The sequence below is a fragment of the Pelophylax lessonae genome, assembly GCF_965119305.1.
Source record: "Pelophylax lessonae genome assembly, chromosome: 13".
In the NCBI taxonomy this organism is placed as follows: Eukaryota; Metazoa; Chordata; class Amphibia; order Anura; family Ranidae; genus Pelophylax; species Pelophylax lessonae.
The window spans coordinates 126,871,012-127,117,770 of NC_138780.1; the positions used below are offsets into that span (position 1 = coordinate 126,871,012).

General features: G+C 42.7%; 1 protein-coding gene and 1 pseudogene across 2 annotated transcripts; both read right to left on the reverse strand.

Annotated features, from left to right (window-relative positions):
* Positions 1 to 37,725: 37,725 nt before the first annotated feature.
* LOC309569605 (deubiquitinase DESI2-like) lies at positions 37,726 to 205,641 on the reverse strand. The gene is made up of 5 exons (XM_082275491.1): positions 204,626 to 205,641; positions 89,519 to 89,591; positions 71,687 to 71,780; positions 66,395 to 66,536; positions 37,726 to 38,203 (listed from the first exon to the last, which is right to left on the reverse strand). Exons 1-5 carry the CDS (start codon positions 204,662 to 204,664, stop codon positions 37,943 to 37,945), a joined length of 609 nt encoding a protein of 202 aa, XP_082131617.1. The 5' UTR covers positions 204,665 to 205,641; the 3' UTR covers positions 37,726 to 37,942.
* LOC309569849 lies at positions 62,348 to 63,447 on the reverse strand (annotated as a pseudogene). The gene has a single exon. The product of its transcript is annotated as an uncharacterized misc_RNA (transcript).
* Positions 205,642 to 246,759: the final 41,118 nt, after the last annotated feature.

Here is a 246,759-nt window from a genome sequence, read left to right on the forward strand (position 1 = left end):
CAGCTTGTGAAATGCAGTTCTGGGAGGAGCTGGAAGCAGCTGTGCCAACACTCATTGCGCTGGCATCTCTTGCTTTTAATGAGCCAGTCGAGAGTAATGACACGCAGCCTTTGTTGGAGCTAATTCATGTAGACTGGAAGTGGCTGCAAAGAGGCTGGAGGAGATCCAGAAGTGCTGAGAGCAAAATGAAAAAATGGTCAGAAGGGTATGTTTGTTGTTTGGCATGCCTGGATATATATATATATTCGTTATTTTTTAAAAGGCTAGGTAGTCCTTTAACATTTCCTAGTGGGCACGCTAAATAGGACAGCAGCCTCTAAAGTGGAAACCAGGTGAAAAGTTTGCTTTCCGGGGTCCAAGACTTCGACCTCTAGCCTGTTGGCATCTAAATTCATCCATCACACAAACCAAAATCATCCTCATGTAAAAGAATAATTCACCATTTAAACAGCAGAGGGACCCATCGTCTTATTTCTTTATGGCCTTCTGATAAATTGGCTGAAGTAGTTTGCTAATGATTATGAACCATTACATTTCACAAAGGCACTCTGCATCCTTATGGCAGCAGAACCTGGTTCATATTATCAACAATATTGCTATCTAAACTGCAGTGTATTGTAATGAAATATTTAAATACATTTAGTATATATTTCTTTCCTCCGTGAACTCTTTTATGGGTCCTTGCATGTATTGGAATTACTGGAATATTGCTTTACCGGTGAAGCTCAGACAATTAAAGTACAGCAAATCCTTGGAGTGAGAGTAACTTGGTTTGAGAGGGTTTTGCATGACAAGAAAAAAGACAAGCGATGTCTTGATATATAATTAGCGTCATGTCACAACAGAGTATAACCAAGAAAACTATATACAGTATCTCACAAAAGTGAGTACACCCCTCACATTTTTGTAAATATTTTATTATATCTTTTCATGTGACAACACTGAGACCCCGTTCACACTGGGGCGACCTGGTCGCCTGACAGGTCGCCGTAGGTCGTCTGCCATAGAGAAGCTGTGGACCCGTTCTAATAGGAGCGACACAAGTCGCTCCGACTTAGAAAAAGGGTCCGGAGCTTCTTTGGGGCGACCTGGAGCGACCTGCATTGACTTCAATGTTATGAGGTCGCCCCGGCAAGTCGGATCGCCCCAGTGTGAACGGGGCCTTAAGAAATCACACTTTGCTACAATGTAAAGTAGTGAGTGTACAGCTTGTATAACAGTGTAAATTTGCTGTCCCCTCAAGATAACTCTACACACAGCCATTAATGTCTAAACCGCTGGCAACAAAAGTGAGTACGCCCCTAAGTGGAAATGTCCAAATTGGGCTCAAAATTTAAAAATTTTGTGTGGCCACCATTATTTTCCAGCACTTCCTTAACCCTCTTGTGCATGAAGTTCACCAGAGCTTCACAAGTGGCCACAGGAGTCCTCTTTTACCCCTCCATGACAACATCACAGAACTGGTGGATGTTAGAGACTTTGCACTCCTCACCTTCTGTTTGAGGATGCCCCACAGATGCTCAATAGGGTTTAGGTCTGGAGACATGGTTGGCCAGTCCATCACCTTTACCCTTAGCTTCTTTAGGCAAGGTAGTGGTCGTCTTGGAGGTGTGTTTGGGGTCGTTATCATGTTGGCAATAAAATATTTACAAAAATGTGAAGGGTGTACTCACTTTTGTTAGATACTATATAAATTAGTGCGTTATTGTCATAAAAAGCAGCTGCTGACACTACAATACAACAGCTATTGTGTGATAATCTAGAAAAGGAAAAAGTGCCGCGCTCAAATAAGTGTACCTCGTGTGTAAACGGGTTTACATGGAAATACATATAAAGTGTCACGCGATCAGTGTTGGTCATGTACTTTAAAAAAAGTAATTAGTTATAGCTACTAGTTACTTCTCACAAAATGTAAACTGAGTTACATCATTAAAAAAGTAACCAATTACCAGGGAAAGTAACTATTGCGTTACTTTAAAAAGAAATAATCAAATATGTCAAATAACTTGTATGCCCCCAATAATAAATGTTAAATGAATGAAATGGACACTAAATAGAATCAATTCTTATTTGAAAACATTGTACACTAATCTACACTATTTTAATGTTGTACTACTCTGCCTCTGGTTGGTTGGCAAACAATGGAAATTATGTGTCTTGTCCCACCCCACCCACCACCGAAGCAACAGTGTAAAATGAGAGTTTTAAAATGAAAAAAGTGCGCTGGAAATATAAAGTTAAGCTGCAACCTTAGATCCAATAAGGAAACAGTAGTGATAAATGAAAAGCAGGTGCGCTGAAACTTATGAATAAATAAATACCAAAACTGGTGATATTACAAAAAGAAAAAGGTGCGTCACGCACTGGTGACTGCACTCTACGGCTGATTATTGTCAGAAGATATGGCCTAGGCTATAAGAAGATTGCCAAGACCCTGAAATTGAGCTGCAGCATGGTGGCCAAGATCATACAGCAGTTTAGCAGGACAGGTTCCACTCAGAACAGGCCTCGCCATGGTCGACCAAAGAAGTTGAGTGCACATGTTTAGCGTCATATCCAGAGGTTGTCTTTGGGAAATAGAAGTATGAGTGCTGCCAGCATTGCTGCAGAGGTTGAAGGGGTGGGGAGTCAGCTTGTCAGTGCACAGACCATACGCTGCACACTGCATCAAATTGGTCTGCATGGCTGTCGTCCCAGAAGGAAGCCTCTTCTAAAGATGATGCACAAGAAAGCCCACAAACAGTTTGCTGAAGACAAGCAGACTAAGGACATGGATTACTGGAACCATGTCCTATGGTCTGATGAGACCAAGATAAACCTGTTTGGTTTGAATGGTGTCAAGCATGTGTGGCAGCAACCAGGTAAGGAGAACAAAGACAAGTGTGTCTTGTCTACAGTCAAGCATGGTGGTGGGGGTGTCATGGTCTGGGGCTGCATGAGTGCTGCTGGAACTGGGGAGCTACAGTTCATTGAGGGAACCATGAATGCCAACATGTACTGTGACATACTGAAGCAGAGCATGATCCCCCCCCTCCCTTTGGAGACTGGGCCGCAGGGCAGTATTCCAACATGATAACATCCCCAAACACACCTCCAAGATGACCACTGCCTTGCTAAAGAAGCTGAGGGTAAAGGTGATGGACTGGCCAAGCATGTGTCCAGACCTAAACCCTATTGAGTATCTGTGGGGCATCCTCCAACAGAAGGTGGAGGAGTGCAAGGTTTCTAAGATCCAACAGCTCCGTGATGTCATCATGAAGAAGTGGAAGGGGACTCCATTGGCAACCTGTGAAGCTCTGGTGATCTCCATGCCCAAGAGGGTTAAGGCAGTGCTGGAAAATAATGGTGGCCACACAAAATATTGACACTTTGGGCCCAATTTGGACATTTTCACCTAGGAGTATACTCACTTTTGTTGCCAGCGGTTTAGCCATTATTGGCTGTGTGTTGAGTTATTTTGAGGGGACAGCTAATTTTTTCTACTGTGTTACAAGCTATACACTCACTACTTTACATTGTAGCAAAGTGTCATTTCTTCAGTGTTGTCACATGAAAAGATATAATAAAATATTTACAAAGATGTGAAGGGTGAACTCACTTTTGTGAGATACTGTGTGTGTGTGTGTAAATATATATATATATATATATATATATATATATATATATATATATATATATATATATATATATATATATATAAACACACACACACACACACATACAGAGAGAGAGAATAATTTCTGTTCAAAAACAGGAAAGCATTACACATTAGTAGCATTGTTTAAAAAAAAAAGAAAAAAAGGAATACGAAGAAACATAAAAGCCCAGCAAGGACAATTTATTTTAGGAATGAAAGAGTTCATCCTAAAATTAAAATGTATGTTTTTGTGGAAGTAACAGTTATACAATGAGAATTAATGGTTGACACTTGCGCATATTTATATATATATATATATATATATATATATATATATATATATATATATATATATATATATAAAATAATTAGTACATTTTGCTAGCTCTCACAAATGCACGCTTGTTTGGCATTAACACAATTTGGAATTCACTATGGCACGGGACTAAAAGGAAATGAGAGTAGGCTTTTGACTCGTTTTCTAGTCTGGGCATGCTCAGTTGTGTCAGAGTTCTAAAAACAGGGTATATTTATCTCTTCTCAGAGTTTCAAGTTTGTTTCTGCTTTCACAACAATATTTCAAGAAATTTAAAAGCCGATCATCTCCAAACAATATACCACATGTTTAGGAACCATTTAATCTAGGAGATTAAGCTCTAAATATTGTTTCCATGTTTAATTCACCTGCTTTTACCATGACTACTGATTTAGACGGTCACTGATTTATGTGACCTATGGTGAATTTGATTTTATGACTATATATTCACCGCCTACTATAGTGAATACCTTTTCCGACTAGATTTAGTCGTTTTCTATGGATTTTGGTCGCTTGTGACCATTTGTTCTCCCATTTGCCGACTAGGTGCTATAGTGAATTAGGCCCTCTGTGTCCGATTTGTCCACTGCAATGTCGCAGTCCCCTAAACACTGATCGCCACCATTACTAGTAAAAACAATAAAAAAAATGAAAAGTCCATAAATATATCCCCTAGTTTGTAGACGCTATAACTTTTGCGCAAACCAATCAATATACACTTATTAGGATTTTTTTTTACCAAAAATATGTAGCAGAATACATATTGGCCTAAATTGATGAAAAAATTTGATTTTTTTAAACATTTTTTATTGGGAAAGTTTTATAGCAGAAAGTAAAAAAATATTGTTTTTTTTTTTCAAAATTATGTTTTGTTTTTGTTTATAGTGCAAAAAATAAAAAAACCGCAGAGGTGATCAAATACCACCAAAAAGAAATCCTTTTTTGGTGGGAAAAAAAATACATCAAATTTTATTTAGGTACATTGACGCACGGCTGCTAAATTGTCAAGTAAAGCAGCGCAGTGCCGTATAGCAAAAAATGGCCTGGTCATTAAAGAGCTTAAGTCCCCATTCACACTAGCGCGATTTGTCAGGCGACTTGGTCGCCTGACAAGTCGCGGTGGGTCGTCTGCCATTGATTAGCACAGGACCCGTTCTAATAGGAGCGACACAAGTTGCTCCGACTTAGAAAAAGGGTCCTGTACTACTTTGGGGCAACCTGGAGGCGACCTGCATTGACTTCAATGATATGAAGTCCGTGCATGTCGCACCGCAACTTCACAGGTCGCCCCAGCAAGTAGCGTCGCCCCTGTGTGAACGGGGTCTTAGTGGTTATTCTTCTTTATTTGAAATAAATGTTAACAATTTATAACAGGGATAACACACTTCCAAACAATTGGTATTGATTCCTAATAGTCCATGTAAATAGCAGTATTTTACTGGAGAATATTGTTTCCAATACGTTCAACAATGTAGAGGAAGGGAGTAACGTGTTACTCACTGGTAGATACATAACTTCACTTGGTCCTCTCCTCATGCCTCATTTGAGGGTCAGAGCCCTCCATTCCTAAGCAGGCCTCTCCTCAAAGGGGAGAGAACACACACAGTTCTCCTGAAACATCCCAGCTCTCTATTGGCCTGTCCTGTCTCTACAGCCCCTACATTCCTCTAAATATGGGGATTATCTCATTCCCTGCCTGTAAATGTAGACCTTTGCCTTCTCCCATGAAACATTTTTAGTACGGGAAGTGATTTAGCTGATCTAGAGGAAGGGAAAAAAAAATAGCCATCTGTCACTGCTTTAATGGGTTACAAATTTGTTTGCGACCACTCAAGAGGGATTAGATACACTATATTGTCAAAAGTATTTGGACGTCTGCCTTTACACCCACATGAACTTTAATGGCATCCTTGTCTTAGTCCGTAGGATTAATATTGAGTTGGAATACCCTTTGCAGCTATAACAGCTTCAACTTTTCTAGGAAGGCTGTCCACAAGGGTTAAGAGTGTGTCTATGGGAATGTTTGACCATTCTTCCAGAAGCGCATTTGTTAGGCCAGGAATGGATGTGGACGAGAATCCATGGCTCGCAGTCTCTGCACTATTTCATCACAAAGGTGTTTTATCGGGTTGAGGTCGGGACTCTGTGCAGGGCAGTCAAGTTCCTCCACCCCAAACTCGCTCATCCATGTCTTAATGGACCTTACTTTGTGCACTGGTGCACGGTCCTGTTGGAACAGGAAGGGTCATCCCCCAAAATGTTCCCACAAAGATCGGAGCATGAAATTGTCCAAAATGTCTTGATATGCTGACGCCTTAAGAGTTCCCTTCACTGGAACTAAGGGACCAAGCCCAACCCCCGAAAAACAACTCCACACCATAATCCCCCTTCCACCAAATGATTTGAATCAGTACACAAAGCAAGGCTTGCAAAGGGTCCTGACCTCAACCCGATAGAATACCTTTGGATTAAATTAGAGTGGAGATTGCGAGCCAGACCTTCTCCTCCATAACAGTGCCTTCCTGTTCCAACACGACCGTGCACCAGTGCACAAAGCAAGGTCCACAAAGACATGGATGAGCGAGTTTGGGGTAGAGGAACTTGACTGGTCTGCACAGAGTCCTGACCTCAACCCGATAAAACACCTTTGTGAAGAATTAGAGCAGAGACTGCAAGCCATGCCTTCTCGTCCACATCCATTCCTGGCCTAACAAATGCGCTTCTGGAAGAATGGTCAAACTGGTTCTAGACACACTCCAAAATCTTGTGGACAGCCTTCCCAGAAGAGTTGAAGCTGTTAAAGCTGTAAAGGGTAGGCCAATTCAATATTGAACCCTGCAGGCTATCACTGGGATGCCATTAGAGTTTATGTACGTGTAAAGGCAGGCGTCCCAATACTTTTCACAATATAGTGTATATCCCTGTGTAGTGCTGTCCTAATATGGATCAATTGATTTAGCAGGGACAAGCCTAATTTTAATCTGTGTATGGCCCTCCCTGTTCAATGGCAGTTGATTGTTGGCTAACTTTTGTCGATCAGTGGCTACAGCCACTAATCAGGGTATTCTAACTGCGCTAAGTCCCACTGCCAGAATTCAATTACGCAGCAGGGGGAAATTCCACCAACCACCTGTTTGTGTTGATGGAGGAACCTGTTTTTTTTTTTTTTTTTTTTTTTTTCAGCCTTCTGGCTGAAGAAAAGAAATAATATTCTATGGCCAGCTTAAAGTATCGCTAAACCCACATCATAGAACACTATCAATAAATGCTGTATTACATGCAGTTAATACTCAATCAGTCACTATGAGATTAATTTTCTGTATTCTGCAAAAAACCTAGTTGATCCTGCTGCTCTCTATCTCCACCTTCTGTTCATGTCCCCAATCCAGCTAGGGATTTTGCAGTTGTTATGGAAACTCTGCTGATGCTCAGTTTTGCATTGGGATGTTCTAAAACAGGATAAAGTTTAAGGCCCCCATCTCCCGACAAAGCCAGGGTTCATATACAAGAGAGCCCCAATCCTCAAGGATCGCCTTGCACCGGGAGTTATTTATCCCCCGGTTACAAGAAAGAGTATGCTCTTTGAGTTTTTGTCCTGTTTCCATGCCTGTGGAAGATGTGGGGTATGTCGCCAGACCAAAAGTAACCCTAAAAAGAGGAAAACATTTATGTCCAATAGTACAGGCAGAGAATATCAGATCAAGGATCTGATCACTTGCTCTACAATAGGGGTGGTCTACATGTTGGAGTGCGGATGTGGGCTCCAATATGTGGGCCGTACATCCAGACCCCTTACTGTAAGGATAGCGGAACATGTAAGAAATATTAAAAAAGGTGGGACTTCACATAATGTGTCAAGACATTTACATGGAAAAAAAACAGATTCTTTAAAATTTTGCGGTATAGAGCAAGTTAACCACTTAAGCCCCGGAGGATTTGGCTGCTAAAGGACCAGGGTTTTTTTTGCGATTTTTTACTGCGTGACTTTAACGGACAATTGCGCGGTCGTGCGACGCTGTACCTAAACGAATTTGACGTCCTTTTTTTCCCACAAACAGAGCTTTCTTTTGGTGGTATTTGATCACCTGTGCGATTTTTTGATCACGCGCTATAAACAAAAAAAGAGCGTAAATTTTGCAAAAATAACAATATTTTTCACATTTTTTTTATATGAAATTCCCCAAAAAAAAAAGTAAAATTCAAAATTTTTTAACATTTTTCGGCCAATTTGTTTTATGCTACCTATGTTTGGTAAAAAAAATCGCAAAAAGCGTATTTTGATTGGTTTGCGCAAAAGTTATCGCGTTTACTAACAAAGGGAAAGATTTTTGTCATTTTTGGTGTTTTTTTTTTAACGCGTAATGGCGGCGATCTGTGATTTTTTTTCGGTACTGCGACATTGCGGCGGACAGATCGGACCCTTGACTGACATTTTTGACACTTTTGGGGTTACCAGTGACATTACTGCAGTAATCAGTGCTATACATATGCACTGTTACTGCAAAAATGACACTGGCAGGGAAGGGGTTAACTTTATTGGACAGGGAGGGGTTAAGTGTGTCCTAGGGGCGTGATTCTAACTGTGTAGGGACATTCCTATTGGTGTAAAAGCAAAGATCAACCGTTCTACATAGTAGAACGGACAGATCTTCACTTTTACACAGGGAGAACTGACAGGCAGCTTGTTTACACAAGCTGCTCTGTCTTTCTCCCTTCACAGGAGCGATCGCAGTGTGACTGGCGGACATCGAGTCCGCCGGTCACACGCACTGACTTGCCTGTGAACGAGCCGCGGCGGGCGCGCGCCTCGGCAGGCGCGCGCCCGCCCGCGATAGGCTCGCAAGTCAGTGACAGGCGAGTGACGTACCGATACGTCACTCTGCCTGGCCGGGGCTGACCGCCGCAGTATATAGTCGTGCGGCGGTCGGCAACCGGTTAAAAAACATTGGAGAGGCGGGAATTACATATGCCAATTGAGTAATAGGGAGTCCTTTTGGATCTATGAAACTAAGGTTTTATCGCCTAGAGGTTTGAATATTGATTTTGATTTGAATTGTTTTATTAGCGCTGGATAGCAATTTTACCTTTATTTAGATCCATTAATTATTATGTTGGAGGAAAGATTTGTCCCTCCCCAACATTTACGTTTGACATAGGTGTAGGATTTTTAGACCATTTTTATACTATTTTTATACTATTAGATATCCATTTTTAACATTATTAATAAATATTATCTATACCCATAGCTGCTATTAGTTTAATAATTTTTTTAAAATAGAATGTACTTATTTATGTTTTTAAATTAATATTATTTATGCATGGATATATGCTATGATGAACTGTTAAGATGTGATGTCCGGTATGCAGTCTCCGAGAGATATATATAGCTTGCTGGGGTACAAATTATTTATTTATCTTACAATTATATCTCCATTTGATGCGCAAATGTATCCTAGTTCCGGTGTCCCACGATCTGGCTGGAATGTCGGGAGGGCGCCGGCTCGACTGTCCAATCAGTAGCAAGCTTCGAAGGCCGGACGGCCTTCTTAATGCGAGGTGTTGTGTGCAGACTCCACCCCTACCCAGGAAGTCACCGCTGGGAAGCATTGACGTAACGCGTATAGGGGGCGGAGCCTGCATACCCGACATTGCATCTCTCCATGATTTGTTACAAACAGCTTCACGAGCATGCACTGCCGAGTGCCTTCTATGTAAGTGTGGCTATGTATTCAATAAACGTTCCTACTTAATTAAACAGAGAGCAACTGGCACAACACTGTTTTTGTTATTTATTTGCTTCTTGAGCCCACACTGCTCACCCGGCCTCTCCGCGGATGGCCGGCTGGTTGCCCATGTTCAGCCATCAGGAATGGGGGGGGGGCGGAAACTACAATTCAGCTGACCCGTGGCTATGAAGGGGAGGAGCTGGAGGAGACCCCATCACCTGATGTCAGGATAGATGTCACTGCTGCAGACACTGTGAGCCGAGCCCGAGAAAAAGTGAGTGCTAGACTGCCAAAGGTGGCATGTTCACTTACTATTAGAAAAAAATTATGGGAGGAGTGGGGGGGACAGCTGTAAATAGAGAAATCGATCTCTCCATTTTTCTCCCGTAGCCTGTGAATGCTTGTGGGAGGGAGAAAAGGAGAAGCAGACTTTCAGAGGCTGCAGGAGGAAAATGAAGAGATCGACTCCTCTATATGCAGCTGCTCCCGCAACTTCTTTCTGCTGCCCCCCTATGCTCTCTGGCCCCTTGTGCTCTCCACCTCCTCTGCGCTCTCTGGCTCCCGCGCAGTGCTCTCCAGCCCCCCCCCCCAGTGCTGTCTGCCCCCAGTGCTCCCCCCCCCTGTGCTTGTCGGCAAAGCTTTGTTAGTTAAAAAACACTGGCTCCTAACTTTTTTAGCTGGTTCCTAGATTTAAAACAAATTTGCCCATCCCTGCTTTAAGGCAAGACAAAAGGAGTGAAAGTCTGGAGACCACTGAAGACAGGACAGGAAGAATCTAAACCATTTCCGTTTTCTCACAGTAAAAATTCATTATTTGGTTTGGTATTGAGTATATGTCTGGATATAAAAGCATCACCAGACAAAACTCATCTCTATTATATGTTTGCCCAATTCAAGTCTGGAAAATGAAAGTTGATTGGATAGATGTTGTCCTATTTCTAACCCAGAACCCAGGAAGACAGATGTTTTCTATGAAATCACGAACACATTTTTATCCCATTTGAAAAAGGAGGTAAAACTTTGGATATTTTTCAGAAATATATACTGTATGTAAAATATTATGTCATTTATTGGTTTGATACAAGTCTCACGATATCAATATTTAGCATGACATCCTTACACTGTAGAAGCAAAGAGCCTAAAGAAAATTTGAAATGTAATACATGAATCCAGCATGAAGAGCAATATGAAGGATGATCATACATTTATTTTACTGCAAAACAAATTTATGTATTTATTCTGCTTTTTTCAAGATTTATTTGACACCTGGTTGTGGACAAGCCAGATCAGGACCTGTGTGGATGTTCTGGGACAGAAATCCAGACAGACCATCAACAGTGATTTATTCTACTTGGAAGAAGAGCAATATTGTTATATTAAATGCATCAGACTATATCAGTGAACCCTACAGATGACTGATACTAGTTTTTAGATAACTCTTGGTGCTGATCCTCCAAAATAATTTATAGATGTCCGGTTTTGGTATCAACAGATGTGAAAATGGGGATGGTTTTAAAACATAAGACTGAATTGTACACTGTCAAGCAACCTCCAATATTTATCATTTACCTAAGGTTTATGAAGGGAATCTAACCCCTTGAAGCAGACCAACAAAGGCCGGAATACAGTGATCCGGAAAGTATTCACAGCACTTCACTTTTTCCACATTTTGCTATGTTACAGCCTTATTCTAAAATGGATTAAATGCATTATTTTCCTCAAAATTCTACAAACAATACCCCATAATGACAACGTGAAAGAAGTTTGTTTGAAATCTTTGCAAAGTTATTAAAAATAAAAAACATAAAAATGACATGTACATAAGTATTCACAGCCTTTGCTCAATACTTTGTTGAAGAGCAGCCTCCATTCTTTTTGAGTATGATGCTACAAGCTTGGCACACATATTTTTGGGAAATTTCTCCCATTCTCCTTTGCAGGACCTCTCAAGCTCCATCAGGTTGGATGGGGTGCATCGGTGCACAGCCATTTTCAGATCTCTTCAGAGATGTTCAATCAGGTTCAAGTCTGGACTCTGACTGGGCCACTCAAGAACATTCACAGAGTTGTCCCATAGCCACTCCTTTGTTATCTTGGCTGTGTGCTTAGGGTCGTTGTCCTGTTGGAAGATGAACCTTCACCCCAGTCTGTGGTCCTGAGCGCTCTGGAGCAGGTTTTCATAAAGGAAGTCTCTAGACATTGCTACATTCATCTTTCTCTCCATCCTGACTAGTCTCCCAGATCCTCTCACCACCATACTTCACTGTAGAGATGGTATTGGCCATATGATGAGTGGAGCTTGGTTTCCTCCAGACATGACGCTTGCCATTCAGGCCAGTGAATTTTGTTTCTTATGGTCTGAGAGTCCTTCAGGTGCCTTTTGACAAACACCAGGCGGGCTGTCATGTGTCTTTTTACTGAGGAGTAGCTTCCGTCTGGCCACTCTACCATACAGGCCTGAGAAAGGGAGTGCTGTAGAGATGGTTGTTCTTCTGGAAGGTTCTCCTCTCTTCACAGAGAAAAGCTGGAGCTCTGTCAGAGTGACTATCGGGATCTTGGTCATCTCCCTGACTAAGGCCCTTCTCCCCTGATTGCTCAGTTTGGCTAGGTGGCCCGCTCCAGGAAGTGTCCCGGTGGTTCCAAACTTCTTCCATTTACGGATGATGGAGGCCACTGTGCTCATTACTGTGGTGGAAATGAATGGGTTTTGGAGCAAAGAAATTCGCTCAGTGTGCTGAAAACTTCACTGCGCTAAAAAACGCACTTGCAGGTATTAATACGCGCCAAGCACCAATAATCCCTTGTACTGAAAAGTACAATGTACACTTCTTTTGTATAAAGAAATCCTAGCACGCTCGGCGACAAGGAGAGAAACAGACAGAAATGCTGTATCACGGTCGATGTCCATAGAAGCAGTCCTGCTGAAGGCAGCACGCTTGTTTATTTAATCGTCAGAGAACAAAATGGGTTTACAAGGGGAGGTGGCATCAACACAACCAATCACAGACATATACAGTGCCTTGCGAAAGTATTGGGCCAATTTATTGGATATTTCAAACTTTGTTAACAAATAAACTGAAAAATTGGGCGTGCAAAATTATTCAGCCCCTTTACTTTCAGTGCAGCAAACTCTCTCCAAAAGTTCATTGAGGATCTCTGAATGATCCAATGTTGACCTAAATGACTAATGATGACAAATAGAATCCACCTGTGTGTAATCAAGTCTCCGTATAAATGCACCTGCACTGCGATAGTCTCAGAGGTCCGTTTAAAGCGCAGAGAGCATCATGAAGAACAAGGAACACACCAGGCAGGTCCGAGATACTGTTGTGGAGAAGTTTAAAGCCGGATTTGGATACAAAAAGATTTCCCAAGCTTTAAACATCCCAAGGAGCACTGTGCAAGCGATAATATTAAAATGGAAGGAGTATCAGACCACTGCAAATCTACGAAGACCTGGCCGTCCCTCTAAACTTTCAGCTCATACAAGAAGAAGATCAGAGATGCAGCCAAGAGGCCCATGATCACTCTGGATGAACTGCAGAGATCTACAGCTGAGGTGGGAGACTCTGTCCATAGGACAACAATCAGTCGTATACTGCACAAATCTGGCCTTTATGGAAGAGTGGCAAGAAGAAAGCCATTTCTTAAAGATATCCATAAAAAGTCTTGTTTAAAGTTTGCCACAAGCCACCTGGGAGACACACCAAACATGTGGAAGAAGGTGCTCTGGTCGGATGAAACCAAAATCAAACTTTTTGGCAACAATGCAAAACGTTATGTTTGGCGTAAAAGCAACATAGCTCATCACCCTGAACACACCATCCCCACTGTCAAACATGGTGGTGGCAGCATCATGGTTTGGGCCTGCTTTTCTTCAGCAGGGACAGGGAAGATGGTTAAAATTGATGGGAAGATGGATGGAGCCAAATACAGGACCATTCTGGAAGAAAACCTGATGGAGTCTGCAAAAGACCTGAGACTGGGATGGAGATTTGTCTTCCAACAAGACAATGATCCAAAACATAAAGCAAAATCTACAATGGAATGGTTCACAAATAAACATATCCAGGTGTTAGAATGGCCAAGTCAAAGTCCAGACCTGAATCCAATCGAGAATCTGTGGAAAGAACTGAAAACTGCTGTTCACAAACGCTCTCCATCCAACCCACTGAGCTTGAGCTGTTTTGCAAGGAGGAATGGGCAAAAATGTCAGTCTCTCGATGTGCAAAACTGATAGAGACATACCCCAAGCGACTTACAGCTGTAATCGCAGCAAAAGGTGGCGCTACAAAGTATTAACTTAAGGGGGCTGAATAATTTTGCACACCCAATTTGTCAGTTTTTTATTTGTTAAAAAAGTTTGAAATATCCAATAAATTTCATTCCACTTCATGATTGTGTCCCACTTGTTGTTGCAAAGGTTGCAAAGTTCAAGGGGGCCGAATACTTTCGCAAGGCACTGTATACTTTCGAAAGTACAATAGGAAAGGGGAGTGTATGCTTTTGGACAAGCCTGACCATGTGCAAGAGTACCCAACTGTCAAGCAAAAGCGAAACAATGCACTATTGCTAAAATGGCTGGAAAACATTATCGTGGATTCCTATGGACTCGGCCACGCTAATTCATAAGCATGGATTCCAGTCATAATCTGTTAAGAGTGAATCCTATATATTATAATTCATACAAACCATAGCAGCAGTATTTCAATCATGCGGATCAAGCATAATAGAATGCTACCAGCCATTATTCCAGCAAAAGGGCAGATAATTATCAAGACGATAATAATGCCACATCACAAACATATCTTCGTCAGTTAATACCGGGGCCCCAACTGGCTGATATACATTTGCACGTTGGAGTTCGCATCGCACTGCCATAGATCCAGACCGGCGTTCGCTCTTGCGGTAGCCGCTCAGAGCGCCCGCCGTTCAGGAGATCAGGCGAGTTGTATGCAGTCTCCATTTAATGGAAGGTTTCCACAACTAACAGTCTTTCCTCAATGCCAGTTAAAGCCATATTCACTGTGCATAGCGAATACCGCCTCTGGAACACACTGGGAGAGATAATGGCAATTTAAAAAAAAACACTTCCTGAAAAATGTCTACAAAAATATTAATATTTCCACAACAATTTGGACCTTCAATGCTGCAAAAAATGTTCTGTACCCTTCCCCAGATCTGTGCCTGGATACAATCCTGTCTTGGGGGTCTAAAGACAATTCCTTGGACTTCATGGCTTAGTTTGTGCTCTCACATGCGCTGTTAACTGTGGGACCTTATATAGACAGGTGTTTGCCTTTCCAAATCATGTCCAAATCCACTGAATTTACCACAGGTGGACTCCAATCAAGTTGTAGAAACATCTCAAGGATGATCAGAGGAAATGGGATTTGCCTGAGCTCAATTTTGAATGCCATGGCAAAGGCTGTGAATACTTATATACAGTACCTGTGACTTTTTTTGTTTTTTATTTTTAAAAAAATTTGCAAAGATTTTAAACAAACTTCTTTCAGGTTGTCATTATCGCTGTAACATAACAAAATGTGGAAAAAAGTGTAGCGCTGTGAATACTTGTACTGTATGTTCACTAAAAGGAGAGTTTAAAGGGTAACTCCACTTTCGTGGAAAAACACATAGCAAAAGAAAATCAATAATATAAGGTTTACAATTGCTACACAAGCCATGTTGTGATTTAATGTTATTCAAATTACCTTTTCATTTCAATTTGTAGTGCTTTAATCCTCAGTAAAATTCACTGCACTTTGACAACCCGGAGGCACCATCTGTACACAGTTGGTGATCAAAAAGCCTAAAAAATGTAATTTCCTGATTGTATGGTTGACTCACTGATTTTCCCAAAGTCTACACTTGGAGATAACTCGGATTTTAGACATCCACTGTGATAGAAATGTACGTTTTGGTGAGATAAAGATACTCCCTAAGGGTTAATCGCTTCTATAGGGATGCAGATACCGCACCTGTCCTCATTAAAACACGGAACGTATATAAGCTGATGGAAACTGTAATAAACCCAAAAGCAAACATTTATTTACATTGCATTTTTCCAATTCTGGTGATCCAGCCAGTAAGGTATGGGATGAAGAGGTGGCACAAACGCCAATAGTGTAGCACTGTTTATTGAGCAAAAAACATGTAAAACATAAGTAATGCACTCACAATGTTTCCAGGGTAACAGGCACTTGTAGTGTAAAAAGTCCACTCCAGGGATAACAGTCCATGTTGGTTCCACCGTGAAACAGAATCCACAGTGGACGGAGATGCAGGTAAAAGGAGCTGTCTTGCCTGGAAGTAAACTAGCCAATAGGAATGCGTTTCAGAGACAGGACCATGCCTCCTTTATCAGCCTTCGCCCTCTTATTCAAATTCAGATGCATTTGAAAAAGAGGAGGAAGTCCCTGGAAACACGCCATGTACATCCCAACTTCCACCAGGCATTTTGACAGCTTTCATTCCCGTGTGTGGCTGAGAATGCTGCTGCTACTATATACACCTTGAGCTGGCTCGCGCCCTTTCATCCTTGGTTTCTGTTTGCTCAGTGATCACATATGCTAGGTCTCAGGTGCTCCCTATCAATGCTGTTTCATGCTAACTTCCATGTAAGTGTGCTGCCTGTTTTAATAAAGTGATTTTTTTTTTTTTTTGATTCTGACCTTAGCATGCTGTTCATTTTCTTCTGCATTAAAGTGATCCTACTCAGATCTTCTGTGGGAGCTACAGAGGTTCCAGTCTCGGTCCCTGCTCCTACTCAGCCATCCATCCAGTTGCCTCATGCCTGCCTCTACCCTATTGATGGTCTACAGATGAAGGTTCTAATGGTCTAAGTCAGTGGTTCTCAACCTCAGTCCTCAAGTACCCCCAATGGGCCATGTTTTCCTTTACTTTGCACAGCTGCTTTAAATCAATATCAATTACATGGTTATGATAAGAGCTTTTTATGTAAGGGAAGTTCCAAATCATGGCCTGTTGGGGGTACTTGATCACAGAGGTTGAGAACCACTGGTCTAAGTGACTCTACACTTCTCCTAGGAGAGCTGTATGTACTGTGTACTTGTACACTTTTTGGATTCCCAATAATGAATCAGACCCTCCCATTGAGAATGAGTATGCAATCTGCCTGCAGTGCTGATCAAGCAGGGAAAATCCAGCAGCACAGTTGTAAAGAAGTCAGTTGGTAGATAGTACAACTTCCTGGCCCATGCAAGGATAAAAATTAATCTATTCCTGCTGAGCTGGCCCAATTTTCGGTCCACGTATGTCCGGCTTAAATGATTACCAATATAATGGCCAACAATTAGCATGTGTTCCCCAGCACCCCTTTGGTCAGGGTAATAGGGGGGACCGCAAAGGTGTATAACACGCACCTTCATTTTAAAAGGGACGTTTTAGGGAAAAAAAAACTACATTTTAAATAAAGAATTTTGAAGCAAAATAAGGGTCAGTGTCCATCAATGCAGAATGATCAGTGCCCATTTGCAGCCTCACCATTCCTGCAGCCTCACCATTGCAGCCTGATCATTGCCCATCTGCAGTCTCGTCATTGCAGTCTGATCAGTGCCCATCTGCAGCCTCACCTTTGTTGCAGCCTGATCAATGTCTATCTGCAGCCTCACCATTGTTACAGCCTGATCAATGCCCATCTGCAGCCCCACCATTGTTGCAGCCTGATCAGTGCCCATCTGCAGCCTCACCATTGCCCATCAATGCAGCCTGATCAGTGCCCATCTGCAGCCCCACCACTGCAGCCTGATCAGTGCCCATCTGCAGTCTCGCCATTGCAGCCTGATCAGTGCCCATCTGCAGCCTCACCATTGCCGCCTAATCAGTGCCCATCTGCAGCCTCGCCATTGCAGTCTGATCAGTGCCCATCTGCAGCCTCACCATTGTTGCAGCCTGATCAGTGCCCATCTGCAGCCTCACCATTGTTGCAACCTGATCAATGCCCATCGGCAGCCTCACCATTGTTGGTTGCAGCCTGATCAATGCCCATCTGCAGCCTCACCATTGTTGCAGCCTGATCAGTGCCAATCTACAGCCTCACCATTGTTGCAGCCCGATCAATGCCCATCTGTAGCCTCACCATTGTTGCAGTCAGATCAGTGCCCATCTGCATTCGTATTACAGAGGCCGTCGAGTAAACAGGAGATCCTCGCTCTATGTAATCTGACGATGCTCATCCCCTTCCCCCTGCAGCCTCGTCATTGCCGTCTTATCAGTGCCCATCTGCATCTCACCTTTGTTGCAGCCTGATTAATGTCCATCTGCAGTCTCACCTTTGTTGCAGCCTGATTAATGTCCATCTGCAGCCTCACCATTGTTACAGCCTGATCAAGCCCATCTGCAGCCCCACCATTGTTGCAGCCTGATCAGTGCCCATCTGCAGCCTCACCATTTCCCATCAATGCAGCCTGATCAGTGCCCATCTGCAGCCCCACCACTGCAGCCTGATCAGTGCCCATCTGAAGCCTCACCATTGCAGCCTGATCAGTGCCCATCTGCAGCCTCACCATTGCTGCCTAATCAGTGCCCATCTGCAGCCTCGCCATTGCAGTCTGATCAGTGCCCAAATGCAGCCTCACCATTGTTGCAGCCTGATCAGTGCCCATCTGCAACCTCACCATTGTTGCAGCCTGATTAATGCCCATCTGCAGCCTCACCATTGTTGCAGCCTGATCAGTGCCCATCTGCAGCCTCACCATTGTTGCAGTCAGATCAGGGCCCACCTGCATTTGTATTACAGAGGCCGCAGAGTAAACAAGAGATCCTCGCTCTATGTAAACTGATGGCGCTCGTCCCCTAACCCACCCCCCCCCCCCCCCCCCACCCCGAGGCAAATGCAAATATCGGCGTAAAACACGTACACACTATTTGCATCCGATTTTTAGGGAGAAAAAGTGCGTGTTATACACCGATAAATGCGCTAATCACAATGTTTAATATTCTTATTTTCATTTCATTCTGATCTATTTGCATTGGTCCAGTTAGCTTACATTTGGAAAGAAACCAAAGCAATCATATACTGTATATTATGGAACACTCTGTACTGCCATATTCAGTGGTGCAGTTTCCATCTATAGATCTCTGTGGGTCAAAGTTTAGTGTTTTTCCCTTCCAGCGTTGAGAAAATGAATACTTTACAGTCCAGCATGCAAAGCACATACAAACTGGAAGCAAAACTCACGCAAATGGGAAGCAAATTTCATACAATTCAGAATTAAAATACACACACACACAATGCATGCATTACATAGAGCCTTCTCTACTGGTTTGGCATATGTAATCAGGAAAAATATAGATGTGACAATGCTGTTGTAACTTGTAAGTTGTAACTTTTCCAGACCGCTCAGTCTCACGTTCTTTTAAATAAAAGTGCTTTGTCGCTCACTGATTTTTTTTATAGTGAATGTGGCTGTTTATTTATAACCACCCATAGTCTGGTATTCCAGTGCTTTTATTGTTGCATCCATTCATTTCATCACAATCAGAATTAACAAGCAGGTCTTTGCATTCATTGTTGGTTGTTGGCAGAAGCTTATTTCTTATTGCCCTGAGGCAGAGCTGTGGTCTTCTACACTAGAATATAGTAGAACAGTTGCTGGGTCAAACTCTGTTTAAATAGATCACCATCTGTCTTCAGGAACCACACCATGTTGTACTAATGATTCAATTGTCTTCCATATAATAGCACATCTGCATGTCACAGTAAAGGATCAGATTTATATCAGCCACAGCTGCACAATGAAAATAACTAAATATGTAAGTTTGACATTTTAGTTCAGTGAGCAACAGTGGGGGACCCAGGTTGCTTTTTTCACATAGCATGATGATGTAAACAGCCGTAAATCATATTGGTATATACAGTATATACACTATATTACCAAAAGTATTGGGACACCTGCCTTTACATGCACATGAACTTTAATGGCATCCCAGTCTTAGTCCGTAGGGTTCAAAAGTGAGTTGGCCCACCCTTTGCAGCTATAACAGCTTCTGGGAAGGCTGTCTACAAGGTTTAGGAGTGTGTCATGGGAATGTTTGACCATTCTTCCAGAAGCGCATTTGTGAGGTCAGCCACTGATGTGGACGAGAAATCCTGGCTCGCAGTCTCCGCTCTAAGTCATTCCAAAGGTGTTCCATCAAGTTGAGGTCAGGATTCTGTGCAGGCCAGTCAAGTTCCTTTTACCCAAAACGCGCTCAGCGCGGCAATCGGGGATGAGGGATGTCCCTTGGGACACAGCCCATTCCCGATCAGGGTAAAGAGCCAATGAAAATTGCTCTTTAGCACATGACTGGCTGTATCTAATCACAGCCGGTCACATGGGTTGTCATCCTTTTCGCTGCTCATGTGGGCCCCTGGGGCACGCAGCACGGCGATCAGGGATGAGGCGGGTCCCTCAAGGACACAGCCCATCCCCAATCAGGGTAAAGAACCATTAAAATTGGCTCTTTACCACATTACCTGCTGTGTCCAATCACAGCCGGTCACAATGATCAACAAACGGCTGTAGTGCCATTACTGGTTTCTCCTCCTCTGTGTGTGAGGAGCAGATCTGGAAAAAAAATGTTGCAGCAGTACAGTGATGTGCCCCGATTGCCCCCAATAAAGAGGACCTGTCACCAGCCTATCAGAGTACCTGTCTCTAGCCCATCTGAGTACCCGAGTACCTGTAACCAGTCAATCAGCGTACCCGAGTACCTGTCACCAGCCCATCAGAGTACCCGAGTACCTGTCACCAGATCATCAGAGTACCCGAGTACCTGTCACCAGCTCATTGGAGTACCCGAGTACCTGTCACCAGCCCACCAGAGTGCCTGAGTACCTGTCACCAGCCCACCAGAGTGCCTGAGTACCTGTCTCCAGCCCATCAGAGTACCTGAGTACCTGTCTCCAGCCCATCAGAGTACTTCAGTACCTGTCTCCAGTCCAGAGTATCCGTGTACCCTTCCCCAACACAGAGTACCCAAGTACCTATCTGCAGACCTTCAGAGTACCTAGGCACCTGTCTCCATCCCAGAGTAACTGAGTACCTATCTGCAGCCCATCAGAGTACCCGAGTACCTGTCTCCAGCCCAGAGTACCCGAGTACCTATCTGCAGCTTGTCAGAGTAGCCGAGTATCTGTCTCCAGCCCATTAGAGTACCCGAGTACCTATCTACAGCCCATCAGAGTACCCGAGTACCTGTCTCCAGCCCATTAGGGTACCTGAGTACCTATATGGAGCCCATCAGGGTACCCGAGTACCTATCTGCATCCCATCAGAATACCTGAGTACCTATCTGCCGCCCATGCTTTATAGAATGTACGTTGGGGTGGTTTCTTTCCAAAATGGGGTCATTTTGTGGTTAATTCCATTGTCCTGTTGCTCCAGGGCCTTCAAAAGTGTGATAAGTAGTAAGGAAATGATATGTGTAATTTAGGCTCCCAGAACACCTGAAGGTGCTCCTTGCATGTTAGACCTCTGTATGTGGACAGGCTGTGTAAAAATCTCACACATGTGGTATTGCCATACTCAGGAGGAGTTGTAGCTAGTATTTTGGGTTGTCATTTTTGCTAAGTACATGCTATTATAAATTGACAACTTTGTGTAAAAAAAAAAAAAAAAAGTTTCATTATTTTCCCACATTTACCAAAAACGTGTGGAATAAAATGACATGTTCAAAAGATTCTTTATGCCCTATAGAATATACTTTGGGGTGTTTTCTTTCCAAAATGGGGTAATTTTGTGGGTAATTCACTGTCCTGGTGCTCCAGGGCCTTCAAAAACGTGATAGGTTATCAGGAAATTAGATATGTAATTTATGCTCATAGAGTGTCTGAGGGTGCTACTGCCGTCAGTACATCAGGTGTTTTTAATGATTTAAGTATTTAATGACAAACTACGCACTAAAATACTATTTTTGCAGGAGAAGCACTTCCGCTCAGGGAAAATCCCAGCCATCCGCAATTGCTTCTATCCTACCTGGTACCATAGCAAAAATCCCCAAGCAAAGTCTAAGGGGGGTATCTATTGCCTTCCATAAGTCCTTTGATCCTGAAGTGCTAGACTGTCTTATTGACCCATTTGGCCGATTCATATTTCTTAAATTAAAAAGTTATACTTCTTTTTTTGCAGTTGCGAATATATATGGTCCCAATCAAGAACAAGGTCGGTTTCTAGCTAAGACCTTCGATAAACGTATATCCTTTGGTGGTCCCTGCTCCATCCTTGGAGGCGACCTTAACGTGGCTCTCTCCCTATCTGCAGGTACAGATTCGGGTAAGTCGTCCGTCCCACACTCCACACTGACTCAACGTAAATCACTCCTTCATAACGCACAATTGTTTGATGTCTGGCATCTACAACACCCCTCCGAGAGGGACTACAGTTACTATTCTACTGCCCATACCTTCTTATAGCCGCATAGATTTTTTCTTTATATCTCAATCCCTTTTAGATATTCCCATTCACACATCCATAGACAACATTCTGTGGTCAGATCATGCCCCTATACACCTCGAATTAGACCATTTTCCTGCTTCACATAGGAAGTTTTCCTGGCGCTTAAATGATCTTCTGCTCAAGGACACTGCAAGCTTGGCCAATGTCTAGTCTATGATACAGAACTTTGTTTTGGATCATAAATCCGACGACACGAATCCCCTGTCACAGTGGGCGGCTCTGAAATGTGTTTTACGTGGGTTTTTTTACGCAACATGGCTCCAGACTTAAAAGGGCCCGCACCCTTGAGATCAAACGCCTACTCTCCACGAACGCCTCTTTAGAAAGTACTCACAAACAAAACCTGAGTCCCTCGTGGATCTCTCTAACGCCCGTCGGGATCTTCTCCTGTTAATGGATTCATATTCCCTCATTGCGCGAGACAGAGCCCACCACCATTATTATTTACTTGCCAACAAATGTGGTCAACACCCGCGCCCTACTCGATGCCCCATATACAATTCGTACACAACCAGGTCCAACAAAAACTATACAATACCCAAGGAATCTCAAATGCCTTTAGACAATATTATTCCCAACTTTACAATTTACCCGCCTGCGAGTCTCGCAACGCACACCCCCGACTACCCTCTGACATGCAATCCTATATATCTGAAACCGCACTTCCCACCAAAGACCCACGAGAATCGGCGGAATTGGACAAACCGTTATCTGAAGCTGAGTTCCTGGGCGCTTTAAAAAATCTTAAGGCAGGCAAAAGTCCTGGCCCAGACGGCTATACACCAAGATTCTACAAACTTCTTGCCCCGTTGTTGTCTCCCCTCCTGACTAAGGCCTTTAACACTATAGATGATACTCACTTACCTTCCAGAGATATGCTATCTGCCAACATATCTGTCCTCCCTAAACCAGGTAAAGATCCCTCTCAATGTAGTAGCTACAGGCCAATATCCCTTCTTAAAACGTTTCGCAAAAGCCCTTGCTAATCGCCTTGCTCCCTTATTGCCACAACTGATTCATAATGACCAAGTAGGTTTTGTCCCTGGACGTGAGGCCAAAGACAACACCACAAAAACCATCAATTTAATTTCTTACATCCGACACCACAAACTGAAGGCCTGCCTTCTTTCCTTTGATGCAGAAAAGGCATTTGACAGGTCAATTGGCAGTTCTTACACTTATCCCTGACTCAAATTGGACTCAGCCCCTCCTTCATCACCAGGATTATGTCTCTATATTCTTGTCCTTCGGCTTCGGTCTTAGGTAACGGCTCATCTTCTGACCCTTTTTTCAGCTTGAATGGTACACGCCAGGGATGTCCTTTATCCCTTTTACTCTTCGTCATAGTAATCGAACATTTGGCCCATGCTTTATGACAAAATGACTCCATTCGAACTCCCTCCTCCCATTATAAGGTGTCTCTCTATGCCGATGATCTCCTTGTCTATATTCAACAACCCCATGTGTCACTTCCGTCCCTCCTGCATGAATTTCGCCGTTTTGGTGAACTTAGCAATTTTAAGTTAAACATTGCCAAAACTGAGGCCCTAAATATTTCACTCACACACGACTCCCTCACCCAACTCCGTTCCAATTTCTCCTGTGTGGGCAGGACTTCATCAGCGGGGATCTGATGAAGCCCACACAGGACGTAACGCGTATGGGGAAACCACATGAACCTTTTACCATATGGAGAGCACTAGATGTCTGCTTCCTTTCCCCTACACGTGCATATTGCAGAAGAGGTCCAGAATAGCCACCTTTATTGTATAAAGACTGGAGCTATCTGATTTCATGCTGTTTGACCCTGCAGGGTCTGGGTCTGGAGGTGAGAGGCAGATAAAGCCTTGGTGATGAGATTATAGGAGCACTTAAGGAGTAATCACATGAATTGATATCAGCACTCTGATCCTGAACTCACTGAGGAATTTTCCACATATCTGTCTTTGATTTCTATAGACTGGAACTCTGCTTTCTTATAATTTCAGTTTTCATATCAGTGGACTTGCACATACATGATTATATATTGTTGCTTTGATTTATTTGTTTGTAGTTCATCCCGTGAATTTTTGCGGTGTATGTATTTAATATGATTGCGCTGTCCTCCGATTGGAAAATTCTGGTCTGAGGTCAACGCATGCATACTGTCTGTCACTACCGTCCAAATACTGTTAACAGTGGAGATATGTCTATTAGGACTTGTTGACCCCTTGGCCCCTGGCCGAGCAGTCAGAACCCTCATGGGGTTGTTACTTTATTATGCACACAAGGCCGTTGTTCTCTGGTGGAAATCCCCCACAGCACCATCAATGAATTTTTGGAAGAATTTGGTCAGTTTGGCCACTGTATAAGGTCACTTATCTATCCCGCGGCTGTGCCAAAAAATTCCATAAAGTGTGGAACATATGGGTGGAAGCCTCTTCTACAAACGCAGATGCTATAGAAGTATAACCAGTATTCTGTCCTATATTTAAATTCAAGTATAATAGTAGTTTTGTTCCTTTATACTCCGGTAGGAGGTTAATCCCCTAGGTACCTGGGTCCTGGGTGAATGTATATTTCATAATTTTCTTGTGCTTCAGCCCTGAGTGCTACGAACGTTCCTTGCATTATTCTTATTATTCTTATGAACCAACCTGTTTATGTGGTCTGAGCGTACCGAAATATAGTTTTTTTTTCCTTTTAGTTATGGTATTTTATTTGTTTTTTTAATGAGCCTGGGTATGCCCGATAGGCTCTGTTTTGTGCCACCTTCTGAAAAACGACAATAAAAACAAATAAAAAAAAATAAAAAATTACAGTTACAGCTCAACTACAATTCTGCATTAACGGGGCTTTTTTAGCCCTGGTTTACACCAGTGCAGCTTTAAAATTGCGCTACTTCAGCACGATTTCAAAGTCACCGATTTTCATGTGGGACATCTTTGCCACTTAATTTACACAGATGTCAATGCGAGTCGCACATGAAATTGCACAGAAATAGTGCAGGAACCTTTTTTAAAGTCGCTGCAACATGAGTCACGGCGATTTGAACGGTTCCATTACTGGCAATGGGTGCGACTTGTCATGCGATTTTGAACTGTCAAATCACATGGCAAATAGCACTGGTGTGAACCACGACCTAGTGAGAGACTTCACAGTCCTTTTTTTCAAAAAAATTTAAACGGGACTCCAGTTGTAGATTGTGTATTAGTAACAAGAGGAGAAACAATGACCTGATTTTCTAAGGCTATAGGGGGTTTTCACTTTTAAAGTGAATTTTTATTTCGCAGTACACAGGATTCAGAGGCAATTAGGTTATACTGCTGCATATAGGAGGATTTGAACACCTTTATAACAACTCCCAGTTAGTGATGGCGCGAACATAAAATTCGCCGTTCGCGAACGCGAACATCGTCGAATGTTCGCGAACCGGCGAACATTGCGAACCGCCATAGACTTTAATAGGCAGGCGAATTTTAAAACCCACAGGGACTCTTTCTGGCCACAATAGTAATGGAAAAGTTGTTTCAAGGGGACAAACACCTGGACTGTGGCATGCCGGAGGGGGATCCATGGCAAAACTCCCATGGAAAATTACGTAGTTGACGCAGAGTCGGGTTTTATTCCATAAAGGGCATAAATCACCTAACATTCCTAAATTGTTTGGAATAACGTGCTTTAAAACATCCAGTGTGTGTATACGATCAGGTATGATGTTGTATCGATCAGGTAGTGTAAGGGTTACGCCCGCTTCACAGTGACAGACCAAACTCCCAGTTTAACGCACCGCAAACAACCGCAAACAGACCAGAACCGACCAAAATGGGACAGGAACTGGGCTTTAAGGGTTAGGGTTAGGGTTAGGTTTAGTGTTAGGGGCTAGGGTTAGGGTTATGGTGAGATACTTAGGGTTAGAGTTAGTAACCCTACCCCTACGCCTCTAACCCTAACCGTCTAACCCTAAGCACTAAAAATAACCCTAACCCTAGCCCTAACCCTAGCCCTAACCCTAATTCTAATTTTTTTTCTGGTTCTGGGCATGTTACAGAGCTGAAACTTCACAGGTACACTTTTTAGACCCCCAGACACTGAATCACACAAAAAAAGTTCTTAAAAATTGTAATTTTTTGTTAGAGAGCCAATTATTGGAAAAATAAAAAAAAAATAAAAAATTTCTTTGGATTTAGCATCTGGGGGGTCTAAAAAGTGTACCTGTGAAGTTTCAGCTCTGTAGCATGTCCAGAACCAGAAAAAAAAATCATTTTTCAGTAGAGCAAGGATGGTGGGAACCCCTTTTACACCTATATGATCTTTTTTTCTGGTTCTGGACATGCTACAGAGCTGAAACTTCACAGGTACGCTTTTTAGACCCCCCAGACAATAAATACAAAGAATTTTTTTTTTTTTTAAGTTTTTTTTTTTGAATTTTTCCAATAATTGGCTCTCTATCAAAAATGACAATTTTTAAGAACTTTTTTGTGTGATTTAGTGTCTAGGGGGTCTAAAAAGTGTACCTGTGAAGAGTGTACCTGTGAAGTTTCAGCTCTGTAGCATGTCCAGAACCAGAAAAAAAGATTTTTTTCAGTAGAGCAGGGATGGTGGGAACCCCTTTTACACCTATATGATCTTTTCTTTCTGGTTGTGGACATGCTACAGAGCTGAAACTTCACAGGTACGCTTTTTAGACCCCCCCAGACACTAATCCAAAAAAAGTCATGCCTGCCACTGTATATATCAGTGGTGGGTGGGCAGTGGCACTGCAGTGGGCACAGTACACTCTGTGGACCTGACAGTCACTGGCACCCAGGCAACTGCAATTATAAAAAAAATATATATATTTTTACTTTGCAAGCTGCTGTGCCACCATATATATATCAGTGGTGGGTGGGCACGCAGTGGCACTACAGTGGGCACAGTACACTCTGTGGACCTGACAGTCACTGGCAGCCCAGGCAACTGCAATAATAAAAATATTTTTTTTCTTTCAATTTGCAACAAGATGCTGTGCCACCATATATATATCAGTGGTGGGCAGTGCACTGCAGTGGGTACAGTGCACTCTGTGGACCTGACACAGCACTCACTGCAATTATGACAGAGGAAAAAAAAAATATTTTTTAAAATGCAAGGTACTGTGCCTGTGCCACCAGAAATGAGTATGGTGTGCACACAGTACAGTCTGTGGTGGGTCTGTGGCCTCTCGCACACAGCGGGCAGGCAACTGCAGTGTACAATAGATATATATATATATATATATATATATATATATATATAGTATATATATAAAAAAAAATACTCAATTACCAGCCCTAAAAAGGGCTTTTGGGGACACTAGATATATATATATATATATATATATATATATATATATATATATATATATATAATTACACAAATACCAGCCCTTAGAAGGGCTTTTTGGGGTGCTGTCAGGATGCTGTCCTTACAGCAGTAGTGGACCAAGAACACTGACTAGCAAGACCAGGAACACTGACTAACAACTGTCCCTAGCTATTAACAGCAGCAGCATCAGCAACACTCTCCCTGCTCTCACTAACACACTGCTTCAGAATGATCTAAGATGGATGCTGCCCTTGCTTATTTATAGGAGGTGGGAGGGTGTGGGAGGGAGGTATGCTGATTGGCTGGAAATGTGCCTGCTGACTGTGAAGTTCAGGGTCAAAGTTTGCCTCAATGATGTAGTATAGGGGGCGGACCGAACATCGCATATGTTCGCCCGCAGCGGCGAACGCGAACATGCTAAGTTCGCCGGGAACTGTCCGCCGGCGAACAGTTCGGTACATCTCTACTCCCAGTATGCCCCAGTTTTGTAAAAAGCAGCACCGAGAACGCCATAAGCACAAAGGGATGCGCTTGTGTTCTTCAATTAACTGACTCTTTACAGGACAAAGCCATCAGTTCAGACAAATGCCTAGAGTGGAAAGGAGAATATCATTAATACGTTCAAATGTAGTTTTTGATGTACCAAGGGAAACAAATTTAAATCCCAAAGAGACACAGAGGGAGAACAGGGGTCTTTAAGGCCAGCCATACAACAGAGCGAATTTGGAGAAATTTGCTAGATTCAGACAGTGTTGATGTGGGAATCCCTTCTGGTGGGCCATTGTCTTCTGCTGGCTGAGGAAGGCATGGGAAGCCGTCCCCAACGGGAGAAGACAATGATTATTGCTAGCAGCTATAGCAACTGCTAGCGATAATCACAGGTAAAACCTTGCATGCTGGTTGTACCCAATCTTGGCCAGTTCCATCTGAACCATGCATGGCCTGCCTTATTTTGATTAAGACCTGTACGAAGATCTTGATTAAAGTATGTATGGCTAGCTGTCTTGGAACAAGATTGCCACTGCCAAGTCTGACATTTGATGGTACTCAGGGCCAATTACTGATCCAGGCCTGACTGAAAAAAGGTCAGTATTCATCCATCAAGGTATATTCCATTTGTGATACTGGACCTTTTAACTATTTAAGCCGCGGAGGATTTGGCTGCTCAAAGACCAGGGCCTATTTTGCGATTCGGCACTGCGTGACTTTAACCGACAATTGTGCGGTCGTGCAACGCTGTACCCAAATGAAATTGACGTCCTTTTTTTCCTACAAACAGAGCTTTCTTTTGGTGGTATTTGATCATCTGTGCGATTTTTATTTTTTGAGCTATAAACAAAAAAAAGCGACAATTTTAAAAAAATAACAATATTTTTCACATTTTTTTTATATGAAATTCCCCAAAAAAATTTAAAAATCAAAAATTTTTAACATTTTAGGCCAATTTGTTTTCTGCTATATATTTTTGGTAAAAAAAAATCGCAATAAGCAAATTTTGATTGGTTTGCGCAAAAGTTATTGTCATTTTTATTGTTTTTTTTTATTTTTTTATTTTTTTTTGCAGGACTGCGACATTGCGGCAGACAGATCGGACCCTTGACTGACATTTTTGACACTTTTGGGAGTACCAGTGACATTACTACAGTAATCAGTGTTATACATATGCACTGTTACTGTAAAAATGACACTGGCAGGGAAGGGGTTAACTTTATTAGTGATCAGTGGGTTAAATGTATCCCTAGGGGCGTGATTCTAACTGTGGGGGGGTGTGGCTTGTGATGTAACCACAGAGACATACGATCCTACATAGCAGGATCGTGTAGTCTCTGCAGTTAGATCTGGGAGAATGACAGGCGGCTTTGTTTACATTAGCCGCCTGCCTTTCTCCCTCTCCAGAGGGAGATCGCGAGTGACCAGCGGACATCGGAGAGTTTTCTCTCCTAGCAAACATAGTGACGCATATGTGCTGGGACTTGTAGTTCTTCATATCCATAGTTCACTTATTTTGGATTGGCACGATTGTTTGGACTTTTTATAAATTTATCAAGGACTCACAATTTATAACAACTGTATATTTATACATTATGCTTTATATGATTTCTTTGAGCATCTCTTGTTGACATTATTTCACTATTTTTTATTGGGTTAAGCGCAACACATATCTCCATACACAATAACTGACTTTTAACATAGTAGGGATCACAGAGTTGAACAGGCTCCTGTCCCTCTAGACCTGGGCTTCAGCAGTTTTCCTGTTAAAGCCAGCAACTCGATAAGCAGGGTGGTAAATAGGTCCTTGGCAATCTACCAGGCATCTGATCAAGTTGAAATTATACATCTGCCTAGGCAGAGCTTTAAGGATCACCCGAATGCCCTACATCTTCAGCCCAAGGAGCAGACAAGGAAGGAGTTTCAGAGAAGAAAGGCTGATCCAATGTGCCACCAGAGCATCCACTGCTTCTGCCATAGAATTCCTCGACTAGGAAACAAACTTCTCCAGTTTGCTGCTGAATCTGAAGGCCAGGAGGTCCACATCCAGTGACCCCCACCTGTGACACAGGTTCTGGAACAACTCCAGGAAAGGGGACCTTTCCCCCTGGTCCAGGAACTGCAAGTTGAGGTAGTCTACCTGCCAAATGTCTGCACCTGGAATGGGAATAGTAAATAAAGCTGGAATGTCACGTTCTGTACAACTACTTTCTCGCTTTGGAAAGATTTCTGATTCCCACTGGTGGTTGGTGTATGCCACTGCCTTGGCATTATCCAACTAAATCCTGATTGAAATACTTCCCATTTGGGATGTCAAACTGTTCTAATAAATTAAAAAATGGCTAGTGAAAAAAGTGTTTTCTTAAAAAACTTTTAATATTAGGGAAAAGATGACCATATTTCTAGGCCCTCCCAACAAACAACTGAAGCAGGGGGAGGGATTATACCAGGCTGGTCACTGTTTATTTGCCAGTGTCTAAATCCTCCTGTAGTTGGCAGTACAATCCAATTGTTTCTGAATCCTGTGTGTGCAAATGAACGAGAAAGAAATTCATTTTTAATGATCTTAGTGAGTAAAGTAAAATTTCGTACAAGGAAAATCCTTGCACAGGATTGAATGATTAAAGTCAGTACAACTTCACTTAATTGTGAAGATAATATTTACTAGCCTTAATTTTTTTTAAAATCAATTTTTACATCAGTACTCATTTTTAGTAAATAGGAGGCACTCATTGCTGTACACCCAAGTCCACGTGCTGATCATCTAAAAAAAATGTCCTATTGTGTGCAAGAACCTTAACTTTTCAATATTCTATATGAGACAGAACGTTGGAAAGGCTTATATTTGCACACAAGTTAAAGGTCAATTTAAACCCATAATCATAATTGCAAAAGATCTTTTTATTATTGAATGTTATCAAAATACATACATTTAGAGCGCTTATATTTCCTTTGTAAACTCACAAATATAAAAATGCCTAAAATTCCCCAGCCGAATATGAGACTGACATCTAAAGAAACAAACAAAAAATCAGGCAGAAAAATCAAATTCCATAACAATTTCCGTATTCCTAAGAATTATATATCCTGAATCAAAACCCCAGATTAAATCTTCGTCTTGAACAACATATATATTATGCAATGACACTTCCTAGCTGAAACCAATTATCAGACCTTTTGTCCTTTGCGTACAAAGCCTAAAAAGGGTGAAAGAGTGTCAATGATAGACTGGATATAAGTATATCCATAGGGCATACAGCTAGCCAATACAAGGTATCCTTAATAGAAATATTTGAAATATTTAGTAATCCAGTCCGATAGGTATGGAACATTCCAAAGACCATCAACAGTCAATAACTGAAACAGGTTTACTGGAAACACTAGAAAATCTGGGTGTGTACAAGCATGGATTTTGTATATTTTAAGCTGATCACCCCAATGTTTCAAAATTTCTCAGCACATACATGCATGGTATAGGAAATGACCTAGAACTCAGTGCAGAGAGTAATGTGTATATATATGACATTCAGTACAGTAAAAAAATCATATTCATGTGTACATCACGCAGGTGATACATGCAAGACAAAGGACGACATTCATCCACTTGTAGTTATTGAATATATGCAAGAAAGGATTCAATAGACTAATCAGGGGTAAGTTGTAAATGGAATCCCAAGGTGATCGAAAAGTTCCAAAGCTAAAAATGATAAAAATTGCTAAAGGAACAGGAAGGAACGAAAATAAGGTAAAAATTAACATGTACAGCTAGTCGTGTCACCAGTTTAGGGTGAATGGCATTTTGTTAGCACTAATAGTGACTTCAAGCAGTGTGGTGAGGAAAAGAGCCTTTACATAGGATATATAAGCGCAAAATGATGCCAAGGAGGTGAGGATGCTGAATGTGTCACATCCGGGACCGTAAATACGTCACTGGAACCAGAAGTGACATAACCGAAACAGGAAGTGCATCAATACCAACGATACAACAACACCAGGAGCAGATATGGTGTGCCCCAGCAACCAATAAGTCTTGTAGTTCTCAGTCTACTGGATAAATATGATAGCTGGCACATTAGCATCTCTTATTTTGGGGTATTTTAAGTGTTTTTCCTACTGGTGCTTTATTGATTACTGCTTCATCAACCCAAGATGTCAAACAGATCATTTGTCATCTTGTTCAGCTAGTTGCATAATCTGTATACAATCCTACAAAAGTCAGTATACAAACTCCTGTTCTGAATGCCCTAAAAACATCACTTTCTCCTGTGGTTGGTCTTTTTTTGTTTTCTTTCTCACTCTGTTTTCATTAGGTACAGAATACTAGCACATCAAAGATACTACACATTTCTCAAATACTTTTTTGTTTCCTCTTATTCTACTCTTTTATTGTTACTGTTTCATGTATACAACTTTATACAAATCAATTGTCTAAAAGCAATAAATAGAGAAATAAATCACTGATTTAACTGCATATAAGAATGGATGTTAGAGGTTTTCAGCACCTCTTTACAGAAAACATTTTCTTCCCAGTCCTTATAAAATTGTTTGGTGTTCAAATGTGGTTAGCACTAAAGAGAATCTGTAAATCATATAAAAGGTTATGACATCATCAGAGGACTTTTCAAAAAAGTGAAGTTCAAAACCCAATCAGAACAGTCTCGGCTGATGTACACAATCCATCTGTCTTTTTACCTATGCTTTAGATGTGTTGGTGATTTATTTTTGAACATGATGTATGTATAAAAACATATCAAAAATCAGAATGTATACATAATTACGTATTTGCTCCTGTAGAGCAGATTTTGCACTTTTGCCTCCATGCTAAAGTTTCAAGGAATAAATATCAGTCATTGCAGCCCTCTCTCTCTTTGTACAAGGTGATTGATCTTGTATCCCCCCTCCTGTAGTTTTCTGCAGGAAACTTTCCACCCACAGCTCTGCTCCCTGCACAGGCTGTATGCAACACAGTGTAGATACTACTCCTCCTTTTAGGCCAAAGCCTTGTACAAACAAGTAGTTTTTTTTTTTTTTTTCGTTCACCCTAGCAGGGCTGAATGATAAAAAAAATTGACAGCTCCAGGGGAGCTACCGTACTAGAAATGTTAGTACAGCAATCTCCCCTGCTGTTCTATTGTGTTCTGATAGGGGGACACCCCCCCATTGGCTAAGAGTAATGGGTAATGGATCACTAGTCACTTGGCTGAGAGTGCTGATCGGGGGGTGATCGGCAGAGCTTTTTTGGTCATGCCCCATTGACAGAAGCTTCTGTCCAACCGGCTGCAGTACATACGGCCTGCAGTGCATACGGGCTGCAGTACATACTAGGCTTAGGTTTACACTGGCATTGAAAACTGGCATTTGAGGGGCATTTGTAACGCTCCTTAAATGCCTATGCAAATGATACTATGGACAGAACACAGTGCTGTTCACATTATCAAAACATTAAAGCGGAGTTCCACCTAAGAAAAAAAAAAATGACATAAAAATACCCCCGGGACAGTTAGGGCTAGTGCATTCCACAATGGATAGCCTCTGTACTGTCCCGGGTTGCACTTACCTGCAAGAAGAAATACTTACCTTGAAAATGTATTGTCCAGCGTTGCCATCTCAGGTGTGGGCAGCTTGAAGCCAGCGCGATCCTCTTCTGCGTCCTCTTCCATCCTCTTCGGTCCCACGGTGCACTGCACCGGCCCCGCCGTCACTTCCGGTGCGGGCGCGTCATCCCTCCGCAGCTTCTGGGTATGCCCAGAAGCTGTTTAGAAGGGAATGACGCGTGCGCACCGGAACTGACGTCGGGGCCGGTGCGGGCGCATTGATTCCTGGGAGCGATGACGTTCAGCTCCCAGGAATCAGTGCAAGCCAGGAAGTGATGACGGGCCGTGGCCGCCGAGGGGAGGAAGAGGAAGTAAGGTAAGTATATTTTCTTCTAATCCAAGGTAAGTAAAAATAAAAAAAAATGTGATTATCCATTTCTTTTTAAGGTGACCCGGACCAAGAAGATGGACAGAAGTGTCATTTTAGGGTGGAACTACACTTAAGCATTAGCATCATGTCGCTTCACTTCAAAATTGAAGTCTCATGTTGATTCTGGAGGAGTTTGAGGTCTTTCAATGCCTCCCATTTAAGTCTGTGGTAAGGCTCCACAAACGCACTGGCAGTTGCGGTGTGGTTGCAGCACATTAAAATCAGTTTTTAAAATATCATGCAGAAGAAATATAATGTCCCACAATGCCCTGTAATGATAGAGGAGAGCATAGAGTGTCCTGCAGGCACTTCCTTCTATGCACTTCCTGTTTGTGCTGCTTGAAGATGGCTGACATCAACTTCTGAGGGTAGGTGCATAAATCATGATACAGGGCATAAAAATGCCCTTTAGAATATCTCTGTGGGGCAATTGGATGTACCCAATAGTGCCTGGTTGCCCTTCTCTTTCTCTGCTCAGCCAATTGCTCATACAGCAGCATCATTTGCAGGAGGCCAAACATGGAATAAAGCCTAGTAAAGGAATCCATGCTGCTGCCTTCCCTGCTAATGGAGTATTCACAGGAATCATTCACCATGATAAGCCACACCTCAAATTGTTTATTTCCGTGTAATGTCACTTCCCGTTTGTGGAGCGGTTTTAACGTGCATCAAACGGGTCAAAACCACGCATAGGGCATTTGGGTAGCATTTTTAGAGCATCATTAACGCTTGTAAAACGTCAGTCTAACACCCATACTAACGCGCATTAACGCCTATACTACAGCCTATTAACGCAAGTCTAACATCCATACTAAAGCGCAATAACATTATAGGAGCATTTGTTAGGAGTTAGAAATTTAGTCAAGTGTGAACAAGCCCTTACACAGTAGTATCTAGGCTTGTAAATGCAGTTGGTGCACATTTATATGTTTTGTGGCTATTGAAGAATCAATTTCAATTAATGAATTTTGTTTGTGCTTAGAGTTCAGCTTAATACTTACCTGTGCTGCCTGTTGCAAAGCTAGGTTGGCTAAAAAAAATCTTCTGCATTTGACGCACTTCTAGTTGTGTTGAATGTCTAGTCCCCTGTTCTCTATGTGGTTCCATATGTCACATGCTACAGCATATCTGCGTCTTTTAGTGAAGTGGCATCTGGCAGAAGGAACCACAGTCCAGAGCAAAGATGGGGCATCTGGCACTCCCAAACCTGTCAGATCCAGAAGAATTGAATACTGTGTACTGCAATAGATTGAAAATCAGTGGCTAAGGCAGTGGGGCAGGTAAGTTATAATTATTTTCTATACAGGCTATCCTTTTTTTATGTTTATATAGCAACAGAGTTTACTGTTTATGCAAGAATACTTCCCATTCATAAGGATCCAGCTACTATTCCAATATACTGTGGGTATTTACATGTTTTTTAAAGAACTGTTATTTCTCTTCAGCTAAAAATCAGCATCAGACCTGTCCCAAAAATATAAATTTGTTTGGTGTGGGAAAATAACTAGTTCTTGGTAAGAACACATTGATACATAAGTACCTGTTTGTTTTGGTTTCCACACTTGTCTTTAAAATGTCACTTTAGTCTTTATGTATAATCTAAAGGGTCGTAACAGACAATATATGTTGGCTTTAAATAGTAACACTTGGTGTATTTGCCTGAGCTCTAAGTGCAGCTGGAAACAGTGCATTAAACTGAATGGCTTGGTACACTTGAATGCTTAGAGAAGTATTCACTTTGCTTTGTGGCACGTCAGAATCAATGTTATTCAGCTCATTCCTCTGTTATCATGTCTCCGCTCTAAGTATTCATTGCTCAAGTAGAGTAAGAAGCTGCTGAGGTCATATGGCCATAGTGGGAGAATATACCAAGTAGGAGAAACAGCAGTTTAAATAAAGACTACAGTGATATCTCAATGACAGATGCCCTCTATGCTGTTAGAGACCTAAACTCCCTTCTTGTTAACCTAAAATTGAAGCTGACATTCTTCGACTCACAGGCCAATTGCTAGTTCAATGAAAATTCATGTCCTTGTGAAGACATTAAATAAACTCTGTCCTTTTGCTAATTTAGGACACAGTGACAATCTCTTGAAAGTCAACTCAAACCCATTTACACACATCTCCCTGACACTCCACTGAAGCCCTCGCAAATACACAGTACTTCTGAGTATAGGGGAGCATGTGTCCTCTCCCCAGGATGTAGTGCTTGGAGCTTTTGTGAGCAGGAGGACACCTCACTCCTTTTCTAAGGATCTGACACCATCCAATATGGAGTTTACACATGGTTTGACGCCTGGCTCTGATGAAGGAACAGAACAGTTGTGGAGCACAGGAAAGGTGAATCTGATGGTAAGTAAGGCACAATGGGGACTTTCAAGAAACTCTAGCACTTTGTGACAGAGTTGGTGTATGGAAACTTCCATTAGAGTTTTAGAGACAAACACTTGCTCCTTACCATCAGACTCCAAAACGAAGACCTTCTAAGGATCATGTGTCCTCCTTACCCACAGCAATTCCTCTTGTGTGGCCTAGATGGGGTGGGTACTTTCACCTTAACTAACCTGAAGTCTTCCTTTGAATAGAAAATACAAGGGGTGACCCTAACAATGTGGGTCGTTGCATATGAACAGTCTGATGAATCACTGAGCTGGTATCCTAGAGCAAAGAAAGGAACATATTTTAGCAATAATTTTAAATCATGATATTACTATTTAAAAGGTTGGCTTCCTTTAAGTGTATGTAGAAGTTGCATTTAAAGCAAATACACCCGAAAACCAAACTTTCAAATAAAACCAAGCCACTCCGTGGGGCTGACTGGTACCAGTAACATGTAAATTGATTTTTGCAGAGCACCCTGGCAGCCCCTGAATTTCCAGGGAAGCCTACAAAAAGTACATTTCAGCACTGTGAAACACCCCCATCACATTCCACAGCACAATTAATTACTGAGGTTATGCATTGAATAGTAGGATGTGCTGGGTCAGTCTTTTGAGTTTTTACATGAGAATTTTCTTGCTTTATGTACCCACAAGCAGGAAGGCCCTGGAGTTCACCGCAGCATAGGATTTTAAAGTGACTGGAACTGATTAGCACCTGGAGGTCCCTTATGTTCCTTTGAATGGTTAGTTTTGGGAGTTACATAGGGGTACTTTAAAGTGAGACTTATGCCAAAATGTTTTTATTAGCTTTGGAAAGAGCAGGAAAAAATAAGAACCTCTGTTGGGTTTTCTTTCTGTATCAGGCTTCATTGGGGATATTTCCCCTTACTTCTTGTCCTGGTAGGAACATTTTCATCCAGTGAGGAAAACCTCCAGTGGTAATACAGACAACTATAAAAATCAGTTAGGGGCTTCAGCCTTCCCCTACTCTACTGAAAAAATACGTTTATGGATGCCTGGGTCCCTCATTTAGAGTTTCGCCCACTTCATTTCCTGCTACCTATTAAAGGAAGTAAGAAGAAATCATTCAAATGTGTTGAAGAGCACAATAAAAGCTAATCAAAGTGCTCAACCTTCTCCACTCCATCCAAAACTAAAATAAAAAAAAAAAAACACTTTGGCTCAAGATATGCTTTAAATTGAAAAAAACAAACAACACTAAAATTCAATTCTATACCTCCACCAATGATTCAATCTACATTATGTCAAAGTAAGCCGATTCATACAAATCATCTTTGCAATATACATATTCTGTCCAAACAGGTCATGCTGTTTAAGCCTTGTCCTTTTTTGATGAAGCTCTATCAATTATGGTGTCCGGGAATGAAGACCGTCGAACCAAAGTCAAAAGATACCAATTAAATTGTACAGTTGGAATATGTAACATTCCTTGGGAATTCTGTTTAAAGAAAATGTAGATTTGTTTGCATAATTATGATCCAAAGAATCACCATGAAAAGGGAAAACGATAAAAAGGGATAAACTAATAAAAATTGAATGAAAATGTTTTCTTGAGTTGGAATTAAAGTTATATCCTCCTTTGGAGAATGAAAACTAAAAGTCTGTGAAGGTCACAATGTCATTTAAACCCTTGTGTGTCTACAGGTTCGTGAAGCCCCAGTGGAGGCAGTCGATGTTGGTGTTGCGGCAACACCTGATGTGGAAGGAGAGTCTTCATCTGTGGTTTCTCCATGCTCCTCTCTTTGAAGACCAAGGGTTATATGACTCTGCAGGGCTGCTGGTGTTAGCCATTCTTTTGGAAGGCAGCTCTGAAGAAAAGGAATACAGGAGCTAAAGTAAGCAAGACGATTCACCCACCGGGGGATTTCTTTTCCGCACAACATCTAGAACATACAAGAACAACAGTGTTAAAACTGATGAAGGAAACCTAATTTTACTAAGTTACATATTTGTATAATGTGCAATATCCTAGCATGTCCTATAATTTGGTACTGGTACAGAAGTATTTTTCTGTAGAAGATTAAATCTGAACTCCAGGATAAGCAAATATTGTCTAAATACAAGAGACATTTGTCATTTTTTTTTCCAATAAAAGTGTTATTTTATTCAAATTAAATGAACAACAATACAGCGATAATTAACATACATGGAATACATAGAAGGTAAAACTCTTCTTGGTACATAAAATTAGCATAGGTTTCTAGAACTTAATTCAAATGTTGGGGGGGGGGGGGTGGAAGAAAGGCAAGAAGAAATACAGGATCAATTTAGACCATCATATATAAGATACGACATAGCTCTTCATATGACAGTCTGGATCAAAGATGTTTAAATCTGTATAGCCAATTTGTTTGAGGAGAGATAGCCCCACACATTTTTTGTTGAATCTTGGGGTGCTTTTTGTATTGTTTCCAGATCACTGCAGTAAACTATTTTAAATACATAGGTGTTTTTTCCCTTTAGAATTCAGAAATAGTTTATTATTTACCATAAAGTGCTACCGCATGTGTAAACTATAATATACACAATCAATACTAATCAATTAAAAACCGTAAACATGCAAATTCATAGTACCAAAAATTGTGCAAGTGCAGCTTCCATGTAAAATTCTTTCAGTGGGTACAAGGAACAAACAGCAGGGTATTTCAGCAGCATTTCTCCTTGTGACCCCCTATGGCAAGTGGAATCAGCATGCGCTCCGCCGCTCAATATAGATTAGCTTCTATTAAACTGTCTACTTCAGCCAGCACACCTGCCCAGATCTCCAGCAAACCAGACTCAAAGGGTTAACAGCACGGCATGTAAAGTGAATAAACCCTTATCTATAGAAGCTTACTTTTACAATATGCAGTAGCTTCCTGTAATCAAGACCAGTCACTGCTGCTCTCCTTTCTTGTGCAGAGCGACTGGTCTTGTATGCGCCCCTCCTTTCCCCATGTAGTTATCTGCAGGCACCCTGTAGTGGGTGGACATGCTGGGTTCCTTCCACTTCTCTGCCTTCTGTACAGGCTATGTACAGCATGGTGATGATGCCACTGCCACTTTTACAAGGTTATATCTTTGTTTGCAAAGCCATTTGGAACACACAAAGTTGATTTATAACCTTTGTGGCTTTAAATGAAAATATTTAAATACGATTTTTTGGTCTTGGTTAACTGAAAAGGGAAATAATACTCTGAAACACATTGAGAGAGGGGAGGACCAGCTTCCAATCACATGATTACTGTGATAGCCTGTGATTAGCTATCACAGTGATCAATAGTTTTAGGACCTTCCCCATCTCTTTCCTCTTCGAGGAGAAAGAGATACATTGTTACTTCTTACCCTTGCTAGAGGAGAAGTCTGAAAATAAAGGATGTTGGTTCACACTGATGCGCTTGTACTGCGAATGCGTTGCGTTCTAAAAAGTCTCCAATCGCATGCACTTAAAAAATACATTGCATTCGTGACGGTCGTTCACATCTATGCGTTGCGATCTAGATGCGAATGTGATGCGATGAAAAAAAGGGTCTTGTGCGAGTTTACAGTGCTGCATTGCGAATTTAGTCTCCATAGACATCAATGTAAATCGCTCTGAACTCGCATGTACAGTTCAGATATGTGCGAATATGTGTATAGTTTGTCCCGACAGCTACACCCCCCTATTTCCTGTCCCGAGCCTGCATGTGACATCCACAAACATCTTCATCAACAAACAACATGGCACCCAAACGTGTTGGGATCGACAATGAGGAGCTGATCAGGCTTGTCCGTTCCAGGCCATATATATGGGACAGCCGTACTGCAGAGTACAAAAACAACGCTATGAAGAAAAGAGGGTGGGAAGAAATTTGTGCAAGCCTGTATGAGGACTGGAGTGGATTCACAACTCAAGAGCGCAAAAAGAAAGGTATGTGTATATATTCTCCTATGGGGGGCCATGTTTTAAGGGGATCTATGTGGGGGGGGCCAAGTTTTAAATGGGGATCTATGTGGGGGGGCCAAGTTTTAAATGGGGATCTATGTGGGGGGGCCATGTTTTAAGGGGATCTATGTGGGGGGGCCAAGTTTTAAATGGGGATCTATGTGGGGGGGCCAAGTTTTAAATGGGGATCTATGTGGGGGGCCAAGTTTTAAATGGGGATCTATGTGGGGGGGCCAAGTTTTAAATGGGGATCTATGTGGGGGGGCCATGTTTTAAGGGGATCTATGTGGGGGGGCCAAGTTTTAAATGGGGATCTATGTGGGGGGGCCAAGTTTTAAATGGGGATCTATGTGGGGGGGCCAAGTTTTAAATGGGGATCTATGGGGGGCCCTGTGGAAGACAATGCATGCTCAGTATGTAACCACAGACGAAAAGAAATGCATTACGCAATGTTGAACATTTGAACAATAGTGTATTTATTGAAACAAAGTACAGTAAAAATTAATTAATACTCTTTATTGTATGGAATCAAGCTGCCATGGCACTTGACCAGCAGGACTCATAAAGTAGTCAGTGAAATTCTCCCTGATGTTGGCCCCTCTGTAGTTTCCCCTGGTGTGGATCCACTCTGCGCCTTCCATATCATCCATCAGGGAGTCCTCGAAGAGCTATCCATCTCGCGATCTAACAAAGTTGTGGAGTACACAGGCAGCTTTGACGGCAATTATGGCGTTATCCGTGGTTAGAGTCAGTGGCGTGTGTAGAAAGCGCCACTTATTTGCCAGAATACCAAAACTGCACTCCACAACTCTGCGCGCTCTTGTGAGCCTGTAGTTAAACACTCTCTTTTCAACAGTCAGTGAGCGATTAGCATACGGGCGAAGCAGGTGTTCCGAAAGTGCAAAAGCCTCATCACCAACAAAAACAAATGGCAGTGGTCGTTCATGTGGGAGGTCCAGGCTTTTTTCACGCAGCATTTTTCCAAAACTGGAGTGGGAAAAAATACTGGAGTCGGAACTGCTCCCATATGAACCAACATCTATGTAGGTGAATGAGTAGTTTGCATCCGCCACTGCCAGCAAAACCAAAGAAAAATATTTTTTGTAATTGAAATATTTGGTGCCGCTACCAACTGGTCTCACAATCCTAATGTGCTTGCCATCTATAGCACCGACACAGTTAGGGAAGTTGCAGCGTTGCCAAAAAAGATCAGCTACAGAGATCCACTCCTCTTTGGTTGGTTTTCTCATCACCACATCTCTTAGGACCTCCCAGATGGCAATACAGGTATCACGAACAATTGTGCTCACAGTGGATTTCCCCAATTTGAACTCGTAATGCAGGCTTGCAAAAGAATTACCAGTTCCAAGGTACCTGAAATAAAAAACAGAAAGTTATTATTAGTCATGTTTTTCTCTTACAGAATTACTAATACGAACAAGATGGCGTAGCCTCAAGGATACCCTGCAAAGGTACAAGAGACTAGAACGTGAGGCGAGAAGTGGATCCGGTGCCCCCCCTAAGCGTCCCTATGCCTTTGCCAGATGTCTGGATTTTCTGCTACCGGTTCTAGAAATGCGGAAGTAAGTTTATTGTCAAATTCTCTTTCACTATTAACCCATCCTTCCTTCCCCCTCCCTCTTCACCCCACCCCACCCCCAACCCCCTCACCTTCCAATCCCCACCTATCATTCAAATTATATATTGGAGCGGATGATGAAAAGTTGTTTCATGTTTGTCATTGCAGCACACAAGCAAGTTGGGAGGAGGTGGAGAATGTGCAGGAGGAAGGGGAGGAGGAGGAGCATGCAGCTCAAGTTGATGAGGAAGAAGGCGTCGCATTTGCATGTTCGAATAGTAGTTCAAATATTCCTAACGTTGAGTCACAGAGTTTGGATGAGTCAGGATCCTCTCAAGAACCAGAACAGGAGTTTGAGGAAACGGACGTTTCCACGCCTTCCACCAGGCCTCAAAGTCGAGGCTCTACATCCCACAGGAGGAGAGTCAGCAGGGCAACTGCTGAGGCGGAAGACGAGCAGACAAAGCACTTAGTGGACATTATGTCAGGCATCAGCCAGCAACTAGATGCACATAAATGTCCTCACACATTATTTGCTCATAGCTTGGTGCCTCTTCTCAAAGAGGTCCCGTCTGAAAGGTATTTCGACATGAGAATGGCGGTACAAAACTGTATACATTCGTTCTCTGTACCACGACAGTTACCGCAAGACACTCCATGGTCCCCTCATTTCACACCCAGTCATTCTGCCATTCCAACAAACCCTTATCCGTCAAGTTTTGACCAATATCGGAGCATCCATGAGACCCCTAGATCCCAAATCCCATATCCTATTCCTTCCCCAATTCCCTCTGTAATCCCCCCCCCACACTAGAACACCGGATGTCTCCACTTCTTCCCATTTCCCCCCCTCCAGCAGACCACCACCACCACCATCACAATCTAGTGCATTTTCCCCAAAAATACCTCCACCCTATCCACAATATAGGCCCCCAAGTGGACCGTCAAATAGAACTCCATCCCCGCTTGTGCCATGGCTATATCCCAACACCTTGGATCATACACCCTCAGGCTCTTCAACACCACTTGATCTGGAGAGTTCACCAAATTTTTTGGATCTATAGTACACTTGCCACTGTATTGCCACGTTGACCTAAGTTGTCTTTTTTGACCTAATTTTTCTGGATTTTGTTCCTTTGTTCTTGTTACATGCAACAAAATAAAAAAAAAATAAAAACTTTTTTTGAAGTCAACTTTGCCATCATATCTGTCTGCATTCACTGTATTGCTGTTAGGAACGCTTCCTGAGCACACTGATGTGTGTCATGATGTGCTGTCTGCAACCTAAAGGGTTAATCCAGAGCAGACTAATTGCAATAATTGGCAAACAGGCTGCCTTATTTAAACAGCTCAACAGCACTGCACATTGCTGTGTTGTCTTCAGCTTCCTGTGTTCTGAACCTGCTTCCTGTTGATTTCCTGTCTGATACCTGTTGACCTTTGGCTCGTCCCTGACTTCGCTTGTTTGCTGCCTGTCCTGATCCCGGCTCGTTTTGACTACTCTTCTGGATTCTCCTTGTTGGCTCATCCACCTTCGGACCTTGACCGGTTACCCCCTGGTGGGGCGACCCTGGGGACTGCGACCTGGTATCCACCTGCAGCCAAATCCATCCTCACCTTCAGAGGCCCTGGTGAAGACCGGTGGATGCTTAGACCCCGCACCTCAGGTTAGCCTGTGCTACTCACCTCGGGTTTCCAACCAAGCTCCGCCCACCGGCAACGGTAAGCCTTCTCTGCACGACAGGCTTCCACCTGCCTCATAACAGTACAACACAGCCATGTCGGAGCCTGCAAGAGAGGCCTCACCGTTGGAGGAAATTTGCCAGCACCTCGCAGCCCTGTCACAAGCCGTGAAGACCCTCCAGGATGGTTACACACAGCTAGAGGGACGATTACAATCCGCCACTCTCCCGGGGAACCCTCCAGTGTTATCAGCTCCGCCCACCTCTGCAGCGTCCACAGGATCTGCTCCTAGTCCCACGGTAGTGATGTTGCCACCGGAACCCCGTGTTCCGAACCCCGAAAAATTCTCCGGAGACCGGGGTAAATTCCGAGCCTTCCGTAATGCTTGCCAATTGTACTTCTCCTTGCAGCCCCGGACCTTTTCCCTGGAGGTCACCAAGGTGGGGTTTGTCGTTTCTTTGCTCCTAGGCGAGCCTCAATCCTGGGCCCATCGGCTTCTAGAGGAGAGCAGTCCCCATCTGGACTCATTATCATCATTTTTTACGGCCATGGCTCAACTTTATGATGATCCGCAGCGGTCCTCCACCGCAGAAGCTGCACTTCACGTTCTCCAGCAGGGTCGCAGGCCCGTCGAGGACTACGTCACCGACTTCCGCTGCCTGAGTTCCGATACCTCCTGGAACGAGGCGGCACTGCGCTACCAGTTCCGCCTGGGCTTATCTGAAGGACTGAAGGATGAACTAGCCCGAGTGGGTATACCTGACACCCTGGAAGATCTGATTTCCCAGGTCATTCGGATCGACCGCCGGCTCCGGGAGCGCCGGGCAGAGCGGCCTCCACAACAGTTTCGGCCAACCTGGATGCTGCCACGGGTGACTACTCCCGCACGTTTTTCCCCGACTGGACCAGTCCCTGTCTGTCCTGCTCCTACCGGTGCCACTCCAGATATGTCTGAACCCATGCAACTCGGGATCATGCGACCAGCCCTGTCTCCAGAAGAGAGGTGTCGTCGGCAAATGGGTAACCTCTGTCTCTATTGTGGAGAAGCCGGCCATTATGTGCGTTCCTGCCCTGCAAAACTCTGCAAGTTTCGTTCTGTTCCTCCACCCAGTTGTGTGGCATCTGTTACCAATACCTCTCACCTAGCTTTCCCTGTGTCATTGCAGCTCTCGGAAGGTCCCGTCCCAGTTACAGCGATCATTGATTCAGGAGCCTGCAGCTGCTTTATTGATCGCACCTTCGCTGCTCAACATGGCATACCTCTCCAGCCGAAGACCCAAGGCCTCACCATCTTTCTGGCTGACGGATCCCACATTAAATCTGGACCTGTGACCCAGGAAACCCCTCCTCTTCCCATGGTCTCCTCGTCTGGCCACAAGGAGATGATAAGTCTGGACATTATTGCATCTCCCTTATTTCCCGTTATCCTGGGGTTGCCGTGGTTGCAGGCCCACAACCCGCAGATCGATTGGACCACAGGAGCCATCCAATTCCCGTCATCATATTGCAGAAACTCCTGCCTACCCATGCCACTCCAAGCTTCCAAAGCCCTACTCTGTCTCGAGTCTGAGCCTGACCTATGCTCCATCGTGCCCCAGGCCTACCACGACTTTCTGGATGTGTTCAGTAAACGGGGCGCCGAGACCTTGCCCCCGCATCGTCCGTATGACTGTCCCATCGAATTGCTGCCTGGGGCTGCGATTCCATTCGGCCGGATCTATCCCTTATCTGAACGGGAACTGGACGTGCTGAAGGATTATGTGGACGAAAACCTAAAGAAAGGGTTCATCCGCCCATCCACTTCTCCGGCGGGAGCAGGTATTTTCTTCGTGGAAAAAAAAGATCACTCTCTCCGACCTTGTATTGACTACAGGGATCTAAACAAGATCACTATTAAGAACCGCTACCCCCTTCCTCTGGTTCCCGAGCTTTTTCAGAGACTCAGGTCCGCTGCCCTGTTCACAAAATTGGACCTTCGTGGGGCCTATAACCTAGTCCGCATCCGAGAGGGGGATGAGTGGAAGACGGCTTTCCGCACCCGGTTCGGACATTTTGAGTATCTAGTGATGCCGTTCGGCCTCTGTAATGCTCCAGCTACATTCCAACATTTCGTGAACGACATCTTCAGGGATTGGTTGGACATCTTTGTCATTGTATACCTGGATGACATTTTGATATTTTCCGCATCCCTGGAACAACACCGCGAGCATGTCCGAAATGTTCTCAGCCGCCTCCGCCAGCATGGTCTATATGCCAAGGCTGAAAAATGTGACTTCGAGCAAAGCAGCATTTCATTTTTGGGGCTAATAATTTCCACGGAAGGAATAAAGATGGACCCCCAGAAAGTTTCTGCTATTCTGGATTGGCCTCCGCCATCTGATAAGAAAGGAGTGCAGCGCTTTGTCGGCTTTGCCAATTTTTATAGGAGGTTCATAAGGGGATTCTCCAACATCATCTCCCCTATCACCCAGCTCACCAAGAAAGATGTCCGTTATTCTTGGACTCCTGAGGCCCAGTCCGCTTTCATGATTTTAAAGAAGCTCTTTACATCTGCTCCTATCCTGAGCCATCCAGATCCCACCTTACCCTACCTCCTTGAGGTAGATGCCTCAGAAGTCGCTATTGGGGCAGTCATCTCCCAAAGACAGGGGGTCAAGGACCTGATGCACCCAATAGCTTTCTTTTCCCGAAAACTCTCCACGGCGGAGAGGAATTATGATGTGGGAGACCGGGAACTTTTGGCTATTAAAGCCGCCCTGGAAGAATGGCGATATCTGCTTGAGGGTGCGGCACACCCTATTCTCATTTTCACGGACCATAAAAACCTTGAGTACCTGAGATCTGCCAAACGTCTGCGACCCCGTCAGGCACGATGGGCACTGTTCTTCTCTAGGTTTTCGTTCCACATCACCTACCGACCTGGATCCAAAAATGTCAAACCAGACGCCCTGTCTCGGATGTTTGACAACCCTAAGGAGGTCCCAGTACCTGACACCATTCTGTCTGAAAAGAACTTTCTGCTTCTTCTCACAGGTCTGAGGTCCCGTCTCGAACAAGCCTCGGCTAAAATTTCTGACCCACCGGGAACTCTCCTGTCACGCAGGGATGGCTTGTTATGGGCCGGGGACAAGATTTTTGTTCCAGAGGACGTCCGAGTGGCAGTTCTGGGTGCCTGTCATGATCATCTTCTAGCCGGTCATTTTGGCATCCAAAGAACTCTTGACCTTCTGCAGCGCACCTTTTGGTGGCCCGAGATGGAAAAGAACTGCAGACACTATGTCCTTTCCTGCCCCACTTGCTCCCGGAGTAAGACCGCAAGAAGCAAGGCTTGGGGGCTTCTCAGACCACTCCCAGTTCCTGACCGGCCCTGGCAGACAATCGCCATGGACTTCATCGTGGAACTGCCTCTTTCAGCAGAGTGCTCTGCCATCTTTGTGGTCGTAGACCGGCTTTCCAAGATGGCCCACTTTTTACCCCTCAAGGGTACTCCCACCGCGAAAGAGACTGCAGACATCTTTCTCAAGGAGGTAGTAAGACTACATGGTGTACCTACCAGTATCATCTCTGACAGAGGGGTGCAATTCACGTCCCGTTTCTGGAAGGCATTATGTGGGCTCCTGAAGATCGACCTGGCTATGTCCTCATCCTACCATCCACAAACCAACGGTCAAACCGAGAGGACTAACCAGACCCTGGAGCAATACCTCCGTTGCTTCACTACCTTTGTCCAGGATGACTGGGTAACCTTATTGCCATTTGCGGAATTCGCATATAATAATTCCAAACATTCCGTCACCGGGCAATCCCCCTTCTTCGCCAATTACGGGTTCCATCCCTCCTTCCTGCCTGACATCTCCTCTGAATCTGGAGTTCCCGCAGTCCAGGACATTTTCAACTTTGTCACCAGCAATAACAAACTTCTGCGGGAAACGTTGACCAAGGCTCAGGCAGCGTCCAAGAAAACCTTTGACGAGAAAAAGAGGGGAGAGTTAATCCTCCAGCCCGGTGATCGGGTTTTGCTGTCCACAGCTAACCTCCGCTTGGCCTGCCCATCCAAGAAGTTGGCTCCCAAATTTATCGGTCCATTTTCAGTTAAAAGGAGACTCAATGCCGTTGCTTACGAACTATCCTTACCTGATACCCTGCGGATCCATCCTGTATTCCATGTCACCCTCTTAAAGCCCGTGGTTCCTGATGCCTTCCCTGGCAGACATTCTGGACCTCCCGAACCTGTGATTATTGATGGAGACGTGGAGTATGAAGTGGAGGCCATACTTGACTGTCGGAAGAGAGGTAACCAGCTCCAGTACCTGATCAAGTGGAAAGGCTATGGGCCAGAAGAAAATTCCTGGGAACCGGAGCCGAACATCCATGCTGCAGATTTAATCCAAGCGTTTTTTCTTAGCCATCCTCAGAAAAGCAGTTTGTTGGGCACCCGGAGGTTGCCCTTAAGGGGGGGGCAATGTTAGGAACGCTTCCTGAGCACACTGATGTGTGTCATGATGTGCTGTCTGCAACCTAAAGGGTTAATCCAGAGCAGACTAATTGCAATAATTGGCAAACAGGCTGCCTTATTTAAACAGCTCAACAGCACTGCACATTGCTGTGTTGTCTTCAGCTTCCTGTGTTCTGAACCTGCTTCCTGTTGATTTCCTGTCTGATACCTGTTGACCTTTGGCTCGTCCCTGACTTCGCTTGTTTGCTGCCTGTCCTGATCCCGGCTCGTTTTGACTACTCTTCTGGATTCTCCTTGTTGGCTCATCCACCTTCGGACCTTGACCGGTTACCCCCTGGTGGGGCGACCCTGGGGACTGCGACCTGGTATCCACCTGCAGCCAAATCCATCCTCACCTTCAGAGGCCCTGGTGAAGACCGGTGGATGCTTAGACCCCGCACCTCAGGTTAGCCTGTGCTACTCACCTCGGGTTTCCAACCAAGCTCCGCCCACCGGCAACGGTAAGCCTTCTCTGCACGACAGGCTTCCACCTGCCTCATAACAATTGCTAACTATGGAGAAAAAAAATACATGACTTTTCACAAAATATATCACACTTACCGTAATGTAACAAGCAATCTTTCAGCAGGCACAACACTGTTCCGGAAGGTGGTGTTCTGACGCTCCAAACGTGAAAAGAGCAGCCCAAGTAATTTGTCAAAACTAAAAAAAAACACAACACACGTAAGTGGCAAGCAAAAGGGGGGCGTGGGGACCTTCAGGAATGATTCGGGGGTAGATATAGGTGAAAACAGAGAGAGAGGAAAAAGAGAGATGGGGAAAAAAGAGATATAGAGGGAAGCAGCAAAAAGAGAGAAGAAGGAGAGACTCCCTCTCACATACTAACCTATTAACAGACATCCGAGTATAGTTGAAAAACTTCTCTTCATGTTGCCGGAGATCATGATAGAGGACATTGAACTGACCTCTCTGTTCCCTGTTTGAAATTATGGGATGAACCCAATACCTTCGTCTTCTCATCATCATCATCCTCATCCTTCTCCTCCTCCTGTCCTTATTGATCAAGACTGCAGCAGTGGCAGTAGCAACTGCTGCCATGACCAAAGGCAAATGAAACATAGTGGCAATACACCAAAATACAGCACACTCTCCACAACGTAATCTCCAAACAAAACCACAGCTCACACTCCACGGTGTACTCTCCTCATAAAGACCAGGAAGTCCACCGGAAGTTAACACCCATTTCATTTGGATTGGCTGGAGCAAAAATCGCACCTGAGCTAATTAACATGATTATACGCAATGCGATTCGCATTGCAATCGCGCTGTACTATGGAAAAACGCAAGGTAAACTCGCACCGCAAATTCGCATTACAATCGCAAGCGCATCAGTGTGAACCGGCACTAAAAGAATGAATAAAGAAAAAAAAAAACAGATCAGGGCCTGCTCTAGGTTAGTCCCAGTGTGTTAAAGGTATGAATAAAATCAGGAGGTATGTTTTAACATTTCTCCCCAAATGAAGGCACAATTTGTCCTGAAAAAAGAAAAGGTATAATTCATCTGCATACACTGAGTAGTTGCAAATATATGCACCTTTGTACTAACAAAGTTGCAAAACTTGGTTCAGGTGTTAAGTTTATGTATGACCTTTATCATTAAGGAATTAAACATCTAAAGTATTGCATTTTCAGAAAATTTTTCAACAAAGGTACCACCACATTAAACTGCACTCTTTGTTATTCATAATAGAGGGTGCTAGAGGCAATGTTGTTTTTTTTTAGCGCTTTTTTTTTTTTTTTATCTCTTTTACATTCCTGTTCCAAGTGGCAAAAAAGAGTGATGGAAAATCTCCCTAATTGGGCACATAGAGCATTTAAAAATCTGATATTAAAAAAGAATAGCGCAACCATGCAAAAGAAATGACTATTAAATATGGAATATGGATAGTGTAGGACCCACTGATAATGGGGTACTTTGACGCAGTGGTGGGCTTGAGCACGATATGGCCATATGGTGGGACTAAACCCCCATTTTTATTTATGGATTGTCTCCATATTTAATAGTCATTTCTTTTGCATGGTTGCGCTATTCTTTTTTAATATACATGTTGCTTGGTCCATAGCTGCACCGGCTTTAGATATACATGTTCAGGGTTTGCTCCCCCAATTTTTTGCTTGTTTATTAAAAATCTGATAAAATTACTATCTCTGCCCCTCTGATTACTGAACACAGAAGGCCACTCACTCAGCCTGAGTACTATTCAGGGAACACTTTGCACTTTCTCAACCACTTGGCATGGGACCCAGAAACTAGCGGGGATCATTGTAGTAGCGGTGTCTACTACAGATATTATCTGCTACCATAGGGATCCTTCACAAATGACACGGTCAAATTTTCATTGGTCCAAGCTGTTGATATGTTAAAACTCAATATTCAGACATGATGAAATTGAATCAGCAAAATATCAAACAGCATGGATGGGAAATGTTAAAATTCACAATCAAAATGTATTTCAAGTAACTGTCAAAATAATAATAGTGTCACTCTCTGAAAACATACTACAGATTCTGATTTTTTTGTCAACTTGAACCTCAGGCCTTGTAGTTTAGCTAAAGATGCCTCACATTAAAAAAATACATAGCACGTTTATTAAGGCTAAGCAAGCAGAGAACAACACGTAAAAATCTATTTTTCTATTTTCTTCCATGTTTTAACAGCTGTGGGTGGATCCAGCTATTAGGCCTCACTGAATAGACAGGGGGTGCAGGGACCACTTAGGACCCCTGAGCTAGAAGGCAGCTGATGGTGTGTGCTACGGTGACATTGGTGCCAATGTGCTGATCCTGATGTATTACACTGTTCACTTTTTTAAGCGAACATTAGGTTCTAGCAGACACAGCGTGATGCGAGGCGTAAATTGCATTGCACCGCACTGCACTAAAGAAAAGCACTGCATGCCATCTTTCTTTCAGCAACCACCACCACAATGAGGAGGTGGTGAAACTAGCGTGAAAGGAGACGTGGCATTTTTTCGCTAATGTCACGAAACAAAGACCTGACATTTCTGCCAGTATTCTACATGGTCACATTCATTTGCGCAGGAATGCACATAGCGGATGCAATGGGAATGCATTAAAGCACAGATGTGCACTGGCAAACAGCCATGCCCACCCTCATCCAGGAATGGTGCCCAAATGGCCTTAATAAGGGAGTTTGCTATCTGCAGAGATTACTGGCTGATCTTCGGCTCTCCAGTGTGCTTGTTCCTGTGAACCCTGTATTTGTGGATTCTCTTGTACCGATCTTCTGCCTGCTTTCTGGTTTGACCCTGGCTTGCTTAACGGACCTGCTTATTCAACTGTTCAGTGTATGACTCTGAGTTACCCTCTTGATAACGCTTTGTCCTAACGTCCACACCTAGTGCCTGACCTCATCTTTGAATGGGCTACACTTCTGGCTTCTACTCTACTTGTGACCTGTTTCTTACCACTGGCGTCATGTGCCTTCAGTCACTGCACCAATCCTACTTCATCTGCTCCAGTGCCCTGGGTGACTACCTGGATGCCTGACCCAGCAACGCTCCAGTCAGGACATCCTTGCTATCAGTTCCAGCAGGTGACCCATGCTACTTTGGGCCTGGCATCCACTGTTCTCACCCTTAGGTGTACCTGGAGCTTAGCCTCTCACCATTTGACCTCCTACCAGGTACGTGATATTTAGCTTGCAGTAGGACTGTGCTGGGGAAGGCGGTCCACCGTAGTCCGACTGCACCTGGAATGAATGGGCCCCTAAAAGAGCCATGAGAGTATCTGGATTTAGCATGCAATCACTTCCCCTTTCTCTGCATGATTTTCATTGATGAATTCTACATGCCTGGGACAACTCTCATTATATTTTACTTTTTACAATTACCCCTATTTCTCCCAAGCAATTTTGTAACAGTGATTAGTAGCAGAACAGAATTTCTCTAAATGTTTTTTCTAGGATAAAATGAATTGCAATTAATGAAAGGTCTGTGTCACTGAGATATACCATGTGATTTGTAGCTCAGTCAATTAACGATTTACATCTGCAGCGTTTGAATAGCTAATCATGTTATCCAATATAGCTGCTGATGTCCATGGCACACCAGCGATTTATAGCTGCATATAATCATGTAGTCAGCTACAGCAGAAACTCTGTATTCAGCTACAAATAATCAGAGAGAAAAAACTGAGATATTTGTAGCTGCTCTAAAGTTGCTAGTGTGACGTGGCCCTAACAGTTACATGGCTGGCAATAAAAGAGGTGAAGCCAATACAATGTCACTATTTGTGCCTAGACCCTCTTACAACCTTGCACTTGTTGTTTAAAATCCAATTAAAGCTTCCCTTAAAAGTCAATAAATCAACTCAGGGTGCAGATAGATTGTAAATGGCTAAGCTCTTATGTTTATTTAGCATGCTGATTTAGGACAAAATTAAGCTGTTCCCTGCCAGTATGCTGTAGAGGTGTACTGCTGCTTTCATAGCCAGTCTCAGAGCCCCTGGGCATGTCAGCCTGCTGGAGAGAGGCCACTGCTTACTAGCAGAGAGCAACAGTTTTTATGGGTGCATCATGAATTGATTGAATGATTTTTAAATTGACCTTCAGTTGGGCCACTTCCAGTCCAGGACAGTTCTGAAATTCCCCTCCTACATGTAAAAAGCAGCATTCTTTAGCTACTTAAAACCACCAAACATTATATATACAGTATCTCACAAAAGTGAGTACAACCCTCACATTTTTGTAAATATTTTATGTGACAACAGTGAAGAAATTACAATTTGCTACAATGTAAAGTAGTGAGTGTACAGCTTGTATACCAGTGTAAATTTGCTGTCCCCTCAAATTAACTCAATGCAAAGCCAACATTGTCTAAACCGCTGGTAACTAAAGTGAGTACACCCCTAAGTGAAAATGTCCAAATTGGGCCCAAAGTGTCAATATTTTGTGTGGCCACCATTATTTTCTAGCACTGCCTTGACCCTTTTGGGCATGGAGTTCACCAGAGCTTCACAGGTTGCCACTGGAGTCCTCTTCCACTCCTCAATGACAACATCACAGAGCTGCTGGATGTTAGAGACCTTGCGCTCCTCCACCTTCCATTTGAGGATGCCCCACAGACACTCAATAGGGTTTAGGTCTGGAGACATGCTTGTCCAATCCATCACCTTTACCCTCAGCTTCTTTAGCAAGGCAGTTGTCGTCTTAGAGGTGTGTTTGGGGTCCTTATCATGTTGGAATACTGCCCTGCTTCCCAGTCTCTAAAGGGAGGGGATCATGCTCTGCTTCAGTATGTCACAGTACATGTTGGCATTCATGGTTCCCCCAATGAACTGTAGCTCCCCAGTGCAGCCCCAGACCATGACACTCCCACCACCATGCTTGACTGTAAGCAAGACACACTTGTCTTTGTGCTCCTCACCTGGTTGCCGCCACACACGCTTGACATCATCTGAACCCATTAAGTTTATCTTGGTCTCATCAGACCCCAGCACATCGTTCCAATAATCCATGTTTTTAGTCTGCTTGTCTTTAGCAAACTGCTTGCAGGCTTTCTTGTACATCATCTTTAGAAGAGGCTTCCTTCTGGGACATGCAGACCAATTTGATGCAGTGTGTAGCGTATGGTCTGTGCACTGACAGGCTGATCCCCCACTCCTTCAACCTCTGCAGCAATGCTGGCAGCACTCATACGTCTATTTCCCAAAGACAACCTCTGGATATGATGCTGAGCACTTGCACTCAACTTCTTTAATCGATCATGGCGAGGCCTGTTCTGAGTGGAACCTGTCCTGGTAAACCGCTGTATGGTCTTGGCCACTGTGCTGAGGCTCAGTTTCAGAATCTTGGCAATCTTCTTATAGCCAAGGCCATCTTTTTTGTAGAGCAACTATTATTTTTAGATCCTCAGAGTTCTTTACCATGAGGTGCCATGTTGAACAGTGACCAGTATGAGAGAGTGAGAGCGATAACACCAAATTTAACCACTTGCCGACCGCCGCACGACTATCTACGTGGGCGGTCAGCCCCTCACAGGCAAAGTGACGTAGGTCTACGTCGCTCGCCTGTGAGGGTTTAGGGAGCGAGCGCGCGCCGCCGGAGGCGCGCTCCCGCTCCCGCGTGGTCACGGGCCCCCCCCGCGCGTGTGACCGGCGGACCCGATCGCCGCCGGCCACTCTGCGATCGGCGGGGGAGAGGGAGAAAGTCAGGCAGCTTGTGTAAACAAGCTGCCTGTCATTCTCCTCTCTGTATGAGAGCTGATCACATGGATCTACTATGTAGATCCATTGATCACTCTGCATACAGTTGAAGCCACAGCCAATCACAGTTAGAATCACGCCCCTAGGGACACACACAGCCCCTCCCTCTCAAATAAAGTTAACCCCTTCACTACCAGTGTATTTTTACAGTAACAGTGCATATATATAGCACTGATTACTGTAGAAATGTCACTGGTAACCCCAAAAGTGTCAAAAATGTCAGTCAAGGGTCCGATCTTTCCGCCGCAATGTCGCAGTACCGCAAAAAAAATCGCAGATCGCCGCCATTACGCGTTAAAAAAAAAAACAACAAAAATGACAAAAATCTTTCCCTTTGTTAGTAAACGCAATAACTTTTGCGCAAACCAATCAAAATACGCTTTTTGCGATTTTTTTTTACCAAACATAGGTAGCATAAAACAAATTGGCCGAAAATATTAAAAAATTTTGATTTTTACATTTTTTTTTGGGGGAATTTCATATAAAAAAAAGGGAAAAATATTGCTATTTTTGCAAAATTTACGCTCTTTTTTTGTTTATAGCGCGTGATCAAAAAATCGCACAGGTGATCAAATACCGCCAAAAGAAAGCTCTGTTTGTGGGAAAAAAAGGACGCCAAATTCGTTTAGGTACAGCGTCGCACGACCGCGCAATTGTCCGTTAAAGTCACGCAGTGCCGAATCGCAAAATACCCTCTGGTCGTTTAGCAGCCAAATCCTCCGGGGCTTAAGTGGTTAACACACCTACTCCCCGTTCACACCCAAGACCTAGTAACACTAACGAGTCACATGACACCAGGGAGGGAAAATGGCTAACTGGGCCCAATTTAGACATTTTCACTTAGGGGTGTACTCACTTTTGTTGCCAGCGATTTGGACATTAATGGCGTGGCGAGTTAATTTGAGGGGATAGCAAATTTACACTGTTACACAAGCTGTACACTCACTACTTTACATTGTAGCAAAGTGTAGCAAAGAGATACTATATATACTGCGGAAATTAGAGGGTGTGTTTAACCCTTTCCTTTCCTTGCTTGCCTGGGCACTCGCCTTTTGGGGTTTTTAACCCTTTTCCCTTCTACCCTATTTTGTTTTGTTTTCTTTTTAAGTTTTTAAGTCATTCTAGGTCAGAGTGACAATACATGGCACAAGATGATAAAGACCTCATTAGGTCACTACATCAACATTCTTCTTCCAGATTTAGTCGTCATTGGTCACCGTCAAGGTCCAGCCTTCATATCAGAAGCTCTGAATCCTCCTTTATGCACCACATCCACCGCCATGTCAGCCGCTCCAAGGAAGGAGCCTGTTGGGGATGTAGGACTTAGGTCCCAGAGGTCTTTGTGTGAGCCATACTAAGCCCAGGCGGTTGGAAAAGGGGATGGTGATTTCCAACAAATGGAATCTCTGGTGAGGCGCGTAGTGCAGAAAACCCCCTAAAGAGTGGGGTACGAGCCACACGCAAAGTCCAACAGCCGTTACTGCGTGTTCTCCCACTAGGGAGGGCCAGGAAGATCTGGAACCATCCTAACCAAGCCATCCATCTATGAAGACCTCAGAAAGTGAGGCAGAGTGAGGGGAGTCCCTTTGCCCTTGTGACGCCTTGGTCAACGCAATGATGGGAGCATTTACATGAGTAAAACCTGTAGTGTCTCCTGCAAAGCAAGAGGAAGTTCTTTAAGCACCTCTAGAGAGAGCGTTCTCATTTCCCATTCCTAATGGAAATAAGGGACATCATTTTGGAAGAGTGGAGCAAGGTCGCGAGCTATACCTCCCTTCTGACCAAGATGGCCAAGCTCTATCCATTCAGAGATAAGAATGTGAAACATCTAAAGGCTGCCTCTTTAGTTGTTGAGGCCTTGAAGCATGTCGCTCTTCCTTGGGAGATGTAGCAAATAGCCTGAAAGTTGGCCTGGGCTATTGTGGCCATGTTTAAAGTGATGGAAACATGGAAGGAGAATGTGGATGCAGTATTCAAGAGCATTTTCAGAAACTCGGTAGTTCAGGAGCCGAAAATGGTGTCGGTTTCCATGGTAAGGCTCCAATTGACATCATCCGCATAGTGCCGTGGATTGTGCTCCTGTCAGTTACGATAAAGTGAGTGCTATGGCTGGGGCCTGGGCTTGCTGATCCTGCCTCCAATAGTCCTAGTGTAAGATCCCTTTGAGGGAGCTTCATATTTTGGCAAGCTGGACAGCACCGTAACCCGGGCCACAGTTGGCAAGTTGTATCTTGCCTCAGGACCGGTGCCTGCTAGGCCAGAAGATGACACAGTCTAGAGGACAAAGTCCAGAGCATGCGAGGGTCACACGTTTTTACAGACCAGGTCTGAATTTTAGGAAGAGCTGGTGAAGAGGCCAGATATCCCCTCAGAAGTATGCTAAAAGCTTGACCTCGGGTATCCAAGAAGCTACTGAGTTTGAGCCTCAGGTTATTGGAACGTCAAAATGGTCTTTTCAGGACACGCATGGTCCTTCAGAAGTTCTCCCCATCTTGGATTCGTTTCCAGGGATTTTGCCTCACTCATTCATTAAGGTAAAATAAAGCATATACTCTTGTATTACATGAATTTACTGGTGTCGCAAAGTGCTGCTGTTCCAGTCCCAGGATGTGAAAGATTTCAGGGCATGTACTCTCCTCTCTTTATGGTCATGAAGAGGAGCGGCTTGCGGAGGCCGATTTTAGACCTTGCGCACCTAAACCAATTTTCATCAAAGAGAAGTTCAAGATGGAAACATTGTCCCTGATTCATAGGGGGGTCCAGCCAGGTGACTGACTCATTTCCAATAGACCTAAAGATGCTTACTTTCATGTTTCCATTATAGAAGACTTCCGCAAGTTCCTTCGGTTTGCCGTAGGTCAAGACCATCTCCAACTTGCTTGTCTACCATTTGGGCTTTCAACATCCCCCTGTGTGTTTTAAGGATCTTTTTGGTTGTTAAGGTCTTTATCAAAGCAAAGAGCATACGCCTAAATAGTTACTTGGATTTTCTTCTCCTATTGTCCCAAGACAGAGGGCAGCTGCTCCTCATAATTCAGCTGGCGGCTGATTCTGGAAAAGAGAAACCTGGAGCCCACTCTGTCTCTTATGTGCCTCAGGGCTCAGTTCGATATAATCAAGAGGACCATTGCTTTGTCTCTGGATCCCGATGTTCTGGAACAGCATACTCCTGGCCTTGTCTTCTTCCCACCTGTGCGCCTTTCAGTGTCTAAAATGATCAACACTATGGTGTCTACAGATCTGATGGTCAAGTAGATGCTCCTGAGAATGCAACCTTTTCGGAAGGTGTTTCTCCAGCAGTGGACGCCAGGAAATTCAGGTCATCTACATAACCTCAAAAATGAGAGAGAGTCCCCTGGTGGCTGCAATGGAGAATCTGGCTCATTTTGCCATTCCATTGCCCCCTTTTCTGGTTCACATTCACATTCAATACCACCAATATGGGATGGGGGGGGGGTCTTGCTGTCTGTTGGGGATAGCTCAAGGCAGACGGGGCTGTCAATTTCACAAGATTGTGTTAAACATTCTGAAACTACAGGCAGGCTTCTGCACCCTACAGGCCTTTCATCATATAACGAAGGGAGTGTCGGTGCTCTTATGCTAGTCAACACTGCGGCGGTCTCCTACGTTAAAAGACATGGAGGGACTCACAGCCTGTTCTCTATTACAAGAAGCGGAGCCAAATATGTCTTGGGCTTAGAAGAATCGAGCCTACATCTTAGAGGCTTATTTCCCCAGAGTCCAGAATATTCTAACAGACTTTCTTTCCAGAGTCCAGTTGGACAACAAGGAATGGTCTCTACATGTGGAGATTTTTCAGGAGCAGATGGCCTGACAGATTATTGGAAATGCAGCGGGTCCTGTGCATTTCTTCAAGTCCTGGTCATTCTCAGGTTTCTATACAGGAGTTGTGGAGGTAGTGGCAGTGATGCCATTGGCCAATTAGGCCATGGTTCCCCTTTCTAGCACTGTTCAGCTACCGGAACCCAGTGCCCCTTCTCATAAAGCCAGACCTTCTGTCACTGGGTGCATTTCTACATCCATGTCCAGCGCGGTTACGTCTGACAGTCTGGTTCCTGAAATTGTAGGTCCTCGGCTGCTCCCCCAGAGTCATCTCTCTCTCTAGAATGCTCGGAGAGTAAACACAAACAAAGTTTACAGGAGAATCTGGTTAAAGTCTGTGCAATACATGGCTGCTGCTGACAGATCATGTACTGATCTAGAAGTTCTAAATATTCTGGGCTTCCTCCAGTCGGATTTAGATCTGGCTCTATCGATCAGCTCCTTCAGAGTGTCAGCTTTATCGGCCTTCACAGGTGTTTCCAGGTCTAGGCATCTTTTCCTGTCCAACGTTTTTCAAGGGGGCAACTAGGTTCAGACCTCAGAGTAAGCAGAGGTTTTCCAAACGGAATCACCCTCTTGTTCTCAACTCCCTCTCAGGAATTGGAGCACAGTGTTCTAGGGCTGTCTCCATTAAAGGCCTCTCTGTCATGTTCGCCTTTCCCCCAGCTATCACGTCGGCATAAAAAGCCTCAAATTGATTCACTGGTCATGGAGAACTTTTTGTAACATTCTTCCATTTTGAGCAGTGCTTTTACCTATGCTTGACTCAATTCCCAAGGGTACATCAGTTTTCATGGGAACCAAAAAATTGTTCTGCCAACCTTTGGAGTACTAACTTGCATCTTTTAGACGTGGGAGAGGTCACCCTGTGGCTTAGTTGGTTAAAGCGCATGTATAGTAAACAAGGAATCCTGAGTTTGATTCTCATTAGTGCCTTCCTTTGGTTCTAGGAATCTCCCAGATATTGTGAAGTTGTATCTACAAGCTAGAGCTTCCTTCAGGCTTCAGAACGCCTGTTCATTATTTTTGACAATTGTAGCATGGATTGTCAGGGCCCACATCCTGGGCGGCTTTGCAGCATGTGGTTCCTAATGTAATTGGTAGGGTGGCATTGTGGTCCCCGATCAATACATTTAGGGCTCATTATTGTGTAGAGCCAGCCTCTTTATCTTCTGTTAATTTTTGGTTTACAAATCCTGCCAGTTGACAGTGTCAATTAAACCCTTTTATTTGGTTCTGCAATTGCCCTCTCGGTTGTGTATGGCTAGTTATTTCCCAGACGTATGCTGCCATGGAGGCTGTCAGAAAACCAGAACATTTCTTATCAAATACTTACTGTAATTTTCCTTTCCTGATGGACTCCATGGCAGCAGAAGTTTCCTCCCAGAGTCATGAGTAGGCTAGTTATGAAATGTGGCCTCTGGCTCAGAGAACAGATTTATGGGCGTGGGGTCCTTTAGGGGAGGAGTGGAGGCCGGATTAATCCATACGTTTGCTGCCGTGGAGTCCATCAGGAAAGTAAAATTATGGTAAACATTTGATAGGAAGTTGTAAGTTTTCATGTAATTTATTGCCCAAAAAAAGTTGAATACCCAATTGTTGGTAAAATATAAAAGACAATGTTATGCTGAGTAAATAGATACCAAACATGTCATGCTGTAAAATTATGTAGGTTAAAAGCCTTTACAGGTTACAAGTTTAGAGTTAAGCCTAGTACACACGCAACAATTATCGGCCGACCGGTCGTCCGTCTTTTGTCCAGAGTGGTGTTTTGTTGGTTGGAATGTGCCTAGACTGCACACAAATTTTCTCGCCCGACAAAATTCTACTTCAGAAGTGATGTCATATGTTGGTTTGCTTTCTTTGTGTTCTTTCTTCTCTGAGCATGCCCAAACTTTAGATTTTTCCCTGTCAAAATCTGTACTGACTGCACGAAAATCGGCCGTGTTTTGACGGCAGACAAAAATTTTATAGCCTGCACACCAGATATTTCGAAAAGTCGAAGTCGGTTGTCGGAAGCATCATACTAACAAGCCGAAAATCGGCAGATCGGTCGTCGGACGAAAATTCCCTGCCGATTTTCGACGCGTGTGTACGAGGCTTTACACAGGAGCTCTGGCACTAGAACTAATGCTCTTGCTTTGACAATCACAGAAATACCACACATGTGTGATGCGATCGTCATTACATATGGGGTTGCCACTTCATACCTTTAAAATCAAACACATAATAATTACACAGGTTCTGAGGCTAATTGAATGCAGATAAGGCACTAAATGAGTTTAAGTACCACCCTAATCAGCCACAGAACCTGTGTAATTAATATATGTTTAGTTTTAAAGGGATGAGGTGGCAACACTATTTACATATACAGCATTTGCGTTCATCTTTGAGCATTTTTATTTAAAAAATTAACACTGTACCTTTATTTTTTTAATCCACTTTATTGCGATTACAAGGGATAAACAACATCCCTCATGATAGCATGGGCTGTTACAGGTAATTTTTATGGAGAGATCTAGGGGCCTATAAGACTCCATATCTCTCCTCTAACCTCCAAAGCATCAGATCAAACCGAGATGCTTTCACAAGCCAGTAATGGCTTGCTTACATGAGACCAAAACTATAAGTGTTTAAATCCTTGTCGATTCTTGTTGTTGATGTCACACAGTGAGAGGAATAACATCAGTTTTTCTCACTGTCTCCCAGGAACCGGATGTCACCAGTCGCATCCTTACTGGGTTCCCTGATTGGAAGCGAGAGCCCAGTAAAGGCTGTAGCGCTGGGTGGGAATCCCCTTCCGCCACCTGTAAAATAATCCAGTGGCTATTTAGCTGCTCAAACTATGTTTATTTAAAATGGAAAATTAAATACTTACCTTTCCGTAAATTTCCTTTCCTGATGCCTATCCATGGCAGCATACACATGGTTGGTTGCTTCGTCCCCAATCAACCTACAGGACCACTTTAACTCTATAAAAGAAAGAGTCAGCCCCCCTCATATCATTCTTGTAACTAGTCTCAAACGCGAATGATTATTAAAAGAAAGGGCGTATGCTGCCATGGATAGGCACCAGGAAAATTACGGAAAAGTAAGTATTTAATTTTCTGTTTTCCTGGTGCCTCCATGGCAGCATACACATGGTAAATAACTCGCTCTCCGAGAGGGTTGCTGCAAAAAAATCTTATTTAATTTCGATTTCAAAACAGACAATTGTAGAGCATTTTGTCCAAAGTCACAGGAAGTAAGGGCAGCTGGATCTGGACTATAGTGCAACATGAAGGTGGTAAAAGATGACCAGCTTGCCTCCTGACATAACGTTTCTGGAGAGACTAGTGGCAAAGCCACCCAAGAGAAGGCCATTCCCTGCGTAGAGTGTGCATTGATTGATTTTGGAACCGGAAGACCACTAGCCCAATATGCTCTTTGCATTAGGCTTAAGATCCAACTTGCTAAAGTTCTTTTGGAAACTGCCAGGCCCCTTCTAGCTCCATTAGGGATTAGAAAGAGACAGCGATTCTTGCGAAAGGGTTGCGCTAGGTCAATGTAACATCGGAGAGTCCTTGCTACATCCAGCTCATGTAGTTTTGAAATTGCTGGGTCTTCTTCTAAAGTCGGGAGGACCCATTCCTGATTAAAATGGTAAATTGAGAGGACATTGGGGACTAACTAATGTATTGGTTGCAGGACCACCCTGTCTGGAAAAAAGGTAATATAGGGGTCTTCAGCTTCTAAGGCTTGTATTTCTGACACCCTCCGGCCAAAGGTGATGGCAATTAAGAAGACTGTTTTAAGGGTGATATCTTCTAAGTAGCACTCCACTAGAGGGTTTAGAGCCCATCTGGTGTCCGTTAGGGCTGAAAGGGCAGAGACTTGCACCTTAAGAGAACTAAGACCTAGACCCAAATTTAACCCTCTCTGCAGAAAGAGTAGGATATTGTGAACGCCAGGCTTTAACGGGTTAAAGCGGTTGGTTTATGCAAATTCTGAGAGTTTTTCCCATACTGTTCTATAGTAGGTGCTATTGGTGGATGTCTTTCTGGCCTGAAGCAGAGTCTGAATTACTTAGTTGGCACACCCTAAGTTTTCCAGCATTTTCTGCTCAATTTCCAAGCCCTCAAATCCAGAACCTCTGGATGTGGATGAAAGAAGGTCCCCTAAGACAGAAGGTTGTGCTTGTTCAGGAGTGTTAAGGGATCACACAGGGACAGCTTGGTGAGGAGCGTGAACCAAGGTCTTCTTGGCCAGTAAGGAATTACCGCCAGGATTGTTACTTGCTACTCCGTCAGATGCTGAAGAAATCTCAATATTAGAGGGATCGAAGGTAACGCGTACCCTAGTTGAAATATACAAAGTTGGACTAGAGCATCCACTCTCGCCGGCTCCTGCACAGGATACCTGGTGAAGAAACAAGGAGTTTTGGTGTTGAGTGGCGATGCAAAGAGGTCTATTTGTGGCCTGCCCCATTGGCGGCATATCCACTGGAAAACACTCTGGACCATTCGTTGTTGTAGATAAACTTCCTTAATAAGCAATCCGCCAGCTGATTCTCTTGAGCTGGGATGTAAGATGCCCTGAGATTGGAGAGATTTGACTCAGCCCAAGATAAAATCGGGGCTACTTCGTTGGACAAGGACCTGCTGTGTGTTCCTCCATGGTTCTGGACATAAGCTACCGCCGCCTTGTTGTCCATTTGTGGCAAGATGGATCTGCCCCTTAGAAGAGAGCCCCAATGTGATAGCGCCATCCATGCTGCTCTCAGTTCCAAAATGTTGGACACTATGCCCTCTGCATTGAACTGCCATTTGCGCTGAATCAGCTGATTTTTGAAGTGGGTGCCCCAGCCGACTGACTTGCGTCTGATGTAAGAGTGATACAAGAGATGGGGCCAAGATAGCAATGATTTAGAAGGTTGGGGGGGTTTCGTCCACCACCACAGACTGGACTTCATTGAGAGTGTAATCAGGATTCTCTGTGACAAGGACCTCCTCCTCCACTGGGAAAGAATCCTTGTTGGAAGGTGCGGAGATGCCAACGAGCCCATTTGATCATGGGAATGCATGATGAAAAGGAGCCGAGGAGATTTAGACATTCCACTGCCGACATGGACTTCCTTGCCAATGCTCTCTCTACTTTCCCTATGATTATAGGGACCTTTTCTGGTGGGAGTGATACTGCTCTTTTTGGGGTATCAAATAGCCCCCAGGTATGTCATTTTCTGTGTCGAGATAAACTGGCTTTTCAAAATATTTATTAGCCACCTGTGCCTGGTGGCTAATAGAATGACCTGAGGGGGGCTGACTCTTTCTTTTATTGAGTTAAAGTGGTCCTGTGGGTTAGTTAGGGGCGGAGCAACCAACCATGTGTATGCTGCCATGGAGGCACCAGGAAAAGAGAATCGGCTGCTGAAAGAAATTATATCAGGATCATCACTGTCACTGTAGTCATGATCCCGGTATAACCACTTCAACCTGCTGCCATTTATAAATGGTGAAGGGACTAGAAGTGTTTAAAGATCAATAATATATCAATAAAAATACCTTATCCTGAAATTGTTAATTCATGTAATGATCATATTTGCAATAATAAATCCTGCCAGGGGTGCTTACAATGGTCTCCTGGCAGTACTATAGTTTGTCCCAAAAAAGCATCCAAGAGGCGCTGGGACTTTGATGTGAGTTCACGCAAAGTAGTGAGAGGACAAAACCATTTGGAGTGCTAAGTAGCTCATGTTAGGCTGCTCACAACAGACAGGAATACGCTCCTGGAGGGACCCAGCAGGTTACCAGAAAGTAACATGCACTAATGGAAGGGGTGCCAGACCAAATGATAAAAGAGTCCAAAAAAACGTATTGGTTAACACAAACATAAAAAACATTCAACGTGTTTCGGGGGTGCTTTCTCGTTGACTAAACCGCTGATGAATGGGAAATTTCTATTAGTCCAGAAAACATGTTGTATATTTTTTAGTGTAAACAAATTAATTAATTTGGACTCTTATCACTTGGTCTAGCACTCCTTTCATTGAAATATAGTCAAAATATACCCTTAGGGTGCTGACTCCAATGATCCGTCTGCACTCCAACACAGTGCCATCTGCAGACCATTTACCACTTTAGCTCCGGAAGATTTGGCTGCTCAATGACCAGGCTCTATTTTGCGATTCAGCACTGCGTTAATTCAACGGACAATTGCGCGGTCGTGCGACGCTGTACCCAAACGAAATTGACGTCCCTTTTCCCACAAACTGAGCTTTCTTTTGGTGGTATTTGATTACTTGTGCAATTTTTATTATTTGCGCTATAAACAAAAAAACAGCGACAATTTTGAAAAAAATAACAATATTTTTCACTTTTTTTTATATGAAATTCTCAAAAAAAATCCAAATGTTTTAACATTTTAGGCCAATTTGTTTTCTGCTACATATTTTTGGTTAAAAAAAGATCGCAATAAGCGTATTTTGATTGGTTTGCGCAAAAGTTATTGCGTTTACTAACTACGGAAAAGATTTATGTAATTTTTATTGTTTTTTTTTTAACTAGTAATGGCGGCGATCTGCGTTTTTTTTTGCGACTGCGACATTGCGGCGGACAGATCGGACCCCTGACTGAAATTTTGACACTTTTGGGAGTACCAGTGACATTACTACAGTAATCAGTGCTATAAATATGCACTGTTACTGTAAAAATGACACTGGCGATCAAGGGGTTAAGTGTGTCCCTAGGGGCGTGCTTCGAAGTGTGGAGGGTGGTGGCTTGTGATGTAATCACAGAGACATGCGATCCTACATAGCAGGATCGCATAGCCTCTGTGATTACTTTAGTGAGAATGACAGACGGCTGTGTTTACATCAGCCGTCTGTCCTTCTCTCACTGCAGCGGGAGATTGCGAGTGGCCGGCTGCCATCGGAGCCGCCGGTCACACACACTGACTCCCCAGCCGATGAGCGGGGGCAGGAGCGTGCCTCCGGTGGCGTGCGATCGCCCCCTAGCTCCTTTCAGGCTAGTGCCGTACATGTACGGCACTTTGCCTGGGATCGCCAGACTGCCGCCGTACAACTGCGGCGGGTGGTCAGCAAGCGGTTAAAGGGCCCCGGGCAATACCGTGCACTGGGGCCCTGCCTACAAAATCACCCACGAGATTAAAAATGCTAATTATCGATAAGGTGATATTTTTTGGTACAGCAGTGCCAGGCTAATGACAGCTTCCAAGTTGGGTGGCTGAGTCGTGTGAATACAAACACGGACAAGAGTCAGACTCGACTGTCCTGTGTGTTCCTGTGGAGGCGAACAGGCATTCATGCAGTTGTGGGCTCCCCCTCCACGGCCTGAGATGCCTGATAGCAGCGCAGGGCCGACAGGCGCCTGCCACCTGCTAAGTTCGGCGGCGGGATGCACACAGGAATTGGGACTAATGTTTGGCTGGGGCTGGGTCGCTGGGCAGGTGGGGCCCCCCGGGCAAGTGGGGCCCCTGGGCAGCTGCCCAGCGTGCCCATTTGGTAAGATGGCCCTGCTCCAACAAACTTGCAATTCCTTATATTGGTGCGTGGTTTTTTTTCCTTATAGTTTGTCCAGTGTTCTCTATGGGGTTTGTTTACTAAAACTGGAGAGTGCAAAATCAAGTGCAGTTTTGCATAGAAATCAATCTGCTTCCAGGTTTTATTTGTGAACACTTAATTGAACAAGCTGAAGTTAGAAGCTGCTTGGCTACCATGCACAGCTGCACCAGATTTTGCACTATCCAGTTTTAGTAAATTAACCCCTTACTGTCACTTATCTTGAACAGCTTGATCTTGTATACAGTATATATAAGTATGGATAAAAATATATATAACCGTATAGGATACAAGAAAACTTTTGATAAACGAAATGCTAATATTACAAGTATTAATCACATGCAGTTACTGGAATACAATTTTTTGCAAGTGGTTCTTTAGTTTGCTATAAATTAAAACCAAACAAACCTTATTTAGATATTTCCATTTACAGTTGGTTTAGAAATATATCAGCTAACAGTGCTGTATGAAGTGGGAAATCATTTCTTTGTTTAATTGTTCCATCGTTTCATGACCAACATCAGCAAGAAGTCAATGTGAATATTCTGAAAATTGGCGCTTGCTGTGTTCAAGTCTTTCCCTTCCCTTCTATCTTTTTTTACATCAGCAGCTGTCTTTTTATTTGAGATGCTATAATGTAATCATACTCCTCCAGATTTATTCAAATGAGAGAGCAAACAGGGACGTGGCTGCTGTGTTAACAGCACATAAGGGGACATGAATGCAAATCAGCGTGGTACCAGGCAGGTGGGATCACGGTGTCACAGACCTCAGCCAGAGCTGCAGAGAAGTGATTGCAGTTTTTGTGCATTAAATGGTAGGCGTTGCCCTTATACTCCTTCCCTAGCTCCTCCATGATGTTATCAATGTCTTCCTCTGTGAAGTCTGTTGTACCAAGGGCAATGGCTTCCCTGTAGGAGACACAAATGACAGAAATGACAAGGAGACCTTGTGACCACCATTAAAACCAGAACTCTGCAGCACACGTATGTCAGCTAGATAAGTTAGAAGGGTCTAATTAAAGGTTCTAGGGAAATTATGATTATATAGTTTAGACATTTTGTAAACTCCCCTGTAATGTTGTAATGACGTCATCGGCGCATGCACTCTGAGGGAACGGCTGCCCGTGCTGTTTCTTCAGAGCCCTGTGCCGTGACCGGCAGCTCCTGCGGTAGCACAGCCAGAGTCCACAGACCCAGAAGGAAGATGGGCGAAGATGGATGCGGCATCCAGCGGGGACGACGAGGGCTTCATTTGGACGCAAGTGTCACATAATGTACTAGTATGCGATGCATACTAGCACATTATGCCTTTACTTTCCAGGTTAGAAGAAAAAAAAAAAGAACCTACAGTACAGACTTTACTTCCGCTTTAAAGTGTAGCTGTGAATTTTCAGCAAATTATTTTATCAGACGGATTGGCAAATCACAACTTTAAGTTTGTTTAAATATTTCCATCTGAGAATTATGCAATTCAGAAAACTTGAAAATTGTGATTAATAAATGATATGATGCTCTGCAGACTGGACATGTCTGCAATTATATATTTAGGCAAATCGAAAAAAATCACGACTTGCCTACAATGAAAAGTGACATCTGTTAGCGCGTAACAGTTTGCAATGACAGCAATGGAAGTAAGACATATACAGTGGGTACGGAAAGTATTCAGACCCCCTTAAATTTTTCACTCTTTGTTATATTGCAGCCATTTGCTAAAATCATTTAAGTTCATTCTTCTTCCTCATGAATGTACACATAGCACCCCATACTGACAGAAAAACACAGAATTGTTGACATTGTTGCAGATTTATTAAAAAAGAAAAACTGAAATATCACATGGTCCTAAGTATTCAGACCCTTTGCTCAGTATTTAGTAGAAGCCCCCTTTTGATCTAATACAGCCAGGAGTCTTTTTGGGAAAGATGCAACAAGTCTTTCACACCTGGATTTGGGGATCCTCTGCCATTCCTCCTTGCAGATCCTCTCCAGTTCTGTCAGGTTGGATGGTAAACGTTGGTGGACAGCCATTTTTAGGTCTCTCCAGAGATGCTCAATTGGGTTTAAGTCAGGGCTCTGGCTGGGCCATTCAAGAACAGTCACAGAGTTGTTGTGAAGCCACTCCTTCGTTATTTTAGCTGTGTGCTTAGGGTCATTGTCTTGTTGGAAGGTAAACCTTCTGCCCAGTCTGAGGTCCAGAGCACTCTGGAGAAGGTTTTTGTCCAGGATATCCCTGTACTTGGCCGCATTCATCTTTCCCTTGATTGCAACCAGTCGTCCTGTCCCTGCAGCTGAAAAACACCCCCACAGCATGATGCTGCCACCACCATGCTTCACTGTTGGGACTGTATTGGACAGGTGATGAGCAGTGCCTGGTTTTCTCAACACATACCGCTTAGAATTAAGGCCAAAAAGTTCTATTTTGGTCTCATCAGGCCAGAGAATCTTATTTCTCACCATCTTGGAGTCCTTCAGGTGTTTTTTTAGCAAACTCCATGCGGGCTTTCATGTGTCTTACACTGAGGAGAGGCTTCCGTCGGGCCACTCTGCCATAAAGCCCCGACTGGTGGAGGGCTGCAGTGATGGTTGACTTTCTACAACTTTCTCCCATCTCCTGACTGCATCTCTGGAGCTCAGCCACAGTGATCTTTGGGTTCTTCTTTACCTCTCTCACCAAGGCTCTTCTCCCCCGATAGCTCAGTTTGGCCGGACGGCCAGCCCTAGGAAGGGTTCTAGTCGTCCCAAACATCTTCCATTTGAGGATTATGGAGGCCACTGTGCTCTTAGGAACCTTAAGTGCAGCAGAAATCTTTTTGTAACCTTGGCCAGATCTGTGCCTTGCCACAATTCTGTCTCTGAGCTCTTCAGGCAGTTCCTTTGACCTCATGATTCTCATTTGCTCTGACATGCATTGTGATCTGGAAGGTCTTATATAGACAGGTGTGTGGCTTTCCTAATCAAGTCCAATCAGTATAATCAAACACAGCTGGACTCAAATGAAGGTGTAGAACCATCTCAATGATGATCAGAAGAAATGGAAAGCACCTGAGTTAAATATATGAGTGTCACAGCAAAGGGTCTGAATACTTAGGACCATGTGATATTTCAGTTTTTTTTTTTTAATAAATCTGCAACAATGTCAACAATTCTGTGTTTTTCTGTCAGTATGGGGTGCTATGTGTACATTCATGAGGAAGAAGAATGAACCTAAATTTTAGCAAATGGCTGCAATATAACAAAGAGTGAAAAATGTAAGGGGGTCTGAATACTTTCCGTACCCACTGTACATACTAGGAATTGTTAATATTTTTTCCCTTTGTATTGTTCTGTGGCGTAGCTTTTAAACCAATAAATAGATCTGGGGAAATATGAAGCGGACTTCATCCAAAAATCAAGACTCTTCTGTTAATATTGACCCGTCCCTTCTACCTCTCCAAGCTTACCTAATGGTTGACATTTGCATATAACTTCAGCACCTATATGTCTGGATGTGCTCAGCATTTTATTATGTGGATTTCACTTAAGGTAACCTCTAATGATGCTTTTTTTTCCCATCATGTTTATTTGGATTTGCCATGTTTAGGAAAGATTTACTTTAAGCCCATCCCTTTCATAGACTATATATATATATATATATATATATATATATATATATATATATACTGCATGCTGCTATGACAGTTCTGTTAAAATAAGGTTTTGGGAGAGCTGGATATCAGTTAAAAATATATAACAGAAAGATTTCCCTTGAAGCTTAGTTTTTGTTTTGTTTTGGATGCCCATTTTTGTGGGTTTCATCCCCTCCCCTGTTGGATTGACCACATTAAAAAAGGAAATTATAACAATAGGGGGATCCTTTTATAATGCCACCCAGGCGCTCAAGCACAGTGATCTCACGGAGAGATGTAACAATCTGCCAAAAACTGAAATTTCAGCTTTGGATGGACTGGCCCTTTAATTATGATGCTACCAAAACACAATGAAATCTTAATCAATAAAAAAATTCAGTAGAATATTAATCAGTCTACAGTAAATGTTTAGTACACAAATACAAGTTTGCTTTAAGACTTGGCATGTGTTTTGTATGGCCTTGGGCAATTATCTCTTGTAAAAACCAGAACGCTGGACATGACTGGCCTCTCATATTAATAGAATAGCACAGCTGATACGCAGGCAGAACATTACTCAGTAAAAATAAATGATCCAGTAATTACAATTCACCTTCAAACAATCATAGAATACTAAAAGCGGCTGCAATATCTTCTTCTAGCACAAACTATTTAATACAATGAATGCCCTGTAAAAGAACTGTTGATTAAAGCTGAACCACAGGCAGATAAAGATCACTATTTAATCCAGTTAGGAATTCAATAAAAATATAATGTTTTTTTTGTTTTGTTTTTTAATTAAAGTGTAAGTATCTGAATTTATCTTTAATAGGGCTGTGTGGTGCTGTACACAGCAGAACTAGGGAGGAAAGAGCAGCACTATAAAGATTAACCACTTAAGCCCTGGAAGATTTTACCCCCTTCCTGACCAGGGCCTATTTTGCGATTCGGCACTGCGTGACTTTAACGGACAATTGCGCGGTCGTGTGACGCTGTACCTAAACGAATTTGACGTCCTTTTTTTCCCACAAACGGAGCTTTCTTTTGGTGGTATGTGATCACTTGTGCAATTTTTTGATCATGCGCTATAAACAAAAAAATAGCGTCAATTTTGCAAAAATAACAATATTTTTCACATTTTTTTATATGAAATTCCTAAAAAAAAAATTAAAAATCAAAATTTTTTAACATTTTAGGCCAATTTGTTTTATGCTACCTATGTTTGGTAAAAAAAAAAAAAAAATCGCAATAAGCGTATTTTGATTGGTTTGCGCAAAAGTTATTTGGTTTACTAACTAAGGGAAAGATTTTTGTCATTTTTATTATTTTTTTTTTTAACGAGTAATGGCGGCGATCTGCGATTTTTTTTTCAGGACTGCGACATTGCGGCGGACAGATCGGACCCTTGACTGACATTTTTTACACTTTTGGGGTTACCAGTGACATTACTGCAGTAATCAGTGCTATACATATGCACTGTTACTGTAAAAATTACACTGGCAGTGAAGTTAACTTTATTGGAGAGGGAGGGGTTAAGTGTGTCCCTAGGGGTGTGTTTCTAACTGTGATTGGCTGTGGCTACTAGTGTAAGAACAGAGATCAACGGTCCTACATAGTGGCGGCTTTGTTTACATTACCAGCCTGCCTTTTTTCCGGTGTTACAGAAGATCGCGAGTGCCCGGCGGACATCGGGTAAGCCGGGCACACGCGCGGGGGGGGTCTGTGACCGCGCCTCCAGCGGCGCGCGCTCACTCCCTAGAGCCTCACAGGCTAGCGACGTAGCCCTACGTCGCTTTGCCTGTGAGGGGCTGACTGCCGACGTAAATAGTCGTGCGGTGGTCGGCAAGCGGTTAAAGTACATTAACTTTTTAACAAGATACTCATGGAACTCATATGTCCATGTACACTAGTCCTAAGCCAGTTAGGCTCTAGTGTTGACACGTATAAGCATTCTTAGAGGAGGAGAAAGCAGATTGATGCCCTCATCCTTGGAGTGATGGTTCTACACTGTTCAATTAGCAGCCTAGGGGTGGATCCATGTCTAAGCTGTAAAGCTAACATAAGTGGGGAAACGTGAAGTTGCCACAATAATTATGCTGTCTGGCAGGGTTGCCTGGATCACAAGAAAGGGTAAAGAGAATTTCAAATCTTTGTATTTTAGTTGTGTATTTAACCTTTTGCTTGGAATTCAATTTTAAAAGTGTAGATAAGTGTAAATATTCTTTAGTACTAAACATGAAACTAAAACGTTGATATTGATTATCATCTTTCAGCATCTAGAATATCTTTCATGGTTTTTCTTATCTAAAAATAGATGTGGAGTTTCTAAAACTGGTTGAACTTCATAAATTACATTACGGTTACTGACTATTACCACAATGCTAACTAAGCACATGGTGACATGACGTGCTTTGTATCAAGTGCATTAGGCGCATAAAAGGCGTAAATTACAATTACTTGAATTTAAATGTTTCTCCAAGTTCCACTGCGCTGCCGGGTGTAATTTCAAAAATGCCACTGAAAGGGTAGGGATGTCCTCCATAGGCAAACTCTGTAAATAAACAATTACAGACACTTAGAAAATGTTAACCAAAAAATCACTGAGCAATAAAGAAGTATTTTAAAAAAAGATGTGTATATATTTTGACATAGAATGTGTTTCTTTGAAAGAACTTTCTTCAACTTGTTTGAAAACTAAGTAGACATGACTGCCTAGGAAGAAGAAGAAGTAGGAAGTAAAATGGAAAACCAGACTGTCTTAAAAGTAATTTATACAGGTCAGTCAAACTGTGCCTGCAAAACTTTACTCCTAAAATTGGCATAAGGTAATGCTGCTACATCCACCTTCTAAAATGTAGTAAATATAAGAACTGACAACTGAGTGGCCACTTACAAAGCTCAGTAATCGATGCCTGTTGTCAGAATTCCAGGATGCACGTATACTTCTCGTAGAATGCACTGTAACCAAAATCATTGGTACTTGGTGCTTGATGGCAGTGCTGCAAAACCCTAAGGTTGGCTGCCCCTCTACAACCATCAACAGAGAATCTGACCTAGGAATCCCAAATATGGTATTCAAAATGCACCCCATTCACCCAGACTACATCCAAAGAATGGCAAATTCATTCAGGTGGACTTGGGTAGGACAAAGTAACAAAAGTGCAATGTTTTAGTTCACTTAAAAAGCTGATACCACCTTACCCAGAAAAGAGAGTTTTCTACACAGGTCAACCTTGTAGGCTTGCAAGATAACTTTACCAGTTCGTAGACTCTACATGCTGAAGTAATAACTACATGATTCTTTGCCTAACCCAGGATGTGAGACTGTGAGACTTTTCCAGTACTGCTACTGTGCTTGTGGTCCCCCCAATGGTTTACATGGACCACCTCTGTGGCATTGTGTGACTCCAACTTCCCTGCTACTCCCTTCTCAATTTTTTCTGACAGAAGGAACACCTTAAACTGGTTTGTATTCCATACCAGCACCAGATATTCCAGGAGACAGAATAATTAAGGAATTCTTGAAATGTAAATTTCACCTCAATTCCTCCAAAGTCCAAAAGATGATAGAAGGGTTGGACTCCAGTTCTGAGTAAGACTTCACACAGAATAAAAGTCCGTCCAGGTACCCCACTATTGCTATCTCTGGCAACAACATCTTGGCAAGACTGCAAACTAATAAAGCTTCTTCTCTTCTCCAAAATGCAAGAACCCTTGTAAATGAGTACATTGAGGTATGCATCTTTGCTATCTGTGGTTGCCAGACAGCCCCCTGATGCCAAGACGCTATTACCAAAACAGGTCAACTCCATGGTGAACTTGCGAATTTTGGCAAAAAATGCAATGCTTTAAGACAGGTCATATGCCACTCCCCTTTGTCATCGTGAGGAGGTTTGTGTAAAAATCATGGAGACTTTCTGTAGTTGGAACTGGACATGTCGCCCCCTGTGCCAAGAGTCCCTTTGATGGCCAGACACAAATTCGATAGCTGGTGAAGATAAGGCACAGGATGGTGGTGAAAAAAAATGAAAAACCTTTGCGGAGGGGGTGTCTGAAACCTTTTTTTTGTAGCTCAAAGCTACCAATTTGCAAACTCATTTGTCTGCCAATAGTACACAAACTTAAGCTTAACATGTGGGAGCCAAACTTCATGAAGAGGAGGAGTATTTTTTTGTGACTTTGTGGTCTGGGGTGGCCAGGGATGCTTACCCACTGTGGAGGTAGAGGGAAAAATCAGACAGTCCCCTTCTCTGAATTGCCTGTGAATGAAATCTTTTATGCCTCCACCATGCCTTAAGGGACTAGCACTAGACCCAGCACAGCAAAACAGTCACCAACTAGTTGTAACCCCCCTTAGGCAGATCTCCAATGGTTTCACATATCCCAGTATACATGGGGGGGGGGGGGGGCAGGGGAATGTGTAAGGGGTGGACAAAATAGGAAAACCTTTACTTACAACCTTATAGAGAATCTTCATTTGAAGTCTTATCATCTGCTGGAAACATTGTCACTGGTCTAAGCCAAGGTGCTTGCGTTCTGTAGAAGGGATACTGTGACTGACCAGTTGGTTTGCCTTTCATATCTGCCTCCGCCAGGGAAGTACCCTACAGGCTGCCCTCAGGGAAACTGTGTTGTCACATTACTATCACATGACATGAGGTAGACCCAACAAAAAAAAAAAACCTCACAAATGAAAAAGATATTCATTTGTGAGGTTTTGTTTGATACTGAAATTTGGTATATGTGTATATATATATATATATATATATATATATATATATATATATATATATGTATATATATATGTATATATATATATATATATATATACACATACCAAAAAATACTTATAAACTCATAAATGACACATACAAATCCTTTTAGGTCTCGGGTGGCTGCACTTGCAGAAAAGTGATCCATAGATATTGCCATTTAAAAGCCTCTGGCGCTGTAACAATATATCCAAAAATTTATCATTTGGAAGGTTTTGTTGTTGGGTCTGCCTCATGTCATGTGATAGTAATAATCAAAGTCGCATGACTTGCTGGTATCAAGCCCATCTTAGCAGTGGGAGGAGCAAAGGATTCTCATGGCATCCTTAATTAGATATGCAGTGTCAAGCCATAAGGGTCTAAATTGTTTGGCTCTGAGGAAGAGAGGATGTATGAGAAGTGTTGGTGTCTGACTAACGCATTCGTGCGCAGGATGTGATTTATTGTACAAAGCACACAGCTTTATGAACATGTCTTATAAAGGCAGAATCCTGTTTTCACAAGTGGCAGCAGCTTTCTATATAAATCAATCTATATTTTACAAACTGGCAAGCTGTCTCTATTTTATACTTTATGAAAACATACATTTTGTTTTATTTGCCAAATGAACTGTTACATTAGTGACATTTTGCTGGAAATAATATGCTTTTGAATCTTTATCACTTTAAAAAAAATATATGCCAAAACAGATGCCAGACTCAAATTGGCAGGGTATCCTGATACTAATTCAAATTGTTAAGACATTTCTTCCAATGAACTTGTTATTTTCCTAAATTAAAAATATAAAAATATCCCAGTATTCAAGATGAACTGCACACATCTCAAAAACAAAATTTGAGCCTCTCTTTTCCTCAGATAAAAAAAAAAAAAAGGAGAAGCAGAATTGGAAAGTGATACTAAAATCCAGAATATGTTGTTGTCCTTAAATCTGTATCTGTCAGACATGTTAAACAATTTTGATTTAAAGAGACGTATAGGAATAATAAAAAAAAACACACACATACTCACCTCTATGCTGCAGCTGTCCCATGTCAGTTTTAAGTCCGCTGATCGCTCAGCTCTTGGCTTTTTTAGAGCAGAGAGAAGTGACTGTCAGTTTCCGCTTTCCGTTCTGCACCTCCAGCGCTTATTGGAGATCTAGGAAGGGGAAGGAGCGGGTGCAGCTGACTACGGCTCTCAGCCATACACTAACAGTGGAGCCAGTTGTCAGTCTGGCAGTTGGGTGGATTTTGACTTAATAGTTGGGATCCTTACAGATCCTGGAATGGCTCTGTGAGGTCAGCTTACAGCAGGTTATTGATTGCTATAAGCTGACTCTGGGTCACAGAGTGCAAAAGTATGTGCAATCCTGTGTCCAAGAAAAGAAGAACAATCAAAAAAAGCTTTGGCCATACTTACCCATAACCACCTGGCCTCCACACCACACCTTTGACCCCACCCCCTCAAATTAATCCCATGATTTGTCAAGAAAAATAACAAAATTACCTACACACCCCAATCAAATCATCTGGGGTCAGAAGTATACAACTGGATACAAACAAAAAAGGGGAAGAAACAAACTGCTTAAAAACAGCAACAAACTAGTAGTTCAACAGAAAATAACAAAAAATTAAAATAATAAAAGGAAATTGTAAATGGTTTATCCTGCTATGCGATGTCTTTACGAATCCTATCTTATAATGTGGAGGGTTTAAATTCTGTCAGGAAGAGGTGGCTGTCCTAAAGGAATTCCGACAGTCAAGGGCTGATATCAATTTAATACAGAAGACCCAATTTTGTAGGAGCAGTTCCTTTAAATCTGCATACAAATATTTCCCTTCTATATACATTGCTTCAGATTCCACCGGAAAAGCTGGGGTGGCAGTGTTAATTAAATGGGCCTGCCCCATTCAGGTCCAATCCTCTAGGTTAGATCCATATGGCTGATTGATTCTTCTCAACTGTCTATATGGGTGTATACCCCTTACAATTCCTAATGTATATGCTCCAAATGCAGGTCAACTTGGTTTCCTTAATCAAACCATTTAATCTCTGCTGCAATCTTCCCATCCCTATACAGTTATGGGGGGGGGGGGACTTTAACTTACTCATGCCCCCCACCAGAGATTGGATATCTTTTCAAGACCACCAACCTTCTAAACAGCTACTTTGAAAATCGGTGTCATTCTATCAATGGGTTAGAGAACATAGGTTATTTGACTCTTGGTGTGTGAAACATCCCACTCATAAACAATACTCTTTTTTTTCCTTCTCCCTGTGTTTATTCTAGATTAGACTACTTTTTAGTCTCTACCCTACTCCTAAGGTCTATAGTGGCTTCAGACATTGACCTGATTATTCCTCTATTGTCCTGAATTTTGAACTGGCTCAAACCAAACCCAGAACCTGCCATTGGCGCTTGAAGGACTCTTTACTTCACAATGAGGACATTACAGCCTCTTTCACAGGCACTGGAGGAATTCTTTTGACTAAACACAGGCTCTGTATTAGAAGCTTCTACTTTATGGGAGGCTCATAGGGCCTTAATAGAGGGAAATGTATGGCTGTCGCCTCACATCACAAATTAAATTTACCAAATTGTAAGTGATACGACCGTGTTCTCTCACCAGCTGTTTCAACCCTAAAAAGATTGAACCACCTTTCTGCAACCATGTGCATTGCACATGGTTGCAGGACAGATGCAGTGTGGACACATACTCTTAAGTGGGTTGCATTTAGCCGTGGAGCTGTAAGTCAAATGTGACATGCCCTTCTTTAGATGGTTGGTCTGGGGAGCAGTAACATCGTAGTTCAACTTTTACTTTTTACTCTACTTTTACTGCAGCCTGGCAGTAGAGGTGGTAGCAATTGGAGGTGGTTATTTTTGGCCAGAGATTGGCTTTACATTTTCTGCCTTAAAAGCAGAGACCAGAAGGTGCCTACTACTTAAATTGTTAAAAATTCAAGTGTAACTGCTGAAGCAGAAAGTGCTTATTGAGGGTATTTGTTCTGAATATAGTGGAGACAAGTAGATGGAGATTACCATATGTCATGGAGGTCAAGCCTGTTGAAAGAAATAGTTATAAAAGGAATTTTATTCTGGACTGAAAATTCCAACATGAAAATGAACTATTAATATTAGGCTGCAACTGGAAAAAGTATTAAAAATTCTCCAAATATTTTAGGAAATACATCACCGTGAACATGGGTATCTGAAAGGTTTCTTTCAGCTAAAAATCAAAGGACACGAAAGAAGGAATTTCCTGCACTAACAATACAGATTTTTTTTTTTCTTTTTTGCTTCAGAAAGGTGCGCCCCAAATCAAAAGCAAACACAAATATTTAAAAATTGTTTCTTTTTACATATTTCTTACTGAATTTTGTTTGCCTGGAATTCTCCTTTAAGCTACTCATTGGACACCTAACTGAGATTAGATGCCGTTGTTCAAAATTCATGTTGCATTCATGTACAAAACCCTGGGTGACCTTTTACAGCTCTGTGTACAATAAAGAAAGTGAAAGGCACAAACAAATAGCCTTGGATTTAGGGCAGTGCAGACAAATTGAGCACAATTTGTTTGTCAGGAACATTGAATAAATGACTGGAGAGAGGTGCAATTATTTTACAATGTCACGGACTTGACATTTGGAAAGCCGCAGAGAAGGTGAATATAGATTAGAGGGGGTAGAGTAGAAAGTGGTACTGCTTGATAAAATGAAGCTATCAGATTAATTTATTTCTCACTTTAAAAAATTAAACTATTAGAGGTGGAGAACTAGCATCAGATCTCATGACTAAAATGTATCTTGATTCACCTGTGGCTTTTTAAGTCTTTAGATTAAATGCATGAATTTTGTAATCCAACTCCTTACTTTCCAAATTTCTGAGATGAGAATCAGGGACACCTTACAGTGAAAAGTATGTAGGCCAGGGGCACATTCCTGCGATGCATCAGTTACATGGACCATGAAGAATTGACATGCAAAAAATAATTGGTTTAACCCACAAGTGTTCTCTTTCACCACTACTTTTTCTTTATGCTTGAACAAATTCAATAACGTAGTGGTTGGTTGTACAGTGTACAGCAGTATAACACTTCTAAATGGTACATAACCAGGGCCGGAACAAGGGGTCGGCAGGAGGGGCGGCTGCCCTGGTCGCAATGCTTTATTGCAGGGATAGGGTTGCCCTGGCCCTAACTCTAAGGGAAAGGGGGGGGGGGGCGCAGTTGGGCTTCTTTGCCCTGGGCGCTGGATGACCTTGTCCTGACACTGTACATAACTCTAGAGAAATCTTTATACAGGTCTATACATAAGATTAAAAAAGGAGAGACAAAGTAGTAGGAAAGAGGGACAGAGGTATATGGTTCCAAAACAGAGGGACAATGCCTCCAAACCAGGAACAGTTGGGAGCTATGCAATTGTATATTCATGTATGATAGTTACACAGTATATGAGGTAATAAATGGCTGGTATAGGGCAGTGGTCCCATGTGCTAATCTTGTTTTTACAAATAATGTTTTGACAAATATTATTTTAGGGTTGCTTATGTGTTCAGCACCTATACTTGTCACTGGCTTCTGTAAACTTTTTTTTCGATTTTTTTTTCTTTAAAGAAACCAGTAAGATCTAACTATCTTGAACCAAGCTAATACATAATAGGAGCTACGCGACACTACCCATCCAGCACCATTAATTTTGTTAATGTAGATTCTGTGGGTCACTTTGCTTATATTGCCCTCCGTGCCACAGTCTAGCTAATCCAAGCACATTTGCCAGCCTTTGTTTTACCCCTATTCTGCCCACAGTCTTAAGCCAAAAACACAGTGGACCAACACCAACAGATGACATGGCTTCCCAAGTCATCACGGACTGTGGAAACTTCACACTGGAACTCATGCTATTTGGATTCTGTGCCTCTCCCCTCTGCCTTCAGACTCTGGGACCTTGATTTCCAAATGAAATGCAAAATTTTCCACAGTCCATGATGATTTGGGGGAGCCATGTCATCTGCTGATGTTGGTCCACTGTGTTTTATCCAAAGTCTGATGTCAGTGCAGCCCTCTACCAATTAACTCTAGAGCACTTCATGCTTCCCTCTGCTGACAAGCATTATGGAGATGCTGATTTCATTTTCCAGCAGCACCTGCCCACACTGCCAAAAATACCAATACCTGGTTTAATGGTCATGGTATCACTGTGCTTGCTTGGCCAGCCTGACCTAAACCCCATGGAGAATCTGTGGGTTATTGTCAAGAGGAAGATGAGAGACACCAGACCCAACAATGCAGCTGAAGGCCGTTATCAAAGTAACCTGGGCTTCCATAATACCTCAGCAGCGCCACAGGCTGGTCGCCTCCATGCCACTCCGCATTGATGCAGTAGATCATGCAAAAGGAGCCCCAACAAAGTATTGAGTGCATACTATACTGTACATGGACATACTTTTCAGTAAGCCAACATTTCTGTAATAAAAACCTTTTTTTTTATTGGTCTTATGTAATATTCTAATTTTCTGAGATACTGAATTTTGGGTTTTCACTAGCTGTAAGCCATAATCTTCAAAATTAAAAGAAAGAAATGGTTGAAATATATCACTCTGTGTGGGCCGTATCTATATAAAATATAAGTTATATGTATTGTGGTATGAGTCACGCGCTGTCTGAGGAATTATATAATCTAAAAAAGCACTTCCTAGATGCTGCATGCACCAATACTGAAAACCATGCAGTAAAAGGCTAATAGTAAGGGGTAGGGGATACTGCGCTTCTGGGAAGTGATATGACTAGTTTTTAAATAAATGCTAAAGTGCAGCTCAGATGTGAATTAATAAATGTGGTTAATTTATAAATTAAGGTCCCTAAGAAATAGGGAAAATGAATAGTGATATTCGTTTGTATATCTGTACATCAGGTGTAAAGTGCATTAGTGTAGCCCATAAATAGAATAAATAATATTAACACTCTTAACTCAATAAAAAATTGTATAAAGACATATGGTTAATAAAGTGACAGGTAAAGTGCTCAGTGCATTAAACAAAAAGGTGCATAAAATCACGCAGTTCTTTAAAAAAATGCCACAGGTGACCTAAAAAGTTCAAAGGTGAAAAAATAAATGTTCCAATAATGTATCCAAGTGAACGAAATTTCATAGATGTATAAACCCTCCACCTAACACCGTGTTCAATATGTGGGGTGCTTCTTCTCACACGTGTACTCCTCTGGGTGTGCTAATCGCTCAACTCCATATATCAGATCATGCGCCTTATAAACAATACTCAGGGCTCCTCTCCACTACTTCCTGGTTTTTCGATCAATGATGGTATTCAGTCTGCCTTAAATGGCTCAGGCTTCTATACTCTCCAGATGGCCAGCGAATCTTGCAGCTCCGCCTCTTTGTGAAATGACAGCTCCGCCTCCTTTAAGAACATCTGCAGCAACACAGATAGTGAGGGGTTCACACCTCCCACTACACCCCTCACACAGGGTACTTCTCACCTTCAGACACATTGATGTTACATAATCAGTTATATTTATACATTATCAATGATCTTCAATTATACCAATAGTCATATACTATTCTTATGTATCTCTCTGCGTGAATAATCATTGTCATTACATTATAATAATCTTTATGTTTAAAATCTTATCTTAAAATTCCTCATTATAAGAGATGGATTTACAAAACTCCAAGTAGCCAATTCACGAGAATTAGGCAGAACTGCATATTGGAGAAGGATTACCATACTCAAACAGGTTTACTGATTGATAGGTTGTTAGAGAGAGGTTATATCGAGAGTGGAAAAGGTGGAAAAATATAGACATTTTTTTCGTGTTGTTTGCTTGAAATTCCTTAGTTTTTCTTTTATTCTTACTGGCAGTCAAACAGGCTTTGCATTGATTACATCTAAAAAAAACTTTATAAATCTGGGAACATTTGAATTGTCCGAGGGAGATCCAAAACCGTATGAACTATCATACTATGGATTGTTCTATTCTTTCTATAAATTAACTTGGCTTAGCTAGGAATAATGGTTCTCAAAATTTCATCCTATAATAAGATGGGCCAATACTTTCTGATTACTTCCTCTACTTGTTTTGATTGTAGGTTGAAATCCGAAATAAAGTTGCAACCCATATCATTGCTGCTCTTATTCTCTTTCCTGGTTAATAATTCTCCTCTATTTTTCAACAGGATCCGGTTTCTTTCATTCTTTAAATACTCATTTTCAAAACCTTTCTCTAACAACCTATCAATCAGTAAATCCGTTTGGTAATCCTTCTCCAATATGCAGTTCTGCCTAATTCTCATGAATTGGCTAATTGGTGTGTTGTAAATTCATCTCTGATAAAGACTTTTAAGATAAGATTTTAAACATAAAGATTAGCTATATTTCTGATTTTAATTGAAAAAATGCACTATTATAATGTAATGACAATGATTATTCACGCAGAGAGATACATAAGAATAGTATATGACTATAGGTATAATTGAAGATCATTGATAATGTATAAATATAACTGATTATGTAACATAAATGTGTCCCAGAGAGATATAATATTGTTGATATATTTATGATGGTTATGTAATATTTATGCTTTATATTAATGTTTTTGATGGATTCAGCTTATCGACAATTGTTAGTAGAGCAGATTACACGGGGATGCTGGAATCTTCCCCTATTTAAGATGGCGCGGTGTCCTTCATCGTCCTACTGCTCCGTGAGGACGTCAGGTGACAAAACTAGTAGGGCGGGGCTAGGACACAGAGAAACACCGCACGCAGAGATGTATAGTAACTAAGTAGAACTACTTCACTACTGTACTTAAGTACCGAAAGGCGGTATCTGTACTTTCCTAGAGTAGAATTTTTTTCTCCTACTTCCACTTTTACTTCACTACATTTTTTCTATGATTTCAATACTTCTACTCCGATATTTTTTTTTGTGCTGCATAGTTACTCGTTACTATTATAAAAATTACCACTGCCAGAACAGTAGATGGCAGGTTTCATGAAGCTCAAAACATGTGTATTATCAGCGCATACGAAAATAAATGCTACTGTATGTATAAATAAAAGCTGCATTTGAAATAATAAAAAACAATATGATGTTCAAACTTTTGACTTCTTTCTTTAATAACTACATAACACAGTACTTGAACTTTTACTTTCAGTACTTGAGTAGCAAAATTTTAAAAAAAAACTACTTGCAATACTTAAGTACAAAAAATGTTGAATACTTTAGTACTTCTACTCAAGTCACTTTTTGATTGAGCACTTCCACTTCTACTCAAGTCACTTTTTGATCGAGCACTTGTACTTTTACTCAAGTATGGGTTTCGAGTACTTTATACAACTCTGACCGCACGTGTCATACCCCACGCTCGCAGCTTGGAGACACAGCCGGAGTTTGGATGTCAGAGATCCCAGTGTCAGGTTAGACGCTTGAAATTGTGAGTGTAACATTGTTGTTTTAAAATAAATGTATTTAATACGGAGTTAAACTATTCTGGCATTCTTTCCCCTTATCCCCATCTGGCAATATTGTGAGACTAATATATCTATGAAGATTTATAGCTGAAGTTTCAAATACAAACCATTATGCTGGGAATTTTCTATTAAGCGCGAGTGCTGGTTTATAATTTAACCAGCTTCCCATCAGGTGAGTTATATTTGGTGGAAATGGTGGAGCACATTTGGTGTGATTTCTTCACATCTGATCACTGAGGATCATCTATCAATTGAATTTCATCAGATCACATTTTTGCACTTTCTTTCACTTGGGACTTTTCATGGACTATCTATTTATTGTATATTTTTGATCTATAGGTAAATTAATTGAAGAATTTTTTTTTATCAATTTGATTGAACATTTCAAGAGTTTTTTTTCCACGCTGATTCATTGCACATGCACTTTTTTTGGGATATGTTTTGCACATGCTTTTTTTTTAAATATGATTGGATGTCATAACTTATTATTTTTTTGAGTCATTGCACTTGCACTTTTTTGAATATTAGTTTTCTACTATTATTTTTAGGAATTCATCATTGTCGAGACATTTGTGCACTTTTGATCTTGTTATTATCCACACACCACAGAATATATATATCATAAACGATTATTTATTCATTATATTTAATTTGCATATGAGCACTTTACAGCTTGGGAATAGCACACATTTGCGCTGATTATATTTTCTCTTCATTCACATGCAGGACACCTGCAGTAGATTAGCAGCATTTTTGTTTCCCTTGGGTTAAGCTAAATACCTCTAATTACCTGGGTGCCTGATCCTTTTCTTGTTCATATTTGTGGTGATAACAAGAGAAGCAGTAAAATAGGTCCCCTGCAGCCAACAATAGACCCCTCCAGTAACAATAGATCCCCAGCAACAATTGGACACCCACAAAAAGTACCCCCCCCAGCAACAATAGACCCCCTGGAAGCAACAACAGATCTCTTCACAGCCAGCATCAATAGACTGCTCCCACAACAGTAAATCCCTCCCAGCAACATAAGAACAACCCTAGCAACAATAGATCCCCCAGATGCAACAATAGACCCCCCCTGCAAAAATAGATTCCTTCCAGAGACAATAGGCCCCCAGCAGCAACAATAGACCTCCCCAGCAACAACCCCCTCCCCTCACAAAAATTCATCCCTCCAGGAACCATAGATCCCCCAGCAGCCAGCATCATTAGACGCTGTAGCACAACCCAGCAGCCCTTGCCATTACATACATTCAGTTCTTAAGATGCCGGAACTGGGTTCTCCCGCGTTCCCACTGAAAAAAGCCCTGAATAAAACAGCTCAAATTACAAACAGCTACATGTGATTATCCCCATAAACAGCATCCCTTTCAGTGATGTCCAGGGTAGCTCTGGTAACACTGATGAACAGCTGGAGGAATCCAAGAACAAAGACCCACCCATCTGAAAATGCAGTACTCTGGCTGCAAGTTCGGTAATGCTCCCCACAGTAGATGGGTCTGAGGATGCTGCATGACATTAGGTTCCCACCTGGTTGCAGGACACAAGCCCAGCTACCTCTGCCCCATCAGGTGTGGCCTCTCTGAGCTTCTGAGAGAGCAAAGCTGTGGAACCTATCTTCCCTGGGGGGGTCCAGGAACCCAGGGTGTTGTAGATAATTGATTTAACAGGGCCTACGCCTGCATCTGCGCATGATGAGTAAATGGGCAATCTGCAATAATAACCGCTAAAGGGCATGCGGTAGGACATTGAATACATGAAAAAACCACAATAATATAGTAAATAAAGTATTGCATAAACAGAGAAATGTTTAAGAAAATACACTCTAGGGATCTCCAGTACCAGTGCATGAAACAAGTAGGGGAAGAGAAGAGTAAATAAGCACATTTAATGAGCAGACACAATTCATGAATAGGGGCTAACAGAAAAGAATTCATTGAAAGATAAAAAAATGCATGGCATGGCTTAGACATAAGAGCAGGCTTGTAACACCAACATATTCCTATTGATTAAGTAAACTGGAGCAGACTTGCAAAGAAACATCTAAGAAAGGCGATAGACAGGCTTGATAAATTGATGCTGACAGCTTGAAGGTGAAAAGGAGTGCAGAGTTCCATGAAAAGGAGGTGAAGCTGTTCTGACTTGCTAACTGCAACAGCTGACTGGTAAATACATAACTTTAGAAAACAGACACACAGGTTTATATAAATTAAAAAACATAAATCTGGCGCATCAGTTGCACAGTATAGGAAAAGTCCATAATAGTCTATGTATGATAAACATGTCCAACATGTAGGGCTGCCATCAAATGAACCAATAAGCCAAAGGTTCCAAAAAAGCTGGAAATAAAAAGAAAGAAGAGGTGCCTCTAAGTGTAGACTTTATTACATTTATTATGATGTAATAAACACTCACATCGGTGCAAGAATTACAACTGGTAGGCTGGTACCATCCTGGGTGTTCCAGGGTAGGAGTGTTTGTCATCCAGTGGACGCCACCATCGGATACAGTGTCCCCTCTTCACCATTATGCAGGCAATAGCTTTGGATGGAGCAGGAGTGGGAACGAGGCTTGGAAGGCAAACCAGATGGTACCGAGGCTTGGAGAGCGGGAAACTCCGGCGTCGTGAATAGATGACGTCACAAAACTGCGACGCGTTTCTGAGAGTGCCTGCTGTCGGCGGCTGCGCTCCTTCTTTATGACAATTGCTCAGAAACGCGTTGCACTTTTGTCACGTCCACCGCTATTGCCGGCATAACGGTGAAGAGGGGGCACTGTATTAGATTGCAGTGTCCACTGGATAACGAACACTCCTACCCTGGAACACCCAGGATGGTGCCCACCTACCAGTTGTAATTCTTGAACCGATGTGTAAATGTACTAAAGTCTACACTTAGAGGCGCCTCTTTCTTTTTATGTCCAGGTTTATATAAATGCATTCTAATCAGAATAACTTCCTCCTAATTAATTTATTATTTAAAGAAATTTTAAAAAATAACACAAAGTAAAAGAAGAGCCCTGATTTGGCACACCTTAAAAACCTTCAACATCAAAATGATTCTCTATGGCAGTCTTTACCCCAGGCGAATCCTTGAAATAATTTCCAGGTCTAAGGAAGCCCCTACTAAAACTAATTCATTGGGGGGAACTAAGAATACTCCTTACATTAGAAGAAAGTAAGAAGAATGTCCTCCTTTCAGTAGTGGTCAGATTTCCACCCTGAGTGCCAGTTCAAACTACAAACAAGTCCTACAGACATGTACTTGTATGTGCTTTTTTAACACATTTTTAATCCGTTTCCGAGCGCATTCCAAATGCTTTTTTTATTCTTTTTTCTTGGGTTTTTTTTTATTTTTTTTACTGCTTTTTTTATGCTTTTTTGAGGTCTAGTTCACACTACTTGCTTTCCAGTGCTTTTTTTCTGCATCCAAAAATACATAGAAAGTAGGTTACATGGTTTTCAATGGCATAGTTCACACCAGTGCTTGCAGTTCCAGTGCATCCCAGTTCCAGAAAAAAAGGAGAACATGCTGCATTTGTCCTGCACAGAACTGTACTGGAACACAGTAAAACACATAAAAACACATACACACATCAAAACCAGACCCAAGTACAGTTTAAAAAAAAAAAAACAGGAGAAAAAAAGCATCTGGAAACTGCACCCAGAAACGCATCAAAAACGCACCGGAATGCATACAAAATGCGTCAAAAGCACGCATGCAGGAATGTATTCGCAATTAATCTGGAGGATGTTTTTCCTGTGTGAAATAGACCTAATGCTTTTTATTGCGTTCCAGTACAGTTCTGTACAGGAAAAAAGCAGCATTGTGTACTATTTTTTCTGGAACTGAAAAGCACTGGAACACACTGCGCTAGTGTGAACTATGCCATTGGAACCCATATAACCTGCGTGGTGTGAACAGGCCCTTAGAATAGAAACAGCTAAAATGATCTTTTTCATGCCACTGGCTCTGGCAAGTTGTGTAGGTCTCTGAACTATGCAGGCACCATCAGATCAGAGGTCAACAAACCAGAGAATGGTGGCTTCTCGGGGCAGTGCTACATTTATTACAGCTGAATCCTTGTTATGTAACCACAGCTAACAACTAACTAACAGTGTATGAGTGTCTTTAGTTAAAAAGGTTCTTCACTCCGGCAAAAAAAATAAAAATACTGTAACTGCTGACTTTTAATAACAGGACACTTACTGTCCAGAGATCTAATACTGTCCTCACCCCAGCTAGTTCTTCACTAGCCTTCGGGTTCCTGGCACTGGCATCTTAACTGTAGGCAGCCAGCTGTGCTTCTTGCAGCTTAACAGCCTGCTGCTCACTCTGCTTGTGTGAGCCGCACTGCACTTTGTAAATGGTCCCACAGTCTTCTGGGATCTGTGACATGTCCCAAAAGACTGCAGGGAGGGAGGGGGAGAGGAGAACCTAGGCGATTTGAGCAGAAGTGGGAAAGGGTACCCCTCAGAACAAGGTACCCCCCCCAAAAAAAAAAAAATTCACATGCCAAATGTGGCATAGGAGGGGGGGGGGGGGACTTAAAGTGAAACGTCCCCTTTCGGATGAAGTTCCGCTTTAACTATTTATCTGTATCATAGTGAACAGTTACATGGTAGAATGGAGCCCTTTGCCAGTTCACTGGCCAAGGGTAGCAACTCCCCTACCTCTATTACACAATTCTTCTTCCTTACTCCCTCAAGTCCTTCTTTGACAATGGAGGCACAGCATCAGCATCACATCAGCCAGGTTTGTTGACTACAGGTCCTTTTTCCCATTCTCTGACAACAATAATAGGCTCAACTCACACAGATGAGTTCACTCAGCTCTAATATTCATGTTGAAAAGCTTTAATTTTATAGAAATAAATATAATAAGTAAGTGGAGAGGAGCGACATTGTGAATGGGACGAGGTGGGAGGTGGAATCTGTGTGGGTAGAACTCCAAAGAGAAGAAGTAAGAGGGAAATTGATAGTGTGACAGGCCCCCAAACCTATGTTACAGGTCCCCAAACCTAAAGGAGGAGGAGGAGCTGGACCTTCTATCACAGTTAGAAATGGCAGCGAGACAGGGAAATGTAATCAAAAGGGGGACTTTAATTATCCCGATATGGACTGGGCAGAGAGAACAGCTGACTCATTAAAGGCCTGTCATTTCAAGAATGTCTTGCAGGACAACTTCATGTCTCAATTGGTTGATTCTACTACTAGAAAGAATGAATTGCTAGATTTATTAATTATGAACGATCCAAGTCTGATTTCAGATATGGCAGTACAGGACAGCTTGGGATCTATAAATCACAGGATGATCATATTTAATGTTAGTAATCAGCATGGGTTTACGAAGGGTCGTTCTTGCCAGACCAATCTGTTAACATTCTAAGAGGAAGTGAGCTGCCATCTAGATAGGGGAAGGCCTGTGGATGGGGTGTATATGGATTTTGCAAAAACCTACAGTTCCCCATAGATGCTTAATCTACAAGCTGAGGTCTGTAGGCATTACCCATAAGGTTTGTTCTTGGATAGAAAACTGGTTACAGGGGCTCTGCCAAAGGGCAGTGATAAATAACATGTACTCAGACTGGTCTGGTGTGGTAAGTGGGGTACCACAAGGTTCTGTCTTGGGACCAATTCTGTTCCATTTATTCATAAATGACATAAAAGAAGGGATTCAAAGCTCAATCTCAGTTTTTGTGGACGATCCAAAAATAAGCAGGGCAATAACTTCACAGCAGGATATAGAAATTTTACAGAAAGACCTAAACAAAATAATGCAGTGGGCAACTACATGGTAAATGAGGTTTAATGTGGAGAAATGTAAAATAATGCGCTTGGGCTAAAAACATAAATTCAAACTACTCACTGGGGGGGGAGAACCTTTGGGGGAGTCAAGGATGGAGAAAGATCTGGGGGTCCTAGTGTAAGACAGACTGTAAAACTGCATGCAATATCAAGCTGCAGCTACCAAAGCTGGCAGAATATTAGCATGCATAAAAAAGGGGATATACTCCAGGGATAAAACTATAATCCTGCCATTTTATAAAACTCTTGTCCAGGCACATCTGGAGTATTCCATCCAGTTCTGGTCACCAGTCCTTAGAAGGCATGTATTGGAGCTGGAGAGAGTCCAAAGAAGAGCAACTATATAATATGTGGGCTGGAGAACCTCAAATACGAGGAGCGACTAAAAGCACAAAATTTCTTCTCGCTGGAGAAAAGACGCTTGAGAGGGGTCATGATAGCGATTTACAAATAGTTCAATGGTAATCCAGCATAGGAAAAAAGGCTATTCACTCTCAGGGGGTATAAGAGGACATGGGCCCACACAGTGAGATTGGAGGAGAAGCAGTTTAACCTAAGCAGCGCAGGGAGTTTTTCACTGTCAGGGCGTAAGAATGTGGAACTCTCTTCCACAAATGGTGGTGTCAGCAGGAGTATTGATGTTTTTAAAAGACTCTTGGACATGCATCTTAAAGAACACAACATACAGGAATATGGGAAATTATTATCGACACTGACACACATACACCTACACAGGTTGAACTGAATGGACTATTGTCTTTATTCAACCACAACTACTATGTAACTATGTAATCAAACAGACTATGAGGAAGCATAGGGCTTGCCCTGCTGCAGGCTTTGGGGTGTAACCTATATCTGCTGAGATATACATTGCCTGACAGAAGCTTATTTTCCAGATGACAGCTTCAATGGTGACAGTATTAAGCCTCGCAGCGGTATTAACGCCGGAATTATCTATCTATCTAGGTCCCAAGACTTTTCTACCAACACAATAATTTTAATTGTTTAATTAAACTTATTTTTATTCATTTTTTGCTTGTAACTGAAGGGAAAAGCAAAGACCTAGTGGAAAGGTGGACATCACTGGCATAGAATAATTTGTCTTTCAACATCAAAATAAGAAAACTTTAAGTTCACCTCTAATCTGTCGACCCCTGTTGAACATATGTGCATATTTTGATTAAAAAAATACAAATACTTTTATTTGAAAACAAATGTCCTAAACACATGATGAAAACTTACCTCTGCCATAGATTTCTATTCCTGAATGAAATACTCCTATGCCCAAGGTTGACGTATATTCATTTATCCAATACTGGAAGAGAAAAAATGGATTGTCATTGGATGACAAAGGGAAGTATTTCCACTTTGAAACTGAAATAGTCTATTGCATTTTATGGACATTTTATTTGATTACATATAAATTAGTACAATCATTTTTATTAACATTTACGGCATTAACTTTCCTATTCAGGGCAAAGTGACAGTGGTTCTGTACAGATTCCTTGCCACCAACACACTCATACGTACCTTGGAAGGACTCTCTTGATACTTTTGTGTCACAGCTTGCACCAATATACCCTATGTTGGACCTGACCTTAGTTCAAACACAAGGCAGCGCATTATGGTTACATAGAATTTAATCTGGCAAATTCCTGCATCATATGGTAGTGCTGAACCCAAACCTCCTTCATATTAAAGACATGTTCCAGGCCCTACTTGCCCAATGAGGTCCTTCAACTTTACTTTGGATCCCCCTTCAACACTTGAAGAATTCATAGTGAGAGTCTTCTTCCAAGGTATCCTTCTAGTTATGGAGGAGGGCAAAGCCTGGATTTTGGCGAGGAACTCCTCACCCCTCATCCCTCACCCCTCACCATGAGACAACAGTGAGACTAACCATTGGTATCTATGCAAATCTGATGAAATATAAGGGATGTCTAACGCAGTGGTAGGTACGTATTTTAAAAAAGAATAGCGCACACATGCAAAAGAAATTACTACCAAATTTGAAGACAATCCATAAATAAAAATGGGGATTTGGTCCCACCATATGGCCATACTGTATAGTGCTCAAGCCCACCACTACATCAAAGTAGTGGGTAATGGGGTACTTTGACGTAGTGGTGGGCTTGAGCACTATATGGCCATATGGTGGGACCAAATCCCCATTTATATTTATGGATTGTCTTCAAATTTGGTAGTAATTTATTTTGCATGTGTGCGCTATTCTTTTTTAATATACATGTTTTTAATATACATGTCTTTTGGTTCATAGCTGCACCAGCTTTAGAAATACATGGGTATGCTCCCCCAAATTTTTTGCTTGTAGGTACGTATTTGTTAAGTCAATGCCAGTCTGAACCATGTTTTAAAAGACTTGTCAGCCCACTTCTATTAAAAAAGGAAACGAAATGTACATGTCATGTTGGGTACACAGGTGTTTTTCACCAGCAAACAGTCAACAGAAAAATGCAGAGCCATTTGGTTCCCTTTTCAACAACACCGTTGATACTTTTACTGATTCCTCAGACTGTATCCCCAGTTCTCCTGGTTCTCTGGGTTTTTATTCTTCACTCAGACTACAGTGACAACATCCAACTGCATGGGCCCACTCCTGACGTCTTAATATGGGGTCTCCTGGCACCCTGGGCTCTCACTCCCCTGAGACTTAAGCCGCGTACACACGCAACGATTATCGGCTGACCGATCGTCCGTCTTTTGTCCAGAGTTGTATTTTGTTGGTTGGAATGTGCCTAGACTGCACACGAATTTTCTCGCCCAACAAAATTCTACTTCAGAAGTGATGTCATGTGTTGGTTTGCTTTCTTTGTGTTCTTTCTTCACTGAGCATGCCCAGACTTGCTCATTAGATTTTTCCCTGTCGAAATCTGTACTGACTGCACGAAAATCGGCCGTTGTGTTGACGGCCAACAAAAATTTTATAGTCTGCACACCAGATTTTTTTCAGCCGAAAAGTCGGAGTTGGTTGTCGGAAGCATCATACTAACAAGCGGAAAATCGGCAGATCGGTCGTCGGACGAAAATTCCCTGCCAATTTTCGACGCGTGTGTACGGGGCTTAACACACTCTCTGTCTCCTGGACTCACATAGTTGCCTAAGCTGCCTCAGTCTCCCAGACTCGCTCAGTTTTCCCAACTTTTCTGCGGGTGAGGAATTTCTTCAACATCAAGTACAGTCTATCGAGGGTATCACCTCTCTTAATGGGAGCACAACTATCTCCTGGCTAGAGCACACAGCTCTCACCTGACAGGGACATTGAGCTATGGTCAGGCCTCACCTATAATGAGTGTGTTTACCTCCTAGACACACACACAACCTGCAGGTCTCCAGGAAGACCTAGACACAGGATTGAAGGCTTTATCCCACCCAAGACACTGAAGCCTTCAAGCTCTAGACCCTGGTCCGAAATTGCAAATGCCAGGGAACACAGACAAGCTACTCTTCTCTGCTCAGACACAATACTCTGTAACTTTGCACTCTGCATTAATGAAAATCCTTTGTGCATTTTTGCTATACTCACACCATGGCAGAGCCTAGCACTGTTACAATAAATAATTACTTTTGGTGAGACCTGGCACTTTTCATCTAAGGTAGCTTAGAAGACTGTGGGGTTGATTTACTAAAACTGGAGAGTACATAATCTGGTGCAGGTCTGCACTGAAACCAATCTGCTTCCAGCTTTTTTGGTTAAAGCTTAATTGAACAAGCTGAAGTTAGATTGATTGACTACCATGCACAGCTGCACCAGATTTTGCTCTCTCCAGATTTAGTAAATCAACTCCTGTATTTCTCAGTGAAATAAATTAAATAATGGGGAACACAGCACCAGCTCCTGCCTGTGGGTGTTTTTAACGTGCCAGGGAAATTTTGTATTTATATTCAGCAATATAAGCAAGACAGGGCTCTGTTGAACACTGGGAAAGAGATACTTAAACCCTATGGAGCCTTTGATAGGTGATGTCAACAAAAGCAAACACAGCATGTACTATATTCCTCTTCTAGTTTGAGCTGAAGCCTATCCATTGTTTCGGGCAAATAAATGTTATGCAAGGTTCATTAGAACCCTTATGTTATACTGTGACTGCAGCACCAAACATTGCTCACTCCTTCTTAATAAAAATGTGCCATGACTAATATTACTTTAAAAGAAACCTGCACATAGAGATGTATAGGGGCTGCCAACACTGGCCTTATTCTGCAAATACGAATTTTGTGTCTGCCTCCGATATTAAAAATCTGATTTGCCAATCTAGAAAAAAAGCATGCCACAAGTAATTTCTGGACACTGAAGTAGGAGCTCCTTATATGTGTTTAGAACAGCAATAAGAGTGACTCAACCTCTGTAACCAAATTGTGTTCCAGGGATGTCAGTCTCAACAGCTAGGCCTCTGTGTATCTCAATAGCATAATGTTAATGGTAAAGCTGGAGACCACATATGATCCTCAATAGTCTTTTACTGTTAAAATAATCAGTGGTATCAAACACGCAGGTTTTTTTTCAGCAGGAACGTGGGGAAAGGCAGTTTCGGCAACTCCAGCACTAAATGTACGTAATAGCAAGGGGTGTGGGGTGTGCTGGAGGGTCTGTTGTCACTGCTGGGGATCTGTTTTTATGTGAGGGTCTATTGTTGCTGGGGGGTCTAATGTTGCTGGCAGGAATCTACTTTTGAGGGAGAAGTCTATTCTTGCTGTATGCTGGATGGTCTAGTGATACTGGGTGCTCGGAGGTTTGTTGTTTCTGCTGGGAGGGTCTAATGTTGCTGGGGTGGATCTATTGTTGCTAGGTGTGGTATTTTGTTGTGGGTGGTCTATTGTTGCTGCATTGGGGGGGTCTATTGTTGTGTGGGGGAACTATTGTTTGTTGAGGTGGGGTCTTTTGTTGCTGGTGTGGGGTCTATCATTGCTGGGGAACCTATTATTCCTGGGGAGGGTTCCATTGTTGCTGTGGGGATATATTGTTTCTGGGGGAATCTATTGTTGCTGGGGTGGGATCTATTGTTGCAGGGGGCACCTACTGTTGCTGAGGGGCCTATTGTTGCTGGGGTGGGTCCATTGTTGCTGGGGGGGATATTGTTGCTGGCTCTAGGTGATCAATTTTACTGCTTTTCTTGTTATTAGACAAGAACAAATTTCCTATAAATTTCTGGGAGGTGGGTAGGGGGTGGAACCAAGGGAGGGTTCTCAGAGAAGGGTAGGGCGTGGAGCCAAGGGAGGACTCAGAAGTGGGGAGTTTCTTATAAAAAGCCCTGCAAAGACATCTATCTACAATGGGATGCTAACTCGTTTCAGCCAAAGCCTTAATCATAACTGTGATCAAGGCTTCAGCTGAAACATATTAGCATCCTGTTGAAGATATGGATGTTTGATACTGCTGATGATTTTAACAATAAAGTGAGTCCCCGAAACGAAATAAAAAAAGAAAAATAGCGTAGGACAGGCATGACGATGTGAAGAGGGGAGACAAGTCAGGAAGGGGTTACCAGTTGGGTGTTTTTGCTTAGTTAAAGGGCTTACCTGATTAGGAGGTATGCTGTGGCTGAGTGGGGGTCTAGGTCAGTTTAAGGTGGGGTGGTTCAGCCCTGGCATCCAGTGGAGCTCAACAGATGCAGGAAGCAGCTTCCCACCCACCGTCCCTGTTCTGGTAAGTTTCCTCATCAAGAGCGGCGGGATTGCTGGATGTCATGGCAGCTGGGCGGTTGTTGGTCTTTGATAGCGGGAGAAAATCTAGGAGAAGGAAGGGTTCAGGACCCATCAGTGGTATGTGTCGCTCTGGTGCATTCCAGTTAATGATGATTTAGCTGGAATACAGTAATAGTTGCACTGCAGTTAGTGTCTCTGAGCCCCTGTCTTATGGCTGGAGACCTAGTATGGAAAAATGTCCCACAGTGCATAATTGGAACATAGTTTGGGGTGCCTTCAAAGACCAACAGGCTTAGTGGCTGATCTGTTTCTGTTCCAAGGAATGTTTTCAGGTTTATGTTAATTTAAAGTAGAAGTCCACCCTAACACTAAAATCCCTGCATCTACAGACATCCATGATCTAACACTAACCTATCTAGTCCTGTAAAGAAGAAATCAGTATATTTACCTTTTTTTAAGCCAATCCAACCCGATCCCACTCAGAGCTGTCAGCCGCAGCTTTGCTGTGGAGGCGGGTGCAGAGGACACAACGGACAACGGAAGCTACTTCCCATTCATTTCACAGCCATTGTTTGCTGTGTTCTCTGCAGAGCTTCTGCTACTGTAGACCAGACCAGATTGGCTTAAAAAAAGGTATGCATACTGATTTCTTCTTTACAGGGCTAGATAGGATAGTGTTAGACCGTGGATGTCTATAGATGCAGGGATTTTATTGTTAGGGTACTTACACTTTAAAGTGGAGTTCCACCCATTTTAGTCACTTTAGATGTATGTAATCCCCTTTAAAACGATTTTTACCAATGGAAAGTTTTTTTTTTTTTTTTTGTTGCTAGTAAATACCTGATTTTCTGCTTTATTTATCCTCTTCTCACTTCCGGGTCCGGTCGGCGATTACGTCATTCGGCGATTCGCAGTGTGTGCTGGGATTTATCTCAGGGCATGAAATCTCGCATTATTACACAGGAGATGAGCTGTACTGTGTGTTCCACCCCGCCTCCGCCCCGCCTCCTCTCAGTGAGCGAGGACTGAAAGCATTATATCCTCATTGAGCTCACTGAGAGGAGGCAGGGCGGAGGCGGGGCGGAGCACAGCCTCAATACACTACATACATACAGCTCACTGAGAGGAGGCGGGGCGGAGGCGGGGCAGAGCACACTCAGCTCATCTCCTGTGTAATAATGCAAGATTTCATGCCATCCCTGCACACACTGCGAATTGCCGAATGACGTAATCGCCGACCAGACCCGGAAGTGAGAAGAGGATAAATAAAGCAGAAAATCAGGTATTTACTAGCAACAAAAAAAAAAAAAAAACTTTCCATTGGTAAAAGTCGTTTTAAAGGGGATTACATACATCTATGTAATCCAATTTATTAAAAGTGGGTGGAACTCCACTTTAAGTTTTATTTGTTAATAAAGAGGCTGCTATGGCCATTTATTACTCCATTCGTTGTGTGGTCTCCATTATTGGTAGGTAATGGAAGGGGACGGAGTGGAGCATTGGGTATGGCTTGACAGTCATTAGCTAAGGTTGGGGACATCTTTTCTACACTGGTCAAGGATTACTGAAGATTGTATGTGGTCTCCAGCTTGACCATTAATCTCTTTTTGTATGTATACTTGTTCTGGTTCAGTAATACACATACATAATTGGACCAAAATCACAGCCTCCATATTTCTCTCAATAGATGTTTTCTTTAATTAAAAAAAAAATACATATGATTATTATTTTAGATTCTATTCTGTTACAGTCAGCCATTGTTCATAAATCCCAGAGCTAGACTGTCAGGTCACATCTATTTATCACAACAGTTTGGAAACTGGCATCGTACACAGCCTTCTGTTACTAATAAACATCTCCATTTGTCTTTGTGTGATGTGACCTTATAAACAATGAGAGAACCAAGATACATTACAGTGAGCAGCTCCTGAAGGGATGGGGGAAAATTCAGCCTAAAATAAATATCCCTAAACTGGGATAGAAGGTGTAAAGTCATTTATCAAAGTTTCTCAAGTGCAAACGGTAGCTGTGAATCTATACACGTGGGTGAGAATGAGCTCTTAATGGTTTCCATGGCAACATATTTTCTTATGACATGATCCACTGCAATTGGACCATTTTACATGTTTCTGATTTATTTCAGGATATGGATTGTGTTATTATTGGCATCCCTCCTCTCCTCGCTGTTCACAGTTGTCTCTTTTTTTGTATTTCTTACTTACTGAGCCTGTATGTAAAAGATACACACAAAGGTTTATTTAAAGGGTCAGCCTACCGAAAAATGGTATTTAAAGCACACCATACAGGTGGTCCCCGGCAGGGCTGTCTTTAACACAGGGCAAAAGGGGCAGCTGCCCCGGGTCTAGTCATTGTTGTGGGGCCCAAAGCAGCTGCCCCTTGAGCCCCCAAATAGTTGATAAGTGGATTCAAGAGGGCCCAAGAAAATTTTTGCCCAGGGTCCACTCAAGAATAAAGACGGCCCTGGTCCCCGGGTTACAAACATCTGACTTACAAAGGACTCCTACTTACAAACAGAGGGAGACAGCAGGAAATTAGAGGAAATCTACCCCTAGAAAAAGGTGCCTCCAATAGAGCTTTATCAGCAATCCTTGTTTCTACAAAATTTTCAAAATCCAATTGTCATAGGGACAGAAAGTGAGGAGAAATATTCTGAAAAGGGGCTCAGGCAGCAAAACAAATGTCACAGGGGTGTTAACATTAAAATATTCTTTTTGGCTGGAGCTACACTTAAAAAATGTATGCTTTTGAGATCAAGACTATGTCCAGGCCAGTAAAGTTCCTCCACCCCAAACTCGCTCATCCATGTCTTTATGGACCTTGCTTTGTGCACTGATGCACAGTCATTTTGGAACAGGAAGGGGCCATCCCCAAACTGTTCCCACAAAGTTGGGAGCATGAAACTGTCCAAAATTTCTTGGTATGCTGATGCCTTAAGAGTTCCCTTCACTGGAACTAAGGGGCCAAGCCTAACCCCTGAAAAACAACCCCCACACCAAAATCCCCCCTCCACCAAATGATTTGGACCAGTGCACAAAACAAGTTCCATAAAGACATGGATGAGCGAGTTTGGGGTGGAGGAACTTGACTGGCCTGCACAGAGTCCTGACCTCAACCCAATAGATTACCTTTGGGAGGAATTAGAGCGAAGACTGCGAGCCAGGCCTTCTCATCTACATCAGTGCCTGACCTCACAAAGGAACTTCTGGAAGAATGGTCAAACATTCCCATAGACACACTCCTAAACCTTGTGGGCAGCCTTCCCATAAGAGTTGAAGCTGTTATAACTGCAAAGGGTGGGCCAACTCATTATTAACCCCTATGAACTAAGACTGGGATGCCATAAAAATTCATGTGGGTGTAAATGCAGGTGTCCCAATACTTTTGGTAGTATAGTGTAGCTACTTTTCAACTGAAGAAAAAGGAGAGTGAGTTGCATGTTTGCACAGCTATAAGAAGCCCCTGCACACTGTTCACTTGCTGAATTTAGCTAGAAATGTGTTAGTAGATGCAGTTAGCTAGCCTGCCACTAGATGTCTCTGTTCCCAATATAGTCTATTACTGTATAAGGAAAGTCATAATTGGGTGTTAGGCCCCTTTTAGAGAAAACCTTCCTCTGTAATAGGTTGAGTTAGTGCCCAAATAAATGCCAGGATGGAACGGGACCTGGGAGCCAAACACCCAGAGCTATCCGCATGCAGTCAGCTGCTTTCCAAGGGCCCTTAATGAGGCTGCAATCCCAGGAGAGGTGGTTCAGCACCCAGGAGGAACAGCTGTAGTCATCCTGTCTTTTCCTGTGACATGGAGAGATTGGTATACTAAAGAGGGCACCTAAATTATTCTCAGGGATGGAAGCTGAATGCTGTGAACATAGTATACATGGGCAAAGAGGTGCCAAATCTGTGCTGCTTCCAAGCAGAGGAGAGATGCAAGGGAAGATAGCTTACAGACTGTGTCCCGGCAATCCGTGCCTCAATGACAACTACAGAATGTCTGCCCCTGTGTACGCCGTTCCACACCAGAGAATCCTGTCACTTAATCAATGTGATGTTAGATGTCATGGCCATGTTTGAGAAGTTCCAGTACAGTGCGGAAAATCAATGTCACGTGTGGACATTGCTTTATTCTTGAATATTAAGGCCTATGGGCAGCGATGTCATGAGTGGACCTACGGCCAAGAGTTTGACATAATATTTCGAAGGGCTACAACTAGCAACAGGTGGGTAGCTGTCCTGTCCAATAAGATTTGGGGCAGGGGCTTGCACAGTTTGGTCCAACACACAGCCAATTATATTTCCCCTTACAAATGTCCAATGGTGGACAGAAGGGAAAAGGGAAACAGCACAATTTGTACGTTTTAAATTGGTTGAGCTCATCTCTCTGTTACCCTGTACTTTCCTCCTATCCGCATGTTCCTTGTTAGCACTTAGGCACTGCAGCACAGCTGAATGGCTTCTAGTGCTGTTTCCCCTTCTCCAAGTTCAAGCTCTGCTTTATAGGGGGTGCAAGAAGCTGATACCAGGTCAAATGCAGATACTTATGTTGTTTGCATTTACAAAGGCGCATTTAATTATATTATTTATTATATATTATTTATTAATATATATTATTATTGTATACAGAGCTGCATTATTTTGTGTTTTTTTTTTTATCTGCCCAGAGTTTGGCTTGAAATATGAAAGGGCTGATTAATACAAAATGGTGGAAAAGGTAGAAGGAACCATGGCTGGGAAGAGGGGTGGGCAGAAGAGGCAGCTGCCCTGGACACTGTGGTATCATGTGAGGTGGGGGGGCACCTCCAGGAGATTGGGGGGATTTGCGTTGGGGGGAGGAATTTAGAGGGTGGCAGGGGAAAATAATTGTTCTAGGAGTGAAAATAGGAGTGTGTGCTAGGAATGCGATTTGTGTTGGCAGGGGAGATGGGGGAAGAGGAATTGTGACAGGAGGGAGGATTTGGGGGTTTGTGCCAGAAGTTGTGATATGGTAGAGGGAATTTGTGCTCAGTGGGGATATTTGCTTTTTCTGGGGGAAATTTATTTGTGATAGTAGAGATGATTGAGGGGTATTAATGCAGGGAGGGTAAATTTTGGGGGGAGGGGGGGATTTGTGCTAGGAGGGAGGATTGGGGGGAGAATTTTCACTGGGAGGGGGGATTTAGAGTGGAGGGGAGACTATTTTTGTTTGGAGGGGAAATTTAAGGCGTACTGGGGGGGGGGATTTGTGCTGGGGGGGTTTCGAGAGAGAGAGTATTTGAGCTTGGAGGGGAAACAAAGATTAGTGCTGGCAGGGAAAATTTGTACTGGGAGGAGGAGGAATTTGTTTAGGGGTTAAGCATGCAGATTAGTGCTTGTATTTTTTTTTTTTTTTTTGGGGGGGGGGGTTTATGACACGTAATGTTCATACATCTTTGGGGGGGGGGGCCGGTTTGGTATGTTTGCCCTGGGCACTAGATGACCTTGTCCTGGCACTGGAAGTGATATATATATATATATATATATATATATATATATATATATATATATGACATTTCCTGGCTTCAGTACTTTTATATTAACCGTCCTAGACCAATCGTTTAATTTAGAAAATGAATGTGAAAGCCAGAACTCCAGATTTGTATGCTTGGTCCAGGTCAATGACTCAGAAAGCGCTAAAGCAGTCGGCATGAAAGCCAGGTGGGCAGCATTTCCAAAATAAGAGGTCAATCAGACATAAAATGAACTGGAAATGCTTGTGCTGAAATCTTCTGACCCCCCTAAACTGTTTGCCCCAGGTCTACATAGATCTTCAGTTCTGCTGAGCTGTCTTTTATATAATGTAATGTCAGGCGGTATTGATTGTACAGTATGTGCTACAGCCATTGCATTAAATAGTTTGCAGCAGAAAATGTCAGAGGTCTCGCCAACGCACGGATCGGCCCCTTCTGAAAAGGTCAATACAGTTAGCATTACTGTTATCCATTTTCTGGAAAAGAAACTCCTTCATGTGTGTCTGGTCTTAGTCAGCACTCTCCATGCATTGTAAATGGCAAAAACAGGCCGTGTTTACAGCTATATTCTTCTGGCTCTAGAAGGTGTTTTCATTTAGCCTGTCTTTTCTGCTGTTAATATGAAATGCCATGCGGGTTGTTTTTTTAGTGCACTGTAGAACACAGCCAGGCTTTTTTTTTAAATAATTTTTCAGATATAAATGTAAAGAAGATCAGCTTGTAAAAAAAATAGTCCTATAAATGTTTGTAAAGTATTTTTAAAAAATAACTTCTATGTATAACTTGTACATTTTTATATTATATATTTATAAATTATGTAGGCACATAGACAGCAAAATCAAATATACATGAGAAAAATTGCAGCGCTATGCTTGCAGTTCCAGTGCGTTCCATTTTTCCTGCACTGAACTGTACTGGAACGCTGTAAAACGGATATAAAACGCACTGGAATGCACCGGAACACACCTAAAAGCACCAAAATACCCACTGAAAACACACATGTCCTTATTTAAAGTTAAGAATACAAAGGGGGGAAAATGCACTGGCTCCTGCTGCTCTTAATCTGTCAATCTGTCCAATGAGGAAAGCGACAGCGGCTGGAGCCACTGCGCTCGTGCACATCGCTGGATCGGATCGGCTCGGGTAAGAAAAATGGGGGGGGGGGGCTTCTGGGGAGGAGCTGCAGCACAGAAGGTTTTTCATCTTAGAATGCATTAAGGTAAAAACCTTAAGGCTTTACAACCACTTTAAAAACTAGCAATGTTTCTAATACAATACTTAATGTGATGTCATCCAAGCTAAAATATACCTTCATTCCAGCACTACGCTGTTCTGGAGTTCCCTGTCATCTTCCGCCAGGCTGTTGCCAAGTACCAATCTCCAGACATTTTAATTGGCTGGGCTGAGGTGACATCATTCAGGTAACCAGCATAGCCATAGTATGACATAGGTATGTCTCTTCTGCATTACATCCTATTGCCAAACTTTTTTTTTTTTTTTTTTACTTACAATTCCAATTAAAATACCCACTAAAGTAAAACATATTGTATTCTGACAACTACCTGTATTTGTGATTTATGCCATTAAAGACAGTATTCAATTAATTAATTCCTTTTTGATTTCATATGCCTTTATTCATTACTTTCTCCACAAACCAAGCTGTCCAGCAAATGTTATAGTTGCAGGGGTTGGGATAAACTTACAACCAATAAACATCTTTATTTATATGGTTTAAACTGTTTTTTTTTTCCCAAAAGATAAAAAGATAAAAAGTTCTTACTGCAGTTGTATAAAGCATAACTAAACCCTTAAATTTTATGGTTTCCTGAAACAGTCACATTTAAAGCATGCCGTGCATGACAACGGTTGCTTGTGCTTTTAACTGATTGTCAAGTCATCAGATGGCTGATGTCATAAATGATTTCATGTGCATCGTCATGGCCACTGTAGATCAAACTGAGGCTAAGATGGCAGCTTCCTTGGCTGTAAAGTGTAGGAGGTTTACCTCAACTTTAAATAAGAAGTCTTATTTAGAATTGTATTTTTGTGTTCTCCCAGGAGAAAAAGTACATATTGTACTTTGACCCAACTTTGTATGAGCTGTCTCTAAGCACTTGCCTGAGAAAGCGTCTCAGGAATTCAGGGGAAGGGGAGCTTGACGGCCAAAAAAATGTTTCAGGCTGGAGGTCACCACTTTTATTAGTTCTTTTACCCAAATACCTAATATTTGTAATCCTTAAGGCTCCGTTCACATGTTAGCGTATGGATCACGGGCAGAACCGCCACGGTTCCGCCCGTGATCCGTAGATTATTGCAAATCGCGGGACGCCTGTGCGTTGCCCGTTGATTTGCAATAGACCCCCAAACGCTGAGCGATGTTGCCGCGATTTCCGCCTGCCGAATCGCGGTAACATCGCGCAAAAAAAATCGCGGGACGCATTACGACCAAAAAAGTACAAGAGCTTCTTTGGATCGTATTGCGTCCCACGATTTTTTTTGCGTGATGTTACCGCGATTCGGCAGGCGGAAATCGCGGCAACATCGCTCAGCGTTTGGGGGTCTATTGCAAATCAACGGGCAACGCACAGGCGTCCCGCGATTTGCAATAATCTCCGGATCGCGGGCGGAACCGCGGCGGTTCTGCCCGTGATCCATACGCTAACATGTGAACGGAGCCTTAAGGTGCCTCCTTGGGTATATTGATGATGAATCTCTTCTCAAAAACACACAACTTTCTTTACGCATACCGGTAGTTATGTTTTACGCTAAAATATACATCATTATGAAATGGATATTCAACCCCCCTCCACCCACTAAACCTTTTTGGCTTACCTTTGTTAGCCAAGCTCTCTGATTATATAAATTAACGTATGAGGCTAGAGGCTGCCCCCGTAAATTCAATAACATTTGGAATCTATAGGTAAGTTCGGATTGCACTATACCCTCTACTAAAATCATAAAATCATACTAGCCAAAGATAAGGATTCACTGTAAATCCCTTCATTTCTTACTGATTAAATGCGTTTCAATATACCAATGTTTTGATACCTTGACCTCTTTATCTGTGATTGAGTATAAGATGTATGAATATTACCTTTTTTATTGATCTATATATAATAAATGTACATGTTGTATGTTGCATATAATGATATTTGAGCACTGTTTGCACTATTTCCTCAGTTTTTGTTCTTTTGTGCCCTTTATTTTGTGTACAATAAAGTTACCCTTTAAAAAAAAAATGTTCCAGGCAAGTATGCAAGTGCTTGGAGATGGAAAAAAGTGGCGTCAGTCAAAAGAGTCAGTCTCCTTGCTAGCTGCCTTGTCGAATGGCCATGGGGATAAGAGGGTTGCCTTGTCTGACCTCACAGCTAGCCTTGGTTAGAAGAAAAGGAAGATGGAACTAGGTATAACATGTACCCCAGGGAACAGAACACATTAATAAATATAGAATTTTCCTTAAAATTCTGTTAGCTTGAGTTAGGCTTTTGTTTGTCACTTACTTTAAATCCATCTGAAAGTACAAGTCTATGCAAGACTACCCTATATACAGGGTGACAATCATGGGCGTCCACAAGGAGGGGGGCTAGGGGGGGCAAGTGCCCCCCCTGGAATTAGGGATCAGCAAGGTGTCCGCACACCAACAAACTTTTTTCTGTGTCTGCTGCTCTCGGACTCACTGAGACCATTCCTCCCTCACCCCCGATGCGATGGCTCGCGCTCGGCCACTCAGGTCCAGTCCCTCCTGTGTATTGTGAAGAGAGAGATGTAGATCCGGCCAGCGCCGACCACTCAAGTGGAGTGGTGGGGGAGTCCCGCCTGCATTTGCAGTGATCTTTGGGACTGTCTAGGGGAGGGACTGTGCTGTCCAGCAGCCACCCAGTGTGGAAGAAAGAACAGGAGAATAGGCAGGCAGCCTGAGCCAAAGAGGAGTAGGAAGCAAGGAGGACTCGTGGAGTGGAAAATATATATATATATATTCTTTGCAGCGGGAGACGCTGGAGATCCTGGAGTTTGGTGCTCTAGGAAAACCTGGGGATTCTATTCTATATACAGGTGAAAAAGGGTAAGAGTAAGAAGACTAAGTAAAGGATCATGTATTCTATGGGGGACCTGCCCTGGCCTGGCCTGCTCTAAAGGGGATCTATATGGGGGACCCTGGCCTGGCCTGCTCTGAAGGGGAACTATATGGGGGGACCCTGGCCTGGCCTGCTCTAAAGGGGATCTATATAAGGGAACCCTGGCCTGCTCTAAAGAGGATCTATATGGGGGACCCTGGTCTGGTCTGGTCTGCTCTAAAGGGGGGTCTATATGGGGGACCCTGCCCTGGCCTGCTCTAAAGGGGGATCTATGTAGGGGACCCTGGCTTGGTCTGCTCTAAAGGGGGATCTATGTAGGGGACCCTGGCCTGGCCTGCTCTAAAGGGGGATCTATAGGGATCCTGGCCTGCTCTAAAGGGGGATCTATGGGGACCCTGGCCTGGCCTTTTCTAAAAGGGGTTCTATGGGAGCAAAAAGGAGCGGAGCATGGGTGACCTTAAAATGATGCCCCCCCCAAAAAAAAAAGTTCTGTGGATGCCCATTTTGACAATGCTTTTGTCATTTTACTACAGCACAAAAAGCACTGTCACTCTGTTAAAGGAAGTGGAACATCAAGTACTGGCAGGATCAACAGGTAATATAGCTATATAGGAGACTCAGAAAATCACAAACTGATGTGTTGATACATTTGATAAAACTCAGCAAACATGTCAATTCTGCTTTTAAGTTCTTGAACTTTAATTTTCTACTCTGCTAAAATGACCATTGGGAAATTATCGGTTGCTTTGAAAAACACTGATGCTGGATTTCTTCAGGCTTTAAATTTGCCAAAAAGACTTACAAGAGCAAAGTACTACTGTGTCTTTCCTGTATATATTCTGATGCTTAGGTTTAGCACCCTAAATTTCTGTTTATCCCCATCCACTGCCACTTTTCCATCAATCATTGGGATATTTTCTTTTATCATGCAGCTGCAGCCAGCAGCTCATCATGTCCAGCCCATCAATCAACGCGTCCAAACCACAACAGCTCTGCAAAATGCTGAAACTGCTGTATGTAAGGTGCTTTTCTATTACAATGTGTTTCCATGGCTTGCCAGAACTGGAAAAGGAAACTACAAACACACATCTGTGACCTCTGCTTCAGCCATTATTCATTTGCTTTCATTCTTTGATAGATTATGCTGGACAGCTGTTTTTATTCCGTTCAATCCATGGCAAAATGCATGGCCTAATCTCACACCTACAGCAGATTCTATGCCAGGTTTGACTACCTCCGCCTGATGTCTGGAAATACTGATTCAGGACAATGATGCTCAGGTTTTCTCAAGATAAAAGTACCTAGGCGAAGGCAATACAGGTCAATTTTAATTTGGAGACTAAAAAGAAATCTATCAGTACAAAAATGAAGGCTATTTTTGAACATGGAAAAATGAAGACTCATGTTTTCATTTAGTACCATGAAGGAAAGGGAAATATGCACTATAAAAAGAGTAAATAAAAATAATAGTAGAAAAAAATGATATATATATATATATATATACAGTATATATTCTGGTGTGTATATTTATATATATATATATATATATATATATCTCTGTGTGTGTGTGTATGCACGCTATATTGTAAATGTATTGGGACGCCTGCCTTTAAATTTATATCTTTATTAGTGATTTTTTATATATACATACATTTCAAACAAACATTGTCATGATCTGACCAAACCCCACCCCCCTTACCTCCCCCTCCCTCCTCCCCCCAATTAAACCAAAAAAAAACCAAAAAAAACTAAAAGAAAGTTTTTATACTTTTATACACTCATTCCCAACATTTCTTCGTATGAAGATGTATTCCATACTATATTACCGTACGCCAGAAGGGGTATGGGGACCGTCCCACCGCAGCCTGGACCAGGCTCCGCCCAGGATGACCCTCTCTTAAACTCCCTTTAAGAAGAATTGGCTTCCAAGTATTGCACCCAGGGTCTCCATCTCAACTTAACTTGATCCTCTGAATTTCCCAATATGGCGGACAGTTCTTCCATCTTAAAAATCTCGTTGACCTTCCCACACCACAACTCGTAAGTTGGGATCACTGTCTGTTTCCAAAAAATAGGTATGCATGCCCTTGCTGCATTCAACAGACGCAGAGTCAGGGACTTCCTGTAGCTCCGCACTGAGCTTCCTGTCAAATGCAGCAAGCACAACGCGGGGTCCTCTAGTATATCCACGTTGGCTATATGTTTTATAGCCACTGCTATCTTATTCCAAAATGGCTGCACTCTTTTACATCCCCAAAAAATATGTACCATATTTCCATCCTCCAATCCACACCGCCAGCATTTTCCTGAGACCGCCTCTTTTATTCTGTGTAATAGTGATGGGACTCTATACCATCTGGTTAGAATTTTATACCCTGTCTCTTGGATCTTACAATCTAGTGACGATTGGTGAACTAATCTCAGGATCTTATTTATCTACTCTTTTGACCACACAGTGTTTAACTCCTGCTCCCATTTTTGGATAAACGGCAATTGTTGGTCTCCCTCATCTTCTGACAATTGTGTATAGAACCTTGAGATCAGATGGCCCGTCGCTTTACCTGTTCTACACATATTTTCCAGGTCTGTTAGCTCTCGTGGTGCGTACCCTTTCTGCCGAACTGATCTAATATAAATATACAACTGCTAAAGGCTGAAATAATCTAGCGATTCTCCTGCACCTGTCCTAAGTTCTTCTAGGGAGGGCATAGGCCCATTTTGCCATATATCACCTAGGCGCCTTTTACCATTCTGAGCCCACCTACGGAGTCTGGCATTTATACACCCCGGGGGAAAATCCGGGTTCCCCAAGATCGGTGTCATCGGAGATATACCCGGGGCTACCCTCCAATGCGACTGAATTCTCTTAGTTTCTTTTATAGTCGCTCCCACTGTAGGATGTTTGAGAATAGCGTCTTTTGATTCGAACACCGACCATGGGGCTGGGGGGGTTAGCTGACCTGATTCCTCATTCTCTAAATCCACCCATCGTTTGGTAAGTTTATTGCAGTGCCAGTCTACCACCCTTACTATATGGACCACCCTGTAATATCTCAGGATATCTGGTAATCCCATCCCACCTCTTACTTTGGGTAAGGCCAACGTCTGCATCTTAATTCTCGGGGATTTGTTTGCCCAAATATAGGCGCGGAGTATGCCATTGATTGATTGAAAGAATTCTTTTGGAACTGCTATTGGAATTGTCTGCATTAAATACAAAATACGGGGTAACACATTCATTTTAATAACGCTACAGCGCCCAAACCACGTCACTGCCAACAGCTGCCATATTCTAAGATCTGCTTTAATCTTTCCTACAAGCGGAAGGTAATTCTTTCTATAGAGATCCGCGGGATCTGCCGTTAACTGTATCCCTAAGTATTTCAGCGTATCTGAGGCCCATTGAAACGGGAATGCTGTTCGAAGTGCTCTCTCTTCTTGGTCAGACAACGATATGTTGAGTGCTGCTGATTTAGTTACATTAATTTTATAATTAGAGAACCCACTGTATGTTTTCAGGGCGTCTAGAATATTTGGTAATGAAAGAGAAGGGTTAGTAGCAAAAAACAGCAGGTCATCCGCAAACGCGGCCACCTTGTGTTGTTACCCCCCGCTTTGGATTCCCGCTATATCCGGAGAACTCCGAATTCTGCACAATAGGGGTTCCAGACACAACACGAATATAAGCGGGGATAGAGGGCACCCCTGCCGTGTGCCATTAGAGATAGGGAAGTAACTCGACCTCCATTCATTTACCCTAACCGCAGCCGTAGGGACCGTATAAAGTGCCAGTATAAATTGCAGCATTTGTGGTCCCAGGCCTATGTATGACAGGGTGGCCCGGATAAAATCCCACGCCACCCTGTCAAAGGCCTTTTCCGCATCTGCTGCGAAGAGAACCATCTTCTTCCGTGATGTACATGCCCGATGTATTAAATCTATGGCTCGGATTGTATTGTCCCTGGCCTCCCGGGTAGGAATAAAGCCCACTTGGTCGAAATGGACCAAGTCTGCCATATATGGTAAGAGCCGATTTGCTAATATTCTTGCGTATAGTTTCGTGTCTACATTTATCAAAGATATCGGGCGATAGCTGCCGCAACACAGGGGATCCTTCTCCTCTTTAAGTATTAGAGTAATGTGCGCCCGTAAAGAATCCAACGGGAACGCCGCTCTTCTTCCCACTTCATTGAAATGTGATAGTAGGGGGTTCTTTAAACGCTCCCCAAATTTCTTGTAATAACTTAAAGTAAAGCCATCTGGGCCAGGTGCCTTATGTGCCTTGGTCTGTGAAATCGCAGCGGCCAGCTCTTCCCCCGATATCTCGCCTTCCAAAGTCAGTACTTGGTCCTCTGAAAGTGTACGCATGCCCGAGTCTCGTAAATACTCCTCTATCTGCTCCCCCTTTTCTGGACTTTTCTTGCTCCCTATTTCCGGTAGGTTATATAGTGACCGATAGAAAGAGCAGAACTCTTCTGCTATGTCAGCTGAAGTGTGAACCTCCCCACCTTTTGTATTTCTAAGACGTAAAATTTGAGTTCGTCTTTTTGGGCCCCTCAATGCTCGTGCCAGCATCGCCCCTGGTTTATTTGCGTATTCATACAGGTGTCTTTTCAACCATAACATATTTCGTACTGTCTTTTGGAAAAGTATCTGATTCAATTCCTCTCTTACCCGCATGAGAGGGATCAAGTGAGCTTCCGCAAGCGTTCTCTTATGCTGTCTACTCAGATGTTCAATTTTAGTTAGATATTCTCTCATTTTCACCTCTCGCTCTCTTTTACGCTGTGCACCCAACTGTATCAGAACCCCTCTTATCACGCACTTGTGCGCTTCCCAGATCGTGGAAGGTGAGAGCGACTCCGATGTATTTTCCAAAAAGTAGTTATGTAACACCTCCTCTATCTTCCCCTCCGTTTCCGAGGATTGTAATAAGGCCTCATTTATGCGCCATGATCTTGGACTACAGTTTTTTGATTCCCACTCTATACTCACATACACCGGAAAATGGTCAGAGATTGAAAAATCTCCGATATCTGAGTCTGTCACTAACGGCAGGTCTGCCTGGGTAACCAGGATTCTGTCTATCCTACTATATGCCTTGTGGATTGGAGAATAGAAAGTGTAATTTCTCTCCCCTGGGTGCATCAACCTCCATGGGTCGATGAGGCCCAGGAGGGAGATCTCTTTTTGTAGCCTTCGTAATTTAGCAAATGACATATATGAACTTCTTTTGGAGGTATCCAACAGAGGTTCTGGGGCATAATTAAAGTCACCTCCCATCACTAAGTGCCCTTCCCGGAATTCCAAGACAACTGGAATCATTTTCTGTAAAAACATTACATGCTCATAGTTGGGAAAATAGACATTTACGAGGGTTACCTCGACCCGTCCTATCCACCCCTTCACCAACACGAACCTACCCATTGGGTCAGCCAATTCTTCTTTCAGGGTCCAATTCATAGCACTTGATATTAAAATGCTCACACCCTTTGATTTAGCAATAGGGGATGTAGCGTGGTAAACCCATGGAAAGTCTTTATTGTACAATTTTGGTACTGCATCTTTGCCGAAGTAGGTCTCCTGAATGAAAGCTATTTGTGTAGCATCTCGTTTTAGATCTCCCATAAGTCTCCTACGCTTCTGTGGGGTTGATAGTCCCCTCACATTATAGGTCGTAATCTTACAACCTGCTGCCCCCCCCCCTGGGTCGCCCCACCTCCAGCCACCATTGTGGAACGGTCCCCTGCCCCCTATGGCCACACAACCTATGCGAGAAAAAAAAAAAAAAATAAAAAAATAATTAAAAAAATTAGTAAAAAAAAAAAAAAAATTTGACAAGAAAAGAAACCCCCCTCCACCCACACAAGTATGTATATACTGTTTAATACCCACTACCCCTACCCCCCTGTAATGGTTATCTAAACCAGCGCAACCAGGCGCTATCTACTGAGGGGGCCGTGGTTCCCAAAACCCCGCGAGCAAGCCACTGTACCTGGACACTCTCTTTCAAGAACACAAGAGGGAAGAAAAAAGAAGAAAAGGCTGGGCTCCAAAAATTGGAGCTAAGAAAATGGGCTCTACTCCCTCTCACCCCTACCGTGGTGGTAAGGATGTAGTCCCTATCTTATCCCTGGCAGACAGTAAAACTATAAATTTAAAGTGTCCAGCTAGAGGAGCTCTAACTCGGCGGACGATCGCCTCCCTTCACATAATGTCAATGTCCTACTCCCCCCCCCCCGCCCCAGAGACCCCCTCTTACGCCTCCCGATCTAGTCAAACTACCCCGAGCCAGGTCGCAGATAAAGGGGACTTAATTGCTACATGGTCAGATCCCTTGCTTGTGCCTTCTACTCCTATCACTCTATGGATTCCCCTCCCCCCATCTCCCTTCCTGAGGGCCCCGGGGCCCCCTCACCCCCCCCCCCCTTCTGCAAAACATCTACCCTCCCCTCAACTCCATCTTAACCCTTCAGACTTGCGCTAGGTCCTGGGAGGATCTCTCTTACTCACTTCTAGTTGCTATTAACCATAACTATTCCCTGAGTCACTATATCCTCTGTATACACCCTAATAGTGATTTAAATTCGGTATTATTAAGTCTCACATATCTTCTTTTTTATGTCTTAAGCGTGTCCCGCACGAAGTGAGGGAACACTCTCTAATTACCTCTACCTCAGTGCCCCCTTCCCTCTTAACCCTTAAGATCGTGCTCCGGCCCTCCATGGCTGGCGGGGGCACGAATAGAAACAAAAAAAAAAAATTAAAAAAAAAAGGGACGCCTGCCTTTAAATGCACATCAACTTTAATGGCATCCCAGTCTTAAGCCTCGTACACACGCCGCGATTATCGGCCGACCGATCGTCCGACTTTTGTCCAAGTTGTGTTTAGTTGGTTGGAATGTGCCTAGAATGCACACGAATTTTCTCGGCCAAAAAAATTCTACTTCAGAAGTGATGTCATGTGTTGGTTTGTTTTCTTTGTGTTTTTTTCTTCACTGAGCATGCCCAGACTTGCTCATCAAATTTTTCCCTGTCGAAATCTGTACTGACTGCACGAAAATCGGCCGTTGTGTTGTGTTTTGTGCCAACAAAAATTTTATAGTATGCTCACCAGATTTTTTTCGGCCGAAAAGTTGGAGTTGGTTGTCGGAAGCATCATACTAACAAGCCGAAAATCGGCAGATCGGACGTTGGCCAAAAATTCCCTGCCAATTTTCGACGCGTGTGTATGGGGCTTTAGTCTATAGGGTTCAGTATTGAGTTGGTCCACCCCTTGCAGCTATAACACCTTCAACTCTTCTGGGAAGGCTGTCCACAAGGTTTAGGAGTGTGTCTATGGGAATGTTTGACCATTCTTCCTGAAGCACATTTGTAAGGTCAGGCAATGATGTTGGACAAGAAAGTCTGGCTTGCAGTCTCAACTGTAATTTATCCCAAAGGTGTTCTATCTAGTTGAGGTCAGGACCCTATGTAGGCCAGTCAAGTTTCTCCACCCCAAACTCACTCATCCATGTTTTTTGGACCTTGTTTTGTGCACTGCTCCAAATCATTTGGTGGGGGGGGGGGGATTATGGTGTTGGGTTGTTTTTCAGGGGTTGGGCTTGGCCTCTTAGTTCCAGTGAAGGGAACTCTTAAGGTGTCAGCATACCAAGACATTTTGTACAATTTCATGCTCCCAACTTTCTGGGAACAGTTTGGAGATGGCCCCTTCCTGTTCCAACATGACTGCGCACCAGTGCACAAACAAGGTCCATAATGGATGAGCAAGTTTGGGGTGGAGGAATTTGGCCTGACCTTACAAATGCGTTTCTGGAAGAATGGTCAAACATTCCCACAGACACATTCCCCACACACTACTAAACTACTAAATCTTGTGGGCAGCTTTCCCACAAGAGTTGAAGCTTTTACAGCTGCAAAGGATGGGCCAACTCAATATTGAACCCTACGGACTAAGACTGGGATGCTATTTAATTTCATGTGCGTGTAAAGGCAGGCATCCCAACACTTTTGCAAGACAGCGAAGTTGACCGTGCCAAGATAGTGTAACGCTCCTGCGTTTTTATATGGTGTGGATTTTCAGCTGCAGAAATAGTTCCATGTCAGTAGCCATGTAAGAGATATGCTGAGATACCATTCCCAACCTCAATGACTCATCATGTGTGGAAGGTCTTATTTCAGCCAGTAAATACACACAATTAGCAAGCTGGTTCTTAGAGTGACTTTATGCATGTGGTAACACAATGATGAAGGTTGAGGGATAGGTTGAGTGGAGGTGGTAGGTGATAGACACTTGAAGGTGAGACAGTAGCAGATGGATGCAGGAAGGTTTAGCAATGTTGTATGATAGCAGATGATAGAATAGCAGGTGGACATACAAAAGAGATCAACCCAGTGCAGAAAAGTAGCAGTAGTCTCAAGAGCTAGCAATCTAGTTTATGCAGATGTGATAAACAGTCTCTACTATGCAGAGCTAGATAGTGTAAGCTTAGTATAAGTTTATAGAGAATTCCCCTGCGGGGTACTTAGCACTATTAGCGATACAGCCGAAGGGTGGTTCAGGAGAGGCGGATGATCCAGTAGCGGGATACAGGGATCAGCGCAGCGAGGTTCCGTCAGCGAAGTAAGCTTGCAAGCATGGAAGCTTCAAGCAAGGTTAGCATCCAGATAAGGGTGTTTGAACGAACACATGTGAGTGAGAACCGACGCCTTAAATAGCCATCTAGTCCGGCGCTGAGTGATGACAGCTCCAGTCTTAAAGGTGTATGCGCACCTTTCCAAAAGTAAATGGTAAGGCGCATACACTTGTGGAAAGTGTAATTTAGGGTACCAAAAGGTACCGGAACATTACAATACCCCCCCTTAAGGCCTGCTCCTGAAGGCCTCTGGAGCTGGTTTGTCTGGGTATCTCGCATGAAAATTGCGGATTAATCTAGGGGCATGTATGTCAGAGGTGTTTAGCCAGGTGTCGTCTTGGGGCCCATAGTTCTTCTATCTAACCAAGTACTGAAGTCTTCTTCTGTAGATACGAGAATCCAGAATCTCTTTTATCTCGTATTCTTCTCCACCTTCAACTTGTACAGGAGAGGGAGGTGGAATATTAGGCCTTATTCCTTGGTCCGGAACATGGGGTTTTAGTAGCGACACATGGAAAATGGGATGGATTTTTAGGTCCATTGGCAATGTAAGCTGCACTGCAGCTTTTCCAATAAGTTTCTTGATTGGGAAAGGTCCCAAGAACAGAGGTCCAAGCTTTTTGCTAGGGATCTTCAGTCTCAAGTTTTTTGTTGAGAGCCAAACGAGGTCCCCGATAGTATACTGTGGAGAAGGTCTTCTACGAAGATCATAGTACTTCTTTTGTTGACTGTGAGCGTGTGCAATGGTAGTATTTAGTAAACCCAGAGAATCCTTTATTTGGGAAAGATAGTCTGAGGCTACTGGGTTATTTGATGGAAGGATGCGTGGAGGGAAAATAGAGGGATGGAACCCATAGTTCAAGTAGAACGGACTCTGCTTGGTTGTACTGTGAGTTGCGTTGTTGTAGGCAAATTCTGCCAGGGGGAGAAGATCCAACCAATCATCCTGTTGGTAAGAAGTGTAACAACGTAAATACTGCTCGATGCATTGGTTGACTCTTTCAGTCTGTCCGTTGGTCTGCGGATGGTAAGGAGAAGTGAGCTTCCGCTCAATCCGTAGTATGTGACATAGTTCTTGCCAGAATTTAGAAATAAATTTGGATCCACGGTCAGACAAAAGAGTTTTTGGGATACCATGTAATCTGAAGACATGTTTCATCAGGAGTTCTGCCGTTTGTTTGGACGAAGGTAGTCTGCGAATAGCAATGAAATGTGCCATCTTTGTCAGATGGTCCACTGACACCAAGATGGTATTAAATCCTTTGGAAGGAGGCAATTCTACGATGAAGTCCAATGACAGAACCTCCCATGGAGTTTGGGGTATTGGTAGACTGCATAGTAGACCGGATGGTCTTGTAGTGTCAATTTTGGACCTGGCACAGACATTGCATGAAGAGACGAATTTTTGTATAGATGTTTTCATGTCAGGCCACCAGAATTGCCGAGAAATCAAATTGAAAGTCTTTGTCATACCCATATGTCCTGCCATAGGCACATCATGCGATAATTCCAAGATCTTGGTGCGTAGGGTAGGTGGTATGTAAAGTTTGTCGTTGTAGTAGAGGAAGCCTTCTGCATCGGTAGTTAGTTGTGGTGGGGGTGAATCCAACCTTATACCATGCAGAACCTCTTCCTTCAAGGAACGGACAACTCCAATAATGCGTTTGTGAGGTATTATAGGAACGGAAGGAATTTCAAAGTAGTTTTCTTCAGTTAGTCGTGATAGTGCATCCGCCTTTTTGTTCTTATCTGCAGGTGTGTAGGTCACTAGGAAGTTAAACCTTAGAAAGAATAGTGACCATCGTACCTGTCGATGCGAGAGAGTTTTGCTAGTCTGAAGATATTGGAGGTTTTTATGGTCCGTGTATATAATTATTGGTAATTGGGTGCCTTCGAGTAAATGTCGCCAATTCTCCAGAGCCAATTTTATAGCAAGCAGTTCCTTCTCACCCACGGGGTAATTTATCTCGGGACTGCTCAGGGATTTAGAAAAAAAGGCGACTGGATGAAGTGGTGAAGTGGGGGTAGGTCGTTGGGAGAGTATTGCTTCTACTGCCAGGTTTGACGCATCTACCTCCAGAATGTATTGGAGGGATGGGTCTGGATGGCGTAATATGGGAGCGGAAGTAAACCTTGTCTTTAACAAGTGGAAACCTTATTTGCTTCTTCTGACCATTTAAATGGTATTTTTATGCTAGTGAGCTGTGTGAGGGGTCTCACAATAGCAGAAAAGTTTTTTATGAACTTCCTGTAGAAATTTGAAAATCCCAGGAATCGCTGTAGCGCCTTGCGTGTAGTTGGTGTAGGCCAATCCTGAATGCAGGATATTTTACTCATGTCCATCTCGATTCCTGTTTTGGATATGATGTAGCCTAGAAAGAGTACCTCATCTTTATGGAACAAGCATTTCTTCAGCTTCACATAAAGATTATGTGCAAGCAATCTCGATAATACAAGTCTTACATGTCTTATGTGTTCAGACAGGGTCCGTGAATATATAAGTATATCGTCCAGATATACCACAACACAGACATCTAGTAAGTCTTTAAAAATATCGTTTATAAATCGTTGGAAAACTGCAGGGGCATTGCATAGGCCGAATGGCATCACAAGATATTCGAACAATCCGTATCTAGTTCTGAACGCAGTCTTCCACTCGTGTCCATCACGGATTCGAATGAGATTGTATGCTCCTTTCAGGTCTAATTTTGAAAAATAGGTAGCTCCACGCACCTGCTCAATGAGCTCAGGGATAAGCGGTAGAGGATAGCGATCTTTTATTGTGATAGCATTCAATTTCCTGTAGTCGATGATAGGTCTGAGACTTGAATCTTTATTGCGAACAAAAAAGAGTCCTGCTGCTGTGGAAGAAGTGGAAGGTCTAATAAAACCTTTTTCCAAGTTCTCATCCAAATAGGTTTTGAGATGGGCAAGTTCATCCCGGATAAACATGACCGAACGGCAATTTGCTATTTGGGAGTAGATCAATGCTACAATCATAGTCTCGATGAGGAGGTAATGCTTGAGCATTTTTCTCAAGAAAAACCTCAGAAAGATCCTGATAACATAGTGGTGCAATCTCATCTGTCACCACAGACAGAATCTTCCCGGAAAACGGGAGGTTACACGTTTCCTCGCAATAACAAGAAGGGAAGGTCAAGGACCGTTTCTTCCAATCTATGGTTGGTTGGTGTGTGTGCAACCAGGGAAGTCCCAACACAATGGGAAAGTGGGGTGATGGTATTAAATCGAAGGTAGAAGTCTGCAAAAAGGTGTCCGATAATATTAAAAGGCAAAGTAATATATTCAAACACTAGCAGCGCTATAAAAACGAACTGAAGAATAAAATCCAAAGTCCTTAAATTGAAATTTCCAGGTCATGTGGTAGGTTGGTTAGACACAATCCTTTATCCCAGGAAGGGTGTGAGGGGTCCTGACCGTAGCACCAGATTTCCACCACCACTTTGTGCACCCCCCCTATTCTTAAAACTCACCAGAGGATGGTGAATCAAGATCCTTCAAGGGACTCCACCACTAGATTACAGCATTGGACACTGGACCACTTTTCCTCTATTAGCTGTACAATCTCCTCCGTTGCCAACAGACCATGTAAGTGAACAGAGTGGGGCGACAATAGTGTAATTCCGCCAATGACGTTTATTAAACACTAAAAACAACAAACTGTAGCCCCTCTCCCCTCAGGATGTCTACTTACAGGAGGTAGCATATAGTGAAGGCATTGAGTAAAATGTAGATTCCGCTGGATCACTCTGTACCAAACCTTGTACAATCTGGAAAGAGCTCCAGCGTGTATGTAGATGTCCTTATGCGACCGCGCACAACGGCGCTTCTCAAAGGTAGAAGTCTCCCTATGAGACTCGTTAATAGTGACTAGTGCTTGTGTCTGATTGGTGATCAGAGCAGAGGATAACGGAACACCGGTAATAATACTTACTGAGACAGGTTTGAGTTTAGAAATAATAGGAATTTTATTTAAAGCAGCAAAACATATATCCATATAATTTCCACAAGATCCTGTGTCAATCATGGCCTTAGTAGTAATCCTGTTCTGGTCCCACTGTAATGTCAGAAAAACAGAAATGTAGGGGTTAGTGAATGAAGTTGTCAATCCTCCTAGGGAGACATGTGAACACTCACCCTTCTTTTTGTTGACTAGGGGACAGACGTTTATCTTGTGATCCGGGGATGCACAGTACAAGCAGAGATTTTCATTTCGTCTTTTGGCTTTTTCCATAGTTGATAGCGGTGGGCGTATGGTTCCTACCTCCATAGGAACGGCCAGACTCCGAGAGGAAACGGAAAATGTCATTCCCATCTTTTCAGTCTTTCTTTCTCGTAGTCTTCTATCTATGGTAATACTGAGTTGTATTAATGCATCCAGGGTTTTTGGCAGATCCGCTCGGGCGAGCTCGTCCTTAACGGCTTCTGATAGGCCAAGCCTAAATTGGGTTTTCAGAGATGCATCATTCCATTCTGAATCAAGGGTCCATCTCTTGAACTCTGCGACAAAGTCTTCCACAGGCCTCCTTCCTTGTTTCAAGGATCTTAACTGAAGATCAGCAGTACTCTGACTATTGGGGTCATCATATAGGCTAGTGAGCTCTGCCAGGAACAAGGCATAGGAGTTGAGAAGCTGGTCGTTTTTCTCAAAAAGAGAATCTGCCCAGGCTCGAGGATCGCTTGATAGGTAAGAAATAATAGTACAAACCTTAATGTGATCAGTAAGGTAGGTACGAGGTTTTAGCAAAAAAAGTAACTCACATGCGTTTTTAAATTCGCGAAATTTTTTGCGATCGCCTGTAAATACCAAAGGGGGATTTATCTTGGGTTCAGGGGACTGAGCAGAGGTAAGTTGTGTCAGTCTAATTACCTGCTGCGACAGAGCCTGATTGTCTTCTTTTAATTCAGCAAGTGCGTGTATTAACGCAGATACTTGCTGTTTTAATTGTGTCACCTGAGTGGTTATTTCTGGAACTATTTCTGCTGAATCCATTTTTTGGGTTCGTTCAATCTGTAACGCTCCTGCGTTTTTATATGGTGTGGATTTTCAGCTGCAGAAATAGTTCCACGTCAGTAGCCATGTAAGAGATATGCTGAGATACCATTCCCAACCTCAATGACTCATCATGTGTGGAAGGTCTTATTTCAGCCAGTAAATACACACAATTAGCAAGCTGGTTCTTAGAGTGACTTTATGCATGTGGTAACACAATGATGAAGGTTGAGGGATAGGTTGAGTGGAGGTGGTAGGTGATAGACACTTGAAGGTGAGACAGTAGCAGATGGATGCAGGAAGGTTTAGCAATGTTGTATGATAGCAGATGATAGAATAGCAGGTGGACGTACAAAAGAGATCAACCCAGTGCAGAAAAGTAGCAGTAGTCTCAAGAGCTAGCAATCTAGTTTATGCAGATGTGATAAACAGTCTCTACTATGCAGAGCTAGATAGTGTAAGCTTAGTATAAGTTTATAGAGAATTCCCCTGCGGGGTACTTAGCACTATTAGCGATACAGCCGAAGGGTGGTTCAGGAGAGGCGGATGATCCAGTAGCGGGATACAGGGATCAGCGCAGCGAGGTTCCGTCAGCGAAGTAAGCTTGCAAGCATGGAAGCTTCAAGCAAGGTTAGCATCCAGATAAGGGTGTTTGAACGAACACATGTGAGTGAGAACCGACGCCTTAAATAGCCATCTAGTCCGGCGCTGAGTGATGACAGCTCCAGTCTTAAAGGTGTATGCGCACCTTTCCAAAAGTAAATGGTAAGGCGCATACACTTGTGGAAAGTGTAATTTAGGGTACCAAAAGGTACCGGAACATTACAGATAGTAATAATACTCCTAACCTGTACTTCTGCTATCTAATTGAGGGACCTCAACTAAAACAATAATACAAAGGTGACAGCACTGTGTACAAAAATGAGTGGTCGATATATAGACTGTGCTAAATCCTAATGTTATCCCTATTTGAACCTTACTATATTATGACAATCTTAGGCCCCGTTCACATTGCCGCGATCCGACTTGGGGGGGCGACCTCCGAGGTCGCGGTGCGAGCAGGGCGCCGCGAACTCGGAGCGGCCGACACGGACTTCATAACATTGAAGTCTATGGCGGTCGCCTCCGGGTCGCCCCAAAGAAGCTCCGGACCCTTTTTCTAAGTCGGAGCGACTTGTGTCGCTCCTATTAGAACGGGTCCACAGCTTCCCTATGGAAGGCGACCTAGGGCGACCTGTGAGGCGACCAGGTCGCCTCACAGGTCGCCTTAGTGTGAACGGGGGCTTACAGTGCTACAAATTCAAGAAAAACTTTGTATCATAAAAAAAACGTAAACAACAAAAAGTGACAAAATAACAGTCCAACATTCAAGTGTATAGTTTTGTGAAAAAAAAAAACATGTATCAAAAGGACAAAATTATTCTCAAGCTCGGTAATGTGTCAAAAAAATCTTAATAGTCCAGCAGTTCATAATAAATCACGCATATAGCAAATTCCGTGTGTGATCCCAAAAGACATCCAAGTGCAACTCAACAATATATTTTTCATTTCTTATGTACTGCCACCACACCAAGTGAATTATCCACCACCTCTAATGATCGAAATCTCTCACCAACAGTAATGGCTGGTAATGTTATAAACCAGCAAACAGGCATTTTCCCTTATAGAGCGCTATCATCTGTAGATCTCTAGGGGATCTTCTCTGCACTCTTCCACTGATCTCAAGCATTATCTCCAAAGAGATGAAACTCAACATAGAAAAGAAAGCTCGGCATAGCAAAAAACCCTTTTAAAACATATCTTCAATTTATTAAAATCACGATAAACTCACATCTGAAAGTGTCTCCACCGACACAGGTTTACAAGCATAAAATCATGTAGGCTCAGCTCTGAATCTTTCGATACCGCAAGGGAAAACCCGATCTAGCGTGATGACGACACCTCCATACACCCGCCCTACACACGTTTCATCAATGGACGTCTTCCCTGGAATGTCTGCCCCAGGAAGATGTTCAATAATGAAACGTGTGTAGAAACATGTTGAAACATGGTGGTGGCAGCATCATGTTGTGGGGATGCTTTTCTTCAGCAGGGACAGGGAAACTGGTCAGAGTTAATGGGAAGAAGGATAAAGCCAAATACAGGGCAATCCTATGATTAAACCTGTTAGAGTCCGCAAAAGACTTGAGACTGGGGCCGAGGTTCACGTTCCAACAGGACAACGACCATAAACATACAGCCAGAGCTACAATGGAAAAAAACAAGGAAAGAGAGCCCGGTGGGACTTTAAATGAGGAGGATGCTGTGGTTCAACTCACCTGCACTGTGTGATTAACATGATGATAATGATGATGATCAAATTTAGCTGCTGTATCAAATAATGGCATAGGTGAGGAGGGTGTGTTTTTAGTGACAATACCTTATTTAGGCAATATTCACTGCAGATTTGCTGGTCCCCACTTTCCTCCCATTGGTCCTATTGTACCGGGTCCAGGCCTCATCAGCTAAACAAGGGGGCCCAGGGCAGCTTTATTGTTCATTTTTGCCTAAATGAATAAATTGATTTTACTAGACCACACCACCCACTCCTACTTACCAGGGCTTAAATTACATTTCCTTGGGCCCCCGTCATCTCAACAGAGGGGCCCAGGAGTTGGGAGCAGAGGAGGAACTTTTTTAATTTTTGGGGCATAGGCGGATAGATAGTGCCACTTTTCTGCTGCACCTCTGGGAAGGTGGAGGCAGGGTTGGGGGGCCCCGTCAGGAAGGCTATACAGGGCCCGATGATTTCTAACAGCAGCCCTGCCTCTGTGCTTTATTGGCTTTTGGCTGCTGCTGATTTCCCCTCAGTCTGAGCCTGCCCTCTCCTTAGCACTTACTTGCTGAAGGAGGCAGTCAGTGAAGAAACTGCTGACAGCTGCTTTGCCCTGTGCCAGATATCACTCCGCCAAGGCGGGAACTTTCTTTTATTTTTCAGAAAATAAATGCGGCACCTGATGGTGTTAATCCACCTGACCACAGGACTTAGTAAAAAGCCTCCTGAGTGAACTGACGGGGCCCAGGATGTATGGTTAGACCACCTGGGAGCAGGGGGGAACTTGAGAAACAGGGAGAAGCAAAAATAAAGTGCCTGCATTTTGGATGCTTTGTAAAACCTACAGCTGCCGGATGGGCCCCCTACAGGAGGCCCGGTTGTATCTCCCTATCAGCGGCCCTGCATACAGGGAAATCGGTGCTAGCAACTGTCACACCAATCATCCCTGACTGTCAACAAGGGGATCATCCATGGGTGCAGGGTGGGTCACAGTGTCCCCCCCCCCCCCCTCAAGGGCCCGTGTGCAGTGAACACCCTGTACACATTGATGATACCCCACTGGGGTGAGGGCACCCCCTTTAAAGTGACGGTACACTGGTACTAAACAGGGACTCCTTAAAAGAAATATAGTCCTGAATGTACAGAGGGAAAGTTCTTCCAAATGAGGGATTATCCATTTTTATACTTGAATTGCCTATGTCCTAGATCCTTAGATGAGCTCTCTGCAGAAATTCAGGGGCTAGGCTAGAGGTCCCACCAGGCAAAACAGAAGTCAGGACCCCAGAAAGGATTCTTTCAGTTGCAGGTAAACTCCCAGGGATGCCACAGCCCTCAGGCTGGGTCTTACTCCCCCCGAAACAAGAGAGCTACAGGCTAGCCAAAAACCAAATTTAACACTAGTAACTTAATGGGACGCTACACATATTGTGTGGGAGCGTAGAAAAGTTAGACCATTATGGTCACAATCACCGAGTTTATGGCGGATACTTTCAACCTCCCAAATATATGTAGTCCTTTATTAGTCCTGTTGGAGTTGTTGAGGATGGAATGGTGATTAGTACACCTAACATTTTTTTCTGTGTTAAAAAACTGATAGCATTAAATTGGATATGTACTGACACTAATAGTATAGGGGCTTGGAAGAAATTGGTTAAGACTGATATTCCTTTATATAGAATTACATACAAAGCTAGAGGGTGCCCAAATTCACAAAAATATGGTCTAAATGGGTAAATTCTAGTGAAACTATGGTGGATATGTCCTAAAGGAGGATACAACTATAAAACAGTAGTTTTACTCTATGATTCTAGGTGTTGGGTGATGGCAGACCAAACAGTTTAGGTAATTCATATTGAGGTTATGCAACAGTGAAATTGTATCAAGGTCATTGCAATGGACTAAGAAAGACTATAACCCACTCTAACATGTTTGCTTTTTCTTTTATGTTTATTAGTATAGTTAGTTTTGAACAGTGAGGTCATAAAACAACTTGCTTTATGCGGATTGGACAACTGTTTTACGACAAGGTTATTGGCAATGTGCAACTTCAACTGTGTTTTATTTATACTTTGACTTTATCCAGTCTTATGTGACATTGAAACTTTATTGAGTCACTTTTTTTTTGTAACATGCGTTGTTCTGCTGTATATTATTTACATATGCAAATAAAAATATTTTAAAAATGTTAATCACTAAGGACCCATTTATACAATGTAATGTTGGGATAACACACTTTATGGCAAACTGTCTTACCACAGCCTGATCGTAAAAAATGTGGTGTACCCACGTAGTTGTGGTGCATTGTTATGTGATGTAGTGCAGGTGCTTTCTGTAGATGTATTCAGAATGAATGGCACTACAATGTATCACACTGAACTGTGCTTGGTGCATATCCATGCATTGTGGTATTGTGCATGCATGGTGTGAACGAGCCCTAAACATTTCTGCTACATGGTTTAATTCCATCGATTTGTGATTGTTGTAGATCAATGAACTCAATCACAATATTCAAAATCTACTGTCCAGCAGCTCACTTTAAAAATAATGTGATGGAAAAAGGTCTCATGAGGTTTTAGCAGCATGAAGGAGGGAGCTGCAGTGGAGAATAATGTTATAAAGTGCACCTGTGCCCAGACTTTGACCATTAAAGTATATACTTATCCTTAAAGTGATTGTAACATTTAAATTATTGAGGTATATTCCAGTTCTCAAAAGATACTGGAAATTGGAGATTTGGGTATGCCTATATAGACAAATAACAAAGAACTAAAAAGCCATACATTTTATTTAGTAACAAAATTAAAATAACAGACCAATGTTATACATTAAATTGCTGCGTGTATTAAATGCACGCATTAAATGATTGCATGTGATGCAATCATTTAAGATTTGGATGGTTCCAATAAGGAAAGTGTATGGATCAACGCATTTCGCCCACTCTGTGAGCTTCTTCAGGATCCGATTTTCCAAAAAATAGCCAGAATCATCCACAATGGACTGTGTACAAGGGAAAGTCCCAATGGCATATGTCTTGGGAACTGGAAGACAAAAAGGCCCTTAGAGAAGGATTTATATACAGGTAGAATAAATATAAACCAGACATGTGTCATAGTCACAGGATAAAGTGAAAACTAGGGCTAATAGTCCCCAAATGAGCCCTAAAAAAGAATCCAAAAGCCATGTCCAAATGATATGGCCCGTGTCCAGGCAAAGCCAATTATTTTCCCTTGTCCTCAGTTCAGTGAGAGTAGCACGTGCTGGAATATACCTCAATAATTTTCTCTTTACTAGGAGATGGTGCAGGTATTTTCAGATACAGGTTATCTCTCTCCACCCAATTTTTTGGTTGTAAAGTCTATTTTTTTGTACTTAAAAAAAACAAACATGTTATACTCAACTGCTCTGTTGCAGTGGATTTGCACAGAGTGGCCCGGATCCTCCTCTTCTCGGGTCCCTCGTTGCTGCTCCTGGCCCCTCCCTCCTGTTGGGTGTCCCCACAGCAAGCAGCTTGCTATGGGGGCACCTGAGCCGAGTCACAGCTCCATGTGTCCATTCAGACATGGAGCTGTGGCCCGCCCCCTTTCTATTCTCATTGGCTGACTTTGATTGACAGCCGCAGGAGCCAATGGCGCCATGCTGCTGTCTCAGCCAATGGGGAGGGGAGTCCCAGGCGGCCGAGAAATTCCTACAACATTGCTGGAACTAGAGGGTCCTCAGGTAAGTATAAGGGAGGGGCGCGAGGAGGGCTGCTGCACACAAAAGGCTTTTTAGCTTCATGCATAAAATACATGAGTATAAAAAGCCTTCTGACTTTACAAATCCTTTAATAAGCAGTAAAAGAGGTCACTGATCTTTCTAGCTGGATGTATTGCAAAATTAATGCATTCTCAAAGAACTTCAAGAATCACAAAAAAGAATCTAAAATGGGGTTGGTTTCTAACAGCCTAAAAAAACCTGCTGTGTGGGCTGTCAGGCTGCCAAGATCCCACTTTATCAGAAAAAAATAGTAAAAAAGTTGAGATTTCAGTGCCTGCATTGTGAACTTTGAAGATGAAGATTATCCACAATATCTATAGCTACAGAAATGAATGCGGACTTGTTTTAAAATAATTATTACTGATTTTGTTTAGAAAACGAAAATACTTCAGTGTGCATATGTGGGTGGGGCTATCTTCACCCTACATGGGCGGTACCATGCCTAGCGACTGGTTGCTTGGTGTCTTGAACTTGTGCTTAGTTACTCTTAGCAACTACACTCCTTCTTCCTTGTCTGGCCAAGTTATGCCTTACAGACCATGGTTCTTCAGATATGCCAGAACCAACACACTACCCTTTAAATAACTTCAGACTAGGCTCAGAATGATTAATGTAACTTTACAGAACAAGTTGCAGCATAACAGTTTAACATGAACAACGTCCTGGTCCCTAATCTAGCTATGATTTTGTGGCTGCCCAGGCACGCCACCATGAGGTGATAGTCCAACTTGGTATTCTCCGTGACTTGAAGGTCTGCCGAAAATGTTTGTGCCTTAAGCAGACTGAAAGACGCAGCAGTCCTGATACCACAAGTCGTGAGTAGGTACAGAACCAACCAAGTACAGTCCTATGACCTCAGCCTTTCCCCTTTTTTAGCACAGGTGGGCTGGCTGGGACCAAAAAGCCCAGCAAATGAATTCAACTAACACACCTTTTCCTCTGGCCTGGGCCAGACGCTAACACACTAAGACCAACATATTACAACCTAATTATACATAGTTTGGGCACTGGTTTCTAATACAGAATAAAAGTAAAGTGTAAGTATATCTAAACATTTTTACTGTTGTCTGCATGCCCAGAGGTGAGATTCACCCTCTTTGTTTGCCCCCATGGCTATTGATATAATTATAAAAGGAACCAGTCACTAACACTGACCCAGTAAACTAACTATTGAATGAAACACCACCAGCTGATAAGAGAAGTCTTCCTTTGTCAAATCACCGCTGCGGTACATAAATGTTGATGTCATGAAATGCTACCTCATCTCTCAGTTTAATGCAAGAATCCAACCAATGGATTGTAGGGCCCTAGATTTTTTTCCCCCTGGGGTGGGGTTGAGCTTTGGTCCCCCAGAGGAGAACATTCAAGTGGAAAATTGTGGGTAAGACAAAATAGCACTTAAAAATTGAGCCACTGTAACAAGCCATGTACACGGTAACATATGCCACAGTCCTTGTACCCCAGAAATATGCTTTCATTACTTTGCCATAAGCAAGAGTCTAACAGACATGCATAAACCTCGGCACAATTATTTGTAAAAATAAAACTCTAACATTAAATAAGTTTTCTACGCACAGGCTACCTTGAGGAACTTCATTAAAATCTTAGCCCCTTTGGCCAGCTTTAGGTGTACAGGGAAAAGACTGTGCACACTGGCCATCACAGCTGCTACTTCTTGACCAGACTTCTACTTCAGTTTACTTTTTTTTTTTTTTTTTAATTGTATTTATTGATTGATTCATTTAATTAATTGTAATAATTTTTTGTATTTTTATCTTATTTTAATACTACTATTGCATCTTTCCTGGCACAGTGATGAACAAGTAGTGTGCTATGCCAACACTTCATCTTAGGATCTGTGCTCTTCCTCGTGTCTTGTTCTGGCAATGTAATATGACGGCTTGTTTATGTAAATGGGAACAGCCAAGGATTTGTACACTGTGCAGACAAGAAGGTGACAGGAAACATGTAATGTTCTGTTTCTGGATAAGTTGCTTTTACTTAAGCATTAACAAGGAGATAATGTTCCTCTCAGGTGAGAAAACAGGGATGAAATAAATAATTCAGTGTGGTGAAGCAGTGTAGGGTTTTCCTCTTGTGCATATCTTGATCCACTTGGCAAACAAGGCTCAGGTACACTATATTATCAAAAGTATTGGGACGCCTGCCTTTATACGCACATGAACTTTAATGGCATCCTGGTCTTAGTCCGTAGGGTTCAATATTGAGATGGCCCACCCTTTACAGCTATAACAGATTCAACTCTTCTGGGAAGGCTGTCCACAAAGTTTAGGTTGTGTCTATGGGAATGTTTGACCATGTTCGACCAATGTTTACTAGAAGCACATTTATGGGGTCAGGCACTGATGTTGGAGAGAAGACCTGGCTCACAGTCTCTGCTTTAATTCATCCCAAAGGCGTTCTATCGGATTGAGGTCAGGACTCTGTGCAGGCCAATCAAGTTCCTCCAACCCAAACTGGCTCAATCCATGTCTTTCTGGACCTTGCTATGTGCACTGGTGCGCAGTCATGTTGGAACAGGAAGAGCCATCCCCAAACTGTCCCCACAAAGTTGGGAGCATGAAATTGTCCAAAATGTCTTGGTAAGCTGACACCTTAAGAGTTCCCTTCCCTAGAACTAAGGGGCCAAGCCCAACCCCTGAAAGACAACCCCACACCATAATCCCTACTCCACCAAATGATTTGGACCAGTGCACAAAGCAAAGTCCATAAAGACATGGATGAACAAGTCCTGACCTCAACTCAACAGAGCACCTTTGGGATGAATTAAAGCAGGGACTGCAATCCAGACTTTCTCATCCACATCAGTGCCTGACGTTACAAATGCGTTTCTGGAAAAATGGTCAAACCTTCCCATAGACACACTCCTAAACCTTGTGGACAGCCTTCCCAGAAGATTTGAGGCTGTTGTAGCTGCAAAGAGTGGGCCAACTCAATATTGAACCCTACGGACTAAGACTGGGATGCCATTAAAGTTTATGTGCGGGTAAAGGCAGGTGTCCCAAAACTTTTGGTAATATATTGCATATTGCTTAGATAATGACGTGCAATAATACAGAGGTCCTCTACATGCTCCAACCTATAAGCAACATTTACAGTGGAAGACCAGCCATGTTCCTGTCATTTGGACAGTATGGGTTAGACTCTCAGGCTTTTACTTCTTTTTTTATTCAGTTTAAGGATGGCAAGTAAGGGAATTCTCAAATGTGGACAGTGACAGCAATAGAAAAAGGGGGAAGAGTTAGAACCTCTGTTAAACATTCATTGTAGGCTGCAGAAAATGTGGTCACTGGGAAAGGGAATTTCCCCAAAGGTAGTGCAGACCGCTGTAAAAAGTTGGCAAAAGTTTAACACTTTTCCCCACGTCTACAGTGAATCTTAAAACCAACCTTTTTTTATACTTTGCAATGCAATCACTGGGGACAATGCTGTGGCGCTCTGCAATCATTGGGGGACAATGCTGTGGCGCTCTGCAATCATTGGGGGACAATGCTGTGGCGCTCTGCAATCATTGGGGGACAATGCTGTGGCACTCTGCAATCATTGGGGTACAATGCTGTGGGCACTCTGCAATCATTGGGGTACAATGCTGTGGGCACTCTGCAATCATTGGGGTACAATGCTGTGGCGCTCTGCAATCATTGGGGGACAATGCTGTGGGCACTCTGCAATCATTGGGGACAATGCTGTGGCGCTCTGCAGTGATTGGGGACAATGCTGTGGCGCTCTGCAATCATTGGGGGACAATGCTGTGGCACTCTGCAATCATTGGGGTACAATTCTGTGAGCACTCTGCAATCATTGGGGTACAATGCTGTGGGCACTCTGAAATCATTGGGGTACAATGCTGTGGGCACTCTGCAATCATTGGGGTACAATGCTGTGGCGCTCTGCAATCATTGGGGGACAATGCTGTGGGCACTCTGCAATCATTGGGGACAATGCTGTGGCGCTCTGCAGTGATTGGGGACAATGCTGTGGCGCTCTGCATTGAAGGGGGCACGCACGCTGAACTCTGCATTGTGGGGGCACAGCACAGTGTTCATTGCATTGAAGGGGGCACAGTGTTTATTGCATTGAAGGGGGCACAGCACAGTGTTTATTGCATTGAAGGGGGCACAGCACAGTGTTGCATTGAAGGGGGCATGCACGCTGAACTCTGCATTGTTGGGGCACAGCACAGTGTTCATTGCATTGAAGGGGGCACAGCACAGTGTTTATTGCATTGAAGGGGGCACAGCACAGTGTTTATTGCATTGAAGGGGGCACAGCACAGTGTTTATTGCATTGAAGGGGGCACAGCACAGTGTTCATTGCATTGTGGGGGCACAGCGCAGTGTTTATTGCATTGAAGGGGGCACAGCACAGTGTTGCATTGAAGGGGGCATGCACGCTGAACTCTGCATTGTGGGGGCACAGCACAGTGTTCATTGCATTGAAGGGGGCATAGCACAGTGTTTATTGCATTGAAGGGGGCACAGCACAGTGTTTATTGCATTGAAGGGGGCACAGCACAGTGTTTATTGCATTGAAGGGGGCACAGCACATTGTTCATTGCATTGAAGGGGGCACAGCACAGTTGCATTGAAGGGGGCATGCACGCTGAACTCTGCATTGTGGGGGCACAGCTCAGTGCTTATTGCATTGAAGGGGGCATAGCACAATGTTCATTGCATTGAAGGGGGCACGCACGCTGAACTCTGTATTGAAGGGGGCATGTACACTGGTCTCTGCATTGAAAGGGGGCATGTACCATCTCCTGTACCATGACCTGTGACATGCCTATACCATATCTGTGCCATGCCTATACCATCACCTGTGCCATGCCTGTACCATCACCTATGCCATGCCTGTACCATCACCTGTGCCATGCCTGTACCATCACCTATGCCATGCCTGTACCATCACCTGTGCCATGCCCGTACCATCACGTATGCCATGCCTGTACCATGACTTCAAAGTCACGCAATTTTTTACTGCGTTTTTTGACGCGAAGCAATACCTATTACATTTTTCTTTTTGCGCCCCCCCAAAAATTTTGAGCACCAGCCGCCACTGCTTTGCATAGAGCAGTGAATGGTTAAACCCCTAAAAAAGTTTGTGTGGTTTTTTTTTGTTTGTTTTTTTTCGGGGGGGGGGGGGGTTACTATTTGTGTCTCATCAGGAACATTTTTTTTTCTGTCCCAAAGACTGGAATTGAGAAGAAATCCCTAGAGAGTTGTCACCAAGATCTTTGTCCCCATTGGAAGATTTCCCTTCTATTTCTGTTTAGAAGGCAATGTGCCCATGACAATGGCCATCTGGATTTGTATCTATGTCCATCCTGTTGTGGGATTTGTGCAGCTCTGCCACACAGCATAGCCCTTCTTGGCAGGGGAGGGGACCTGATCTTTCCCTGCTACAGTTTTACTTTACTTACAGGTCTCCTCCCCAACGCCAACACTGTAACTGGACAAGGAAAGGAGAATCAGCACATTGATGAGTTCATGTTTTTATCACTCTGCATTCTCCTCCTGTCCACATGCTGCTTACAATGCAGCACACTTGATTTGCTCCTTGTACTGCTCCTCTCTGTGAACTCTACTATGCGGTGGATTACAAGAGGCCGATACTTTGTCAAATTCAGGTACTTACATTGATTGCATTCAAAAAATACCATTAATGATATATTGATAATTGCAGACCTGTAATAATGTATGCCTTTTATAGCTGCCTGTGGAGTTCAGCTTTAACAATAGTTATTGGGGAGACAGGGAGTGCATTGTTTTCAACAAGCTGGCTGACTCATAGACTTGCATTGTGGGAGCAGGAAAGCATAACTATTGTGTAGTACTGTAAAAAAGGAAGAGCCTGTGTATGTAAAGAGCAATATATTTACCCTATATAGGTTGTTAATACACAAAATTATTTTGCATGTGTAATATACAGTATATATTTTTTCTTCTTTTTTTCTGAATGTACAGGCATACAAAGGTATTAGTCATTACACATTAAAAGGAAAGTCATCAAGATTAATGGAACTGACTCTTCCTATGCTCATTCTATTCAAAAACTGTAATTATAACAAGAAAAATGTTAATTGGTTAAACTGGCAACTGTTGAGCAACAAGGGTTGTAAACACTATAGTAGCCATAATTATTATTTTCTGTAACTGCAAGTAGGCTCTTTTCATGTAATGAAACTCAGCCAATCAACTGCCTTCAAATCTTAGTAAATTGGGAAGGAAACTGTACATAAGGAAAAGTTTTTGATTGCTGGTACGGTAAGTATTTTGGAAGGAACAAGCTAGAATATAATATACAATATTTCATGTATGGGAGCCCCATAGGTGCCTAATATATTTCGGGTATATATGCTGGAGGCAGGCCCAGACTGGCCATAGGGCACACCGGGCACTTGCCTGGTGGACCGGGGCCACTGGGCCGCATGTCCTTGTGGGCCCAAGGTAGCTGGGCTGCTCCTTGAGCCTGCGCCACTCACGCGGCCTCCAATGCAGCTTAGCTGTCGAGCCAGGGGGTGAAAACTACAGGTCAGATGACCTGTGATCATGAAGAAGAGGGAGGGGATCTGGAGGAGACGCTGGACAAGAAGGAAAATGAGTGCAGCTCCCTGTGTGTGCACCTGGATAGGAGGACTGGCTGCATATACAGTGGAAGAATCATTCTCTCCATTATTCTCCTGCAGCCCCTTCTTCTTTTCTTCTCCCTCCTGCAGGCATTCAGAGGCTGCAGAAGAAAAATGGAGACATTGATTCTTCTACTGTACTGTGATTGTGTGTTCTACCCCCATGCTGTTCGGCCCCCTCATTGCTCTACAGCTCCCCAGTGCCCCCCGTGCTCTCAGACTCCCCCCAGTGTTCTCTCCCCCCCCCCCACTGTACTTTCAGGCTCCCCCCTGTGTTATCAGGCTCCCCCCTCTGCTCTCCGGTACTCCAGTGCTCTCTAGCCCCCCGAGTGCTCTCTGGGGCCCCCATGTTCTCTACAGCCCCCAGTGCTTTCGGACCCCCCTGTGCTCTCCAGCCCCCCCAGTGCTCTCTGCCCCCCCCTGTGCTCTTAGGCCCCCCTTTGCTCTCTGCCCCCTGTGCTCTTTGGGCCCCCATGTTCCCCGCCACCTTCTTGTGCTCTCCCGTTCCCTGTGCTCTCCACCCCCCTCAGTGCTCTCCAGCCCCCCCCTGTGCCCTCAGCCCCCCATGCTCTCTGGCCCCCCCAAAGTGCTCTCCAGCCCCCTGTGCTCTCCTTCCCCCCCAGTTCTCTCCAACCCCCTCCAGTGCTCTCTCTGACCCCCCGTGCTCTCCAGCCCCCCTGTTCCCTCTCCCCCCCCCTGTGCTCTTTGCCCCCCCCCCTTGTGCTTTCCGGCCCCCTTGTGCTCTTCAGTCATTTGGATTGGAGAAGTTTGTCTTCTATACATGTCTCTGCATTCCTGTTTCTACAATACTAATAATTACATTCAATTATTAGTCCTTCATCATTATTATTTACATCAAAAATCACATTAAAAGAATTATTTACATCAAGCTGACCTCTTTTACATGTAGAATAACACTGAAATGGAAATTAGCAGCTGGTTTGTGAAAACTTTCAGGTATCCTAAATTAATCTTGACGTTACCTGAATGCTCAAAATTCATTAGTTGAGCATTTTATAGAAGCTTTTGCCAAAAATTCAAATTTGAACAGTAATTTCCTATGAAAATTAAGCACATAATATCACATTTTAAAAATCCTATTTATTTTCAGCTCATTGAAACTATAGCTTTATGCTAGATGCTTGGAGTGCGAATCTTGCCCAAATCTCTCCATTAGGATTTGTCTGAATCCTGGATTATGTTCATCCTTAATTGTTATTTCACACACTGCTTCTCTCTCCACGTTCCTATGAAGATTATCAGGCTCGCGCTAAGGAATCGCTGTCTTGGAGAAGCTTTAATATATATACTGTGTACATATCTCACCAAAGCTTCAGCAATCTTCTTTTATTAATTTCCTCTGCTAAAGCCGGCAGCATGCGATTGATTTTTCATGCCGTTATTATTTTATAATAACTTAACTCTGCAATTTTTCTTTGTGAAAGGAGAAGAAAATGTCAAAAATGTCAAAAAATCAATGTCTTACTGTAGCAGAAAGGCATTGTGCAAACCGGCCAGACAATGTTTAGGGTTTTGCTTAGCGTGGAAAAAAACGTTATACATTTAGGATTTTCAGCAAAAGCTGAGTTTTTTAGGATATTTGTGGCTACAACAATCCAATCTCCCATCATTACAGTCTTTCTATAAAAATCTCCAAAGGCATTTACGCAAGCTTTAACAAGGATATTTTTTTTAGATTCATAGAACTACAATGAGCGATGCTTATTGCCCCTGATGTTAGATATGAATTTTTCATGAACTGAGCTGGAAAAAAGGAGCTAAAGCATATAATTGAATCAAGATGATAATAGCCCACTGGGCCCAGCAGCAGAGAGGATCAGTATACAGAGAGGTGCCTGTGTCAAAGACCTGTGCTGGATGGACTGGCTGCATATTGACAACTACTGGCAGACAATCAGTTTATGTACTGTATATCTGAAGGCTCTGTGTACATATGGAGCAAGTGGACCATGCAGAGTGCATACCTTGCCCTACTTCATATTGAGGCAAAATAATTTTGAGGTAATGGTTTAGTTTCAATGGGAAGTCGTAAATCTGTTGGTACACTGAGCCATTAGTCAAGTACTAATGGGGGTTAGAGATATATTTTGTGCTCCGAGCCAAAGCCTCGGTACTAATGGGGGCTCTAAGACCAGTTGGTGCATTGGGACAATAGCCCAGTACTAATGAAGGCAAAGAGATATGTTGGACTGAGACAATGGCTCAGTTCTAAAGAGGGCTCAGAAATTTGTTTGGTGAACTGCACCAAATGCCCGGTGTTTGGTGGGGAAGTATTCCGTTTACACGGGTTGCCTAAGGAGATTGTCTCGGACCGTGGGAGCCAGTTTGTCTCCAGGTTCTGACACGCTTTTTGCTCTCAGTTGGGTATTCGACTCCTTGTGGAGGATCATCTTCGTGCCCTCGGTTCCTCTTGGGTGCAGATTCAAGTGTCCTTATGGGGCTCTGCACAGCGTTGGAAGCTCCAGGCAGACCGGAGAAGTTTGTCTGCTGCTTTGTACCAGGTCGTGGAGAGGGTGTGGTTGTCGACCCGTAATGTCAACCTCAGGGTTCCCACTCCAAAACTGGCACCCCATTTTGTTGGGCCTCTTCGCATCCTCCATAAGGATGGTCTCCATTCACACCTGAGACCTTGCAACACTAACGAGTCACATGACATTGGGGAGGGAAAATTGGCTAATTGGGCCCAATTTGGACATTTTAACTTAGGGGTGTACTCACTTTTGATGCCAGCGGTTTAGACATTAATGGCTGTGTGTTGAGTTATTTTGAGGGGACAGCAAATTTACACTGTTATACAAGCTGCACACTCACTACTTTACATTGTAGAAAAGTGTAATTTCTTCTGTGTTGTCACATGAAAAGATATAAGAAAATACTTTCAAAAATTTGGGGGTGGGAGGGTACTCACTTTTGTGAGATACTGTATTTCTCATATTCTATACTGCGATTGCCATGTGATTTTTTGATTGTTATGTTTCCTGCTGTATTATTTGAGAGTTGAGCTAGAATAACCACATGGGAACTCGTTCTGTTTATCCTTGTCAGGCAAGCTTTGTAAAATCATTCTGGACTTGATTGTGAGATAATGTGGATTTTCACCTTCTCTGTTTGGTATACCTTTTTTATCAAAAATAAGGCAGTTTTCAGAGAAAAAAAATACAAAACGTGTATAAAATAAAAAAAAGGGCAGACTAATAGAATATTTTTTCTGACATCACTTTTCTATGTAAAATGTATAATAGCAATTTGTATGCATTGGTTTTAGGTGTGATAGACTTGTGATAGAAGTGTGATTTAAATTAGTGTTTTAGAATGATACAAGTCCTTGTACTTGGACTACAGTACATGTAGCTAAAAGCATTAGGGTCCTTTCACACACTCCGTCCATCCGACGGACTATGTTTATCTCAGCGGGGGATCGATCCGCCGATCCCCCGCTGAGCAGGAGGATGACAGCTGTTCTCCGTGCTGTGTGCGGAGACACAGCTGTCAGGTCCCTATGCATCTCTATGGGGAAATCAGATGGGAACGGACCATCAGTCCGTTCTCATCTAATCCCATCCGATCCGCTGAACGGATGGAAAATAGGGTTTCCATCCGTCCAGATTTGACAGATCGGATGTCAGTGGACATGTCTCCGCTGACATCCGATGCCCCATAGACATGCATGGGGTGACCGTTCAGATCCGCCAAAAAAACTGACAGGCGGATCTGAACGGTCCGCCTGTGTGAAAGGGGCCTTAACCTGCACAGATTTTGCTGCAGGTGCAGATAGTTAAAATGTATACAAAACCAAAGGAGAGCAAATTTTAGCATTCCTGATAGCACTCTCGTATTCAAACCATGATAATGAATGGGGACGGCAGTGCTGCCCCACTTTATGAAGAGTTTGTTAACATCTGTTGCTCACTTTGGGAGATTGGTAAAAATAGGTGCAAGTCTTTAGAATTACATGGGTCATGGAGATGGGCAGGGCTGCTGTTAGAAATCGCGGGGCCCTGTACAGACTACCTGGCAGGGCCCCCCAAGAAAATATTAAAGATAAATTCAGCTAAAATTACAACAAAATCACTATTAGCAGACACAAATATAACATAACTCACGTAATTCCTGCTAAATCTAAAAAAAATAAATAAAAAAAATAAATAAAATAAAAATGAAGATGAGATGAGAAAAATATACAGGTTGGGCAGTTGGAGCTCAGTGATTAGAGAGACAGAGGGAGAGAAACAAAGTCACAAATAAACTCCTGAGCAGAGATAAGTGCTGGGAGGGGGATTAGTGAGGGACAACTGTCTCTTTCTCAGCAGATAAAAGCTGATAGCAGGGAAAGGGACAGATCGGATACAGTTGCTGGAGGAAGATTTCTGTATTTGTTGTCCATCACTAATCCCCCTCTCTGTGTGGGCCCCCCTGTGTGCTCCGGCCCCCTACAAGAGGGCTGGTGGTCCCCCCCTATCAGCAGCCCTGGAGATGGGTGTCAGAGGTAGTCATTTTTCTAAACACTGTACACAATATAACCAGCAGATAGAATTTACTGTATTTTCTGCTTTTTTCCAGGAAGAACATTCTAAATATATGCAGGATAATTCAGCAAAATGATCACTGAAGCATGTGAAAAGACCACAGGAAAACATGTGTTGTAATGCACATTAGCAATGCAAGAAACTAGGATACCAGCCTAAAAGGGTCTCCTAGGGATGAATTATTGTTTGGAAAGTTGCACGCTCACTGTACTGCAAACACAGAAAGAAATTACAATTGTGCAAATATAAAAAAATGCTGTAAACATTTTTGCAGCAGGAAATATATTTCCACTAATAAAAAAACTCAAGAAACGATTTACTATTTTAAGCCTTAACAGGATATGCTGTGTTATCTAGGGAAGAATAACTTTTTGCCTGCTCTTAAAACATTTACAGCAGATAATTCTTGAACTTCCAGTTGTAGATGAAATATGTTTCACTAAATGGGTTTTCCAAAATTAATTGCAAACTTAAATATGCACTAATAGGTTTCCCTGTATTCAAGAGATATTATACTAACCTGTCCCAGTGCTGTATTAAGTATTCAAAAGCTATGAAGTTCAGACAATCCCCATCATCTGACACACGTTCGGAGGTGTAGTATTCTGATTCCCCGCTGTGAGCTGTGCTTTCTTACCCTGCCCTGACCCCTATATCATTGCAGAACTCAGTAGGGATGTAGGGGCTTGTTGGAGGAACCAAAGTGTTCGGCAGGAAAGCTATTAAATCACCATCTTCTACAATGTACATCGCTGCTCTTCGGTAATTTGATTCCATCTGTATAATCTTAAACTGGCAATACACCAATGGATTTCTATGAATCAGCATATGAAGCAAAGATAGCCTCAAGCATTAAGATAGCATGAAGCAAAATTCAGCCTGGATATCACACCAATTTTTTCAAACTCAATCTATCCAAAACCAAGCTCATAATTTTTCCTTCCTCCACGTGCCTCTTCCACTGATTTCTCTGTCAAGATCGAAGGCACAACTATCAGCCCATCCCCGCATGCCAAGGTGCTAGGTATAATCCTGGACACTTGACTATCCTTTTGGCCCCACGTCCAATCACTGTCCAAATCTCGCAACCTCAACTTCTGCAACATCTCCAAAATACACCCCTTCCTAACCATTGACACCACAAAGCTCCTAGTTCACTCCCTGGTCATCTCTAACCTTGACTACTGCAACTCCTTCCTCACAGGATTACCCTTACATAAGCTATCCCCCCCTTCAGTCCATCACAAATGCTGCAGCCAACTTAAAAAGCCATCCACGAGTCGTCCCCCAGCTACATCACTAACCTAATCTCGAAATACCAACCAAATTATTCTCTTTGTTCCTCCCAAGACCCCCTGCTCTCTAGCTCCCTCGTCACTTCCTCCCATGCTGGCCTCCATGGCTTATCCTGAGCTTCTCTTATCCTATGGAACTCCCTACCCCAATCTGTCTGATTATCTCCTACTCTGTTTGCTTTCCTGAAAATCCTCCTCTTCAGAGAAGCCTATTCTGCCCACACTTAACAACTGTACTTTTATTTTCTCCATCAGCTCATCCCCACAGTTATTACCTTTTGTATCACTTGACCCTCCCTCCTAGAGTGTAAGCTTTAATGAGCAGGGCCCTGTGGTTCCACCTGTATTGAATTGTATTGTAACTGTACTGTTTGCCGTCATATTATAAAGTACTGTACAAACTGTGGGCACTATATAAATCCTGTATAGTAATAATATGTAAGAAACCAATTCCTCCATCTAAACAGTGCAGATGGACACATTTCCCACTGTTAAAATACCTGAACAGTGGCTGAATCTGAATGGACCAGAACGCTGTTTGTCTGACAATTTTCCATGCGGCTCCTTCAGTTGTTCAACTGAAGGATGTTAGGCAGAGTGGCACCAACAGGGCCACCCACTGATCGAACTGCAACCAATTCATCAGGAAACATTCTAAATTTGCTCAGCAAATGGCCAGTTTTAGTGCCGGTGTTCCGTGAAAAATCCATACCCGTGAGAAAACCATACCCTTGTCACTTCCGGTTCAGCTACGGAGGGTATGGATTTCTCACGGTAGTTAAACTTGCGGCGCTTACATTAAAACAGCTTATCTGCAACATAAATCATCTCCGCTCTTCGCCTGTCACTGCCCTCATCTCCGGTAATAAATATAAAAGCGGATCACGGAGCCGCGATCGCCGTCACATTTACATCTCATACTCCCGCCGCCGCTTTTATATTTATTACCGGAGATGAGGGAAGTTACAGCGATAGCAGAGGAGATGATTTATGTTGCAGCCGAAGTGTTTTAATGTACCCGCCGCAAGTATTACATTAGACACAGTGCCGTGAGAATTTCATGCCCACCGAGCATGCGCACTTGTCAAATTCTTTCATGTTCATTTACGTATCCGTGGCTCTGAGCATGCGCACTGCTGCGCTGCTCAGCTGTTTTAGACCGGAAGTGACGACGGTATGGTTTCTCCACGGGGTATGGTTTTTTAACGTTACACCGGTTCACACTATTGCGGCACAACTTCGGGGGCGACCTGTGAAGTCGCGTGCACCGCGACTTCGGTGCGACTTGCACGGACTTCATATAATGATTGTCAATGCAAGTTGCTCCGATGTCGCCCTGAAGTAGTACAGGAACTATTTTCTAAGTCGGAGCGACTTGAGTCGCTCCTATTAGAACCGTTCCCGTAGCACTACATGGACCGCGACTTGTCAGGCTGACCAGTCACCTGACAAGTTGCGGTAGTGTGAATGGGCACTAACAGAGAAAGATTCTTCTAATATTTATTTATTTAGGGACATATTATGCAAAAATTATTGCAGCTGCCATAGCTGATTTCTTTCTAAAAATGCTGGGTGCCTCACTGCTATGCTGACCTGATGGCTTCAGAGCTTTTTGGGTCACTGACCTGGAACAAGCTTATTGGGTGTCTTTACCAGGTCTGTGCCTCAGAAAGTACTGATGCCCGAGACAGCCAGACAACTAACATTTTTAGAAGGAGGTCAGTAGTAGAAGTGTTCAAGCTTCTCTTAAAGCAGATTTCCTTTAATGTATTTTCCAGGACAGGTTATGTTTATGCATTTTTATGTAGCGGAAATCAGCAGGCAAGGGCCACTGAACCACGGTGCGTCTCTCGCTGTCATCTCCTATATAATCAAATTCCACTTTGCCAGCTCTATTGACTGGGACTACAATGCTGCAGCAGCATCCTATTCATCTTATTTAGCTCTATCTTCCAGCGTGTTCACACATCCAGGAAAGATAGATATGCAGAACGATATAATGCATATATTACCTATCCAAAAGCCAAGCAAGAGCGAGTGGAAATGATGAGTCCTATGTCACAATCGACCAGTGCTGTTATTATAAATAACTTCTGGCCTTTCCTTTTTCGTTAATGTGTTCTTGTTTTCAATCACAGATAACACTCACACAGCTGGAAAAATCTATGTACATTATCTTCACGGCAATACAGTTATTTTAAATGTATGGCTGATGGATTGAGAAAAAAACATCTTCCCAAAGGAAAGAGTACATTAATAACCGATGAAAGGTACAAGTTGTATCAATATGTTTGCGTGATCAGGTTTAGCGGCCTATTCTCTTGTAAATCGGGGGAACATTGCATCTGCAGATGCCGGAATAATTACCCCAAGCTTGGCAATGACTTGCAGCAAAAACAGAGAACCAATCAAAAAGAAGGATATCCGCTTGCTGAAGTACAAGACTACACTGCTCAAAAAAATTAAAGGAACACTTTGAAAACACATCAGATCTCAATAGGGAAAAATATCATGCTGGATATCTATACTGATATGGACTGGGTAACGTGTTAGGAATGAAAGGATGCCACATAGTTTGATGGAAATGAAAATTATCAACCTACAGAGAACTGAATTCAATGGTTCCCCCGAAAATCAAAGTGAAAAAATTATGCAGCAGGCTAGTCCATTTTGCTGAAATTTCATTGCAGCAACTCAAAATGGTACTCAGTAGTTTGTATTGCCCCCACGTGCTTATATGCATACCCAGAGTTGTATAAAGTACTGGAAACCCATACTTGAGTAAAAGTACAAGTGCTCGATCAAAAAGTGACTTGAGTAGAAGTGGAAGTACTCGATCAAAAAGTGACTTGAGTAGAAGTACTAAAGTATTCAACATTTTTTGTACTTAAGTATTGCAAGTAGTTTTTTTTTTTATTTTGCTACTCAAGTACTAAAAGTATAAGTACCAGTAGTTTTGAAAAAAAAAATTGCTACTCAAGTACTGAAAGTAAAAGTACAAGTACTGTGTTATGTAGTTAATAAAGAAAGAAGTCAAAAGTTTGAACATCATATTGTTTTTTATTATTTCAAATGCAGCTTTTATTTATGCATACAGTAGCATTTATTTTGGTATGCACTGATAATACACATGTTTTGAGCTTCATGAAACCTGCCATCTACTGTTCTGGCAGTGGTAATTTTTATAATAGTAACGAGTAACTATGCAGCACAAAAAAAAAATATTGGAGTAGAAGTATTGAAATCATTGAAAAAATGTAGTGAAGTAAAAGTGGAAGTAGGAGAAAAAAATTCTACTCTAAGAAAGTACAGATACCGACTTTCAGTACTTAAGTACAGTAGTGAAGTAGTTCTACTTAGTTACTATACATCTCTGTGCATGCCTGACAATGTCAGGGCATGTTCCTAACGAGATGATGGATAGTGTCTTGGGGTATTTCCTCCCAGGTCTGGACCAGGGCATCACTGAGCTCCTAAACAGACTGAGGTGCAACCTGGCGGCGTTGGATGGACCGAAACATAATGTCCCTATTGGATTTAGGTCTGGCAAGTGTGGGGGCCAATCAATGGTATCAATTCCTTCCTTCTCCAGGAACTGGCGGCATACTCTCACCACATAAGGCTGGGCATTGTCATGCATCAGAAGGAACCCAGGACCCCCTGCACCAAAGTAGGGTCTGACAATGGGTGCAAGGATTTCATCCCAATTCCCAATGGCAGTCAGGGTGCCATTGTCTAGCCTGTAGAGGTCTGTGCGTCCCTCCATGGATATGCCTCGCCATCACTGACCCACCACCAAACTGGTCATGCTGAATGATGTTACAGGCAGCATAAAATTCTCCATGGCTTCTCCAGACCCTTTTATGTCTGTCAAATGTGCTCAGAGGGAACCTGCTCTTATCTGTGAAAAGCACAGGACACCAGTGGCGGACCTGCGGATTCTTTGGAAAATGTCAATCGTGCTCCACGGTGCCGGGCAGTAAGCACAGGGCCTACTAGAGGACGTCGGGCCCTCAAGTCACCCTCATGAAGTCTGTTTCTGATTGTTTGGTCAGAGACATTCACACCAGTTGACTACTGGAGGTCATTTTGTAGGGCTCTGGCAGTGCTCATCCTGTTCCTCCTTGTACAAAGGAGCAGATATCAGTCCTACTGATGGGTTAAGGACCTTCTACAGCCCCATCCAGCTCTCCTAGAGTAGCTGCCTGTCTCCTGGAATCTCCTCCATGCTCTGAGACTGTGCAATCCTGGAGGAGTTGGACTGCCTGTGCAACCTCTATAGGGTCCAAGTATCGCCTCATGCTATCAGTAGTGACACTGATCCAGGCCAAATGCAAATCTAGTAAAAAACCGTCAGACAAAATGAGTAGGAAAAAAGAATTTCAATAGCCTCCACTTGTAAAACCATTCCTGTTTAGGGGCTTGTCTCATTGTTGCCCATCTAGTGCATCTGTTGTTGATTTCATTAACACCAAAGTAGCTGAAACTGATTAATAACCCCCTCTGCTACTTAACTGACCAGATCAATATCCCCGGAGTTTAATTGACTTGATGCAATACTCTGATTAAAAAGAGTTCCTTCAATTATTTTGAGCCGTGTATTTACGTGTCTACCTTTTGTTCATATATAATTTTGCAGTTACAATTGTTATGTCTGTGATTTTATCATATACATGTCCATTTGCACTGTTTAGTTTGTAAACTAATATTCGTGTTTTTAATTAAAAGCCTTTATTAAAAAGAAAAAAAAAAAAAAAGGATAACTATTTTCTGCTGAAGTTCTCCTTAAAAGTAGATGTAAACCCTAAAAAAGACACTGAGCTTGTTAAAGCACGATGTACCATAAGTAACTGCCAATTTAAAAAATAAAAAGACTAGTTTTCTGCTTTTTTTCTTCTTTTGTCGCATCTTTGTCCTGCTACAGAAGACCAGATCTGTGTAATATGTGTTGAAGCAACCATTTCTTAGTCTCCACTGGAAGCCCCTGTGACAGGGTGACAACCCAGGAGAACAACTGGGAGTCAGGGACAGAGCTTTGTTATCTCAACATAGGAAGTTCCTGAGCAAGGACATTCATTACAGGATCAATAGTAGTTTTATTGAAAATTGACTATATAAAAGTATTCAAAATGCCTTTTAAAATAGCATTGGCTTGTTAAAGCTTGTATGAAATTTGAGTGAGTGCGTTTAAATATACTTTAAAGCTGAACTCCAGGCCAACTGCTAAATACATAGGTAGGATACAGATATAAGAGCTGTTTCACTTGCCCCGGGGAACGTCCTTTTTTATGATGAAACGCGTTGGGCGTAGCCTCCCTGTGACCTCATCGGGTACAAAAAGTAAATCAGAAGTGCATGTTCTGCCGGCTGGTGATTATACTCATATGTGTAATTCTTTTTACTGATTGTAAGTGCCGTTTTATGTTTAATAAATGGTAAATCCTTGTTTACTTTTTGCATGATCCTAATTGCTTGGGAACAAACACAGGGACATGACCTTAAACTCACTGGAGGAAGGTTCAAAACTAATTTTAGAAAGTATTATTTTACTGAAAGGGTAGTTGGTACAAATATAGATCGATACTCAGACAAAAAAGTTAACAAAAAAAAAACAAAAAAAACAGGCAGACTCGATGGACTACTCTGTCTTTTTTCTGAAGTCACTTTCTATGTTAATAACAACCTTTCTGAGGAATAGCATAGAACAGGGATCTTCAAACTACGGCCCTCCAGCTGTTGCTGAACTACACATCTCATGAGGCATTGTGAAACTCTGACATTCACAGACATGACTAGACATGGTGGGAATTGTAGTTCCTTAACAACTGGAGGGCCATAGTCTGAAGACCCCTGGCATAGACGGATAGTTCCCGGCAGGGCTTTTTTTCTCATACAATCAGGAAAAAAATTAATATTGGACCTGCAATGCCATTTCATATTGGGGTACACCTCCATCCCAATTAAATGCATACAAAAAGAGAATTGCCAAGCGGGACTTTATATGAGGTGGACCCAATAGTCATGACACTCAATGTTGAAATATATCTGGTTTATTGTGTAGAACCAATATACAAAGTAATACAACATAAATGTTTGACATACACAAAACAGAACATAGTCATAAAAATATTAAAATATCTCGTAACAGTAACAATATGCACATCAATACATATATCTTGGTAATTCAACGCACGTTTCGTGGGTCGCATTGCCCACTCGTCAGTAGTGTAAGTGTGGAGACAGGTCTGGAAAGAAATTATTATTGTTATAAACATGCAGGGTTGGTGGCTATTGGAGTATGAATACTCAAAAAATAGAACCCATGTGGGGAGACAACATACTCACAAAGATAGCCGCGTCATTGTGCTTAAAGCCAGTGCTTCCATACAGCGGCGGCCAAATAGTCCAACATGGGAGCTGAGGGGGCAGGATCCAGAGGCATTGCTATCGACTTTTTCCTGTTTGCATTTCTGGGTCGAAGACACCCACTTGCCCGCCCTTGGTCCCGCACTGCCCCATTTTTGCCATGCCATACCCCAGCATTTTAAATGGATATTTCTTACACTAGCATCATCATACTATATACAGTTATGATGATTGTTCAACATTGTCATTGACACATGCTGGGATACAGTCCTTGGCTTTAGGTTCTCCCCCTGTTAGTTGCCTCCAGCCTGACTGGGAGCTGCGATGCACTATTAGGGGAGCCCTGCTCCCCTGATGTCCCCTCCTGACTATTCGGGTGGGGCCACCTGTGCATCGGCGTCATGGTCCAGCAATGCACGCAGTACGTCCACTTTGCGGCGTCATGCGTTGTTACTTGCGGCGAGACCATCACCCAGGTAAATGGATGCCTGTCTTTATCGCAGGTGTCCACATATGGCTCCACATGCTGCATGGCAGGCAATTGTCTGCAATCAAAACACCTGAGACATGACGTTGGGGGCGGGACCTATGACGCTTTGCAAGACATTTAAGGTGAGGATGAGTGATCACAGACAGTCCAATCTTTCAACACAGGGTGGATACCAAACAACAGCATTCATTTCTTTATGGTAAGAACAGCCACTTTGTTTCATAGCATTTTCTATTTACTTTCCACTTCTTTTTCCTCTGCTTCTCTTTTCCTTCTCATGTCTTTATTGCATCACTTCACATATGCACTTCATGGTGATTTATTTTTATTTTTATTGGTTTTACTCAGTTTTATTACCAATCTTTTCATCCTTATTCACTTGGGTTACTTTTATCTACCTGGGCACCTGTCTTCACCCTTTGGTTATTTCTTTTCATTCCCTGGTCTATACTCAGGTCTCTGATGCATCCAATATATATGACTATTATCATTTGTTGGCTGCTATCCTACAGGAAGCAACTGCTTACTTACCCACATGTATACTTTTCCATTTAGAGACTGGCCAGGTGTTTGATACACTTACAACACTTTCTCATTGCTCTCCTTGAGTCGATAGCAATGCCTCTGGATCCTGCCCCCTCAGCTCCCATGTTGGACTATTTGGCCGCCGCTGTATGGAAGCACTGGCTTTAAGCACAATGACGCGGCTATCTTTGTGAGTATGTTGTCTCCCCACATGGGTTCTATTTTTTGAGTATTCATACTCCAATAGCCACCAACCCTGCATGTTTATAACAATAATAATTTCTTTCCAGACCTGTCTGCACATTTACACTCCTGACGAGTGGGCAATGCGACCCACGAAACGTGCGTCGAGTTACCAAAATATATGTATTGATGTGCATATTGTTACTGTTACGAGGTATTTTAATATTTTTATGACTATGTTCTGTTTTGTGTATGTCAAACATTTATGTTGTATTACTTTGTATATTGGTTCTACACAATAAACCAGATATATTTCAACATTAAGTGTCATGACTATTGGGTCCACCTCATATAAAGTCCCGCTGGGCAATTCTCACACACACACACACACACACCCTTTCAAGCTGCATTAAATAGTGGGTATGGTCCAATTCCACTAACAGTAGGAGGGTCTTAAAGGAGCATTAAATACCAGGAGTGCATAGTACAGTAAATAGTAAGTGCAGAGTTCAGGGCGGTTACACACAAAAGGTAGAGTTCAAAGTTGTGTTACATGCAGAGTTCAGGGGTGCTCTATGTACATAGTGCAGAGTTCAGGGGTGCTCTATGTACATAGTGCAGAGTTCAGGGGTGCTCTATGAACATAGTGCAGAGTGCAGAATTCAGGGGTGCTCTATGTACATACTGCACTGAGTTCAGGGGTGCTCTGTGTACATAGTGCACTAAGTTCAGGGGTGCTCTAAGTTCATAGTGCAGAATTCAGGGGTGCTCTATGTACATAGTGCAGAATTCAGGGGTGCTCTATGTACACAGTACATAGTGCAGAGTTCAGGGGTGCTCTATGTACATAGTGCAGAATTCAGGGGTGCGCTGCATACAAAATGCAGAGCTCTGCCTTCTTCCACAGCTGCTTATCTCTGCATTCCCCATCCACATCTCACTTTCACCCCTCTTCTTCCCTAGTACCTCCCCATGCACTGTAGGTGGCTCCGACTCTCTCACTTGCAGGGAGACCATCCAGTGGGGATGTTGGCATCTGTACTGCACCCCAGGCACCTGCCTTGTCCCAATTCTGTACTTCTGTACTCTAATTCTGTACAGGAGACAAGCTGTCATTTCTAGACACAGAAGCCAGACTTCTGCGTTTACAAGTGAAAGTGGTGAGCAGATAGAAAAGGACCTAAGCCAGAGATGGCGGAACTAAGTTCCACCAAGTTCCAGCTAAAAAAAAAAAGCTCTGTTTCCGGGACGTGTGTGCTGAGGTATGTGTACAGACCTGAGCAGCTGCCTGCCTTTTTACCTTTTTAAAGCTAAGTTATACTGTAGCTGCTGACTTTTACTATTAGGACACTTACCTGTCCAGGGATCCCACTGTCAGCACCCCGGGCCGATTGAGCATGTGTGAAGCGCGCTGCATTTTCAAACGGAGAAGGAGAAAGAGGGGCTGAACATCTGGAGGACTTGCCCACAGCAGTCTCACAAAAGTGGGGATGGGTACCTTCAAAACATGTACGCGTTCCCCCCCCCCCCCTTAAAGGTGCCAAATGTGGCACCGGAGGGGGATGGGGGAAGCAGGAAAAGTGAAGCTTCCACTTTTGGGTGGAACTCTGCTTTAAGGTGAATGGTCTGGGGGAGGTAAAACCATGCCTTTTCTGCCCCCTGGCTGCATGTCTGAATAAGCTCACAGGTCTTGTCCATCTACAATCCTGTGACTGCAGAAACTCATCACTTTGCTCTCTCCTCCTATTAGCATGTAATCTGCACTGCAGAACAATCGATTGGCTTCCTCTGCTGATACTGAGTAATCGCAGTTGTATTTGTGTTGTAGACTGTAATACGTGGAGCCAGCTGAAGCATATTTTGTCTCAGACAGAGTTGTTGTAAGATATATTAAAGTGTTACTAAACCCAGGGCCCTGTATTCACTATATCTGGTCTCCCACAGTACACAGAACGTGGAATTGCAATTATTTTAATAAATATAAACTGCTAAATACATTTTCTCATCAGCAGTATATAGCAGTCTTCTGACTTGTATTGGTTCCTAGTAAAGCTTGTAGGAGGAGTTGTCATGCTCCTCTGACCCTCTGTCTGGACAGTGCTGATTGGCCCTGTGCTGATCACATGCGCTCTTCCAAGAAAAAAGAAAAACTCTCTAGCAATACACACCAAACAGAGCATGTGCAGCCTGACTCCAAATGCTCTGCTTTATCATGGGATGGTTTGGAGTCAGTGGAAGAAGAGGAGGATCAGAGAAGACAAGATCACACAGCTTTTATACACAATTCAGAGAATTAACCCCTTAGGTTCCACTGTGAGAATACCAAGCATGCTTTACTGCATTTACAGACTGATTTTACTGTTGTGGGTTTAGTAACACTTTAACAGTCTGACGTAAAATATCAATCTATGTTCTGCCAAGAGCGCTATCAGATGCCAGTGTACTGGACATGCCAGCCCATTCAGGAAACTCTTTGAGATGATCTGTATTCCCAAACATAACCGGAAATAATCTTTGTGTTAATCTTTTATTTACACAGGTCCTGTTCTGCATAAGACGGCAGTGACGGTTGTAAACATAGCATATGAAGTTGGCACCTACCGGACATTTACTACACACACATCATGCATTTGTCTCCATTTTCCAAAACAGACACATGTATTGGCATGGGAAAAATCATTCTTATTAGTAGAATTTGTTGTGATCTTGTTGGGTTGAAGTGTCTTTGATAAAATCCTTGCATGCTGCATTTGGGTTGCATTAAACCACAGTTTGCCATTCAAGTCAATTCACTTGAAGTCTCTCCAAATTACAAGGAGGCTGATTTCCTGAATTAAGAATCTTCTCTCGGAAAAGCGTGTAAATATTATCTTCAATTATCCATTCATGTGAAAAGCAAACTCTTTTTCATTTGGAAAACCAAGTCATATGCAGATGCTTTGTATATAAACTCCTTTGGTACATTATTAAAAAAGTATCTAAAATATGCACTATAGTGTCAAAAGTATTGGGACACCTGCTTTTACAAGCACATGAACTTTAATGGCATCCCAGTCTTAGTCCGTAGGGTTCGATATTGAGTTGGCCCACCATTTTCAGCTATAACAGCTTCAACTCTTCTGGCAAGTCTGTCCACAAAGGTTTAGGAGTGTGTCTATGGGAATGTTTGATCATTGTTCCAGAAGCGCATGTGTGAGGTCAGGCACTGATGTTGGATTAGAAGGCATGGCTTGTACTCTCCGCTCTAATATATCCCAAAGGTGTTCTATCTAGTTGAGGTCAGGCCAGTCAAATAACTCCACCCTAACCTTGTTCATCCATGTTTTTATGGACCTTGCTTTGTGCACTGGTCCAAATCATTTGGTGGAGGGGGGATTATGGTGTAGGGTTGTTTTTCAGGGGTTGGGTTTGGCCTCTTATTTCCAGTGCAGGGAACTCTTAAGGCATCAGCATACCAAGACATTTTGAACAATATGATGCTACTAACTTTGTGGGAACAGTTTGGGGATGGCTCCTTCCTGTTCCAACATGACTGCGCACCAGTGCACAAAGCAAGGTCCATAAAGACATGGATGAGCGAGTTTGGGGTGGAGGAACTTGACTGCCCTGCACAGAGTCCTGACCTCAACCCGATAGAACACCTTTGAGATACTGCTGAGATACATGCTGGTTTTTACAGGAGTTGTAAAGGCAAAAGGTTTTTTTATCTTACTGCATTCTATGCTCCCCTCGCTCACCTTTATACTTACTGAGCCCAATCTCGATCCAGCAATGTGCATGAGAGCAGAGGCTCTCTTTGCAATCTTGGCTCTCTTGCTCCTCATTGGCTCAGATACAACAGCGGGAGACAATCAGAGCCAATGACAGGGCAACAGGGCAGGGCTGAGCGTCTGTGTGTCTTTTGCAAAAGTGGTTAGCTATGGAGGCATTCAGAGGGGGAGAGGAGTAAGGAGCACTGGCGAGAGACCTGAGAAGAGGAGGATCCAGGCTGCTCTGTGCAAAACCATTGCACAGAGCAGGTAAGTATAACATGGTTGTTATTTATATACATATAAAAAAAACTAGCTAGCCCCTTGCTAGGTATGTTGTCAGACAGCCATAAGGGGAAGGTAAAGGGGGACCCTGTCTGACCTCATAGCTAGGCTTACAAATCACATAGAATTATATGAGAAAGTACTGCATGTAGTTTGTCTCCTGGGGCACAACACTGAAAACAAATAGGTCAGAGTTTCCTTTTAAGACATTACTCATTTAATAAAACATACCTGCATTTATTTTAAATGCATCTATTATTGATACTCGAGTTTGACTCAATTTCATCCTCTTGTAATCCCTGTACAACAGCACTCAGGCTGAGAGAGGGAGGGCTATTACTTGGGGCTAATCAGGTGCCCTACTTTTTCATGTTTCTAAAAAGAAACATGCTGATAGGGGAGAGAGCATAGAGGTGACCTCATCAGTTTTCCTGCTCCTCCTTCACTCTCCAGTCAAAGACTGAGGACAGGGAGGTGACCTAACTGTGTTGTCTGACATCATTAAATTACGTTTTTATTCTGGATGGAACTGCGGCCTCCTTGTAAATGTGATTTGGGTATCCCAGGAGGCTGCAGGAATGGGTTGTATACTTCACCTAGGCAAGAAAGGAAGAAGAAGGGTGCAGTTAAATAAAGAAAAATGTAATTATAAGCAATTAAATATTAAGAATGTCATCTTTTCAATATTCTGGAGGGGGGCTAATGGACAATGTGATATTTTTGCTGAAAGGTTGGCTTTAACTGCAGTAGAGAAAAGTCACCAACATGTCTGTGCTCTATGGCAGAGCTGTGTAAATAACAAAATCAGATTGTCTGAAATGCAAATCTCTTGGCAGGTAAGGCAGCTCCCATATGTATATCCCTCATCTGTATTTAGCTGTTTGCTTGCAGCTCCTTTACTATTTGCTTGCAAACCTTTACTAAAGAATAGACAGGGGCTTCCAAGAATACCAGCTGCCTGGCTGCCTTTGGCTTCAATACATTTGACTCATTGACCTGGACCATGCATGCATAATAAAAAGTGAGATTGAAGTCAAATCTCCTTATCTGCATACACACTTGTTCTAGATCAGTAACTGTGCCATTATATCATCATGACAGCCAGACAGCTTTTCAGAAGGAGACGTTGACAATGGCAGCCTGCATAATTGCTCAATACAAATTTCCTTTTGGTCTTCAGCAATACCAACATGTGAGCACTCTGAAACCATTAACAATCAAACCCTTAGCACCTTTCAGAGTTAATGAGAGCAAGCAATTATATTCTATTTGGATCTGTATAATACATTGATCAGTGTGAAGCTCCATTGGAACAATGCCATATAGAAGCATGAAGTATACAGGGGTTCTTATTTCCATCCACTCTTACACCATCAGACCAATTTTTAGATTTCTAATTATTGGGCTGGCACCAAAATTGGCGCTTTTATTATTTCCTTAATGCCTCAGCTGCGGGCTTCCTATGGGTTGATGCCTTAATTGTGTTTTCTAATTTTCCCCTTAAACCTGCTAAATGGCATCCATTAATAGATCTCATGCCGATCACCGTGTGTGCACTACTTAAACACCATGCGGCTACTTTGCAGAAAGTACAGGCGGTGAAGATGGGACGAGACTTAATAATACATTGCTAGAATGTATCAGCGGTGTGCTAGAATAGTCCAATAGGTGGTTAAGATCTGTCCCAGCCATTGAAAAGGTTGTTTTATCTGTGCCTCTTTTATTTCCAGCACTGCTACTGTACATTTAGCAGCTGGTTGGCAACTGAATTCTTTCTCATAGCAATCTCTGCTTCTTTTATGAACAGTAGAGGCATAATAAAGTTTCAAGGCTTGATGTCAATTGGCTATACATCAAGAGAACTCAGCCGCTTTCTGATGAACCAATCAAACCAACCAAAATTTGCTCAGTAAGTGGCCCTGCTGGCCCCCAGCATCTCTATATCAAAAAATCAAAGAAACCACGCAGAAACATTTTGGCCGAACAGCATAAGCATCCAATCAGATGCAGACACTGTTCAGGTGTTTTGATAGCTTATGGGACCAGCTGTAAAAATTCAAAAGCTGCAGTAGGAGACGTAGTGTGAATGGAGGAATCTTAGATTGTAGGCTCCTTGAGGGCAGGGACTGATGTGAATGTACAATGTATATGTAAAGCGCTGCGTAAATTGACAGCGCTATATAAATACCTGAAATAAATAAAAAAATAAAAATTTGTTCGATTTTTTTTTCTGTGTAGCTTTCACATGTATGGGCAGCTTAGTATAGTTTTTGTATCATGTAATTCAAGAGGTTCCCAATCTTTTCAAGTCATGAAGCAATTCAGCATGATACATAGTACATGATACTTAAAGTGGAGCTCCACCCAAATGGGGAAGGGCCGCTTGTTTGCACCCTCCATTGCCACATTTGGCACTTTTTTGGGGGGGAGGGGGTACCTGGTTTTGACAGATAACGGTTCCCACTTCCAGCTCAGATTGCTGCGGCAATCTATGATCATGTTCAGATGTTCAGCCCCCTCCCCCCCAGCCTTCTTGGACACACATAAGTGTCCTTATATTAAAAGTCAGCAGCTACGGTAATTTTTTTTTTTTTTGGGAGGCTGGAACTCCTCTTTAAAGGGGAGCTCCAAGCTTCCCCCAAAAAATGAAAAGCCAACCGCTACAAATGCCGTAGCTGCTGACTTTTAATATAAGGACACTTATCTGTCCAGGGATCCAGCGATGTCCTCACATGAACTGACTCTTTAGTCGGCTTTGGGTGCAGGCGCCGGCATCTCCAGTGAATGAAACAGGAAGTGAAGCCTTGCGACCTCACAGCCTATTTCCTACTGTGCATGCCCGAGTCGCGCTGTGCTTTGTCAATGGTCCTGTAGTATTCTGGGATATGTCCCAGAAGACTGCCGGGAAGGGGAGGGGGGCTGAGCTCTTGGCTCAGATCCCAGTGACGATCTGAGCTGTAAGTGTGAGCGAAAATCTGTCAAAACCAGGAACCCGCTTCCTCCCCCCCCCCCCCCAAAAAGTGCCAAATGTGGCAGCGGAGTGGGGGGGAAGGAGGGTGCAAACAAGTGGAGTTTTCAATTTTAGGAAGAGCTCCGCTTTAAGAGTTTGGAAATGTTGACTTTGCCTAAAAATAAACTCCAAGCAAACAGCTAAAAATACAGATAAAATAAATATATGGGAGCTGTTTACCGGCCAAAGGATTTGTAGTTCTGTTTATCCAGCCTTGATATTTTCCAATCTCTGCCGCACAGCACAGCCCTTTCTGGCAGGGACATGATTTTTCTCTGTTGCATTCAAGTAAAACTTGCCCTGGCCTGTCTCTGGACAGTGAAAAGAGAAGCAACATACGATCTCTCCTCCTATTAGCATATGAGCGCTGCAGCACAGCTGTGTGGCTCCTTAGCAGCTAAAAATACTGTAGCTGCTGACGCTTATCTTTCCAGGTATCCCGAGATGTTGGCACCGCTAGCCGATTTAATCGGCTTTGGGGGCAAGCGCTGGCATCTTCACTAAGGGAAACAGGAAGGGAAGCCTGTTTCCTACTGCACATGCACGGGTCGTGCTGCGCTTTCAGAATGGTCCCGCTGTCTTCTGGGAGGGTCGGAAATTTCGCAGATCACCGTGATTTTTGTGCGTCGATTTTACCCGGAAGTGGGAGTGGGTACCTGGTTTTGACAGGTATCCGCGCTCCCCGTTCCTCCCCCAAAGGTGCCAAATGTGGCAGCGGAGGGGGGAAGGAAGCAAACACCCCTTTTGGGTGGAGCTCCGCTTTCAGGCTGGCCATACATTATACAATTTCCTTGTACAATTTTCCTTTAGTTTTAAAAAAAAAAAAACATAACATAAGGTCAAACCTAAAAACTTTCAATTTGTAAGCAATCAGGCAGGCCCCTTGCACTACATCGTTGAAGGTAAATCTGAAGGAAATTGAATAGGAAAATTGTATAATATATGGCCAGCCTTAGACCTTGGGGGGCCTGGGGCATTTCAAGTTCAGGGGCCCCTCAATATAGAATTTTTTTTATGACGAATAAAAAATGGAACTGAAATGAATGATAAACCGTGATTGTTCTAAAAAAAATGTTAGGCTCCAAAGAAGACACTGATTTTTCTTTCTAAATTTTATTGACTGTAAGTATACACATTACACAGGTAATTGGAACTGGCAAGTCATACATCACAGTTATGCATCACACTACAATATTTCTCTGTAAAATCTTTCCAAGCATTATGGCAAGTCCCCTCTCTTTTTACTGAGTAATAGGCACACAGGTGGTGGCGTTTACAGATCTGCAGGCTGAAAGCCTTGGGAAAGGGAAAACCAATTGTGGGAAGTTTGGTCAAAGGATTCAAGACACGAAAAAAAAACCCACTGGTTAGGAGTTGGCTTAAAGCGGAGTTCCGGCCACAGAATCGTTTCTTTTTTTTTTATAAATACTTCCCAAACAGTGATCCACCGCCCTTCATACATCCGCTAATCCAGTTTTAGACAGTTTAATAATAGATTGGCAATCATAAAATCTTACTTTATAAAAAGTTTGCTGAGCGCCGCCATCTTTGTCCTGGTCACCCGAAGCCGCAGTATGCAAATGTATGCCCTGTTTCCTGGTTCTAGCTCATTGTGCAAGCTGTGAGAGGAGCCCGGCTGTCTACATCACTGTCCATTGCCTCCTGGGAGTGATGAGTAAGAGCTCCCAGGATGCATTGCAGGACAGGAAGTGATTGCACGGGCCTCGACCACAGAGGGAGGAAGTGGAAGGAAAGGTGAGTATATTTTCTTCTGAAACAAGGTGTGTAAAAAAAAAAAAAATTCGGGAATATCCAATTCTTGTTCAGGTGACAATAAGGAAGCTTATGGCACAAAATCTAATGTAACGATTTTGCGGCCGGAACTCCGCTTTAACTACTACACTTGGTGCAAGACATGTTATCTGTTCTGTATACCCATATACACTTTGGTAATTATTTTTTTAATCAAAACTAATATTTACATTTTTTTTATAAAGGAAGTCTGTTGGCCCTTTTGGCAGGGAGGCTCGGGGTAAATGCCCCCTTTGCCCTTTATAAATCTGGCACTGACAAGAGGCTAGTACCAGGCAAAATGTACGTACTTACACTTCTTATGTTTTAAAAAAATACATTAATGATGTATTACTTAAAACAAAGCTACATTCATTTGTGTTTTATTACTGCCTGGAGATCGGTTTTAATGAATCAGGTGAGGATGAATTTACATCGATCATCTATACATGTGCAAACAAAGGTATTGCTTTTTACAATAATCCTTGCATGCATTTTGGTAATTAAAGTAAACATAACTATAATGTATTAACTAAATTAACATTTTGTACTACTATAAATCAGCCCAATAGTAATATACATTATGAATGATACACCATTTTCACAATAAACATTATTTAGTTAGTATGATTACATAAACTTCACCAACAGAATAATATCCCTATCACCAAGATAAAAAATACACCACAACAGCATAATATTCCCATAACTAGGATGAAATATCTCCTATCTACAACCAAGACTAATATAACTGCTGAGGAAGCACTGCGGGTGCCAGCCTTTCTCAGGGTGAACATTAATTGATTGGGAAAATGCTCCAACTTTCCCTGAACCGGGCAATTTCAGTCACATATATGGCTGTGGCTATAAAAAACATGGACATTTCCCATTAAGGCCCCATTCACACTAGTGCGACTTGTCCCGCGATTTTGGACCGCAAAATCGCATGACAAGTCGTTTTCCATTATTTTCAATGAGCCCCATTCATATCAGTGCGTTTTGAAGTCGCACCGACTTCAAAGTAGTTCCTGCACTACTTTGCCACGATTTTAATGCATTTTGAGGCATATAGCCTTGCCCATGCTTTCAAAATCGCGGCAAAAATCGCGCGGCAAAATTGCGTTGCAATAGTGTGAAAGGGGCCTAAAAAAATAAATGGCTAGAATAAACACGCAAACAATCTCTAATTACTATAGGAACCTTAAAGTGGACCTCAACTAAAGAAACAATTCTATGTTATTGGGGACCCCTAATCAGTACACTAAAATTCTACCTTCTGCTTCATTTATTATGTGGATCTGTGCTTTCTCCACATCTTTAACTGCATTGGTATGAGGTAGCAGAGACGGTGGCTCTGCCGAAAACTCCAACTCGCCAAAATCTCCAACCACATCACTTCCAGTGACTCTCCAGCAGCAATAATATGAGATTTCGATGAATTGGCTGTTTTCACAGAACACCCGGTAAGGAGAAAAAAAGTTGTCGCAGCCTTAGAGGTGGTCATGTGTTGGTTACTAGCAGACAAACTAACAATGTCCACTCATTATATCATGTACCGTAGTGTCGGTGTTCTGAAAAAAAGCCAACTCGTCAAAATCTCCAAAATCTCCTCCAAATCTCCAATTATTGCTGCTGGAAGTGACATGGTTGGAGATTTTGGCGAGTTGGAGTTTTTAGCAGAATGCCCACCTCTAGCAAGATGGCTCCCTCCACAAACTAAAACAATTGAGCATGAGACAGTGTAATAGGGTAAAGCTGCAGGGAGCCTAAAGACAATCCTTATGAATACTCCTTTGAACCCTCAGGTTGTCTTGTTTGGGCAAAGCCACAGTTCAAGGTCCTCTTTAAAGCAATTGTTTTAATTAAAATAGCAAGCATGTTATACTTGCAGCAAAAGTCAGCAAAGACTTGTGTTCCTGACTTTTACACAGAATTTATATTGTTTACAATATTTATGCACTATATTGCACAGTGATTGTTATAGTTGAAATATTGAGTGTTATTGATTTATGCACTTTACCAATATATGCACTTTACTTAGTTAAGGACGCAACTGAGGGAGGTACATTGCAGTATTGGTTCCATGTGTCTGGTGTCACTGAAGGGAATTTATTTATATTATTGCATAGGGGAGTTGTTGTGTTTCAATATTGCAAGCGCTACACCATATTGTCTTTACTTACCTTGGTTGTATCCTTGCATTGAATTGCATTGATAAAAGTAACTATGTTTCTTTGTATCTTTCTATCTCCATTTGAAAATTGTTGATAAACATTGAGTCAGATGGTTCTTTTTGACAGCAGCAGTTGCTAGAGCTGCTGTATTTACACAGTGAGAGCCGGTGTTCCGTGAGAATTACCTACCCCGTGAGAATTACCTACCCCTCGTCACTTCCGGCCAGAAAGAGCTGAGCAGCGCAGCACTGCGCATGCTCAGAGCCCCGGATACGTGATGGAAGAATAGAGGAGCTTACTAGTGCGCAAGCGCACTAGTATGAAACGATCACGGTGTACCGTGAGAAAAACCTACCGACGCGGCGCTTACATAAAACAGCTGTGCGGCGATACGAATCATCTCCGCTCCTGTCCCGGTCACTTCCCTGCTCTCGGCAAGTAAATATAAAAGTGGCTTTCGGCTCCGTGATTTATCTTTTCATGCAGCCGCTGCCGCTTTTATATTTACTATCCGAGATCAGGGAAGTGACAGTGACAGGAGCGGAGATGATTTGTATTGCAGCACAGCTGTTTTAATGTACCCGCTGCATTACATACAGTGCCGAGTACCGGAAGTGACGAGGGGTAGGTTTTTCTCACGGGTAGGTAATTCTCACGGAACACCGGTTCACACTACTCCGACTTGGGACACGACTTGTGTTCCCTCAAGTTGCCCCAAGTCTCTTGTCATCACAAATTCAATGTAAATGAATGAGAGCCGTCTTAATATGCACTACTGAAGTCGCTCCGACTTTAGAAAAGGTTCCTGTACTACTTCAAGGCGACCTCTATCCGACTTGTGCCCATAGACTTCAATGGGAGTTGCCTCTAAGTCGGATCCTTATCTTATTTCAAGCGACTTGTTATCAGACTTTCCAGGAAGAAGAAAAAGATTAGCCAGGCATTCCCCACAGACAAAGTCGCCTATCATTTAAGTCTCTTCAAAGTAGTGCACAAGTCTCTTACAAGCCTCTAAACAAGTCTCTTACAAGTCTCTAAACAAGTCTCTTCAAAGTCACGCTAAAAAGTCGCTCCTTCATGGGGCGACTTTCTGGTCACGGTAGTGTGAACCGGCTCTTACTCCTAGCTTCATTTTCAGGGCCCAGAATTGCTGGGAAGTGTGTATGTGTGTGTGGGGGGGGGGGAGCACAGCAGAGGGGCAGAAGGACTGGATGTGATACACATGTACTTTGATGTTGTGTTTTTGAGTGTGTGTAGTATGTCCAGTGTCCTCAACTAAGTAAATTATTTTAGGTATGCTGTGTGCATGGGAACACTTAACAAACATATAGTAGATGTTTCTCAAATTTGACCGCAAAGGTGGAACTACACTGTGAGGTTGCCCATAGACGTTAGAGGGCAGCAGGGTGATCAGTCATGATTTGCCATGGTTGGTCAGGACAGGAAACTAATGAGCTTTGCTTACTCATTGGGGTAAGTTAATATGAATGGAGAGTGGAGGAAGAGAGAATGAGTAGTACAGACATGGTTGTACCTTTTTTTTTTTTTTTTAACAGATGCACTTTATTGTGTATAAAGTAAAAAAGCAAAAAAATAACAAACCAAATCATAATTGGTACAAAATAGGTTACATGGCAAGATAATACAACTGTGTTCACTGTATAAATAAAAGCAAAAAAACAGTCAGCAATTCTGCAGGCAAATCTAAGAAGAAGTCTAGAACGTAAGGCAGTTCAACTTCCACATTACATTGCCAGTAACCCGGATATGTCACCACTAGTTAGTCACTACAACAGGGTAATGAGTAGTCAGCAAGGGTTGGGGAGTGGGTAAAGGGGGAAGGGGGTGGGATACCTAATAACATTCAAAGAGACAGTTCTCTAGCCTCCACCCATGTACCCCAAATCTTATCAAAAAATTGTCGGACAATTATGACCCATGTAGCTTAATTTATATAATGGAATTTCATTAGGATAAGCTTCTGTGCATAGAACGTTGCATAAAACAGGAAGCACCATTGATGAAAGGAAATGGCTACATTGGTACCAGACCCACCAGGAGGAAAGCTGGATCCCATGGGAACTGCAAGTCAGTACCTTCATTCCGATGCATTCGGACCTGTTTGCTAAGCTATGCATTTGACTGTTCTCCACAACTTCAGTCAGTGAAATATGTCACAGATTGGTTATCTTTTTTTAATCTGGCTGAATTGGATGGCCCACCTCATATGTCTATAGGTAGATTACACCAAGCTGATCTGTCATTATTTCAGAACATCATACAGGTAACAATAAATCAATTGTGTAAAGATTTAAAAATAACACAAGAAAAAAAAAAAAAAAAGATCAGTTTGACTGAATTTAGTTGAATTTTCCCCCAGGATCATTTTTTTTGTGTAAACAAATGTGTATTACTCAAACTGTCAACAGTATTTGGTGTAATTAAATTTATCAAGTTAATAACAAAAATGTTCTTTAAAAAAAAAATAACTTACATTCAACATGAATAATTATGCTACCAAAATAGTGTGTGCTGTAAATTGTTTGCAGTATTGCTTGTGTTTCTTTCTGCTGGAGGCTGCCATTTTATTGCAGCCCAGAGCACTCACTTCTTTATTGGACCCCTCCTATATATTACTTTCTTTAAATAAAATATGTACATTTCCAGCCTTGATTGTATGTCTTGGCTCAGATAGAGAAGAAGGCTGACAGAAGCTTTACAGTGCTGAATTCACAGGCTGCCATGAGGAAGAAAGGAGCTAACAACAGGGTGTTAAGACACTATTCTTGTAGGTTTAACTCTTTTGTGTCTCCCTGGCATCAGAATTCACCTCTCCTGTTTTCACTAATCAGTCTTTTATTGGCACAGTCTGTGTCATTCTTCCCCCTTCAGCAACAGTTAATCTTAAAGCTGTCTGCATATCGGCCTCAAGTGGCTCTGATTGTAGGCACAATGCTGAGAATACAGAGCAAAGCAGGGTGAGACAGGGTTGTACTGGGTTTTAAACAATTTAGACACTTATTTTTAAAGCTTAACTCCACTTTTGTTGAGAAAAAAGCATTCCCCTCTGGGTGATCTACGTACATTGCAAGGATTATAACAAACTTTGTTGCAGATTCCTACCTTTTGTTATTTTGAAGAAATCACTGTTTATCCCACTGTGTCTCTGTGCTGAGTGGGTCTAAAGGGAGTGGTTTCATAATTATTAATCAGCTGTGCAGCTGCAGAGCTCTAATGAGGAAATCTGCTGGGCCTGCATCCCTTTGGGCAAGTTCCTATTGGGAATATCTCACCAAAAATAACATTTCAGTTGCAGGGGATGCCTGAAATCTGACTTGTATTCTAGTGAAGACTTCTGGGAAATCGGTGAGCCACTCACACAAGCAGGAAATGATGTTTCTGGGGTGTGGTCAGTATACATTCTGTGTACAGAACAACTCCAGGTAGCCATATTGCATATTTTAAAAAATTACAGCGCTACAGATTGAAAAGGAAAGGTCATTTTTAATAACATTCAATTACAATATGATTTGTGTTGCAATTGTATACACTATTTTATTTGTACTTTATTTGCTATTTTTTCCCAGGAAAGTGGAGTTACCTTTTAATGTTTTACTTAGCTATGCCTGCAGAAGGGGCCAGCATGAAGTGATCTATCAGGAATAAATTTTTCTGACTAAATTTCCACTTTCATTTTTGAAAGATACAATTTTTTCATTCAATTGACTGCTACTTAAAAGATAAAACCTTAAAGCGGAGTTCCGGCCTCGGGGGTCAATTTTAGCTAAAAATACCCCCCGAGACAGTCAGGGCTAGTACATTCCATAATGGATAGCCTCTGAACTGTCCCGGGACGCACTTACCTGTAAGAAGAAATACTTACCTTGAAAAGTTCTTCTCCAGCGCTGCCATCTCAGGTGTGGGCAGCTGAAGCCGCAGCGTCCCTCTTCGTGTCATCTTCCGTGACGTCGGAATCCCACAATGCACTGCACCGGCCCCGCTCGTCACTTCCGGTGCAGGCGCGGCATCCCTGCACAGCTTCTGGGCATGCCCAGAAGCTTTTTAGCAGGGAATGCCGGGCCTGCACCAGAAGTGACGAGCTGGGCCGGTGCAGGCACATTGACTCCTTGGAGCAATGACGTTCAGCTCCCAGGAGTCATCGCAAACCGGAAGAGACAGCGCGGGCCGCAGAGGGAGGAAGTGGAAGGAAGGTGAGTATATTTTCTTCTATAATAAGGTAAGTGACCAAAAAAAAAAATCATCAGTATTCATTTCTTTTTCAGGTTGCACTCAGCAATGGCCCAAAATCAATTTTTTTCTATTTTGAGGCCGGAACTCTGCTTTAATGACTATTGCATAGGCAGCAGAAAATTCTAACCTCTATGGTGGTCATAGGTATGTACAGCATGCAGGGCTTGCCAGTGAAAGGGCTGGTTCATTTGGAAGGAGGCAGAGCTTAATATCATCCCCCCAAAATACATTTTTAACTGAAATAAGGACACCTATAATTTCTAAGTTGAAGATATTGAATAAAGTTTCCATATAAAACTGATTGTGCTGAATAATTGTATTTCCATATAGGTATTTTTTTGCAGTTATGGTAATATTATAGGACAGCATATTAATTGTTGTCACAAGCAATGAATCAAGCGAAAAGACGCACACAGATATTACAGAAATATTTCTTTAAAGGAGATATACAGCACGGAATCTAATCAAATGAAGTATCTCCCCCAACAGAATTTTAATATTCTCTCTGTGAGATTGAATCTTGTGCTGCCTGCATCAATATTGCCAGCAGAAAGCCAGGCGGAGATGTTATGAAGCTTATTTGTCATACACAGAGATGACTTGTTGGAGTGACAGGGACAAATATATCATGTGACAACTCCCATCAAACCCTTTTACTGATTGACCGGTTTGCTATTAAAGAATGCATGGTGGTTATGGGGTCTTTCCATAGACCATTTAGTCAGAAGCACCAAACACAGTAAAGATAAAAACCTTATATGGAGAAGGTCACCACCAGTCAGTGTTAAAAACTGAGGGATGTTCCAGGTACAAACCAGAGGAGGTGTCTGGGGAAAAACAGTCCCTCGAAACCCATGTCTTCATTATTGCATATCCATTGTCAAGTTTTCTTGGACCATTCTTTACTGATTTACCAACTGATATTGCCTTTTGCCTCTTAATCTGGGCATAAATTAGTAAACTTTAGACCAAATAATGCTGAATCAGCCAAAACTCAAGCCATGGGTGTCATTTCAATTGTTTTAAGGCAGCCATGGGTGCCACATGTGCTTAGACACAATGGGGATTCCTTCATCAATGCTGTTCGGAGAATGGGGGAATCAAGTCATTTTCTGTCTCTCTCTTGCAGGCTGAGTGGCCAAACTTCAAGGTGTCTATTCACAGCCTTTTTTACTACTATGTGTAGCCTTGCTCTTCTGTTTTACTATAAAAAACGGATATAATTGCTACAATAATAAAGTTGCATTTTAAAGTAGATCAAAACCAATTAATAAAATCTTATATAAGCTTTCAAGCTGAACTCAAATGTACTCTTGCAATGGGGCTCCCCAAACATTGCAAGGGTTAAAAGGTCATTATGGTCTAGGCGGAACATAAAGAGTATATTCCTTACGTTTTCCCTCACTCTTCTGGTAGCCAGCATTCTCTTCTTCTAGACTGTGCGTGGGCCCCTGGTGTCCTCACTTACAATGCAGGACTGCTGATCCTGCATTGTATGGGATGATGTCAGAGTCACTGCAAATGAAGGAGCAGCAAAGAGAATTGGCTTTGAAGGACTGGTAATGCGGATTGGATGACCAGTCATGCGGATGGGAGAAAGCCTTTGGGAGTGAGGGACAAGGTAAGTAAAGCTCTTTTTTATATGTTACCCCTAAACAAAAGTGAGCATTTAGTGCAAGACTAAACCTGAAATGCAAAAAATTGCTAGCAGATATTTATGGTAGAGACTCGTCCTCCCTGCCTGATAGTAGTTTTTTATAAATTGCACAATGACAGCCACAGTTACATAAAGTGTGTAAAGTAAGTGCTGGGATGAATGAACTCCCATGCGCATGTGCGCAAGAGGCATTATGCCAGCCCAGCCAATCAAGGCAGCTGAAGACTCCTGATACTGGAAGAAGATGGATAAGAAATGGAAGCACCAGAAACAAGGAGATAGTAGACGTTGTAACAATGTAGGAGGCACTTTACAAGGTAAGAGTACCATAATGTGTAAACATACTGCGCAAACTGCATATTATGATAAAAGCTTCTCAAAAACCTGAAAAGGTTAACTCCACTTTTGCAGCTGAACTCTACCCTGAGTTCAGCTTTAACTTGTTAATGTCATTTCAAAAGATGTTTTTAAATATGCAGCTTACAGTCCGGCTGGATTCACACTTTTTCTGCAGCAGTGCATTATGTGTGTTAGCGTGTCGCAGCTCCAAATCAATGCATTGCAGCACACTGCAAAAAAAAATAATTTACCACCAAACATGACAGAAAAATATTTGGGGGTTTGCTGGCATTCCATAGATAACATGTTGTCGTTTAGTCATGTCCGACTCTTTGTGACCTCATGGACCATAGCGTGCCAGGCTTTTCTGTCCTTCACTGCCTCCTGTAGCTTGCTTAACTTCATGTTCATTGTTTTGACGATGCCATCTATCATCTTGTTTTCTGTCATCCTCTTCTCCTTTTTTCCTTCCATGTTTCCCAGCTTTAGGGTCTTTTCCATTGAGTCCTCTCTTCGCATTAGGTGGACAAAGTATTCAAGTTTCAGCTTCAGGATCTGTCCTTCCAGTGAATATTCAGGGTTGATTTCCTTCAGGATTGACTTGACCTTCTTGCTGTCCAAGGGACTTTCAAGAGTCTTCTCCAACACCGTGGTTCAAGAGCATCAATTCTTTGGTATTCAGCCTTCCTTATGGTCCAAATTTCACAGCCATAGGTTACTACTGCGATATAGCTTTGACTATATGGTACATTGTCGGTAGGGTGATGTCTCTGCTTTTTATAATGTAGTCTAGGTTTGCCATTGCTTTCCTCCCAAGAAGCAAGCGTCTCATAAACAGCATCCATTAATAACATACACATTAATAAAATTCAAAATATGTATTATTTCAAAAAGTATAAAAGCCAAATTTAAAAATGCATGGGCTGACAATATCAAACAGTAAATTACATCGTCTAATAATACATCTAAATAATCCCACACACAATATAAGATTATATTTGGTGTAGATATAATAAAATAAGATGTGAGATTGATCAAACACATTTTGAATCCTTCTTCCGGATAGGAGGATGGTTCCTATAGACAGAGGGCAATCTTACTTCATGTCAGCCAGTTTTCTCCAAAACCCTGGAGGGACCCTCTCAGCAACCACACAGACTGGATGTGCCCCAAGAAACTTTACTGTGAGAAGCTCACTAAACTTTTTCTGCAAATACAGAACCAAGGAGCCACTTCCATAATGGAACGATGGAGATTTCTCATCTGGCTGATGGCAGTTGACTCCAGGGTTGTTCTATCCTATATCCTGCACTCTGTCCCCACCGGACACTAATGTCTACCATCAGGCAGCTAAGCACTCTCAGTGGTTCGACTATTCAAATGTTGTCTCATTTCCTGCTCCAGTGATTGGCTCATTGCTTTGCCCATCAGTTTGTGTTCTATTACAACATTGGGATTAATCATGTGAATATGGCCCACTGACTTTCCCACATCCTTTAGTCTAAGGAAGTTATACTAAAATTTCTGGAAAGTATATAACTGACCAAAATTGTAATTTTCTCATAAAAAATATAACACACAGATGTCTTCTAATCTCAATAATTTTAACTGGGTTGGTCAACGTCTATCAAATCTATTGGTATCAACAAACAAAAGCAAACACCCCCAATCAATTGCACTCAAGGGAGTTAGCAATGAGCTGGATGGGATTTTTTAAGCTTCTAGCTACCACTTCCCCAGGGATTAACCTGGGGTCAACGAAAACTAACTGCTCAACCACAATGAATATTAACATATACATCTGGGAGCTTGAACATGCATTTTAATGTCATAATCATTCAAAAATCTTTTCAAGGTCAGAGTGTGCCCCCCACACATCTGATTGCCGTTTACTAAGCTAGCTCTAGAATGTAAGCTTATTTAGATCATACTCTTCTTGCCATAGTTTAGGACATGTTGGTTTAGGACCATGTGGATTTCTTTACAGAAGAGGAATCAAAACTTTCAGCCTAGTGCCCTTCATTGTACCATGCTCCGTTTGCAAGTCAATGGCATTTTTTAAATAAACGATAATGATAAACTATAGCAGATGCAAAAATACAGTATATGGGATCGGTCAGCGCAGATCACTCCCCAATCTGACAAAAAATGTTTACTAAATTCTGCTTGTGCTCAAAAAATGTGATCAATCCTTTTAAGTTCTATATCACAATAAAGTGTTAATAAAATCATTTGTGCATATTCATCTTGTAAACCATCACCCTAAAAAAAAGTGCAAATGCTAAAGTGCAAAAAAAGGACCTTTAAGTTTCAAAATTCAAACAATGTGTAAAAAAATATAACTAATGTAAAATATTTAAGCGCATAAAAAAATTAAAAACACTAGTGACAAAAACATTTTACTAGTGTCACCCCGACACTAGTGAACCAACACCTTAAAATATATGTATCTCTCACCTCCGGCTGTGGCTAAAAGACACATTGGTTTCCTAATGTCAGGGTGACAATAGTAAAATGTGAGTGTACTCTCCTTACTCCTTTCTAAACTTGCACTGCCTATACACTTCTAAGAGAGAGATTGAGGAAAAGACTAGATCGTGGGCAGCAGCGTGGGGAACCGTCCTCCTGGATACTGTGTGATAAGGCGCTGATGCTTGTTTATAATCTGACCAGTCACTCAATCTGGTGAGTCAGTTTGGGGTGATCGGTGGAGGATTGCACTGGGTGGTTGCACACAATTTGTTTCTGGAAGAAATTCATATCACTGTGTTCACTTCCTCTGGTTTCTTTGTGAGACTTTATTAGAAGAACAATATATTTTTGTTGAAGTTGACTGGTGTAGAACCATATACCGTCAGGATCTATGTGTATTGTTTTGGACTTTATGCACATTTTTTAGTGTCGGGGTGACACTAATAAAATGTTTTTTGTTACTAGTGTTTTGAATTTTTTGGTCTTTTTGCACTTATATATATTTTTTTTGTGAATAAGTATATATACATTTGTTTTTGTTTTGTTTTTTTACACATTGTTTGAATTATGAAACTTAACGGTCCTTTTTTGCACTTTAGCATTTGCACTTTTTTTGAGAGTGATGGTTTACAACGGGATGTCAAACTCAATTTCATTGCGGGCCACATCAGCATTATGGTTGCCCTCAAAAGGCTGGTTATATCTGTAAGATTAGATGTCCAGAGCACCCCACGCCCCCTTACACCCTTACAGGAGATGTCAAGAGCCCCCCCCCCCACCATCAGAAATCAAGAGTCACCCACCCTTCCTTACATCACAATGCACCCCTTACTTTGTGCTGCTGTCAGGAAGAAGATGCAGGTGGATCTGGGAGGAAGAAAGTACAGGGTCTGGAGGAGGACCAGAGGAGGGCTGGAATCGGCTTCCAGAGTCTGCTGAATGCTGAGACTTGGGGAGGCAGAGACAAGGTGGTGTTGCGGCTGCAGAGAGAGGTGCAGGATCTGTAGGAGGATTTCTGCCCTCCTCTCTGCTGCGGACTGCTGAGAAGGGGGAGTGGGCAAAGACGAGCCTTTCTGCAGCTGCACAGAGAAGCACTGGATCTGGCAAAGGAGTTCTGTCCCTTCTGCTGCCAACTCCTGAAACAAGGTGAGGGCAGAGACAAGGGGGGGGGTGTTGCAGCTGCAGGAGTGATGCGAGGGCCACATGAAATGGCCTGGGGGGCCGCATTCAGCTCACGGGCCTTGTGTTCAACACCTGTGGTTTACAAGATGAATATGCGCAAATTTTTGTATTAGCACTTTATTGCGGTATATGATAGAACTTAAAGCATTTGTTAACCCAAAAAAATATCCTGTTCCCTTAAAGGATGTTATACAGTGCAGTGCGTGTACTGTGTAATTTGGCCGACCGTATCAGCTAAAAACCTGGCTGATCCTGCCTGGCTATACCCTCCCCCCTGTAAACTGACCACGGAATATCATGGCTGCTGAGCCCTGACATTGTGGTCAGTTTATGTGCCCTCGTCATCCACAGCTCTTCCCCCGTTCCCCTCTTTCCTCTTCTCAATCCTCTCCCTCCTCCCACCCTGCCTGTCTGCTCCTGTGTTAGTGCTGCCCCCTCCCCTTCTGCTGCTAAAATAACTTTTCTTGTCCTATTTAGTCCTCTCTGTTCCCTGATGACAGTGTTCCTGTCTGTGTGTTTTATAAAAAAAAAAATGCCTTCTTTACTGTATTTCAGATTGACTCCTGACGATCATGTGACTAGCTGTAACGCTCCTGCGTTTTTTGTTAGTGAATGGATTTGCAGCTGCAGAATTATTACACTCAGTAGTCATGTAGAGAATGTGTTGAACAACATATCCAACTCTCAGGACTTCATCACTGTGTACAGCCTGTTATGCAAATATACATACACTCAATATGATGTTCCTGGAGTGATAGAATGTATATGATAGTATAGAGGTGAGAGACAGGCAATAGAATGGTGAGCACTTAGTAGTAGTATTCAGGAGAGTGGTAGGTGATGATAGTATGCAGATAGGTTTTAGCAATCATGTATAGTAACAGGTGGTAGAGGACAGCAGATGAAGTATGCAAGAGAGAGTAACCTAGTGCAATGATAGATGGTAGTCCCAAGAGCTGACAATCTATGCAGATGATAGAAATAGCTAGATAGTAATAGTCCCTTTAGTATGCAGTAGTATATAGTGAAGTTAGGTTTAGGAAGGAATCCCCTGCGGGGTACTTATCACTAGATGGGTTAGTAGTAGCAAGGTCCAAGAGTAATGGAGTAATCCGGTAGCGAGATACGGGATCGGTATCGAGGTTCCGGTCTTGTTCAGGCAAGGGGAATAGCTTGAAGCTCCGGCAGCATTGGACAAGACAAGGCAACATGCGGTTTGAACGAGCAATGAGTGAGAGAAAGCCGGCGGTTGAAATAGCCGCTCATAGCGGTGCCCGGCGATGACGTCATTGCCCTTAAAGGTGTATGCGTTCCATTTGGATAGCAAGATGGGACGCAATATTAAGAGAGAAATGTGGAAATAAGGGTACCAGAGGTACCAGAACATTACACTAGCCTGCTCTCTCTCTCCTCCTCTCACCCCGCCTGACTTCAGCTGGGAAATCTCGGCCCGCCCGCTGCATCTGTCAGACAAGGAGAGGAGAGAGTCGGCCGATCACGTGATCACAGGGAGCCACTCTAAATATATTAAAGAAGGCTTTTTTTTTTATAAAACACAGACACAGGAGCACCTGTCATCAGGCAACAGAGAGGATTATGTGAAATTGTCAAAGTGGGTTAACAACCACTTTAATAGGATTTATTCACATTTTGAGCACAAGCAGAAAATTAGTAAACATTTATTTTCTGGCAGATTGGGGAGTGTAGATTTGCGCTGACCCATTTCCTTTTCACTTTTGTTTGCTGTGACCTAGAGCTAGGCAGCAGCGATCTTGTATCCTCCAATTTTGGCCATAAATACCTTTGGCACCGGATCTCCTGTCATTTTTCTAAATCACAGTAGAGAATTGTAAATTGATATTATTTATCTCCACTTTTGATTTTTTTAAACTGTATGTAAAGACTATTTTTAGTTTTGGATAAAGCGTGAAAGGTTAGATCGTTTGTCAAGTTGGTATTGCTGTAAAAAAAAAAACTGAAGCATAACACCACTGCAAAAAAATTCAGAGACTCTTTTATGCTAATAGAAGTCATGTAGACAATCCAAAGAGTAGCCAACACATTTTGGGGTTTCAAAAACCATTTGCTGCCAAACCAGCTACTGACAAGGGCTGTGCTTGTATTAACACTGGAAAAAATAACTTTAAAGTTCCGGTTCACTTCTAGTTCATTCACATTCTGTTCAAATATGCCCTGGTGAAGGGGGCATTTTTCGGACTCTTGGAACATGTTGGCTCCTTTTTGGGTTGTCCCCTTGATTTTTATTCGAATAAAGTAGTATGAGGACCTATTGGTAGTGGTGTGGCACTTCAGGTTACATTTTTGTTACGCTACACTGTCAGCCCAGGAGACCTTCTGGATTGTACTGTAGAAGCTGCCTTGGAAGCCAAAATATTTCACCAACAGTACTTTAACATAGCAATACCAATAAGATAACCTTTTGGGTCCAACACTATTTTTCCACTTTCCTCAATTTTTTTTATTACTGCTGAGATTAACCCCTTTATTTGTTCTGGTGGCCATTGTCATCAAGACAGAACATGAGGGGAAATCCAAACATTTTCAGCTACCTTCAGAGAAAAAAAGATGTGGGAGAAACCTCCAATGGGGACACCTATGACAACACTTTAAGTTGGAAGTTTTAATCACTCATGATGAGACAGATAGAAAAAAAAATAAACGTTCAGCAGTATGCTTGCAGTTTACACAGCAAGATGTTATCACTTATCATAGGAGTTTTTGGAGTCCAGAACCGTGGTCCTTCACATAGGTATTTCAATTAAACTGAATCCTTATGAAATCCTCTGAAGTTAAAGCATTAACCCACTGAGCATTGCCATCCTAAGAAGGCTACTGCTCAAAAGTAATTTACTAAGGTCAGGCCAAAGATAATTATTTTTAAGGATTTTGGGCAGCTTCTTTATTAGGGAATCATCAGTAGCCAGAAGATAGGACTAGTTTTTGACAAAATGGGGCCGGGGCAGAAATTTATATAGGAGTCCCTATGTAAGCATGATATGCCTGTAATATAGTGCAGTTTCATAAAGACATAGTGCCATGTTCTAAACACCATAACACGCTTCCTAATAGGACAAAGCTATCACTAATTTCATACAGTGCCTAAAATCAATACTATAAATTTACTTCATAGATCATTATATGCAACTCTGTGTCTAGTAATAGCAACACAACTAAAAATCAAAGTCTCTATAGCTCAATGACATCACTGTTGAAAAGAGTAAAAATAATTTGCCAACATGCAAAAAAATAAATACCTTTACATGCTCTTTTCCATCTTTTCCCTTTGTCAGTGCCGCATCTGGGAATCCTGACCAATGGATCCAGATAAATAAAAGATAAGGAATAATATATAAAACCTACAACCATACATTAACCGTTATCCCAACAAAAGTGTTTATACGTTATAACAACAAACATGGTTTTGCTGTCTGTGACGATAATCAATAAGAGGTCTGACTAACTCCAAACTGAGTAGGGAGAAGTCATACTGATCACAGTGCCACCCTCATTTCACCAAAATTCAAAAGTCAGCGACAAAAACAGTCAAGTTTATTTTTTTGTGCCTGGGATGGACAACCAGAGATGGTGAGACACTTCATATAGCCTTCCACTAGAGCAAAGTTCAGATTTTGGACACAGTGGCCAGGGCCAGATTAACGTAGGGGCTATTGGAGCTGCAGCTCCAGGCCCTTACCTTTATATAGGCCCCAGGTTGGCCATATTCACTGTTACCGCTCTTCTGTCACTTGTAAACACAGAAGTCTGGCTTCTATGCTCCCTTCCCTCAGAACCTCCCCACACAGCACGAAGGCCGGACAAGGAGGGACAGTTGCCAATGCATGGATGTGTTTATGGGCTTCAGAGACAGCATCCCATGTGGAATTAGGCATGCATGGCTGCACCCTTCCTCCTCTGGGTGCATGCCAAGGCACGGCCCTTAAAAATCCTCAGCACCAAGCCCATGATGCTCTTAATCCGGCCCTGACAGTGGCATAAGCAGAGATGGTGATTTTATTTTTGACTTTAACAAGCCACAGACCAGAGTAAAACATCCTTGAAAAAAAAAAAAAAAAAAGCCAATTTAAGACACATTTAGCAAAAAGCAGAGGTACCATAAATCCAATTAAAACATTCCAAGCTACAAGCAAACCAGATTGTCACAAACCTTTATTAAGCCAAAGTCTGCTCAAAGCTGTTGAAACCCTGTCACGAAACAGAATAGAGCAAATAAATCTATGAGGTTTTTGACCTGGAATCGAACTGCCAGGACCAAACCCTACACATAATCCATAACTAATATGATGAAGCAACATTTAAAACACGTTGTTACACTAATGTATAGGAATATAATCAGTTTGACACCAAACACACCTATGGTACAAAGTGCAGAAGGTTGTTGTGACACATTACAGCAAGTAGAAGAATATGCAAAAGATCTATATCATATTTGGTGTATAACAAATCATAATATAATTCAGTTCAATGATAGGTTGGTTGTCAGATTGTAAAACATGGTCAGATGGAACAATAGATAAGTTAGAACAACATATATTAAGCGAGTGTCTGCTGGACCATCATAACATTTTCGACACCCCTGCAGCACACCCCTCAGACCCATGGATTGGTTGCACTAATTCTGTAAACACCATCTTCAGGGACCTGAAAAGATGGCTACAAATGGCAGCTCAGCCCTCTTGATTACCATGGAACCATGAAGGAATCCCAATGTAAGACAGTGACTCTATTATATCAGATTTTACTTTTCTGCAAGCGTATTGTCCTCTGCATTAAACCAAAGACCAGGTGAACATTGTTAATAATTTTTTTCACTTTTACTGTTTTGCAATATCTTTTCAGTATTTTATTTTTTGTTGCACTGTTTTTCTTTAACCAGTTCTGGACCGGAAAGATTTGTCCCCTTAATGACCAGGCCATTTTTTGCGATTTGGCACTGCGTTTATTTAACAGAAAACTGCGCAGTCATGCAACACTGTACCAAAATAAAATTGATGCCCTTTTTGCCTCCACAAATAGAGCTTTTTTTGGTGGTATTTGATCACCTCTGCGATTTTTATTTTTTGCGATATAAACAAAAAAGTAGCGACAATTCTGGAAAAAAAAAAAACAATATTTTTCACTTTCTGCTATATAACATTCCCAAAAAAAATTTAAAAAACTAAAATTTTCATCCTGTTAGGCCAATTTATATTCTGCTGCATATTTTTGGTAAAAAAAAAAAAAAAAATCGCGATAGGCGTATTTTGATTAATTTGCACAAAAGTTATCTCGTCTACAAACTTTTATTTTTTTTTTTCTAGTAATGGCGGCGATTTGCGAATTATAGCGGGACATTGTGGCGGACAGATCGGACCCCTAACTGACATTTTTGACACTTTGGGGGGACCAGTGACATTACTACAGTAATCAGTGCTAAAAATATGCACTGTTACTGTAATAATGACATTGGCAGGGAAGGGGTTAACCTAGGGGTGATCAAAGGGTTAATTGTGAGCCTAGGGGAGTGTTTACTAACTGTATGGGGGATGGGCTTGTGAAATGATCATCGAGACCTGTTATACTATATAGCAGGATCACAGGCGCTTTGTGATCATTTCAGAGGGAAGGACGGTCAGCTGTGTTTACAACAGCTAACCGTCCTTCTCTCTCAGCGGGGAGCGATCGCGGTTGCCCGGCGTCAATCGCGGCCGCTGGCCCCGTGCATTGGCATCCCCGCTGCCTAGTGGGGGCAACTCGGGACTGACGTAGAGCTATGTCGTTTCGTGCAGCCAAGCCAGCCTGCCGCAGTAAAGCTGCAGTGGGCGGTTGGCAAGTGGTTAATTTACTAACTTTATATTTAAAAAGCATTATTCTGCATTGATGAATGTTCTAAATCAAAAATTAAAGAATGTTTGCTGATGTGAGGGCTACAGGAATTTTAAACTCTGTTACATCCCTGTCTGGACTTGGCAGGGAGTGTTAAAGACATATCTCTAAGGTCAGTGTTGCTACAGCAGATGCTGTGAACAGTATATGTTTCCATTAAAACACATGGTGGTGGCTACTGTTTGGGCATGTAAAAGGGTACCTGTTCCATTAAAGTGATATTTCAGCTTGTTTGTTTTATTTTATTATTATAATAAACATGTTATATTTACCTGCTCTGTTCAATGGTTTTGCACAGAGCAGTCCTGATCCTCCTTTTCTGGGGTCCCCCAGCGGTGCTCCTTGCTCCTGCATTTCGGCGAGTACCCCCATGGAAAGATACTGTATTTTTCGGCGTATAAGACGACCCCCCTAATTTTCATCTACCGGTAATACTTATACTTAGGTTACCTTGGAGATATTATATTCGGCGTATAAGACGACCCCCCATTTTTGAGGGATTTTTTTGAGGTTCAAAAGTAGTCTTATACGCCAGAAAATACAGTACTTTCTTTGGGGCACTTGTGTGGGCTTCCTCCTGAGCAACCCTATGACAACAAGAGAAGGGTGCACCTAGGTCAGTGAGCCCTTCTCTAGTTGTCATTGTTTTGCAGTATATTTGGATACCCATAATCCTGAGGGGGCAGCAAGACCTTAGTCTGTGATACCAAGGATTATATATACAGTTTTCCTTCAAGCATACCACTTAGGCGCAGGGGAGCATCTTTTTTGGACTTTATTATAGTTTATTGACACAGACAGGGGGCTTGGTCCTTCCCCTGGCTCCCTCATTACATGATTTGATTGACAGCAGCAGGAGCCAATAGCTCCAGCTGCTATCATCCTGCTCAGTGAGGAGGCAGAGAGCCGGGATAGCTGCTGCTCTCATGCACATCGCTGGATTGAGATTGGGCTTAGGTACGTATACAGGAGGCTGGGGTGGATCCTGCAGTACAAAAGTTAGGGCAGAAAGTAAAAAATCTTTAGAAACACTTTAACCTACCTCAGTGATGATGATTCTCAGTTTTTTGGTGCTCAGGTTGTTGTCTGACAAACTGGAAAATCTCTTCATACCGTAGGTGGAATATGTAATGCCACACTGTTCACCTAGCAAAATGATTGTTACTAAAAAAAAGTGTAGCTGTGTTCACTTTTGATATAGAATCATGACTAGCAAATAATCCTGTTTTTTCACTTGCACATATTTGGGTATTCCAAGTAACTACAGATTCATCTCATTTGCTAACATTCCATGTACTAGTGAACAGCCTTTCCTTTAGCAAGTCAAGCGCAATGATAGATACAAAACAACCGAGTAAGAAAGAAGACGTGTTGTACAAAAAAAAATACCATATGCGACCAATCAGATTCTTTAAAGACAGCAAATTTCTGAATTAAATACTGTTTCATTTTGCACCACAATCACCGCCTTTTTGTAATGGGAAAACATTTCCAGTTTCATCTTACAGCAGTGAACCAGTGTATGGAACATTTTAGCTGTGGTTTCTGATTACTGAAGGCGGGATAGGATTCCATTATCAAATTAAGTCCTGGTACAATTCTAAGAGCTCTGTGTTTTTCCCTGGGCAATCTGATCCTGCAGCACAGATAAGTAGTCAAATTGTGTCTGCTTCTCTTTTATATAATGCTGCATGCATGCATCTGCTAAGTCAGTGAAATGAAGGCTACATTTAAAAAGATTCATAAATATAAAATAGAATTATAAAACGGTGAGTGATTTTCAAGAATGAATCTAATTCTCATTGATTATTTACACTTAATGGTCAGGTATAGTTGTGAATGGATACCTTTTAGGAAAGAAGTAACTACTGTAGGAAAAAGCCACTTACAGTATATAATCTTCTGTGAGTCGTGCTTGTGGTGTCCTTACATGTCATACTGCTAGAATCAAGAGGAAAAGTACATTGGCATGACTTGTCATGGAGTAAAAACAATTGGAGCGGATCACATCCAAACTTTGGACGTTTAGCCCCCATTCACATTGGCGTGATTTAACATGTAATTTGACAGGTCAAGTCGCGTGTCAAATCGCAGCCTATTGCCAGCAATGGCACCATCGCAATCGGTGTGACATTGACTTTGCGGCGCCGCACCGATTTCCAAAAGTAGTTTCTGCACTACTGTTGGGGACTTCGGGAGCGACTTCAATAGGCATCTGTGCATGAACCCATACAGATGTCCTTCAAGTTGCCCCCTGAAATCCTTCAAGTTGCCCTCTGCGTTTTTGAAATTTCAGAAAGTCTGAAACATTTCATCTAGTCCCCTGTACTGTTTGAAAGAGATAGGTGTCCATGCAGCAGGTGTCTCTATCTTAGACTTTGAAGAATGCAAGCCCTGTCCTTAGAAACAACTATTGCTGTCTTCGCTGTCCTAGTCATACAATGTATTTCCTAGCCATTTCAATACACTTTAAAGCATAACTAAAGTGAAATAACAAAAATACATATATATTCAGTTCTCATTTTTTTCATCCTGCTTCTTTAAAATTGTTTTGTTTTCACATAGCCCCCATAAATGCCTTTCCAGTATCTCTCCAGAGATCCTCATCCAAATTAATTTCCTTTATGTCTGTGACTACAATCCTTTATGCTCCCTCAATATCTGCCTTTGTAGACACCCATTTCAAGAGTGAGAGTGATGATGAATGATGAGCTAAAGCAGGGGTCTCCAAACTATGACCCTCTAGTTGTTCAGGAACTACAATTTCCAGTCATGTCTGTGAATATCGGAGTTTTACAATGCCTTATTGGATGTGTAGTTCCACAACAGCCGGAGAGCCATAGTTTAGAGACCTCTGCACTAAAGTAAAAGAACACATCCCTAGCAACCCTTTAAACAAGCATGTTCTTTCCTGCTGGCCATCTGGATGCTGCTGTGCTGTTCAGTTGCTTACTTACTATTCCAGAAGCAGGTCTGAGAATATAATCAAACAATTGATGGGCAGACTGTATGGTTAAAGTCTACACCTGCCTCTCCCAACCCTTTTAATGCAGAGGAACCCTTAAAATAATTTTCAGGTCCCAGGAAAACCGGAAAAAACAATCCATTGGTGGTCAGTGGGAAAAAGCCCTTATATTGGTGGCTATTGGGAAGAAAGCCCCCCTTACAGTGGGGGTCAGAATGTCATCCTTACAGACAGCCAAAAGGATCATTGGGTTCATGCAGTTGGCTCTGCCAAGTGGTGTTGACCAGAGAACTATGCAGGCACCATCATATGGGAGGTCTGTCTGCCACAGCTCAATGAAACCATAGCAACTTGGGGGAACACTAGAGTTTCATCAAACCCTATAAAAAAAATATAGTGATCAGGTCAATCATTTAAGTAGTTATCTCACAATGACTATCACCTATGGGTGTTTGTCAACATAGCTAAAAATAGGCATACAAAAAATACCCCATATAGGCATGGGCATAAGGAGCTATAATGCTGGCAAAGAACTTAAGGCAGTGGGATATGAAAACGAATATAAAGTGACTTTATTTGAATAAATGCAAAGTACATAAAAGCCTGGTAGAGAAAATTCTCAATCTCTGAACCTATGCCATAGGCGACAAACAATAAACAGAAGACAGGACAAATGACATTAATACAAATATAAGGTTCAGACGAAGTTATGCAATAGCCTTGCGAAACGCGTTGACGTAATCTTCGGCTGTAACGCCGTCCCCAACATCCCCGGAAGGTGGCGAGCCGGAGGAAAGGAGAGCGAGGAGGACGCTCAGTCGGGCCACCCAACCCAAGACAAGAGACTCATCAGTAAGAAGAGGATACTCTACTGCCTTCCAACCCATGCCTATACGGGGTATTTTTTGTTTTTATCAAACCCTGCTTTAGAGATGCTGGTCTATATCATCCAGTGCAGAGAAAACACACATTACCAGTCCCTGCGCAGATCCTGGAGATTGATTCTCAAGCTGGGGAATCTTGTAATATGGCCTGTGGTGACATGAATGAAGCGTGGCAGCTCTCCTAACCCTCCATGGGATATGAGGCAAAGAAGCTGTACAAAAAATAAAGGAACAGAACGCACACCGCCCTAGTGTAACACCATTTATTTGAAGTTAATAGAAGCCATAAAAACAGGTACTCACAAACAGATAGGAAGTCATGCATGGAAATAAATATCCTCCAATGATGTTTACAGGGCTCTCTCCTCCTAGCCTCGGCGGCTCAGCTGTTCATCCTGCACTAATCAGTGAGTATCGTACGGCTAAGCCAACCGCTTGGTATTACTCAAGGAGACTCGATGTGGTGAGCCTGCGCACGGTCCAGCCGCCGCCGCACACCCTCCAAGAGCCGGATGCTATAGCCGCTCAGAGAAACTGACAATGCGGTTAAGCAGAGGGAGACTCCACAATCAGGACCCAGAGCATGACTTGCATGGGGTTGCTAAGGACAACGTTTCGTAGGCGTAGCCTCCTTCTTCAGATCTCAACCATGCATGACTTCCTATCTGTTTGTGAGTACCTGTTTTTTTGGCTTCTATTAACTTCAAATAAATGGTGTTACACTAGGGCGGTGTGCGCTCTGTTCCTTTATTTTTTGTATATCATCCAGTGGCCAGCTCCGTTCTTGGAAAATGCACATCTAAACTGTGTCCAGGGGTGTGTTTCTTCACTTCACTAATATATCACCCCCTGCTGGCTGTAAAGAACTGACAATACTAAAAAAAACAGCAGCTGCTGCAGGATGAGCTGAGCATAAGCACACATTTTAAAAAAATAGAAGAAAATACTAATGCTAACACAGCATTATGAGTCAACAATTAACGTCCTTACTACTTAAATGCAACAGTAGTTTGACAAGACCTCAATGATTTGATCAGGAAATAGAATGTTCCCTGTATATTAAAATCAAAGGATATGTCACACACTATAAAAGAGTCCAACATTTTATTAAACAATCACATCACAGCAAAAGACAGCGACGTTTCGAAATCATGCAGGACCCCCCTTATCAAACATGTGTCACTTATTCTATAGTCATTTACAGGCTATAACACGTGCATTGAGAAGATTGTTCTGTATTCAAATCAGCCACCCAATCATGTAGAAGGAAAGTTGCTATTTTTTTAATCACACTAATAGCACCAGCCTCTGCCCTACCCCCACCCCCACAAGTCCCCTCCCACAATATATTAAAAAAAAACACTCTATAAGTACCATTTTTCCTGTAGTATTCAGACCTGTCGAGCGGCACCTCCATTATTTTCTCAGCAGTGGAGGCGAGTGGCCCTTTGCTTGGATGGGTCGGCTCTCATGTATTAATGTGTGAGCACTACCCTGTCCATGAGTACTACGATTCCAGACTGCAGGGTGATATCCCCTCAGGAGGTGTGTCTCGACAGCCTGACATCACTTGAAATGAGTTGGATGATGTTGGCCATCACTCAACCCGGAAGGTGAGAATTTGCTACAATATGATTATATATACAGTGTTCTATGATATTGATTATTATGTATCTCTCTCTCTCTCTCTCTATATATATATATATATATATATATATATATATATATATAGACTGTATATATATATATATATATTTACATGTTTTCATTATTTTCATGTTTTTACACACAAATCTATTTTTTTTTTTTACAATCCCGGGTTTGCGAATGAGCAAAGTGATATGTGACCTAATGATGACCCCGTCAAGGTGTGCTTGAGCAGCCCATGGGGGTGGTCTTTTGTTCAATTTGGTGCATCTGATTTAGTTTAAGGTAATTATGCACATTATGGAGCTTTCTGTTATCTATATATAATTTTTTTTTAGTCATGCACGCTATAGCTATAATTAAGCACTGTTAGTAGTGTGAAACGCGTCAACTGTCTTTGATCCATACCTCTGTATGATGTGGTATTTTTATCCTCTTTTCAAAAAATATTTGCATTGGTGTGCGGCTGTCCAGACATACTTTTTGTTCTATCTGGAGGGTGAGAATGGTTGATGTCAGAGTCAGGGACAGCACTGGGGATAAGGTAAGTATTGCAGTAAAAGCTGTTGTTTTAAAGTACAGAAGAAAAAAAACAATGTTTTTTCCAATGTATTTGGGTATTTAAAGTGAATCCAGCTTCCCTGGGCTGTTTATTCTTCCACTCCTTTTGTAAATTACCCTCAGTATATGTATGCTGATTATATCCTGCCACAGTAAAGCCAGCCAAACATGGATCTAAATTCAGGCTGTTCAGCAGGGACCTTCCTATGTTGATCCATTTATGGGCAGGTTGGTTGTACAGAAATCAATCTATCAATCAACTTTTGCCCAACTGCCCTATTGGGTTTTTCCTAATTGATCACTGCTGTCAGCTATAGCCGGCAACACTGATCAGTGTATTCTGACGGTGGGGAGGTCTCATCACTGTAAGAATACAATAGCTCGGTGGAAAGGATTCCCCCACCCTCATATTAGGCGTGTGAACAAGGGATTTGAATCTTTTTTCTTTTTTTTTCAACCCACTGGTATAAATGTATGGTCATCCAAAGCTAATGTCAAAGCTGAATAGATGCTTGCTGGATGTATTATCTTCTCCTTATACCTTTTCTGACGTTAATTTGAGAATTTTCTATACTAAACTGAAATTACTATCCACTGTCAAATAGAATTAATCAGGACTACCTGATGGAATCTTTTAGACTGACCTACTCTTTAAAAAACTGCGAAACCTAAAATGCTTCCAGTAGCTTCTATGTAATATTATCAATTTATGACATAATTTCATAATTTTCATGTTGTGTTGATTTGCTGTGTAGGGGTTTGAACCTTCTGTTTTAATTTGTTTGCTGTTTCATACTTTAGTGAGGATACAATCAATCATATATTGTGCAAGCAAAGGGAATGATGACTGCAAGGCTAGTAATAATCTAACAGAGTACTGGGTCAGATGAAACAATCTCACAAATCACATCTCCATTTGTGCAATAAAATAAGAAAAATCCAGTATGAACTCTGTAGCAAAGTAGAAAACAGTAATGAGAACAAACAGTGTTTAAATACCCCATCCATAAGGTTTCTGTAAGATTGTTGGATCTTACATCACAACTAATTGAAGATTTGGCATTATATGGCCAGAAAAGGCTTTTAGGAAAAAAGCTGATCCTGAATAGAAGGGATCACAGTTACTTAAATTTTCAATCATTCACTTTTATACAGTACTAAAAAACACACTAACAACCTCTGAGCCAGTGTTAATTTTGACATCACGTTTGGATTTAGTTTTAGTCATAGTCTTTAGACTAAAATTACATTTTGGATTTCGTCGTATTTTAGTCATCTGAATTGCTTAAGTTTTGGTCATATAAGACTTCATCTGAAATATGCAGTTCAGGTTTGGGCACCAGTTCTTAAAAAGGATATCAGGGAACTGGAGAAAGTGCAGAGAAGGGCAACCAAACTGATAAGAGTCATGGAGGAGTTCAGCTATGAAGAAAGATTAGAGGAACTGAATTTATTATCTCTTGAGAAGAGGAGATTAAGGAGGGATATTATCCAAATGTACAAATACATAAGTGGTCCATATAGTGAACTTGGTATTGCATCATTGACTTGAAGGCCATCACAGAGGACAAGGGGGCACTCTTTACGTCTAGAGGAAAAGAGATTTCTTCCCCAAATATGGAGAGGTTTTTTTCACAGTAAGAGGTATGAAATGTGGAATAGTGAGTTTAGCAAGAAAGGAATGGGTTTGGCGCTGCTCTATTCGTACTTCTATAGTGTTAGACTAATATTATCATAATATTATCATAAATCGTACTGTGCCAAAATTCATATACAGTGCCTACTGAGGCAAGACAATATTAAAATATATATAAATTTGGGTAAAAAAGCAAGTGCCAAGTTTAAAAGTGACCAATGCCACATATCATATACTTAAAAAAACATAAAAAAAATTAATTATGTCATAAATACTGTATATATAAAAAGTGACCAAAATCATGTAAAGTGACCAGTGCTCCCAATCGTAAGTCCTTATGTGATAGAAATAGTCCATCAATTAATCTAATGCTCCACCCTTCATACATTATATCAACACTGCAAGTTAGTGCTGCTAAAGGAACTGGTGATGTTGCAGCAGGTGGAAGTCCCTCAGAAACATGCAAAAAGTGCCCGATGTCTCCACACGTGCCCCCCTCTTGCTGCCTCACCTACCAGAAATATCTGAAATGGGGTATCCAGCATCCACAGCTCTTACCTGGCTGTGTGTAGATTTCCAGGGCCAACTCTAGGGTATTCATCTTTAGCATTAGCTCCTCTCCCAGCAATCTCATACGTGCATGTAAATGTCAAAGAAAAGCTCCTAAATTTTATTTAAATAAGCAGTATTGCACTTACATTAGTGTAACATCAAAAATCATTCAGCTTTGTATAAGTCTAGGACGCGATGCGCTATGTGATCCGGAAACTGGAAATTATGCAATGACACTGTAACTCCGCCCTATACGTTTCGTCACACCAAAGTCATCATCAAGTTTTGCAAAAGGAGAAAGGGTTTTTGGGTAAAAGACATTTTTATATGCAAGGTCTGTAAGAGAAATCATTGGATTTTTAAAGGATTACATGAACTTTGCTGAATATACTGTATCAGCATTTGGGGCCTCGTCATCAGCTTGGAGCTCAAATTCCTGATGGGTGTGTTTAAGATGCCACAACAGTAACCCCATTGGTGTACTTAACACATATCGTAAGACTACAGGAAATGACTGCTAGAAAACATATAGTAATATGTGTCACTAAGAAAAAATGGGCTTAGTGCTATTTTTACATGGCAGGGATGAAGGCTAATGGCCTATAAGTGGTACTTGTACCCTAGACGATTTAAAGAGTACTTCTTATAACTAAAGTTGATTAATCACATCATTAGAGTGTTTTTAGCAATTAAAAAATCAGATATAAAATAGACCTAAGCAAGTATGCAGATTTACTGAAATACCAACTTCAGGCAAAATGTTTTATTTTGTTTTGGATATAGAAAAGAAAGGTTAGATCCTCTGTAAGATATGTCAGGCCAAGGGTTTGTTCACATGTGTGGCAGCTATTGTTGACCCTCTGAAAAAGCATTCTGTGATGGATTTCTTTTTGGAGGCATTTAACAGGCGGTGGAGAGGCACTTTGTGTCTGATTTAACCCTATAAATGCCACACTGCCATTACATACCTTGCGCATGTTTGCAGGGTGGTTGCGGCACAGCCCCACAGACCTGTATTAGTCGTGCTCGGGGGCAGTATTGTCCACCAAATCAAACATGCTCTTAAATTTTTGACATTGCATGTGTATAATCCTGTTGTGTGTCTGTGATCAGGTGTGCGGATAAGGGGTGGTAAAAAAACAGCAGCTAAACTGTCTGGTTTTACTACCCCCTGGCTACCCATGTGCATGTACCGTTAAACATTTTAGTAGCATGGGGAAAATTTAAAAACTCTGATAATGTTTTTATGGCTGTTTGTGCCTTTCTGTCAAATTTGTTGACAAATTTGACATTTTTCCTACTTTATCCAAAACTAAGACAAATATTTGGCTGGAGTTAGGTTTAAAAACACAGGGAAATGTTTGGAAAAAATGCCAATAAATGTACAGCTAGATAAAAGAAGAATATTTCATTTTGAAACTGGCTTTTTTGTGTCAAAATGGATGCCAAATGTTAATAATATGACATTTTCCTTGGGAAATACCCAAAATATTGAAGCCAGAGACAACTGGGGATTTCAAGAAGATCTGCAGTGGCATCCTACTCGATACATGTGGTTTTTTTTTCTTTTCTTCATTTATTTATAGGAAAATCAACACTTTTTTTAAAGCTTTATTTATATGAAATCAACATACTGTACATTCAATAAATGTCCATTATACTTGTAAAACATAATTTAAGTAGCTACAAAAACACATTCTATATGCAATCATTTTAATAGTTATAGAATTACCTTCAGGGTAAACATAGTACCCTAACCCAATAGCTATAACACTGGAAATGTATCCCTATATTTAATCTAACAACGTTCAAAATGACTTTTCATCCCAAAATCGATCTCCTTCCCCTAAGAAAATTCCATTGCCATAAATCTAAAAATCAGATTTTTTATTTTATTTATTTAGGGTAATCTTTCCTTTATCCACTTTCTGAGTAATTCCTTTAATGTATTCAGCATAACCACAGTATATACAGTATCTCACAAAAGTGAGTACACCCCTCACATTTTTTGTAAATATTTTATTATATCTTTTCATGTGACAACACTGAAGAAATGACACTTTGCTACAATGTAAAGTAGTGAGTGTACAGCTTGTATAACAGTGTCAATTTGCTGTCCCCTCAAAATAACGCAACACACAGCCTTTAATGTCTAAACCGCTGGCAACAAAAGTGAGTACACCCCTAAGTGCAAATGTCCAAATTGGGCCCAAAGTGTCAAACTTTTGTGTGGCCACCATTATTTTCCAGCACTGCCTTAACCTTCTTGGGCATGGAGAGCTTCACAGGTTGCCACTGGAGGCCTCAACCACTCCTCCATGATGACATCACGGAGCTGATGGATGTTAGAGACCTTGCGCTCCGTGCCCCACAGATGCTTTGCCATTCCATCACCTTTACCCTCAACTTCTTTAGCACGACAGTGTCATCTTGGAGGTGTGTTTGGGGTCGTTATTATGTTGGAATACTGCCCTGTGGCCCAGTCTCCAAAGGGAGAGGATCTCGCTGTGCTTCAGTTTGTCACAGTACATGTTGGCATTCATGGTTCCCTCAATGAACTGTAGCACCCATGCCGCCCCAGACCTCCACTCCCACCACCATGCTTAGACTAATCTATCTTATACTGTAAATTTGTGAATTACATTGTGAACTCCTGACCCAGATGAAATCATTTGCATGGTGAAAAGCTTAGGGTGTGGCAGAGCATTAGTTTCACAAACAAATATGGCTGACACATTGCCAATAAAAATAAATACATATATATGTATATATATATATATATATATAGTATGTTATTTAAACATTTGCAGAGATCTCTGCAAAATGAGTGACCTGAAGGCGATTGCATTGTGCCAACTCATCACACCACCCTCTGATGTCTATGGGAAATTGGTTGATTTGTGGTTGAGGTTTACGGGTCCTTTAAACAAGGCCTATGGGTAGAAAAAACAGACAACTCTTTGCTGTGTATTGCAGCCATTTCTAGTGTGTATGTGATTTTTTTGAAGAGTCCTGAATAGCGGAGAGCTTTGATATGCAAAATGTTCAGCTTCCATAGTCGCTGCCTGTGTGCAGCTCCCTCCACACCTTTCTGTTGGCCCATCACTGTTATAAACATCATCACTAGCCAATTGTAAGCTTCAGAAGGAACAGACCAAGCTGGTGACCACCTAAATAATTGCTATTAGCATATTGGAGTGTCCCAGCCAGCTGGGCTACTAGAGTGTTCTATACAAAATCTGAAATTACTGGAAGGCACCATATGCTTCCAGTACACAAAAAAAGGCAGCAGTTTGATATATTTTTTCTATCCATGGGTATACTTTAATTTACAATTTTTACACTGGGTCAGAAACACGATTTCAATCAGCAAACTAATTCTGAATTGCCTACAGAAATCTGAGCATTAGCCATCAATAGACTTCTTTGTTACTATGAAAATTCGAAATATTATAATCATTGTGCACAATGCAGATAAATGTGTTACTGAACTGAGCCTCCACCTACATGATGCATAATCTAAATAAAGGAGCGAGCGCAGAAAAGCAACAATGATTCTGAATAGAGGCGTTCTCCTGGGAGTGCATTATTATAGAATGCAGCTACTTTGCTTGGGGTTCAGCTTTTCATACTAATATGTAGTTGCTCAGATACATACTGTATGTCCTCATTTGATGCCGCTGCCTGGACTGTAGGCCAGCCTACAGCATGGAGTTACACAAATAATCTCAAGTGCCTAAGAATAGACACGGCTTTAATTAATGACGCATCATAAGTAACATCCATAGCAACCAACATTCACATATCAAAAGAATTCTTTATTTGTAGCAGTGAAATATGAAGTATGCTCATGCCCCTCTGACTCATACAGTAACTAAAACTGTGAATGATTAGGACAACTCCAACTTTTTTACATACAGAGTGCCAGAATACATAGTGATCTTATTCAGAAATTTGAATTTAAACTTTTTTTTTATTGTGGAGAGATTAAAAAATGGATAAACCACTGTCAGGTTTTTTATTTTGCCATAATATAAGAACAATACCTTCACCCCTTGCATTGTAGACAAAACATGGACGTAAGAGGAAATCTACACAAAGTGATGCAAATTCTTTTTTGATAGTTGTCACCTGAACAAAGATCCCCTTTGGAAGACTTTCTCCCATTTCCTGTTTGGGTGACAACTCAGAGTTTTGGATTTTACCCTTGCTTACAGTCTTGGTGACAGCAGTCAGAATAAATCAGTGTTTCTCAACCTCTTTCTCAGTCAAGGCACCATTTAAAATTAGGGGCAGTATCAGTGGCGGCTGGTGTGTTGGGGGCGCAGGGGCGCCGCCCCCCCCTATCCATGCGTCCGGCCCCTTAATCTGCATGCGGGGCACCGGACGCATGGAGTTCAATTGTATTTTTTTTTTGTCACCTGATTAGAGCCAGAGGCTCTAATAAGCTTCAGAAGAGGGTGGACCCGGGGGGGCAGAGCAGTGCGCCCCGAGCCCACCTATTGTGTGACAATAGCGAATTAAAATTTGCTATTGTCACACGGATCCTCCTCCTGGCCAATCAGGAAGCTGGTCCGAGACCCGCTCCTGATTGGCCCGAAAGGCGAACGCATGCCATTGGCCGAGGAGGAGGCGGGAGGACTTGAGGAGACGCCGGGGGACAGGAGAATCCACGGCTGCAGGTAAGTCTCTCTGCATCGATGGGGGCCCGGCACGCTGGTCACTGCATTGAAGGGGGCACAGCACGCTGGTCACTGCATTGAAGGGGGCACGGCACACTGGTCACTGCATTGATGGGGGCACGGCACGCTGGTCACTGCATTGAAGGGGGGCACAGCACGCTGGTCACTGCATTGATGGGGGCACGGCACGCTGGTCACTGCATTGATGGGGGCACGGCACGCTGGTCACTGCATTGGTGGGGGCACGACACGCTGGTCACTGCATTGATGGGGGCACGGCACGCTGGTCACTGCATTGATGGGGGCACGGCACATTGGTCACTGCATTGAAGGGGGCACGGCAAGCTGGTCACTGCATTGATGGGGGCACGGCACGCTGGTCACTGCATTGATGGGGCGCAGCACGCTGGTCACTGCATTGATGGGGGCACGGCACGCTGGTCACTGCATTGATGGGGGCACGAACGCATGCCATTGGCCGAGGAGGAGGCGGGAAGACTTGAGGAGACGCCGGGGGACAGGAGAATCCGCGGCTGCAGGTAAGTCTCTCCGCATCGATGGGGGCCCGGCACGCTGGTCACTGCATTGAAGGGGGCACAGCACGCTGGTCACTGCATTGAAGGGGGCACGGCACACTGGTCACTGCATTGATGGGGGCACGGCACGCTGGTCACTGCATTGATGGGGGCACGGCACGCTGGTCACTGCATTGATGGGGGCACGGCACGCTGGTCACTGCATTGATGGGGGGCACGCTGGTCACTGCATTGATGGGGGGCACGCTGTAGTAACTCTGCATTGAACGGGGGCACGCTGTAATAACTCTGCATTGAATAAGGGGCACGCTGTAGTAACTCTGCATTGAATGGGGGCACGCTGTAGTAACTCTGCATTGAATGGGGGCACACTGTAGTAACTCTGCATTGAATGGGGGCACGCTGTAGTAACTCTGCATTGAATGGGGGCACGCTGTAGTAACTCTGCATTGAATGGGGGCATTGAATGGGGGCACACTGTAGTAACTCTGCATTGAATGGGGGCACGCTGTAGTAACTCTGCATTGAATGGGGGCACACTATACTTTGATTACTGAAGGCCCCTTTCACACTTTTGTGTATGGCAGTATGGAGGCACCCCATTCTAAAATCTAAAAAACTATTCTAATAGTTTTACATAATGCAGCAACATCCACACACAGGACACCCAACGTTAGAGGTGATGCAAATACACTTTTGCACACTGATACTGACTAGTATCCCAATGTTTCGCTTCTCCCTAAATTTTGTAGTCAGCTAATGTGACCCCAGTGCTGAGAGAGAGGGGCAGAGGAGGGTCAAACAAGGATGCTGTGGAGTCAACTGAGAACATCATTAGTGTCTAGAAAGGTGCATATGAAAACCTGTGGCTTTCTGTAACTAAAAGACCGGCTTCAGCCACCCGCTGGCTTGTATACAATTTTTGATCCATTTTTAGACATTTTGCCAAGGCACCCCTGAAGAAGCCTCAAGGCACCTCAGTGTGCCTGGGCACCCTGGTTGAAAAAGGCTGGAATAAATCTCCTAATGAAGACTCAGACAGCAATAAATAAACCTGACTCTAACCCCTCACCAATCTACCCCAAACCGAAAAAAATAAAACTCTTCTTAGACAGTTGTCATTACAAGTGTCCCCATTGGAAAATGTCTCTTCTATCCCTGTTCTAGTGGCAACTCACATTCTTTTGATTTTCACATTATTTATTTTCCAGTGATAATAGTAATCAGGACAAAAAAAACTATAACCTCTATAGTGGGGGAAACAGACAGCAATAACAAAATAGGTGGGCTTTTAACCCTTACCTACTCCAAACCAAAACTGAAAAAAGTTCTGGGGTTAGATATACACCATATTGTCAAAAGTATTGGGACGCCTGTCTTTACACACACATGAACTTAATGGTCAAACATTCCCATAGACACACTCCTAAACCTTGTGGACAGCCTTCCCAGAAGAGTTGAAGCTGTTGTAGCTGCAAAGGGTGGGCCAACTCAATATTGAATCCTACAGGCTAAGACTGGGATGCCATTAAAGTTAATGTGCGTGTAACGGCAGGTGTCCCAATACTTTTTACACAATAATGTACTTTAAGCTTCTGTGTACATCCGCTTCTCTTGCTCATAGCTGGGTAGAGATAAACCAGGATAAAAAAAAGACTCTATGATACAATGACAGTCCTCTATTTTTTCTACTCTATGCAATCTGATCTGTCACTTTTAATGATATAGCAGAGGGATGGCGCAGACACATAATTGTAGTTACGCGGTACTGGTTCTCACATTACCTGTTTGCATTTTTAAGAAAATAGATGTAAGGTTGCTGCCACATAAAACAGCCCTTTTTGTCCTGAAGGGAAATATTTTCAATGTTCTTCCTGGTGCACAAATGAATATTACCTCTCATTCACTAGTGTATATTTTCTAGCAGTGCTGACTGTCCTAGAAAAGCCCCATGTTCCTAGGGTTATCATTATTTCTAGGTAAAAATACTCTTTTATCTATTAATAACATTGGCAATAAGTAGTATTTTTAGTGGCCAGGCTGGAAAAATATTGAACAGGTGGCAACCCTAAACAGGGCTGTATTAGAAAACATGGGCCCTATACAGCCTTCCTGTCATCTACTAACCTAGTATCTAAAGAGTCATGAGGATCAGTGGAGAAAGGAAGTGCCAGGCAACTGATTGAACTCACCTTTCTGCATTGAACACAACAGGAAGAGTGTAACCAGCAACATTCTATAGAGAGTTTGGGATATCTCAGGGTGTGGATTCCTCATCACATACCAAGGTGTCCATCCTCACTCAGCTATTAGTAGCCCTCAGGGCTTCTGATGTGGCTCCTCATTGCTAGTCATCAGCAGGGTGGAAAAGGACTGCCACTTCAAAACCTCATCTATGCAGGGATGCATCCTGCTTACAAGCCAAACCTGAGCCCCCCCCCATGGAAATGACAGAGCCTGGGACTCGGTAGGGTGAGAAGGACTGTCACTTCTAGAACTAATCTACACAGGGACTCATTCTGCCTCCAAGCCTAACCTGGGTCCCTCTGCTGAGGTGACAGGGCCCAGGGCTCCTCACCAGTCATTAGTAGAGTGAGAACAGGACTGTCACTTCCAGACCTCATCTACAAGGGGACTCATCCTGCTTCCAAGCCCCCCTACTAAAGACCATTGGTTCATAAGCCCCTCCTTGCCAGTCATCAGTAGGATGAGAAAAAGGCTGCCATTCCCAGACCTCATCTACAGGGGACCCATTCTCCTTCCAAGCCGAGCCTGGCCCCTTTGGTGATGCACAGGTTCAGGCTCATAAGCTCCTCCTCACCAGTCAGCAGTAGGGTGTACACAAGACTTCCACCCCAGACTTCATCCATGCAAGATTCATTCTGTTTCCAAGCTAAACCTGGGCCCTCCTGCTGACCCAATGGGGCAAGCACAGGAGTACTGCTTGTACCCCTTATTAGTGGTCCTGACCCTACATTTTCCTGATGGTAGTTTTTTCCTGAATGCGAGTTTAGCTAAGTAGAATCAACATGGTCATAGAACAAGAGCACAAGGGCACTAAAGAGCAAGGGTTGGCATCCTTTGAGAGGCGTTGATTTACCTGGACAACATGGAAGAGATCAAAGATCCACGGGTGCTGCACCGTTTATAAAAAATGATCAAGCCTCCAATAAAGCAATGGCATGAAGAAGATTGTGTGTCACAGAAGTATCCTCTGTCCCCCCTTCACATCACCTCCCAACAGTAGTGTCCTCTGTCCCCCCTTCAAATTACTCTCTGCATTAGTGTCCTTTGCCCCCCTTCACATCATCCCATCACCCACAACAACATCCCCAGCCACCGGGGAGGAGACTTGGCACCCTCTCTTTACCACCTCCTTTTTGGGACATAGAGAGACTCTGAAAATAGCAGGACGGCACTTAAGTATTCCTAAAAATTACACAATTTTAGTTCTGATTGAGGGTTTTCTCTCTTACTTCTTTTCGTGGGCTCATAGTGGACTTACCTTAGAGGAGCTGACCTATCTGTTCCAGAAAGCCTACAATTGGTAGTTGTGTGTATTACTCTATTCATTGTTAAATTGTTTTGAAAAGTACAGAGCTTGGCTGTTGTTATTTGTCTGATGAAGAGGGCATGGACCCGTGAAACGTGTCAAAGTTATAGCAAGTATTTAATCGCCCAAGTTTGACAGGGATGATGAGTGATTATATATAATAGTATTTCATGAACTTGCAATGTTTAAATGCAATAATGTTGTCTTCTTAAATGTTATATATGTTTTTTAATATCTGTAGAATAAAACATTGACCTTTTATACAAATATGTGGTACTTTAAAAGTCCTCTCTTTCATAGTTAGGTTATTTTCTGTATATATCATCCACAATAATGTTCTCTGCCACCCCCCCCCCCCAGTAGTGTCCTCTTCCCCCCTTCACATCATCACCCACAGTAGTGTCCTCTGCCCCCCCCTCTCAGTAGTGTCCTCTGACCCCCTTTCACATCACCCGCCACAGTAATGTTCTGTGCACCCCCACACTAGTGTCCTATGCCCCCCACAGGAGTGCCCTGTGCCCCCAAAGCAGTGTCCTCTGCCCCCTTCACCCAACCCCCCTCAAAGCACTGTCTTCTCCTTTCTTCACATTAACCCCCCCCCCCCCCACACACACACACACACACACACACACACACACTAAGCAGTCTCCTTCACTGCTTCTACCTTTTCAGGTGTTCAGTCAGGTGTCCAGCACAGCAAAGAGTGGGAAGCAGCATAGTTCTGGACAGAGGGTGGAAGCAAGAGCTGCCAGAGTTAACGTTTCAGATTAACAAGCTGTTGATTGGTTGATAGGACTGCATCGGTGTCCTTGCAACCAAACACCTGCCGGTTAACTTGAAAAGTTAGATTGGACAGCTCCACTCCAGCCCTCTGTCCTGAGCTGTGCTGTCTCCCGTTCTCCACTTTGACATGAGGATGAGAGTGGTGGAGGAGACTGAAGGGAAGGAAAGGCACCTAGCGCAGGTTGACAAAGCAGGGACGTGGTCGCAATCTACCAGTGACTGCCGATGGTCGACAGGTTGGCAACCCCCCCACTCTAGAGCATTTGTACAGTCCATGAGCTGTCTGAGAGCAGGAGGCCCTACACCTCTGGAAGCCTCTGGGGGAGGAGGAACCCTTTTCCCCAGTGTCTCAGACTATTTATCACCATTCCAGCCCCCCACTGGACACTCATCCCCAAGAATTGACTGGAACCTGATACATTTTTAGGCTAGTTGTTTTGGGTCTCCCACCATAAGCTCTGGAAGCCTATTTCAGACATAGGGGGAAGCAATCAAACTCCCAACCTGTGAGCCCTGAACAGGCCAGAATAACAATTACTGCACCCTTGATTGCAGAAGGAGCAAAAGCTAATTATGCCTAGCAATCTACACTAGGAGGGTGCTACATTTATATGAGTTGATTGTTACCAATTTACAAAGGCAAGTTGTTTTGATATGAAAAAAATGTAAAGGTGCGCTTGATGTAAGGTTGTAAGGTGATTCATGTCTGAGTTGTGAAACTCTAAATAAATGTAGTGAGTGTGCACAAAGGTAAACACAAATATATAACACAACTAAAATTGTTAAATGTTAAAGTACACATAAACCAAGATGCAGATGCTGAATACACAGATCCCTGGTGTCACCAAGTGTGGATGAGGAAGAGGTACCCTACCAACTGGTAACTTTGCTTGTTTTGATATACACTGGAGCTTAAGCAGGTTATAAATACTTTTACCAATGTGCATTATATTCTCCAAACCTTGTGTTTTTGTAAAGTTTGTAAATGTATATGTACCTGGGCCAGCTATATATGCTAATTATACACACAGGCTTTGCCTCCTGCTTAGTAGTGCTATTCAGTGATTTTTGTTTATTGTGCCTCAGTCTCAGTGCAAGTCAATCAATCTGCTCAGACTGAAAAATAACAATCCACTCTCCCTAGGCCTAATGTATCAACATGTTCTTGCTGAGAGCTGGAGTTCCTTCCCTGCAGCAACCAATCTCATTCAGCCATGCCTTGAACATTACCATCTGATTGCAGGCTGTGGGGGAAAAAACACATTGATACATCAGGCCCTATGTGGCACATTCTGTGAAATGTAAGAAATCAAATTGTAAATATATGGAACAAAAGCATGTAAAACACAAAGATTGCATCACAAGTTATTTTAAACCTTTCCACCTACACCTTGTGTTTTCTATATGCTTAAGATGTGCATTGATCATGTAGTTTCATGGTGTCATTTGTTGCTCTGTACACCCAGCCTACAGTAGAGTAAATCATTATTCAAACTTGAGGAAAGCTGCATGACACTTCACAGGTAATGCGTGACCTCTGGCTGTAGTCTAGGAACTAACACTCTATCATAGGCGTGCGCTCAGGGTGTGCCAGGTGTGCCCGGGCACACCCTAATCACCCCATGCGCATTAGCATTATTGCTCTGTGTGCCCCAACAGGAAGATGGGAAAGATCTCCCGCTTACCAACTTTGCCATAAGAGAAGTGTTTAAATACTTCTCTTTCACTGTGCCGGCATGGAGATCTATGTGCCGAGATCATATATATATGTAGACACACACTCACGTGTGTTTGAGCTTTAGGGTGCACACCCTAATGCAATAGGCTGTGCACACCTATGCACTCTATGTGAAGAACTGCAAATCCCATAATCCATGGGTCTCTCAATCTAGTGCGCTGCCGGTGAAAGCTGCATAGTAATTAGATCTGAAACAGACACAAACAGGCAGAGTAAAAAGGAATATATTCTATCACATTAGTTCTCCTACATTTGGGATGCAGCACAGAGGGACTGGCAAATCCCAGATTGGGCATTGGGTGGCTAAGAACAGGAAGTTGCTCATCCCTTTACCGAATAGGGACATGCTCGTTGAAATAATACATGGACATAGGGGGATCAGCCACCACATTACAAACTGCAGCCACAAAATGGCAGCCCGTCATTACAGGGTAAGGAAAGATAATGAAACGGGAATAAAACTACACCAAATACATAGTTAAATTATTTGAAAGTGTATAGATTTAACCACTCGCCGCAAAATCACGTACCTGTACGTGATTTTGCTCCAAATGTTTGTACCTGGGTGATGCCTGCAGCTGCACGGTACTGTTTTATAGAGCTGACGGTCGGCTCTCTTGTCATAACCGATGAGGCTAATTAACCACTGCTCCCCTCCCGCGGCTTATCTGCGCTCTCCCATCCACTGGGAGACCCGAGCCACCAGTCGGCGGAATCAGCTTTGATCAGGTCTCCGATGTAGTAACCCAGAAGCAACATCACAATGTCACTTCCAGTTCACTCAGAAGCCAACTGCGCCAGTTTAAAAAAAAAAACATAGTATTCAAAAACACAGATCTTGGCGTTTTGAATACTTTCAAGTGCAGAGGGAGTGTTTGGAGTCTTTTAGACCCCAGATCCCTCCATAGAGAGTACATTGCCTAATACTGTCACAAGGGATGTTTACATTCCTTGCAACAGCAATAAAAGTGATCATAAAAAAATGTGAAAAATTAAAAAATAAAAACATTTTTAAAGCGTCCCATCCCTCTGTGCTCACGCGCCAAAGAACAAACAAGGAGTCACTGCTCGAGGTGGTGTAATTGCCTGATGACTCACACAGGTGCATGCCCCGGCTCGCCTCCGTGAAAACTTGATAAAAAAAAAGGAATTGGCAGCACTCCAGGTTGAGTCAAAATCCAGGTTTATTGACTGGACATCCAAATATGACAATCGTGACAAGGTAGACGCGTTTCACACACTGACTGTGTGCTTAATCATTACAGATGATAATGATTAAGCACACAGTCAGTGTGTGAAACGCGTCTACCTTGTCACGATTGTCATATTTGGATGTCCAGTCAATAAACCTGGATTTTGACTCACGCGCCAAAGCAAAGGCATAGGTAAGTCGCACCCGCAAATGTTAACAGTGTTCAAACCACACATGTGAGGTATCACCATGATCGGTAGAGTGAGAGCAATAATTCTAGCACAAGACCTCCTCTGTAATGTCCTCTAAACAGGTAATCATTAAAAATATTTAAAGCGTCGACCTATGGAGATTTGTGAGTACCATAGTTTGTCACCATTCCACAAGTGTGCGCAATTTGAAAGCCTGACGTGTTAGGTATCTATTTACTCAGCGTAACATCACCTTTCACACTATACAAACAAATTGGGCTAACTTTACTGCTTAGTTTTTTTTTTTTCAATTGATTTAAATGTTGTTTTTCCAAAATAGCGTTTAAAAGATACTTGTAAAATACAGTGTGACATAAAATATTGCAACAGCCGCCATTTTATTCTCTAGAAGCTCTGCTAAAAAATATATATAATGTCTTCTTCTGGGGTTCTAGATAATTTTCTAGAAAAAAATACTGATTTTACCTTAGAAGCAACAAATCTCAGAAATATGCTTGGTCTTCAAGTGGTTAAAGAGTAACTCCACTTTCGTGGAGAAAAAAAAAATAATATAGCATATACAATTGCAACACAAGTCAAATTGTAATTGAATGTCATTAAAAATTACCTTTCCTTTTCAATCTGCAACTCTGTAATTTTCTGTAAAATGCAATGCAATATGGCTACCTAGAGGTGTTCTGTACAAAGAATGTGTACAGAACGCCCCCAAGGAACATCATTTCCTGCTTGTTTGATTGGCTCACTGATTTTCCCAGAAGTCTGCACTAATAAACAAGTCAGATTTTTGGCATCCCCTGCAACAAAAATGTTATTTTTGGAGAGATACTCCCAATAGGAAATCACATCTAAAGGGATGCAGACTCTGCAATTTTCCTCATTAGAGCCATGCAGGTGCTGCAGCTGACTGATAATTATGAATCCACTCCTATTAGACTCACTTAACACAGGGGCATAGAGAAACACACCGGGATTACTTCAAAATAACAAAAGGTAGGAATCTGAAACAAAGTTTTTTATTATCCTTGTAAAGTATATAGATCACCCAGAGAGGAATGTTTTTTTTTCTCAACACTGATGTTGAGAAAAATCTGTAATTGTAGTTTGATAATAGGACAGGTGTTTTTAAATGTAGGAAAAAGGGTTGCCTCGCGTGCCAATTTATTACACAAGGGCGCTCCAATATTACAGACAGTAAAGGCAATACCTCTCACATCAAACAATTTATCACCTGTTCTACAGGTTATGTCATCTGCATCTTAAGGTGCCCCTGTAACCTATTGTGAAAGAAAATAGGTGCGCGAACCTGAAATGATGGAAAGTGAAGTGAAAGCAGCACTGAAATATAAATTAAACGTGAAAAAATAGTAATATAAGAAACATTACCAAAGTGCGCTAAACAAATTGTGAAACAATTGTTCAAAAATACATGGATGGTGTCTGGGTTGACACCAAAAACATATGCATTCAAATCCAAACAAAGTGCAAAAACTATAGAAAGTCTTTCTTTTCAAATTGGAGTGAAGGTAAGGGAGTGTTGGGAGGTGGGTGGGGCCTCGTCCCAAAAGTAGTGATCCAAAGTGGTTCTCAGTGACCTGATATACACATGTGGACACCCAGTGTTAGGAGTGGACTCTTACCACAATGTGGAGAGATGTGAGCATGTACTATGTTGTGTCCAGAAGTCCCAACTGATCAAGCTGACAGGGATGGCTCTCGGAATGGACCGGAACAATCAGCTGCTTCCAAAGTGCGGGGGGGGGGGATCTATAGGCTTCCAAACAGGGGAAGATGCCAAGAAAGATCGTACCCAGAGAAGAGAAGAGGACTATAGTGCATTACCTTCGGCTTTATTTATGAATGAATGAAGAGACACTTACACAATCCAGACGAACAGACAGCAAATACAGGACGGTCGCGGATGTCTGCAGTACAAACCGGGACCTATGACAGCACGGCTGGCTCCCCCCGACGCGTTTCCACTAACAAGTCGGCTTCTGGGATTGGAGCACTTTGTTTGGATTTGAATGCATATGTTTTTGGTGTCAACCCAGACACCATCCATGTATTTTTGAACAATTGTTTCACAATTTGTTTAGCGCACTTTGGTAATGTTTCTTATATTACTATTCCCTGTAACCTATTGTATGTAGGGCGCACCATCAGCACCTTACGTAAACGGATAGGAGAGCACCGTAGATTTATCCAAAAAGGACGTGATGAACATAGTGTTTGCCGCCATTTCCTCCAGGCCCATAATAAGCAGATTAGTTGCTTGGAGACCATTCAAAAGGGTTCACTCACTGACAATGAAATATTTTCCCTCCTATGCAAGAGGGAGACTTTTTGAATTTGTAAATTTGGTTCTTTTATCACCGCATTGCATAAACTGTTGGCATTTTACCTTCCCAAGATCTTTTCTGATGCTATTCAGCTTTTACATACAGCGACCACTGTGGGCCCTGAGCGCAGTCCCTTTGCTTGTTCATGACCATATTCTGCGCCACTTCAGGTACATTCAGACAGCCGGAAAGGTCTGCCCTGGTCCCTCAAATTATCCATTCGTCATCTATGTCTCTAGCGCCCGGTACATCTATGTTTTTTCATACTAGTGGATGCACATCTTTGTGTAGGTGCAGTTTCATAGCAGACAATGAGTTAATTCCATGTATTGGTGGTATTCTGACAGAGTAAGGAGGAAAGATTTTTGCAAGGATGTAGAAGGATCCAAGGAGGTTATCGAAATAAAGGTCTGGGACATATTGTATGCCTTTATCTTGCCATGTTTGCATTGTGAGGTTGGGGATGAGTATAGAGAACACATATATTGGTAATGGTATTCTACAAGGGGTATCCCCTTTGGGTGCATTAGTGAGTATGCCAGTTAACCTCCTCCCATCCTGCACATATACAGCTGGGTGGGAGCTTCCTCCTTCTGAGTGGACGTTCCCTAACAACCTTCAGAAAGAGCGAGATCGTGCGGTCGCGTGCCCGCGCAGCTGCACAATCCCAATGTGCCTGTGTCCCCCAGACACAGCACAACACTGTTTCGGCAAGAGGGCTCTGTGATTGGCCCTCCTTATCACATGACAGCTGTGTCCAATCACAGCCATCATGTAATCTAAGCACAGCCATTGTCACGCGATCAACTCTGCTTCTCCTCACACAGAGCCTGTCAGTAAGGAGAAGGAGAGTGGATTTGTGCTGCCAGCTGGAAATCATCAAAATTGTCAATTAGAGTCTGGAGACTCGAAGGCTTCAAAGAGATTTGGGTGGGAGAAGCCTCTACCCCTGTCCTCAGGTCTTACCTGACCAAGGCCCTAAGCCCTATAGTGCTGCCTGCTGCCACCTGAACTGGCCATGCCTCTGCCTACCACTTGAACTGGCCATGCCTCTGCCTGCCACCTGAACTGGCCATGTCTCTGCCTGCCACCTGAACTGGCCATGCCTCTTCCTGCCCCCTGAACTGGCCATGCCTATGCCTGCTACCTGAACTACTGCCAGGACCAATACTTTGGCAAATCTCTGCCTGCTGCCTGGACAATTCCTGGACATTTCCATTGGCTGTCTGGACCAATGCTTTTCTTGTGCTGGGACAGTATTCCTGTCTGCTAAAGCCACAGGTGATGTTTTTTTTACCCTTTGTTCAGCAGAATGTATTTTGGGGTGTAATTCTTGGTGTGTACATGCTATGTGTTAGAAGCCTGAAGGTGCTATTTGCATGTTGGGCCTCTGTATGTGGCCAATCTGTGGAAAAGTCTCACACATGTGGTATCGCCATACTCAGGAGGAGTAGTAGAATGTATTTTAGTGTGGCATTATTGGTGTGTACATGCTATGTGTTAGAACAATTTTAAAAAATTGTCAACTTTGTGTTAAAAAATAGGTTTTAATTTTTTTTCCACATTTTCCAAAAACTTGTGGAAAAAAAATAACATGTTCAAAAGACTCATTATGTATTGTAGAATATACATTGGGGTGTTTTCTTTCCAATATGGGGTCATTTTGTGGGTAGTTCCATTGTCCTGGTGCTCCAGGGCCTTCACAAATGTGATAGGTACTCAGAAAATGAAATATGTAATTAATGCCTTTAGAACGCCTGATGGTGCAACTTGGATGATGGGCCTCTCTATGTGGCCAGGCTGTGGAAAAGTCTTACACATGTGGGGTTGCCATACTCAGGACGAGTAGAAGAATGTATTTTGTGGTGTAATTTTTCCTTTCAACATGGTATGTGTTAGAAATATCTTAGAAATTGACAACTTTGTGTAAAACAAAAAATACGTTTTCATTTTCTTTCCACATTTTCCAAAAACTTGTGGAAAAAAACTACATGTTCAAAAAACTCATTATGCCTCATAAAATATACATTGTGGTGCTTTCTTTCCAAAATGGGGTCATTTGATGGGTATATTTATTGTCCTGGTGCTCCAGGGCCTTCAAAAATGTGATAGGTACTCAGGAAACGAAATGTGTAATTTATGCCTTTAGAACGCCTGATGGTGCTACTTGGATGTTGGGCCTCTGTATGTGGCCAGGCTGTGTAAGTGGTATCGCCATACTCAGGAGGAGTAGCAGAATACATTTTGGGGTGTAATTGCCATGTGTAAGAAATAACTTGTTAATATGACAATTTTGTTAAAAAAAAAAATCTTCATTACCTAAACTATTGTGGACAAAAAATTTAAACTTCAAAAAACTCACTATGTTTCTTACTAAATACCTTGGACTGTCATCTTTACAAAAAGGGGTAATTTGGGGGGTGGGTATTTGTACTGTCCTGACATATTAGGGCCTCAAGAAATAAAGAAGTAGTCAGTACATCAGGATTGATCAATTTTCAATCAAACGTAGCCTTGCTTTTAGACTTTCACACAAACCTATTATCATAAACTTGTCAGGATTTTTTTTTTACCAAAGGTTATAGGAGTCTCACACTTTCACCAAGCACAGTGGAAACCTCACAGTGGAAGGTCTTTGGAAAATCAGCAGTGATCTTTATTCTCCAACCCCTGTGGATCAATTGTTTCATGGGGGCTTTTGAACAGAGCCCAGCCTGCCAGAGGCCTCAGAATAGCTGAGCTTAGTCCAAGATTGCACCTTTAAAAACCACTAATTTATTGAAGAAAGTAGAACATCCCTTTAAAATGAAAAGAAACTTAAAATCTTCCATAACAAAATACTATTACACCATAGAAATACAACTTTTTACCAATTCCAGGCCTATTTTCAGATAGATTAAATGTTTTCTTCAGTTGGTTGATCCTCGCAGAGACGGAAATTGCTTTGCTTGTTAGGTAGCAGGGGAGGAATTGTGTTGTCCGTGACAAATAAAATCCAAGACGTTAGGTGCCCATACTGGAAGCTATGGGGAAGGCAGTTTACTATGTGGGTGAGATTGCAGATGACTGTTCATTGAATAGAAGGGAATGAACACCCTATTGGTGGAAAAACTAAGCTCTGGAGGAAAATACAGACTCCTGTGGTGATGACGCAATGCTTAAATATAGCCTAAGTGCAGAATATACAAGGATGACACTGAGGGTGTTAAAGACAGTGTTTAGTGTTTTCCATGTTTGTTCAAATAAGCACATAGAAGACATCAGCTTGATGTATATAATCTTATCAATATCCTATCAAAGTGACTCTGTTGGGGGGGACAAATATCATAAAAAATGTCTCATAAGGGAAGAGACTTTATACTAACCTGGTCTGACTCCCATTCTTTGAACCTTTCCTGTCCTAAAGTATGTTTTTCCAAAGAATCTTCACATCTGATACACTTCTGGAAGTGTTGGATGCCTGTCTGATGACATAGCGGGGGCAAAAGAGAAACGAAGGAGCATGACGGGGGCAACCAGGCATCTGATATACCTGAAAGTGAGGCAAAGCTCTGCAGCAAAGAGAAGATTCAACGAGAAAGTTATGGACCAAGTATCTTCCTTCACAGGCCTTTTTTTGTTTTTTTTCCTCTCTGACAGGGTCACTTTAATATTTTAACACATTTTTTTTTATATATTGAGTTTGTGCATATATACTGTTTGTACTGTATATGTGGGCAGCTATATTTACTCATACGTACAATTAGCACATAGAAGGAAAAGTACCATGTTCTATGACAAAGCGTGTTCTGTAATTTGGGATAAACAGTGATCTTAAAGTGTTACTAAACCCAGGACCCTGCATTCACTGCATCTGGTAACCCACAGTACACAGAACATGGAAATGCAAATATTTTAGCAAATATAAACGGCTAAATACCTTTCTCAGCAGTATATAGCAGTCTTGTGACTGCTATCAGTGTCTGGTTAAAGTTTGTAGGAGGAGTTTTCCTTCTGCTCTGACTGTCCTATGAGGCTGCATAACCCCTGACCCCCTGTCTGGACAGTGCTGATTGGCCCTGTGCTGATCCCATGCATCCTCCCAAGATTAAAAAAAAAACTCCCTAGCAATACACACCAAACTGAGCATGTGCAGAGTGATTCCAAATGCACTGTCTTATAAGGAGATGGTTTGGGGACAGTGGAAGACAGGGAGGATTAGGGAAGGCAGGATCAAAAAGCCTTTTCACACAATGCACAGGATTAACCCCTCACTGTGGTTCCACAATAAGTATAACAAGCATGCTTTATTGCATATACACACTGATTTTAATGTTATGAGTTTAGTAACACTGTAAGACCTCCATTCACACTTGAGCATTTTTCTGCTCATTTCCCTATGCCTGACTATGCTCAACATGCAGAATGCCATTATTTCTAATTGTCCCTGTTCACGCTTGTACGTTCAGTCTCTTTACGCTCTATGCCCTATGCTTAAAAAAATACATGAGGTATTTTGAGCATATTCAGTTCTTTTTGGTCCCATAGACTTTAATGGGAGTGCCTGTAAATATGCACAGCGCATGTTTTTGAGCATCTTTATACTTGAAGAACTCCTCTCATGTGTCCGTTGACACCTGCCAACATCCTACCCGCTACAACAGATGGATAGGGGATCTGTTCCCATAAGCCTGCCGGATCTGATGACAGTCAGATGGAAACAGATAGGAAGTCAGTTTACATCCGACTGCCCATACAGCCAAATGGAGTGGACACAGACCTGTCATCCGTTTACTCAGCGGGGATCAGTGGACAGATTCCCCACTGAGCAAGCAGATCCATTGGTGGAGTCTGCCCGTTTGAGGCTGGGTTCACAATTATGCGAATTGGATGCGGTTTTACAATGGAGCCGCTTCACACATCTCTGTGGCGGCCGCAGCAGGGTTCTGTGCGCCTTCTGATCTGTTTCAGGCCCGAATTCAGGCAAAAATTTGGGCCTGATTTGTCCCTGAAATGGACGCAACGGACCCCTGCTGTAAGCCGCATTGGTATTGGGTGTGAACCTGGCCTTAAAGATCCCTTAAAAACATGTGAATGAAGGCTAACTGCAAGGTGGTGTAAGGTGTGAATGCGGACTAACTTCAAAGTGGTGTAAGGTGTGAATGCGGACTAACTTCAAAGTGGTGTAAGGTGTGAATGTGGGATAACTGCAAGATGATACAAGGTGTGAATGCAGGCTAACTGCAAGGTGGTGTAAGGTGTGAATGTGGGCTAACTGCAAGGTGGTGTAATGTGTAAATGCGGGCTAACTGCAAGGTGGTGTAAGGTGTGAATGTGGGCTAACTGCAAAGTGGTGTAAGGTGTGAATGCGGCTAACTGCAAAGTGGTGTGGCGTGTTAATGCAGGATAACTGCAAGGTGCTGTAAGGTGTAAATGCAGGCTACCTGCAAGGTGGTTTAAGGGGTGAATGTGGGCTAACTGCAAGGTGGTGTAAGGTGTGAATGCAGGCTACCTGCAAGGTGGTATAACGTGTGGCAGTGAGCTAACTGCAAGTTGATGTAAGTTGTCGATGCAGGCTAACTGCAAGGTGGTATAAGTTGAGAATACCAGCTAACTGCAAGGTGGTGTAATGTGTGAATGCCGGCTAACTGCAAGGTGGATTAAGGTGTGAATGCAGGCTAACTGCAAGGTGGTGTAATGTGTGGATGCCGGCTAACTGCAAAATGGTGTAAGGTGTGAATGCAGTCTAACTGCAAGGTGGTATAACGTGTGGCAGTGGGCTAACTGCAAGGTGATGTAAGTTGTCGATGCAGGCTGACTGCAAGGTGGTGTAATGTGTGAATGCGGGCTAACTGCAAGGTGATGTATGGTACTATAGGTACTTTCTAAGCGCTAATAAATATGGACTCTTTCTTGCTTGAATGAAAATGCTCCCTGAACTCATTAGTAAACAGGAATTGTGACTAGGAAGCCAAGCAGGTAAAATCTGATCATTTTAAATCTTTACTGCTCCAAGACAGAGAGTGAGTGCACTTCAAGTTCTATATTCTAGAGGTTCAGTATTTATTCATAACATAAAATATACTCTAAGAAAAAGCACTTATAAGCGTGAAACACATAGTAGCTGTATCCTTTGCTGTTTAACAAGCTAGGACATTAGACATTTTCCACACTCTATTTATATGACGGATCATATGGCAATATATACTTTGCACATTGTTAATGCTCTTTGCAACCTGTTGGACAAACCCAATAGGATGGAAAGGACATTGACAGCATGCAAAGCATACACTGCCTATGAAAAGAACTGGCCATAAAACCAGATTGTGGAAAATTTCTTTCTCAGTTAATTAAGCGGCACAGGACACAGCTCCTACACATTTCACACTTATAGTATAAGCAAATTTTTCAAGGAGTACACAATATCGTATAACCCAATATTGAATGTCTAGAGAATATAGAATTTGTAGTTGGTTTTGTAACACTAACTATAGTACGGGTTCTATCTTCTGTACTTTTCATATGCTTGCCAAATGCTTATTCAAAACGTGATTTATATATATTTTTTGTTTTGCCCATATATGATGCAAGTGCCATACCAATGGCTGCATTTAAATGAATGAGACAGAAGTAAAAGGACACAGTGCACATAATTGCGGTTGAAAAAATATACAAAAAACAAAACTTGACAATTATTTGGGAACGGCTCAAATGTAAGGTATGTTGCAATAGAACAGCCTTTTTCTACCCGGGGGCCCAGGCACCCCGGGGTGCCTTGAGGTTCCTTCAGGGGTAGAAATCCAAAATTTGAGACCACACTCAAGGTGTATGTTGAAATCAAAAGATGTCCTTTATTCTTCATAAATGAAATAGACAGACAGTGTGCAGACAGACGTGCAAGGTTGACGCGTTTCACGACGCTGTAGGTCGCTTACTCATAACCACACGATCGTGTGGTTATGAGTAAGCGACCTACAGCGTTGTGAAACGCGTCAACCTGGCACGTCTGTCTGCACACTGTCTGTCTATTTCATTTATGAAGAATCAAGGACATCTTTTGATTTCAACATACACCTTGAGTGCGGTCTCAAATTTTGGATTTCTACAGTTCTTGGATTACGGATCTGACCTGCACCAGGTTTGGAACACACACCTGAGTGGCTTCTCCCCTCCCATTGCTTCGTTCCTTCAGGGGTGCCTTGGCAAAATGCCTAACAATAGCCCAAAAACTGTATGCAGGACGGCGTGTGGATGAAACCTGCCTTTTAGTTACACAAAGCCACAGGTTTTCATTGTGAACCATTATGACCTTCTAGCTGCCAACCTCCTAAGGACCAATGACATCATCAGTTGATAAGGATGATGTCAGTCACCTGTATAGTACCCTTGTCTGACCCTCCCCTGCCCCTCTTATCAGCTTTGGGGGCAAATTATCTGAGTGATGGAGAAAAGCTTAGGAAGAAGAAAAACATTGGAATGCTAGTCAGTACCAGTTTGCACCCCTAATGTTGGGTCTCCTACGTGTGTGGATGTTGTTGCATTATGTAAACCTATTAAAATAGTGTTAACATTTTAGGTTTGGGTGCCTCAAGATTGTCCATAATTTAAAGGGTGCCTTGACTAAAAAAAAAGGTTGAGAAACCCTGCATTAGAAGAGGCTTTAAAGTAGTAAAGATCTGTCAGTGAGTACCTCAATGATTATCATTGGCAGCTTTCATCCACTTCTGAGGAGATTGCAAACTATAAGTACCCAAGGCTGTGGGGGTCCTCATCTACTAGCAAGTCTTACACTGATTTTTTTCTGATTACACATATACTTTCTGCATTTTTATATATGAACTCTCATTGAAAGCTTGATTAGGATTGGAAACTTTCCTGAATTATCTTAATTAGTGCCACAATCCCACTAGGCCTCCACTCATTACTTAACAGCCGAAAGAGCGGCTTGTAAAAGGAATGGAGCTTGTAAATATATCTACTGTCTCCACTGTCACATTGGATTACAGAACAGTTCATGTTTCTCCTAATTTGATTCTCCTGGGAAGAAAGGTATGTAGTTACTTTTGTAATATAGGCAAGGTCTGCAACCCCTGTTGTCCAGTACTACAACTGACACTATGGTCTGACACAAGAAGAACACATGAGTGTCTCAGCTGCCCAGGACTCCCCTCTTCATTGGCTAAGACAGCAGCACAGCCCAATTGGCTCCCAATCAAAGTCAGTCAGCCAATCAGGAAAGAGAGGGGGTGGGGCCGGGTCACCGCTCCGTGTGTCAGAATGGACACAGGGAGCTTGTGACTCGGCTTGGGTGCCCCCATAGCAAGCTGCTTGCTGTGGGGGCACTCAACAGGAGGGAGGGGCCAGGAGCACTGAAGAGGGACCCGAGAAGAGGAGGTCCGAGCCACTCTTTGCAAAATCAACTGCACCGAGCAGGTAAGTATAACATGTTTGTTATTTTAAAAAAATAAATGAATAACGAAACTACAATCACTTTAAGAGCCCATTCACATTAGCGCGACTTGTCAGACGACTTGTCAGCCTGACAAGTCACGGTATGTCGCGGTCCATTGAGTAGTACAGGACCCGTTCTAATAGAAGCGACACAAGTCGCTCCGACTTAGAAAAAGGGTCCTGTACTACTTTGGAGCGACCTCGGAGCGACTTGCATAGACTTCCATTATGTGAAGTCCCTGCAAGTCGCGCCGAAGTCACGGTGCACGGGACTTCACAGGTCGCCCCCCAAAGTCGTGTCACCTCAATGTGAATGGGCTCTTAGTCAGTGAATGCTAAGCAATAAGAGGAAATCCTCAACAAACGTGCAACAATTCCTCCAATCTAAGTAAATTCTATTTTCCTGTTGACAATTTTACATAGGAAATAATATGACTCACCATATTAAGGTGATTACAATAGGTGAACACAAATCACTAGATATGAGTGATGGAGGATGAATATAATTGGAAATGCCTGAAAGTAAGCATCAAACACGTAGCGGCTGATAAAGAGCAAATGATTACATGTACACAACTATAACCAAACCCTTTATGCTTATTATTATTATTATTTTTGCGCTTTATATATAAATGAGCCCAATATCATTAGCGTTAATATAGTTGTAGGGTTAAAAATGCTTTCTAAAGTCAAGGCAGTGATGGCAAAGCTCCAGTTAAATTAGCATAAAATGGAGGCTGCCAATTCTATTGGTATTTCCATTAATTTAATTTGCTATCCATTAAATCAATATTGTGTTGTAACAGCATACAGGCCATTGGCTGCTTCTGTATCCATTTGAATCTTTCTAGCAAATTGTCTCATATGTCAGTTGTTTTTTTCACGCCTTAGTTATGAAACACATGATTTTCTGCTGTCTGTGTCTCAAACACACTTACTTAGGTTGGCTATGTCTACCACAATTAAGAACTGTTTTGCATAGAACTGCAATGCTGCAAGAGAGCAAATCAGACATTCTGGGTGTATAATAGTAAATAGGTAGGGGAGGGGACTGTGAACTCTCATGCTTTTATCTATTTTAAGTGAAATCATTCAAGTTGGCTGAAATTAACTCCAGTGTAGACATAATAATGTTCAAGAGAAAAGCATATAAAGAAAAAATCTGGTTATTATACAGCAGGCAGGGAACTTCACTGAGGCTGGACCTGATGAAGCGTGAGAAGTGAAGAACGCTGTCAGTATCTGTGATGAACGACTTCTCACTTGCTTTTCAACCAATCTTTTTACTGAAAACCAAGAAATGAAAGGCAATCTTTCTCTATATGTATCATCAATCAACAACATTTGTCAACTGTTTCATTTTACGGTCCACCAAGCTAGGTATCATCTGAATAGACCGTTTAGGGAGGTATTCACACTACACAATTGTTGATAAATTTTACTAGTTTCCAATCAGATCTGAAACCAAATTTGACTGTGTGTGTGGCAGGTGTAAAATTAAAGCCCCGTACACACGAGTGGAAATTCGGCCGGGAAATTTCGTCTGACGACCGATCTGCCGATTTTCGGCTTGTTAGCATGATGCTTCCGACAACCGACTGCGACTTTTTGGCCGAACAAAATCTGGTGTGCAGGCTATATAATTTTTGTCGACCGTCAAAACACGTCCGATTTTCGTCTCATTAGTACAGATTTCGATGGGGAAAAATCTTATGAGCAAGACTAGGCATGCTCAGAGATGAAAGAACACATAGAAAGCAATCCAACACATGACATCACTTCTGAAGTAGAATTCTGTCGTGCGGGAAAATTCGTGTGCAGTCTAGGCACATTCCAACCAACAGACACCACTCTGGACAAAAGACGGACGACCGGTCCTCGGAAATTCGTTGCGTGTGTACGGGGCTTAAGTCCACCAAACTGCAAAATGTAGTAAAGAGACACAAATTGCATAGTAAAGCACCTACTTATGCTTGGGCTCCATCCACTTAAGTAGGGCTCCATCCACTGAAGTTCTGGTCTGCTGCTTAAAGATGGCCATTAACTATCTAAAGCTATAAGGCTTATGTTTGCCAATGGTCTGCCTAGGTGTGATAGTAATTGCTACAATAGTAGTGGTGGGGGGAAGCATATCACATGGCAGCTGGTACTTGCCTTTGGATGTATGCCATGCAATTAAGTGGGCTCCATCCACTGAAGTTCTGGTCTGCTGCTTAAAGATGGCTATTAACTATCTAAAGCTACAGGACTTATGTTTGCCAATGGTCTACCTAGGTGTGATAGTAATTGCTACAATAGTAGTGGTGGAGGAAGCATATCACATGGCAGTTGGTACTTGCCTTTGGATGTATGCCATGCAATAATGATTTATGGACATGCTAGGTCTTTAAACTGGAAAATCAATAAAAATAGGAAGAATTCATTTCTCCATTTCTGCTGACCTGAGTTCAGTGGAAAATATTCCCAAGTAAGAGATATAGCTACAGATTGGGCTTTAGATCTCCCAGTATCTCATTTTTAAGACTGCAAACAATTATTGGAATTGGTTTTACATAAAGGAGCTGCTGAAACCAACATTTGTTGTGATATACAAACTAGATTGCTTATTGTTACCTGGAAAATACTAGTAATTACTATTATTGTACACATCTCCAATTAGCCTAGCTGAGAATACATGTCTTCTGAGACAGTAGGCAAAGGCTAGCTCTCGAAGAATCAGCTGCAGCATTACACCAGCAACTCCAACCACCCCACATAGTTCGTCTATTTAACGCTTAAAGATCAAAATATAAGCAAGCAAAACTATCTTACCATATCATAAACATTGAGAATAACTGGTTCATTGGCCATTGCGAGTCCTGTCCTTTGCTTACGACTCTCCAAGGTTGGTAAGATCCCTCTGGTCAATACTGCAACTGCTTACAGAAGGAAGAGATGTTTTCATTCTAGGTCCTCCAAACAAACCGCTCGGGGGCTCTTTTCAGTCAAAGTTAAGGTAAAAATAGGTTTCTTTCTGACACCACAGCTCATGGATATAGCTAGAGGTGACCACCAGGTCTGGTGAGAACCCCCCAAGTTCTATATTCCACAATCCAAAACCCAAGGAGACATCATTGGAAAAATAAAGCAGTGTACTAAAGAACGTGCTGCAGTGAATTTGCCATCTGTACGCCAGTGACCTTTACAGTGCTTAAGGTTAGCTCAGCGTTTAAAAACATGCTGTTCTTCTCTGCATCATCCAATCCACTCAAGTGTGCAGAGAGACCTCTGTCTATCCTTCTCAGTCTGGCGGCTAGCACTGCACAGTTTGCAGGGAGACGCTTTCATGCATAAGGCAAGGATGGCTTTAAATCTGGGATTTGTATCCTGTGTTTATCTCTGCTCGTGGGAATATTGACTGATCACAGAGCCCATGATGATGATGCTGCTGATGCTGTTTCCAGGATAATAAGGGGGGGGGGGGGGACAAGTCATGGCTTATGATGTAAGGAGCCGAGACAGGAAGGAGCTGTGCCATCCATAGGTTTTCAGCTTAGAAGAGGTATGACCCTGGTGCAGGCTATGTAGTATCCATAGAAAAATAGGGACAGGATGACCTAATCTAAATAGGAGGAGGAGTCCTGGCTGGACGCCTAATAGATGTGAATGGGAGTTGCAGGGAGGCCAGTTACATCATACAGCATCCCCGGTCCTCTGGAGACGGAGGAGGAATCATGAATACTGCATGTGAGCCATTCATGAAGCAGAACTCAGAGTTCCCCTCTTTATTTTACATCCAGCATGTGGAATTCCCTAATGAGATACTTAGCGAGCTCATTTCTGGCAAGACGTACAGACAAGCTTTCTGTTAACCATGTCAGTACTGGAAAATACTGCAGTTCATGGAAGCTTCATCTAATCACTTATCAAAATAGGATATTGTTTACTTTTTTCTATATAAATCATTTTTTTTTCTCAGATAGTAATGCCAAAGATGGCTATTTACCACTTGCCTACTGGGCACTTTTACCCCCTTCCAGCTCAGGCCAATCTTCAGCTTTTTTGGTGGTATTTAATCACCACTGGGTTTTTTATTTTTTGCTAAATAAACAAAAAAAGACCGAAAATTTTGAAAAAAAAAACCTTTTTCATAGTTTGTTATAAAATTTTGCAAACATGTCATTGTTGTACTAATGGGCACTCATAGACTGCCCAGATGGGCATTGATGAGATGGCACTGATAAGCTGCCCTGATGCTCACTGATGACTAGTGGGGACTGATGAGGAGGCACTAATGGGCACTGATAGGTGGCACTGATGGGCATTGGTAGGCAGCACTGATGGGCACTTATAGGTGGCATTGATGGGCACTGATAGGCAGCCCTTATGGCCACTAGTAGGCAGCACTGATAGGTTTTCACTGATGGGGTGGCACTGGTGGGGACTGATGAGGCTGCACTGGTAGGCAGCACTGATGGGCACTTATAGGTGGCATTGATGGGCACTGATAGGCAGCCCTTATGGCCACTGGTAGGCAGCACTGATATGTTTTCACTGATGGGGTGGCACTGGTGGGGACTGATGAGGCTGCACTGGTAGGCAGCACTGATGGGCACTGGTAGGAGGCCGTGATAGGTGGAATTGATGAGCACTGATAGGCAGCACTGATGGGCACTGATAGGATTCACTGATGAAGAGGCACTGATGGGCACTGATTGGCAACACTGATGGGCACTATTGGAACTGCACTGATAATCAGGACACTGATACTCAGTGCCCTGATTATCAGTGTAGATGTCCCTTTCATTCAAGCTGGTTACCGGCTTTCCTCTCCTCACACTGACAGGAAGGAATGCAGATACCCAGCTCGTGTTTACATCATGATCAGTTGTGGACACAGCTGATCACATGGTAAAGGGCCATTGTGATTGGCCCTTTACCCTGATCTGTGGCCAGCTGTGTTTCGAGGACACATCGATCACAGAGTGCATTGCCTGCCCGCTGCAGCAATCACAGGAGAACGTCATATGACACCCTCCCAGAACTGGCCATCCACGCTGTAGCCATCACTTGGCTATAGCATGGTCCGGAAGTGGTTAAAGGATTGTTCATTTGTTTTCAGAAACTTTAAAAAAAATCCACCAAACCAAAAACATTTTTTAATTTATTTTTAATATTCAACGCAAACTCCCCCATTCCTCCCTGTCTCTATGCTTTATTTTGTTTAGAAATAGCTTTGGAAAAAACACCCCCTAGCATTTATGGCTGTGGCCATCTTGAGTAAGGGCAGATGATTCATGGAGATGTACACATTAGACCAAAAAGAAGGACAACTGAGGCTGCAAGAGGGACAGACAGATTTGGTCTCAAAAGAGGGACAGGCCCTCCAAATGAAGGACATTTGGGAGCAATGGTGGCAGGGACAGTTTTCGTATGTCATTTCTGATACTAATTTAAAGCTGTGACGTTATTTAAAGGGGAGTTACACCTGGAGAAAAAAAAAAATTAAAAGTCAGCAGCTACAAATACTGTAGCTGCTGACTTTTAATATATAGACATTTACCTGTCCAGGGAGCCCGCGATGTCAGCACCCCAGCCGATTTTCAGATCAGTTGCCGGGTTCTGCCGCTGCCATTCTTTCGAAGAGAAACCGGCAATGAAACCTTTCGGTTTCACAGCCAGTTCCCTACTGCGCTGCACATTCTTATAGGCTCGGCGGTGGGGGAAGGAGAAGGAAGACAGAACTTCTGGTGGACTGCGCCCACTCCTAGATGTGGGAAAGGGTACCTGTCAAAAACAGGTACCCATTCCCCCTCCCCCTCCCCCCTGAAAGGTGCCAAATGTGGCACCGGAGAGGAGATAGGAAGCAAATGAGCGGAAGTTCCACTTTTGGGTGGAACTCAGCTTTAAGCAAGATCCTCTTTTCTTTAATCCTGCATTTTCAATTGGTGTGCTGTCAGATTCCCCATTGATGGTTTTTGGGTTTGACACCCAATTTAGACATATGGAACTTAGATAAATACTAATGTAAAATGACCGCATGAGACATTCCGAGGTGCTACTTCTGTCCCCATCGCCTTCCATGGGTGCAGTGAAATGAGAACTTACCTGCACACCTATGTTTAGACAACAAACACACATCATGGCATTCACAGTAGTTTACAAAATAGCTGCAAATGTCTGACACACCAAATTCTTGACAGTAATCTCAAGATTGTAGCACACAACCTTTATATGACACTGCCTACTTGTCATAGGAAAATAACATTTTTATTGTATACTATTTTCTTGTTTGCATTAACATCTTGGATTGCTTGATTTTTACCATAACCCCGCTACAAAAGCATACTGTACATTGCCTATGTCAGGCCGCTACCCCTCTTTTTTACTCATGTAGCACAGGAGTGATTGCTTAGCTCATAAATGTACAAATATCTGAAATTGTCCAGCTTTAATACGTCTGATAATTTATCTGCATTAAAAGAGAAGTTTTGGAATCCATTTTTTTTTTTAAATTATACTTACCGAGTTGGATGCATCGTTCTGACGATGCTGCATCTGTCCCCCGCTGGCTCTAACACTGAGAACCGAATGATCAAACATCGCCGATTGCTCAGTTCTTACAGCAGCCTGAGCCGACTGTTAGCAGTTCTCTGCTCTGCCCCCCGGTCTGCGGTATTCAGCCAGAGCTTTGGTTTTCTGTGACTTCATAATTAAACTTAAAAGAGAAGTTTTTTAAATATTCATACTTACCTAGGGGGATGCAGCATCGGTCCCCCACCGGCTCTAAGACTGTGAACCAAACAATCAAACATCCCTGATCGCTCAGTTCTCAGAGCCCTGTGAGCAGAGATCTAGTGACTGTCAGTTACCGCTGTCTGCTCTGCTCTGCTCTGCCCCCCCCCCCCCCTGTGCTCACTGGAGCGTTGAGCTGTGGAGGGGTGGGGAGAGGCCAGCGCAGGCTCTCAGTGGCTCGCTGAGAGGCTGAGCCTGGTGCCGGTTTAGGCATGTAGACGAATCCCGATTTCATTTTCGTGATCTAGCCCGAGCCTGGACCGGCTCTGAGACATCAGCAGTCAGCGGACTTGCGCCCGCTGTCTTTTTTTACACAGGAGTGTAGATCGTTCTCTGGCTGTACTTTTCCTTTAAGAGCGGGTTCACACCAGAATCGCACAGGAACACAGTACTGCGCATTTCCCTGCAGTGTGATTTTGTAACCCATTAATTTGAATGTGCTGAAAATCACACTGGAGCACACAAAAAGTAGTGTATGCACTACTTTCGAAAATCGGGCAGCACCAAATCTCATGGTACTGCAGTACTATGCGATCTGGTGCCCACAAACGCACTGCGTTGATAGTCTGAGTTTGGGATGCAATTGACAATGTATTGGCTCCTGCAGCAGATCATAAAGGCAGTGCGTTTCAATGTGGTGCCTTTCCCGCACCACGTTCTGGTGTGAACCAGCTCTTGAGGACACCCACAGCTTTAGGATGCAAGTAAACATAGAAAATATATCCTAGGGAATTTAACCACTTGCTGACCACCCTATATTACCTTTACTGCTACATGGCGGCAGCTGTGGACAGAATCGTGTATAAATATGTGATTCTGCACTTTGGCCTGCAGGGGGCTGCGTCTGCTGTGATGATTGAAGCTGATCTGTGGGTCATGGGGATTTGATGTTTTCTTGCACCAGCCGATTGCCGGTAAAACACGGAGAACTGAGATGCCTATGTAAACAAGACATATCTCAGTTCTAACAGGAGGGGGTGGGACGATTCTGTGTCTCTGCAAACCAGACTATAGAATTGGTCTCATCCCTTGTGAAAGAAAGCACTGTGTACACAAAAACACTGGCTAGGCACACAGTTAACCCTTTGATCGCCCTAGATGTTTAACCCCTTCCTGGCCAGTGTCATTAGTACAGTGACAGTGCATATTTTTAGCACTCATCACTGTATTAGTGTCACTGGTTTCTGCAAAGTGTCAAAAGTGTCAGTTAATGTCCGATAGCCTGCTGCAATATCGCAGTCCCACTATAGGTCGCTGATCGCTGCCATTACTAGTATAAAAAATAAATAAATAAAGATTCCATAAATAGATTCCATCGTTTGTAGACGATATAACGTTTGCGTAAACCGATCAATTACGCATTTTGACCTGTGGTCTTAGTCAATGCCATAAATCTTTCCATTGCCAGCTTTCCATTTCCCACTTTACACTCAGGCAGGCAGTTGAATAACTATGCACAATTTGCTGGGACTGCTGAATAACTGAAAGCGGCAAAGCCGCTGCTTCACTTTGAGTATGCAGTGAAGAAGTATTTAGATAAGATTTACTGTACTGTAGAACACTCTTCAGGGCCCTTCCTGGTACCCCCTTTGTCCCTATTCTTCAGGGTTCTCTACACGGCACCCCTTTTACTTTAACTCTCTGTGTGAGCTAGCTCCCTGATCCCCTGACTTCATTGGAGTGGCCCCCCTTCCTGGGCAGACCCTTAGGCAAAACTCCTGGTAAGAGTCACGGACACTGTTTTTCCCAAGAGATTCTGCCAGCAGCTTCACCGTCAGCTCCACTGGATCCTCTGCAGCTCAGCTCCACACCTGGTTCACTAGGCTGACTGCCTAAGACCACCTTCCTCATACAGCAGAAGGAGAGACAGCCATCTGCCTCCTCCTGGGACACTGCTTCCCGCCAAAGACACCCTGTCACATGTTCCTCCGGCCTTTATGAGCAATCCCAGGATGCATTGCAAGAATGCCCTCCCACTGGGACTCTCACAAAAGCCAATGTGTCACTGGCTGGGTTTCCTCCACTGTCCAACAAGCTCCCTCATTGGATACATTGGGGACACTCCCTCAGCCCCAGTGAATCACACCTGAAGACATGCAACAGGCAACCTAATAGACCAGGCTCACCTGATAAGCAGAAAGAGCGATAGATGCATTTGCCTAGCACCTACCTACCTAGGAGGGTGCTACACATACAACAAAATCCAGACAAACCTTTCCCCACCATATCCACAACTAGAAAAAAAGTTTGGGCTGAAGTTCAAGATTCTAATGCGGTAGTAAATTCCGCTTTGTTTTTTTTGTTTTTTTTCCCTACAGGTAAGCTTATAATATCCAACCTGTAGGTAAAATAAATATCCATGCACCATTTAATAGATTTTATTTTATTTGGCAGCTGGTGAGGTCACCGGGACATATGCTATGAAGGAGCGGCATACTTCAGAGTTCTGTGGTGCGGCTGTGACTCCCGCGCATGCGCAGGAGTGACGCCATTGTGTCTTGGCCATTCAAGCAGATGGAGCTTGAGAACTCAGAAGGAAGACAGGGTAAAGATGGAAGCCCTGTCAGCTTGACAAGCATGCCTCTGGGGGGGTAAGTCCTTCATAATGTGTAAGTATGTGATGCATGCTAGCACATTATGACATTACGGCAAGCATGGCACAGTAAGGGCTTGTTTACACTTGTGTCGCTCTTCCGTGGCAGATCACTCTTCATAGAGCAGAGCAGGTGCAGCTGACAGGCTTTCAAGGGGTGATGCGCCCCCTGAATGGCTTTTTTGAGAACCGACAAGGCTTTTTGAATGGAAATACCGCACTACAACCGTAGGCCCCATTCAACTGCTTAATTTTACCACCCCCCAACCGCAAATGTAAATGAGGGTACTAAGGTACTAAAAGTGGTACCCAGAGGTATCGTCATTCAGTGATCACTTATCTTGTGCTTTTCTTTGTAGCTACTAGTCATTTCGTCTTACATATGGACGGCCTTAGTAATTCCTAGATGCAATTTATAGTATAATTGTTGGCGGCTGTGTCCGCTATGTTATGCGACAAATTTTTGTATTTGTATTGATTGAACTCCAATAAAAAATTATTGAGGAAAAAAAAGACATTAAAGATAAAGAATGCCAAAAAAAGAGAAGTGGTACTAAGCAGCAACAGTGGGCCTGGGTGCCTTTTGATCTGTTTAACCACTTAAGCCCCGGAAGATTTTACCCCCTTCCTGACCAGGGGGTATTTTGCGATTCGGCACTGCGTGAATTTAACGGACAATTGCGCGGTCGTGCGACGCTGCACCCAAATGAAATTGGCGTCCTTTTTTTCTCACAAAAAGAGCTTTCTTTTGGGGGTATTTGATCACCTGTGCGATTTTTTCATCATGCGCTATAAACAAAAAAAGAGCGACAATTTTGCAAAAATAACAATATTTTTCAAATTTTTTTATATGAAATTCCCAAAAAAAATGTAAAAATCAAAATTTTTTAACATTTTAGGCCAATTTGTTTTCTGCTTCATATGTTTGGTAAAAAAAATCCCAATAAGTATATTTTGATTGGTTTTCCGCAAAAGTTATTGCGTTTACTAACTATGGGAAAGATTTTTGTGATTTTTATTGTTTTATTTTTTAACAAGTAATAGAGGCGATCTGCGATTTTTTTTTGCGGGACTGCGACATTGTGGCGGACAGATTGGACCCTTGACTGACATTTTTGACACTTTTGGGGGTACCAGTGACATTACTACAGTAATCAGTGCTATACATATTCACTGTTAGGGCTCTTTCACACGGGCGTTCAGTTTTTTTTTGCCCGATCAGGTCCTTTTTTTTTTTTTTGAAACGGACACGGATGACACTTGTGTCATCCGGTCCATCTGTCCGCTTTTCATCCCATCCGTTTGCGGATGAAAAACGGACAAAATGTATCTCTATGTAAATACGGATGTCAGCGGATGACAACACTGACATCCGTTTTTGCGTCCGTTCCGTTTTTTGAACGGAAGAAAAAATAGGTTTCTCTTCCGTTCCAAAAAACTGAACTGAACTGAAAGGACGAAAAACGGATGTCAGCGGATGGTCATCCGCTGACATCTGTATTTACGTAGAGATACATACGCAAACGGATGGGATGAAAAACGGACATACGGAACGCCCGTGTGAAAGAGCCCTAACTGTAAAACTGACACTGGCAGGGAAGGGGTTAACTTTATTGGAGAAGGAGGGGTTAAATGTGTCCCTAGGGGCGTGTTTCTTACTGTGCAGGGATGTGGCTGTGTGTGTAACAGCAGTGATCTACGATCCTACATAGCAGGACCATATGATCTCTGCTGTTACACAGGGGAGAATGACAGGCGGCTTTGTTTACATTAGCCGCCTGCCTTTCTCCCTCTTTAACTGACGATCGCGAGTGACCGGCGGACATCGGGTCCGCCGGTCACACGCGCGGGGATCCCAGTGAGCGAGCGGGGGCGGGAGCGCACCTCCGGCGGCACCCGCTTGCCTCCTATTGGCTCGCAGGTGAGTGATGTACGGGTACGTCACTTTGCCTGCACGGGGCTGACCGCCGCAGTATATGTACTTGTGGCGGTCGGCAACCGGTTAATATACTAAGCAGTGCTATCAGCACCCCCTGAAATGATAACGAGGGACACCTTTTAGCAGACAGCATGTAAACAAAGGACATGTCCCTGTCACCTCCCTAATTTCATGGACTACAAAGATCTAATATGCAGAAAATGATTGGCTAAGCCACACAAGTGCTTCTTGACCTCTACTCTTTCTTTATATTGGATTTTCAAAATAATAAATGTAATAATATGTTGGTTGAATAAAAAGTTTAGTGCAGCATAACAATTTTTATAATAAAAAGGTAACAAAGTTGTGCACATCAGACCAAAAAGAGGGACAACTGAGGATGCACGAGGGATTTAGTCCTAAAAGAGGAACGCTATGGTATGGGAAAAGTGTTATTGGCAGGATTACCAAGTGAAAAAAAAGCCTGAAATACAAAAACAAAGAAAACTAATGCAGCCCCTCATCTAAGGACTGTTAAGCTGCAATATATTGGATTTAGATTCACTTTATGTTTTGGTTTCTCAACCTGTACTGAAAATTATAGTAGAATTTTACTGCTTGCAATAGAAAGCACCTTCTGGGGAATCTGGTTTATCCTCAAAATACTAACCTCACAGTATATCAGAAAAACATTACTGAGACCCTGTATATGGTAAGCAGGCTCACCAATAATTAGAAGTAAAAATAGATGTGTTCTCACCAACTGAATCCAGCTGAGCTGGCTGAGGTTTTAAATTACCGCTGCTTTGCAATCTGTTACTTCCATGGCTGCCTATTTTGCAGGGATATGGGAATGCAATAGCACTTTGCTTTCTTATCAGGATAGACAAAAAGCTTTTCTCCCACGCCAAATACAATAGAAAATTATGTTTTTGCTGAGCCTATGAGCCAGCAAGTGGATTGACTTTCTTACAAGGCCATTTTCTATTTATATGTAGCTTATTATTTTTCTTACATTTATAATGCCAGGGCTGCAACAGGAGGTGGGCTGATGAGGCGGCTGCCTAGGGTTCAGCTAAAATAGGGAGGACTTGTTTAATAAATTTGCATTTCAACAAAAGAAATTATTCTTCAGTTCAGGTTCAGCAACAGTTATGTTGTGCAATAGTCATCCCACCACAGGGGTCACTGTGGCTGAATTTTCATGCTGTTGACTTGCAGAGCTCTTGCTGTAGACTCACCCCTGCAACTTTGCTCTTGCTAGAGACTTGCCATACAAATTTGCTACAAATTGGAAAAGTGTCAACTGGAACTTATGCTTCAAGTGCTCTGCAAGTCTACAACTTGCCAGTGAAAATGTGCAGCGAGTTAACAGACTTACAATTCAACACTGCCACACATTTGTGACAAGTTATCCTTGCTATTTGGGTAGTGACATGGGACAAAATATTTTAGGAGGAACTCCCTGGGGCGTGGCCAAGATGGCAGTCTGAGCGGACGGGCTTTCTGGAGCCCTGCTGGAGAATGATCTGTCTTTTATCCTTTCCGATCCTACCTCCTTCTGTGCAGCAGGCTGGTGCCTCTGGCAACCAAATCCCATGGGCGATCGTAGGGAGGTAAGAAGGATACATGTCCCCTGTGCTCTCCAGCCGCGGCAGCTCCGGTCTCTCCTGCAGTGTGTTTCTCGGCACGCTGCTGCCACATGGCGTCACAAAGGGACCATGAGGAAGAAGCTGACCCTGTGCCTCTTGGTATTCTGAAGGATGATGGCGGCTATTAACACTTTTCAAACTGCTCTAACCTCCCAGATTGAGGCAGTTCAGCTAGATGTCGGCCTGATTCGCCTGGATCTGGATAAAGTTAGATCCAGGCTCACCACTACTGAGCAGCAGGTCAGTCATGTGGAGGACCCGGTGAGTGAGCACTCCACATCTATTCGTGCATTGCAGGCAAGGTCAGGCAAGGTCAGGGCCTTGGAATATAGAGCGGAGGATGCAGAAAATCACAGCCGCAAGAATAACCTGCGGATCATGGGACATCCAGAGGGTGTGGAGGGGAAGAACCCCACTGTCTTTATTGAGGAGCTACTGAGATCCCTGCTGCCCATGGCCCAGCTCTTGCCATATTTCACAGTGGATCGGGCTCCCCATGTGCTTCCCAAACCTGGCCCGTGTAACGCTCCTGCGTTTTACGTATGATGTGGATTTTCAGCTGCAGAAATATTCCACTTCAGTAGTCATGTAGAGAAACGTTGAGACACCATTCCCAACTCTCAATGACTCATCATGTGTGGATGATCTCAATTCAGCAAGTAAATACACACACTCAATAAGATGTTTCCTAGAGTGACTTATGTATATAGTAACACAGTGATGATAGGCTGAAGAGACAGGTTGGGTAGAGATGGTAGATGACAGACACTTGAAAGGAAATGTTCTTGAAAGTAAGATAGTAGCAGATGGGATGCAGATAGGTTTAGCAATCATGTATGGTAGTAGATGACAGAGTAGCAGGTGGACATACAAGAGAGATCAACCCAGTGCAAGAACAGGTGGTAGTAGGCTCAAGAGCTAGCAATCTTAGATAATGCAGATGTAGTAATAGTCCTTAGTATGCAGAGCTAGATAGTGTAAGCTTTAGTATAAAGGTTATAGAGGTTTCCCCTGTGGGGTACTTATCACTAATAGCAATGTAGCAGAGGAGAGGTTCGGCAAGAGCGGATGATCCGGTAGTGGGATACAGGGATCAGCGCAGCGTGGTTCCGACAGCGAGGTATGCTTGCAAGCATGAGAGCTTCAAGACAGGTTAGCATCAAGGCACAAAGCAGTTTGAACGAACACATGTGAGTGAGAGCCGGCGATCTAAATAGCCATCCAGTCCGGCGCTCAGTGATGACAGCATCAGTCTTAAAGGTGTATGCGCACCTTACCAAAAGAGAATGGTGGGGCGCATACACTTATGAAAGAGTAATTAGGGTACCCAAAGGTACCAGAACATTACAGCCCGGAGGACTCTCCGCCTCGCACATTTTTTCTGCGCCTACTTAGTTTTAGAGATAGAGATGAATTGCTCAAAACAACACAAAGGTAGGGCAGAAGTCTCAAGCCCAGAACTATAACTTTTGCTGCTGTAGGTCTGCTGGCACCTGTGCTTCCATAAGCTTGTGATCTGCTCTTGCTGCACTAAAATGATCTATCTCCTTAAATTTAACTGTCTTTCGTAAAAGCCTGACTTGTATGCTTAGTTCCTTTTTTAGGGAGATAGATAAATGCCTTGGTTCCTTTCTCTGGAGAGGATCCCCTCCTTGTCTGGCGAAGTCAACCTTGTAACTTCCGGTGCGCTTTGGCGGTTTAACACTACCTAATTCACAAATCTACTACTGGGCGGCTAACTTAGCAACCGTTAGATGGTGGTTTGAGCAATCCAGGGCCAACGCAGCAGTCTGCTTAGAAGCGGCCATTCTGGGTTCCCTGGTGGAGCTTGGCAACCTGGTCTTTAAGGGCCCCAAAGCCTCGTTGCCTTGTCCCTCGAGGATGACATTTCAAGTTTGTATGGCTGCTAGGAAACAATTCCTCCAACCAAATTTGTGGTCCCCATTCCACCTGTTGTGGGGAAACCCATCTTTGCCCAAATTTTAGGACGATTCCAGATGCGTAACTATGGGTGAGCTCACTTTGGGATTAAAACGCTCAAGGATATTATGCCTGCTGGGGTGCTGTTACCCTACCATGACCTGACTGCCAGATTTAGATTACCCAGGTGAATGCTATTCTGATACTTTCAACTGTGTCACGCTGTGAAAGCCCAATTTCCCGTTGCTCCTACTCTGAAGGCAGACCCAATAGAGGAGCTTCTTGTGCAGGAGACCCTGGTAAAGCCCCTAACCTCCCTTTACCTGGCTATTCTTAGTTTGAATCTCCCAAAATTGATAGGTTGTTGGAGTGGTAGAGTGAGGACATCCCAGCCCTGGATATAGAGACTTTGGAGGAGTGTTTTGAACATAATACTAAGATGGTAATTTCCTCCCATGATAGGTTTACTTAAACAAAGTTTTTGCATAGAATTTACTACCTGCCTCAAAGGCTGCATAAAATTTACCCACAGCACTCCCCAGAATGTCCAAGATGTCACTCTACTGAAGGCACATACTACCAAATGTTTTGGTCATGCCCAGGAGTAGCACGGTTTTGGAAGAAAGTATTTGAATGTATCAATGCCCGTCTTAAGTTAACCCTGTCATTGTCCCCTGATCTAGCATTGCTGGGCAGTCAAGACGATGAGCAGAGGCCTCGATGTCCCAAAACACGGCTTGCACTTTTAATGTACTATGCCAAAAAAGAAATTCAGAAAAGATGGACCCCCCCCCATGGTGGTCTCAATGGAATCTTGAAAATGTGAAAATGGTCACCAGTACAAACAGAATCCCCCCAGTGGGGACACAGGCAGCAGTAAAAAACTTGACAGAGTTTTAACCACCCCCACTTAAGGTTTTGCTTATTCCCATCTCTTCCAGCCTAAAGATCATTTACTCTGCACTGAATAAAAAGATTTGGTGTGTATACTGTTGATTTTGTGTAACTGGCTGATTTTTATTCAATAATGTCACATAACATAAATGTACTTGTAATGGTATCTGATTTTTTTTTACTGTTCCCCATACCACTGAACCCTGATTTGATGAAAATACATTTCTTACTGAAGTCCCTTTAACCACTTTCCGACTGCCTAACGTACATTTAGCAGGTCGGCTCTGTTGCACGAAATCACGTACCTGTACGTCATTTCACGCAATAGCCACTAGGGACCGACAGAGGGGGAACCAATCAGCTGGCCCGGCGGACCCGATGTCTGCCAGCCAGCCGTGATCAATCCCGAGAGAGGAAGAATGGTGGTCTGACTATGTATACAAGGCAGTTCACCGTTCTGACAGGGGAGAAGATAGAGATCTTGTGTTCCTTCTAGGAAGGAACATGGATCACTGTCTTCCCCCAGTCAGAGCATTCCCCACAGAGTTAGCAAGCACTCCCTAGGGACACATTTAACCTTTTGATTGCCCCTGATGTTAACCCCTTCCCTGCCAGTGCCATTAACACAGTGCATATTTTTAGCACTGATCACTGTAATAATGTCACCGGTCCCTAAAAAAGTGTCAAAGTGTCAGTTAGGTGTCCGATTTGTCCGCCACAATGTCACAGTCCTGCTAAAAGCCGTTGATCGCTGCCATTACTAGTAAAATAAATACAATAAAAAATGCTATAAAAATATCCTATAATTTGTAGACTTGATGGCTTTTGCACAAACCAATCATTATATGCTTATTGGGATTTATTTTACCAAAAACATGTAGCAAAATACATATTGGCCTATTGATGAAGAAATTTGATTTTTTACATTTTTTTATGGAATTTGTTTTATAGCAGAAAGTAAAACATATAGTTTTTTTTTTGCTTCTTTTTTAAATTGTCACTTTTTTGTTTATAGCGCAAAAAATAAAACATAATCAAATACCACCAAAAGAAAGCTCTTTTTTTGGGGGGGAAAAAAGGACATCAATTTTATTTGGGTACAGCGTCGCAGGACTGCGCAAATGTCAAAGTAACGCAGTGCTGTATCGAAAAAAAAATGGCCTGGTCATTAAGGGGGTAAAACCTTTCCGGGGCTTAAAATAGTTTGTTTCCAGGAGTGCCAATCTCCTGGGCCCCTTGCTATGCTTGGTGGTTCCTCCTGCCAACCCCATGTTATTACTATGACCTGTAGTGACATAGGGTCATTGTCCAGATTAACACACAATGAAATTAAAGGGAATCTGTTATATTGCCCAACCATTCATATAGTATCTGTGCTCCTCTGCAGCTCTTTTTATTCTGCTGAGCCCTCTGAAATCCAATATGGCTACAAGTATGGGGGAGCATGTAACCTACTTCCCTTTCTCCCAATCGCCAGACTGTCACTGTCACATGGGAGAGCAGTTCAAACCTCAACGCCAACATGAAGCATACAACAGGTTTAGTCCTTTGGCTATTACAGAGGAATGGGGTGGCAGTAGAGATCACTGAAGGTGAGAATAAGTGGGGAAGAGGGCATTCAAGGGAACCTGTCATTTGGCCTTGTATGGGCAAAATGACAAATTATTTTTAAGTGGGTCAGTATCCTAAATTATGTATGTGTGATATATTTGACTATAATGTGTGATCAGCAAAATGCTTTTGAAAGAAAATAGTCTGTAAAGTTCCCTAACTTGCCTACTAAATTGCTAATACAAAAAGAAAATCTAGAAATATGACATAAAATATATATAAAAAATGTATACACCACTTATAATAAAACACATATAAACAATTGGTATTCCATGACTGTACCATGACATCTATTCTTTCTGCGCCCCTGGTAAGAAATTTGTAAAATAGCCAAGTCACTTTTGCATTGTTTTGAGTTGTAGATCAATCTGGAGTCCTCCCCAGTGCTCCACTGTCTGAAGGTACATCTCATGCTGTATACTTCACTTTCTATTACAGTACTCAGGAATCAGCAAGGCAACAAATCTGCCAATGTAGTCCAATGAACTGGGATATAAAAGGTCCTAAGATTGTGAGGTTTTCTTCACCCATACTTAGTAGGACTGGCTTCTTTGAACAGCTTAAGGCTGTGGGTTCCCCTTGATGTTGACTGTAAGCCACTGAGACCTTGATGTCTGACTGAATTAGGACTCTGTGGTCAAACTTCTTTTCACCATCAATATTAGACAGATCTCTAATATGTTTAAAACTACCTACCTGTCAGGAAACCTTAACCTGACCTGCACTCATGCTTTATCACAGGGTGCTTTCCATCCAAGCTTGCTAGCCTGTGATGTAATTGTGTTTCATAAGGATTGCCCAGGTGAACAACTGCACAGAGTGCGTGGTCTACTACCACAGGATTATTTCCATTGTTGCTAGGGCTTTTTTTCTCAGAGAATAGGTGCAGGAACCACTCCTTCTGAGTCCACCCCCTACTCACCTCCAAGCACCCTCTCCTGGTCCCACCCCCTACTCACCTCCCAGTACCGCCCCTTTTGGAGAAGTCAGAACCAAGTATCATTTAGTGGTGCTTAGTAATATGTATGGAATTTGTTAATGATAACAAGAAGACAGTAAAATAGATTCCCTTGCATTCAGCAACAATAGCCCCCCACCAGGGGCGTATCAATAAATGAGTACTAGAATCCCACAATTGAAAAATGTGGCACGGGCCACTTCCGCCACCTGCACATTCCAAGATAGAAAAATAAAATGCCATCGCTGCTACCTAATCATGAGCACCTCTAATGAAATTATTAAACACAGGGACGCATTGTTGACATATTTATTCACTTCATGTGCACAGTGTGTGTCAAGGCACAGTGGGCCCCCCTTCCCTTGGGGCCATGTGCATTGCTCACCCTGCACATGTGGATGATATGCCACTGACCCATGCAACAATAGATCCCCCAGCAACAATAGATCCCTCCTTCAACAGTAGATCCCTCTCAGAAACAAATGACCACCTCAGCAACAATAGATACCCCACCAGCAATAATAGACCTCCCCAGCAACAATAGATACCCTTACAGAAATAGAACCTCCCACATACCCCACCACTCCTTGCCATTACATACATGCAATGCTGGAGGTGCCGGAACTGCGTTCCTGCTGAAAAAAGGCCCTGATTTTTGCTATTAATTTTATTGTTGTTAATATTTTCATGCACTGTGACGTTGAGAGCCCATTCAGACTAGCGTGACACGACTTTTGGGGGCGACCTGTGAAGTCGCGTGCACCGCGACTTCGGCGCGACTTGCAGAGACTTCACATAATGGAAGTCTATGCAAGTCGCTCTGAGGTCGCCCCAAAGTAGTACAGGACCCTTTTTCTAATTCAGAGCGACTTGTGTCGCTCCTATTAGAACGGGTCCTGTGCTAATCAATGGACCGCGATATACCGTGACTTGTCAGGCTGACAAGTCGTCTGACAAGTCACGCTAATGTGAATGGACTCTCACTGTCTTATTCACTGGTTAAGGAAACCCTGTTGAAATGGCTTCAAATGCCAGTGGGATGATCAGACAGCTGGTATGCGGGCTGAAAAGGATCCCAGAGGTTTTAGTCACCATTACATAGCTTTTCTTTTACTGACAATGTATTGAAATTTTTCCAATACAATAAGATAGATAGGGGAAAAAATGGTATAAAAACAATAGAAGCCATAGAATATCAATACGTCTTATGGGAATAATGCTCCCCAGATACAAATCGAGAGTAGTAGCAGCCATATACCATAAACAAACATGAATAAAGCAAGACTTGCAGAGCATCAATTTATAAGAGCAAGTTGAACATCTTAGACAGTGTTTCTCAACTCCGGTCCTCAGGGCACACTAACAGGCCAGGTTTGCAAGAAAACTGAAATACATCACAGGTGATATCATTTGCTGCTCAGTGATTGCAGTATTCTAGTCTGCATCTCCCCAAGGTAATACTTAGACCCCAAGTGAAATCCTTAGACATTTGTCACAGGCACAAGTGTCCCCATTGGCAAGTGTTCCTTCTATTGCAGTGTTGGTGGCAATTCAATTTTAGATTTATCTTCCCTTTCATTTCTGGTGACACAGGGAACATTGACTGATCCCTCACCACTCTATTCAAACAGAAAGAAGGTTTTGCCTTTAGTTATACTTCAATAGACTGTGAAATTCAATTGTAATGTGTTGCCATCTTAAGAGAGGATTTCACCCCCTCTCCCTTCTTGTTCAGGAACGAGTTTTATATAATTGTAAGAGATTTGAGGTGCACTTGTGCCCAGTCTACAGACATTAAACCATTTACATGTTTTAACAAGCTTTTTAGTTACTTGTAATGTGAAGTAATTCATTCTCAAAACTCACAACAAAGACCCTGAAGTCCAGTTTCAGTTGGCCTATAACAGCTTAGAAATAATATTGCACTGTATACACTAGACAGGCTGCTGAGATTTCAGTGCCTGTGTTGGGAGCTTTGAAGATGAATTTCTCCATGATGCCTATGGCTACAGAGGTGAATACGTGTTTGATTTGAAGTGCATTTACTGCTTTTTTAGAATAGTCTAGGCACCGGTTTACTTTTTTGACTCTTCCTGCCAGGTTTTGACAATTCTTCTCCTGTGTTTAGAGAATATGATTGCAGGATCACCCTAAACTGTAATCTGGAGTACAGCAAATCTGGGGGCAGAAAGACAAACAGAAAACTAGGGCGAACTGTTGCACTATTCTGCTGGCAGTTTAGTGTACACATCAAAAATCTGAACTGTAAGTTTATAGTACACTGTTACAGCAACAAAGTTTCACAAACGCTGAAGGGACAGCAACAAAGAGGAGCCAGTCTAATTGCACTAACAAGTCGGCAACAGATGGAACCTTTTAATAGGTTTATCATGAGAATGTGTTACTATCAGCTAGAAACGTGATGCCCAGGTGGCTGTGTGCGATTCCTGAAAGTCCTGGTACCCTATGGCAGTGCTCGAAATTTTAAGTCCTGAGCTACTAGCCAGGCCTTTAGAGTTACTCACCACCAGTTGCCCCACCCAACCCCTACCCAGCCCCGCCCCTAATTCCACCCCAATAAATTATTTCATGAAATGACACTGTTAAATGTTTTATGCAGAATTAGGTTACAAAAATAAATATTAGCAACAGTTTTAATAGTGCCTCATCAGTGCCCATTAATGCAGCCTATTAGTGCAGCCCATCAGTGCCCATCAATGCAGCCTATTAGTGCCCATCAATGCAGCCTCACCAGTGCTCATAAGCCGCAGCCTCACCAGTGCCCATCAATGCCCATTAATGCAGCCTGATCAATGCCCATCAATTCAGCCTCACCAGTGCACCGGGATTAAGGGGGAGGGCTGGCTGGATCACACAGAGTGGGGATCTCCCGCTGTGACACAGCATGGATTTAAATTGCCCAGCGGCCGCAGTCAAACTAAGTTCTGCGTCCTGGACCGGCTCCTATGATAGATGCCACACTACTTAAATTTCCCGGCATTGGAGCAGTGTGCTGTCTATCATAGAAGCCGATTCAGGAGGCAGGACTTAGTTTGACCTGGCTGCCAGACAATTCAAATCCATGCTGTTTCACAGTGGAAAATCTCTGCTCTGTGTGATCCGGCGGCACTCGACCCATCCCCCCCCCCCCTCCATTTGAGGGGCAGTCCCACACTCGTCCCCAAGTTTTTTCCACTCAAATGCGAGCAGAAATTTTAAGGGCTGCTTATGGCATGGTCTTTGTTGGCTAGGCAGAAATCCAGCTCTGCTAACACTCAATTAAAATGTATTAGTAGCCTTGTCAAATATGTTTGTTTTATCTGTTTCCAACTGGAAAGGTTCACACTCCATTTGTCCTGGTGACCATAGTCACTGAGCCAGAAAGTGATGAAAATAATGGTAAATCTTCCAATAAGAGACACAGGTTTTGATGTCAACTGTCTAAGAGGGGTGTGACAGGAGTCACTTTGGGCATGGGGGTTGTGGACCCCAGATTCCTTTAAAGAGGTTGGGAGGCACCATGTCCAGCCTTGTGTGGCTTTCTTATGTTTAAGTCACCCTGCATCTTTTATGGATGCAGGGTGACCAGGAGGGTGGTGTACACTGAGAATATGGTTTGGACTACTTCAAATGGGACAGTATATGCATTACCAATATCTCTCAGGAAATATGGAGATCTATCTTCTTCCTATACACTGTAAGGCACAGGAAGTACAACTCCTAATATGGTCATTCCAGGAAGTTCAATGTGGAGACTGACTGTCTAACAATGTTGCTTTTGTCTGAGGTGGCTTTCCATTCACCTATTATCAAGTGTGCTAATGAACTCACCTGTTGTCTGCTAAGGGATGTATTGACACTCAGAGTAATGTGTATTGGGGGCTCGTTATGGAACCATTGTGTGATGTTGGGGGCTGGATTTGGGTCATTATCCTGTGATGACTACATTACTTCTAACATGTATATAAATCGTGTACTTTATTTAATAAACAGTCTGATTCCTGCTTAAACCTCACTACAGAGCCGTGTCTCGTACTTGGGGGGGGGGGGGAATTATTGATATGGGCTTCATGTATGGCAGATTGGAGTGGTCGATAGCTGTCCTGGTGTTTGGGAGCGGATTATCCTAGACGACTGTAACCCCTTTCATACATGGGGTGTCGTTACAAGGGGTACTACATCAATTGTGATTACTGATCCATGAACCAACGCTGTGTGTCATAAACATACTGTATATAACAACTGGTTTAATTATTCCAGGGAAAATAAGATGTAGATCTGATGGAAATATCAAGCACTTCACTAAGAAAGCCCCGTCTTCGTATGATCCATCTCACCATCGTTGTGTGGTTTCAACTTGCCCACAATTACACCAAACAGAAAAGATCAGTTTTCCGAGGAGTTGCTCTTTAAGGGCAGTGGCTGTTACTAAACTGTGATTATTAAAAAGAAATGACAAAAATAAAACTGGCCATTGTGTGAATTCCCACTGCAGATCATTACAAAGAAAACTGAGCAAACCATGATGCATCATTTAACTGATCCTGTGGCCCCCTTCCAAATCACAGGCACAAGCAGATGGTTTAAAAGACTTGGACGGTTTCTCATACACTGAATACTCCCTAGTCTTTGCAACTGACTCCATATTTAGCCTGAAAATGTTTTGAGGTAAAATTGGGTTACTGAGTAAAAGAACCTCTTAAACAAAATCTTGCTTTATTCGACTAAACCTTTTCAAAAAGTGAAACATATGGATTCATGATTAGGCCTGCCTGTGACTTTTTTTATTATTATCCTTAGCTGAGGATAAAGGAAACGTGATGTCTTGGGGCAGCTCAAGAATTTGTCCCGAGGGAAAATAATTCCTCAAGCTCTCATTTATAATCCGTCAACACGAAGAGATGAAATGGATTTGCAAAGCCATCAAGTAACAATGTCATTTGTGAAGCCCAGGCACCTGCTCCCCATCTTAGCTCTATTAACAGGAGAGGATCTGATCTTCTGCTTACCACTTCAGTATGGAAGGATGGTAGCTGAATGATAAGGATGAAAGCGAATAAAAATGTCAGAGAGGACTACACATTATGGGTTCCCTTATTATATTTACCTACAGCTTTCATTTTAAAGCAACAGTCTATTACACTGGCTCTGGAAACCCCATGCTGGTAACTATGTTAAATTAAATTGGCTTCACCAATTATATTCCAAAAGCCCTCAAAGTGTTCTAAAAGGAACTAGATACTTCATTTATTTATACATTTTTGACTGTCACCAAAAAATATTTAACCACCTGACCTCCGGAAGGTTTTACCCCCTTCATGACCAGACCGTTTTTGCTATTCTGCACTGTGCTACTTTACCTGGCAATTGCGATATCATGCAACACTGTACGCAAATTAAATTTATATCCTTTTTCTTTTCTTTTTTTTTTGCACAAATAGAGCTTTCTTTTGGTGGTATTTGATCACCACTGGGTTTTTATTTATTGCTTTAACTGCTTGCCCTCTGGAATACTTACCCCCTTCATGACCAGGCCATTTTTTTGCGATACAGCACAGCGTTATTTTAACTGAAAATTGCACAGTCGTTTAATGCTGTACTCAATTAAATGTATGTTCTTTTTTCCCACAAATAGAGCTTTCTTTTGATGATATTTGATTACCTCTGTGGTTTTTATTTTTTTGCGCTATAAACAAAAGAAGACTAACAATTCTGAAAAAAAAACAATATGTTTTACTTTTTGCTATAAAACACATCCAATAAAAAATGTTTTCAAAAAATTGATTTTCTTTTAATTTAGGCCAATATGTATTCTCCTACAGAGAGGGAAGAAAGTATTTGATCCCCTGCTGATTTTGTATGTTTGCCCACTGAGAAAAAAATGATCAGTCTATAATTTTAATGGTAGGTATTATTTTAACAGTGAGAGACAGAATAACAACAAAAATATTCAGAAAAACACAATTCAAAAAAGTTATAAATTGATTTGCATTTTAATATGCAATAAGTATTTGATCCCCTATTAATCAGCAAGATTTCTGGCTCCCATGTGTCTTCTATACAGGTAACAAGCCGAGATTAGGAGCATTTAATTTATTCATAAATGATCTAGAGGAGGGGATATCTAGTACAATCTCAGTATTTGCAGATGATACTAAATTAGGCATGCCAATATCTTCTATGCAGGATGTGGAAATCTTGCAAGCAGACCTGAACAAAATAACGGGGTGGGCAACCACATGGCAGATGAGGTTTAATGTAGAAAAATGTAAAGTAATGCACTTGGGTGCCAGAAACCAGAAAGCAAGCTATTCACTAGGGGGTGAACCTCTGGGTGAGTCTAGGATGGAAAAGGACTTGGGGGTACTGGTAGACAACAGGCTTGGCAGTGGCATGCAATGCCAAGCCGCCGCAAGCAAAGCCAACAGAATACTGGGATGTATAAAAAGGGGGATTCACTCCAGAAATAAAGAGATTATTCTCCCACTCTACAAGACTCTGGTCCGGCCACATCTGGAGTATGCTGTCCAGTTCTGGGCACCGGTCCGCAGGAAGGATGTGCTGGAACTGGAGAAAGTCCAGAGGAGGGCAACAAAAATAATTAGGGGAATGGAGGACATCGGCTATGAGGAAAGACTACAAGCACTGAACCTATTCTCTCTGGAGAAGAGACGATTGAGGGGGGATATGATATCAATGTACAAATACTGTACTGGCGACCCTAGCATAAGGAACAAACTATTCAGAGAAAGGGAATACAATAAGACACGTGGCCACTCACTAAAACTTGAGGAAAGGCGGTTTAACCTTAAAGTGCGTAAGGGGTTCTTCACTGTAAGAGCGGTAAGGATGTGGAATTCTCTTCCACAAGCAGTCGTATCAGCGGGGAGCATAGATAGTTTCAAAAAACTATTAGATGTACACCTTAAAGACCACAACATACAGGGGTACACAATGTACGGTTAAAAGCAAACACACACGCATCATGGGTTGAACTGGATGGACTTGTGTCTTTTTTCAACCTCACTAACTATGTAACTATGTAACTATGTAATTCTCCTAAAGGGAGTGCTCTTAATCTTAGTTTGTTACCTGTATAAATGACATCTGTCCACAAAAGCAATCAATCAAATTCCAATCTCCCCACAATGGCCAAAACCAAAGAGCTGTCCAAGGATGTCAGGGACAAGATTGTAGACATACGCAAGGCTGGCATGGACTACAGTACCATCGCCAAGCAGCTCGTTGTGTGATTATTCGCAAATGGAAGAAACACAAAATAACTGTCAATCTCTCTCGGTCTGGAGTTCCAATGATCATGAGAACGGTGAGAAAACAGCTCAGAACTGTACGGGAGAATCATTTCAATGATCTCAAGGCAGCTGGGACCATACTCACCAAGAAAACAATTGGTAACACACTACAAAGTGAAGCACTGAAATCCTGCAGCGCTCGCAAGGTCCCTCTGCCCAAGAAAGCACATGTACAGGCCTGAAGTCTGCTAATGAACATCTGATCAATTCAGAGGAGAACTGGGTGAAAGTGTTGTGGTCAGATGAGACCAAAATCAAGCTTTTTGGCATCAACTCAACTCGCCCCAAGAACATCATCCCCACCGTCAAACATGGAGGTGGAAACAACATGCTTTGGGGGGGTTTTTCTGCTAAGAGTACAAGACAACTTCACCGCATCAAAGGGACGATGGATGGGGCCATGTACCATCAAATCTTCCTCAGCCAGAGAATTGAAAATGGGTCATGGATGAGTATTCAGGCATGACAATGACCCAAATACATGGCCAAGGCAACAAAATAGTTGCTCAGAAGCACATTAGGGTCCTGGAGTGGACTAGCCAGTCTCCAGACCTTAATCCCATAGAAAATATGTGGAGGGAGCTGAAGGTTCGAGTTACCAAAACGTCAGCCTCGAAACTCTAATGACTTGGAGAAGATTCCTCCTGAGATGTTACAATAGTTAGTCAGGTTGAAAAAAGACACAAGTCCATCCGGTTTAACCAAAAAAAAAAAACAGTATTGAAAAACCCAACCATACAATCCCATATACACAATCCTATACCCGCTGTTGATCCAGAAGAAGGCGAAAATAAACCCCAGCAAAGCATGATCCAATTTACTATAGCAGGGGAAAAAAATTCCTTCCTGATCCCCCGAGATATTCCCTGGATCAACTTTACCTAAAACATTTTTTAGTACCCATTTATATTATGTACACCTAGGAAAGAATCCAGACCTTTTTTAAAGCAATCTAGTGAACTAGCCAGAACCACCTCTGGAGGGAGTCTATTCCACATTTTCACAGCTCGGTGAAGAAACCTTTCCGTATTTGGAGACGAAATCTGTTTTCCTCCAGACGTAAAGAATGCCCCCTTGTCCTCTGTGTTGACCTTAAAGTGAATAAACTATGAGATATGTTTTTATAAAAAAAAATTTGAACTGCTTATGGCAGCGACCAGTGACTTTTAGCAGGACTGCGATATTGCGGCAGACAGTCGGACACTAACTGACACTTTTTGGGGACCACTGACACAAATATGCAAGGTCACTGTATTAATGACACTGGCTGGGAAGGGGTTAACATCAGGGGCGATCAAAGGGACAACTGTGTGCCTAGCCAGTGTTTCTGTGTACCATGGAAGGTGCTTTCAATAGGGGAGACATGGATCATTGTCCCTGCTTTGCAGGAACACAGGATCCATGCCTTCCCTACTGACAGAACGGCAACCTGCTTGTTTACATATGCAGACCGCCGCCCCCCCTTAGTACCGAAGGATCGGTAGGTGCCGGTGGAAATAGAGACTGCAGTACTCGCTAATCAGCTCCCACTGTGTATAATCACAGCGGGAGCGGGCCACCAGCGTGCTCCATACTCGGAAGTGCAGGATCACATACTAAGTACAAGATCCAGCACAGCAGTACCACATTGCAGCCGTATACAGTATGTAAGTTATACAGCCAGCCAGTGGATTTAAATGAAAAAAAAAATTTTTTTGAAAAAAAAAATATATTTTCTACTTTGTTATAAAAACTAACATTAAAAAGGGTTTTCCTTACTTTTCGTCGTTTGTTGCTTTTGGTGCTTCAGAGCTCCAGTGGCCTTTTTGCAGCTTCTTCCTAATTACATGCTTCATAGCCATAGTTCTCAGGGTGGATTTTCTGATGGTGCCTGTGTATTGTGTTGTAAAAGCCACTTGCAGTCTGCATTCGAAGCCCCGTGACAGGCTGACAAACACAACAGCACAATTGGGAGACAGGGCACTGTCCCACTGTAACAGCAAGTGCGTAAACAAGGACCTCCATGGCATGATCACCAGGTATTATTTAAAGAAAAAGCTGCAGTATTATTAAAAAATAATTGTGAGATGACATTGACATGTTAAAGCTTATATGAGGATTTAGAGATTGGGTTCACCTATACTTTAACTTTTTTTTTTTTTTTTTAACTGAGCATGGGGGGGTTAAAACTGAGATTTCAAAACTATGTCATTGCATACAGAATATTCTGGGCTCAGAGGCTCCAAGGCCACTTTGAAGGTAGAATGAGGTGCTGGAGCCTGTAGACATATTTTATTAAAGTGGAGCTCTAGGCTCCTTCAGAAAAAAATACTGTAGCTGCTGACTTTTAATTTTAGGGCACTTAAAACCACGAATCCAGTGGTGTCTTCACCCAAGCCGATTTTTTAATTGGCTCTTGGGTGCTGCCGCCGCTATCTCGGGTAAGGGAAACCAGCAGTGAAGCTCTGAGGCTTCACAGTCAGTTCCCTATTGGGCTGCGCTTTGTGAATGGCCCGGCGGCGAAGGAACGAAGAGTGGCTGAACTTCTGGATGAGTTCGCCATGGCGAAGTCAGCCAGAAGTGGGAGATGGTACCTGTCAAAACCAGGTAGCCACTCCCCCCCCCCCCGAAAGGTGCCAAATGGGGGAGGAAGCAAATAAGCAGGTCTTCCACTTTTGAGAACCTTCTATAGCTATGATCACATGAACACACGCCATGGCAAAATGGTCACATGACCAGCCACCCTGAAAGGCCAAGAGAATTTCCTGGAGCACAGTTAGGCATCACTGTGCTTTAAAAAAAATATTTTTTAACAAAGTGGTAGGCTGTCAGGATTGGGGTTCCGTTCTCCTAAAAAAAAGAATCACTTTAAAGGACAAGTACGGTATATTCTCAGAAATGTATTGCATTTCCATGGGAATTATGAGATAGCTGCATGTATATGTAGGAGATGAAGAGCTCAGCTGAGAAAAGCTACTATATGTAGGGCTTAGCAGGACACAGAGTCCTGCTGGCCATAGAGAGAACAGGTAAGTACAAGACTTGGAAGGATTACTGGAGGAGGGTGTTTGAGCCTGGGGGGGGGGGGGGGGGGAACATAAAAGTACACTTGTCCTATTTACTTAAGCCCCGGAGGATTTCGCTGCTAAGACCAGGCCCTATTTTGCGATTCGGCACTGCGTGACTTTAACTAGCAATTGCGCGGTCGTGCGACACTGTACCCAAACAAAATTTATGTCCTTTTTTCCCCACAAACAGAGCTTTCTTTTGGTGGTATTTGATCACCTGTGCAATTTTTATTTTTTGCGCTATAAACAAAAAAAGAGCGACAATTTTGAAAAAATAATATTTTTCACATTTTTTTATATGAAATTCTCAAAAAAAAAAAAAGTAAAAATCTAAATTTTTTAACATTTTAGGCCAATTTGTTTTCTGCTACATATGTTTGGTAAAAAAAATCGCAATAAGCGTATTTTGATTGGTTTGCGCAAAAGTTATTGTGTTTACTAACTACGGGAAAGATTTATGTCATTTTTTTTGTTTTTTTTTTTACTAGTAATGGCGGCGATCTGCGATTTTTTTTGCGGGACTACGACATTGCAGCGGACAGATCGGACCCCTGACTGACATTTTTGACACTTTTGGGAGTTCCAGTGACATTACTACAGTAATCAGTGCTATACATATGCACTGTTACTGTAAAAATGACACTGGCAGGGAAGGGGTTAACTTTATTGGTGATCAGTGGGTTAAATGTATCCCTAGGGGTGTGATTCTAACTGTAGGGGGGTGTGGCTTGTGATGTAACCACAGAGACATACGATCCTACATAGCAGTAGCACTTACATCAGGGAGAATGACAGGCGGCTTTGTTTACATCAGCCGTCTGCCTTTCTCCCTCTCCTGCGGGAGATCGCGAGTGACCGGCTGACATCGGAGCTGCCGGTCACTCGCGCGGGGATGCCTGTGAACGAGCGGAGGCGGGAGCGTGCCTCCAGCGGCGCGTGCTCGCCCCCCACAGGCGGCTAAGCGAATGACGTACCCCTACGTCACTTTGACCAGCAGCGGCTGCCTGCCGCAGTATATCTGCGGTGGGCGGTCGTTATGTGGTTAATAAAAAAACAAAAAAAAAAAATATTGCCATAAGAAGGCTGTCAAAAATGACCCAAGTATGTTCAGTTCTCATGCTATATGCTGGCTTCATAAATACAGATATACTGAAACTCCTGGTCTGTGAACTAGTTCTGCTAAGCAACTCAAATGTAATGCAGCAAAAATGTTACTGTGACAGGCAGACAACTAGTATTTTTAGAAGACTTAAAGCAGAGTTCAACCCAAAAGTGGAACTTCCGCTAATATGCCCCCCCCTTTCCGGTGCCAGCGGTATTCTCGAGTGTGGCTCGGGGTTAACTTTCAGTACCAAAAGCGGTAACCCCGAGCCACACTCGGGATTACCACAGAATCATACTCACCTTCCCTGCGATCCCCGCCGTCCTCCTCACAGTCTCTCCCGACTCTGTGCACTGCCGATTGCCGGCACTTGCCTTCCGGTTCCACCCGGGGGTGGAACCGGCAGCAAATTCAAAAGTGTAAATACACTAAATGACATGATACAAAGCTGTGATCCTAACGGATTACACTGTATCATGCCATTTCACCACAAGATTTCACCTGATGACTTTTCCAGTGCCCTGCCTGTGCTTTTCCAGTGCTTTGGGCCTGGAAAATTTTGAACGACCACAGCGTCCAAAAATCGTTCTTTTTGCGCCAAAGTGCTTTAGACGAACTGGAAAACAGTGACAGAGAAATGGAGTAACTTGAAGAACTGAGCGATAGCGATTCGTGGGAAAATTTGTCATCAGGTACGGAAAGTGGCGACAGCGACGATTCTGATGTCTCTTTCTGCCACATAGCTTGTGGAAATTGGTAAGTATATCAAATGATTCTTCAGAATTTCCAACAGAGCGATGTGCCAGAAAGAGACATCAGAATCTTCGCTGTCGTCACTTTCCATACCGGATGACGAATTTTCCCATGAATCGCTATCGCTCAGTTCTTCAAGTAACTCAGTTTCGCTGTCGTGGTTTTCCAATTCGTCTAAAAGCGCTTTTGCGCAAAAAGAACGCTTTTTGGACACCATGGCCGTTCTCAATTTTCCAGGCACAAAGAACTGGAAAAGCACAGGCAGGGCACTGGAAAAGTCACCAGGTGAAATCCTGTGGTGAAATGGCATGACACAGTGTAATCTGTTAGGATCACAACTTTGTATCATGTCATTTAGTGTATTTACATTTTTGAAATTGCCGCAACGCTCGCAGGGAAGGGAACCGGAAGACAGGTGCCGGCATCGGCCAAGCACACAGCAGGAGGACAGCGGAAGGATGGCGGAAGGACGGCGGGGGAGGACGGCGGGGGATTGCAGGGGAAGGTGAGTTTTAAAATGTAAAACAACAGATTTCCATGCAAAATAATGTACCGCTTTTAGCACAGAAATCCTGACATAATCAGACCGCCAGGGAGGTTACAAGGGTTTTTTTCAATTGTATAGCGCGGATATTTTTTATTTCTAATATTTAAAAGTCAGCAGTTACAGTATTTGTAGCTGCTGACTTTTAATTTTTTCCTGGGGGACAGAACTCCTTTTTAACCACTTAAGCCCCGGAGGATTTTCCTGCTAAACGACCAGGGGGTATTTTGCGATTCGGCACTGCGTGACTTTAACGGACAATTGCGCGGTCGTGCAACGCTGTACCTAAACGAATTTGACGTCCTTTTTTTCCCACAAACAGAGCTTTCTTTTGGTGGTATTTGATCACCTGTGCGATTTTTACTTTTTGCGCTATAAACAAAAAAAGAGCGTAAACAATATTTTTCACATTTTTTTATATGAAATTCCCCCCAAAAAAATGTAAAAATCACAATTTTTTAACATTTTCGGCCAATTTGTTTTATCCTACCTATGTTTGGTAAAAAAAATCGCAAAAAGCGTATTTTTATTGGTTTGCGCAAAAGTTATCGCGTTTACTAACAAAGGGAAAGATTTTTGTCATTTTTGTTGTTTTTTTTTAACGCGTAATGGAGGCGATCTGCGATTTTTTTTGCGGTACTGCGGCATTGCGGCGGACAGATCGGACCCTTGACTGAAATTTTTGACACTTTTGGGGTTACCAGTGACATTTCTACAGTAATCAGTGCTATATACAGTGGGTACGGAAAGTATTCAGACCCCCTTAAATTTTTCACTCTTTGTTATATTGCAGCCATTTGCTAAAATCATTTAAGTTCATTCTTCTTCCTCATGAATGTACACATAGCACCCCATACTGACAGAAAAACACTGAATTGTTGACATTGTTGCAGATTTATTAAAAAAGAAAAACTGAAATATCACATGGTCCTAATTATTCAGACCCTTTGCTGTGACACTCATATATTTAACTCAGGTGCTGTCCATTTCTTCTGATCATCCTTGAGATGGTTCTACACCTTCATTTGAGTCCAGCTGTGTTTGATTATACTGATTGGACTTGATTAGGAAAGCCACACACCTGTCTATATAAGACCTTCCAGATCACAATGCATGTCAGAGCAAATGAGAATCATGAGGTCAAAGGAACTGCCTGAAGAGCTCAGAGACAGAATTGTGGCAAGGCACAGATCTGGCCAAGGTTACAAAAAGATTTCTGCTGCACTTAAGGTTCCTAAGAGCACAGTGGCCTCCATAATCCTCAAATGGAAGACGTTTGGGACGACCAGAACCCTTCCTAGAGCTGGCCGTCCGGCCAAACTGAGCTATCGGGGGGGGAAGAGCCTTGGTGAGAGAGGTAAAGAAGAACCCAAAGATCACTGTGGCTGAGCTCCAGAGATGAAGTCAGGAGATGGGAGAAAGTTGTAGAAAGTCAACCATCACTGCAGCCCTTCACCAGTCGGGGCTTTATGGCAGAGTGGCCCGACGGAAGCCTCTCCTCAGTGTAAGACACATGAAAGCCCGCATGGAGTTTGCTAAAAAGCACCTGAAGGACTCCAAGATGGTGAGAAATAAGATTCTCTGGTCTGATGAGACCAAAATAGAACTTTTTGGCCTTAATTCTAAGCGGTATATGTGGAAAAAAAACAGGCACTGCTCATCACCTGTCCAATACAGTCCCAACAGTGAAGCATGGTGGTGGCAGCATCATGCTGTGGGGGTGTTTTTCAGCTGCAGGGACAGGACGACTGGTTGCAATCGAGGGAAAGATGAATGCGGCCAAGTACAGGGATATCCTGGACAAAAACCTTCTCCAGAGTGCTCTGGACCTCAGACTGGGCCGAAGGTTTACCTTCCAACAAGACAATGACCCTAAGCACACAGCTAAAATAACGAAGGAGTGGCTTCACAACAACTTCGTGACTGTTCTTGAATGGCCCAGCCAGAGCCCTGACTTAAACCCAATTGAGCATCTCTGGAGAGACCTAAAAATGGCCCAGCCAGAGCCCTGACTTAAACCCAATTGAGCATCTCTGGAGAGACCTAAAAATGGCTGTCCACCAACGTTTACCATCCAACCTGACAGAACTGGAGAGGATCTGCAAGGAGGAATGGCAGAGGATCCCCAAATCCAGGTGTGAAAGACTTGTTGCATCTTTCCCAAAAAGACACCTGGCTGTATTAGATCAAAAGGGGGCTTCTACTAAATACTGAGCAAAGGGTCTGAATACTTAGGAGCATGTGATATTTCAGTTTTTCTTTTTTAATAAATCTGCAACAATGTCAACAATTCTGTGTTTTTCTGTCAGTATGGGGTGCTATGTGTACATTCATGAGGAAGAAGAATGAACTTAAATGATTTTAGCAAATGGCTGCAATATAACAAAGAGTGAAAAATTTAAGGGGGTCTGAATACTTTCCGTACCCACTGTATATGCACTGTTACTGTAAAAATACACTGGTAGTGAAGGGGTTAACTTAATTTGGGAGGGAGGGGCTGTGTGTGTCCCTAGGGGCGTGCTTTCTACTGTGATTGGCTGTGGCTTGAGGTGAAAGGACACTGATCAACAGATCTACATAGTAGATCTGTCTGATCAGTGTTTTAACACCGAGGAGAATGACAGGCAGCTTGTTTACACTAGCTGCCTGACTTTCTCCCTCTCCCCCGACGATCGCCGAGTGAGCGGCGGACATCGGGTCCGCCGGTCACGCGCGCGGGGGGGGCCGTGACCGCGCGGGAGCGCGCCTCCGGCGGCGCGCGCTTGCTCCCCAGACCCTCCCAGGCTAGTGACGTTAATTAACGTCACTCTGCCTGGCAGGGGCTGACCGCCGCAGTAAATTTACTTGCGGCGGTCGGCAAGCGGTTAATGTCTTCCTCCAGATTTCTCTCTATTAGGTTTTGTTTCAGATACCAAATACAACACCATGACATTTAATGGATGCACATATCTATAATCTAAGCAAGTGGCTTACTAAGGAAATCATTTCCACTCTATTAAATGACCGTGATGCTTGAAACCACTACAAAAATAAAGGAATAAACCCAATAGTTCAGAACGTTTCCTCTTCCAATTAATCGTAAAAACAATTAAATGGAAAATTATAGAATAGTGTTGACATGTGCTTTGATTTTTAGTAGGATGTGATTAGAATATTAAACGATAACAAATGTGTGTGTTATCTTTCCTTTTACACCCGGATTATTCATGCAATGCCAGATTTAAAAAGAAAAGTAATAATGTAACGTTATTTTCATCCTGTAACCTTCATTGATAGTGCAAAGAGCAACGGATTGCAGGAGCCCATAATCTACATCACATATAATCTTCCATTTCTCTGCCTGCTCGGTGGTGCGATGCTTGTAAACATCAGCTCAATAAACCAACTGGTGCTATTAACCACTTCTGGACCGGAAGGATTTACCCCCTTAATGACCAGGCCATTTTTTGCGATACAACACTGCAGTACTTTAACTGACAAACTGCGCGGTCATGCAACGCTTTCCCACAAATAGAGAGCCAAACAAAAAAAGAGCTACAATTCTGAAAGAAAAAACAATATTTTTTATTTTCTGCTATATAACATTCCCAATAAAAAAAAAAAAACAATTCAAAATCTATTTTTTTCATTATTTTAGGCCAATTTGTATTCTGTTACATATTTTTGGTAAAAAAAAAAAAAAAATCACAATCGCATCTACAAACTGGTGGAAAGATTTGTCATTTTTATTTTTTTACTAGTAATGGTAGCGATCAGCGCGGAACTAGCAGGATAGTGGGACTGCGACATTGCGGCGGACAGATCAGACCCCTAACTGACATTTTTGACACTTTTGGGGGGGACCAGTGACATTACTACAGTAATCAGTGCCAAAAATATGTACTGTTACTGTAATAATCACACTGGCACAGAAAGGGTTAACAACAGGGGCAATCAAAGGGTAAATGTGTCCCTAGGGGGTCAAACTGTGGGGGGATGGGCTTTCTGCATGAACACAGAGACCTGTGTTTCCAAATAAGAGGAACACAGGATTCCTTGTGTTTACAGCGGCAGACCGGCGTTCTGTCTACACGAGGAGCAATTGCGGGGGCCGGCGGCAATCGCGTCCGCCGGGTCCGCTGATTGGCTTCCTCTGTGGCGAATGGGCGCTAGCAGTCCCACGAAGCGACGTACAGTTACGTAGTTTCGCAAGACAGATCCGACCTATGCAGCAAAACTGCGGCGGGCGGTCTTTAAGTGGTTAAATAATAGTATTGTAAACCTGAAAAAGTCAAAGTCCATCAAGTTTGAATGCTATTTGAATGTAAATACTTTCCTAGCAAGTTTATTGCATTGCAATAAAAGCTGAAAATACTTACATGAACTGCTCTGCTTTAATTCCACATATACAGTATTTCACAAATGTGATGTTAATCAGTTTCAGCTGCTTTGGTGTAAATGAAATTAACAACAGGGGCACTAGATGGGCAACAATGAGACAACCCCCGAAACAGAATGGTTTTACAGGTGGAGGCCGGTGAAATCTTTTTTCCCAACTCATCTTCTCTGACTGTTTTTCACTAGTTTTGCATTTGGCTAGGGTCAGTGTCACTACTGGTAGCATGAGGCGATACCTGGACCCTATTGAGGTTGCACAGGCATTCCAACTCATCCAGGATGGCACATCCATATGTGCGATTGCCAGAAGGTTTGCTGAATCTCAAGAGCATGGAGGAGATTCCAGGAGACAGGCAGTTACTCGAGGAGAATTGGACAGGGCCGTAGAAAGTCCTTAACCCATCAGCAGAACTGGTATCTGCTCCTTTGTGCAACAGGATGAGCACTGCCAGAGCCCTACAAAATGACCTCCAGCAGGCCACTGGTGTGAATGTCTCTGACCAAGCAATCAGAAGTAGACTACATGAGGGTGACCTGAGGGCCCGATGTCCTCTAGTGGGCCCTGTGCTCACTGCCTGGTACCGTGGAGCTGGATTGGCATTTGCCATTGAACACCAGAACTGGCAGGTCTGCCACTGGCGCCCTGTACTTTTCACAGATGAGAGCAGGTTTACCCTGAGTACGTGACAGATGTGAAAGGGTCTGGAGAAGCCGTGAAGAACATTATGCTGCCTGTAAAATCATTCAGCATGACCAGTTTGGTGGTGGGTTAGTGATGGTCTGGGGAGGCATATCCATGGAGGGATGCACAGACCTCTACAGGCTAGACAATGGCACCCTGACTGCTATTAGGTATCGGGATGAAAACCTTCAAAATATTGTCAGACCCTACGCTGGTGCAGTGGGTCCTGGGTTTCTCCTGGTTCACGACAATGCCCAGCATCATGTGGCGAAAGTATGCAACCAATTCCTAGAGGATGTAGGAATCGATTCCATTGAATGGCCCTGTAACGGATCAGCCTGCACCGCGACCGGGTACCTCCGTTGGCAGGTATACTCCTTGTGCTTCCCGGGGGCTCCAAGCACTCCACCAGACACCGCAACCACCTCAGACCCCACGAACCGCCGCAACTGGGTTAGGGTCTCGCCGTCTCCTACCCACCCTGGACCTACGACAAGGCTCCAGGGTCCCGTGGGTGAACCTCTCTTTCCCCAGACAAAAATGGTAGGCAGTATGGTGCTCATAGGTAGTGCTAGGAAGTGTCAGCTGCAATACAGGGTTAGGACGTGTATCCTAGGTGAATAACCAGGATACAGGTCGGCATTATACTGTGAACTATGATGGGTAAGCACAGGGGGGAGATGTAGAGTCAATGTGCGAATCCCTGAAGAAAAATAAGGTTAAATTAACCTGGAATCCAGTGAGGGATGAACAGGTCCAGGGTGGATCCAGGAGTGGATGGATGGATCGAAGGGCACTCAGGGCTGCTGACCGAAGGAGTGAAGTCAACTCTATGCAGAAAAGTAAAAGGAGGGGAAAGCGCCTCTTGAGTGTGATAAAAGTTATTTTTATTACAACAATGTACTAACTTACATATTGGTAAGGGAATTTGCGAGTCAAGCGTTGCGCTCCGAGAGCGGCTGATGGTGCGTACAGCGTCCGGGCATCCAGGCAGTCACTGGGTTCCGGAGGACTGCAGAGGCACGCTCTGGTCTTCCGGATCTCCAAGGACAGCGGTGAGGAAGCTGGTGCGGCGACAGCGCTCACATTGTAAATATTTTATTATATCCTTTCATGTGACAACACTGAAGAAATGACACTTTGCTACAATGTAAAGTAGTGAGTGTACCGCTTGTATAACAGTGTAAATTTGCTGTCCCCTGAAAATAACTCAACACAGCCATTAATGTCCAAACTGCTGGCAACAAAAGTGAGTGCAACCCTAAGTGCAAATGTCAAAATCAGGCCCAAAGTGGCAATATTTTGTGTGGCCACCATTATTTTCTAGCACTGCCTTAACCATCTTGGGCATGGAGTTCACCCGAGCTTCACCGGTTGCCACTGGAGTCCTCTTCCACTCCTCCATGACGACATCACGGATCTGGTGGATGTTGGAGACCTTGTGCTCTTCCGCCTTCCATTTGAGGATGCCCCACAGGTGCTGAATAGATTTTAGGTCTGGAGACATGCTTGACCAGTCCATCACCTTTACCTTCAGCTTTTTTTTAGCAAGGAAGTGGTCGTCTTGGAGGTGTGTTTGGGGTTGCTATCATGTTGAAATATTGCCCTGCAGCCCAGTCTCTGAAGGGAGGGGATCATGCTCTGCTTCAGTATGTCACAGTACATGTTGGCATTTATGGTTCCCTCAATGAACTGTAGCTCCCCAGTGCCAGCAGAACTCATGCAGCCCCAGACCATGACACCCCCACCACCATGCTTGACTGTAGGCAAGACACACTTGTCTTTGTACTCCTTACCTGGTTGCTGCTACACACGCTTGACACCATCAGAACCAAATAAGTTTATCGTGGTCTCCTCAGACCACAGGACATGGTTCCAGTAATCCATGTCCTAAGGCTGGCCATACACTATACAATTTTCTTGTTCAACTTTCCTTTAGATTGACCAAAACCATGTAATATAGGGTCAAACCTAAACACTTTCAATTTGTATGCAGTCAGGCAGGCCCTTGCACTACATAGTTTAAGGTAAATCTAAAGGAAATTGAATAAGAAAATTGTATAGTGTATGGCCAGCCTTAGTCTGCTTTTCTTCAGCAAACTGTTTGTGGGCTTTCTTGTGCATCATCTTTAGAAGAGGCTTCCTTCTGGGACAACAGGCATGCAGAACAATTTGATGCAGTGTGCGGCGTATGGTCTGAGCACTGACAGGCTGACCCCCACCCCTTCAACCTCTGCAGCAATGCTGAAAGCACTCATACATCTATTTCCCAAAACCAACCTCTGGATATGACGCTGAGCACATGCACTCAACTTCTTTGGTTGACCATGGCGAGGCCTGTTCTGAGTGGAACCTCTCCAAGGTCTTGGCCACCGTGCTGCAGTTCAGTTTGAGGGTATTGGCAATCTTCTTATAGCCTAGGCCATCTTTATGCAGAGCAACAATTCTTTTTTTTCAGATCCTCAGAGTTCTTTGCCATGAGGTGCCATGTTGAACTTCCAGTGACCAATATGAGAGAGTGAGAGCGATAACACCAAATTTAACACACCTGCTCCTTATTCACACCTGAGACCTTGTAACACTAACGAGTTATATGACACCGGGGAGGGAAAATGGCTAATTTGGCCCAATTTGGACATTTTAATTTAGGGTTGTACTCACTTTTGTTGTCAGCGGTTTAGACATTATTGGCTGTGTGTTGAGTTATTATGAGGGGACAGCAAATTTACACTGTTATACAAGCTGTACACTCACTACTTTACATTGTAGCAAAGTGTCATTTCTTCAGTGTTGTCACATGAAAAGATATAATAAAATATTTACAAACAGAGTTGTGTACTCACTTTTGTAAGATACTGTATATACACACATACATATATACATATATATACACACACACAGCATAAAGGATATTTTTTGCTTTTTCTCTTCTATTGCTCATTTGCTAGTAGCGATTGAGCATATACTGTATATGTTATACACACATTTTGCAGCTAAACGGCTACTGGCAAATGAGCAATGATGTGTACTTGGAAAAGATCAGGCAGACTATGAACATGACAGCATGTCATCTCTTCAGTACAGTGTTGCGATCACAATCCAATATAAACTGCAGCAGTTCATTTTGCTAAAGAGACAAAAATGGAGAAATTCAGTTGTAAGGACTTTATTTTCTATTTTCCTATGTTATATACACAGATGTTAAACTTTAAAATTTAAAAAAAAAAAAATCAGATTTACATCAGAGGTAAACATTTTGCCATAGTGTATAGTTGTAGTATGTAAAAAAAATAAAATAAAAAAAATGTAATACTTGACAAGGGAAATACTAATTTGCTGGGGTTCCCTTGAAACATTTCTGGAAGAAGTGCGATTAGAGAAAGCATTAGTGTATCTTAAGCTAATATTATATATGTCCTTTGTACAAATATTAAACCCTCAGCATTATTTTAGCTCAACGCACTAAACACATTAGAATAAACATTTCCCAGTTAATTATTTGTTAAAACTCCTAAGCTGGCCATAGCCTGTTCAAACTGGTTTTGAACCATGTATGGCAGAATCAATGTACCCAAGTTGATTGATCAATCATGTTTGGTACAACCAGCATTCCAGATTTTACATGCAATTATTGCTAGTGGCTGTTACAGCTGCTAGCAATAATCACTGTGTTCTCCCAACAGAGATGACTTCCCCAGCCACCCACTGGGAGAACACAATGGCTCCATGGGAGGGATTCCCCTGTCAACATTGTCTGTGTTGATGGGGGAATCTAGCAGTTTTCTTCCTTGCAACCCATGGCTGCAAGAAAGAAAGAAAATTGCTAAGTCTATGGCCAGCCTTACCCAAGCACTTGTAGTTTAAACTTTCAATGCTGTTGGCTCCTGCTCGCTTAGTACTGCTTCCCTGAACTTCTGATTTTCACAGGAAAGAGTTTACAGTGGACAGTGTAGTATCTAGTCAATCTATTAGTTTGGAAAGAGTGCTTTGCCAACCTAGGCTGCGGGGTTGTGTTTCTAACGATGCACATAATATAGGAAGACTTAACTCTAGTCCCCACATGCTATGCTGGCTCGATAGGATGCTGCAAGAGAAACACACCCCTCTAAAATCCTTCTATCAATGACCTTAATACAGGAGTGTTAAGCATGTGGCTGCCCTTTCATGAATCCACTTTCAAAGACACTGTCCTCTTTAACATTTAGAACATGACTGTTTTTGCAAAGGTCCCATTGACCTATTTATACTTGCCCTACCCCCATACCAATGCTCCTGCCTAGGTCTTTTCTTTGATGCCACCACATTGAAATCCAAAGTGTCATTCACTAAGTGGGGTGGTGACATCACTCCCCCTGGCATGTGACAGTGCTCAGACCTTACATTTCTTTGCTGGACCCAAGTCATGTCACACATGGGGAGGTCAGATGCACTCCATACCTGAATTCATTAGGTTTTGATGTAAACTGTGCCAGAGGCAAGAGCAGCAAGGGATCGCTGGAAAGGTGAGTCTACCTCTGGGGGTGCTTTACAAAGCTACTGTCACTTTACCCTAAATTGGCACGGTAGTACTGTTTAAGGATTAAGACCCTTTTCCCCATGGATAGCTAGCATACCTTTAACATACAGCCACATAGCTTTATTTCTGAATGAGAAAAGCACCATACCACTTTTCAACTGTGATGGCGCTGTGGGGGTAATCCAGAATTGCAGTTCCTGGTCCTCCCAAAAATAAAAAGCAGGATGATGATGGTACTCCATGAGTTTACATAGAGGGACCTATTTTAAAAGTGGAAAGAATGTTTATCTGTACCCAAAACACACACAGTGGAAACACACATATGCTATACGTTTACTGTGAATGTGACACACCTGGCACATCATGTATAAATGAATCAACCTTGCGCAGTCACAAAATGGTTATATCTAACGTGAGTGTCCAGTTCAATTTAAACCGATGTATACTGAAAATCTGTTCTTTTTTTAGACAGCCTCCCCTCCTCTTTTCCCAAACAAAAACCAGTCCATATTCCAGGTGCTTTGTCCTCCGAGGACACCCACCACCAATTCTCCAATTAAGAGTGGACAATGGAGTGTAGTGATTACTTCTACTTGCATCACCCCCAGCACACTGGCAAAAGAAAAAAAAAAAAAAATGAAAGTTGAAAGTGGAGAAGATTGAGGTACCCCCTGATTCTAGACCCCAGGAAAGTTATCTTTGGATTTCAGATTTTACTTTCTACCCTTCAGGAGTGTTTACCTTGGCTAGATTACTTCTTTAAAGCCAACTATCCGAAAAGAACTGAGATACAGATTGCCCGACAACCTAAAAACTAGCTAACTGCTTGGCTGTTATGCTGAACCCCTGGCTCCAGTGCTTTCTGAACCCGTCTGAGTAATTTAGCTCATCGAGAAAGGCACAAGGGAGTTTTAAGTCTTTATGTTCATAATTGTCCTGGATCCATGACTCCAAAGTACTGAAGCAAGCGGTCAGCATGACAGCCAGGCAATCCACATGTTTCAAGATTTACTTTAAAAACGTGACTTTAAATACATACATACAGACCCCCGATTCCTTAAGCTGGATTAATATTGAAGGCACCTCAAATTAAAGAGGAAGTAAACCCTCCTCTGCAACTTGTACCTATAGGTAAGCCTATATTAAGGCTTACCTATAGGTACTGTAAATATCTCCTAAACATGTACCGTTTAGGAGATATTTACCTTACATGCAGCCAGTGACGTCACTGGCGCATGCGCTCTGAAGGAACGGCCGCTGGTGCCGTTCCTTCAGAGTCCCGTGCCGTGACCGTCGGCTACCGCGTGGGTGCGCGGGAGTGACGCCACCGCGGCTCCGGCCAATCAGATGGCCGGATGCCACTATCCCGGAAGACGGGCGACTGGACAGGTCACCCGTCATACAGGTAAGCATGCGGCATGGCAGGGGCTCGTTCTATGGTATTTCATAATGAGCTAGTATGCAATGCATACTAGCTCATTATGTGTTTGTCTTTCAGGTTGCAAAAAAAAAAAAGTTTCATGGGTTTACAACCTCTTTAAAATAGACATGCTAAAGTGGCCTCTTAGCCAATATTTTTGCCCCAAGTGCTACCTGGCATACCTTTAGGTTTTGTTCACATGTGCAGGTAAGGGGCAGTAAAAGCAGGCAGTTCAGCCACAGTTTTACCAATCCCCAGCTGCCCACCTAAACCTGGGTATGCAGCTGCTCAGGCCTGTGCAAATGCCACAGGGAACAAGATGCTGTGCTTCGCGGTCATGGGAAAATTAAGACCAATGCAGATATATGGGGCTGTTGTGGCATGACTGCAGCTTGTCAATGCAGCATTTACAGGGTAAATCAGGCGGTGAAGAGGTGACATTACACCTCATCACCACTCAAATGAATGCGATCCAAAACAGATTTCTCTTTAGAAGGCACAGTGCATGTGAAGGAACATTTAGTGATATTGCAGATTTATGTGTCAAGGCCATGGTGCATGGTGCATGGTAGTAAAGCCTTGTACACACGATCAGAATATTGGAATCATTTTCGTCCCATTTTTTCTCATACGAAAATTTTCACGTGACAGAATTCAACTTCAGAAGCGATGTCATGTGTTGAATTGTTTTGTATGTGTTCTTTTGTTTCCAAGCATGCCTAGTCTTGCTCTTACGATTTTTCTGTACTAATTAAACGAAAATCGGTCGTTGTGTTCACGTACAATAAAAATTTTATAGCTTGCACATTCAGTTTTTGTCATCCGAAAATTCATAATCGGGTGTTGAAAGCACCATACTAACGATCCGAAAATCGGCAGAAATTATACTTTAAGATTTTCTTCTCGTGTGTACGGGCCTTTACCAGGATCTGTGTATAAACTTTCGGCACCATTCGCTATACAACTTTCCTTCTCTAGCAGTTAGGTTTTTCTCACACAGATGTGCTTTTCCACGTTTCAGTTTAAAGCAATATATAGACAATGGTGCAGTTCACACCACATAAAAGTGTGCAGATTATAAATGATTAGACCCTCTACTTCAAAGTTTGTCAGCTATCCATGGCTTGTCAACAATAGCAAAACCACAAGCAGCAGCCTCACTAGCACATTATGCTACAACTTAGAGCTCCATTTTGACTAATGGGAAGCTGAAAAGTCAAGCTTAAATTAAAATATCCAGAATAATTATTGCATCAATTAACAAAACAATAGTATAACAAAAGGTATAACTATAGAAAGGTGTTAACACACCTGTTCATTGTGCACACATGAAAATTCATGTCAATGACTCACTCCTAAATTGCAGGATGTTACTCTTTGGGATTTAGCCTGACTTGCACACCTAAAAATTAACCTCTACGCTCAACTCTTTTTTTTTTTTTGGATAGAGTGCGTTAGCGCCTCTGTCAGGTTTTACTAATGTCTTTGTCCCCAACAGGAAGTATCTCTGTCACATCCTATCCCAATGATGACGGTCACACTAACAGAAAGCTAAGGGGACATTTTAGACATTTCATAGTACGTTGGGGAAGGGCAACGACTTCGGTCATCTTCTTAAATAAAAAAATATATTTTTAGTGGAGTTAAAGCTAGGAAGGAAATTTGGCAAAATCTAAGGCACATCCACCAGGTTGACATGAGACATGTTGCATAGGTAAGCTTGAGGAACAAACGCTTAAAATCACCCATAGTGTTTTCACGTGAACAAATCCACCAGGTATTGAACCTAATTTTCCTCCAACTTTAGCGCCACTGTTATGAACCTACTAAGATCCAGGAAGACATTTTTAGAATATTAGTACATTATAAAACTTTTAGTGTCTGTTGAACCTAAATATAATCCAGGCCTCTACTGTAGAAACAATGTGGTACGGGGGGGGGGCCTTTATTAAAGAAGTACTCAGCTTTCACCCACTGTCCCTCTCAAGCTGTATAATAGAAGGCTTATCCTTGTTCCACTGTTGATACTGCTGAATAGAAGAAGGTTAATCCATTCAAATGTAATGCATATTAAAAGCAATTTTATTTGATGGAACGGACCATCATAATACTAACCAGCAGGTAGAAAATAAAGACTAAGCTTCCAGTAAAACGGGAGGGTTGCAGGAAGGAGTATATACATTGGATGCATAAGAAGTAATCAACATTTACATCTAACTTTAACTAGGATTCTTACAGAATCATAAAAACTGAACTCTAAAATGACAAAAGGGGAATTAAAATTAAACTTCCCTTAGATCTAACCTTGTTAGAGTTCATCTGTAAAGGGGCCTAAAAAAGTGACGGAACGCGTAGTGCGCGTTGTAAAGCGAAGGCCACACCTCAACATGAACCAGAGTTTTACCAGTTGGGCTTTGACAAATTTACATAGATTTTCCTATAGCTGGTTTATAATAAAGAGACATTGCCACCTTGTTCCTTTCTCTGTTGTAGCCACCAGGAAAATACCCAGTGTCAGCTGGTACAGGAGCTCAGGAGTGACATGAACCATGTGGTTCATCAGTCATGTGACTGTGCTCCAGCCTAGCAATTGGTCACTAGGTCCGAGGACTGCATCAGAGGGGGAGGTCCTATGTCCCCCCCCCCCCATACCCAAAAGAACCAGGTACTTTTTGGTGAAGACAGAGGAAGAACAGAGTATGACAAGGTTAGAAGAACGGCTATATGCAGACACCAACACTTTAGCATATTTCTCTTGTTGAATACAAAATTGCAAAGCAAAATAACCTGTACTATTCCTTCTTGTTCAACTCTGCTTCTAACAATCATTCCCATTCACTCCGATAGTGATCTCTTTCACGAAGTGAAAAA

Bases quoted from the DNA above. Each gene is read 5' to 3' on its own strand.
- LOC309569605 (XM_082275491.1), bottom strand. From the start codon at position 204,664: ATGGCCAATGAACCAGTTATTCTCAATGTTTATGATATG. The intron at 71,781-89,518 runs GTAAGTTTTCAT...GTTTATTTACAG, and splicing joins AATAGAAATCTATGGCAGAG to AGTTTGCCTATGGAGGACAT. The intron at 38,204-66,394 runs GTCTGTGACACC...TGTATGTTCTAG, and splicing joins TCTCTGCAGCTCTGGCTGAG to ATGTTGTGCGGAAAAGAAAT.